The sequence below is a fragment of the Heptranchias perlo genome, chromosome 4 (assembly GCF_035084215.1).
Source record: "Heptranchias perlo isolate sHepPer1 chromosome 4, sHepPer1.hap1, whole genome shotgun sequence".
Classification (NCBI taxonomy): Eukaryota; Metazoa; Chordata; class Chondrichthyes; order Hexanchiformes; family Hexanchidae; genus Heptranchias; species Heptranchias perlo.
This window is the reverse complement of record NC_090328.1, coordinates 40,780,427-41,068,784: the sequence shown is the minus strand read 5'-3', so window position 1 is coordinate 41,068,784 and position 288,358 is coordinate 40,780,427. Positions and strand designations below refer to the sequence as shown.

The following is a 288,358-nucleotide window of genomic DNA, read 5'->3' as shown; positions in this document are numbered from 1 at the left end:
TTACCTGAAGACTTACCTGAACACTTCCTCTCTCTGGCTGGTCTCCCGTCTGACTGAAACCAGCCTGTCAATCAGCCGGACGGCAAAACGACAAAATAAAATGAAAGATGTCCTTACGTCAAAATCATAAGTACGTCCGGGAAACCCATACTTCCAGGTTTCCCGTCCGCAATTTGACCACCCCCCCTCCCAGCTCGGAGTCAAAACCATGCCCCATTACTGCACATCTCTACTAGATATTTAAATTTGTGACACTTTGAAATTTCTTGAGAGATGTTTTCTTCTCCTGCCCTCTAAGTATTTCTGTGAAGCTAGCAAATGAAAACTGGGAAACAGAGAAACACAGAAGTAAAAGGAATGTGTGCCATAATTAGAAGTGATAATGAAACTTTCACTGGTGAAAGCAGACTTTAGTAATGGTCTGTATGGTGATAATAGAAGTCTGCTAATCGCCAAGGGAAAAATAAAAGTTCATTAAAACACTATGACTGTTTTGTTTTTTTCACATTCTTTGCATGCTGCTTAGAACTTATCAATATAACATACAGGGAAGAATATACCAACACTTACATTTAACAGCCTGATCTAACCATAATCAAATGATTTACAACATGATCTTATGCTGTAACACAGAATTCATTATTTTCTACATCTACAGGTCTACGCTCTCAGTGTCATGGGTGCTATGGAGCTGTTTTCCATGCTTATATCTAATTGTTGCTTTTTAAAAAAATGACAGTTTATTACAGTAAAAATAATTGATGTCTGAGTAAATTCTACAGCTAATAATAAATTATAAAATCAAGGTGGGATTCTTTTCTTTTCATCTTTAAATTTGTATCATTTATTTTTGGAAACCTTTTTCCTTCATCATGTTATGGGGAATACAATGATTCATTCAAGACTGGTTAAAATTTCCTTATCCTCTTTGTGAACACAATGGGATTTTACATCTTAAGCATTTTAAAATACTTTTCAAGTAATAAGAATGTTAAAAATATTTTAATATTTTACAATAAAAATTATTGGAGAATCTTAGCAGCACTCCTGTGGCATTGGTCATAAGTTGCATTTATCCAGTTTAGAACTATAGTAATGCATATGGATTACTCTACCATGAAGGTGAAGCTATATTTATAAGATGGCCCTTTAAGTCTAAAATTAAAACCATTGGAATTTAAGGCAAATTATTGACCTGGTTAGAAGATTGGTTAGGCAGTAGAAGAGAGAGAGTAGGGATAATGAGTATGTACTCGAATTGGAAGGAAGTGACTAGTGGTGTCTCACAAGGATCTGTGCTGGGGCCTGAATTATTCACTATATTTATTAATGACTTAGATAACACAATGGAGAGCCATATATCCAAGTTTGCCAATGACACAAAGATTGGTGGCATAGTAGGTAGTGTAGAAGGGAGCATAAACTTACAAAGAGATATTGAAATTGAAAGATTAAGTGAGTTGGCAAAACTGTGGCAGATGAATTTCAACGCAGATAAGTGTGAGGTCACCCATTTTGGACCAAGAAAGGACAGATCCAAGTGTTTTTTAAATGGTGAAAAGCTAGGCACAGTGGACGTCCAAAGTGATTTAGGGGTCCATGTGCACAGATCACTAAAATGTAGTAGTCACGTACTAAAAATAATAAAAAAGGCTAATGGAAAGTTAGCGTTTATATTTAGAGGGTTAGAATATAAAGGGGAGGAAGTTTTACTACAGCTACAAAGCTCTAGTTAGACCACATCTAGAGTAGTGTGTACAGCTCTGGGCATCGCACCTTAGAAAGGATATATTGGCCTTGGAAGGAGTGCAGCACAGATTCATCAGAATGTTACCAGGGCTCCAAGGGTTAGATTATGAGTGTAAGGAGTCGTACAACACCGGGTTATAGTCCAACAGCTTTATTTGAAATCACAAGCTTTCGGAGCTTTGCTCCTTCGTCAGGTGAGTGAAGAGTTCCATAAAGGCACAGCATATATAGTCAGAGATTTGTGCCTTTATGGAACCCTTCACTCACCTGACGAAGGAGCAAAGCTCCGAAAGCTTGTGATTTCAAATAAAGCTGTTGGACTATAACCTGGTGTTGTACGACTCCTTACATTTGTCCACCCCAGTCCATCACCGGCATCTCCACATCATTAGATTATGAGGAGAGATTACATAAACTAGATTTGTATTCCCTGAAAGATAGAATGTTTAGGGGTGATTTGATTGAGGTTTTTAGGATAGTGAAAGGAATTGATAGGGTAGATAGTGAGAAATTTTTTCCACTGATGGGAGAGTCTAGGACAAGGGAGCATGAACTTAAAATCAGAGCCAGGCCATTCAGGAGAGAAGTTAGGAAACATTTCTTCACACAAAGGGTGGTAGAAGTGTGAAACTCTCTCCCACAAAAATCAGTAGATGCTCGCTCAATTAATAATTTTAAATCTCATAGCAATAGACTTTTGCTAACCAAGGGATATAGAGCCAAAGCGGGTGGATGGAGTTAGGATACAGATCAGCAATGGTCTCATTGAATGGTGGAACAGGCTCGAGGGGCTGAATGGCCTATTCCTGTTACTATGTTCCTATGGTTCTATGTTCCTATAAACCCACAAAAGCTATTGCTGTAGATAAGCAAAATCCTGAGGTGAATAAGATTTTTATTGCAGTTGGTGAGGGAAGTTTGCAGATTGACAGGAGCTTGTAAATTTCCAGCTCCAGGTTAATCTGAAAACTTCCCTCACTAACAGTGAATAATTTGCAATTGACTTCAGCATGAAGTGACTACCTTTGACACTCTATAGTGTGACATCTGAAATCTGCCAAAACTCTCAAAACTTTTGTATCTAACTAATGGATCTCTGGTGACATTGTTTATGGTGAGTTGGAAGATATGTTGTTTTATGTTATTTGATACATCGTATATTATCAAGGACGCTGATTTACCATGATCAAATAAGTGAAATTGCATTTTTATTATAAAGTACTATGGGAATTTTAATAGTACATTACTCATCAATAAACTGCTCACCGCAGCTCAGTTTGGGTTCCGCCAGGACCACTCGGCTCCAGACCTCATTACAGCCTTGGTCCAAACATGGACAAAAGAGCTGAATTACAGAGGTGAGGTGAGAGTGACTGCCCTTGACATCAAGGCAGCATTTGACTGAGTGTGGCACCAAGGAGTCCTAGTAAAACTGAAGTTAATGGGAATCAGGGGGAAAACTCTCCAGTGGCTGGAGTCGTACCAGCACAAAGGAAGATGGTAGTGGTCATTGGAGGCCAATCATCTCGGACCCAGGACTGCAGGAGTTCCTCAGGGCAGTGTCCTAGGCCCAACCATTTTCAGCTGCTTCATCAATGACCTTCCCTCCATCATAAGGTCAGAAATGGGGATGTTCGCAGATGACTGCACAGTGTTCAGTTCCATTCGCAACCCCTCAGATGACGAAACAGTCCGTGCCTGCATGCAGCAAGACCTGGTCAACATCCAGGCTTGGGCTGATAATTGGGAGGCTAGATACACAAGGATTGCAGAGTGGTCTGTCAGAAGTCTGAGGACAATGGAAGATGGTGGGGTTTGGAAGCAGTGGAATGGGATCTAGGCTCTGGGAGCATTGGGAAAGAGGACTGCAAGATTTGGAAGTAGGGGTGGTTGCAAAAGTACAAGGGATGGTGTATGAAGGTCTTGAATGCTTGGGGAGAGGGGACTTGTAGTCGTGAAGAATTGATGAGTTGAAAATGGAACTATTGGGGGACGCACAATTTTGTAATGTTGGGGACTAGGAACATAGGAACATAGGAACAGGAGTAGGCCATTCAGCCCCTTGTGCCTGCTCCACCATTTGATAAGATCATGGCTGATCTGTGATCTAACTCCATATACCTGCCTTTGGCCCATATCCCTTAATACCTTTGGTTGTCAAAAAGCTATCTATCTCAGATTTAAATTTAGCAATTGAGCTAGTATTAATTGCCGTTTGCGGAAGAGAGTTCCAAACTTCTACGACCCTTTGTGTGTAGAAATGTTTTCTAATCTCGCTCCTGAAAGGTCTGGCTCTAATTTTTAGACTGTGCCCCCTACTAGATTCTGGTAATATTTTTGGCAGACAGGATTTAAGGAGAAAGAAGCCTTCATGAATTCTCCCTCCAGAAGTTTTAGTGGAATGATTTCTACCAAACTCAGAAGCCTGTTTAAGTTATTTAAAGTCCCTAGTTCTTATAAAGAGTGATTCCATGATCCTGCAATCCCAGCGGGAAAGCAATGCGCTGAGCAAACCCCCTAGCCCACAATCGGGCAGGTAGTTGGTCGGATTTCTACTGGCATGGAACAGGCAGGTGTCAAAGAGGTATCTAAGTGGTTCTTCAGCCTGCCTGCCCCATGTAAATGAGTTGGCCTTCCAATGACCCCATAAACTCCAACAAATTGGTGCACAACCTTGTCAGGAGAAAATCTGCCTACTGGAAATAATCCAATTAATGGGGACTGCCTGGACAACTTTTGCTCAGGTTTGCCTGCATATTTCAGGAGGGTGGGGAGGTGTGGGGGGGTGCGTTGCTTCGGGGAGATGCTGAGCCGCACTTCAAAGTGTTAGGGTGAGGTACTCTTGGTCACCAGCACATTTCCAGCCCCTACCGCAGTTAGTCATACCATGTAGTAGCATGGGTTTGCCATTGGGATTCCCCTGTTTGCAACCTTGGTGGAAGAAGATGAGGCCAACCCATTATTACCCACCACAATGAGACTATAGGTACCAAGATCTTATGAGGGTATGAGTGAGTGGATGGGCCTTCATCGATTTGATTTATTAAGGAGGCTCTGGGTGAGCCATGTCACCTACTGCACAATAACAATCAGCCCAAATCAAGAAACTGCACAACTCTGACTGTGACTGTCAAGGTTGGCACACCTCTAAACTTTTACACCATTGGCTCCTTCCAAGCTGCAATGGGAAACCTCTGCAACATTTGCATGCAATGGGTCACTGATACCATCTTTAGGAATGCTGGGGAATTCATCCATTTTGGGATGACTCCCAGGCAGCAACATGACAGTGCCATTCAACTCTAACATTTGCTCATTTTTCTAAGTTTCATGGCGCAATAGTTTGCACCCACATTACACTGTGGGCTACTACTGTGAACCCAATTAATTTCCTGAATAGAAAGGGATTCCACTCCCTCAGTGTTCAACTAGTCTGTGACCAGCTACAATGAATCCTGCAATTTAATGCCAAATTTGCAGGGAGTTGTCACAACACTTTTGCCATGAGAAACTTTGGTCTTCCAGCTCTATTTAGGGGTGATTGTGAAGTGTTGCAATGGCTTCTGGGACTCAAGGCATAAGCATTGGTTCCATGGCTCATGACCCTACTTCAACAGCCAAATTCATCAACAGGAAATCACTTTAATGAGGCCCATTCATCAACTAGAGTGGTTATTGACAAGACTATTGTCCCGAAAATGTGCGGGCAGGCATATCCTGGCATATGAGTTGGGATGCGCCGGTCTGAAACTGCTGTCACTGACCTTGCCAAGATTTGCGGGGACAGGGGATGGGGCTATAAAAAGTAGGCCTTGCATCAGCGATACCCACACCAGAAGAGGCTGCAACGTGTGCTGTAATAGGCTGACCGGAGGGGTGGGGATCGGTGTTATTGAGCCTTCCCCCGAAACAAAATGAGGTAGCGCCCCACGGCACCTCCCTCCACATGGCTCTGGCAATTGCATTCAGTGGTCTACTTCCCTGCAAGCTAAACAGGCCCACAAAGTTTTTATTTAAAAATTTTGCTGAAAGTCTACTCAAATTCATCATGAAGTTTGTATTCAACTCATTTTCAAAAACACACAAACTGAAATACTGTTATACAAAGTGATATTATAATATTTTTCTCAGTGGATAAGTCAAATTGGAGTTCAAATATAAACAAAAGCTGTCACAGGTGTACGCGCAGCAAAGTTTGTCATGTCTGAAGTGAGTCGCTTCTCTTTCTCGCAAACACACTCGCGCACACACATTCACATACACACACACTCACACACACATTCACATACACACACACACTCGAACACACACATTCACATACACACACACACTCACACACACACATTCACATACACACACACACTCACACACACACATTCACATACACACACACACTCACACACACACATTCACATACACACACACTCACACACACACATTCACATACACACACACACTCGAACACACACATTCACATACACACACACACTCACACACACACATTCACATACACACACACACTCACACACACACATTCACATACACACACACTCACACACACACATTCACATACACACACACTCACACACACATTCACATACACACACACACTCGAACACACACATTCACATACACACACACACTCACACACACACATTCACATACACACACACACTCACACACACACATTCACATACACACACACACTCACACACACACATTCACATACACACACACACTCACACACACACATTCACATACACACACACACTCACACACACACATTCACATACACACACACACTCACACACACACATTCACATACACACACACTCACACACACACATTCACATACACACACACTCACACACACATTCACATACACACACACACTCGAACACACACATTCACATACACACACACACTCACACACACACATTCACATACACACACACACTCACACACACACATTCACATACACACACACACTCACACACACACATTCACATACACACACACTCACACACACACATTCACATACACACACACACTCGAACACACACATTCACATACACACACACTCGAACACACACATTCACATACACACACACACTCACACACACACATTCACATACACACACACTCACACACACACATTCACATACACACACACACTCGAACACACACATTCACATACACACACACTCGAACACACACATTCACATACACACACACTCGAACACACACATTCACATACACACACACACTCACACACACACACACTCGAACACACACATTCACATACACACACACACTCACACACACACATTCACATACACACACACACTCGCACACACACATTCACATATACACACACACTCGAACACACACATTCACATACACACACACACTCGCACACACATACATTCACATACACACACACACTCGAACACACACATTCACATACACACACACACTCACACACACACATTCACATACACACACACACTCGCACACAAACATTCACATATACACACACACTCGAACACACACATTCACATACACACAACCTCTAGCAAAAAAAATTGCTCAAATCTTTTGGTATATCCGGGGTGCTATTTCAGTATACCTGCAGTTTGTGAGGTGCTTTCTGGGGAAAGACCCTTTTGATAAAAAGGGAGAAAATAGAATGTGAAAGTAAACTAGCAAGGAATAAAAAACGGATTGTAAGAGATCCTACAAGTATGTAAAAAGGAAGAGAGTAGCAAAAGTAAATGTTGGTCCCTTAGAGGCTGAGATAGGAGAAATTAAAAAGGGGAATCAGGAAATGGCAGATGTGTTAAACAAATATTTTGTATCTGTCTTCACAGTAGAAGACACAAAAGGCATACCAAAAATATTGGGGAACCAAGGGGTAAATGAGAATGAGAAACTTAAAACAATCAATATCTCTAGAGAAAAAGTTCTGGACAGACTAATGGGACTAAAAGCCGACAAATCCCCTGGACCTGATGGCCTAGATCCTAGAGTTCTAAAAGAGGTAGCTGCAGCGATAGAGGATGCATTGGTTGTGATCTTCTAAAATTCCCTAGATTCTGGAACGGACCCAGTGGACTGGAAGGTAGCAAATGTAACCCCGCTATTCAAGAAGGGAGGGAGAGAGAAAACAGGGAACTACAGGCCAGTTAGCCTGACATCGGTCGTCGGGAAAATGCTGGAATTCATTATTAAGGAAGTGGTAACAGGGCACTTAGAAAATCATAATATGATTAAGCAGAGTCAACATGGTTTTGTGAAAGGGAAATCGTGTTTGACAAATTTATTAGAGTTTCTTGAGGATGTAACTAGCAGGGTAGATAAAGGGGAATCAGTGGATGTAGTATATTTGGATTTTCAAAAGGCATTTGATAAGGTGCCACATAAAAGGTTGCTACACAAGATAAGGGTTCATAGGGTTGGGGGTAATATATTAGCATGGATAGCGGATTGGGTAATGGACAGAAAAATGTGTAGGAATAAACGGGTCATTTTCAGGTTGGCAGACTGTAACTAGTGGGCCTCAGCTATTTACAATCTATATTAATGACTTAGATGAAGGGACCGAGTGCAACCAATGTTCACTAGATTGATTCCTGGCTTGAGAGGTTGACCTATGAGGAGAGATTGAGTAGAATGAGCCTATACTCTGGAGTTTAGAAGAATGAGAGGTGATCTCATTGAACATATAAGATTATGAGGGGGCTTAACAGGGTAGATGCTGAGAGATTGTTTCCCCTAGCATGGATAGAGGATTGGTTAAAGGATAGAAAAGAGAGAAGGGATAAACAGGTCATTCTCAGGTTGGCAGTATGTAACTAGTGGAGTGCCGCAAGGATCAGTGCTTGGGCCTCAGCTATTTACAATCTATATTAATTACTTAGATGGGGGATCGAGTGTAATGTATCCAAGTTTGCTGACGATACAAGGCTAAGCTGTGAGGAGGACACAAAGAGTCTGCAAAGGAGTTTAGACAGATTAAGAGAGTGGGCAAGAATGTGGCAGATGGAGTATAATGTGGGGAAATGTGAGGTTATTCACTTTGATAGGAAGAATAGAAAAACAGAAAATGTTTTAAATGGTGAGGAGCTATTAAATGTTAGTGTCCAGAGAGACTTGGGTGTCCTTGTGCAAGAAATACAAAAAGTTAGTATGCAGGTACAGCATGCAATTAGGAAAGCAAATGGCCTGCTGGCCCTTATTGCAAGGGGGTTGGAGTACAAGAGTAAGGAAGCCTTACTACAGTTGTACAGGGCTTTAGTGAGACCTCACCTGGAGTACTGCGTACAGTTTTGGTCTCCTTATCTAAGGAAGGATATACTTGCCTTGGAGACGGTGCAAGGAAGGTTCACTAGATTAATTCCTGGGATTAGAGGGTTGTCCTATGAGGCGAGGTTGAGTAGAATGGGCCTAAACTCTCTGGAGTTTAGAAGAATGAGAGGTGATTTCATTGAAACATATAAGATTATGAGGGGGCTTAACAGGGTAGATGCTGAGAGATTGTTTCCCCTGGCTAGAGGGACTAGAACTAGGGGGCATAGTCGCAGGATAAGGAGCCGGCCATTCAAGACTGAGATGAGGAGGAACTTCTTCACACAGAGGGTTGAGATTCTTTGGAATTCTCTACCCCAGAGGGTTGTGGATGCTGAGTCATTGAATATATTCAAGACTGAGATGGATAGATTTTTGGACGCTAGGGGAATCAAGGGATATGGAGATCGGGCGGGAAAGTGGAGTTGAGGTCAGAGATCAGTCATGATCTGATTGAATGGTGGAGCAAGCTCGAGGAGCTGTATGGCTTACTCCTGCTCCTATTTCTTATGTTCTTATGTTCCATTGTGTTTCTGGCCCTTAATGGCAGCAATTCAATTTGCGATCTTCACTGAGACCTCCCGGCGATCCACCTGCAGATTTTCCATGGAGGTCATTTCAATATATTCAAATGAGGGCCTATGGTGGTGGCACACTGGGTCTCCAAGGATATTTTTGTTCTCACCCACACAGTAAGAACTTCATAATGCCTGGTATGGGATTTCCAATGGGCATTCCTTTGATTTCAATTATAATAATGGAAGAGGAGCAGTACAAGATGGAGGAAATAAGGGCATATGAGGAGGATGTTCACTACAAGATATTACACCCCACCAACCCCACAGAAATTACAGGCCAAGCAGATCTTATGAAGATCTCAGTGAGGAAGTCTACATGAGAAGAGTGTGTTCAATCAAGGACTTATATTGGAGTTATGCCACTTACTTATAGTTCAAGGTCCTCTACCTGGACAGCTCTACCACAGTAAATTTTTATGCTGCCAGCTCATTTCAAGTACCAACGGGGAATCTGTGTAATATCATCCAGGATGCTGTACTTAAAGTGGATAAGTCACCCGGTCCGGATGGGATGCATCCTAGGTTGCTGACGGAAGTAAGGGTGGAAATTGCGGAGGTACTGGCCATAATCTTCCAATCATCCTTAGATACAGGGGTGGTGCCAGAGGACTGGAGAATTGCAAATGTTAAACCCTTGTTCAAAAAAGGGTATCAGTATAAACCCAGCAACTACAGGCCAGTGAGTTTAACCTCGGTGGTGGGGAAACGTTCAGAAATAATAATCCAGGACAGAATTAACAGTCACTTGGACGAGTGTGGATTGATTAGGGAAGGCCAGCACGGATTTGTTAAAGGCAAATCATGTTTAACCAACTTGATAGAGTTTTTGATGAGGTAATGTGGTGTATGGACTTTCAAAAGGCGTTTGATAAAGTGCCGCACAATAGGTTTGTCATCAAGATTGAAGCCCATGGAATAAAGGGTACAGTAGCAGCATGGATACAAAATTGGCTAAGTAACAGGAAGCAAAGAGCAGTGGTGAACGGTTGTTATCGGACTGGAGGGAGGTGAACCGTAGTATTCCCCAGGGGTCGGTACTAGGACTTTTCTTGATATATATTAATAACTTGGACTTGGGTGTACGGGGCACTTTTTCAAAATTTGCAGATGACACAATACTTGGCAGTGTAGTGAACAGTAAGGAGAATAGTGATAGACTTCAGGAGGATGTAGACAGGCTGGTAGAATGGGCGGACACGTGGCAGATGAAATTTAAGCAGAAAAATGAGAAATGATACATTTCGGTAGGAAGAACGAGGAGAGGCAATATAAACTAGAGGGCACAATTATAAAAGGGGTTCAGGAACAGAGAGATCTGGGGTATATGTGCACAAATCGTTGAAGGTGGCAGGGCAGGTTGAGAAAACAATTAAGAAAGAATACGTGATCCTGGACTTTACAAATAGAGGCATAGAGTACAAAAGTAAGGAAGTTATGACGAACCTTTATAAAACACTGATTCGACCACAACTGGAGTATTGTGTCCAGTTCTGGGCACTGCACTTTAGGAAAGATGTGAAGGCCTTAGAGAGGGTGCAGAAAAGATTTACTAGGATGATTATAGGGATGAGGGACTTTAGTTACATGGATAGACTGGAGAAGCTGGAGTTGTTCTCCTTGGAACAGAGAAGTTTGAGAGGAGATTTGCTAGAGATATTTAAAATTATGAAGGGTCTAGACAGAATAGATAGAGAGAAACTGTTTCCATTGGCGGGAGGGTAAAGCCCCAGAGCACATAGATTTAAGGAGATTGGCAAAAGAACCAAAGGTGACATGAGGAAAAACTTTTTTACACAGCGAGTGATTAGGATCTGAAATGCACTGCCCAAGGGGGTGGTTGGGCAGTGCATTTCAGATTCAATCGTGGCTTTTAAAAGGGCATTGAATATGTACTTCAAAGGAAAAAAATTGCAGGGCTACGGGGATAGGGCGGGGGAGTGGGACTAGCTGGATTGCTCTTGCATGGAGCCAGCACAGACTCGATGGAACGACTTCTGTGCTATAACCTTTCTATGATTCTATGTCATGATGGAACGCATTCATCGGGTAACACACAAACCTTCAGGAGAGCTGGGTAATTCATCCTGTTTGGCATGATAGTAAGTTAGTAATGTGATAGAGCCATGTAGTTTGATGATGAAGCTTAATGCTGAGAAGTGTGAAGTGATGTATTTTGGGGGGAAGAATGAGGAGAAGCAATATAAACTAAATGGTACAATTTTAAAGGGGAGATGGGGTGAATTTTTTTACACAGCAAGTTGTTATGATCTGGAATGCACTGCCTAAAAGGGTGGTGGAAGCAGATTCAATAATAAATTTCAAAAGGGAATTGGATAAATACTTGAAAGGGAAAAATTTGCAGGGCTATGGGGAAAGGACAGGGATTGAGACTAATTGGATAGCCAGCACTGGCACGATAGGCAGAATGGCCTCCTTCTGTGCTCTATGATTCTATGATTCTATGATTCTAATCATAAAATCTTCCTCTGTTCTCACAGCAGATGGGGTCCTGAATTTAAATTGTGAATGTCCGTATTTGAAGCAGCAGTAGTTCCGATATTTCAAAAGCATTGTTGTTGACCATTCTGTATCTCTTGTTACACCTAACTGATAAAATCATTTGTCTAGAAATATGTTGATCAGGAGCAGCTGCACAGACTGAAGTGTGTTCTCTATTACCTAATGCATTATGTCAAGATCCAGATTTTGCATAACTATACATATTCTAATATGTGCATTGGTTATATCATCAAATGTATTTATAAATTTTAATCTCATGAAGAGATGGGTTTGACTGAAGACCTTCTTCAAAAGGATTGAAAAATAAAAACAGAAACTTGCTGGACTCTAAAGTTCAGTTAATTTCCAAGAATTATCAAAAAGAAAGACTGTAATGTTGGGCTGGCATTGCATACACCACAATTTTATTCCGAACAAGCGAAAGTGTGCACTGGGGAGAGATAAAGGAGATTGCTACTGCAGTGAACTATTATGGGCTTTGTTGTTTAAAACCAAAAATCTTTTACCATACTTTTGGAGAAGTCGTGAAAAAAGGTAAATTAATGAACTTACTCATTATTGTTTTTGTATTATTTACTCATTATTAGTGTCTGATGAATTCTGTCATGATTCATTTTACTAAATAATTTTAAATAAATAGTTATTTAGTTCATAAAAGCCCTGTCTTGTGTTTTGTACTCCATCAATTCAAAGAGAATAGTATTGTAGCAAAAGATTATAGTTCAGCAAATTATTGCAACAAGGATAATTGTTAACCTTATTAGTCATGCCCATCTGCAAGATCAGGTCACAGGAAAGGTAAGCCTTTAGATCTTCTAGGGACAAGGTCTGCTTACAGGTACTGCTGTGAAACAATTGAGACAAAAGTGGTTTTATAAAAACAAAAAATTGTAATAACTGGGATCATGGCTTGAATTCAGAGATTTGCTTTTCTGAGAAATGCATTGAAAATCTAAATAACTTTCAGAATTAATTCCTCCATGTCTTGAGATACAGGCATAAATGGAAAAATTGTATTTTATTATAAAGGACTTTCAGTATCAGGTTTACATCTACATTTTTGGACTATCCACTGAAAGACTGGACTGTCCAGTTCAAAAATGGACATGTGTACATTGTACATTACGTACAAGGTCACCACCAGATCCACCATATAGAATTTGGCAAGATGTAAGGAAAATTTCCATGATGTAGAAATTAGGCAGAAACTGACCTCCAATTTCCGGTCACACAAGATCACAAATGAAGTCCGCAAGGTATGCACGGTAAGCATAGCTATCCCCCTGCTAAGGAAAAAGAAGAAAGTGATTTGAATCACCATATTTGCCTTTGCCTGATCTATTTCTGACTAGGCATTGGGCAACATTAAGTTCAGGTAATGAAAATGGTTGCTGATGTAACAAAAAGGAGAAAAATTAGCTTTACTATGGCAGATAATTTACTGTATCCAACTGTTATGTACAACTCTGAATAATGGGTACAAGGTTGGTATTATGTGTTTGATGTCAGCCAAAGACATGTATGATATTTCTAGCCCTGCAATTGGAGATTTACCAAATGAATTGGATGACAATTGGGTTGTCACTAACCTCCCATGACAATATCACTTCATCTTCTGTTGGTGCAAGCAGTTGAGATCCTTCGTCCTCATATCTATGACATGGGAGCAGTTCTCATTTAGTTCCTAATGAAACCCTTTCTCGATGGAAAAAACTTTGGCTCATCTATACTATAAACCCTCCAGACCCCATAGTCCTCTGCCCACATCGTTAATTCACCTGACGAAGGGGATAATCTCCGAAAGCTTGTGATTTTAAAATAAAATTGTTGGACTATAACCTGGTGTTGTAAGATTCCTTACATTTGTCCACCCCAGTCCATCACCGGCATTTCCACACCACATCGTTAAGGCACTGGAATGGCTGCATGAGTACACCAAATGCTTGCTTAATGATGACATGCATCATCTTGTATGCTTGTCTATATTCTGTTGTCAACTATAGATTGTGTATTTGAGTCTCCGTAATTCATGTTTTCAGCTGATAGCCAAAGTTCCCAGCAAATAATCTTGCACTCAGTTATGCCACAGCAGGCACGATGAGCTGAAGATGAAGGAGCCATGTTAATTCTAGGTGCTGTGCAGTCACACTCTGATCTATTTTTGGACATGACAGTCCACCTGCATATCAATTGAGTGGAAGTCTTTTTAGTTGGTATAGACCATGGTATTGATTATTGGTGCTGTTGTGCTCCAGTAACAACCAAGCCATTGGGGGAGGCAGTAATTGGTGTCCTCCATTTCTTGTTCTGTTGAAATGGATGAGGCTATGACTCCCCCTCCCTTCCCCTCTGGTACAGCGGTCAGTCATGTCTTGAATTTAGGTGGACATAGTAGGTGGACATAGTACTTTGGGTAATGCCCATTAAATCACCACCAGGTGACTGAAATGAGCAAGTGAAAACAATACAATACAGCAGTGGCCTTTACAGCCACGTGCACAGAAATTTGAACCACAGAGGAGACTCTCAAGTCATTTGCAACCATTTTAAATGTTAGTAAATTGCTTCCCTGCAGAGCCTCAATGTTCTTAAACACTGCTACTCTGTTAGTCCTCCATATGACATTCTAGCCCTGTAGATCCTAACCTGCAATATAGTCTGGCCATGATTGTCCTGTACCCCTGTGCCTAAAATTGTAATTTGTGCTGCGCTTCATCTAAATGAATGATTGTTGTCACATATATATGCCAAAGCAAAATTCGTATTGCTACCCCCCGCCCCTTGCTGTGTTTGGTGAACTGTTTGTTCTGCTAGCGACAACTCTGAGTTAGACTTATGCCAACACGTCACAGACTATTTAAGTGATTAGAAACAGGCCAATTTATTTGGATCTGCCCCAATTTAATGAGCTTGATTGGTGTTTTGCTGCAGGTTTGGAAACACATTTCTGACATTATAAACCAATCAGAAACTGGTAACCTCCATCCACAATGGCCACCTTATTCGACATGTCGAGCGCTGCTGTTTTCGCATGTTGTTAAACCATCAGAAACATTACCAGCAACTAGAAAAATATCCCCATAATTACTGTGACACAAGCCACTCCACTCAGATCATATTCTATTGCTAAGAAAGTAGATGTGCTTAATTGGAACCAACAGTTTCAAGGGAAATACTGCATTCATTTTTCTTTACATACTGACAAAGAAGGTACTGATAACTTATATTTATTTACCTGCCAATTTTGGCAGGAGTTTGCAGCAGAGTTTTGCAGAAATCTTCATTGTCCTCAACTGCTGATATATTAAAAGTATTTTTTGTAATAATGTCATTTGACAGTATGATAAAGGTTGCAGATACTCTCTCATGGCTGTTGAAAATGCAGACAGTAAGAGAAGAAATTAAAGATTTTTCTCTAACCACAAGCTGACATCACCTATCTATGGGAGAGGGCTACATTTTTCCATTTGATACCATTTTGTTCACCAATACAAATGAGCTAAACTTGTGGGACTACATCAATTATGTTAAATGTACTTTCACAATCCCCTGACATTACATTAATGACACTGCAACTGGATTCGTATGATGTTACAAAGCAATTGAGCTGAAAATCGTGCAGGGGGTGGCAGAAAGTAGAAGACAAATAGATGTAGCATATAAAATCCAGCCTCTAATGTTTCTTTTCAATCCAGTGACAATGAATGCTCTAACCTACTTAATACTAGAATATTTGGCAGAGTCGAGTAAAGCATGAGGCACAGACTCCTGCTTTAATCAGCTTTCTCTCCTCTATTCAGCATAAAGCATGCTGGAATGTTTATTATGATCATTAGTAGAGAGGTTCTAACATTGAGCTGTAGCAGTTGGACTTGTTCTCGAAATGCATGCATTTACCATACATTAACACTCCCTCCCTCAACCAACCAGGATTCAATTTATTATTTATTGCTAATTAATAATCAAAATCAGGCCAAGCAGTCTTATAGTGCTGTAGCTAGAAGTTCAAAAATGGCATACGGTAATCTTTTACAATGACAAGCAGTGTTAGACTCAGCGGTCATTGTGTCAATTTATGTTTGACATAATCACCCTGAAATTATACCCTGTGATATTAGTGAATGAACACAATGTGTTTTGGGGGATACATTAACTTATTTATTTTACACTTCTTTGGTAAAATATGGAGAGAGGAATTTTAGAGCAACTCGTTAAGCATTCATCTGCTAGTAGTTCGTGGTATAAATTCAGGGCAAATATAGTTTCTTTGTACAAGGTTCTGAAAATAATAATACCGGAATTTTCATGAAAAATATGTTTAATGTAACATTTCTAAATCATGGATCCTTAATGATGGTGTTATTCTTTTGTACAGGATCTAAATGATTCATAGCATTTATATTTCCTGAAAATACTCTCTGTAGCATTAGTGGCAATTCCTGAAGGCTTGCTTATGCAACTAGGTATGATACTGTGGGAGATAAAATGCTTAAGATCATATATGAAAGGTTGGTGGAGCCTTAAGTATAAGACCAAGCCTATTTGTCTTGTAGCTTATTGCAATTTTTATGTTTTATAATAGATTTTAGCATTAATAAATGACAGAGAAAACATTGTTTTAATATATTGCATTTGATATCATTCATTAATTGGATATTGGCAAAGAATGTTCCACTACAAAATAAAATGTGTTATAATTACACCTGATATTAATTGGAGACAATACATTTTTGAAATTATTAATTTAAAAATAAATTAGATTAGCCCAAAAAACACAAAGAACATATGCTGTTTAAATATTTTGTTTAAAGATAGTGGCGCCATAATCCTACTTGCGGTAATGGTGCTACTGAGGGCCATGGAAGATGGAGGGTTAACGTTTTAATCACATAGGGCACAATTTTCAGCACATAAACATAAGGTGTGGCACCATTAACTGGCAGAATTGTGCTGTAATGTCAGTTATTTCCTGAAGGAAGGGAACATGTGAGAATTTAGATTATTTTGTCTAGCAGCTGCTGCCTGTATTGCAAAACTAGCACAGCAGCCGATGACAAGGGCATATGGAACTTGACACCTCTGTTGGCTTTGATCCAAAAGTACAGGATTTTTTCAAGGAAACGGCAACAACCAAAGGTATGTATTTTATATATATATATATATTTTATATTCCTAATAAAATATTATTATAATCCAAGTGGACTAAAGTTATTTAATAATGATATAAAATAAAACAACCTAAATGTGATGAAAGACAATATTTTTTTTAAAAAGGGAATTTTAAAAAATGTAGATGGATAATAAACCACTAAATATAACATAGTAAAATCTGGAGATTAAGACCACAAAACCCACAAGTGATGTGAGCTATGCAGGTCAACCATTTGAGCTGCTGTGATGTAATGGTGTTATTTAGCACCTAATTTCATGTAAACAAAGATGTTTGGTAATTAGTTGAGCTGAACAAAGTTATATTTTCTACTTATAGGGACTATTTTCCAGTTATATTTCATTTTTGCCATGTAGGCATCAAAGGCATATGCCAAATATCATCTGTTGATACAAGATTGATGCATCAACATACACAGCCTTATAAATGTTAAATGTAGCTTTGTACTGTTTAGACCTGTGGCTTGGGTACAACTGTAAGAAAGTATTGGAATTGGTTAATTATAATGACACTGCTGTTGTCAAGCATATATTAGCAATAATTTAAATAGAGAAATGGATTTTGTTTTTTTATATGCCACTGAAAATATATTTTCCTTGGGGAGCTGAACAGGAATTGGAATCAGATTCAGAGATAACAGGTCAAGGTCATTTCGCAAAGATAGTTGTCTGTTAAAGAACATATATTCAATGAGTTTCAGTGTAATTTACAATGGGCACAGGTCCATGATCCTAGCCCAGTGCGAGCTTGGCAGTCTCAGCACCAAAATACATTTTTTCTCTGGTTTTCTCTTATGATTTCCTTCTCTTACATCTCCTTTTTTGGAGCTAGTAAATTATGCAGAAGTACAGTTTCATTAGCATTGTGTTGGCCACCAGGCTATTCTGGACATTGGTATTGCATGGGATCATCACACCTAAGTCCAGGCTTGTGCACATCTGATATCCACACATGTGAACTTCCAGCAACAGTGATATAAAGCAACCTCCAAGCCAATTTTCTCCTCCTTAACCCAGGGATATGGAGGCTGATTTTAGTAATCTTGCCACAACCTCAGCTGAGATCTACTAACTGAGCACAGAAGAATCCAGCAGAGCCACTTTGTGCAGTGCATTTAGCTACCAAACCACTGAAATCTGTATTGAAAGGTACAGGTTGAGTTTTTTGGAGAATGACATATCTCCATAGTGCAGTGGAGAAGGTCTGTGAAATGTAGAAGATACCATGGAGAATGGGAAAACACGAGGCGAACACTGTTAATGAGTTGTACAGTGAAGTTGCCTCTGACTGACAAACATGACATAAAAATGAAAAAAAATCAGGTTTTTGTTAGACTCCGCATTGTGAGGAAACGACAATTGGAATATAACAGTAAGAAATAATTGGATTATTAGGCTAAACTGAAACCTTGTGTGTGGAGTGACTACCTCCTACTAAGAGGTAGGATAACAGTGCTGTAAGACAAAATCAGCGCTATAAGACATTCTGCTATAAGACAAAGCTAGGTGGGATTTCTCTTGGGAAAAAAAAATGAAAGCGACTGAGAAAAGCATGAAAGCTATTTCAATATCCTTTGTTGTTACATTGATTTGCACCAAAGATAGAATGTAATTCATGAAAAGTCTCAAACAGATTTCAAACGTGCGATTAAGGCACAGTTTACCTTATCAGCTAATACCATCTTCAAGATACATTACTTAACATTTTTTAACAGAGTTTATTCACATTTTTACCCAAATATAGTTACCACAATTTGTGCTGCTTAGCACCATACAAAACAAATTCCTGGAAATCTGAAGCATCACTAATTTTCAGTATCAAAGTCGCATATGTGTTGTTATTGAAGTCAAAGAAAAGTTTTATTTAGTTTTAGACATCTGTTTTGGGAGCTGCTGCATTGTACTCTTAATTTAGAAAAAAAGCTTACATTTATATAGTGCTTTGTCACAACTTCAGGATCCCCCGAAGTGCTCTGTAACCAATGGATTACTGTTGATGTGCATCCACTGTTGTTATGTAGACAAATGCAACAGCCAATTTTGTGCACAGCAATCAATAAATGAATGAATAACCAGATCATCAATTTTTTGGTGGTTTTGGTTGAAGGTGGAATGTTGGCCAGGAAAACTCCCTGTTCTTCCTCAAAGATTGGCATGGGATCTTTTACATCCACCTGAACAGGCAGATGGGGTCTCAATTTAATATGTCATCCACAAAAATAGCACACCTAAAAATCCAGCAGTATTGCAACATATTTTAAATATTGGTCAAATGAAATTAAAATGAAAGTGAAAAGATAAATCTTTTAATTTTTTCTCAGATATGCTCTGTTTCAATAAATTGGAAAACAAGAACAAAATTCTCAATGTTTATGTCCTTAGCAGAGAAAAGGACAGGACAATTTGGAGTGAAAAGGGAGTAGAATGGTTTAAAGAACAGCTGTCATTTTTGGTCCCTTCTCCCTCAATTTCTTTTTTCTCATGTCTTCTTTTCTCCTTGCCTTGGACTGAGAGGGAGGATAGGTCATTGTTCCAAATGGTCATCCAAGCCTTTGTTGCCTCTAGACTAGACTCCTGGCTCCTGGCTGGCCTCCCATTTTCCAGCCTCCATAAACTTGAGCTCATCCAAAATTCTGCTGCCCGTATCCTAACTCGCACCAAGTCCTGTTCTCCCATCACCCTGTGCTTGCTGACTTACATTGGCTCCAGGTCCGGCAATGCCTTGATTTTAAAATTCTCATCCTTGTTTTCATATCCTTCCATGTCCTCACCCCTCCATATCTCTGTAACTTCCTCCAGCCCAACAACCCTCCGAGATCTCTGCGCTCCTCTAATCCTGGCCTTTTGTGTGACCCTGATTTTAATTGCTCCACCATTGGAGGAAGTGCATGCAGCTCCTTAGGCCCTGAGCTCTGGAATTCCTTCCCTAAACCTCTCTGCCTCACTATTTCACTCTCCTCCTTTAAGATGCTCCTTAAAACCTACCTCTTTGACCAAGCTTTTGGTCACCTGTCCTAAAATTTCCTTATGTGGCTCGGTGTCAAATTTTGTTTGATAACGCTTCTGTAAAGTGCTTTGGGACGTTTTACTACGTTAAAGGTGCTATATAAATGCAGGTTGTTGTTGTTGTTGGCTGATATTAGTCTTGGACTGGGTGCTGGGGGACGTACCTTATCTTTGCTAGCTGCCTCTATTAGTGAAATTGAGAACTCATTGAATGAGGATATCAAACACGCCTCCTACCACTCCATGGCAAAGCACACTGAAGCACAGCATGTGAACCGGTAATCTCCCTTATAAAGACCGCAATGATTTGCTGGCATAGAAATGGCAATGCAACATTGCATTACCATTGCTCTGACACTTTTTTTAAAAATTGCTATACTAATGTAGCTGATACCACCTGTAGTACCAGGGGACTTTGTACTTGTTCTTCTAGTCCCTCTATTCCTAACTTGCCCCCACTCAGATTTGTGAACATTTGCTTCAGGAGGCATTAAACTCACCCAGTTTAAATAACGCATACACTTGAGTCACAAATAAGCCTACAAACAGCAGGAAATTGCCAGAAATTTGCATATACCAAGAAAGAGTACTGGAATTAATTCACCTGAATAATCATTCCGTGTGGGCTGGGATTTGAGATCATTGAGCGATACTTACTAAGTATAAGTGTTGATCTCAGGTTATAGACTAAGTTGAGAATGGACAGTTTTTCAAGCAAAACACATATGGGGGCCTGGGTTTTCTGCTTTTGTGCAATCCTAACGCTTCTTTGGTGAGATCTCAGCCCATTGCAAGGATAAGCCTCTGATCCTGGCCAATTTTCCGGCCTCATGAGTAGTTGCATTTTTCAGACAGGATCGTGGCCTCCTCTGGGGAGTCCATCTTGGGGGAAGGTGGGGTATGGGGGTGGGACAGAGATTGGCCTTTTCTTGCCACAGTGTAGCATGGCCAGAAGACTCTGTATTGTCTTGTAAAGTTTGAGAACATTGAAAATTTGAAGAAAATGGCACCTAAGCCATTCCGCATTCCTTGCGTCCAGTGTTGCTATGCTACAAATGAAGGATAATACATCAGAAATCTTAAAAGTGACAGGAGTGAGTCAGGAGCTGATGGAGCAGCTTCCAATGAAGATTCTACCTCCAGCGACCTCAGTTAGATCGGAGGCTGGCATAACTCAAGTTGGAAATCTAGGTTAGGATCTTTATCTCCTAGTTCTTTTTTAAGTATATATGGGGTAATTCCACAATCCTATTCTTCCAGTGAGCACAGATCATAGAATCATGGAATCATAGAAAGGTTACAGTGTGAAAAGAGGCCATTCGGCACATCGAGTCCGCGCCAGCTCTACGCAAGAGCAATCCAGCTAGTCCCACTCCCCCGCCCTTTCCCCGTCGCAAATCTTGTCCTTTCAATACTTATCCAGTTCCCTTTTGAGGGCCATGATTGAATTTGCTTCCACCACCCCCTCAGTTAGTACATTCCAGATCCTAACCACTCGCTGTGCAAAAAAGTTTTTCCTCATGTCACCTTTAGTTCTTCTGCCAATCACCTTAAAACCATGTCCTCTGATTCTTGACCCTTCCGCCAGTGGGAACAGTTTCTCTCCATCTACTTTGTCTAGACACTTCATGATTTTGAATACCTCTATCAAATCTCCTTGCAACCATCTCTGTTCCAAAGAGAACAACCCCAGCTTCTCCAGTCTATCCACGTAACTGAAGTCCCTCATCCCTGGAATCATTCTAGTAAGTCTCTTCTGTACCCTTTCTAAGGCCTTCACATCTTTCCTGAAGTGCGGTGCCCAGAACTGGACACATTACTCCAGTTGTGGCCGAGCCAGTGTTTTATAAAGGTCCATCATGACTTCCATACAATCCCAATTCTCCAACCCACACTCCCTGCAAACATAGCTCCCCACTCAGAGTGCAGCATCATAGAATTACTCCTGGCAGGACACCAGATTTATGCTTGCAATTCCACCATTTCTTCTTCTCCTCTCTTGCTTTCCCTTTAGTATGCTGGGTCAAAATCCTGGACCTTCCCTACCTAACAGCACCGTGGGAGAACCTTCACCACACGGACTGCAGCGGTTCAAGAAGGAGGCTCACCACCACCTTCTCAAGGGCAATTAGGGATGGGCAATAAATGCTGGCCTCGCCAGCGACTCCCACATCCCATGAATGAATATTAAAAAAAAGTACCGTCACCACATGGACTGCAGCGATTCAAGAAGAAGGCTCATCACTACCTTCTCAGGGGCAACTAGGGATGGGCAATAAATACTGGCCTTGCTAGTGATGCCCATATCCTCAGAATGAATTTTTTAAAAATGTACTGTCCACGGGATTAAGTGGCACACTGGTTTGGCATACTATCGTTGCAACTTGGGATTTGATGTTGAATCCAATTCATACTACTGAGATAAAAGTCTGCTCTCTCTGCCAGCTGTAACAGTCCTGAATGAGATGAGCTAGTCAGTTTCACCTCACTGCCTAGTCCTAAAGGCATTAAACTGCACATGAGATGACAATCTCTCACATAAAAGTGACAAGGATCACTGGTGTGGGAAATGGAAATAAACTGGTGGAGGTTAAAGCACATTGTTGGGTTAGTGCAGAAGGAATTTTACGCTGTGCTCTCCCTAACTCAGGTAAGGTTGATATTTGGACATTAGAGGGGAGATTTTTGTTTACAAATTCATGCTCCTACCATGGAGCTTCATACACGAAGAGCATATCAGGAGTTCAGATTGAAAACCCTGGGGGTCTGCTGACCTCTGCCCCTAAATTCCTGATATGTGCTCCCAGCATATGAAACTCCACGCCAGGAGTGAAAATTCGTAAAATCTACTCTTTAGGTGCCAAATCATTCCCAACACTGGCATGCAACTTGATGATCACATCAGTTCACCAAAAATATAAATTTGATTTTTAAAAAAATTAGCCTTACTGCTCAAGTTGCACTTACAAACTGATTGTCATTGTTTTCTAGGCACAGATCTGATATTGTGAGTTGTGCAGTGAGACTGCACCAGGAAGTGAAGTTAGACCAGGGAGATATAAGCTTGAGTGGGAAAAAAATGGAAAACGATCAGCCAATGTCTTGAAACAGAGCTTGGATGTTGGAGCTGCATGGGCTGAGGTCCCTTTTCTAGTTCTTACATTCTTATGTTCTTGTCTGATGATGAATCATGCACTTCTTATCATCCATTTATTCCAGAATTAGAACTTTAATCACTTCTACTGGAGCAGATATTTGAATTCAACTGTACTACACAATGGAAGACTGAAGCTTTTTTACAGCAAGTTTGTATCATAGTCAGCGAGCTTAGTATCTTTGAAATTGTTTTGACCTGAAGGACTGCGATAAAAAATTGACTAATTGAAAAAAAACAACTGAGCAAATGGCCATCGGTGTTAGAAATAAAAGCACTGTGATTCTGAAGTCTTTCTTGTTTACACAGCAGCTTGACTCTCGGCAGCAGGTCATATCCAGGGAAACTGGAGCTGTTTGAAATATCATGCAGAGCCCGCAAATGTAGGAATGTGCTTTGTGCTGCCAGGAGTGCCCCACATGTTCTGGATCAGCCAGCGTTCGTGAGGCCTTGATGAATTTCATACATTTCTGAGCGTGGTGTTTGGCCTGAGACTGGCGCTGTGTAAAGGGAACAGAACAAGCACAGTCTGCATATTTCGCTCCTAGCTCCTACAACCACTGTGCGGAATCTATCTGAAACATGCTGCATTTTTAAGCACTTGCAAAAAATTAAATCTAATCTTTGACATAAAATCCAGTCTGAATACTTAAAGAAGAATGTTTTTAACATTTCTGCTAGAGATATGCTTTTCATTATTTAAAGATGCTTTCACCGCAAGTAGATCATTAAAAAATAAATAAACATCATAGTGGATATGAAACTCCTGCCAAAACTTTTCTCACATTCTGACTTTTGCTACATAAATCTTCAATGTGCGTTTTATAAGCTGTTTAAAAACAATAAAACTGATCAATAATTGAACATTTATAAACCAGGTACAACATACAGTTTCCACTGATGTGAAGTGATTTTTGCTTCATATCAATGCAACCAGTGTGCATTATAATTCAGCTATAAAGTCACCGAATTGCATTTAAATTAGCTAGTGGTGTGAGACCACTTACAGTCTTACAACTGGCTCAGCTTAATTGCAGCCAGTGTGAAATGAAGTTTAAAAAGTTGGGAAAAAAATTTAAACTTAATTGTTTAATCTTTTTAATGATAGCAGGAAGCCAATGGGGCAGTGGACTTGTTGTTAACATTAAAATGTAACTGGCATTTGAATGCCAGTATGCAGAGCTCCATTGCTATGTATATTGTTCACCCTGGCTAGAGAGAGATGCAGAGTCAACAGTATAACTCGAGTGTGCTGGTCCTTCACTAATCAGGCATTGGTAGCTAAACCATAATGGCACCTTTAATATTTCTTAGATAAAAAAAAGCAGTGGACTATGTTAAAGAGGTGTGATTAGCCCATTTTCACATTAAATGATTTTACAATATAACTGTTTGACATGGAATTGAGAAATTAGTTTCTTTATAGCTTTTCAACTATCTGAATCTCAAAGCAGCATTTTCTTCCCTTTAATGGAAAATATGTTAGTGTAATAAATTTTCAGTTAGCATTGTTGTCTAGTTTGTTTGTGGAAGTGTTACAAACAAAGGTGAAGACATAGGCTTTGTTCTTTAAAAGAATATATATTATATAGTACTTCATTTTGTCATTGACTATTTTCAGAAGTGTCTTTTATGATCAATGTCACAGTTAATAAATTTGTTTTTTTCATATGATACCCCCTTCTATCTTACTTATACCTTAACTAATTTATTTTTTCATTTTATTTTGTTCTCTACAGAAGTGATCTATCTACTTTGATAAACATTATGGGCAGCTTCTTGTCAGCTACAAATATATTTCAGCCATCAAATGGTTAATGCATAATATGGCAATGGGTAGTTGAAAAAACAGATGACAGCCTTCAGTGAACTGTGAGGAAATAAAGTACACAACATGTGATAGAGTCATGACCCTGTGTTATTGCACATTTCTGGGCTGAACAGATATGGCTTGTCAGGTAATCTGTCATGCAGCGCAATAGTGAACAGCAGTACAAGTCAGCTCAGACAGATTTGAAAATTACACAAATAGTAGGGTGGAAAGGTATAATTGAAAATGGCAAAAGACTAAACGGAAGACAGCTGAAATTGCTGCAGTGCCTTATTAAATGCACTGGACTTGGAGACATGGCCTCAGTGTGTTAAATGGTTACAGTCAGTGACTTTACACCAGAAGAAACCAATTAGAATGTCTTTGGGAACTGCATGCAAGATATTAAATCATATGTACAGCTGCAAACAAGTTTTGACATCAGTCAAGAGGAAAATTTCAAATCAGTTATCAACACATGATTTCACAATGGCACGAGCAGTATATCTTCTCATACTGGCAATTTCAAGGTGAAATAGAATTATTGTTTTTCTGATTTTCCAGTTTTTACTTTTGATTCCAAAAAATGTGATTGTTATTTTTGGTAGCATTTGAAGTATACATAAGTTAGAATTGTTTCATGCTCTTAAAATAAACATGTAAATCTATTTTGCTTTCTGCTGGTACATGGTGATCACGTGATTTTTGTTGTAATCTGCAATGTCACTTGTAAAAAATCAATGCACAGTTATCACTTTAAAAGTGAGAGGTGTTCTGTGGCTTTCGTATCATTAAAAATGTAATCGAGCCACAAAGAAGATGTCCCATAAGGGTTTCATTACCGGACATTCCCACGGCAAGTGCACGTAAAAGCCTCCAGACTCACTTCCAGCAAGTGTTAGCTGAGGCAGAACCCATTCTTTGAAGCCTAAGTGATATCAAGGAGGTTCTATGAATGACCTTGAATTTGCTGAGGCAAAGCCAATTGTTGCTAATAGACCAAAAGATATTCCCGCTGATGTTCAACTATTGATTATCTATCATCGAGACGTGTAGGTCCAAGCTTTCCATAATCCACACAGACTGCTATCAGTGATGCGATGAAAAAAGGATAACTACTAGGGGACAATATGCTGGAAGTCACTGCGTCATGGTGAAAATCATTAAAGCTTGAAGTTGTTGAGTTAAGTAGGGTTAAGGATCAAGAAAATTCCCTCAAGGAAACCTCAGTTGATGATCTTGAAAGGGCTGACTTAAGGCGAGGTTGAATGTAACAATAAATCTGGGACAATTACACAATTTGTCATTGTTCAATAGGTCTGTGGGGACTTCAGGACTTTTCTTCCACCATGACTAAGTCAGCTGCTTGAAGATCATCACATTCAATAAAAGAAAGAACTTGCATTTATTTGGCTGCACCCTGTTGTTTATTTTTAGGGACCCCTTTACAACAAACAGTTGCTTCTTTCGGCACCCTAAAAAATACCACTTGGAAGAACAATCATCTTAGTACACTGAAATGTAATTTTGTCCCGGGAGAGCTTTCTGCAGTGTCAGTACCATTTCTCCAGCCACGCATTAACCTGCTTTATCATGTTGTTCCTATACTCACTAGCATGTGGCACTGGGTGTAATCCAGAGATTACCACCTTCAAGGTCCTGCTCTTTAGTCTCCTTCCTAGCTCCTGATACTTTCTGTAGGACCTCGACTCTTTTCTTTCATATGCCATTGGCTGCAACCTTAGGAACTTGTCAAGTTGGCTTTTAAAGGACTGTAGTGACATCTTTCACACCACATACAGAGCCGTATGGAAATCTACTCATTCAAATCCACTCCTATTAATGACGACCCACTGCCTACAAAATCTCAGACAGTTACCTGTCCAGGATAATATCTGTCTTATACTCCCATATGATCTAATGTTTCCAATAGCTGCCTGTACAGTACTTTATTGAATGCTCTTTGGAAATCAAGGTGTACCACATCAACAAAACAAATATCATGGACATTTCCTCAAAGAACTCAAATAATCTCACCAGCCTCCCCTTCCCATCCCCTTGGACTTGACCAGCAGATCAACAATCACTCCCCCACGCCTTTCCCTCCAGAGTTTCCATTCACTCACAAATAAGGCCCCTTTGCCATCCATGACCTTATTGTAGATGATTCTACTGATATCATGGCTTTGATGGAAAGTTGGCTCACGAGCAGCTACACCTTACTTCTTACTGAAGCCTCCCCATATGGCTATACTTTCCACCGTCTGCCCCACCCTTATCACCTAATCGCACTTTGGTCTCATCCCTATTGCAGTGGTACTTTCTCCTCCTTCAAGCACCTCACTTTGTTCTGCTCCTTTTGCCTCTTTTTAAAATCCTCAGTCTACCACCCCTCCAAGCCAGCCCTGACTTTTTCACTGAGATATCTTCCCTCTTTTCCTCCCTCAGCCACTGCACTGAGCAACTTCTCATCAACAGTGATTTCAATCTCTGTCTCAACTCACCTTGCCCTCTCTCTTCTGATTGCATTGCCCTCCTAACCTCCCGCATCCTCTCCCACCACATAAACTCTCCTACCTTATTCATGGCCACCCCCTCAGCCTTGCCATCTCAGGCTCTAGATCATATACAAAGTATCTCCAGTCATTTCCTTGTACCCTGGCAAAATTAAAGCCCATGGGATTAAAGGGACAGTGACAGCATGGGTACAAAATTGGCTAAGGGAGAGAAAGAAGAGAGTAGTGGTGAATGGTTGTTTATCAGACTGGAGGGGAATGTGCAGTGGTGTCTCCCAGGGATCGGTGTTGGGACCACTGCTCTTTTTGATATATATTAATGACCTGGACTTGGCTATAGAGGGTATAATTTCAAAGTTTGCAGATGACACGAAACTCAGAAATGTAGTAAACAGTGAGGAGGATAGTAACAGACTTCAGGAGGACATTGACAGACTAGTGAAATGAGCAGACACATGACAGATGAAATTTAACGCAGAGAAGTGTGAAGTGATACATTTTGGTTGGAAGAATGAGGAGAGGCAATATAAACTAAATGGTCCAATTTTAAATGGGGTGCAGGAACAGAGAGACCTGGGGTGTAAGTACACAAATCTTTGAAGGTGGCAGGACAAGTTGAGAAGGCTGTTAAAAAAGCATATGGGATCCATGGCTTTATAAATAGAGGCATAGAGTACAAAAGCAAGGAAGTTATGCTAAATCTTTATAAAACACTGGTTAGGCCTCAGCTGGAGTATTGTGTTCAATTCTGGGCACCACACTTTAGGAAGGGTGCAGAAGAGATTTACTAGAATGGTACTAGGGCTGAGGGACTTACAATTATGTGGAGAGACTGGAGAAGCTGGGGTTGTGCACCTTAGAGCAGATAAGGTTAAGAGGAGGTTTGATAGAGGTGTTCAAAATCATGAACGGTTTTGATAGAGTAAATAAGGAAAACTGTTTCTAGTGGCAGAAGAGTCGGAAAGCAGAGGACACAGATTGAAAACGATTGGCAAAAGAACCAGAGGGGGCATGAGGAAATATTTTTTTACGCAGCGAGTTGTTATGATCTGGAATGCACTGCCTGAAAGAGTGGTGGAAACAGATTCAATAGTAACTTTCAAGAGGGAATCGGATAAATACTTGAAGGGAAAAAATTTATAGGGCGATGGGGAAAGAGCAAGGCAGTAGGACTAATTGGATAGCTCTTCCAAAGAGAGAAAGAAAGAAAGAAAGACTTGCATTTACATAATGCTTTTCACAACCTCAGGACATCCCAAAGAACCGGCACAGATACAATGGGCCATATGGCCTCCTTCTGTGCTATACCATACTATGATACTGTGATACTAACCACCTATATCTCCCTACCTCCTTCCAATCCCATTTCCTTCTGTGTCTTCTCTTCATTTACAGCTTCACTTTCAAACTGTCAACTGTCTAGCCTTTGGACCTCCATTTGCCACTTCTGCAGTTGTCGATCTGTTCAACCACTCCCTCACTTCCACCTTTAATCCCCTTGTCCCCAGTAAAACCCTTACTTTTTCCCACCTTGGTCACCCCCTCCCCCTTGCCCTGGTATAGCCCCTGTCTTCGCTCTCTCAAGTCCAAGGGCTACAGACTTGAACGTATCTGGCACAAAACTGGTTTAACCAACCATCATCAGATCTTGCTGGACTATACCAAACATAAGCAGGCCTTGATCTCCTCTGCCAAAACAGCTCACTGTTCCAGGATCATCCTGGAAAGCGAAGATAACCCCTGGCTTCCTTTCTCCACTATTAACCATCTCCTTAATCCCTTCTCTCCTGCTCCCTCCACCCTCACCTCCAGCAGCAAGCGTGAAGACTGTTTGACCATCTGTTCAGCTGCCTCTTCTGCATACCAATTTCTCCTTGCCCACCAAGCCAAACCTCCTCCAAGGTTCTGCTCTGCTCTAGCCCTGAACCCGTGTCTTTCTCCCGTTTCTCTCCTATCTCCCCTGATGCTCTCTCCAAGATCATCTTGAGACCCACTTCCCACTCCCTTGAGCCCTTTCCTACTAAACTGCTGACCACCAACTTCCCTTTCTGATCCCATGCTAGCTAATATTGTAAATGGTTTTCTCTCCTCAGGTACTGTCAACCACTCTTTTAAAACCGCCGTCATCACCCCTTTCTCAAAAAACACACTTCTGACCCCTCAGTCCTTGTAAACTATCGGCCCATCCCCAACCTCCCTTTCTTCTCCAAATTCCTTCAAAGTGTTGTCGCCTCCAAAATCCGTGCCCTTCTTTCTCACAACTCCATGTGTCAGTCTCTCGAATCAGGTTTATGCCTACCACAGCACTGAAACAGCCCCAATCAAAGTCACAAATTACATCATTTGTGACAGTGACCGTTCTGCCCGATCCCTCCTCGTCCTTCTCAACTTCCCTGCAGCCTTTGGCATTTTCAACCACACCATCTTCCTCCAATGCCTCTCTTTTATTGTCCAGCTCAGTCAAACTGCCCTCATTTGGTTACACTCTTATCCAATCGTAGCCAGAGCATCTCCTGCAAGGGTTTCTCCTCCTGCCCCCATGCTGTTACTTCTGAAGTCCACCGAGGCTCTTCCTTCGCTCCCTCTTCTTCGTCATCTACATGTTTCCCCTTGCCAACATCATCTGAAGAAGTTTATTTTTGTCTGATTATGCGTTTGTGAGATGTTTTTAATACATTAAAGATGTTATATAAATGCAAGTTGTTGTTGTAGTGAGGCAAGACCTACACTTCCAAAAGCTTTGCTGGGAATCTGTAATAACCACTAAACTCACCAAGTAATCATAAATTACATCCTGTATAATGTTTTCCAACAGCTTCTCTACAGTGTTAAACACATGAACCTATAGTTACCAGGATTCAATTTCTTCCACTTCTTAAATAGTGGGACCACATGAGCCTTCATCCAATCCATGGGAAACAATCTAGACCTCAGTGGGCAGCACGCCTATCTTGTAATACCAGGACAATGGCATTATCTTTAGAAGTGAAACCTGATGCAAAGTGTTTAGTTCATTATCCATATCATTATCTTCATGCCTACCCTACCCTGATAGATCACCCAAAGGAGCAGTGTGGTCTTTAATTGTTTCCTGACTTCTAATGTAACTGAAAAAGCTTTACCATCACTACTAGGATTGTCCACTATGCTTCTTTTAATGCCTTTTTGGAATTCCTAACACCAGCTTTAATTATTCTCAGTTTTTTTTTAATATACTTGTCCCTACTCTCTTGATAATTGTACCATTTATACATTTTTAAGTTAATTGTTCCATAGACCTCCCTGTTTAGCCACTTAATCTTTACTTTATTTAAGCGCTCCTTTTAATCAGGGATATACACAACAAAATGGGGGCAGCCCCTTTAGCAAGGGCCTACTCTGGAAACATTTGTGACAAGAGTGGCCAGAGAATTATATTAAGTACTCAGTGAAATTCACCCTAAAGAAAAGACTACTACAATACTTAAAGTCCCAATTAAATTGGGAAGACGCTGATGTACTTTAGGTTCATTAATGCTGTGCGAGACACCAAAAGTTTCACATTAATTAAAAAATACATTATTTTGAGTGGATACACTCACTCTCGAAAATATTCTCCTTTGAGTCAATCATAGTTCATCAAACTGATCATAGTGTTCAATTATTAAGCAATAAAGAACTGCACAGTCATTATTCGTAACTTATTTTTACTATAATTATGTCCTCATTCAGTCAACTCAAGATTAACTGTAATCGTGAAATCAGTTACGAATTATTGATATGCACAATTCAACTGTTAAAACAGTTTAGTGTCGTCTTTGTAATGAGAATTAGATAAACAGGAGGGAATAATTTGCTCATTTGACATGTAAAAATGCCTAAATTAATCTTGAAATACATTGTTTGTCAACAATAATAAATTAGTTAAACAATCATAAATTTCTCAGAAAAGTAATTTTATATTTTTAAAGAATTTTTAAAAATTTGTTCTCAGGATGTGGGTGATGATGACTAGGCTACATTTATTGCCTATCCTAGTTGTCCTGACAAGGTGGTGAAGGGCCTTTTCCTTGAAATACTGCAGTCCTTGTGATCAAAGTATCATAGTAGGCACAGCACAGGAGGAGGCTATTCAGCCCATCGTGCCTGTGCTGGCACTTTGAAAGAGCTGTCCAATTAGTCCCACTTCTCTGCTCTTTCCCCATAGCCCTGTAAATATTTTCCTTTCAAGTATTTATCCAATTCCCTTTTGAAAGTTACTATTGAATCTGCTTCCACCACCCTTTCAGGCAGTGCATTCCAGATCATTACAACTCGCTGCATTAAAAAAAAAGTTTCTCATATCGCCTCTGGCTCTTTTGCCAATCACCTTAAGTCTCTGTCCTCTGGTTACTGACCCTTCTGCCACTTGAAACAATTTCTCCTTATTTACTCTGTCAAAACCGTTCATGATTTTGAACACCTCTATCAAATCTCTCCTTAACCTTGAAAGCAAAATACTGTGGATGCTGGAAATCTGAAATAAAAACAGAAAATGCTGGAAAAGTTCAGCCAGTCAGGCAGCATCCTTGGAGAAAGAAACAGAGTTAACATTTCAGGTCGAAGACCTTTCATCAGAACTGGAATATGTTAAAAGAATTAAAGTTTTTGATCAATTACAGAGCCAGGGATAGGGGGGAAGGGAGGGGAGGAAAGAACAAAAGGGAAGGTCTGTGATAGGGTAGAGGATACAATTGATTAAATGACAAAAGGGATGATGGTGCAAGGCAAGGAAGGTGGTAATGGGACATGTTAAGAAACAAAAGATTGATCAGGAGTAGCTGTAAATGGCAGCAGCAGAACCATTACCAGCACTAGCTGACCAAAAAAATAGGAGCAGTGGTTATGATCTGAAGTTATTGAAATCAATGTTGAGTCCGGAAGGTTGTAAAGTGCCTAAACGAAAGATGAGGTGCTGTTCCTCGCGCTTACGTTGAGCTTCATTGGAACAGTATTTTGTATCCACGCTGCCACTGTCCCTTTAATCCCATGGGCTTTAATTTTGCTAACAAGTCCATTATGTGGTACATTATCGAATGTCTTTTGAAAATCCATATGCATAACATCAACCACACTACCCTCATCAACGCTCTCCGTTACTTCATCAAAGAACTCAATCAAGTTAGTCAAACACGATTTTCCTTTAACAAATCTATGCTGACTTTCATTTATTAGCCCATACTTTTCCAAGTGCCAATTAATTTTGTCCCAGATTATTGGACCGGAACTTGCTCCGACCGGTGTGGCAAGGCTGTCTGCACATCCTGCGGACAAAGACAATGAAAATACTTACCTCATGGTCTCCGACGTCCACTTGCTCTATTTCAAGTTTTTTCTCATTTCAGCGTTGTGATCTCAGCGCACCTTCCTTCGTACTGATTGACTGTGGGAATGGAAACCACGCCCACAGAATCTGTCAAGAAGAGAAGTCATGCCCACAAGCAGGCAAGTAAAACTCATTCATTTAAAGTGAACTTCTCTATGTTAGTGTAAATAAAAATTAACATACCTTATTGTAAAAAGCCAAGCAAATGATTTAATTGAATGAAAATTACAGAAGTTAAAAGTTTTTTAAAAATTTAATTTTGAAAAAATATTTTTAACAATCAAAAAATATTAATAAGAGTAATTTGACATCCCACATTTTTAAAATTTATGTTTTTGTTGTTTCGCAGTCATTAAAAGTCACCGCGCTTTTAAAAAGCAGGGTAGGGCTGGTATTTTCCAACTTTTGGCGGCATAAGTATCTTCATTCTAGCTGAGCAGATGGGTAAGTTTACGAATGTTTAATGATTTTATTGATTGTAGCGTAGTTGGCCCTTTAATTCGTAACTGTCAAACTGCCATCGAACCAATGGGAGCAAGTTCGCGATTTCTGGGTTTTACTGCTCACATGCACATTGGCGAACTTGCACAATTGACTCGCCGGCGGTTGGAGAGGACGCCATTATGGAGCGGCATCCTCAGGTGAGTAATTTCTGGCCCAATGTCTCTAGAAGTTTCCCCGCCACCGACGTTAGGCTGACTGGCCTGTAACTGCCGGGTTTACTCCTCTCCCCCTTTTTGAACAGGGGAATCCTCCAGACCTCTGGCACCACTCCCATATCTAAGGAGGATTGGAAGATTGTGGTGGGAGCCTCTGCAATTTCCACCCTTACTTCCCTCAGTAACCTAGGATGCATCCCATCTGGACCGGGTGACTTTTCTACTTTGAGTACTGCCAATCTTTTAAGTACCTCCTCCATGTCTGTTTTTATCCTATCCAATATCACTACTACCTCCTCCTTTACTGCTACAATGGCAGCATCCTCTTCTCGAGTGAAGATGGATGCAAAGTATTCATTTAGTACCTCAGCCATGCCCTCCGCCTCCAGAAGAAGATCTCCTTCTTTGCCCCTAATTGGTCCCACCCTTCCTTTGACTACCCTTTTACTATTTATATGTTTATAAAAGACTTTTGGGTTCCCTTTTATGTTAGTCACTAATCTATTCTCATACTCTCTCTTTGCCACTCTTATTCCCTTTTTTAGATCTCCTCTGTACTTTCTGTATTTAGCCTGGTTCTCTACTGTATTATGAACCTTACATTCGTCATAAACCTCCTTTTTCTGTATCATTTTAATCTCTATATCCTTAGTCATCCAGGGAGCTCCAGCTTTGGATGCCCTTCCTTTCCCCCTCGTAGGGATGTGTCTACTCTGTACCAGAACCAACTCGGCCTTGAAGGCCTCCCATTGTTTAATTACTGCTTTGCCTACCAATTTTTGATTCTAATCCACCTGGGCAAGATCCCTTTTTAACTGATAGAAATTTGCCCTCCTCTAGTTAAGCATTTACACATTTGATTGTTCCTTGTCTTTTCCATAACTATTCTAAACCAATGATATTATGATCACTATTCTCCAGATGCTCCCCCACTGAAACATGCTCCACCTGCCCTACTTCATTCCCCAGAACTAGATCCAGCACTGCTTCCTTCCTGGTTGGGCTGGAAACACACTGTTGCAGAAAGTTCTCTTGTACATTTTTTTTTTATTCGTTCACGGGATGTGGGCGTCGCTGGTGAGGCCAGCATTTATTGCCCATTCCTAATTGCCGTTGAGAAGGTGGTTGTGAGCCGCCTTCTTGAACCGCTGCAGTCCGTGTGGTGAAGGTTCTCCCACAGTGCTGTTAGGAAGGGAGTTCCAGGATTTTGACCCAGCGACAATGAAGGAACGGCGATATATTTCCAAGTCGGGATGGTGTGTGGCTTGGAGGGGAACGTGCAGGTGGTGTTGTTCCCATGTGCCTGCTGCTCTTGTCCTTCTAGGTGGTAGAGGTCGCGGGTTTGGGAGGTGCTGTCGAAGAAGCCTTGGCAAGTTGCTGCAGTGCATCCTGTGGATGGTACACACTGCAGCCACTGTGTGCCGGTGGTGAAGGGAGTGAATGTTTAGGGTGGTGGATGGGGTGCCAATCAAGCGGGCTGCTTTATCTTGGATGGTGTCGAGCTTCTTGAGTGTTGTTGGAGCTGCACTCATCCAAGCAAGTGGAGAGTATTCCATCACACGCCTGACTTGTGCCTTGTAGATGGTGGAAAGGCTTTGGGGAGTCAGGAGGTGAGTAACTCGCCGCAGAATACCCAGCCTCTGACCTGCTCTCGTAGCCACACTATTTATATGGCTGTTCCAGTTAAGTTTCTGGTCAATGGTGACCCCCAGGATGTTGATGGTGGGGGATTCGGCGATGGTAATGCCGTTGAATGTCAAGGGGAGGTGGTTAGACTCTCTCTTGTTGGAGATGGTCATTGCCTGGCACTTATCTGGCGCGAATGTTATTTGCCACTTATGAGCCCAAGCCTGGATGTTGTCTAGGTCTTGCTGCATGCGGGCTCAGACTGCTTCATTATTTGAGGGGTTGTGAATGGAACTGAACACTGTGCAGTCATCAGCGAACATCCCCATTTCTGACCTTATGATGGAGGGAAGGTCATTGATGAAGCAGCTGAAGATGGTTGGGCCGAAGACACTGCCCTGAGGAACTCCAGCAGCAATGTCCTGGGGCTGAGATGATTGGCCTCCAACAACCACTACCATCTTCCTTTGTGCTAGGTATGACTCCAGCCACTGGAGAGTTTTCCCCCTGATTCCCATTGACTTCAATTTTACTAGGGCTCCTTGGTGCCACACTCGGTCAAATGCTGCCTTGATGTCAAGGGCAGTCACTCTCACCTCACCTCTGGAATTCAGCTCTTTTGTCCATGTTTGGACCAACGCTGTAATGAGGTCTGGAGCCGAGTGGTCCTGGCGGAACCCAAACTGAGCATCGGTGAGCAGGTTATTGGTGAGTAAGTGCTGCTTGATTGCACTGTCGACGACACCTTCCATCACTTTGCTGATGATTGAGAGTAGACTGATGGGACGGTAATTGGCCGGATTGGATTTGTCCTGCTTTTTGTGGACAGGACATACCTGGGCAATTTTCCACATTGTCGGGTAGATGCCAGCGTTGTAGCTGTACTGGAACAGCTTGGCTAGAGGCGCAGCTAGTTCTGGAGCACAAGTCTTCAGCACTACAGCTGGGATGTTGTCGGGGCCCATAGCCTTTGCTGTATCCAGTGCACTCAGCCGTTTCTTGATATCACGTGGTGTGAATCGAATTGGCCGAAGACTGGCTTCCGTGATGGTGGGGATATCGGGAGGAGGCCGAGATGGATCATCCACTTGGCACTTCTGGCTGAAGATGGTTGCAAACGCTTCAGCCTTGTCTTTTGCACTCACGTGCTGGGCTCCGCCATCATTGAGGATGGGGATGTTTGCAGAGCCTCCTCCTCCTGTTAGTTGTTTAATTGTCCACCACCATTCACGACTGGATGTGGCAGGACTGCAGAGCTTTGATCTGATCCGTTGGTTGTGGAATCGCTTAGCTCTGTCTATAGCATGTTGCTTCCACTGTTTAGCATGCATGTAGTCCTGAGTTGTAGCTTCACCAGGTTGGCACCTCATTTTTAGGTACGCCTGGTGCTGCTCCTGGCATGTTCTTCTACACTCCTCATTGAACCAGGGTTGATCCCCTGGCTTGTTGGTAATGGTAGAGTGAGGAATATGCCGGGCCATGAGGTTATAGATTGTGCTGGAATACAATTCTGCTGCTGTTGATGGCCCACAGTGCCTCATGGATGCCCAGTTTTGAGCTGCTAGATCTGTTCTGAATCTATCCCATTTAGCACGGTGGTAGTGCCACACAACACGTTGGATGGTGTCCTCTGTGCGAAGACGGGACTTCATCTCCACGAGGACTGTGCGGTGGTCACTCCTACCAATACTGTCATGGACAGATGCATCTGCGACAGGTAGATTGGTGAGGACGAGGTCAAGTAAGTTTTTCCCCTCGTGTTGGTTCGCTCACCACCTGCCGCAGGCCCAGTCTAGCAGCTATGTCCTTCAGGACTCGGCCAGCTCGGTCAGTAGTGGTGCTACCGAGCCACTCTTGGTGATGGACATTGAAGTCCCCCACCCAGAGTACATTTTGTGCCCTTGCTACCATCAGTGCTTCCTCCAAGTGGTGCTCAACTTGGAGGAGGACTGATTCATCAGCTGAGGGAGGACGGTAGGTGGTAATCAGCAGGACGTTTCCTTGCCCATGTTTGACCTGATGCCATGAGATTTCATGGAGTCCAGAGTCAATGTTGAGGACAATGTTTCAGGAAATCCTCCCCCTCTTTGCCCTTTAAACTGTTACTGTCCCAGTCTGTATTGGGATAACTGAAATCCCCCACTATCACTGCTCTATCATTCTTGCATCTTTCTGTAAATTGCCTTCAAATTTGCTCCTCTATCTCCTTCCCACTATTTGGTGGCCTATAGAATACACCCAGTAGCGTAATAGCTCCTTTATTATTCCTTAATTCTAACCATATAGATGCTGTCTCTGACCCCTCAACTACATCATCCCTTTCCAGTGCCATAATAGTTTCTTTGATCAATACTGCCACCACCCCCACCCCACCTCCTTCCTTTCCTTCCCTATCTTTCCTGAATATCTTGTGGCCAGGAATATTAAGTACCCAATCCTCTCCTTCTTTGTGCCAGGTCTCTGTTATTGCCACTGTGTCATACTCCCATGTGGCAACTTGAGCCTGCAGCTCACCAACCTTATTTGCCACGTTACGTGCATTTACACACATGCACTCCAATCTCATCTTAGACTGCCTCTCATTTGCCCCCTGTCTGATCCCTCCTATTTCTGAACTCTTCTTTACTCTAGTGTTACTTGTCCCTCCAAGTCCTCTGTGCACATTGTTTCTCCTCTCTAATGTTTCAACCTGGTGCCCACCCACCTGCCAAGTTAGTTTAAACCTTCCATCACAACACTAGTTAACCTCCCTGTGAGGACACTGGTCCCAGCTCTGTTGAGGTGCAACCCGTCCAACTTGAACATCTCCCTCCTGCCCCAAAAATCTGAAGCCCTCCCTCCTGCACCATTGCTCCAGCCGCTCATTAACCTGTCTTATCCTACTATTCCTGTACTCAGTAGCATGTGGCACTGGGAGTAATCCAGAGATTACTACCTTTGAGGTCCTGTTTTTTAACTTCCTCCCTAGCTCCTGAAACTCTAACTGCAGGCCCTCGACCCTTTTCCTTCCTGTGTCATTGGTTCCCACATAGACCATGACTTCTGGCTGTTCCCCTTCCCCCCTCAAAATGTTCTGCACCCTCTCAGTGATGTCCTTTACCCTGGCACCAGGGAGGCAACACACCATGCAGGACTCACGTTGGCAGTTGCAGAAATGCCTTTCTATCCCCCTGACTATTGAATCCCCTATAACATGATGATGGCACTTGCACAATGGTTGTTAGGAAGGGAACTCCGAGAAATTGATCCAGCACGATAAAGGATGGTCATATATGTCCAAATCAGGATGGTGTAAGACTTGGAGCAGAACTTGGAGGTGATACTGTTTTCACAACATTGCTGTTCTTGTCCTTCACGGTGGTAGAAGTCACAGGGGAAGAGGTGCTGTCAAAGTAACCTTGGTGAGTTGCTGCAATGCATCCTGTAGATCGTACATACTTTTTTTAAAATTTATTCGTTCATGGGATGTGGGCGTCATTGGCGAGGCCGGCATTTATTGCCCATCCCTAATTGCCCTTGAGAAGGTGGTGGTGAGCCGCCTTCTTGAACCGCTGCAGTCCGTGTGGTGAAGGTTCTCCCACAGTGCTGTTAGGAAGGGAGTTTCAGGATTTTGACCCAGCGACGATGAAGGAACGGCGATAGATTTCCAAGTCGGGATGGTGTGTGACTTGGAGGGGAATGTGCAGGTGGTGTTATTCCCATGTGCCTGCTGCTCTTGTCCTTCTAGGCGGTAGAGGTCGCAGGTTTGGGAGATGCTGTCGAAGAAGCCTTGGCGAGTTGCTGCAGAGCATCCTGTGGATGGTACACACTGCAGCCACTGTGCGCCGGTGGTGAAGGGAGTGAATGTTTAGGGTGGTGGATGGGGTGCCAATCAAGCGGGCTGCTTTATCTTGGATGGTGTCGAGCTTCTTGAGAGTTGTTGGAGCTGCACTCATCCAAGCAAGTGGAGAGTATTCCATCACACTCCTGACTTGTGCCTTGTAGATGGTGGAAAGGCTTTGGGGAGTCAGGAGGTAAGTAACTTGCCGCAGAGTACCCAGCCTCTGACCTGCTCTTGTAGCCACGGTATTTATATGGCTGGTCCAGTTAAGTTTCTGGTCAATGGTGACCCCCAGGATGTTGATGGTGGGGGATTCGGCGATGGAAATGCCACTGAATGTCAAGGGGAGGTGGTTAGACTCTCTCTTGTTGGAGATGGTCATTGCCTGGCACTTATCTGGCGCGAATGTTACTTGCCACTTATGAGCCCAAGCCTGGATGTTGTCAAGGTCTTGCTGCATGCGGGCTCGGACTGCTTCATTATTTGAGGGGTTGCGAATGGAACTGAACACTGTGCAATCATCAGCGAACATCCCCATTTCTGACCTTATGATGGAGGGAAGGTCATTGATGAAGCAGCTAAAGATGGTTGGGCCTAGGACACTGCCCTGAGGAACTCCAGCAGCAATGTCCTGGGGCTGAGATGATTGGCCTCCAACAACCACTACCATCTTCCTTTGTGCTAGGTATGATTCCAGCCACTGGAGAGTTTTCCCCCTGATTCCCATTGACTTTAATTTTACTAGGGCTCCTTGGTGCCACACTCGGTCAAATGCTGCCTTGATGTCAAGGGCAGTCACTCTCACCTCACCTCTGGAATTCAGCTCTTTTGTCCATGTTTGGACCAACGCTGTAATGAGGTCTGGAGCCGAGTGGTCCTGGCGGAACCCAAACTGAGCATCGGTGAGCAGGTTATTGGTGAGTAAGTGCCGCTTGATAGCACTGTCAACGAGACCTTCCATCACTTTGCTGATGATTGAGAGTAGACTGATGGGGCGGTCATTGGCTGGATTGGATTTGTCCTGCTTTTTGTGCACAGGACATACCTGGGCAATTTTCCACATTGTCGGGTAGATGCCAGTGTTGTAGCTGTACTGGAACAGCTTGGCTAGAGGTGCAGCTAGTTCTGGAGCACAAGTCTTCAGCACTACAGCTGGGATGTTGTCGGGGCCCATAGCCTTTGCTGTATCCAGTGCACTCAGCCGTTTCTTGATATCACGTGGAGTGAATCAAATTGGCTGAAGACTGGCTTCTGTGATGGTGGGGATATCGGGAGGAGGCCGAGATGGATCATCCACTCGGCACTCCTGGCTGAAGATGGTTGCAAACGCTTCAGCCTTGTCTTTTGCACTAACGTGCTGGACTCCACCATCATTGAGGACGGGGATGTTTGCAGAGCCTCCTCCTCCCGTTAGTTGTTTAATTGTCCACCACCATTCACGACTGGATGTGGCAGGACTGCAGAGCTTTGATCTGATCCGTTGGTTGTGGAATCGCTTAGCTCTGTCTATAGCATGTTGCTTCCACTGTGCTCCGGTGATGGAGGGGGTTGATATTGAGCTGGTGACAGGGGTGTCAGTCAAGCAAACTGCCCTGTCTGTAAGGGTGTGATACATAATCTATAACTGTCGGATATCTTGTCATACACTGATCATATATTCTGTTGTTTATATCTGAATATACTTCTGTCTACAGAACACTTCCTACAGACTATGGAGAGTTAACTGTACAAGTCTCTAGTTAGTGGTAAAAATAAATAAATTCCATAAAATGAGCCCTGCTCTTTAATCATTAAAACTCAGAATGAACTTTAAAATGGTCATCTTGAAAAGACCTTTAGTTATTGGAAAAGTTCACTAATCCATTCACGAAGACCACAAGCAGGTTGGTTTTTTTTAAACTGCTGAAGGAGATTAATACCAAGATCAGTCCAATCTAGTCATTGTATATGATAAAAACATGAGAGCTTCACTGTGACGCACATAATAATCAAGGGCCTGCTTTGCTCTTAGCTTACTGAAAAATACACCCAATTTCTTCTGTAGAATTATTGAATAAAAGCTGTCACTTACTCAGTATGCAGCTTCAGAGTTCTGAAAAACGTTCTAACAGAACATCATAATGAGAGAGGTGCTTACTTTGTTGCCATAGTGACTTGGTGATGCATATTTGGTCTATGTTTTATCTGAAAGTGGTGCTCCTGTGGAGATGGATGTCTTAGTGAGTGGCTGTTTACATACAAGGAGAAGAATGGAAAGGTTGTTTACTTTTGAAAGAGTAAGACTATACAAAAAAACTTCTGATTCTCCAAGCATTGAAAACAAGGAAAGTCAAGCAGTTAAACCAACAAGTTCAATAAACCCCCATGTTGCAGTTATAATATCTTTCATACATGCAAGTGAAACATTCGGATTTACAGTTATTTATAATTAATGCAACCTGGTACATATTTGGACTTGGTTACATTGTGCAAAGCTTTGAATGTAAACACCAATTTACAAAGGAGTGTGCTGCATTTTATTATTGAGAGCCTCACCCCTACTGCTGTTGCAATGTCTTTGTTAACACCAGAGCAATGATCTCCTTGCCAATTTCGAGTTCCAACTTTCACAAATTGTAACTCACCTACAACTCCATTGCCTGCATCCTATTGCATGCTAAGTCATACTCACTTTGACCATGCCAACCTTCATTGTGTTGGAAGATTGGAAAACATTGATTTAAAAGCCTCATCACCTCTACAAGTCCCTCTCTAGCAACACCCCTCCTTACCTGTGCAATGTCTTTCTCCCTGTGTTCTAGATTGCACCCTCCACTCTCTTACTCTGGTCCTCTTTGCAACCCCTTCTCCTTTTGCTCCACCTTCAGTGACATAGCCTTCACACTCAGGAACACTCGCCCTAAAGCTCTCCACTTGCTATCTCTTTCTCTCTTCAAAAGCTTTCTTAAAACTTTCCCACTTTGTTCTTGCCTTTAGTCAACACCTCACCCTTCCTTCTACATGGCTCAGTGTCCTATTAGTTAGTTAGTTATTATCACCTCTATGAAGCGCTTTGGCTATTATGTTAGTTTAAAGGTGCTATAAAAGTGAAAATTGTTGTTAAGATTAGGTTGGTTGGAAAATTGAAGGACTAGATAGAATCATAGAATGATACAGCACAGAAGGAGGCTATTCGGCCCATCATGCCTGTGCTGGCTCTTTGAAAGAGCTATCCAATTAGTCCCACTCTCCTGCTCTTTCCCCGCTTCAATAATTTATCCAATTCTATTTTGAAAGTTATTATTGAATCTGTTTCCACCACCCTTTCAGGCAGTGCATTCCAGATCATAACAACTCGCTGCTTAATTTTTTTTTCCTCATGCCGCCTCTGGGTCTGTTGCCAATTGCCTTAAATCTGTGTCCTCTGGTTACCGGCCCTTCTGCCGCTGGAAACAGTTTCTCTTTACTTACTCTCTCAAAACCCTTCATGATTTTGAACACCTCTATCAAATCTCCCCTTAACCTTCTCTGCTCTAAGGAGAACCACCCCAGATTCTCCAGTCTCTCTACATAACTGAAATCTTTCATTCCTGGTACCATTCTAGTAAATCTCCTCTGCACCCTCTCTAAGGCCTTGACATCCTTCATAAAGTGTGGTGCCCAGAATTGGATACAATCTCCAGCTGGGGCCTAACCAGTGTTTTATAAACTTTAGCATAACTTCCTTGCTTTTGTACTCTATGCCTCTATTTATAAAGCCATGGATCCTGTATGCCTTTTTAATAGCCTTCTCAACTTGTCTGGCCACCTTCAAAGATTTGTGTACGTACACCCCCAGGTCAATCTGTTCTTGCACCCCTTTTAAAAGTGTACCACTTAGTTTATATTGCCTCTCCTCATTCTTCCTACCAAAATGAATCACTTCACACTTCTCGGCATTAAATTTTATCTGCCATGTGTCTGCCCATTTCACCAGTCTGTCTATGTCCTCCTGAAGTCTGTTGCTATCCTCCTCACTGTTTACTACATTTCTGAGTTTCGTGTCATCTGCAAACTTTGAAATTATGCCCTGTATACCCAAGTTCAGGTCATAATATATATCATAAAGAACAGTGGCCCCAACACCGATCCCTGGGGGACACCACTGCACACTTCCATCCAGTCTGAAAAACAACCGTTCACCACTACTATCTTCTTTCTCTCCCTCAGTCAATTTTGTATCCACACAGCTACCATCCCTTTAATCCCATGGGCTTCAATTTTGCTAACAAGTCTATTATGTAGCACTTTATCAAACGCCTTTTGAAAGCCCATATACACAACATCAACTGCACTACCCTCATCAACCCTTTCCGTTACTTTATCAAAGAACTCAAATCAAGTTAGTCAAACAAGATTTGCCTTTAACAAATCAGTGCTGGCTTTTAGTAATTAACCCATATTATTTCAAACATAGCTATCATCCAGCCTAACCTCACTTTGAAACAGAGTACCTATATGTAATCTGATATTGCTGTTCATTCACATCTGAAAGACTTTTCCCAGATCCATGATTGATAGTTCTAGTTTCATCTACATTAGAAAATATGGAAGAAAATGCCATTCAGCCCATTTAACCCACTCAAATAACCCCTCAGACTCAAATAATTGCACTATGAGGATTTAGTCACCTGAGGAAAGTAAATAGCCACAGATAAAACTTTCAAGAAGATAAGACTATATGAATTTTTCAGACTCCTGAAAGCAATAGTGAAAATTACAGAATATGAATCTGATATTGGAGCCTGTATTTTTCACCAGATAACATTTTCATATTTTCGGCAGCACAGGAACCAGGCTATCAGCTGTGTCTCTACTTATCCTTATAGCTTTCAATTCCATGATCAGTCAGACATGCATCCAATTGTTTTTCTGGAGGCATTAACTTCTTTTGGTGGGAATATTACTTTCCACTCTGTGCAAAAAAGGTTCAAATCTCTAGTCTCGCTTGAGGCTTACCAATTTTACATCTGTGTCTTTAGTTCCATGACCACAATTTAAATGAAATAACATCTTTACCTCACCATTATCTATTTTTTCAAAGAAAGACTTGCATTTATATAACACCTTTCTTGACCTCAGGACATCCCAAAGCGCTTTATAGTCAATGAAGTACCTTTGAAGTGTAGTCACTGTTGTAATGTAGGAAATTTTCAGTATTTTAAAGACCTGGGTCATGCGCCCTCTCAATCTTCTCTCTGCCAGTAAAAACAATTTCAATTTAGTGAGTCTGCCTCGACAACTTAGTTTTAATTCCTTGAATATTTTATGTTGCTTTTCTCTGAACACCTCTCCCCCACCCCCCTTTTGAAGGTAAGGTGGCATGAAATGTAAAACATGCCAAATGTGGGTTCACCAGTTATGCAGGGATTGAAATAATCTTACCATCAAATAATTTCCAGATGCATCCCCGTATTTGATTCACCTTGTTGATAACAGTTTCACTTTAACTGGTTGTTTTTCTTGTTTGCCATTCTGTTCTGCCATTGCCTATGATTGATTCCAATATGACATTATACTGGTTTCCTGTCCAAATGCATGGAATTCCTGTGGAAATCAAGCCAAGCATAGGACATAGGGTGCAAGGACATATTGTTCAACCAATCATTTTAAATAGTTTGTGGTATGAGAAAGTAGGCAGCCTACAATGGACATAACAATGTCATCGTTGTATCTGTATTGATGCAAAACTATCTGGAGTCAGAAACCAAGGGGAGAGGTTACTTCCTCCATTCAGAGTAGAATTCACATTTAGGCCCCAATTTTCTTCCCTTCCCTCTTTCCCAGATGCTACACTGCTGCAGTGCCCTTCAGGTCTTGGTCTCAGTATGCCCATACTCAAGGGGTTGGGTCACTTGCATGGCCCAGCTACATACCTGGTGCAGGCTCACTGCTCCCCACCCCACCCCCCTCCCCCCACCCCCACACACCCCTGTTCCAGCATGGCCTTGTGCCTGGAAATGGGTGTAGGAACACACGCAAACAACAGGCCTGTTGTAAAACATCAGCCAGAAAATCTCCAGGCCCAAATATCATTTGGGAGACCGTAAAGGAATTAATATTACTTTTCCAAAACTCTCTTACCTTACCGCTTGTCCCCCTCAGCCCATCGATCTGAGAGGGTCCAGGCCCTGACAACAGCTTCTTTGGCGCCCTTGCACCTGGGTATCTTTCTGATGAAGATAGAAATGACTGAAGTAGGAGGGCCGTGAACACCCCCTTCTGATTCATCTCCATTCGTGCATTAGGTCTGCCTCTTTGGGGAAGCCCCAGAAATTCTTTGGCAATGTAAAGTGGACAGAGACCTGATGTAATGGATCGCCACACCTTTTTTTTTATCTCCATTGCACTTGGGAACTGAGTATTCCTCAGTTGCAATTGAGAATTACTAAGGCCTTACTTTTAAAGTTTCTCTAACAATACAACTTGCATTTATATGGCACCTTTAACAAACATCCAAATGCACTTTGCAGATGAGAAAGAGAATCTGAGCAGTAATAGAAGAGTTAGGAGAGATAACAAAAAGTATTTCAAAAGATAAAGGGCCCAAAATTCCTGGTGTAGGGAGGGTGCAACTCTGAAGGTTCACCAGCGGGGGGAGGGAACAGTCCCCTTCGGGATTTTTTTTTCTCCTCCAGCCCAATAAGGGCCTCTGGTTATCCACTTTCCTCTCTCCCATCAGAGCAACAGGTGCCACTCAAATTTTCCCCTGGACCCCTCTGTGAGGGCAGGATTTTTACCCCAAACTTTTGAGAAGACTTTTAATTGTTGGAGTATAGAAGCTTAAGGCAGACAGGAACTTCAGAGATTAGGGCTACAATGGCTGATGGTTCTGCCCCCAGTGGTGGAGTAAAAGAGGGGGGAATTCACAGTAGGCCAGAGTAAGAGGACCGAAGGGCAAGGGATAATCACGGGGTTAGAGCAGCTTATAGAGATGGGATAGGTGAAGTTGTGGAGGATAAGGATTTTGAATTCAATGCATAGGGGGGTGGGGAACCAATGGAAATTGGTATGGATTGGGCCATGGGCGAGTGGATTAAGTGCAGGACAGGATGTGGCAGTGGAGTGTTGGATGCATTGGAATTTGTGTCGGGTGGATCTTTGGAGACCAGTGAGAAGTTGATAAAATGTGGATAACCATTTCATCTGCAGGGGGTGAGGTAAACTCAAGTGGCAGACGATGTTTCAGAGGTGGAAGTAAGCAATATTGCTATTGTGTATAATATGGAGTTTGAAGCTCAATCTGGGTCAAACAGGACATTAAATAAAACCTTGTCAGCAAAATTTGGCTTAAAATGTCAGTGACTTGAATTATTTTTTCACAAGTTTCTCTAATAATGTCACACTGGAACAGAAAATGATAACATCTCTTATTAAGTGATACATTTTTATTTGAGTGTCCTGAGGCATATTTCCTCTATCAGGCAGATTTGGAATATTATCCATTTGAAGTACTTAGTGAGGGAAACTTTATACTCATACATAGCGTGTTCCTTGGAGCCTCCAAATGTTATTACTTGGTTTACTTATCAAACTGATGCTAGAACGTGGCGTCTGACAACAGCTTCCATTTCAGCTCCTGTAGCATAACTTAGTGGAAACATTTTCAGTGTAGTGTCTGCATAAAAATCTTAGTTCAGTTATTTCCCTTTTCATATATGATCTGAGCATGCAATTATTCAGAAATTAATATTAATTTCAATCAATATTTTACTACAATTTATTTTAACATAAAGTGTTACTATTACCAGCATCTGTGACCAAATAATATTTTACCAAAGGCAATTGACCATGACAAATAATTCTCATATTAGGTTGCATAAAACTGTTAAGACCCAGGTGTCTGCAAATTTTGGTTACCCAGAATTCAATAAAGCAAGGAGCAGGGCAAGTTCAAAAACAGCGTTGTTTTTACATTTAAAAGTACAAAGGAGACATTGTTAAAGTGGCAGTCTTCAAAATAATTCCACTGTTAGTGCTGAAAACTTCCGAATGGTAAAGGCAGTGATGAGATCATTGTGTTTGCACTGGCTGGCTATGAGCACCTCAAGGCTGGTAATGGCCACAGTGCTTGCCAGAATGATGTTATTGCTATATTGATGTGAAGTTTGCTATAGTATAATTGTTACTTCTGAACCAAAGTATCATCATTGCATTTCCACAGATTATGGGGTTTGATTTTAATGTCACATAGAAATGGGTTTGTCCGGTAACAGATTGGTTCCTAGTGAACATGGCTACGAAACACAAAACTGTTCTTGACTCACAGTTTAATAATAGTGCTCTCAGTTGTATGAAGCAATTCTGAAATCACATTGGTGCTACAGTGCCTTCAAATGTAGACAGATTCACAAACAGAGACATATGAGTAATCTGGTTCGAAGTTCACTTTTGTGAGCTCCAGTTTGAGAGCTGAAAGCGCTAATGATAATTCATAATATCAGACATTCATTAGGTGTGCATATTATTTACTGTTACATTGCAACTTCCAAGTAACCTTATTGCTGCTATTTATAAATAATGCATGTTTTATTGCTAATGATGTAATATTATTGTGGTATTATGGTAATGATTATAATGCTGCCTTTGAGGCATTTTCCTGCCTGATTTGGAAATACGAAACAGCATACCATCCATCAATGTATTTAGGAGAACTTAAATAAAAGGGAAAATCTGATAATGCAACACATCTTTTTCGCTTTCTTCCTTGATGCTATAAGTCTCCATCATAAGTCAAACGTTCTGTCTTCAGTATTTAAAACAGTGGAGTAGTCATGGCTTATTTATTGGTATCATAAATACGATAACTCAGATTTTATCCAAATTTCATGTTTCTAATACATTTGTATTGCTGTTCAATGGCTAGCCCTTCATCTACTTCTTTACAAAGTACAAATACCATAACTGGACAGTTCAAACTTTAAAATGTTATCCAAGTATACTTACAGTAGATTTAGTATATTACTTTCTGCTTGGTTCATGTTAATGTTTTATCTCTTTCCTTGATGCTGGTGATGGAGAATTGCAGTATGAGTTTCAATTAGTTTGTTGGAACAGACCAACAGTTAATACTCTGAAGACAAAACTTTCCATAGTTAAAAAAAATTGGAAAAATAATGACGGAGATTTTTTTTTTCTTGTGCAACTAATCCAACAAGCAATGTTACGTTCAGTCAAGCTATAGGTTGTAATGTATTAGCTACTAAATATAGTTTGCTGCTGTAAGACAGAATAATTTTCAGTTAAAAGTAAAACATTACTTTCTGGCATATGTAAGTAATTTCATTGGCAAAAAAATAATTTTTGGATAAGACTCCTGATTTCATTTTTCCATCTGAACCCTGTTCATGCTTACTTGGGCAGTAATCCTATTTCTCTTGCCAGAACTGACAAAGGTCTGACTGTTAGTGATACCTTCCAGGGCTAAATTTACCCCAGAGTGACAGAGGCAGGTGGACACAGGGCAACCAGCCACTTGTGCAAAGCATCATGCAACTATAGGTCAACATCGAGAGGGGAAAAAGACTCTGTCTTCAGTGTGGAAACAGATCGAAGCAGGCTCATCCCGAAGAGGGGGGGTTTCTCTTCAAAGCCAGCTGGTCTGGCTTTTTCTTCAGGATTTTTTTTTTACCTGCAGCGTTTGATCATCCGAGCCTGCAGCAGGTGCTGCAGAGCATAGAAAGAAGGAAAGACGACATTGGTGAGTTTTTGGACCAAAAAGTATCAAAACATCCAAACTTGCATGTTTAGACTCCACTGCAATGCTTGTGTGTGTAAACTTTGCCCAAGAGTAAAGAAAACTGTCATTCCTATAATTAGCCTACTTATTAACTGAAATGTTACTTAGTTTTTAAAAAAAGTAATGCAGTATAAGAGTATTATTGTATTATATCAAAATACACATACTTAAATGCTGAGGGTGTTGACTATTGCCGTACATGGTGAACAAAGGAGAGTTAAAATTACAGTCAAAAATACTTTTAAGTAAAACAAGCGAATACTATGTTTAAGATAAAACAGGGGGTATATATGTTGCTTTAATTTAATGATGATACATTCAATTTCCATTTCCAACTAAAAAACCTTCTTGGCATATTTGTACTTGGGAAGTCAACTATACCGAACTAGTTATTATTGATAAACAGTGTAAATACTTTGAAGCGTTTGGGTAAATATTTGTTTTTATATTATCAGCAAACTCAGTAAAGCTATAGGTGGAATTATTTTACGTACACTTTGATACAGTACTTGATAAAAAGTGTTTAAGTGTTTTACAAAATCACAAAGTATTGTACTCTGCCGTAACAGACCTTTATTACTTTGCTAACCTGTTACTAAAATAAGGCAAGTGTTTAACAACATAAATACCTACCCTTGATATCACATTTTATACCATATATACTATCAAATATAATTTCTGTAAATGCAAACTTTCAGTTTAACAGTTAAATAAATTCTGACAGATGCAAAGAGTCGGCATGGCAAGATATTCATATTAATCTGTGATCTGAGTAAATCCACCAGCTGGTTATAGTGTGCAGATGACATAGGCAGTACATTCAAAACTTACATTTTTTACCAAATGACCTTTTACTTTTATTGGTACTGAAGATTAATGTTATTAAATGGAAACAGTTAAGATATCGCCAGTGACGGATTTAAACCAATCAGATATAGTCCGAATTCCAAAAACTGGTTGACATAATCTTGACTTTGACATACATAATTTACAGCTGTCCTCTAGGTCATGCTTCTAATGTAGGCTGCAGCAACACCCGGCTCTGTAGACTCACTGCAAATAAGAAATGGATACTTCATTTAGTTATTTTGCAACCTTGGTTGATGAGTACTTTATAATTGAAATTTAGGAGAAATGTGGAAGGAAAATTACAATTCAGTCAGTGCATTCTAACCTCGATGATGGTTAAATTCCGAAAACTTTCATCTTACATGGACTTTATCGATACTTGCAAGGTCAATAACTGCGGTGGGGTATATAGTGAATGGTGAACATGAGCTTGAGACCCAACACTTAAAAAAAATTGAACAGATTTACAGCGGGCTGGATTCCGTCCCCGCGCCCCCCCCCCTCCCCCTTCCCCCTTTAGGCAATCAACTTGATTGCAAAGTCGCATGAAAATAGTATTTCAACCTGCCTCATTGATCTCTATATGGCTGGGTTTGAATCTATGAACATGAAGGGCTTCAAATCAAAAACTGATGTTGCAACGCTGACAACAAATATAAAAGCAAAAATAAATCTTTTACAGGAACCTTAAAGTGATAATAAATGTGATGGGATTTTATTATTTCGATAGATATGTTATCATTTTTACAGATATTTTCTGCTCTCTCTTTGGGTGGGCAACTTTTGAAACAATATAATCAGATAGTCTGAATTTATCACGTGATTTTGAGTTTGGTTACAAAGTAGCCAAATCATTACATGACTCTACGGGGTATTAAAAGAAATAATAGCACTAATAAGTAGGAATAAACAATATCAATAAACAAGTTTGCAAATTTATTTGACCTCTCACACACATATACGTTATTACTTGGTTATACAATACCAAACTGTCAAATTATAAAGGTGGGACATTTTTTTTTATTTGAGTTTGGTTGCATGTCAGAATCAGATGTCAGAATACAAGACTGTTCCAGAGGGTCGACTGGTTTATGGTTTTCTTGGAAAAATGGTTAGAGTTGCAAAATATGATTCCCAAAATATGGTGAAAATCCCAAAATCCATGTAATAAACATTGAATTTGACTCCATCACCGTGAGTCGGTGGCTTTGTATATTAAAGGCCAAGCCACTGGGTTCCATGTTAATGGAAAAAGGATGTTTCGGTGGAATACACTTCTGAAAACTCAAAGTTCTCAGAATCTTGTGCAATTTAAATAGATTTGACTTATTCAGTCACTACATAGCAGTGGCGCTTGGAATGATGAAACAGCTTCAAAAATGTTATGAAAGTCGACTTAGTTTTGTTGGGTCAAATTAGAGAACAGCATTTGCCAAAGTTTCTGTGAAGTTTCTTTTGTTCCTACAAAATGTTGATCCCCACGCATTTGGTTATGCTTGAAGAGGGTATGCTATCATGCTGCACGACTTAAAAAAATTCTCAATATAATTTCTCCCAAATCTTTTTGTCAAATTCGTATGTCATTTGCCCTTCTTATATTTGTTTCCAGCTCCCCTAGTTTGGCTATCTGATATACAAAGAACTATAGAGAGGAGGATCCTGTTTGTCAGGGTGTATGCTAGACTGTTTTTCAGAAAGTTATACAACTGGTAAACGTTTATACCAGGATAGCAACTTCAAATTTCTTATAGTTTCTTTAGATACTTTGTTTAATGCTATAGTGCTGTTTACAGACCTGCAAGTTAATTTTAGGCCCGAAATTTAAAAGGTACCTCAGATGTACTCATCTGACAAAAAAACCCGAATAGAGATAAGAAATATTTACCAACTCTGAAAGGCACGTGAGCAAATGTGTTTCCTCACTCTATATACAAAAATAAAATTGAATACTGCATAACCACCCCCTTTTAGAAACGTTCCGAGTTATCTGATCATGGCCACTATTGTATTAAATTAGATTGTTGCGCTTTAAGGGACGAAAATTATCTGCTTTCTTGATATATATCGTACTATTTTATTTACCCCTATTTGTAAGCCTTGTGTGTTCACTAACATATATCGTTGCATCTTGCATATTGTGGGAATGCATTTCACATATAACAAAACAAACGAGTAAATCAGTTGCGTGAAGAGGCCGAAACAGCTAGAATGTTTTACAGTACAGTATTTAATGTGGATTATCAGATAACGTGATTGATGGCTCTGTGTGGGGATCTGTTACCGCGTGTCCATAATCTTCCAGTAAATTGAAAGAAAATAAATTCACCAATTACTGTAATCAGTGTTTTTATAATGAACATTAGTGGGCATTACCACTAATATTTACCAAAAATACTATACCTTAGCAAAGACATGAACGTCAAAGCCTGATTAATCAGTAATATAGTAAGGTCATACAAACAGTCGTGTTAGCGAGGAAGCCAGTTTTCCAAGATCCTATCGTTAGTGTTAAATCAAATGACTTTCGAGATTTCATTTTTCATTCATCCGATGATAACTAATGGGGACATAATCTATGAGTAATCTAAGGTTGTTAAAGATTAAAATAATAAAATAGGCTTTTTGACATCAACTTCTACTCATCCCGTGTGCAATCGATACAGGACCTCATTTGGCAGGCTGGTTCGATGAACTGGACAGCCTGCTGTATAAGTTTTTTTATCCCCCTCCTCCTCAGATATTAAAAGTAACAGTTTGTTGTGACTGATCACCTATGACGTGTGAAGTGAAATCGCTGCTAATCTCACTAACACTGCGGCGGCTGCAGCCCCGCGCTGCTCGGGTTGGTGCACAACTTCGGGGGTGATTGACAGCTTCGGCCGTGACGTCAATTCAACGGAGGGTCATTGAATCCGGGCACTGGATTGAGTGAGCGCGCGGGGGGGGGGGGGGGGGGGGAGCAATATTATTTATTTATACATCAAAAGACAACCTAAACCACCCACTTACTAAAAGTTTATCCGGCCCCGGTGGGTTGGATTTTTTTTTTTGTTGGGAGAGGGGCGAGTACCAACATTTTAAATGTCTTCATTCCATCCAGAAACCAACTAAACATCCTGTTATAAGCAAGTCTCGAGCCGCTCAAAGAGCGTAAGTCGGTTTATATTCAAACCTTTACAATGAAAACCAACTGAATGGAGCCTGTAATTTTTTAAAATATATATATAATTAGTAATAGTAACAATTCCATAACAGGGCAGACTCTACCTGACCAGTCCCTCCCTCCCTCCCACACACACACACACACACACAAAAACAAACAGCCAACATGAGACCAGTACCGAACTCTTTGGTTAGCAGGCGCGGAGGGTTACACAGTCTGTGAGGTGAGTGCTGAGGCGGAAACGCTGCGCAGCGCGTGGTCCCGGGGGTCTGTATCCGTGCGCAAGAGCGCGCCCGCACCACCACCATCCCCCGCCCCCCCCTTTCCCTTCCTCACTCCACCTCCCGCGCGCGCGCGCCCGTGTGTTTGTGACGTTCCGTTCCCAACGCGAGCGAGCGCAGCGCCGGTCCCTCCTCCTCTTGCTGGAGCTGCTGCTCCGCTAAATATAGAAGCAGATACACACAGACAGGGAGACTGACTAACAGAGCAGGGCTTTCTCTCTCTCTCTCTCTCTCACACACACTGCGAAATGGCTCTACCTATAGCTCTCTATATGTCAGTTTTTTGAAGTTATTATCTTTGTTTTAAAAAAAATTAATGTATACAAATCTCAGTCCTCACAGTCGATTTACCTTCATCTCACTGGTCAGTAAAAATAGAAACTTATTTTCTCCAAAAAAACACAGCAGTTCAGTTTTAATGACTCGACCACATCAGCAATTGTTTAATGCTTCAAGCTATATGGCAAGCAAATTACGGCCTGTGGATGTTGCTGTGCTTTAAATTGCCTTGCTTTTTTTTCCCTCTTAAAACTTGCGTTGTACAAACCCGAGGAGGGAATTAAATGTTAATACTCTCTATCATTGTTTCAGCCGTGGTTTTGTTTAATCTTTAATGTTCACATGGCCCGTAAACGTGTTGTTGTGGTGAATGATGACGAGCTATGCGCCGGCTGATTTGTTTGTAACATGGTCGATTCTCTGCTCTCCCCTTAATCCAAGGTGTCAAAGAAGTTGGAGCTTTTAAAGTAACTTTAATTCGCCTTCAAGAGGGAAAAAAATTGAGGTCGAGGACGCAGTATCGTCGAGGTTTGTGCGGTAAGTGATTTTTCGATTCTACTATGCGTCTACTTTTCTCTGTTTCTGGGGTCTGTTTTGACATGTGTGGTCTGTGTGAAAGTACAGAAATCACACAACGACTAAAATGGAGTTTGTGTGTAATATACCTACAGATGCCAAGGCTATAATTCACGCGAAAATGGACAATGGCTCTTTTTCATTTTCAATTTACCGCTTTTATACTTAGTGTTTTCAGTAATAAATATTGTTGCACGGTACGAGTAATATTTTTGGGTGGGATTTCTATATATCATGATGAGAGTGCTAGTAAATACAATTTATTAAAAATTGTTTAATTTCATTTGAAATAGTATTTTAGAAAAGCTCTGATACAGTGCATTTGATCATTTAATACTTCAGGCATTGTTACTTGCTGTTACGCATTACTGAGTAATGAGATTGCAGTGACAGTAATTTAAATCATATCTGACTTTTCTTATGTTCTTATAGTTCTAAATTTAATAGTTTATAGTGATGAGTCAGTAACAATTCACTTTGAAAGTGAACAATACACGATGCTGTGTATACTTTCCGTGCACTCAAAGAGTGACTTTTATTCTGTATTTCATCTTATACAGAGTCATGTCACTTGAATTATGCTGGATCTGTGGCTGAGGTTGTTTATTTGCGATTTCCTCAACTTTACCATTACGACCAATCTTTATCTGTAGTGATTTGCACTTCCTGTGTTGATGCTGTCCAGAGAATTTGAACTCCACGCCGTCTGGGAGAAGCTGCTTGTTTTAATTTCCAAGTAGCTGTTCGGTATAACAGGATTGTTGTAAAATGGGCCGTGAGTCCTGGCGCAGTAGGAAACATTCAGACAGTGGAATGTGTAGAGCTGCTGTCCAAGTCATACTGCTGCGCTATATACTGAACCACGCAAAGTCTCAGTGTGTCTTGGTGCACCTACATCTTACCAACTCATTATCATGGGCAACCCTGCTTTCATTTTGTAACTCTTTCTTCAAGTTACTGGTAGTCTTATTCCTACTTGAGCCCTACAGTTATCCCTTTCAGGTTTAATTCTGATCTAAGTTTTTAAAAAAACTTTGCTATCCTTCCATTCATTTGGTTTGTCGATGCATTCTTTCACATTATAAGTCTATTTTGCTTTATGGACGCCTGATCATCCCTTATTCTTTATTTTCTAGTCTTTATAATTCTAAGCGCTCACAAAATTTCAGACAATTAATTACGAGGGCACAGGAACATTTTTGCGTTGGTTTGGACTCCAAGTAGACTATAACAAGTGACTTGGCTCTGGTTCATGGTAGGATTAGAACAGCAACAAAAATGCGTTTTACTCGGATAAAACTCGAGGTTGTAATGAATTTGGTAACATTCCCCTTGGTTTAGTATGAAAATAAAAGACGAATTTTACAAGTTTAACAAGGTTAGGGAAATCCATATATTGTAGAAGGGGTCAGTTATTCTCTCTTCTGTCCCTTTAGATTTTTAATGTATCAGACTAATGGCTGTAATACATTACATTGTACACTAAGTTACAGAAATAGTGCCAACATGCTGTCAGACAAGGTCGTGCTCAACATTAAATTATCAAAACAAAAATGACAAATCTCTCATAATATAGACATGGAGGCGATGAATACATATATAGAATAAATGAAAATTACGGTGTGTTATATCAGGGTGAAAAGAAGTGTAGTCAGGTTGTTTATCCTGTGATGAGAATCAGTACTGGTTAACCATGCGTTATGAAGGTGTTAATATGTTTTCTGTCTTGTCTGGTGGTACAGTATTTGTTTTAGGAAAATGCTGAAGATTTGATCCCTCCCCTTTTCAAGAGTGAAACTGATAATCCATATGGCTGGTTTAGGATTGTGGGAGAATACTGGTCGTTTTACCTCTTCCTCTCTGTGGCTGAGTTGTTTAAAATAATATCTAGTGATTTTTATCAACAGTGAGTATTTGAGAGGTCAGATTTTCACCAGCGGAATCCACCGATTGTGGTCGATCAAAGAAGTTCAAATCTCCTCTCTGAGCGCAGCACGTTCATCAGGTCCAGATCAGGGAGACAGTACTTGTAGCCAAGGATCAATTATATGCACACCTTCCGTTTGTAGAAGGCTTTTTTCAGGAAAGATTCGAAAGTGAGTGAAATTTCGTCATCAATGAGGATAAATTTCGTGTCAAAATATTTAATGTTACATTTGAGTTTCTGCAATACTCTATGGTTGCCACTTGCGAGTTGGTTGTAAACTTCACTTCGCCCCACTGGCTTGACAGAGGCATTGCAAACTACTGCGACCAGCTGTCAATATTCAGTTTGTTCCGTGTTTAGGCGTTGTGAGGGTCGCGTTGTTTGTAAGATGAAACCTGTTACTTTGTGATGTTTGATATGTGGTGTTGTTGATTACACCCAAATGTTTTGACCTTCTAGTGTGTGCTCCGTGTTCCTATTTGACGTTAACATAAATGAACAAGATTTTGGCTCTTTGTAGCAAAAATACATGGCATTTCTTCTTCTGGAAAGTGCGACATATTAGCATATTGCCTGTAGTAATATATACTTTTATTAGTCAGCTTTTTCAAAACCTTTTAACTCTTTGTTAAGAGAATTGACCGCGTAGTCTGCGTGTGTTTCCACGTACCTTTGAAACGCACACTGCAAATTATAGCAATCTTTGAGTGAAACACATTTATCAAATTAGAGAAATCTTCTAAGTAAAGTAAGCAAAATCGAAATGCATAAATGCAAAGACTTGCCCGAGGTCAGAGTTTTGGCGCGAGGCCAACATTTTGCGTCTACATATAATTTGACTAGGTGGAGTGAGCATTTTGTCGTTACAAACTTGACAGATTCCTTGGCGCTGATTTTGGTTTTGAGGTTACTTCTATTTCCTGGTGTCTCTGTATGAGTACATAGGTAGGCAGGAGCCCTGGCGTGCCAGCCTGGGAAATGACTACTACAGTTTGTTTTTGCTGGCAGCGTTTGTTGGGTATGGAAGTGTTGCATAGAGAAGATGTTCATGTGGAGTATAGTAAACGCAATCTCTGTTGGTTTGGCGAATGTATCTTCAAGAATATCTGCCTATACATTCATGAAACCCAATTTGTTTAAAAAAAATATTTTTTGGCAGTACTTATTTCGTGTTACCACTTTTTACTATTTGCTTTCAGATGTTTCTTGCTTTTTAAAAAGAACTTTTTTTCATTTTCACTTTTATAATGTTTCCTCTCTTCACCTATTTAGTTTGCACCAAATAGGTATATTTTGACCCCCCCACCCCAGCTCCTACCTGCGTCTATACAATAAAGACATTTCTGGGTTGGTAATATAGTGGAATTCACAACGTTATATAAAAGACACATAAGAGAGAACAACTTCTACACGTCTGTTTTGACTCATAAAAACTCATTTGTTTCATTTAAGGCTAAACAAAAAAAAATACATTTAGCACATATATCCAGTACACAAATGTGTTTTCTTGGAATTTAGTTTATCAAGAAAAGAGTTCACTAAACCATTTAAAATCAATATGCGTACGTACATGACCTTTTGCTATTAGCATGAGGTAGTTATGTGGACTTGAATATAATATTATATACAAAGATGTTTTCTTCTATGAGAATACAGTGGTGTCAGATTATTTTAAAATAGTTATATTAAAGTAGACATTTATTTTGACCAGAATCTATAATAAAATTAGTGCAAAAATGGGGCTGCATGCATATTTCCTTTTTTTTTAAAGTGGCAACTTGTAGAATTAAGGTAATATCCTTGGGTATAGTTTTGATGTTTGGTCAGTACAAAGTGTGTCACTGGGTACCCAAAAAAGATGTCAAGATAAGTGGATGCTACTGTTGGCATGATGTGACATTGTAACTTAGTATCAAGGCTTGTAAGGCAGTATTGCAAACTTGACATGTAATTATCATTTAGATGTTTATTATGTGGTTCAAGAGCATCCAGTGTGCAGAAAATAATTTCCAAATATTTAAATTATGATATTTCATAATCCAGACAAATTTTAAATTAACAATTCATTATGGACAAATATTAGTCATTTAAAGAAGATGCAGATTTGGTATGCAGCATAATCTCGGGGGCATTGAGCATGAACTACTAGGTTTTATGTTGCATGAATTATATCTAGACTATCCACTTTTTGCTGAATTGGGTCTGATATATTAATCTTAATAATTGTCTATTGCTTCTGTAGGATTAAATCCTAATCTGCTCTGGCCTAAGGCAAATTTGTAGCATGTGGACATGTGATTAGAGATATATTCATTAGTACTTTAATCTTGTAGTCACACAGGCATTTGCACAGTGGAGGGCAAACATTCACTGTGGCCTGTCATCTTCAAGAAATCAGACAGGCTTTCACAGGCAATTCATGAAAAACCAGCAGTGACAACAGAGTCTTATGTATCGTACAAAGGAAGGATTAGGCGGTTCACGTGTCATCCTGATTGGCTAGAGACCAGAGCCGATTGCTGGGGCATGGCAAGGCACACTCCAGTTTCAATTGATTATCATGTGAGGAGACAGTATCCCTGCTGGTTGGCCTACATAGGTTGTAATCTAAACCTGCTAAAATCAAATCTATACTGTACCTCCTTCAGCTTACTCCAGCTATTTCTCTGAATTTGGAGATTAGTTATCAAGCTAATCATTACAGAATTTTCTCATGCCATATTATTCTTCTGTTATGATTATTCTAAATTGTTGTGAAAAATAAAATTGATATGTGATGAGGATGTTGCATACACATAATAGAAGAGACACACTTGCAAGATTTTTATGCAACATACATTTAAATGTTTGAGTTTCATGCTATTTTGTGACTGGTGCTAAGTGCAGTTAAAACTAGATTATTTGTTTTGAAATCAAGTTAGAGCCGTATGTGAAGAAGAATGCTAGTATGATTGCCAGATGTAATTCTATTAAAGATTTATGACAGATACATATTGTACAACATTATGTTTGAGCTACACTATATATAATTTACAGGAAATCTTAGAAAGTAAATTTATATACTGTTTCATTCTGGACTACAGGTTATAAAAACTATTTTGCAGTAATAGAAACATACACACAGTTACAAGAAGCTGGTCTGTTACATTGTGCTTGAAGACTAAATTGGGATTTCAAAGTCAAAATTACATGTAGGACTCCAGGAAACACTAAGAAAAAACTAAAGAGGATTTAGAAGAATCAGAAATGTCTTTCTCAGAATATATACCGTACATTTAAGTTGTAATTTTTTTTACCATTTGTTTTTAAAGATTATTTATTTGCAACTGTACCGTGTAGCATAGAAATGATGGAACAGTTCCATAGGTATTGCATGAATTTTTAAAAGATTAATTTTATATGAAACATTTTTAAAAATATTTTAATTTTACATTTTTGCTATAGCAATAGTGCGTTTACTTTATGGTACAATATGTAAAGCTAAATTAGATTATTGCAATTTCTTTTTGCTGGAGATTATATTGTGAAGTGGTATTTGTACATAGTTATGTCAGTTTGTCAATTGAAATCGAATCTTTATGTTTGGAAAATGTTGCTTGTTGGTGAAGGACATTAAAAATCATTAACATTTCATGTAAATTCCTCTTCAGCGTTAAGATAAATAGTCAACTCTTACACAGAACTTTATTGCGAAAGCTGTAACCAAACAGGATGACTTTTTTAATCATTTGCTGTCTTTCCAGCGATTGTTTTTATTGTTCGCAATTGACCTGCAGAATTTAACTTTGAGATGAAACACATGATTAATATAGAATCTGAGTCTCATTTCTGTTGGCTTATCATGAGTGTTTATCACGATTATAAATATCAGAAAAGATGTTACGATTAACGTAGTTTTACTATTGTGTGATGTGCGGTAATCATTTATACCATAACATTTCAACTCACTGATCGCACTTATAAAACTTCACAGCTACATTTTAGAAGCAGACTATAATGGTTCAATGGTTCAATGGTTTTATATTCTATTCTTGAACATTGCATTACTCTTTAAAAAAAACAGAATCTAACAATAAAGATGCAATCTTAGCCTCCGTTTTTGTTATTGTTGATGTTTAGGTAAATAATTATTCAGCATTTTAAGCTATTAAAAACCTAAATTATAAATTAACTTCACTGTACGTTGAATCAAGTATTTTAAAAATTATTCTTCCAATGACGAATAAATAGGCGCTCTGTTTGCCGAGGGCAGCAAATTCTATGACTTTCATCTCAACAGCTAGCCTGATGAGGTGAATTACTGGTGTTTTTTTGTAAATTTTACATTTTTTTTCTCCCTCCATTTAGGCCTCCTTGTGCTATGCATGCCTTAGTTGGATGATAGTTAGCTGGAATCTATCACCCAAAATCCATCAGGCCAGTAACTGGTTCCAAAGAGCTGCACAAGAACAGCCTGTTGTGATTTGCCCTTTTTTTTCTTTTCTCCCAACCCCCAACTCTGTGCAAGTTTTACTGAAGATTCACTTATTTAAAAAAATGACTGGCATGAGGAATTTATCTGGTGGGGAATCATGGGCATGATTCTGTACTTTTAAAATACCAAAATATATTGTACAACATTCTGGATTTGTGTCAGCTTGGCTCAGTGGTGGCACTTACATTTCTGAGTCAGAAGGTTATGAGTTTAAGCCCCATTCCAGGATTTGAGCACATAATCTAGGCTGACACCTCAATGCAGTACTGAGGCACTGTTGGAGGTGCCATCTGTCAGAAGAGATGTTAAACCAAAATTCTGTCCGCCTGTTCAGGATGTGCCGATCCATGGCTCTTTACTAGAGAACAACAGGGAATTCTTCCAGTGTCCTGACCCTACATTCCTCACTTAACCAACACCACCAAAACAGATTAACTGGTAAATCATCTCATTGTTGTTTATGGGATCTATTTATCTATGTGGAACTTGGTTGCCACGTTTGCTTACATAACAAAAGTGACTACACTTCAGAAGTAATTCATTCGGTGTAAAGTGCTTTGGGATATCCCGAGGATGTGAAAGGACCGATATTAATGCAGGTTCTTTGTAAACATTTTAGTCTAGTTTTGTGAAAACAAATAATAGAATTATTGATGCAGCTCTGGTCTGCACACTAAACAGCTACTGGATAACAACAGTCACTGGATTTTAAAAGGTAATTCATTAGTTGTGAAAGTGCTTTGGGATGTCTCGGGGATGTGATAAAGCACTACACAAATGCAGGTTCTTTTTTTCCAATAGTTTTAGAAGAACCGTTTACGAACACACGAACAATGACGGACCGAAAAAGACTCTCTGGTTCATCCAGCCTGACCCACATTTAAATGGAATAATAATCGCTGCCCCTGATGGCTCAGCCAGTTTATCCAGTAAGTAGCTAAACTGTATAGATCATGACAGTCCCAGGTTTGATCAGTGGTCTGTGCTGAGTTAGTTGATCTCACCTAGGGCAGCAGTAGAGGCACTAAAATTGGTCTTGTCCTCTTGGATTAGAGAGAGCAAAATCAGTCATGGTTCCTGCTCCTGATCTCTACCCAATAGCAAATGTTGGAAATGTGCATGTGTGGCTGTTTGGCAAAGCACATATATTGTGGCCACCTGGATTAGTTAGAGGAGAATAGCAAGGGGAAGTAGAATAACTGCTTTTTGTAAATTAGTTTTTCATTTCAATGTTTTGACAATTGGTGAATATAACAAAGAGAAGGATTGATGTATTGAAATTGTGCGCAGCATTGTAGCATTATCTGGAGCCATTGTTAGCGAGTGTTGTAGAAGCAAACTAAATATTTGAAGCATTGCTGCATTGTGTGTATGATATGCTGTGATTTTTGTACAGCTAAGCACAGTGATTGGTTTAGTAGCTATTAGCAAAGTTCAAAATCAACATTTTGCATGCCAAAGTTTACTAGTATTAATAAAAAATCAAAAATTAATTTCGATGTGAATTATGTGTAACTGAGACAAAATTGTTTAAACAAATGGCTGCTTTTGTACAAAGTTTTTATTTATAAATTTAAATGCTATCCTTTATCGTGATGAAAATAATAATACTCCTTTAATGTATAGTTGAAATCTAGATGTGAAGGCAAAGGGTTAAGAAGAACTATCATAAAATCTGTATTATAAACCACACCCTTATCTTACCATTATCATTTGAATGAAAACTCTAAGTCGTACCCTGCATTGTTAGGACAAATAAATATAAATATAAACATAAAATTATACACCCAGTGTTTGCAGTAAATTCAAGGAATATGCAGATATTTTTACCTTACAATGTAATCCCATATCTTTTTGGCCGTTATTTTTCATATATCAGGTTTTTAGGCATGATCTGATGATTGATTTTATACAATAAATGTCAGTGTTGTAGTGCAGTGTTGTATACTAAAGGTACAACTTCCAGGTAAGTTCTCATTTCCAGATATAAATAATTTAATATTGCTAGACAGTAAGTAGAGAATACATTGTACACTGCATTCTCAAAACAGTATATTAAATCTTGAAGCAAACTGCTGTTTTATGGAAACTCACACATCCCACCAATCAAAAGTTAAAAACCTCAACCCTATTAACTTACTTGCACTATACAGTCTGCTAGGAGTAAGCAAACAGACTTCAGTTCTGATGTTCAATTTGGCAGATTCTGAATCGACCCAAGGCTATTGAACACCAAGCCGCTCCTGAATTACCGAAACAAGTATCAAAATTAATAGTATAAGTAAAAACTTGGCTCAGTTTCAAGTCAAGTTTTTTTTGTTGCTTACTTTGGGTTTGGATTACTTCTATAATGGCCAATTCCACCATTTTAAGAGCCACTAAGTTTGAGATTACCTAAACTCGTCTTTGGCCCTGTTAATCATACCAAATGCAGATTAGCTCAGTTTTCTGATTTGTGCTTCTTCTTGACATTATTACACATAAATATATACTAGTTAACTGTGTAGTTTTTCAGAGCTAAATTGCCTTCCCTGTCCCCATTTTATTAAGTTTATAACAATAAAGGTAATTTTGATTTCATTGTATACTATTGCTGTCCATACACACAATGTAAACTTCAGCAGTAGGATAATGCTGCTTCTCTTCCCTAGTCCCTTTCACCATCAAGAATACTAATATGATAATTATTTAAATAGATTACTTTGCCATTTCAGTATTCACCAGCTACTCAGTACTAGGGCATTGTTTATATAAATGCCTTTATATGGCTTTTCTCTCCCTTATTTTTGGTCATTTATTTTTTTTCCTTCTTCTAAGGTCTTCTCCATTTATGACCAAGAGAGTGTGCATGCGACCTGGCCATAAGCCTCTGCCAATTCTGCTCTTAAACTGGTTGCTAAGAAGTATATGAGAATGGAGTTCGGCAGCTCACCTTCTGATTATCCCTCCCTCTCTCCATGTGGAAAAGTCCAGCCTGAGAGAGATTGGGATTTTATCATGTGTAAACTGATGCTTCATTATGACGTATCATCATGCTGCCTTCCATCAATGGCATATGTAATTACAACAGGATACGGTAGCATAGTGATTGCGGTACTGGACTAGCAACTCAGAAGTGGTGAGTTAAAATCCCACCATGGCAAGTTGTGAAATTGATTTCAATAAACCTGGGACAGCACCAGAAAAATGACCATTGAAAACTACTAGTTTGTCGTAAAAATCCAACTGATTCACTAATGAGAAGGGAATTTGCCACCCCTACCTGGTCTGGCCTACAGGTGACTCTAGTGGTTGACTCTGAAGTGGCCCACAAGTAATGCTACTCAAAGGCCCACCACCATCTTCTCAGGGCAACTGGGGGATGTTGACAACAGAGAATAAGTATGTTGTCACATTAGAAACTCCTACCTGAAATAGTGAAATTATTGTTGTTCAAATTCCATATAAGTAGGCAAAAAGAAGAAGCTACCTAAAATTAATAGCTGAAAAAAATAGACTGAGTCAAACTACAGAATATATGTAATTACATTTGAGCAACCAGCTGATATTTCACTCATGACTTTTAAGAAAAAAGTGATATTTTAATATACTGCTTTCAATGAAACCATTATTATTGAAAGTCCACTTTAGAAAACTGGTTAGATCTGCATGTTTTAAAAAAAAATCCGACATTGTAGATGCAACATAGAAGTACAATATTATCTTATTTTTTGACAATATATACTTTATAGACTCTTTGTACACTTATATGAGGAAAGCGTTTAATGTAGAATAACAAATCACTTGCACGGAGTTACAATACAATGCTTTACACATTCGAGAAGTTTCAGGTGATAGCATCAACTGCGATTTGAAACATGAACCATTTGTAATCATTTGAAGTTAAAAATTATGTTAGTTTATGTAATCTATACAAATTCAACTCATTTTTTAAGAACTTTGTGGTGTTGACTGAAATGATTTGACTGTCTCATTGGTGAGATAACCCTGATACGATGTAAACAAATACACACACAAGATTCGTGACCTAGACAAACAGCATGATAAAATATCATGTGATTGATAACTGCTGAACAAATAATTTGTTTTTATTGTGTTAGCTGGCTAATTACAATGTATTTGTGTGTTTTATATATTTTAATAATCATTATGTATAACTAGCTAGATAGAAGAATGCATATTATTCAATAGGGAATCAATTTTAAAAAATCAATTAATTTGTGTTAATTGGCCACTTGATCTACTAACCTAAATTCTTGTGCAGTATCTATCCCTTCTCTGTAGTATTAACTAGGCAGTAGATGTTTTGCTTTTGTTTGGCACAGAAGAATGGCTTAGTGCTAATTGTGTTTCATGTTACAAAGTCAACGTTTTAGTCCTTAGAAAAAGTGGTAATATGAGTGACTTATTGACATTTACTTCAGAACTGCCAAACAATATGGGGCTGCAGGCAAAAAGTTTGTAGGTGTTAGACTAAAACGCACAGGATTATAATACAAAGAAGTCAGGATAGCCATTAATTACATTGATCAGTAATGTATTGGATTCTGAACAGTATGATACATCGTTTAATGAGTTAAAGGACGTTTATAGGATAAAAAAACCTTTTTGTCCAAGTATTTTATTTACTGAATATATATACAACATTTATATAAGAAGGAAGTTCCCCATCAATCATTTTTCACTAGAATAGAATGTAAATTGCTTCTTTTTTCACTCTATCTAGAGGTGGGCAAATGACCTTCTATAGAACCTGAACCATATCTGAATTGCAAAATTGCTATTTCCTCTACCAACTCAATGACAAAGTGAAGTCTTAGCTTTTTCTTGTGAAAAAAAAGTTTGACATGAGAAAAGCTTAGCTGCATTAAATCACTCAGATTCAGATAAACTCAGATTTAACGCCTGACTCATCCCTAGTGCTAATATTTGATTGTTATCAACACTTACAGATATGGTAGTATTACATGTGCAGTCTACAATGTGTCACATTTACAGATTCAAGTAATCACATTTTATACATAGATTACGTTGTAAACCCATTGTTGACATTTAACCAGTCCATCAGGCAGATGCATTTCTCCAATGCATTTGTGCAGTTGACGCTTTTTATTGCCACAAGGATCTTTGGTTTCTTAGGATCATTGGTTTAAGCCATAATAATCCATATTATAGCATTTATAATAGTTTGAGTTTAAATCAGCTTTAAAGCTGTTATGATTGAGGTGATCTTGCAAAGCTGTGGTTCTTTGCAAAGCGTTTAGCAAGATTGACTTTCAACACTAATGAGTACATTTGCTGTCATATGTAATGATGGAGCTGTATCAGAAGATTAACCCTTTGGGAAATTGAATGCAGTTGCACTGTACCATCTCTAATTAACAGAATAGTGTAACAGATGAGTTCCTGGGGATAAAATTTTAGTAACCATTTTGTTCTTGGAAATGTCATTGGTTCATCATATGTTTCTTTTTTCATCATATAGGTTCACAAAAGCATTTATTCATCCCATATTCTAAATGAATATATTTGTAAAGAGAATACACTGATTTGATGATTTATCATGTGTTGCAAACATTAAAATGTTCTGCAAATAAATGTTACACGCACTTTGAAAGAGTTACTATAAAAAGCTGTTTACTAAAATCTGGAACAATCTTATCTTTAAAATTTTTGTCAATAATCTTATAACTTTTCAAAATGAGTGAAAAATATGCTTTTGGGCTATTTTAATGACTATGGTGATGTTTTGTAGCATCTGTTATGTTACAGAAAGGCGTTTTATCTTGTGAATTTGCTTATTTAGAACTTGGTATGAATAAATTCTTTATGAATATATTTAAAGAAAGACACAAACTGAACTGCCAGCCAACAAAATCCTTCATTGTTCGTAGTCACACTAAAACATAATCAGCTGTGAGACAAGTTTATTTAACACTCTTGGTAAAGGCTTTAACTCTGTCTTTATTTAGCAGTAAAAGTCACTGATGTTTGAATGCAAGATCCAATGTATTACAAATGAGGAAAGGAAACACATTGGCTCCTGTTGATTAGTTTCCATAAGAACTGTGGAAAATTGGATGGTATTTCAGAGCAGGCGTGGGTACACACACCTCATCAGCTGTTGTGGAGAGTGGCATTAGTGCACTAAACATCTGGATGTGAAGCAAAACCTGACTTTCTGATTGGATTATTGGGCGTAGTAAACCAAGCACAAGAACCGTTCTTATTAAAGAATTAGTGAAGAATAATGCAAATTAGAAAGAGGCCTTCGACAGCTTCAGATCATATTGTTGAAGGAGCTTATTTTAAAACAAATTAGCTTGATTGTCACAGTTTTCTCTTTCTTTGTCTTTGATTTGAAAAGTCCTTTCTTCATTACTTAATGGAAAGGGAGTGGCAGGTGCTGGTACTCATATTTAGAAATTTGCCTAACAGAGTTTGTTTTACATGAAGTAACTGATAAGAAACTTTAAAAATGTGCTTTACAGACATTATCAGTGGAGACTTTTGAGGCTTGGTTCATTGTGATGTAATCATGTTATAATTGGATAGCCATGTGGTGAAGGATAGAATACAAGAGCCTGGTCTTTAGTTGTTTCCAAGCCTTTATTCATAGAGATTCTGCTTACACACACACCACACCCTAGATAAGCTCTCCTGTAAAAAGGATATCAGAGCGTCTCCAATTGATATAAATCATACAATTAACAATCAGTCAGACAAGATGTGCTGTATACTATCTTGAATAGGGGATGTCCTGTGGAGTAGCCACAATAAGCATGGAACAAGTTGGTTCTCCCAACTGCTTCTGGTCATTATCATCCTTTGGAGAGGGTGGTGGAATAAAGCCACTAATATAACAAGTGATTTTTATTTTGGCTATCACTTGTCAGTGATTTTAAAATGTTATCAAAATCTAATTACCTTTTGCTAGAAAAAGAGATTTACAGTTAAATACTATAAATTAAATTAGATTGAGTTCTGAGCTGTTTTTCATCAGTTATCCTCCATTGCTTTCAATTTTATTTCTATGCAAACCACAGGGGTAATATATTCATAATGTCATAATAAATCTAGAGGTGTCAACAGCATCTATCTGTGTTCAATAAATGCTAATGCCTAATGTAGTTTGCATCATACAGGAACTTTATGCAGTGATCTCTGTTTTACTGGTATAATCATTATTATCACGAACCCCTTCAATGAAAGGGTTACGCAGATCTGTCTCATTGTTTAGAAGATATAGTAGACATTGTAATCCTTGTTTTCAAGTTATATTAGACATTGTAATCCATGTTATGATCAGTTAATGCATTACATACAACTCTCCATATGACACAATAAGTGTGAATGAACTCCATGTTTAACGGTAAAAAAATGATGGCTCTATTTTCCAGTTTCTAATTCATACACCTAACTTACTGCAGACATAGGAATGAAATCAAGTTTCACTTTCACAGCGTATTGAAAATTATAGTTCCAATCCCTTAAGCAGTGTGTTAACAGAACAAGATATATAGTTTCATCAGTAAACATGTCAAAACTACTTATTGGGCTCTGGCCTTTTGGTCTTCCTTTATATATGTATATATATATTAAGATACACAGGTGGGGAAAATCCCTGTTTCCCGAGAAAATGATATTTGAGTCAAAGCAAGGTAATCCGGAGATCATTGACAGATATCATTAATGCTCTAAATTTTTCTCAAAACCATAATAATTTTAACTACTTCTGATCTTCTTAGAACAATTCATTTGTGTAGATGATTTGTCCGACTAGATTTGTTAAATCATTCTGTTATGCAACACTATGGCAATAACACAACTGATGTAGAAATAAGGAGATGGGTTTAGCTGTGCTATTGTGGTTTCTGTGTGAATTCAGATAGTTAGATTTTTATAGCTTTGCTAGATACTTGTAAATCAAAGCAATTGTATTTGCGATATATCAAATTGATTACAGCAAATCCAGTTTCAGAAGTTTGAACAGCACTTTTAATCAATTAAAAACAATCAAATAGAGGCAGAATTGTATTTCCTAATGCATTTTTTGCTAAAAGTTTCATTTAATACATAATTTCAATTTATGGGCTGTCTACAAGATCTCACCATATTCCATGCACACAAAATTTAAAAATATTTAAAATATGAATGCAATGTCACCTCATAATCGAGAAACACTGAGAGTAAAATATTAAATATTAGTAAATTATTTGCATATCTGCTCAGAATTTTGTGGTGTGTAGCATTAACTAAGGTTTTTTTATAATCACAATAAAGCAATAGATTGAAAAATAAATTTAACAGGAATGCTCTGCATATTTCTGTATATATATATATGTTCAGTCAGGGAAAGCAAGAAAATATTTCCACTGTCATCTGGCTATTTCCCAGCAGATGTGTGCAATCTGCTCTGCTGTCACTAACAGGGCTTATTTTATGAAAAGAACATGTCAGAACATGCCGTTGTGTTTGCTCTTAGAAGCTTTTAAAATGATGACCAGGGTTGAGTATATGTGATGGCCTACTTCCAGTATCTTCATATTGTAGAGTAACTGATGACACTTAAAGATAGTTTTAACTTTTTTTTACCCTCATATCCTTTCCATATTTTGGCAGGCAGCACATATCCTTTTTCTGCTAGGAAGATCTCAAGGCTGTCATGTTCTCTGTGCCCATCCAACCATTTGTTGCCCATCCCCCATTCAACGCTAGACAATTGAACTACCCGTTTTGGCCCCCAATCTTGTTGACATTATTAATGACTTCCTATGCTTAGGCACTGATCCTCTTCCATTCAAAATCCCTCTCCTCATAAAGCCCACCCTTGATCTATCCAACCTCTTCAACTATTGCTCCATCTTCCTTTCTTCTATACAGTCCTCAAACGTGTTGTCTCCTCCTAACTCTGTGTCCACTTCTCCCAAACCATCTGTCCTGCTGAACGCATTAAGACTGCCCTAGTCAAATTCACTAATTGACATTGTCTGTGACTGTGGTATATTTTCCTTCCTTGTCCTCCTCTATCTCTCTGCAGCATTTGATACAGTTGACTGTGCCATCCTACTCCACTGTCTCTCTTCCATTGTCCAGCTTTGTAGCCCTGCCCTCACGTGGTTCCACCCCTACCTGCCTGAATGCAGCCAGCTGATCCATAACATTGGCTTCTCTTCCCGCCCCCACAGAGTAACTTGCAGAGACCTGCAAACATCCATCCTTGATCTCTTCTTCTTCTTCAACTATATGCTGCCTTTCAGTGACATTTTCTGCAGGCATGAGGTCAGCTTCCATATTTATGCTGATGATACCCAGCTGTAACTCTCCACCACTTCCCTTGACCCCAATGATTACCTCTGTGCTCAGACTGTCTGTCTGACACCAAGTTGTAGATGAGGCAGAATTTCCTTCAACTGAACTATGGAAAAACCAAAGCTTTTGCTTTTGGACCCTGCCACAAACTCCATTCCCTTATCACTTACTCCAGCCCCCTCTCCAGCTGCTCGCTTATCCACCACTATCTCTATCTCAATCCACTGTTGCTGACATCCTTATCCGCACTTTTGTCACCTCCTGACTTGTTTCTACAATGTCTTCCTTGCCAGTCTCCCATCCTTCACCTTCCATGATCTTCAACTTGTACAAAATTCAGCTGCCAAATATCCTGTCTCACTATAAGTCTTGATCAGCCGTCACTCCTGCCCTTGCCGACTTATGTCGGCTCCTTGTTCCTCATTGCATTGAATTTAAAGTCCTTATCCTTGTCTTCAAATCCCTCTACAGTCTTTCCCTGCCTTATCTCTGCAATCTTCTTCAGCCTTATATACCCTCCCGCACCCTTCCTTTGACTGGCCTTTTGTACATTCTCCCTCTACTTTACTCTAATTTTGATGTCAGCACCTTCAGCCACCTTGGCATTACCCTCTGGAATTCCCTCCCTAAATTACTCTGCCTCTTCATTTCTCTCTATTTTTGAAATCTTTTCAAAACCCATCTTTTTGACAAAATTTTCAGTCACCTCTCTTAGCTCTCCCATCATAGCTCTGTTTTTGTTCTTTATCCCTTTTATCTATTTTATCTTATTTATTTTTTTCTCCACCTTCTGTAAGGCACCCGGGGGCATTTTCTATGCTAAAGAAAATGGAGACAGAAATTAAAGGGGCAAGACAAACAATGGTATTACTTTAAGGGAACAATTGCTCTTTGTAAATTGGTAAGTAGGACTGACTCAATAAAGAGAACATTTTATTTGGCACAGGAAAGTTGCTGTTAGAAGCTCTTTCACCTTTCATGATGGAGAGCTGCCTACTGAACAGTTTTTCAATTAACAGCTTGGTAGAAATTAAATTTAGCTAACTGATGGAAGCAAGCTCAGCTGACTGGCAACATAAGTCTTAAACCTGTGACCTCTTGGTTTGGTAATTGAGTGCTTGACCTACAATGCTAATCTTCCCTTAAGGAACCAAATTGCTTCTTTAAGTAGCCTTTATTTCAGAGGGTTGAAATTAAATCTGCTCACACTATTTGTTTACAAAAACTTAACTTCTCAAAAAAGCGTATATATAATTCCTGTTAAATGTCCAATCAGTGTTTCAAAGCACTAAGCATACAATGGTTAATCTTTGTCAAATACTGCTATGCTGTGAAAAATTTACTAGAATATAATGCATTGTTAGAATCTTTGTGAAAGTGGGTATGATACACCAGGGTGTTGCACTGTTCAGCAGAGAGGTGCCTTTTATAGAGCATTGAGGTTGTTAAAGCAAAGCGCCTGTGGGTCCGGAGGATGTACTTGGAACTATCTTGCAGAATGCTCTTCTGTCTCTTGGCCCCTTGATTACTATATCCTAATACAGGCAATTATTTTGTCATGGCAACTTTGGTACTAGATGCTGTAGCAAGAGTAGTAATACAGTACACACCAGTTAATCTGCACTCTGTTAATAGGGTGTTACTTGTTCTTTGTAGATTGTTCAGTAGCAATAACTGGATAAAGGTAGCATTTCATTCAGCACAGGGAAGTTACCATCAAGCAATGATCAATTCTGCTAATTTGGCTGAAGCATTCTGATTGTTTAGAATTGGTGTCAGTTCCATTAAATAATATGTAACATTTATAGAGCATCCTGATGACTTAAAGGCCCCGATATTTAAGTGGGGAGGGAGCAGGGACACATGTTTGCGGAGGTCCTGTCGAATTTAATGGCAAGATCTCATTATCATTTTTGTTACTCCTTTCCTGCCCCGTAGCTGGCCAGATTGACAGACTGGCCGGCTGCCAGGCGGATGAGCCTGCAATAGAAGGCCGCAGCTGGGGACCATTGGGGACGGTCTCCGGGAAACATCGCTGGTTGGAGGGGGTATCGGACTGGCCGTCGGGGTGGAAGGGGAAACGGGAGACATCGCGGGTTGGTGGGGGTGGGGGGGTTTCGGACCAGCAATCGGGAGGGAGAGGGACCAAGAGAGATCGTGGGTTTGGAAGTGGGGGGGGTTGGCCGTTCCCGGCAGAAGATTTGCTTGAGGGGCCGGGGGGAAGCACTTTTTTTTCCCCCTACTTCAATCAGTATTAGAAAGCTGACGTGCCAGCTCTTCAGAGTTTGTGCTAACTTACGTTGGGATGCACTAGAAATTCTTGTGGTTGGCTATCCAACTTTTGCCTTATTTGGAACAAAAGAAGCTTGGTCATATCACAATAAATCCACAAAAAATTAAGTAAACAATGAAGTGGATTTTTTTTCATAAAGGAATTCTGACGAGGCAAGAGCCTTACTAAAGATTAAACTTAAAAATAATTAATCAAAAAATTGCAAGAGGGCTAGGTTATTAGCTTAATGTTTGGAGCTGCACCTATATCTCCCAGCTATGATGACAAAATGCTCTTTCATAAAAAAATTCTGATTCTCCCAAGTATATCATTGAAATATTAATTTCATGAAGTATGGAAAATGCTGACTTAGCATTCATGAAGAATCAAACTGATAGTTTTACGCAAATTGTACTGATAGCAATCAAGGGGAAAATAAGGACCAATGTTTCTCTTTGTCACAAAAAAGTTCACTGAACCAGCAAACTGAAATTCAGAGCAAAGTCTAGAACACTTAACAACTATGGGCTTTAGGAAATCTGTTTTAATACTAAAAGCCTCCTTATCAGTAACGTTTGGTCAGGTGTTATGGCATATCTTGTAATGGTGGAGACATGTTAGTTATTAATTATGTGTTGATGATATTGAAAAAGTCTTATCGCTAGCTCTAAACCTCAATAGATCTACTTCAAGCAGTCTTTGGCAGCAGTTTTGCAACAGCTGGCCTTGAAAAAGTTTTGTCCTTGAAATGGTTGTCAAAAGAACAATACCATGAAAAAGCCAGGAGAAATTTAGAAGAATACATACTGTACTGTAGGATATAACAGTAATTTTATGAAACAACCATTAATGCTCTTTGGTTTCGGAAATTTAAAAACTATTTATAATTATAAAAAAACTATTTCATTTTGCAATGTAGTGTTAAATCTTTTTAAAACAGTAAAAGTTAAAAAATGAAAAGTTAAATTCAGTTTAAAACTACAATGCACATTTTTCATTCATGAATTAGTAATACTAGCAGATGGTGAATATACCTGTACAAGCTTGCTTAAAAATGAATTCAAAGATATCTTGAATTGTACCCCAAGACTGGGGTAAATGGAGGATGCCACTACGTAAGTTAATTTTCCAATAATCTTTTTAGAGTGTGTTTACATTGCAGCTATTGATCTGATATCAATAGTTACAGAATCAGTTAGAGCCTTGTATATACTGCCCGGCTCCAATTTAAATTTTCAAGAGCGAGCACTGTGCATGCATGCATGCTTATATGGATGCACAGAGCTTTGCTCCCAGCTATTAAATGTTTGATGTATTGAGAGCATAGTGGGAGTGTCTGTTTTGAGAACATTTGGAGCAACTCAATGTAAGTTTATAAAATTCCCAGGAGGTCCCCAAGCACTTTTTAAACTAGGATTGACGCAGCACTGGAGTTATACTCCATATGTTGTCAAACCTTGTGGTGTGAGACTGCCTTAGGTTGGGGTCTGACTCTGGCATTACTTTGTCATTTTTGTGTCACTGCAAAGTGAAAATTGCAGAAGCAGCAGTATAATTGCACCCTTAATGTAGGCCGTGAAAAGAGAACATTGGTTCATGACCAATGCCGTGAGGCTGTAGCTAAAGTAAACATGGTTCTAGGTTGTATTCACAGGACAATCCACTACAAAACAAAGCATACCATTTTGTCCTTGTACAAGACCTTGGTTAGGCCTCAGTTAGAATACTGTGTCCATTTTTTTTCTCCTCACATGGTGGAGGATATTGAGGCTTTGGAAAGGATGCAGAGGGGAAGTCAAAAGCACCTTAGTTATCCAGATCGGCTTAAAGAGCTGGGTCTATATACTTTGGAAAAGCGTAGACTTGGGCGAATTGATCAAGGTTTATAAATTAATGAAGAGACTAGATTGTGTTCATGTGGACCAATTATTATAACTGGATTGGTTAGGGAGAACCAGGGGTCATGCTTAAAAGTTAAGTAAGGGCAGAGCGAGTTTGGATGTTAGGCAAGAGAATCTTTTCCCAGAGAATAGTGAACCTATGGAACAGGTTGCTGGCTCGTGCAGTGAATGCTGATTCACTGTATTCCTTCAAGAGAGAGCTAAACCTGTTTCTGGCTGGTGTGGAGATCACCTCGTAAAAGAGATAGCTACCCTGTAATACAAACCAGGGACAATGTGATCACCTGGACTAGTTTTGATCACCTAAAAGCATCGGAGAGGAATTTTCCCCTAATTGTCCTGGGCATTTATCTGTTTTTCAGCCTCTACCAGGAGATTACACGGCTGCAGGTGGGTAAGCAGTGTCTGTATTGTGATGCATAGAGCATGACAACTATATGAGACAGGCTAGATGGACCAGTGGGTCTTTTGTATGTTTTAACATATTTTTAAAAATAGTTAAAGTTGTCGCTGGATTAATACTCCGGGTATATTACACATATACTATCCATAAACTTGTGTTGTGTAGTTTAAACAGGATAGCCTAGAGATAGGATTGCACAATGCCTATTTTTTGGCTGCAAAACAGGTTCTGAAGGGTCCAATATGGCATGCGACGTGCATGCTGCGGTCAGTTTTCTCAGGTCTAAAGCAGCCAAACCAGCGGTCCTTAAATGCACCACTGGAGGTTGCCACCAAAAAGGTTATCAAAAAATATATATTTTGTTGAACATGAAGCCAGGAGGAGCAGGAGTGCCTTTCCTGGCTCCACATTGAAACTGTGAGCCATTGTCGGCAACCAGACTACCAGCATAATGCTGAATGATTGTCCTCTGATGGTGGGGTGGGAAGGAAGCAGTAACCCGATGTTAGAGGAGTACAGGATGTGGACAGGCATGTATGTCCAGGAAAGATTGCTCAGAAAATATGAAACAAGGCTCTGGAGTATTTTAAAGACTAGGATGAGGACCCTGAAGCCAGTTTATTGAGATTCAGGATGCCATTTGAGTTTAGCAAGAACAGGGATGGTCAGTGTGTAGAGCTGTGTAAAGGAATTCTTCATCATTTGCAGGTTGTGAGGGGTATAGATGGCAAAGAGAGCATTGGAGTAGGCAATCCATTAGGTGATGAAGACGTGGATTAGGACCTTCAGTGAAGGAGCAATAGGTGCATAAGCGGATAATGTTCCGGAGCTGGAATGATGCTGTCATGAAGACAGACCAGATGTAGAATGAGAAGCTCAGTTCTGGATCAAACAGGACATTTAGACTGCACCACCAGATTTACTTTTGAAAGCTGGTTGAAACATTGAAACCCACACAGAGGGTTGTGAGGCTGTGGAATGAATAAACTATTGGCATTGGTTATTGAAGTAGAGACCATGGGGGAATGCATAATGTTATGCATGTTTTAGGGCGCATAAACAATGGCAGAGAGCGCACGCCCAAATGGGAGGCCTGAGGCTCATCCGAAATTGGGCCTCAAGGCTCATTGTAATAATGTGGGCAAGCTGCGGGAACTTGTCGCACCTCCAGAGGTAGCTCGCTCATTGTAGGGGTTTGAATTTCAGACTGCCTGACGCACCAGCAGGGAGACTGATCATGGGTCGGCAATGGTCCTCAGGAGCGCTGCAGAGCCGGGGGGAGAACTCCTGCTCCTTCTGGCTCCATAGGAATTTTTTTTTAAACTAACATTTTTGGTGATGACTGCTGAAGAATCCTGAGTGAAGCAGGCTCGGAGCCTGCTCCGTTCATCGACCAATTTAGTGCAGTTGGTCCTGAAACAGGCATTAGGCCCCTCATTTACATATGTAAGGGCCTAACGCCTGTTTCAGGCTGGCATCATGGGTGCCGGGCAGCCGCCTACGCCAATATGGTTGTGCCTGGAAAATGTGGTGCTGTGAAATGGGTGCAACCAGATCCAATTTCTACTCCCATTTAAGAATAGGTTAGATAGGTGGCTGAAGGAAAGGAAAATAAAGGGATATGGGAACAGGGTGGCCACATGGCATTTGGAGTGCTCATGTGGAGGATCAATACCAATATTGACTGGTTGGCCTGTTTCCATGTGGTAATTTCTATGTAATTCTATGAGAGGGCAGCTAGGGAAATTGATGGAGTTGGCATCAGAGGCCTGTGAGTACTGCTGGGAGCTGGAAAGGATGGCTTCATTTTTGTTGATGTTAAGCTCAAGGAAATTTTGACTCATCCATTTTTTATATTTTTTGCTCACGTTTCCACAGTTTGATCATGATAGCCATGCTACAATTTTTAAAAAAGTTTTAAAGTGTGTAGTACCACCTCAGCCCCCTCTTTAGGTACTGAAAGAGCCCTCTTCTCCATTCCCAGTTCCCAGATAATGTTTCTTCTCTCATACAAAAGATCTGACTAGAATTGCAATAAACTGTCTTCTGGGGGAAGCCCAAACACTATTGTCAATTGTGACTGGAGTTCAAGGTTGTATTGTTATCTTTTAATGCGGAAGAAAACTACTTTCAAAATGCACACTTAAAATCAGTTAAATAACCTTGCATACTTATAGAGACTATTTAATGTGTTGCACAAAGCAAGAATGGATGCAAACAACTGACAGTAAAATGAGGAACACTCCTTCATTTAAATAAATGCACATTTTTGAATAATTCTATCCATTTGCTGGTTTCCAACCCAATGAGAATATTTTTTTAAATTAAAAAATACAAACGGAAATGGGCAAATTATATTTTCCCTCAGAAGAGAAAATCAGGAACTAATGTTTAAGATGCTCTTTTTGTATTAGCTTAATGATGCTAACAATGGCAATCAGCTGAAGTTTTAATTTAATATTTGGGCATAAGTTGTAAATTGTTACAGGAAAATTGTCAAGTATGGGAAATAACCTCCATGGGCTGCAGTATAAATGTGTATTTAACCAGTTATTTATTTTGCCATGGTATAAGGTGTCATTTGTAAACAATTAAACAGTTGAATATTTACAATCTTAATCTAAAGTTTAAAAAAAGTATCTTCTCTTCTGAATTGTTTTCAGCTGTCCTGCAAGTACTATACATACCCAGATGACACTCTCAGTGGCTATGCAACATTATGTGTAACTGTGCAGGATGAAAAAATAAGGTCAGAGTTCACTCAGGCATGATCTCTGTACTGCGTTTCCTTAATATAGAGGGAGAAGTGATGTGAATTGACTGACAAGAAGGCAATTTGAATGATTATCCCACAGAATGAGTAACAGTTGTTGTATCTGTGATTAGGAATTTTTGAATGGAAAAATTTGTAGTGCTTGAGGCCGCATGTCTTTTCCTTAGTGGGGGGACAGTTGAGGTTATGTGAACATTCCAGATGCAACAGGACTCTGTGGATTTGAAAACTGGAATTGCGATCTTAATCAGGAATTGTATTGACGGTAAAAGAGCCTGTGAATGTGACCTTAAATAACTGATAAATGGTGATTTTAAAAAAATATATGTTACCCTGAGACCTGAATTTGTGACTCTGCCTTATTCTGTTGTGTGCATTTGGTTCAGATTTATTTATTTTTTGCTCAGTGTTTCGCTAAATATCTTTGTCCTGTGTATTTTCTTGCCTTTATATCTTGGGAAAGCCTGTATTATTTATTTCTTTGTATTTTGTTTTTTAAATGGGTGACATTGGGAACTCGGCAGAGTGGGAGATTGTTACGCACTTCAGGTGTGCTATAGATATTCTCACAGTTCAGTGGCTTAAGTTACTTCCATAAATGGACCTCATGCCTACTACATTCCAGAGTTAACTCACAATGCCAATGTCAACCTATATGATAGGGTAACCCGGGGGATGTAAAAATATGTTATCGTTATCATATAAACTTGATACCATGGGTCCAATTTTCATATATAGTGCACATCGAAAAGGCGTTGGCTGGAGTGACCGCACGCCCACCCAAAAACACTAGCAAGGTCACCACTCACCGAGTGGTGAGCTGACTGACAGCTTTTAAGAATTTTTTCATCTGTCTACCGCCCCGTTTTTCAGTGTGAACGTGGTGGTGGGCAAATGAAAACCACCCTCCCCTCCCTCAGCCCCCCTATGCCTTTTGCATATGCCCCCATGTGCACTTACCCAATCTTTTGATAGGCGGAACTGATGAACACTTTGGTAAGATGAGGTTGATGACAAATCAAGAAGGTAGTTTATTTTGCAGAATATGTGTGATTGAACAAATGTAGCAATTCCAGACATTTTAAATTTCTCCTACATTGCTTCCCGCAACAACTCAAAAGAACAAAAAAACTACACTGTTGTGAATAGCAGATGGGATATTCACTTTTTGTTTTGTTTCCTTTCAGGTTAGTTCCTAGCTGGCAAAAATGATCTGCTGTATCTTGATTCCCAGCACAGGCTTAGACTTGATTTCTCAAAGCCTCTGTTAGACCTGGATGACCCTGAACATGAATTTTTCTCTCACTTTTGTTTATTCTGACTCTAGGAAGTAGATTCTCATTAGACTACCTTGAGAGCTACTCCTGCTGTGCTCAAATGAATAAGGTCATGTCAACCAAAATAGGTGTGAACAATCACTGAAATGTCCAAACTAACTTTAATTGTCTGAAGCACTTTAGTTCAGACACCCCATCTGAATTCTAATCTACATGTTCCAGCTCTGCTGTCCTGTGAATTTAACTCCTTATGAGCTAAGTTTAGCTCGATAGTAGAATTTTTAGCATAGATGACACCATTTTCCCCCTGTGCCGGTATAGTCAGAAATCCCAAAACATGATGGGTATCAAACCACAAAAAGAATCACACTGCCCTGAGCCATTTCTATCTTGTCAGTATTAGTTGTTGTGAAATTGTCATTAATAAAAATGTATTTTTGTATTATTTACAATTAATTGATTGTAACATGTTTTTCTAATTTAGATAGTTGTACTTTGTGGTATTTTATCATGACCATTGAAATGATGTTTGTTTGGATAAGGAGAACAGTAATCTTTTATTTATGGAACACGTGAATCTACAGCTAAGAGAAAAATCTGATAGTTTTCAATGCATTTTTTAATTTTTCCAATACTAATTTGAACAAAATAATGAGAATGTTTTGGATTTTGTTAGGAAGCCTTTATAGTTTGATTGAATTATGGATCTGTTTTACTCTTAAAGTATTGAGCAGGTATTAAACATCCCGATAGGAAAATTCATGGACAATATCAGTTTGCAATGGCCACAACCAGGCTTTTACAAAGCATCTTTTGTGCAGTGGTGACAAATTATATTATGACCTAGTATAAAGTTGTTGACAGCAGTATACTGTTATAAATCAGGCATCACTATGTGTGAAATTCTGTTGGAAAGTCTAAGGAAAGATTTTTTCTTTGTGATCCTTCCACCTTTAAAGAGTAAACTAAATCAGATAAATGATCACATAAACCAATCTGAGGTTTCTTTTAAACTGCAGAGATTTTGATTTTTAACAGCTGCATTAGGTTTTTAATCATATATTATCTTTTAGAGCCGTTTCCGAGCATATGTTAATTGGCTCCTTTCTGTGACAAATTATGAACACTTACTTTGATGAGGTTCAACTGTGATCATGTTGGAGTCAAGTAAGAAGACTTTCCAGCCCCTGCTGGTTCCCCAAACCACTACAAACAGCTGCACGTCACTGTATTGCTGAGTAATGACAGGATTTGGGCTGATCTGATTTATGTACAGATTTTCCACAGGATATCTCTAGCCTTTTAGTATTAGAATTGTAGATCTTTTTTGTCTTTTTTGCAAAATGTGGTTGAATGCTGGTATAGGTCTTAAAGTCCATGTGTAAAACAAGACAAACGTTCCATACTTCCTCTACCAGACTGTCACTTGTTCGGGTTATAGTCAGAATAGTTGATGTATACAAATGATTTTTGGCATTGTTGATTATTTTCTTTCATAGCCATTTATGAACTCTCCTTAACTTTGTTTTTACGATGTTTTAGGAAATTTTGACTTTTTTTCTTTTTGTGATGTCCATGTGAATTACTAGTAAATTTCCTGTGGCATTGCTTGTAGATAGTGCTGGGTTTGGGCAATAACTGATGGTCTCGAGAACAGGAAGACTAGCTCATGCTTGCTGTGGTGCTGCTGGGAGCCTAGTGCTCCAAAGTCACATACTGCTGCTACTACTCTTTTCCAAAATCAAAGCAGATTGATCCAATACTGCTGCTGTTGATCCAGGTTTCAAAGGCGTTGTCTCACATAGTGTTAACTGCTATTGCTGCTTTCTGTTTTGATTTGAAATCTGGTTGCTGATAGACCAAACAGAAAGCAAATAGGAAATTACATTCAGACATTCTTACAGATACATAACTTTATTATATAGATTTTTCAGGTTCTGGATAAATGACATGTTTCCAGAATTCATGTAATAAATTTCTTTTGTCAATAATTTTTGTAGTCATGCTAATCTTTTAGCTTAACTTATTGACAGGAGGAATTTCACACCCTCAAAGTTTTCTGTTAGCGAATCCAGTGTGTACCCCCTTTTCTGATGTACATCTGGCTGCACTTGTTTAGTAATATCTCAGTAATTATATTTTATGTTCATCTTCAACTTATCCCATCTACCTTATGTCAACTTGGCTCTATTGGTAAAAATTTTGTCTGTGTTGTGGGTTCAACATCCACTTCAGAACTTGAGCACATAATCTAGGCTGATATTTCAGTGCATTTCTCTGGGAGTACTGCATTGTTGGAGGTGTTGCCCTTTGAATGACTTGTTAAACCGAGGCCATGTTTGCCTGCTTCAGTGGTTCAGGTGAAAGTAAAAATCTCTTAGCACTATTTGAAGAACAACAGAGATTTCTTCTGCCCAACATTCCTCCCTCAACCATTACCATCAAAAAAAGCCCAGGTCAGCTGGTCATTCGTCTCATTGCTGTTTGTGGGATCTTGCTGTGTGCAGAATGGTAACTGCACTTGAAAAGTAATGGCACATCCTGAGATATAAGGCACTAAAGAAATGCAAGTTTGTTCTTTGTTTGTACTGGAAATGGAAGAGTGTATGTTTCTAAAGCATTTGTAAAAACTAAATCCAGTACAATATACAGCCATCATCAGAAAAATAGTTTCTTCATATTTCAATAAAATATGATATATGCAGGAATATATGTCGCAATCAAACAAATTTTGTTGTTTTTTTAGTAAAAACCCTCTCTTCCTGTCAACCTTGGCTCAGCAGTAGTACTGTCGCTTCTTTGGGTTCAAGTCTCACTCTAGGACTTAACATGATCTGCGCTGACATTTCAGTGCAGTACAGAGGGACTACTGCACTGTTGGAGGTGCTGTCTTTAAGATGAGATATTAAAGCAATTCCCTATCTGCCTGTTCCCATGGCACTATTCAAAGAAGTGAAGGGCTGGAGAAGCTGGGGTTGTTCTCCTTGGAACAGAGGCGGTTGAGAGGAGATTTGATAGAGGTACTCAAAATCATGAAGGGTCTAGACAGAGTAGATAGAGAGAAACTGTTCCCATTGGTGGAAGGGTCAAGAACCAGAGGACATAGATTTAAGGTGATTGGTTCTTTTGCCAAAGGTAACATGAGGAAAAACTTTTTTATGCAGTGAGTGGTTAGGACCTGGAATGCACTGCCCGGGGAATGGTGGAGGCAGATTCAATCATGGCCTTCAAAAGGAAACTGGATAAGTACTTGAAAGGAAAAAATTTGCAGGGCTACGGGGAAAGGGTGGGGGTGTGGGATTAGCTGGATTGCTTTTCCATAGAGCCGGCGCAGACGTGATGGACCGAATGGCCTCTTTCCGTGCTGTAACCTTTCTATGATTCTATGAGTTCTTCTGGTGTCTTAGCTAACATTTATCCCTCAACCAACACCACTAAAACAGATTATCTGCTCACTTATCTCATTGCTATTTGTGAGACCTTACTGATTGCAAATTGGCTGCCGCATTTGCCAACATTACAACAGTGACTACATTTCAAAAGTACAGGTGAACATCACTATAACAAACCCACTTGGGATCATCAGAAAAATATTGTAATATCAGGGTGTTCACTATAATAGGGTTTGCCAATTTGCTGCATCATAAATATAAACAACCAATTTGAATTGAACACGATTTTAATATGTTAAAAAACAATGCATATATGTAGTTTCATATTATTTTTGCTTTTATCAATGCACACTGTTTCTATCTTGTTAACCAGTCTTAAAGATCCTCAGTTACAGTTAATGACTGTGTGAAGTTTCGCACAGTTGCAATTGCTTTTCTGAACTCATCCAATAAAGGGATAACCAATTCTGTGCGTTCCATGCCCTCGTCACCAGAAGTTCTCTTTCTCGACTCAGTGCAACTAATTCAATGATGTCCTCATCGCTCATGGTTGCTCGTCTAAGGGCTTGGTTTTCTTCAAATTCAATTTTCTGTCATCTTGTTTCTGAAATTCCCAGTGTATCGCCTTTCTCTCTAACAGATGGCATCTCCTTTTTTGATCACCATTTTCTACAGACCATCCGACATGTTTAAAGCAGTTCACAAAACACGTTGCTGACTCCTTTGATTTGCATGTGAAGTGCATGGCTTGCAGAATGTCAACCTGGATTTTTTTACTGCTGGTCACGCTCTATCATCTTCCCCGGTAGGAACTTTCTGTGCAATGATTTGAAGCACTGAATAACACCCTGGTCCACGGGCTGTAGAAAGTTGATGCATTAGGAATGAGAAAGTGCATGGTGACTACATTCAGGTCTTTGACTTTCAGATACACGGGGCATCGTCGATGAACAGCAGCACTTTATGGTGTTGAGATTGCATTTTTATGTCCAACGATCTGATGCATTTAGTCCAGATGTCTCTGGTCTTCCAGGCTTTCTTGTTGTTCCTGTACATTACTAGCAACGTCTTTACATTTTTAAAACACCCAGAGATCTTTCCTAGGTCCTCTTTTATTTTTTATCTATGTCATCCGTTGTCAAAATCCTCCACAAAAACAGGATCAACTTTCACATGTCCAACACCATCTATCTCTTCCCTTCCACTACAACAATCGGCTGTTGCTATGCCACACTATGTGTCCAATATCAAGTCTTGGATAAGCTGAAATTTCCTTTTGCTCAATGATAGCAAATCCAAAGCCATTCTATTTGGTCCATACCAGTATTTGTGTCTCTTTGGCTGCCCACTAAAGCTGATCCAGCTGGTCTCCAGTGCAAAATGTTCTGCTTTACTTTGAGCTGATTGTCTTATGCTGCGTACGGTCAGTCAGTCAGTCAGTCATCAAGATTACATTTTTTTACCTTAAGAACATTGCCCACTTGTGCCCCGATATCACTCCCTCTGTTGCTGAAATTCCAATTCACATTTCCATCACCTCAAAGATTGATTTCTCAAATGCTTTCATTGGCTCCGCTCCTGTATCCTTCACAAATTTCAGTTAATCCAGAGCTCTGCAGCCCAAGTCCTCTCTTGACTAAAATACCCCACGTGACCACTCTCCTTGCCAAATTCAACTGGCTTCTTGTCCCCCAGCTTATCAACTGCAAGGTCTATGTAAATATTTTCAAATTCCTCCGAAGTCTTGCTATACCTTATCTGAGGGATCTTGTCTAGCCATTTGTCCCAGTTCACATACTCTGCTCCTGTGATTATGGATTAAGGCTCATTCCCTGCTCCCTCTGCTCCACCATCAGGACCCAATTTTTCAGTCACTACAAACTTTTGTTTAGAACATTCTCCCAACAGCACTTCGGCTTGCTACATCTGTCCTTTCTTTGAAAAGCCTCTTAAAAATCAGACTTTCCAACTGTGCATTTGGATCCATTTAATCTGTCCAATCTTCTGCTTGGTGTCTCCTTTCCCCTAGTGTAGCACTTGGAGAGATTCTATTAAATGACGGCACTATGTAAGTGCAAAGTTATTGTACTTTGTTAAAGAAAAGGGTACAGAATCAACCCTTCATGAATAACATTCTGTACTTTAGTAATGATATGGTTCATGCGGGTACGGTAGCATAGTGGTTCTGTTACTGGGCTAGTAATCCAGAGGCCTGGACTAAAATCCAGAGTCATGAGTTCAAATCCCGCCACGGCAGCTGGCGAATTTAAATTCAATTAATTAAATAAAAATCTGGAATTAAAATACTAGTATCAGTAATGATGGCTATGAAACTACCGGATTGTCGTAAAAACCCATCTGGTTCACTAATGTCCTTTAGGGAAGGAAGCCTGCCGCCTATATGTGACTCCAGACCCACAGCAATGTGGTTGATTCTTAATTGCCCTCTGAAATGGCCTAGCAAGCCCTTCTCGAGGGCAATTGGGGATGGGCAATAAATGCAGGCCTTGCCAGCGACACCCACATCCCGTGAACGAATAAAAAAAAATACGATTTAAGAGGCATTGAGGGAATTTAAGGAATGTTCAGAACAGTTATTCTTGAGGTAATGCTGTATTTTCTAATCAGATTGATTCCAGGTACTTGAAGTTGCCACACTACTTCATACCATGGAAGTGTCTTGTCATTATAATAGCACCAACAAGTTATATCTCGTAAGTTAACAAACAGACTTAACAATGGTGTCCATCTGATGGACTTGCGAAAGTTGTCAGATGGCAGTTATTCACACAAAATAACTACTGATACGATGTTGAGTGGTGACATTTCTCAGCTATTTCATAGCCTAAATAATATAGCGGATGGGTGCCAGTGTTTTACCATGTTTTCACAGCTGATGATTTGATTGGTCTGACATACTCTCAACTTTGTTGCTTTTCATAGAATCATAGAAAGGTTACAGCACGGAAGGAGGCCATCTGGCCCATCGAGTCCACACCGGCTCTTTGCAAGAGCAATCCAGCTAGTCCCACTCACCCGCCCTATCCTTGTAGCCCTGCAAATTTTTTACTTTCAAGTACTTATCCAGTTCCCTTTTGAAGGCCATGTGTGAATCTGCCTCCACCAGGCAGTGCATTCCAGATCCTAACCACTCGCTATATAAAAAAGTTTTTCCACATGTCACCTTTGGTGCTTTTGCCAATCACCTTAAATCCATGCTCTCTGGTTCTTGACCCTTCCACCAATGGGAACATTTCTCTCTATCTACTCTGTCTAGAACCTTCATAATTTTGAATACGTCTGTCAAATCTCCTCGCGACTGTCTCTGTTCCAAGGAGAACAACCAGCTTCTCCAGTCTATCCACGTAATTGAAGTCCCTCATCCCTGGAATCATTCTAGTAAATCTCTTCTGTACCCTCTCTAAGGCCTTCACATCTTTCCTAAAGTGCGGTGCCCAGAATTGGACACAATACTCCAATTGTAGCCGAACCAGTGTTTTATAAATGTTCATCACGACTTCCTTACTTTTGTACTCTATGTCTCTATTTATAAAACCCAGGATCCCGTATGCTTTTTTAACTGCTTTCTCGACCTGCCCTGCCACCTTCAACGATTTGTGTACGTGTACCCCCAGATCTCTCTGTACCTATACCCCTTTTAGAATTGTGCCCTCTAGTTTATATTGCCTCTCCTCGTTCTTCCTACCGAAATGGATCACTTCGCATTTTTCTGCGTTAAATTTCATCTGCCATGTGTCCGCCCATGCCATGAGCCTGTCTATATCCTCTTGATGTCTATCACTATCCTCCTCACTGTTCACTACCCTTCCAAATTTCGTGTCATCTGCATATTTTGAAACTGTGCCCTGTACACCCAAGTCCAAGTCATTAAGAAGTCATATCATATCCAAGTCATATCAAGAAAAGCAGTTACCCCAGCACCGACCCCTGGGGAACACCACTGTACGCCTTCTTCCAGTCTGAAAAACAACCGTTCACCACTACTTTCTGTTTCCTATCACTTAGCCAATTCTGTATCCATGTTACTACTGCCCCCTTCATTCCATGAGCTGCAATCTTGATGACAAGCCTACCATGCGGTACTTTATCAAATGCCTTTTGAAAATTCATATACACCACATCAACTGCATTGCCTTTATCAAAAAACTCTATCAGGTTAGTTAAGCACGATTTACCTTTAACAAATCCGTGCTGGCTTTCCCTAATCAATCCACACTCGTCCAAGTGACTGTTAATTCTGTCCCGGATTATCGTTTCTAAAAGTTTCCCCACCACCGAGGTTAAATTGACTGGCCTGTAGTTGCTGGGTTTATCCTTACACCCTTTTTTGAACAAGAGTGTAACATTTGCAATTCTCCAGTCCCCTGGCACCACCCCATGTATCTAAGGATGTTTGGAAGATTATGGCCAGTACCTCCGCAATTTCCATCCTTACTTCCGTCAGCAACCTAGGATGCATTCCATCTGGACCGGGTGACTTATCTACTTTAAGTGCAGCTAGCCTTTCAAGTACCTCTTCTTTATCAATTTTTAGCCCATCCAGTATCTCAACAGTATCTTCCTTTACTGAGACTCTAGTAAACAATTTTACAACACCAAGTTATAGTCCAGCAATTTTATTTTAAATTCACAAGCTTTCGGAGATTTTCTCCTTCCTCAGGCAAATGTTTCAAGATCTCCTTGAAGCCTACGCATTTATACATATTGAACAATAAAACATGGTGTTTACAGACTGCCCCTGCAACTGCCCGTTGCCAAGGCAATCACCGTGTTCAGACAGAGAGGTGTTACCTGCAGAACCTCCGAATACACATTCAACAAAAAAACAAACAGGGAAAAAAAACAGAGAAAAAAAAACACAGAGAGAGGCAGAAACATCCGGAAGGCAGAGAGAGCCAGCAAATGACCCATTATATTAAAAACAGATAACATTTGTTCGCTGGTGGGGTAACGTGTAGCGTGACATGAACCCAAGATCCCGGTTGAGGCCGTCCTCATGGGTGCGGAACTTGGCTATCAATTTCTGCTCGACAATTTTGCGTTGTCGTGTGTCTCGAAGGCCGCCTTGGAGTACGCTTACCCGAAGGTCGGTGGATGAATGTCCATGACTGCTGAAGTGTTCCCCGACTGGGAGGGAACCCTCCTGTTTGGCGATTGTTGCGCGGTGTCCGTTCATCCGTTGTCGCAGCGTCTGCATGGTCTCGCCAATGTACCATGCTCTGGGGCATCCTTTCCTGCAACGTATGAGGTAGACAACGTTGGCTGAGTCACAGGAGTATGAACCATGCACCTGGTGGGTGGTGTCATCTCGTGTGATGGTGGTATCTGTGTCGATGATCTGGCATGTCTTGCAGAGGTTACCGTGGCAGGGTTGTGTGGCGTCGTGGACGCTGTTCTCTTGAAAGCTAGGTAGTTTGCTGCGAACGATGGTCTGTTTGAGGTTGGGTGGCTGTTTAAAGGCGAGTAGTGGAGGTGTGGGGATGGCCATAGCGAGGTGTTTGTCCTCATTGATGACATGTTGAAGGCTGCGGAGAACATGGCGTAGTTTCTCCGCTCCGGGGAAGTACTGGACGACAAAGGGTACTCTGTTGGTTGCGTCCCGTGTTAGTCTCCTGAGGAGGTCTATGCGATTTTTTGCTGTGGCCCGTCGGAACTGTCGATCGATGAGTCGAGCGTCATATCCCGTTCTTACTAGGGCGTCTTTCAGCGTCTGTAGGTGTCCATCGCGTTCCTCCTCGTCTGAGCAGACCCTGTGTATTCGCAGGGCCTGTCCATAGGGGATGGCCTCTTTGACGTGGTTAGGGTGGAAGCTGGAAAAGTGGAGCATCGTGAGGTTGTCCGTGGGCTTGCGGTAGAGTGAGGTGCTGAGGTGCCCGTCTTTGATGGAGATTCGTGTGTCCAAGAAAGAAACTGATCGCCTTTAAACAGCCACCCAACCTCAAACAGACCATCGTTCGCAGCAAACTACCTAGCTTTCAAGAGAACAGCGTCCACGACGCCACACAACCCTGCCACGGTAACCTCTGCAAGACATGCCAGATCATCGACACAGATACCACCATCACACGAGATGACACCACCCACCAGGTGCATGGTTCATACTCCTGTGACTCAGCCAACGTTGTCTACCTCATACGTTGCAGGAAAGGATGCCCCAGAGCATGGTACATTGGCGAGACCATGCAGACGCTGCGACAACGGATGAACGGACACCGCGCAACAATCGCCAAACAGGAGGGTTCCCTCCCAGTCGGGGAACACTTCAGCAGTCATGGACATTCATCCACCGACCTTCGGGTAAGCGTACTCCAAGGCGGCCTTCGAGACACACGACAACGCAAAATTGTCGAGCAGAAATTGATAGCCAAGTTCCGCACCCATGAGGACGGCCTCAACCGGGATCTTGGGTTCATGTCACGCTACACGTTACCCCACCAGCGAACAAATGTTATCTGTTTTTAATATAATGGGTCATTTGCTGGCTCTCTCTGCCTTCCGGATGTTTCTGCCTCTCTCTGTGTTTTTTTTTCTCTGTTTTTTTTCCCTGTTTGTTTTTTTGTTGAATGTGTATTCGGAGGTTCTGCAGGTAACACCTCTCTGTCTGAACACGGTGATTGCCTTGGCAACGGGCAGTTGCAGGGGCAGTCTGTAAACACCATGTTTTATTGTTCAATATGTATAAATGCGTAGGCTTCAAGGAGATCTTGAAACATTTGCCTGAGGAAGGAGAAAATCTCCGAAAGCTTGTGAATTTAAAATAAAATTGCTGGACTATAACTTGGTGTTGTAAAATTGTTTACAATTGTCAACCCCAGTCCATCACCGGCATCTCCACATCATGAGACTCTAGTAGCATCTTCTTCCTTGGTGAAGACAGATGCAAGGTACTTTTTTCTGTTATAATAATCAGATTGTGAAAATATAGTACATTAGTTCACATCTCGCCGGCAGTAACCAAAGGAGGACCGACCATCAAAATGGCTCAGGCCTAACGGCAAAGACTTCTGGCAGGTGACGTGTGCACTCCTCCCACTGCCTGCCCAAAATGACAATCATCCTCCAACTCTAAAATTTCTCTCTACCCACTAAGTGATCGACTGAGAACTACAAGATTTATTTAACATTACAGTCTAATTATCCAGCTCAAACCGGTTACATCACACAGACAACGTTCCCAAGGTCCCACAAATTTCTACTAAAGTATTCCAAGAGAAATTGATCATCTATGTCAATACTTATCTTTTTAATCATCAGAGTCATTCTTAACCAGATAATTGGCCAGCTTCTTATTGAATGAGTTAATCAACAGAGCACTAATTGCTTTAGATGGGTGTCTATTTCACAGGGCTGATAATGTGGTCCCAATGCAGTGACACTGAGACTGCTGCTCCTTAGGCTCTTCTTGCACTTGCGCAGAAATGAGCTGACCTCATACAGTAATGAGAGGTCAGCTCATTTTAATGTTTTAGTGGAACATCCGATGCACAATGCATGACGTGCTGTGAGCACTACGGTGGAATGGAATGTCAGGTTACAGCAGCTAGTGAAAGACGTTTGTGGAGAGTCAGAATTTTTTTTTATTGGTGGGGCACAAAGCCTCTCTTTCCATTCTCTCTTTGCTGACAGACAATGTTCCATGGTGTTTACAAGCTTCTGTAGCAATCTGCATTGTCTTATATAAAAACAGAAAATGCTGGTGAAGCTCAGCAAGTCAGGCAGCATCTGTGGAAAAAGAAACAGAGTTAACGTTTCAGGTCGAAGACCTTTCGCCAGAACTGGAATCTTCATACGTTTCATACGCCTTCCCTGAATCGCTCATTCCAAATGGGCTCCTAGTGGGTGGAGCATGAACTGGTACTCAGTCATATTATGGGGAATCCCCCAATTTAAATATTTTCTGGTGCCTTAATAAGCCTTGTGCACAACAGGCCTTGTGCCAGATAATACAGGGCATGCCTGCATGTAGACCGCAACCCAAACTTGAATTGTCACAAGCTCTCAAATTGAAAAAAATATTAACAGCATATAGGCCACACATTCAACTTAAACTTTTTTTTTTGCTTTTAAGAAGCGTCACTTATAATAATATTATATTATCATATTATATGATTATATTATCATATAATATGACAATGTAATATTGTAACATAATTATAATATAATATATTATATATGATAATACATCATATTATGTATGATAATATATAATTATCATATATTAATATGATAATACTCCATGAGGTAATTTTCTTCTAATCTGTAATTTCACTCCTGACGTCCTTTAGCTCTGCAATCATACTGTAACTTAAATGGCACAATCACATCTATATTATCCATACCTGCCAGTAATTTAAAGATTTTGATCTTGTGTACGCTCCATCCTCTGTCCAAAATTATCCTTGTGAGCCTTCTATGTACTTTCTCCAAGTCTTCAATGGCCTTGAATGTGGAATACTCAAAATTGCGCACAGGATTCTTAAATGGGACTACCAATTACTTACTTTATGACTTTTGACATAAATACATGCCCTCAAGAATGATTCGCGTTCCTATTACCAAAACTCTGCTGTTCATATCCTATTCCACACCAAGTCCCGGTCACCCATCACCCATATCTTTGGTGACCTGTATTGGTTCCAGGTCCCCCAACGCCTCAAATTTAAAATTCTCATCCTCATATTTAAGTTCCTTCATGGCCTTACCTCTCCCTATCTCTGTAACCTCTTCCAGACCAACAACACCCCTCTCCTGAACTCTCTATTCCTCTGACTTTAGCACCTTGTACATCCCCACTCCCTCCACCCCATCATAGGTGGCCTTGCCTTCAGCCACCTTGGGCCCAAACTCTTGAATTCCCTCCCTAAACCCCCTCACCTCTCGATCTCCTTCCCTCTTTTAAAACTCTCCTTAAAACCCACTTCTTTGACCAAGCATTTGGTCACTCCTCCTAATATTTCCTCCTTTGTTGCAGAATCCATTTTCTTGAGTACACCTCTGTGAAGTGTCTTGGGATTTTTGTTGCACTTATACATCGCCTTAAATGTAAGTACTTGCTGTTGTTAATAACAGAATTAAATTGACTGAATACTGCACCTGCCATTCCTTGGCCTAATCATTTAATTTTCACAAATCTTTTTTAATGTTATCAAATCTCTCTTATACTAATTGCCTAGATCATAGCTTACTGCCATCAGCAAAGTTTGTACTACCCAGAGCAAACCCGTGTAGGATTCCACTTGATCTCCTTCCTCTTTAAAGAGAGATACTGATTTGAAGCTTTAATATATCGAAAGTGGTCATTAAAATTGAAGAGGGTGCTGTATGATACAATGCAAGCAAGAAGTTTGACTCAGTTTCCATTCCATACGTAGTTTAAACAAGTCTGAAACCTGTTTCAGACTTCATAACATGCAGTATTCTGTTTAAGTAATTTTTTTAATTCTTACATTATTTAAAAATTGACTGTTGAACATTATTTTAGTCTTGGTTGCTACACAACTTGAGTGTAGGTTAAGTATTCTGAAGTTGGGTTTATATAGTGCCTCACAGCTGTTGGTGGCAGTGTCCTTATTTCATGGTTTGACCTTGCACTTTTAAAGTCTTGATAGCAGGAGGCCAAACCCCAGGGAATTGAAGTTGCAATAGCCTAATGAAGAAATTACTGACATTTTGTGGTAACTTGCTAGAGTGTGTATTTGAGAATGAGCTGGCAAAACCTTTAAAGAAATATAGTGAGTGAAATGGGAGTGTTTTTGAAGATTTCTTTTTTGATTCTGAATTCCCCAGTAACAGTTTCGCAGTGACAGCGGACAACAACCTGGATTCGTTAAAGCCGGCAGTCCGGAAGATCCAATAAAACGGTGGCCCACTTAACCGAATATAAAAGTAGCTTCTTTGTTGAACAGGGAGAATGATAAGGAGATAGATAACTAGAAGAGTCAGTAAATGTAAAGAAGAGCCAGTAAGCCATAGTTGAAGTCATTATTATGGCTACATGCATTGTATATACAGAGATACATCCTCGCTGGTGGTGACTCACACGAGATGCTAACTCGATAGTGCACAGGCCACCAAGTTATTCAAATTCACACTAGCAGCACATCTGAAGATATCGCATCTCACTATTGGTCAGAATCTTTTCTATTTACACCAAACATTTTAGTTGTAAATATCATTTTTAAACTCACATTTCTATGACATGATGAGTGTGAAGATATACCCTATGCATTTTAAAAATAAATATTTATCTTGCCACATCTATTTTATCTACTTTGAAGTATCAATTGTGTGTAAGCCATATACTGTAGTAACATTAATGTGGTGCAAAATATACACACTATTGTGAAGATGAATCATATGATAGAACTTCAAGTTGTACTCTAAAATTACCATGAACTGCTGCAGCATGTAAATACTGATACATTTTGGCTGACAATTTAATGCTGTCAATCCAAGATTACATTAGTGTGATTCAGGGCATCAACATTGCATTTGATGAACCAATAACTGCTGGAGGCATTTTGAGTCAAGTTCATTCTGATTACTATGACTTGAACTGGAGTAACCTGATTTGTGTAAAAACAACATGTTTTACAGTGGTGCTGGCCAGCATGCGCTTTGGATTTACTGTTTATATTCATTGTACAAGCTTGACTTTAAAAAATATTGATGCTAAAGAGCCAAAGCTAAATCTGTTCTTTGTGTTCTTCACAGCTATAGAGGGCAATTTGACTTTACAGGCAGGTGTTGGGAGTTCAGAGTAAAGAGAGCCAGATGCGAACAGGAGTTGCTCCATTCTCATGAGGCTATTTTTAATTCATCTATGCCCCTGGGTTAGCACAAACTCACTGTGCTCTAAATCCTGGGGCTGCTCGTCTGACTTGCAATTCTACCTCATTTGATGGTATGGGAAAATTCTTCTGTAACTTACCACTCAACATATGTGAGAAAATTAGAGCAGAAATTAAGGGTATAAAGGTTAACTCCATACTTTGCTTCCTGCACACTGATTTTCCCCCCCACCCCCACCACCACTTTTCTTTTCCTTAGCTGATAAAGGCGTCATTTTCAGGAAACACGCTCTTCAAGATTCTTAACGTGACTCTTTCAATTTTTCATTGTCGGTTTGTACTTCACAACTATTTTTGGTGCACAAGATGTTGCTTAGTAACACATGCCAGTGAATAAAAAAGCAATGATAGTTGTGCAAAGTGAATCAAAGCACACAGATCTAAAATTATTCGGGTACATTGGTAGCAAATAAATGTTTATTTTTCCAAGAGATAGTGTTTTGTTTGACCAGTCTAGATATGATGCATTTAATAGTTAACTAAATCTTTCCAAAATTTATTTCAAAAATACTCAAGAATTATGAATTACATGGCCCATTCAGTTACACATGAGTGTCCCATAATATTTCAGTTGTGAGGCATCATAAACATTTAGGGCTGCATTCTCTAGAGAGCAGTAATTCTATTTCCCTATTTTGCAGTGGTTTAAACCGATGGTAATAGTGACCGTCAGGTAAAAACATTTTCCTGATAATGTCCGTGTGGTTGGCATGGAGTTGGATAGCAACAGAATTACCACCTTGTTCCTGACTTTCCATCTTGTAAGGGCATGTAGAAGCAGCCTTTATTACCACAGCAATCTTTTTTGAATGTTCCTTTCCTTTTGCGTGAGGCTGAAATTATGTCTTCAGTGGGGCAGGATCCCTGCTACATATTTAATAATGCCATATTAAAAATTAAGTGTTCAGAATAATGACTACAGAACTGAACTACCATCAGCACAAAGATGTAGATTAATTACCTATGGGTTATATGTTCATCGGAGCAAATGGTATACAACCCCCAACTAAGGCTAGAGAAATTCCAAACAGTCTGGGCCCCCTTTCTGGAAGTCCATACAACACGATTCACCTATTTCTATAAATACCTAGCAGACCCTTAGAAAGGAAAGGGCAGACTGACATAGGAAGAAAGGTGGGAGTACAATACCCACCGCAGTCACTACAAAGAACACAATCCAACCAGACATCATCCAAAACAAGATAGGGTAGACCTTGACAACCCCTGCCAAAAAGTTAATTGTCTTAATATTTGTTCCCAGAAGTACAGTGTGAAAAAATATGCAGCCACTCAACCAATATCTAAACTTATTCTTAAAAATAATCAAAGACACTTTTGTATCCATGGCCAAAAAAATCAGGAGCACTGCAAATCAAACGTGCTGACATCTGCAGGGACTGGAGTTGTGATTTCAGAGCTTAAAGGCCTATGAAATAGCTGAACGTAAAGGCTGGGTAAATAAGCAATAGTTTGGCAGTGTAGTTTGAGGTCTTTGGGATGATTGTATTGCCCAGCATTTGCAATTCTGACTGCATGCATAAAGCAGCTATTGTGTTATTCTGGAATAAGGGAATATACAAAAATTAGCTGACAGTTTTGAATTATAGTTGAAGTTTAGGTTCAAGCCTTACTCCAGAATTGGAGCACATAATCTTTGCTGATACTCCACCGCAATATTGAGGAAGTGCTGTATTGTCAGAGATGCCATTTTTCAGGTGATGATGTTAAAATGGGGCCATGTCTGTCTGTTCCATTGGTTCAGGTGAATGTTAAAGATTTCGAGGCACTATTCAAAGAAGAACGGGGACATCCCCTGGAAATCTGGCCAACGTTCCTTTCTTAACCAACTTCACCAAAAACAGTTTAACTAGTTAATCATTTCATTTTCTGTTTGTGGGACTTTGCTGTGTACAGATTGGCTAATGCATTTGCATACATAACAATAGCAATTGCACTTCAAAAGTTATTCATTGGCGGAGAAGTACTCTAAGACATCCTGAGGACATGTTAAGGTGCTATATAAATGCAAGTTCATTCTCTCTTTTATAAAAGAAGTTAATGTCTGATTTAAGCAGCCAGTTAGGTAGTAAATACAAACAAGATAGTTTAGTGGATAATACAAGCAAGTCGACTAAGCATTTTTACTTGACAGGTTAGGTGACATTGTGCCTTCATGTAAATTATGCCACAGAGACTATAAAAGTACTGTAGGTGACCAGTAAAATAAAAGAGGTGATACTTCAGTGGATTTTGCACCCTGTAAGCCTTGTGGCTTAATTGGGGCCAGTTGGGAACATTTAATAATTGCTGTCAGAAGATCAAATTTAATTCGCATTTTCACAGAACTGCTGCAGGGTAGAGTTAAACAAATTGTCATCTGAGGTTTAAAAATGAACAAAGGTTTAATTAGGCTGATTAGGATGCTGGAAAAGTGAGATGAGGTAATCAGAGATTTAACTTTCCATGCAGAGGTTTATGACATTCTATAAGATAATGCCCTCCTCATAAATGTCAATTTTTTATGGAATGTTGAAAAAAATAGTTGATGCCTTACATAAATTACTAACTTTAAAAATAAAACACTCTACTGTATATACTTGCATATAAGGCAACCCATGTATAAGTGGCCCACTGTCTTTCATCAGAAACTAAATATATCCATGCTTTTCACGACTAGACTTAACATCATGAAACTTCTGCGACCAAAATAATCAACTTTTATGTCTGTTGGCCAGCAAACATATCTTCTCTTTGTTCATTCTCGGTTCAACCAGAACATTTCTGTCAGCTGTGATTTGCTTTGTTCCTCCAGTGCTGTGAATTTTTAAAAGGCACTTTTTCCACCCAACTCCTGACTACAGTCTGAGCTCCCGCTGCTGATTTGACATCAGTATCAGGCCTAGAGGATAGATACATAGGAATGTAGTAATATACAGGACCAGAAAGGACTATTACGGTTAATCTGGCTAATCTCAGTGCTACAGAGAGATTTAAAATTAGCAGCGGGAACCGAGACTAAAGTCCGGAGGGAGAATTGCTACATAAATATCAGAGCTGGCGAGGTGGGTGGAACAGCAGGCAACAGGTTACATACAGTAGCAGCTGATAAGAGTATGCTGGTATGTTTCTGTTGCCAGGTATATTGTCTGTGGAAAAATTGCACCACCAGAACCAGAACTAGCCAGAAGGGAAACTTGAGGGAGGATATGACCTGTGTATAAGGCTACAGCCACACACTCCAACTTGTAGCCTCAAACATGGGCTTGAATTTGGAGTCCTAGGTTTGAGTATATGCATTAAACCATGCTTAGGTAAAGTGACATTTTAATGTTGCACAGTTTCTGATTTACTTGTATTTTTATCACTGTTATGGTTTTCATGTTACCTCCTGAGGCAAGATTCCTTCACTTCTTTACCCAGGATAATGGGATAGTGCAGGCCACATATGCTTTCTGCCAAAGTTCCACAACTGCCATTAGGACATCATCACCATCATCATCAACAACAACAACAACAACAAACAACAACAAACAACATAGAAAAACATCCCAAGGCATTTCACAGAGACCTAATAGAAGAAATGGATGCCGAGTGAAAGAAGAAGATTTTAGGAGGGGTGACCAAAAGCTTGGTCAAAGAGGTGGATGTCAAAGAGGAGAGGGATGCAGAGAGGTGGAGAGGTATGGGAATATGACCATAGGGACTAGGCGGCTGAAAGCACAGTTGCAATGGTGGGGCAAAGGTGGGGTACATAAGAGGCCAGAATCAGAGGAATGAAGAGTTTGTGATGGAGGTTGTAGGGGTAAGGGGGTTACATAGATAGGAAAGGATGAACCTATGAAGGGATTTAAATACGAGGACCAGAATTTTAAATTTGTGATATGGGGGAACCAAGTGCCAATATAGATCAGCAAGAAGAGTTTATGGGCGAGCAAGACCTGGGGCTCAATTTTAAAAGAAAAGTCCGGGTGGGCTGGGGGCAGGGGGTGGTGGGGGGAAAAGAAAATTGTGTTTTTTTGGAGTGGGCCGAAATCTCTGCTCTAACACGGTGAAGAACACGCATGACCCAGAGTCATCTGGATGTACGCGCCGTTCCCAAACCCGGAAGTCCCACCGGCTTCAATTAAAGCCGGCAGGACGGTATTTAAAGCACTAAATCACCTAGTTGAAGTAGTTTAAAAATGACTAAATGCAATTTACAATGAAGGCAAGCGATTTTAACTCTGCCTCAACGTGTTTCCCATGCTGTGTGAAACACGCCATGGTGAAGGAGTCGTGTTTCTGCTGGCAGCCATTTGGACATTTAAATGCCTGTTTGACAGATGGGGATAAAAGGTGAGTTATTGCAGTAGGGCACTCAGTTCTCTCAGACAAACTTTTGGCTGGGAGATCTTTGTGTTTAGACTGAAAATTCTTGGTTTCCACTCAGAATTGTTCTGTTTACACAAATTTACCAACTTTCCGGACCCCCTCAAACTGACGCTATCAGGATGGTGGGGCGCGATGGCTGCATTCACTACTACATCCTAGGATGAGTAACATCACCATCCTCACCAAGGCACGACGTGGACTTCCGCCACTTGGAGCTCCACAACACAGTGTTCTGCCACAGGCACCTGCACAAGAGCACAGAGAAGAACAACAGAGGAAGCAACATCGCAGGAGGCACTACCCTCGCCAAAGGGTCTACAGACCGAGGCTTAGCTTCTTGGACCTCTATGAGGAGCAGTCCATATGGAGTGAGAGTGAGTCGCCAGGTGGTTGCAGACATCTGCAGCCTCCTTCATGCTGAGCTGCTCCCGCTGGGCATGGCGATATCTCATTACCCGTCGCTGTTGAAGTGTCCACTGCCCTCAACTTCTTCACCTCCGGATCATTCCAGGGTGCCACTGGTGACATCGCCGGGGTCTCTGCACACAAGTGCATAAGGCAGGTGACCGAAGGCTTGTTTCACAGGACGTCCTGCTACGTCATCTTCCCCATTGACGACCTCAGCCAGACAGAGAGGGCAGTGGGATTCCACTCTGTGTGGCTGTCTTCCCACGGGTGCAGGCTGTAATCGATCGCACCCATGTAGCAATCGGAGCACCTCCACACGAGCCAGGACTGTTCATCAACAGAAAGGGGTATCACTCCATCAACACTCAGCTCGTTTGTGACCACCGCAAAAGATTTCTTCACATGTGCGCCAGAATCCCTGGCAGCTACCACGATTCGTTCATTCTGAAGGAATCCAATATCCTGGACCTCTTCCACGTACCAAACACCCTTAACGGCTGGCTCCTCGGGGACAAGGGATACCCCCTGCACACGTGGCTCATGACACCTCTGAGGAACCCCATCAGCGAGCAACAGCGTCGATGCAATGACAGCCACATCGCCACTGGGTCTATAATTGAACATGTGAAGATGTGATTTTGGTGCCTCGATCGTTGGGGGGGAGCACTTCATACGCACCAGCGAGAGTGGGTCGCATTATAGTAGTGTGTTGTGTCCTGCACAACATGGCGTTACAGAGAAGGGTACCGGTTGAGGAGGCCCAATCCCTTCATCCACCATCCACATCTGCCATTCACATTGAGAAGGAGAAGGAGCAGGAGGAGGAGGAGGAGGACAAACCTATGGGCAGAGCAGCGGCTCACCTGGCTGCTCGTGAGGCCAGGGAGTCACAATGTTAGCGGTTGTCATAAGATCAGAAAGTGAGATGAGTCCAATCCTCACACCACCTAGAAAGAACAGCACCAACACCAGCCATTCCCCCCCCCCCCCCCCCCCCCGGCACAAAACAGTCCTGCAACTACACTTATACCCACCGTAAAGTGACCTACGGGGTGGCATCAAGTGTCGCCGTTCATGATGAAGCACATGAAAGGGCGCCATCACAAAAGCCAGTCAAGAATGGGTAAGACGTGGCAGTAATGGTGAGGACGATAACAAAAAACAAATATAAATGAAAAACATGACCATCTGTCTGACACCCTTGTGCATACCCTTTGTGATCACAAATCCTTAGTCTTTCTCTTCCTACCGTTTCTACGTGGTGCATCCCCTGTGGGTGCAGCAGAGGTAGTGGCAGGTTGCTCATGTCCACGACGGGACTGCTTAGATGCTTTCGGTCTAAGCCCTCTGGATGTTGGAGCCTGGGAGGGCCCCTCCAAAGACTGCTGCATCTGCATCTATGCAGGGGCAGACTTGGCCACCTGGAGAGGAGGCAGCATTGCTGGTACTGGTTGAGAGGGGGGCAATGGGTGAGACGTGGGAGTGCTTTGAGTGGTGTCCCCACTTCCATGTCCCCTTTCGCCATCATCCCTCTCGTGGACCAGGCCCACATCGCTCCTACCACCCTGCTAGAGAACAGTTTGGAGGACACGTATGATGCCTTGGAAGCAGTTGTAAAGTTTCTGTCTGCCTGTTTAAGGCGGCAGAGTGTTGTTCACCATGAGTCCGAACGGCCGTTGTCAGGGTCTGAACGGACTCATTTGTGAGCCATGCTTGAAGCTCAATGGAGGCTAGCCTTCTCTCCATCGCAGACTTTCCCGCACTTACCTGCAACACTATCCCAGACATTTCCGCAGTTACCTGTGACACGATCTCGGACAGTTGCTCACGTCCCTGTGACACTATCCAGAGATTCCTTACCGTACCTCTGAAACCATTCCACCAATGCAGGAGTTGGACTCCTCCATCCTCTGCGCTATTGTGGAGATTGTGCGTGGCACCTGTTCCAGTACCTCGCAAATTTGCTGCTGTCCCTCGATCATTCTCCTTTTAAAGGATGGCCCCCATGGTTCAGCATCTGCATCCAGCTGAGCAGAGCCTGGAGAGGAATGTGCCCACTGACGCAGACTCTCCACAGCTGCCCCTGCTATCAGTGTCTGCTTGTGCTCATGTGTGTGGTGACTCACCAGGTGCCAATCCAACTAACTGACTACTAGGACCCACCGAGGTGTGAGTATCTGCGCTGGTGGATGGCTCGCTAAGATGTGATGGTGCACCCTCAGAGGCCGGAAGCTCCTCTGAGGAATCGCCCTCTGCCGTCACTGCGGTCATTGAAGGGCCAGTAAGAAAACTGAAGGCAACATTGAGCATCATCACAGCTGTGTCACATTGCGATGAGCATACTGAGGTGTTCAACATGCCAATCATTGTTAACATCAATTCATGTTGTGTGTGATGAATGTTAAAGTTGTGTCACCAGACGTTGGTGGGGTGCCAGTCTTGGTGTCCCCAACAGACAGGCATTTGAGGGTGTGGCTGATCTGCAGGGCCTCTTCCCCGTCTGTGAGGACCACTATTTGTTGTGGCCTCCCTCCAATCCTTGCTCTCTCTCGTGCATTTTGCTCTCTCTCCTGGAAGGGGAGAAAGTATAGACGTGCGAGTGAGTGATGGTGAAGTGGCCAACTAATGAATGCATTGCTTTGGGTGAGGCTGACCGTGAAAGAGATGCATTATAGGGTAAGTATGAGACAGAGGCCTCACATTGGATCAGAATTGGGGTGAGTGGTAGTGGTGGGGTCACAAATGGGGAGGTGAGGAAGTGCAGGTAAGTTGAGAATGAGCCTTAAGTGGGTGTGAGGAGTGATGTGATGGAATAGTCTTGGCAGTGCAGCATGAGTTGGGGCGGGGGTGGGCTGGGGGGGGGGGGCGGTGATGTGCACCATGGAATGCAGGAGAATCAGTAAGTATACTCACTTTTGCTGATCTAGTTAGGTCATTGACCCGCTTACTGCACTGGACCCAGATGCAGGATATGTTGTTGTTGCTGCTGCTGGTGATCTCCTCTGCCACCTCGAGCCAGGCCTTGGTGGCAGAGGCAGGGCACTTCTTCCTGTCGGCGGAGTAAAATAGTTCCCTCCTCCTTCTCACCCCGGCCAGTAGGAGCTGAAGTGAGGCATCGCTGAATCTTGGAGCAGTCTTGCCCTTCTGCTGCTCGCAAACAAGATTAAAGGCCACCAATTAAGTCGCGATCGCGTGGGGAAAAGTAAGTTTTTATTCGTCGGGTTTGCCGCATGCCCATTGACCCGCCTCCCCCCCCCCCCCCCCCCCCGCTCAATGCTGCCATCCCGCCACCCTTTTAAAATCGAGTCCTTGGTGCAGGATAAGATATGGGCAGATAGAATTTTGCATGAGATGAAATTTACAAAGGGAGCCTGGCCAGTAAAGAATTGTAATAGTCAAGGTTGGAGTAGACAAGGCATGGTTGAGGGTTTCAGCTGTTGATCGGCTGAGGTACAGGCGGAGGCGGGCGATGTTACGGAGATGGAAGTAGGCAGTGTTTTTGATAGAGAGGATATTGGGTCTGAAGCTCAGGTTGGGATCGAGCGGGTTGCCGAGGTTGCAAATAATCTGCTTCAGCCTGAGACAGTGGCCGGGAAGGGGAATGGAATTAATGGCAAGGCTATAGATTTTGTGGAAGCGTTGAATATGATGGCTTTGGTCTTTCCATTGTTTAACTGGAGGAAATTGCAACTCATCCAAAACTAGATGTTGAACAAGTAATCTGACAACACAAAGTCAGTGCAGGGGTCGAGAGAACTGGTGGATAGGTAGAGCTGGGTATCATCAGCATATATGTAAGCTGACCCTAAGTCTGCAGATGATGTTGCCAAGGGGCAACATGTAAACGAGGAAGAGGAGAGGGGGCCAGTTATAGATCCTTGGGGAACTCCAGAGGTAACGGTGTATGTGTGTGAAGATAAGCCATTGCTGCAGACGGTGTGGCTACAGTGCTATAGGTAATGATAGGTTATAGTAGGTAGACGGGAAAGTAGGGTTGAGGTCACAATCAGATCAGCCATGATCTTATCAAATGGCAGAGCAGGCTCGAGGGGTCGAATGGCCTATTCCTGCTCTTAATTCGTATGTTTGTATGTAAGTGTAGAACCAAGCGAGGTAAGTCCCACCAAGGTGGACAAGGGAGGAAATATGTTGGAGGAAGATGGTGTGTTTGACTGTGTCAAAGGCTGCAGAGAGGATGAGTAGGATGTGAATGGATAATGCACAGTCACGCAGAATGTCATTTTTGATATTGATTAGGGATGTTTTGGTGCTGTGGGAAGGGATGGAAATTTGATTGAAGAGATTTAAATAAGAATTGTGAGAGAAATGGACATGGATTTGGGAGGTGACAACATGTTTAAGGACTTAGGAGAGGAAAGGAATATTGGAGATGGGGTAGTAGTTTGCAAGAACATAAGAGTTGGGGGTGGGTTTTTTGAGGAGGGAGATGACCTAGTTTTGAAAGGGAAGGGGAAAGTGCCTAAAGAGATGGAACCATTTACAATGTTATCTAGCATGTAGGCCAGGAAGGGAAGTTAGATGATCAGCAGTTTAGTAGGAATGGGGTCAAGGGAGCAGGAGGTGCATCTCATGGACTAGATGAGCTTGAGGAGAAGAGTTTGGGGCAGAGATGGGAGAGAAACAAGAGAAAGATGTAGGTTAAGGATTAGGCAGGGTGGTGGGGTTGGGGGGAGGGGATGCTGATAAGAGGTTTGGCATAATGGACAGTCTTCATCTTGGTGACATCCATAAGCTCCTTGTACATTGTTGGATGTGAGGTGGAGTCGGCAGGAGAAAAAGGGGGTAAGGAGATGGTTGGCAAAGGAGAAAAGAAACCATTTCGTCATTCCAAATTTTGCTTCATCTATCAGCCTGGCAAGTTAGTGCAACTCACCAGTTGACTACAATTGAATTTGAGTGATAATTGAGAGTGGAATCAGAGTTTGACCTCTCCAAATGGAAATCTAGTGCTCTGCTGCCAAAGTTAACAGCTGCCCTAGCAGGACAATCACTTAAAAAGGGAGATGGTTAGACATAGTTTGTACTTTTGATTTCTACATGAGCACAATACACAACTGTGAATTTTACGACATTGATAATAATTGGCATCGATTATTTGAAGTTTAAAGCTACACTGCTATGAATAGCTCTTGAATCAAATCGCAACCATCAATGGATATTAGAACAGAACTGTTTTTCCTATGGTGTTGCTGATGACAGAGAATTCCTGTGAGATTCTAACAGCAAAAGGAAAATATTGGAAGTGTCAGTGAAGCATTTTTGTTTCACATTGATATTTGTTAGGGTATGATTTGAGATTGGCTTATTACGACTTGAGTGCTAGGCAAGAGTCAGTGGAGCATCCCCCATGTACACAGAAACCATCTGTAACTGTGGGTTACAGCTGGGCCTCAGTAGTCAGGATGTCATGTTTGTGGTTTGCTGTGTCCTAGCAGACAGTAGTTAGATTTACCTCTGTAGTAACCACCCCCTTGTAGTTAAAACACATCTATACAGTCTTCAAGGTGAAAGCGTCATCAAGCACGAGTTGTGTGACAGCAACAAAGTACGTAGTGGAGACTGAACACAGCAGAGCATAATAAAGTAGTCACCAATAAGCAGAAGGCCAACATAAAGTACTGCTTTAAGCTATTTTTCATCACTTGCTTCCAGTTCTAGGTGCAGTGGTTCGGTTGGATAACAGGAAATCTAAAAGCTGCAGTGCACACCTTGTGTTTGTGATTGGTCAGAAGATGTTTGAGATGTATCTCATGGTTTACCAATCATTAAGGTACTGAGATGTTAGCATGATAACATGTTGTGCATGTTATTTTGAAAGTGCATAAGCTGAATTGACATTTTTGGGAACAATATAAAGGGTGTAATATTTTGCAGGTATACTTAGTATATAGTATGATCCGTAGCTGTGTTTTTGTTTAGCTACTGTGTACTATGAAAAGCAAAAATAAGATCTATTGAATGGAAATAAAGGCAGACCTGTTCTAATTTTATATTTCATTATTTTGTTGTTTCCAAAATATTTACAAAATGCTGGCAGACAAGAAAGGTTGTTCTTCAGCACTTGAACAAGTAAAACAATATTGACAGTACTTTTTGCATGAAATGGAAACCTCTTTTGCATGATATACAACAAACATAACAATATGTGACCCCCTCAGGTTATCTCCTGTTGGAACATTTTATTTGCAAGGCACACAGCTACATAGACAAAACTGAACAGCTACATAAACAAAGCAGACAGCTGTTACCATCAATTGGTATCATTTCACGTGAAGGATTCTCTAAATGAAGCACCTTTTGCACAATCTTTTATATTTAAAATATTTGATAGTGATTCAAACACTTACCCTACTGAACAAATCTCATATGAAAATTAAAATAAGGTGAGCTACTTCAAAGATTAAAATTTGAAGCTGACAATTTACTTAAAAAGAAAACAGAAGTTACTTAGCAAAGCAGCATGCGAATCTGTTAGCTCCGTCTTAAGAGAACTCTCACTGAAGAGTCCATCTTAAATCAAACTTTTCAAAGGTTTACTGTTTACAATAGTAATTCCAGTGCATGCCTCATAAATGATTTAACATTAATAATTTGACATCCAACTAAACTTTGGAAGAATGTGTCGAAAAATAGCACTGCAAAAATGTCCAGAGATCTTACTGTTTTAGTTGAACACAGTTTCCCCAATTAATAAATCAATAATTTAAAATGTTCCTAGTCACAATAAAGTACCAAAGTACTGAGGATGTTACTTGGTCTTTTTTGTCCTTGAGAAAAGTTTGATGTGCGAGTGGAAACATTAAAGTAGAATTTTCAGCTGTCACTGTCACCAATAAGATTGATATGCATCCCTTCTGCCCTGCATTTTGAAGCCTGCAGCTGTCACCACACAGGGGAGTAACAGTAGGAGAACCATCTACAGTAGCTTATGAAAATGAAATGAGTTCTTTCCAATGATGTAATCAGAAAATAATGGGGGTGACATTGAATAGCACCAGCCTGCGACACAAACTGTTGTCAGGAAACAATCCCTGCCTCAGAACAGGTAGGCCCAAATCACACTCGATATTGGGCCTCATTTAAATTAGATTGGTGAGCTGCCCATTTCAAGGGCAGGCCTTGGGCACCTATACTTCAGCATTTACCAATATGACGGGCAGTGCACTTCTGGCATGGAATGTGCGTGCGCACAGCCCTCCATATTGGACACGTAGGCCCTTGTTCTACGCTTGTAAAACGGGCACGGCGTCAACGAATTTCTAGGCTAATCTTTTTCTACATCTGACCTGCTGTCATTTTATAATTTTTCTATTTTTGTATTACAACAGTTGTTTAGAAAACAAGTAGAGAACCATATTGTCATCTATCTTAAGTCAATTAAAAAAAATTCTTGTTCTCCTCTGGAGTGATACAAATTCTTATGCTGTAAACCAAAATAAAAACTTGGCAACCTTTTTATCATTACCATAGAACAAAATAGTGTTTCATTCATGTTAGCACTATAATCTAGGGTTGAGTATTGAGTTTGGGAGAGAAGGGGGTTGTTTGAAAAACATTTTTGATTCAGTGTTACTTCTAGTTTAGATAGGACAAATGAAATACGTCATATGACATTAATTTGAGATATCATGTGACACAGGAACATACTAATGTTACTGATTAAAATTTAATAAATTCCTTTATTAGCCGAGGCATAGAATATAAGAACAGGGAGGCTATGCTAGAACTGTATAAAACACTAGTTAGGCCACAGCTAGAGTACTGTGTACAGTTCTGGCCACCACATTACAGGAAAGATGTGATTGCACCAGAGAGGATACAGAGGAGATTTACGAGGATGTTGCCAGGACTGGAGAATTTTAGCTGTGAGGATAGATTGGATAGGCTGGGGTTGTTTTCTTTGGAACAAAGGAGACTGAGGGGAGATTTAATTGAGGAATTAGAATCATAGAATCATAAAAGGTTATAGCACCTTTGGTTCTTTTGCCAATCACCTTAAATCCATGCCCTCTGGTTCTTAGCCCTTCCGCCAATGGGAACAGTTTCTCTCTCTATCTACTCCGTCTAGACCCTTCATGATTTTGAATACCTCTATCAAATCTCCTCGCAACCTTCTCTGTTCCAAGGAGAACAACCCCAGCTTCTCCAGTCTATCCACGTAACTAAGGTCCCTCATCCCAGGAATCATTCTAGTAAATCTCTTCTGCACGGTCTCTAAGGCCTTCACATCTTTCCTAAAGTGCTGTGCCCAGAACTGGACACAATATTCCAGTTGTGGCCGAACCAGTATTTTATGAAGGTTCATCATGACTTCCTTACTTTTGTACTTTATGCCTTTATTTATAAAGCCCAGTATCCCGTATGCTTTTTTAACCACCTTCTCAACCTGCCCTGCCACCTTCAATGACTTGTGTACATATACCCCAGATCTCTTTGTTCCTTTACCCCTTTTAGAATTGTGCCCTTTAGTTTATATTGCCTCTCCTCATTTTTCCTACCAAAATGCATCACCTCACATTTTTATGCATTAAATTTCATCTGGCACGTGTCTGCCCATGCCACCAGCCTGTCTATATCCTCTTGAAGTCTATCACTGTCATCCTCATTGTTCACTACCTTCCAAGTTGTGCCCTATACACCCAAGTCCAAGTCATTAATATATATCAAGAAAAGCAGTGGTCCCAGGACTGACCCCTGGGGAACACCACTGTGCACCTCCCTCCAGTCCGAAAAACAACCGTTCACCACTACTCTTTGTTTCCTGTCACTTAGCCAATTCTGTATCCATGTTGCTACTGCCCCCTTTATTCCATGGGCTGCAATCTTGATGACAAGCCTACCATGCAGCACTTTCTCAAACACCTTTTGAAAGTCCATATACACCACATCAACTACATTGCCCTCATCTACCCTCTCTGTTACCTCATTACGAGGGACTTAGATAGAATGGATAGGAAGGGCCTATTTCCCTTGGCAGAGAGGTCAATATCCAAAAGGCATAGAATTAAAGTAATTGGTAGAAGGATTAAAGGGGAATTGAGGAGAATTTTTTTCACCCAGAGGATGGTGGGGGTCTGGAACTCACTGCCTGAAAGGGTGGTAAAGATAGAAACCCTCATAGCATTTAAAAAGTACTTGGATATGCACTTGCAGTCCAGTAACTTACAAGGATACGGGCCAAGAGCTGGAAAGTAGGCTTAGGCTGCATAGCTCTTTTTCAGCTGGCACAGACACGATGGGCTGAATGGCCTCCTTCTGTGCTGTAAATTTCCATGATTCTATGATTCTATAAGTACTATATGCTATGTATGGTTTTATTCAGCATTATTATTTGCTTTCCCATTCCAGGTTGCAAAATAATTTACCGTGTTTTAATGCAAACTTTAATGGAAATCATAAATTTGTTCTAATTTTGCCTTGCACTTCCAAATGCTAAATTTGCACTTTTATTTTAACATATTTACAAAACTGAAGTCTCTTGGTGCTAATATATAAAAAATGCATTGCTCAGTTTTAGAGAGTGTTAAGAAAGGAGATTTGTTGATATTTTTTAATAGCAGGTTAGGGTTCTAATAAAATGTTCATGTAGTGTTAAGCTAGAGGGTGGCCATAGAAAAACTTTGAAGAATAGTATTGTGCTTTAAAGAGGATTGGGGGGAAAAAATGGCTGTAATAATGACTTTGTAAATTACTGTAATGATCAAGGTGGCAAAAACCATATTCTAAACCTCCAATTAATCTTTCTTATGGTTTTGTCCTTAGCCTTTACCTTCTGGGTAAAACTTGGTTCTCGCAAACATTTGAAACCAATGGGAAACAGCTCAGCTAAACGTGTACTTCTTGCTCCAAATGTAATTTAAGCTTGCTTGGTTGCATCACTGAGGATCGAGCATCTTAATGAATCACATTCATAAGAGTTCAGTCATGTGGTTTGAGGCAAAGAGACCCAGGATTGGATAAGCCCATTAGTAAGGCATACAGTTTCAGCTCTTGGTAAGTGCATGACCTTTTTGTCTTTGACAGAAAGTAGCGTAAATGGATATTGCTCCATCGAAGTCTCCCATTTCTGGCTTCTCGTTTACCAAGAGACTGTTACTCTATGCAATTTATAAAGAGGTAATTAGCACTAGGAAGGTCTTTGGAAGGTCACATTTTAACATCATAGTTTATATCCCATAATAATTCTATATCATACATGTGTTTACTAGTTATTTGTGATTTGTATTAAATATTATTTTTCATAAGCATTCATACTGACTTAGATTTGCTTCAACAACTTGAATCCAAGAAATAACTTTATCTAGTATTAATATAGTAATAATAGTTTGGTATAATCACTTCTATAAAGGTTTTCAAAATAGTGGCTTGTATAAACCTGTGCAGTAATGAATGCATTAATAAGGTGCTACATATAGTTCTAAAAACATGCATTCAGATATATAAAATATTTTCAAAATGGTAATTCACCTTTTTTTTATTTCAAGAGTGCTCATTAAAATAGTGGGGAACTCATTTCGAAAAACTATATTAAACTAATGAGCTGCTAAAAATGTTATGGTTTTCATTATACAAGTTTTTAAATGATAGTGTGATTGTGTTTTATTCAAGGGTCAATTTATTTTGCTCATTTTATATAGGTACATGAATTCTCCAACTGTTGAAAGAAAGAACTTACATTTATATAGCAGCTTTCAGGACGTCAGAACTTGCAAAGCACTTCACAGCCAATGAAGGTCATTCTGGTGTGTAGTCATTGTTGTAATGTAAGGAAACATGGCAGCCAATTTGCACACAGCAAGGCCCCACAAACCCAAATGAGATAAATGACCAAATGATCTGTTTTAGTGATGTTTGAGGGATAAATGTTGGTCAGGAGAACTCATCTGCTCTTCTTTGAGAAGTGCCATGGGATCTTTTACGTCCACCCAAGACGGCAGACGGGGCTTCGGTTTAACGTCTCGTCCGAAAGACAGCGCCACCAACAGTGCAGCACTCCCTCAGTACTGCACTGAAGTATCAGCCTAGATTGTGTACTCGAATCTCTGGAGTGGGGCTTGACCTCACACCCTTCTGACTCACATGTGAGAGTGCTACCACTGAGCCACGGCTGATACCCAATACAAACAGCCTCATGAAAGCCAAAGTGATCCCCCTATACTTCATTGCCTCAAGTGATACTTGCATCTTGTGCAAATGAAAATAAAAATAGTTATATGCCAATATCAGAATCCTCTTTTCCTTCTTCCCTCCTCTGGAAAATCACTGAAAGTGACAGTTGGTAATGGGATTACCATTTAAAAATCTGATACTTTCCATCTCAACTATTTCCCCCTTGGTAGTGCAGCTTGCTTGCTAAACTACATCCAGTGGACATCTAATTGTTGTTGGCCTGGTTTGTATTAGCAACTGGAACCTAAAGAGGAAAATCAGGTGTTGTGTAAGTAAGATTTTACTTCTATTTTCTTATCTGACCCCTGACCTTAGCTGTCTGCCATTTGGAGAAAATATTTGGCCGTCTAGCTATGACCAAACTGACTGTCAACTACACCACCAGCAATAATGCCACTCCTGGTTATCGTCAACAGGATTTTTTTTACCATGTGCTGAGTTGGGAAATTGTACTTTAACACAAACTGTTGTTTTTCTTTCCACATTTCTGATAAATATAGAACTGATTTATCTTGCACATAAGAAAGACACAATCAATCAACCCCTGAAAACACAATTGGCTCTAATTGATTTAAAATCTTCAGAACTGTGCTGATTTTCTTTCTTTGTAAGAACTCATTTATTTTAATGAATGTTACATAAGAACATAAGAAATAGGAGCAGGAGTAGGCCAATCGGCCCCTCGAGCCTGCTCCGCCATTCAATAAGATCATGGCTGATCTGATCCTAACCTCAAATCTAAATTCATGTCCAATTTCCTGCCCACTCCCCGTAACCCCTAATTCCCTTTACTTCTAGGAAACTGTCTATTTCTGTTTTAAATTTATTTAATGATGTAGCTTCCACAGCTTCCTGGGGCAGCAAATTCCACAGACCTACTACCCTCTGAGTGAAGAAGTTTCTCCTCATCTCAGTTTTGAAAGAGCAGCCCCTTATTCTAAGATTATGCCCCCTAGTTCTAGTTTCACCCATCCTTGGGAACATCCTTACCGCATCCACCCGATCAAGCCCCTTCACAATCTTATATGTTTCAATAAGATCACCTCTCATTCTTCTGAACTCCAATGAGTAGAGTCCCAATCTACTCAACCTCTCCTCATACGTCTGCCCCCTCATCCCCGGGATTAACCGAGTGAACCTTCTTTATACTGCCTCGAGAGCAAGTATGTCTTTTCTTAAGTATGGAGACCAAAACTGTATGCAGTATTCCAGGTGCGGTCTCACCAATACCTTATATAACTGCAGCAATACCTCCCTGTTTTTATATTCTATCCCCTTAGCAATAAAAGCCAACATTCCGTTCCTGAAATTAAAAATAATGCAGTTGTAATGCAATATTTAGCAATTGTAGTGCAAATCCATTTTTCAAATAGGGTGCATTTGTGCTTGCAAGTTAACATTTTAAAGAGGCCATCTGCATTTTAATATGAAGAAAGGCATGCTACTGATTCCATGGCCACTATTAGATCCAGCACTCTGGAATTCTTTGAGGCATTTCAGAGACTGAACCTGCAAAGGTGTGGCAGGTTTCTTCTGACACTAAACAGCTGACATTCTGTCTGTTGTTCAGTTTCTCGCAAGAAGATGATGCTGATTTTGGAGGAGATGCCCTTCCTGACCCTTTTATGTGGAAAGCCAGCATTGAGATAAAGATGTGGTTAAAATATAGTTGTTAAAAAAATTCTAAAAGTCTAATGCACACTAGACATAAAAGAATTATGGGCAGATATTTGAAAGGTGAAGATTCGGCTCTAATTGTTTTGGATTTTCTGCCTACACAAGGTTGAGGTATGGTAGCACAGATACTATATTTACAGTAGATATAGTAAAGTTTGACCTACTATATGTGATGATGGCATGTAATATTCTATTGTTCTATTGCCCTTTGTTGTCACTCATTTTGGAATGAAAATGAGTCAGCAGGCTGATAAAAGATATGGTACAGTACTCTGCCAGACTAGTATTGTCGAGAACACAAATAATAAGGTATTGCTTTAAAGGTCAGAAAGATAACTAATAGCAAACAGTTGCATATCATAAGCCTTTCCTTTAATATCTTTTGAGAAAAGTAGAATTAAAAAAAACCCAACACTAAAGTTACTCAAATGTACAGTTATATCAAAATAAGTTAAGCAATCCAATGAGCATCTCTGACGGCCTATGCACATCAGAATTGCGGTTTGTTCATATTAGGATGATTCGAGCTGCAAGTTGGCAGCAAAATATGAATTTTATAGTCATGCATCAAACATGGCCTGAAAGAGTAGTTATATTTTGTGTCCATAATGGAGTGACAGTAGTGGCATTTTATATTTCTTCCGTGGGTGTTGGTGGCAATTTCACAGCTTAGGAGCACGTTAATTAACTACAGTAAAAGTAAAATGAATGCAAATGTTAATTATCGCTTATCTTTTAGCACTGCATGACAAATTTCAGAACAGAAAACCAAACTTGTATAATAAATAGAACTTTGCAAAATGGAGTGTGTGGTACAAAAGCTTTTAAGTTATGTAAAAAGAGCCTGTCAAAATTCACTTGAAACTTTTGGCTGTTTTATACGCTTGTAAAATTACTCCTGCGACAAAGTAATACAGGTAAAATATCCAATACGCAGGTTGGTGTTTTCCAGGCATTCAGAATAATTTAGTATGCTGCACATTAATTTGTTTTTTCTTACCACAGTTGCAGTTGTTCAAATATACTTGCCCTTGAGAGATTGCCTTCCATTTCTGAAGTTCAGGTTCTCCTGTTGTGTTCAAGCCTACCTGAGGGGTGTTTTTGAAACAGTCAGTGTTTCTGATGCGGGATTTTATCTTTTCTAATTTTTTTGAATGCTGACGCATACTGGGGTACAGTTCCGTAAGTACCGTCTTTCTTCCAGTATCCTTATTCAATTGACCATTCTTCATATATGGGCCCAGGCAGTGATTATCGACAAGCTATGCAACTCTGCAGCGCATCCTTGTTGAACTCAATTTTTGCCTGACATTGGTCTTCGCTTAACATCCAAACTTGACCATTTTCCAGCAAGTGTCATTGGGATCATGGCTGATTTGTTTTTTCCCTTCTTAGTTTGGAGACACTGAGGCTAATTGTAGCACCTGGTTGCTAACTAGCTCAGATTAGGGATCAAACCAGGTTCTTTGATTTATATGACTCAGTACTACACCATACATTGCATTTATTCATTGAGCTATCAGGGAGCTGAAGTGAGATTTAAACTTGATGTTAGCAATGTAGAGAAAGGCCTGATGCAAGGTAGTTATTTAACAATTTGTATTACCGAACATTTAATTTATGCTTCATTTTCAGTACTTGGTTAGAATAAACTGTAGAACTTGGAATAAAATTTCTAAGAAAATAAGCTATTTTTGTGAGGTTTAAGCTATTATGAAGGCTTGGTCATGTTTCCGTTTAATTCAATACTTGTTTTGTAATTACTTTGAAATGCATCACAACTTAAAAACTGTCAACATATATACAGTTCAGAAGACTGACAAACTCTAAAATGTTACCAGGCCCTTGGTAACATTCTTGTCTTCTGGAATTAAACTGACATATTTAAAAGCTTCAGAATTATCGGTTTTAAAAAACTGGTAATTCTGATAAATTACCAATTCTCTTTTTTGTATCAAAATGTCTATGAAAATGGTTCAAAATGATTGTTAATCAGAAGTGATATTTGTTATAATATGCAGGTAAACTTACTGCTTTACAGAAGTTTTCTAATAGCTGGCTATGACATATTTGAAAATAAAGGATAACTTACTCAGTCGGTAAACTGATAGTTTTTTCCCTTGTTGTGCTTTTTAAGTATAAATTCTAATGGAAAGAAGATGACAAACTATAAAAACAGGAAATATTTGGATGATCGTCCCTTTGCTTAGCTTAGCATTATACAGTAGTTGTAGTATTTCTTGTGAATTAAAATTGTTTTCTGTAAATTAGTGACTCCTTTGAATCTTTACTCATTTACTGTCCCCTCAGTGACTTTATCAGAAGGACTGTTTGTGTGGGGTACTGCAGTAAAACAAATTCAGACGGTTTCTGCTATGAGAAGGAAGTGGAGAGTTTTGGTTCCCATTTTGCACTTCTGGAACAGTTTAAGGAAGGAAGCACCTTTACACCTTTTATTGTTAGTGGTTGCTGACATCATATCCTTCCGCGACCACTCTGTGCGTGTTTCCTGCCATTCTGTCAGGTCTTTGCAATGCTATGGGGGCGAGAAAGAGATGGAGAGAGAGGGAGAGAGAGATCTACAGCAGCTGTCCACAGGGCCTTTTTCCTAATTCACAGTCAAATCACTCTTCCTCCAGCATGCTGTCTGTGCCAAATCATACAGTCATGCTAAGCCCGCCAAAACTAAGTTCCTTTTTTCTTTCAGCTACAGTACCAGATTTTTAATTCCTGGCTTGTGCAAGTAAGCTGTGCCTGTGCTGAGCTCTATTTTTTCCACATTACAAACAGTTAACCCCTTCTCAAAAAACCCTTCTCCAATGAAAAACGAAGCTGAGAAAGGCAAAGATTAAAGTCTTACAATCAAAAATATTTACATTTTCAGATTTCTGTTTATTTATATATTTAATTAAAGTAAATGTCCTCTTGTTCTATATAGGAGAACTTTTTTTTGTTTTTGTTTGTACTGTAATCTTAAAAGGAATTGTATTTGCAAATGATTCACTAATCAGTTAGGTCGATAGGTGCATGTACTTTGGTCAAGGAATCTACAGTTTGATTATTGTGGAATAGCTTTGTAATGCTACTGTAGTTTTATATGCTTTTCCTTGCTCTCCATTACTGGTATAGAGAGCGCAATGTCAATAATTCTTAAGCAGAAGATACTCAGCATGTCTTTACTGTGACTCACTTATTTTAACGACATGTATAAGATCTGGAATTTAATGTTTGAATACTTGTCAAATTTCATATTAAGCCCATGCCAAAATATATCACTGCCCTAAATAGATATCTTTTCCTGTGGAAAATAAAAGGAGCACAGTAATGGAATAGGCTTATTATGTTCTAAATGTGGTATGGTGCAGTATTACAGAGTTTATGGCCTTACCCTCATGCATGCCCTTGTCTTAAAACCACGGACCCGAAGCATAACTGCATAACATATTGACTATCCTAAGCTTAAAGAATTGTGTTATTGTTACAAGATACTATTAAACATGGTATATTATTGTACCATCTGTTGGCTGGTGCTGTGGTTTCAACAAAAAACTGTTCCAGTAAAAGCAGAAGAGAGTGTCTTTATGGCTTTATGCTGATTTGACTTCTTGCAGTATGGCAGAATCCTACAAAGTAAACAAGCCTTTTGCTTGCGTCACAGTAGTTGTTATTGTATCTGTGAATTTAGGAATGAAGAGAAGCTGTTTTGAGACCACAGCTCTTCAATTGGTTGCTTTCAGTGCTAGTGGCAGCACTTACTGTTCCCCACATTGTGAGTGCGGCTGGCAGCATAGGTACAGGAATTGTTGGACTGTTGGTGATCAGAACTAATGGAGCTTTATATATATTTTTTCCGCTTTGATATTAAGAAACTATGTAAAGATTTTCCCTAGACTGCATATGATGAAATCCTAAGTGACTGAGTACAATTATAGCAGTTTGTAGCTTAGCAATATATTTTCTAAGGCACACAGGACCTGAAATCCCTGGAGACCCACTCCATTGCCTGAAGTGTGGCAGGGCAGGACTTCCGGACACCCGTCTGCCCCAGCCGTGACCTCATCATAAATGCTGTTGGAGGGTCAGTAGCATAAATGGGGCAGACGCTCGTGCCATTTACAATGTCCCTTGGGTGTCTGCCTCATTGGGGTGGGCATCTTGGTGCTCCACGAAAGCATAGGCTGTTCTCGCTGAAAATCATCGGTTTTAAATAAAAAGTATTCACTGTGCAGCAGCCGCTTTTCTAACTACAATCAGTCACTCTGCGATCGATTGCCGTTGGAAGCTGGCATTTTGGGCCCCACTTCTACCAGTGAAATGCATATGCAGAATTGCAGGCATATTTTGGTTTTGGATTAAAGAAGATAGAACTAACGGGATATCTGGTAATGCCATCTCCTCCGTCCTGCCTCCTCTTTTGATGTCAGCGCAGAGAGGGGGAGTGGATGAAAGAAACACCTGACCCATTTTATTCCATCGTGTGTTTGTGGTCTGCATAGGATAACCTACTGGGAGCAATGAAATACTGGGAAATAATTAAACTTGTGTTGTCCTTCTGGCCTATGGGTTACATCCTACTGATGTTACCCAAGTGTCTATGATTCCTTGAGGAACCTTGACAGTGAGTGTTGATAGGTTATTTCAATTGTTGAAACCAGTTGTAGTACCCATGCTGCCCCCCCCCCCCCCCAAGCTGAGATCAGCTAAGTCTGATGATTGATCCTGGGATTTTCCTGGGTATATAGCTCACCTACTCATTGGATAAACTTGCTGAGTCATCAAGGGAGGGCAAAGATGCAATTTAATTGAGGTATTGTGTTGATGTTAGAAACCACTAGAGCAAAGCATGCACAGTTTATAACCATTATCTCAGATGCAGGATAAGATTAAAGCTTTGCAATGTCTTCCTGTAATTTCTCTGTTTGAATCTTTTTTGTGCTGTGGATGACGTTCATTTCCATGTCACATAATAGTATTCACAAAAAGGAACCAATGAGTTTTATTCAACAGTAGTTTATCAATATTCAGTATATATTTTCAGATCACAAAACTGACTTTATTCCCAATTCTTGACATTTTTGATAGTATAATAATGCAGGTAGATGGTGGGGTATTGATGCAGATGTAAACTGACTTCCTGTATTTGTGAACTTTACAGTTAGTAACCTTTTTATGTTGAAGTGCTAAAGTAAGATAACATGTAAGAAAATTAATAATTGCCAGTGCTAAATTTCTACTGTGTCTAACTAATTTTCAAGTAAATTGCAGCGGACAGCAAAAACATAAGATTGTAGCAAAATTCAGAGTTTTGTTGGCTCGTGCATTGGCTTTCTATCTAGCAGCAAACTGAGCATGATCCAATGAAAACAAAGCACACATTATTATTGTCTTTGTACGTCTCACTTTGTAGCTTTAAAGTGCATTATTTCTAAGCTTATTATTAAGTATTGTTGATTAAGAATTACTGTTCCATACTCAAATGATTATTTTATAAAGAAAGGCTAGAAACTACACATTGAAAGGAAAAATGGACACATGAATGGTGTTGAAATAGCAAAAGCTGAAAAAGACCTAAGGGTCTTCATAGAATCAATGCTCAAAAGGTCCAAACAATGCAGAGCAGCAATAAACAAAGACAATAGAACATTGAACTATATAGTCCAAACACTAGAATACAAGTCAGAGGAAGTCATGCTAAAACTGCAGAATGCTCTGGTCAGACGATACCTTGAGTGTTATCTTCAGTTCTGGTCATTGAAACAAGGGAAACATTGAAGCACTAGAAGTTCTTCATGCAAAGAGTGATCAACACATGGAATGGGCTCCCAGAGTAATGGATGTGTAAAGCCTGGAATCATTCAAGAACCAATTGTATGCTTCAGCTGGGGGACATCAGGGACTTCTGGTTGGATCAGCTGAGTTGGGTCAAATGGTCTCCCTCATTGTAATTATCTTGTGAGCTTGTGTAAGTTCAGATTGGTCTGTCATGTTAGAGTCAACCATGACATTCATTTCCTTCAGTAGCTAGGTACTTCAGTGACTATGAATGGCAGCCAAATCACAGATTAAGGGGTTGATTTTGCAATGGTGGAGGGTTGGCAGCTGTGGGGGGGGGGGGGGGGGGAGAGGGGGGTTGAAGGTGCGCGTGGCAAACCCGCATGAACAAAACTTACTATTTCCGACGCGATCGGGTGTTGATTTGCTAATGATTAATGTCCTCTCCGGGTTTCACGCCTGGCAGCCAGCCTGATTGACAGGCTGGCTGCCGTCAGGAGCTGCAACACGGGGGGTGGGGGGGGCGCGAGAAAGAGATAGAGTGAGATGTCATCCGCACTGGACTGGGAGACCGGGGGTGGGGGGGGGATGGGGTGGGGAGAGGGGAAGATCAAAGTTGAAGAGGGGAATATCTGGGGGGAGAGGGGAAGATCGGGGGTGAAGGGGGAAGATGGGAGGGGAAGAGTGGCGGATCGGGGGGAAGATCGGGGTGAAGAGGGGCAGATCGGGGGAAGAGTGGAAGATTGGGGGTGAAGAGGGGCAGATTGGGGGGAGAGTGGAAGACTTGGGTGGGGGGGGGAGAGTGGAGACTGGAGGGGGAGAGAGTGGGAGACTGGGGGGGGAGAGAGTGGAAGACTGGGTGGGGGGAAGAGAGTGGAAGACTGGCGGGGGGAGGAAGACTGGGGGGGGAAGACTGGGGGGGGGAGGGGGGAGAGTGGAAGACTGGGGGGGAAAGTGGAAGATCGGGAGGACATCGGTGGGGGTGAAGAGTGAGACATCGGATATCAGAGCAGGGTGCAGAGGCAGATTCATTTTGTGTTTTAACTTCCTTTTATGGTGTTTTATATAATTTATTTAGTTTCGTTTTCCCTGATCCAGCCCTTCAGGCGTGAATCAGAAGCGGTGGGCAAGCTGCCCAGGTAAGTTTAAAAAAAAAATCATTACATTTACTTCATCTGTCACAGGTAAAGTGCTTTAATTACCTCAATGAGGTACATTTGGCTCTTTAACTGTCATCCCGCCGGCTTTAGTTGCCGACAGGACTTCCGTTTTCGGGTCGCCCGCGCGCACACAGGTGGGTCCCTGGGAAACTCGGAAGTCAGCGGGTTGGAGCCGGTTTCCGAACCCGAACGGGATTTCCGCAATTTTCAGAGCCCCTGCCCCCAACACACCTGCAATTGCCCCCCCTAAAATTGAACCCGAAAGGCTCAGGACATTGGATTATCATTACATATGCTTGTATGTACCATATGTTTGTATAGAGCATGAATTATTAAGTTGAAATTAGAAGGAGACTCTCAGTATTCACCTATAGCTCAGGTTACAAATATATTTGAAAAATACACAGTAGGTTAAACAAATTGGTATTGAATTGCTGTTGCATTAAGTTATTGTAGTATGAAGATTTTTTTATCATATGTCACAATCCTTAATTCTTCCAAGTGCCGTTGCAGAATGCTGAGAAGGTCGTTAATAGAGTGAACCCGAACTTGAGGTCATAGTAGTCTATGCTGCATGTATTATTTTCTAAAGAAGTGTGGTACTATTCTGAAGCTGATATATTGAATTATCATAGAACGTTCTATGATAATACCTAATGTTCTTTCTCAACATAGTGACTTAATTTTGTACCTGTGTTGTATTCCTTTGAAATACAGACATAGGCCCCAATATTTACGGGGAGGCGAAGAGGGAGCTGGGGGGAGGTGCAGCAGCTGCGAAACATGGAAGTACGGGTTTCCCGGAGGTCCTGCTGAATTTAACGGCAGGACCTGATTTAAAATTTTGGACTCTGTTTCCTGGCCACAGACAGCCAGCTTGATAGGCTGTCGTGCGGGAAGGCCTGCGGCACCAGACCACAGCCGGAGAGTGAAGCGAAGTGGAGAGGAGAGAGTGAGGGAGGGAGAGATCGTGGGTCAGAGGGGACATTGGGATGGTGGGGCCATGGATTGATCAGGGCGGCCAGAAACATCGGGGGGTTTGGAGACATTGGGGGAGCCGGAAACATCGTTTGGGGGGGGGGGGTGGTGGGGAGACGTCAGGGGGGGCCGGAGACGTTGGGGAGGGTGGTCAGGGAGATCGGTCTGGGGGGACATCGGGGTGGGAGGAAGGGGCACGGAGAGGTAGGTCAGGGGTCATATAGATTGGTCGGTGGGAGGACATCGGATGACTGGCGAAGACATTGGGGGCGGCCAGAGAGGTAGATCAGGACCGGAGAGGTGGGGCGGAGTTCTGAACAATCGCGGGGTGGGGGTGGGGATGATCACGGGGAGGTTAACAGGTTAGTCCGTCCGTCCTGGGGGGTTAAAATTACCCCCATTGTGTGGCAGTATTTTTGTGTCATTCAAAATAAGTATTTTAACTTCCTTAATCAAAGTTGGCAAAAGTCTTACCTTAAAAGTATAGCTCAATAACCAATGTGTCTTTAGTCATAACTCAGTAAGTACTAAGCATTTTAACAACAACAATAACAACTTGCATTTACATTGCAGCTTTAACGTAGAAAAATGTCTCAAAGTGCTTCCCGTTCAAAAAATTGTCGAGCCAGAGAAGGAGATATTAGCAGGCGTGGCAGATGGGCCAAATAGCCCATCTTATCTGTAATTATCTTGTGATCTTGTGAAAGTTTAGGTTGGTCCACCATATTAGAGCCAACCATCATGTTCATCTCATTCCATAGCTATTTACTTCAATGACTTTGCATTTTAGTGCTATGATAGTTTACCTTAGCAGAGTAACCATAAACTGAAGAATTGTGACCAGTTACAGAGGGACATAAATCGGTCCCTGGTCACAGTCTAAAAACAGTGTAGTCCAGAGATTTTTTTAAATTAAGAAATCTAGATGAATGGCACAAACCCACAGTGCAGGATGCATACCAATGCTGAAAAGAGAAGTGAAAATATTATAATTCAGTGATTTCACTCATTAGAGTTTTTAGGCAAAACTTTCACAAAATATAACATGGGGGTATTAAAAAATTACCAAATAAATAATACTCTTGTGAAAACAGGAGTACTCAGATATCATGTAACTTTTGTTTCCTCAGAGTATTCATATTCAAATGTTATTTTGCTTTCATTCAAAAATATTTTTTATAAAAGTTCAAAGCTGCTAAAAATTCTCAAATTCCAGCACAATGTCAGTGACAATCATGTTATCTGCATAAGGAGGAACATGCCATTTTCTGTAATATCATGACAAAAAACATTGTTTTACTTCCTACTTAAGGCACATTGTTACTTTGCATATGCCGCAATAGCTGGTTATCCTACCGAAACAGTGTATGCATCTGGAATATAATAGACCTTCCTTTGTAAGGCTCTTTGATGTACAAATAGCTTTAGTATGAGACTCATTTTTATAGTTTCCTTCATTAATAAAGAACCATTATAAAATACCTTCCTTGGAACACATATTTTCTTTTTGGGTCCCAAAGCCAGTCTAAGAAAGCATTCTTCTGTGCTACATTGTGTAAACTGAACCTACTTTTACTTTGATACAACCAGCATAAACAAGTAAAATCATCTTAATTTTGCTAAGCATGTCCCTCCTCAAAAACCAATTTCTGTTCTGTTTTGTAATTTTATATATTAGAAAGTAGCATTGGCGTAAGACAAATATTTGCTTTTCACGTTATGTTTGTTTTGTTTTTTATTGTTAATTTGTCCAAAGGCAGTAAAGGGCCAATTTTAACCCCACCCTCCCGGCAGGAATGATGCGAGTAGTCGGGGGGGTGGGGGGGGAAAGCGGGTCTCGCCACATTCCCAACCCCACCATTTTAACTAGCCTGATTTCAGGCATGGGATGGCTGTCAGCCATAAAGGAGTGTGGGATAATTTAAATGGCAAAGTCGTGTCCTGATGACACCATTGGGATTGGCAAGCCATTTTAACCGTGGGCTGACTAAACGCTGCACATACTTGGGCCCGCCAGCAAAAGCTGGCAGCAGCAAAGATCCTGGCCACAGGAGGCTGGGATAAGTCAGTTTTTAAAAACTTTTTAAAGGTTCCTTCTGCTCCTCCTAGCCCCAGAAGGATACCTTGGGCCTCCTCCGGGCTGGGCTTCCTCCCTTCCCAATCGCACAGTTCCCCAATGCCCCTCCCAATCCTTCTTAGCTTGCCAGTAAGTGAAGGCATATCTTAATACCCAGCCCTCACCCACTGAGGTATCGGACGGTTTACTATCTGCTTTGTCCTCCCCGCACGCATGATACCCCCCGAATTAAAATCGAGCCACAAGTGTTTCTCAGTGTATGATATTGAAAAATTATGTCAGAAAAATATGAGTTTTAATTCTTGTTGTACCAGTAAAAAGTTTACATTTTAAGACTGATCTAAGTAGATGCTTTACTGAAAGTATGCTGTGAAATTCCTTCGGATGCAGTAATGGCGGTTACACCAGGATCGCACCTGTCAGTGCCCTCCAGTGCTAACCCTGCCAGAATTTGCTAGGGTAATGGGAGGCCATCTAATTAGTGTAGGGCAGGTGGCCTTAAATGCCACTATGATAAATCCAGATTCTCCACCTGCCTCAAGCGGCTGGAAATTCCAGTGTCCACCACCATGAAGAGGATGCATAAGCCACTCCCAACTCTAATTGTGTCCTTTTCGGCCTTGAGTAAATTGGTCGATCTGCTTCTTTAAAATGAAATTGTGGAAATTTCTTTAAGGTCTAGGCTACTTCCATGTTGTGGCCCTCACTACGTCCCACCTTATTGGATGTATCTGCCTCCAGAGATATGTCTGGTTATGACTGAGCCACTGAAGTGGGAACTCCTAATCTAGGAACTCCCTGCTCCTAAATCCCCGCCCCATTTATTGGAGGTTTCGGCCCTTACAAGGCAAAGTGGAATCTCATGGAAACAGTGGAAGACCTGCAGAAACTCTGTGGAATCTTGATGCTTATACATTTTACCTTGCTTGCTAGTTTAAGGGGTCCTGTTTAACAAATATTGATTTTTTTTTTCTATTAGCAGGGACAGATGCAAGAATCTGTGAACTGAACTGAGTGAGGAGTGTGAAGAAAGACTGGTATTGAGGAAACGGGAGTGAGTTAACGTCAAAAGTACAGGACTTAAAGGAGACGAGAGAAGAGAAGCAGCGAGTATGGGGAGAAAAAAGATACAGATCACGCGGATTATGGATGAACGAAACAGACAGGTGAGGGGCAACTACAAATAACAGTTCCTTTTACAATAGTCATTAAATGGAGTCTATTGTAGTATTAGCTTCCATTTGGTAGTAGTGAAAAACAATTTGTGTTCTTTGTGTTGATTTTGCTTTGAAGAATTGCTTACTTTTTATTCATCATTAATCATAATCTATGACTGATGCAATCAGCTTCCTATGTCCTAATTAGATTCAAAATCAAAATTAAAGCTATCCCCTGAATATATTGATTTTTATAGTTGCTGGTACATGTTACATAATAAGTGTGCCACTGAACCGGTTACTGGAATTGTTACTGATGGGAATTGTGACTTCCTCTCAGTTTCTGAAGTGTGGATCCCAAATTTACGTCTTAACTATTTTTGCGTGCACCAAAGAAAATAAAGCTTTATTACATTATGAATTTTCTTAAGCAATAAAATCAGTCCTAAATAAAGAAAAGGGCAGTAATGATTTATTCCAATACAATTGAAAGTTCTCTGAACAAATTAAAAGTAGCAATTCTGTTAAGTTTGTGGACAACCTTCCTTGCATTCCATTGACAAAGTTAGATTATATTGGGTTTTAACATGCTGTAATTGCTTTGTGGATATCACAGTGCATCAGAAGGAAGAGACAACCAAGCTGTTCTCCACTCCATCTTTTATGTTTTAATTAAAGTCCTTTTCCTTCATTTACTCTTTGATTTGCTTAACCTATGTGATGCTATATTTTTTTTTACCTCTGTATGCCTCATAACATTGTTTTGAAAGAAACCAATCTAAGCACAAATTTCATTTCCATGCACTCAACGATTCACTCTGTTGGATTAATGAAACAACACTTTGTGTTGGGATTGAACAGCTCTGAGGGAAAAATTATGTTTTAAGAACAAACCAACCTAGGATTTGTGATGGATACATTCTATGTTTTTCCCTGTAGGCTGGTTATTGCTTCAATCCAAGTCAGAAAGCAGTAATGCTATCATTATCCAGCTACCTCATTGCTTGCTTTAAATAGTTTACAGTTGGAAGCTGAAATTAAGATCTTTAATGTTAGTTTATAAATCATTATTTCACTCCCAACCAATTGAGTGCGTCAACTGGGTGCTCAAAGATATATTTTATAAGAATTTATAGCGAAGAGAATCAATGTTTATTCATTTAGACATTTCCCACATGTCCCTGTCACTGTAATGACCATTAGATAACCACTTACAATTTGCGCATAGAAGTGTTAAGTTGGAACAGAGGAGCAGCAGTTAATTCAAATGTCGTAATGGTTTGGGAGCTGATGAAATCCACTTCTGCCAGTACCAAATTCTGTATAATAAGACAAATACGAAGAATAATTTTGTATTTTAAGATAATTAATCAAACATGCTTGGAAGTTCTTATCTCTGTATTGATGGTGTCATCTAAACTTTCTCTCATTTACATAATATTGAACTTTTTCATTATAATTTTAGGTTTATATGGTGTGGGAAGTGTTCCTACCCCAACACAAATATCCCTCTCCTAAATGACTAAAAAGTTTAAAAACAAAATAAGTTTAGGGAACAGGTAGCTTATAGAGTTAGCACAGTGTCTACAACTTGGGTTCAAATCCAAACCCGTCTGCTCAAATGAAAGTCTCTTCTGTCTACTGGTTATAAGGATCGTCTGTAAAATTAGTTTGGTCAACCTCAGATCAACCTATTGTACCAGTATGAATATTTCCATTTCTCTGTGAACTATCCATATGGCCACATAGAACGCAGAACAGCCCTTAATTTGGCATTAATTGGCAATCTGTCTCAAAAAGTCATATGGATAGTTCATGCAGTAATTCATATTAGTGCTGTAGAGGGTAATCTTCTAAGGGTGAGACGAATGGATATTGTTGGGGCACGGTAAAGAGCTTTACTCCACAGCAGGCTCTGCTGTACCTCTCTGGGAGTGGCTGGTGCTGGAAAGTGGTCCATTCCTGATCAAGGACATTCCTTCTCTTGATAATCAAAAAATTCACTAAAAATTTAGGTTTAAAGGACTTGACAACTTCCAAGATTTATTTAAACAACACCATAGAGCAACCTGAACAAACCTGGGTATAAATTTTTGATGTGGCATTCTCATTCACGTCCATTAAACTGGAATCTTTTGATTTGAGTCGTGGGACATTCTTAAAAATGCCACTATCAACGTAGAGATTAGAAGAGCAATTTTGCTCCAAGTTGCAGTGAAGAGAAAGAAGGGCATTGATCTGTTACATCAGGCCTCTGCCCCCACTATGCTTCCTCAGAATTTACTGGGAACCTTGAATAGGTGTAAGCATTTGCATCTCCAAAAAGGCTGATGGTTGGACCCTGCAGGTCTGAAGAGGGCCAGGGAACAACCTAAAAATGGAAATTAGCTGCAGCTAGCTTTCTCTTTTTTTTGCTCCCCGTGATCTTCATGCCTCGGTGCCTTCTAGCTGCTTTTCTCCAGGTTTGCAACTGCACTCGTGCTGCCACCCCTTTGCCCTCATTCCCAGCACAAGGCCCCACCAGGGAATGGGCCTGCATTGACAGGGTTAGAAAATTTGAGTACACCTTGAGTAAGATGTGCTTGCCAGTTACCTGGTGGAGGGATGGAGAGGAAAATCAGTCCTTAGGAGTCTCTGGTCATGTTTATCAACTTAACTTTTGTATGCACCATTAATAGAATGTCCTTCAATTTGAAGTGTGAAACTGAAAGTTATTCAGATGATGCACAAACCATTTCATTTGAAATAAAAACAGAAAATGCTAGAAATGCACAGCAAGTCAATCGTTCTGTGAGAGAAAGATAGATTAATGTGTTTGGTAAAGAAAGAACTTGCATTTATATAGTGACTTTTGTGACATCCCAAAAGTGCCTCACAGCCAATTAAATACTTTTGAAATGAAGTGACTGTTACAATGTAGGCAAACACAGAAACTAATTTGTGCACAGCAATGTCCCACAAACATCAATGAGATAAATGACAAGATAATCTGTTTTAATGATCTTGGTTGATGGATAAATATTGGCCAGGGTAATGAGAGAACTCCCCTGCTCTTCTTCAAATAGTGCCATTAGATCTTTTGCATCTACCAAACAGGGCCTCGGTTTAACATTCCATCTGACTATGTAGCAATCTCCTGGTACTGCACTGAAGTGTCAACCTAGGTTATGTGCTCATGTCTCTGGAGTGGGTCTTGAACCCATTACCTTCTGGGTTAGAGGTGAGAGTGCTACCACTGAGCCAGCAATGACACCTTATCTTATAAAATAGTATAATTATTCCATCACAACTGTTGTGCATTTCCAGCTTTTTCTGTTTTACTTGAGACACCCAGTCACAATTTTCCTTTTCATTTCACTCATTCACTCGTGTGTCAGTTTGGTTTAGTTGATAGGACTCTTGCCTCTGAATCAGAAGGGTGTGGACTCGAACACCATTTCCGGACTTCACTACATAATCTAGGCTGACACGATAGTGCAATACTGAGGGAGTGCTCATTGTCAGTGGTGCTGTTTTTCAGATGAGGTGTTAAACAGAGGCTGTGGTGTGTTCTTGTAGTTCAGGTAGATGCTATTTGAAGAAGAATAGAGGATTCTCTTGGTCAACATTCCTCCCTCAAGCAACACCACCAAAAACATCTCATTTGCCATTTGTGGAACATTGCTATGGGCACAAAATTGGCTGCCATGTATGCCCACGTGACTATGTGACTATACTTCAAAAGCAATTAATTTGATGTTAAATGTTTTGGGATATCCTGAGGATGTAATAAGGTGCTATAATTATGAATGCTTAGACCTCAACACCATATTTTAGATATTTAGATGTACAGTGGAACTTCAATTATTCCTGCCCCATGATTACAAATTTTTTTTGCAAATAATGGGAGACCAGTGGGAGTCGCAGTTGTCAGCAATTTGTCTTTCTTCACTCACTTCTATTCTGCTCCTGCCAGCGAGATCAGCTAATGGTGGAACAGCTGATCTGGTGGCAGTACCTTGAGCCTGTGTCTTGTTTACTGGAACATAACTGTTTAAAGAGGCAGGCACTATTGGTTTTAAAATGAGCAGATCTGCTGAGGTCAGCACTGCAGCATCTGCTGACGTGGCCACTGGAGGTGTGTGCATACTGGCCCCAAATTTCCTCGGGTGTAAATTGAAATGGTTGGGCAAGTCTAGTACAAGAGACCTGACAGAGACCGAAAATGGGGTGGGACCCTGAAACACCAGGTCACCATCCAGCAGAGGAGCCAGGACGAATTTCTGTTGGGGCCTTAGCAGGCAGAACTTCCGTCTGCTCCATACAAGGCCTGGAACTTTACAGGAGGTGGGGCTGGAAGGAGGGCTTCCTCCTTAGAATTCATGTAGCTCCTACCTGCTATCCACCCAGCAATCTAGACAACATGAAGGACTTGGGATCCAGATCATTTGAGGGACAGAAGTGGGGCCCACCTGGGTATCTAGGACTTACAATTGCCAATCAGCCCCTTTTATAACAGAAAACTTTCCAACCAGTGGAATGGGTTGACCTTCATAGCAACCTGCCTGTATTGTACTGTATGTAATGTACCATCTAGAGAGCCACATATCCAAGTTTGCTGATGACACAATGATAGGCAGCACTATAAGCAGTGTAGATAGAAGCATAAAATTCTTCCAGGGATATTAATAGATAAAGTGAATGGGCAAAACTGTGATAAATGGATTTCAATGTAGGCAAATGTGAAGTCATCTACTTTGGACCTAAAAAGGATCGATCAGAGTACTTTCTAAATGGTGAAAAGCTGAAAACAGTGGCGGTCCAAAGAGACTTAGGGATTCATGTACATAGATCATTAAAATGTCATGAACAGGTACAGAAAATAAATCAAAAAGGCTAATGGAATGCTGGCCTTTACATCTAGAGGACTAGAATACAAGGGGGTAGAAGTTATGCTGCAGCCATACAAAGCCCTGGTTAAACCACACCTGGTGTACAGTGATCAGTTCTGGGCGCCGCACCTTAGGAAGGATATATTGGCCTTGGAGGGAGTGCAGTGGAGATTTACTGGAATGATACCTGGACTCCAAGGGTTAAATTACAAGGAGAAATTACTAGAGTTGTATTCCCTGGAATTTAGAAGATTAAGGGGGTGATTTGATTGAAGTTTTCAAGATATTAAGGGGAACTGATAGGGTAGATAGAGATAAACTACATCCGCCGGTTGGGGAGTCTAGGACTAGGAGATATAGCCTAAAAATTAGAGCCAAGACTTTTAGGAGTGAAGTTAGGAAACACTTCTACAAGCAAAGGGCGGTAGAAGTTTGACACTCTCTGCCACAAACGGCAATTGTGCTAGCTAAGTTGTTAATTTTAAATCTGAGATTGATAGATTTTTATTAACCAAAGGTATTAAGGGATATGGGGCTAAGGCGGGTATATTGAGTTAGGTGACAGATCAGCCATGATCTCATTGAATAGTGGAACAGGCTTGAGGGGCTAAATGGCCTACTCCTGTACCTATCTTCCCATCTACCTATCTTCCAATGTTCCTATGCTGTAGACAGGACTGATGTACACAAAAAAGATGTTCAGATTGAGTCAACATGAGTAGAGATGAAAGATAAAAAAAGTTACATTCTACTTGGTGTTGTACTGGGGTTGGATTACAGACTCCCTAATTGTGGGAGGGAAATGGAAGAGGAGATCTGTAGACAGAACAGTTGAATAGGAATAACAAAATTATTGTTCTAGATTTTAATTACCAACTCATTGATTGGGACAGGGAGGGAGTAAATGGAGAAAGTGGAGTGAAATTCCTAAAATGTGCATGGGACTCCTTCCTCAAGCACTATGGCAGTATATCTATGGAGGAGAGGCATTGCCAGGTCTAATTATGAGTAATGAAATAAATCAGTTAGATGAGTCATATGTGAATGATCACCTTGGGAGTAGTGACCATAATATGATAAGGTTTGAGGTCCAAATAGATAGAGAAAAAGTTAATTTAAAACTAAGGGCACCAGATTGGTATGAAGCATTTTAGAAAGATGAGTCAGCTAGCTGAGTCGAGGTAAGGAGATATTGACACACAGGACAGAAGATCAAAAATGTGATATTTTTAAAAAGGAGATTGCAAAGTTGCAGAATAAAAATATATTTTAAAAAAAGAGACCACTTCAAGTTTCAGAATGATGTGGATAAATAATGAGGTTAGATACAAACAAATTGAAGAAGGCATATGGGAGCTATGAGTATGATAAAAATGATGAAAATAAGAGAGAATGAGAAAATAAGGAAGGAGCCAGCAGCAGGGGTCAGCAGTGGAGGGCACCTGCAAGTGTGCTTCTGGCATTACTGCCGGGACTGCGGCCCACACGTTTTCAGGGCCAAGTACTTTATAACTGTCATCTTAGCCATGAGATTACACCCTTGAGGTCACTTCTTAGTGTCTTTTATTATTTATAATAAATGTTTCCATTTTTTTGTCCGGATGTTATGCTGTTTTTGTCTGTGTCGCTGCAAGCTATCAGTGTGGGCCATGAGCTTGATGCCTGATGATGTTCACACAGAGTTGAAAATCCACAGTCCTTCCGGCACAAACCTGCCATAACCCTGGCAGGAAAGGTCAGAAATTAGGCTGAGACCCAGATATGCCGTACCTTTGCCCTTCCCATACTGGGCCTCTCATCAGCTGGGCAAAGCATCACTGGCAACTGGTGAAACCAGGTATACCAGGCTGCTAAATGGCACATGTAGGGCCTCACCTCTGGGTTTAGACCTAGGGTTTTTGCCTGCCCCCTCCCAAAGAGTTATGGGTAGCAATTTTTTTAAATTTTTGAAGCAACACTCTTTCAAAGAGAGCTGAGGGGGTACCACGTCATCATTTCTGGCATGGTAGGCCGCAGTTTGCGACCTCCGCAGCGGGCTGGCATCCTAGATACGCCCCTGGAGGCATGAACACCCACCTTTGGCATTCAATGTAGGAAACTTCCCCTGGGCCCTGGAAAGTGGCAGAGGACCTCAGTGGACACATCCTGCACTTACACCAGGTTGCTCCCTACCTCCCTAACTTTTAGCCATACAATATTTAGTGATTGTGAGATCATTGCTATAGGTTAATTGTATAATAGTTTGCAGTTGAATACTGGGAAATAACATCCACATTCTGGAAATCATAGAGTCACAGAAAGTTACGGCACGGGGGAGGCCATTCGGCCCATTGTGTCTGTGCCGGCCGAAAAAGAGTTATCCAGCTTAATCCCACTTTCTAGCACTTGGTCCGTAGCCCTGTAGGTTATGGCACTTCAAATGCACATCCAAGTACTTTTTAGATGAGTTGAGGATTTCTGCCTCTACCACCCCTTCAGGCAGTGAGTTCTAGTCCCCAAACACCCTCTGGGTGAAAAAATTTCTCCTCAGTTCCCCTCTAATCCTTCTACCAATTACTTTAAATCTATGCCCCTGTCACTGACCCCTCTGCTAAGGGAAATAGGTCCTCCCTATCCACTCTACCTAGTCCTGTCATAATTTTATATCCCTCAATTAAATCCCCCCTCAGACTCCTTTGTTCCAAAGAAAACAACCCCAGCCTATCCAATCTTTTCTCACAGCTAAAATTCTCCAGCCCTTGCATCATCCTTGTAAATCTCCTCCATACCCTGTCCAGCACAGTCACATCTTTCCTGTAAGGTGGTGACCAGAACTATATGCAGTACTCAAGCTGTGGTACCAATGTTTTATACAGTTCTAGCATAACCTCCCTGCTCTTATATTCTGTGCCTCAGCTAATAAAGGAAAGTACCCCATATGCCTTTTTAACCACCTTATCTACCTGTCTTGCTACCTTCAGGGTTCTGTGGACATGCACTTCAAGGTCCCTTTGTTTCTCTAAGCCTCTCAGAGTCCTTCCATTTATTGTGTACTCCCTTGCCTTTTTTGCCCTCCCCAAAAGCATTACCTCACACTTACCTCTGGCAAGTAACATTCGCGCCAGACAAGTGCCAGGCAATGACTAGCTCCAACAAGAGAGTTTCTAACCACCTCCCCTTGACATTCAACGGCATTACCATCGCCAAATCCCCCACCATCCTGGGGGTCACCATTGACCAGAAACTTAACTGGACCAGCCATATAAATACTGTGGCTACAAGAGCAGGTTAGAGGCTGGGTATTCTGTGGCGAGTGACTCACCTCCTGACTCCCCAAAGCCTTTCCACCATCTACAAGGCACAAGTCAGGAGTTTGATGCAATACTCTCCACTTGCCTGGATGAGTGCAGCTCCAACAACATTCAAGAAGCTCGACACCATCCAGGACAAAGCAGCCCGCTTGATTGGCACCCCATCCACCACCCGAAACATTCACTCCCTTCACCACCGGTGCACTGTGGCTGCAGTGTGTACCATCCACAGCAACTTGCCAAGGCTTCTTCGACAGCACCTCCCAAACCTGCGACCTCTACCACCTAGAAGGACAAGGGCAGCAGGCACATGGGAACAACACCACCTGCATGTTCCCCTCCAAGTCACACACCATCCTGACTTGGAAACATATCGCCGTTCCTTCATCGTCGCTGGGTCAAAATCCTGGAACTCCCTTCCTAACAGCACTGTGGGAGAACTTTCACCACACAGACTGCAGCGGTTGAAGAAGGCGGCTCACCACCACCTTCTCAAGGGCAATTAGGGATGGGCAATAAATGACTAACTCCCAACCTTCAGTTGATTTCCTCCTGATGCACCAACCATTCTTTCAACCCCTGTCAGAGAGGCAAAAAAAGACTAGGGGTGTTAAAATCGACCCCAAAGTGTTGGACTAGATTCTGGGCTCATATCTGTGGGATACGCCTTGAATCCATGACCATCTGACTCATTGGTGAGAGTGCTCCCATTGCGCCAGCATTGCATCGGTGTTAATTATCTTAGGTTTTACTAAAGCATTTCAAAATGTATTTCAGTCATTTCTTGACTGTTTTTATGTTACTAATTTTTTTTCAGCTTGCATTTAAGTTCTCATGATCTCTTGTACCAATTGTTCTGCATTTTTTTTTGCCCCAGCATAATGACTAGAACCAATGTGTTTCCCAATGGGACTCTTCCCACCTAACTTGTTTGGAAGAAAAAGAGTAGGACCGGTGAAGAAATGTGAGGCTGCTTGAGAGGTCCTCTGTGCCCACCCATCAGTACCTACACATTTATATCAGGTCCACTGTTATCTTTTTAATGTTAAGTACTTTGACATGTCACCCTGCTTATGACGATCACTATAGAAATAAAATTTAACAGAAAATGCTGGAAAATACTCCAGGCCAGGCAGCATCTGTGGAGAGAGAAACAGAGTTAACGTTTTGAAAGTTGTTACTTGTGGAGCATTTTTGATGGCAATCATTTGGAGGCCAAGAGAGATTTCATTACTATTGTGTCCATTTTGGAGGAACTGGTATGTACAGCAGTGTCAAAGGTTTTTTAGAGGCCCACTGGAAAATTGCAGTGTAACCCTTTGCTTTTCCCTCTAACTCTACTCTTGTCTGTGTAACTCTTCGCTTTTCCCTCTAACTCTACTCTTGTCTGTGTAACTCTTTGCTTTTCCTCTAACTCTACACTTGTCTGTGTAACTCTTTGCTTTTCCTCTAACTCTACACTTGTCTGTGTAACTCTTTGCTTTTCCCTCTAACTCTACCTTTATTCTTTCTCTCTGACCTCTTTCTGTTCTGCATCTACTATTCTCCATTTTTCTTTTGGTGGAATAGGCAAAAAAGTGGCAGATGGAATTCAATGTCAGAAACAGTGTTGTGGAAAAAAATATATACTTTGTTATATTTGGGTTCAGGTTCACAAGACACTAAAAGCAGCATCTCAAGTGAATAAGGCCATAAAAAAGAAATAGAATACTGGGTTCTATGAATGGGAGGACCCTAGGCAAGACAGAGGGTCAGAGGGATCTTGGTGTGCAAGTTCACAGATCCCTGAAGGCGGCGGAACAGGTAGATAAGGTGGTAAAGAAAGCAGATGGGATACTTGCCTTTATTAGCCGAGGCATAGAATATAAGAGCAAGGAGGTTATGATGGAGCTGTATAAAACACTGGTTAGGCCACAGCTGGAGTACTGTGTGCAGTTCTGGTCGCCACACTACAGGAAGGATGTGATCGCTTTGGAGAGGGTGCAGAGGAGATTCACCAGGATGTTACCAGGGCTGGAGCGCTTCAGCTATGAAGAGAGACTGGGAAGATTGGGTTTGTTTTCCTTGGAGCAGAGGAGGCTGAGGGGGGACATGATTGAGGTGTACAAAATTATGAGGGGCACAGATAGGATGGATACTAAGGAGCTTTTTCCCTTCGTTGAGGGTTCTATAACAAGGGGACATAGATTCAAGGTAAAAGGCGGGAGGTTTAGAGGGGATATGAGAAAGAACTTTTTCACCCAGAGGGTGGTTGGAGTCTGGAACTCACTGCCTGAAAGGGTTGTGGAGGCAGGAACCCTCACAACATTCAAGAAGCATTTGGATGAGCACTTGAAATGCCATAGCATACAAGGCTACGGACCAAATGCTGGAATATGGGATTAGAGTAGACAGGGCTGATGGCCGGCGCGGACACGATGGGCCGAAGGGCCTCTATCCGTGCTGTATAACTCTATGACTCTATGACTCTATGAGGTATAGAATATAAAAGTTGAGATGTAATGGTGCATCTCTATAAACCTTTAGTAAAGTGACAGAGTACTGTATGCAGTTTTGGGCTCCACAGATTCACGAGCATGTTGCCTTGTATGGAAAAATAAAAATACGAACAAAGACTTGAAAAACTGGGGCTATTTTCATTAGAACATTGAAGATTACGGGGTGATTTGCTAGATGTATTTAAAATTATGATGGAGTGGGACAGCTTTGATAGAAATAAACTGTTTCCAGTGATAGAGAATAGGAGAAGGGTTGTAAAGCTGTGGAATGCACCACAGAGTTAGTGATTGAAGCAGAGACCATGTCAACATTTAAGAATATATTAGGTGGTTGAAGGAAAGGAGAATAATGCAATATGGGAACAGGGCAGGCCATGGGATTAGCATTACTGCTCATGTGGAGTATAAACACCAACACTTGAGACTGGTTGGGCTGAATAGCCTATTGTAATTTCCGTGTAATTCTATGTAATTCCTATGTGTTGTAATTTCTATGTAATTCTGATTCTCTCTGTTAATCTGATGTTGTATCTCAGTTACTGTCTTTTTAAAATTTTCTATCTGATACTTTCTTATGGCTGTCACTCTTTTTCTGTCTTTTTAATTGCTTCCTGGGTCTGTAATGCTGTCTCTTCTCTCTTTCTGTTTATGGCTGGAAATTTCCTTGGAGCTGCCCCCGCTTTGCCGCTGTCACTTTGACGAAGTGCACGGTAACTCCGTTTACACACATAGTTATATGGTGATGTTACAGAGGCAGAGCGGGAGCTGCTTCGAGAAAATTCCCGGCCTATCTCTTGGTTATTCTTTCACGACTCCAAATGCTTTTTCTGTTACTCCAATGATCTATGCCAACTGCATCTTTTTCCTTCGGTGATTTGTAATAGCTGTCATTTCCTCCAATGATGTCCCACAATGGAACCAGAGTGGGAAGTGCTTGGAGCTCGTATAGAGTGGACAGCGGCAGGAGGAACCAAGCAGGAGAGTGCAAAGCAGCTGGATTGTAGCACTCAGAGAGTGAAGAGGCACAAAGTCATTCTTCATATGGGGTTTTAGGATGTCAACTGTCAGTTGGGTCAGGCACAGGAATACAGGGATGAGTCTGGGTGTGGTGCTGTCTGCTAATGGGGATTGATTGAGAATGATTCGAAAGTGGCATGCAAAACTTTATGGGTAAGTTTGTGATATTTATGAATTGTTGGATTTATTTTGTGTATTAGTATATACAATAAGGTGGGTGAAGAATTGTCCTGATGTCTATAGCTTGGATAATTTCATTTACTGCAATGTCATTCTGCATATTTTTTTGCTGTAGTGCTATTAGGCAGAAAATGTTCGAGTGAGTAAGAAGGACGTATAATATGATTGGTGAATAACAAAAGTTGAAAATAACCAATTAGAAAGGAGAAAAACTCAGAGGTCCCAGATTTCCTTGGGGCCTGAATTGCAAGGCGAGGGTAAAGGGGACAGAACCAGCCTGCTGGTGGTGGAAAATCAAGTGAGACAAAGAAACGCCAGGTCACTGCACTGAAGAATTACCAATGTGAATTCCCATTTGTGGCTGGTAGAAGTTCCATCTGTCATAAAGAAGATCTATGACATAGCAAGGAGGTGGGCCTGAGGGAGGATTCCCCTGCTGGAATTCCCGCACCCCCCTGCCTCCTGAGTGCCCAGTGACCTGGACATTGGAAGATGCTGACATTCAGGTCCCTGGAGAAGCAGAGCCCACCAGGTGTTCAGGCTGGGATCATGGCCTGGAAAATCCCAGAATTGAGTGTTCAAACCATTTTACGTTGGCGCTCTTACAAAGGGGAGCGATTAATTGCACGGCAGTAACTTTTGATGAGGGCTAACAAGTGCACTCCTGTGCCACAATCCAGCGCCGCATCTTCCTCCCTCCCACCATGCGGGTACCCAAAGTGACACTGGCAGTATTTAAATTGGCTGACCTCACCCTGATGCCAGGTACTCCAACGAGATCTAGAGCAGAGGTCAGTGGTGCAATAGGATTCCCACTTCACCGCCTTTATGGCAGCGGAGTGGATACAAAGATTTTTGTCTCCAGGGACTTAACCAATGAGAAACAAAAACATTGATGGATGTTCCTGGCAAACATTACAATCATGACGTTCATTATTGAAACTTAGGAATTTAGAGAAACAGAAATGAGCATTGTGGTCTACCTGGCCTGTCCCAAAGTTCAAAAAATATCATGCTCTACATTGTTTCTCATATCCCTTCCTTTCTTGCTAAAATAAACCTGTACATTTCCCTGGGTAGTCTGTTTCCTCCATTCACAGTCTATGTAAAATAGTTAATTCTCAACTGTTATGTAAATTTATTATGGTTCAGTTCATCTGTACCCCTTGCAATGTTGATAACTTTAATAAGGTCTCTCCTGAGTCTTCTCAAATCACTTTTTGAGAGAGATAGATAGATAGATAGATAGATAGATAGAAAGAAATATTCTATACATGTAAGACTGGAAATTACTGATCACGATCAGATGGTATTTCTCTGCTCACTGTTTTAACAGAGGCATTAGCCCATTAAAAGTGAACAGATTAATACTGCCGTTAAAATAGCAGACAGAGGAATGTTATGGAACACATTAAGCATTTACATGCTAATATCAGAAACAGCAATTTCTGGGCTTTAGTGTTCATTTATGTTTTAAGTGCAGGGATTCACCGTCTCCATCTACTGGTGCACACTTGCTCTGCATGAAATAACTACTGAAATCGGCGACAATTTATTTACACAATAAGATAGAAAAATTAGGTTTTATAGAACAAATAGAAATATTACTCTTATTTTACTAAGATGCATATTATTGTGTATCTATTATAACATATACAATGTGAATTTTCCTCTACAACCTTAAAATAATATCCTTGTAATTTATAAGTTCCAAATGTACAATATGCATATAATTTTTGGACCTCATATACTCATTGTGCTATTATGTCTGTGACATCATGTACACATTTTCTTCAGCACGTTACCTCCAGCATCCTAGCCTATATAATAAACTCCCTGCTACGGCACTTGCCCCTTCTCACAAAGGCAAACAAGGAAATCAAATTATCTTCTATACTTTATGCAAAATAATACATGGCGATGGAATAGATTACATATGTGTACATGATCCCTTATTGGGTTGGACTTGTATGTAAATGAATAGTACCAGAATTCAATTCAGGATTCCATAAAATTCTGTAATTCCCCCTCTTCAACTGTTCATTATTCTATATTTGCATAGAGTACAACCAGTGAATGTAGTACCATTTTATAGTTGACGAAGAAGAACACATGTTTGACACCTCTTTTATTCCTTTGGCTGGGTTTATGATAATTATAAAATAATTACTTTTTATCTTCGCATCCTGTGTTTTGTTTCTTCTTTTATCATGTTGCGTCTCTCCAGTACATCTCATGAAACACTGTGAAATCTGAAGATCATTTGACGTGATAAAGGATACTATTTATTCATTTGCGGATGTACTTGTCAGTGGGGAAAAAACACTGCAAAAGGAAATCACAAGCACACAAACAAGAAAAAGAAAAGAAATGAGAGCTAACTTGCGGCCAGTGTGGCTACGCTAATGTCAGTCTTCCAGAGGTTTTATCTTCAGAGCTGATTGCCTTCATACATGCCAACAAAGGTGCTGGCTGGCTGTTTTCTACAGAACTGTCATTACCTTTTGCATTTACCTAAAACGCTAAAACACAAGATTATAATATGTGTTTAGGTTAGATCTAAATTTAAGTCTCTAGACCAGTCCTGGTTGCTATATGACTGTGCTTGCCAGGGCTGTTAGAGGGATTGCTATTTGCACAATAAAAATCTACTTAAGATTTGCTCTGTACAAGGACAACATTCCCCCCACCAGCATTGGTTCAGGACAACAACAACAATTTGTATTTAAAAATCAAAATACTGCGGATGCTGGAAATCTGAAATAAAAACAAAAAATGCTGGAAATACTCAGCAAGTCAAGCAGCATCTGTGGAGAAAGAAACAGAGTTAACGTTTCAGGTCAATGACCTTTCGTTGAACTCCGTCAGAATAGAGAGCTGGGTTGTAGGGCTTCTATAGAGGAGTTCTGATGAAAGGGCATCAACCTGAAAAGTTAACTTTTTTTCTGCACAGATGCTGCCTGACTTCCTGAGTATTTCCAGCATTTTCTGTTTTTATAGCAACTTATATTTATCTAGTGCCTTTAGCACAGAACAAAACTTCCCGAGATGCTTCACAGAGGGGTAAAGAAAAAATGCATACCGAGCCAATGGTGGGACAAAGGGAAGGAGTTATGCACAAGAGGCCGAAGTCAGAAGAATGGAGAGGTGGGTTGTAGGGCGAGAGGAAGTTACAGAGATACAGAGGGACTAAGCTATGAAAGGATTTAAACATAAGGATAAGAAATTAAAATGGAGGCGTTGGAAGGGATCAGGAGCCAATGTAGATTAATAAGGGCATGGTTGATGAGTCAGCAGACTTGGTGTGGTACAGGGTATGGGCAGCAGAGTGTTAGATGAGCTGAAGTTTACAGACAATAGAACATGGGAGGCTGACCAGGAGAGCATTGGATAGGTGGAATTTGGAGGTGACAAAAGCTTGGATGAGGGTTTCAGCAGCAGATAATGGCCACCAAATAGTGGGAAGGATATAGAGGAGCAAATTTGCAGGGAAATTACAGAGAGATGCAAAAGTTATAGAGTAGTGATAACTAGGGACTATCCTAATATAGACTGGGATAACAATAATAATAATATAAGGGGCAAATAGGGGGAGGAATTTTTGAAATGTGTTCAGGATAACTTTCTTGACCAGTACATTTCTGGCCCAATGAGGAAGGAGGCATTGTTGGACTTGGTTCTGGGGAATGAGGCGGGCCAAATAGAGCAAGTGCCAATGGAGGAGCATTTAGGGAGTGTCGCTCAAAGTATCATAAGGTTTAGAATAGCTATGGAAAAGGATAGGGACCACTCTAAAGTAAAAATACTCATTTGGAGGAGGGCCAATTTCAATGGGATGAGAACAGATCTGGCCCGGGTAAATTGGAATCAAAGATTGGCAGGCAAAACTGTAATTGAACAGTGGACAGCCTTTAAGGAGGAGATGGTTTGGGTATAGTCTAGGCACATTCCCACGAGACATAGGTAGGACAACTAAATCCAGAGCTCCCTGGATGACAAAAGAGATAGTGAGTATGATGAATCGTAAAAAAGGGGCGTATGACAGATGTCAGGTTGATAACACAAGTGAGAACCAGGCAGGATATAGAAAGTTCAGAGGGGAAGAGAGAAAGGAAGTAAGAGGGGCAAAGAGAGAGTATGAGGAATAGACTGGTGGCCAACAAAAAAGGGAATCCAAAAGTCGTCTTCAAGCATGTAAACAGTAAATGGGTAGTAAGAGGAGGGATGAGGCCAATTAGGCTACATAAAGGAGATCTACTAATGGAGGCAGAGGGGCTGGCCGAGGTATTACATGAGTACTTTGCATCTGTCTTTACCAAGGAAAAAGATGCTGCCAGAGTCTCAGTAAAGGAAGATATAGTTGAGATGCTGGATGGGCTAAAAATTGATAAAGAAGAGGTACTTGAAAGGCTAGCTGTACTTAAAGTAGATAAGTCACCCAGTTCGGATGGAATGCATCTTAGGTTGCTGAAGGAAGTAAGGGTGGAAATTGCGGAGGTACTGGCTATAATCTTCCAAACATCCGTAGGTATGGGGGTGGTGCCAGAGGACTGGAGAAATGCAAATATTACACTCTTGTTCAAAAAAGGGTTTAAGGATAAGCCCAGCAACTATAGTTCAGTCAGTTTAACCTCAATGGTGGGGAAACTTTTAGAAACGATAATCCGGGACAGAATCAACAGTCACTTGGACGAGGGAGGATTGATTCGGGAAATCCAGCATGGATTTGATAAATGCAAATTGTGTTGAACTAACCTGATAGAGTTTTTTGATGAGGTAATAGAGTTGATGAAGGCAATGCAGTTGATGTGGTGTATATGGACTTTCATAAGGCGTTTGATAAAGTGCCACACGGTAGGCTATTGATCAAGATTGCAGCCTATGGAATAAAGGGGGCAGTAGCAACATGGATACAGAATTGGCTAAGGGGTAGGAAACAGAGAGTAGTGGTGAACGGTTGTTTTTTGGACTGGAGAGAGGTGTACAGTGTTCCCCGGGGTCAGTGCTGGGACCACTTCTTTTCTTGAGATATATTAATGACTTGGATTTGGGTGTACAGGGCACAATTTCAAAGTTTGCAGATGATACAAAACTTGGAAGGGTAGTAAACAGTGAGGAGGATAGTGACAGACTTCAAGAGGATATCGACAGGCTGGTGGCATGGGCGGACACATGGCAGATGAAATTTAACGCAGAAAAATGCGAAGTGATACATTTCGGTAGGAAGAACGAGGAGAGGCAATATAAACTAGAGGGCACAACTCTAAAAGGGGTACAGGAACAGAGAGATCTTGGGGTATATGTGTACAAACCGTTGAAGGTGGCAGGGCAGGTTGAGAAAGAGGTTAAAAAAGCATACGGGATCCTGGGCTTTATAAATAGAGGCATAGAGTACAAAAGCATGGAAGTTATGATGAACCTTTGTAAAACACTCGTTCGGCCACAATTGGAGTATTGTGTCCAGTTCTGGGCACTGCACTTCAGGAAAGATGTGAAGATCTTAGAGTGGGTGCAGAAGGGATTTACTAGAATGATTCCAGGGATGAGGAACTTGGCAAACGAACCAAAGGTGACATGAGGAAAAAGTCTTTTACACAGCACGTGGTTAGGATCTGGAATGCACAGCCCGAGGGGGTGATGGAGGCAGATGCAATCATGGCCTTCAAAAAGGAACTGGATAAGTACTTGAAAGTAAAAAATTTGCAGGGCTATGGGGAAAGGGCGGAGGAGTGGGACTAGCTGGATTGCTTTTGCTTATGGCCGGCACAGACTTGATGGGCCAAATGGCCTCCTTCCGTGCTGTAACCTTTCTATGATTCTATGATTCAAGATGGGCTGAGGCAAGTGCAGAGGTGGGCAATGTTATGGAGGTGAAAATAGGCAGTCTTTACGATAAAGAGGATATGGGGTCAGAAACTCACCTCAAGGTCGAATAGAATGCCAAGATTGTGCATAATGTGGTTCAACCTAAGACAGTGATCAGGGAGTGGATGAAATTGGTGACAGGATATGGAGTTTCTGGTGGGGGCTGAAGATGATGGCTTCAGTCTTACTAATAATTAGCTGGAGGAAATTGCGTCTCATCCAAGACTGGATATCCAACAAGCAATCTGACAACACAGTGGCAGTGGAGTGCCGAGAGAGGTAGTGGAGCAGTAGGTCTGGGTGTCATCAGCGTACGTGTGGAAGCTGACCCCATATCTGCGGATGATATCGCTATGGGACAGCATATAGATGAGGGAGAGGACGGGGCCAAGAACAGATCCTTGTTGGACTTCAGTTAATGGTACATCTGCAAGAAGAGAAGCCATTGCCAGAGATGCTCTGGCTACAACTGGTTAGGTAAGAGTGGAACCAAGTCAGAGCATTCCCACTGAGTTGGATATTCGAGAAGAGGTGTTGGAGGAGGATGGTGTGGTTGACCTTGGCAAAGGCTGCAGAGAAGTCAAGAAGAATGAGGAGGGACAGTGCATCATGGTCACAGTCACAGAGGATGTCATTTTTGACTTTAGTTATGGCTGTTTTGGTGCTGTGGCAGGGATGGAAACCTGAATGAAAAGACTCAAACGTGGAGTTGCAGGAAACATGGGGACAGATTTGAGAGGTAACAGCGTGTTCAAGGAGTTTGGAGAGCAAAGGGAGATTGGAGCTGTTTGATAGGACAGAGAGATCGAGGGTGGATTTTTTGACGACAGTTGGCAATAGCTGGTTTGCAAGGAAGTTCCTGAGGAGAGGGAACTGTTTACAATGTCAGCTATCATGGGGCCAAGAAGGGTAGATATGTGGTCAGCAATTTAGTGGGAATAGGGCAAGACAGCAGGAGGTGGGTCTCATGGACAAGATGAGCTCAGAGAGGGAGTGAGGGAAGATGGGAGAGAAATTGGAGAAAAGCACGGTTTCAGGACTAGGACAGGGGGGGATCCTTTGGGGAGATTTGGCTTGGTAGGCAAGGAGAAGTGGAGAATCAGCAGGCGGCTGAATGGATGATGTTGGCACCTTAGTGCCAAAGACATCCATGAGCTCCTCACACTTGTTGGAGATGAGGGGGCAGGGGAGAGCAGTTTAATGAGACAGTTGGTAGTGGAAACAAGCAGCCGGAGGTTACTTTTGCTCTCCAGGATACCTCTGAAGTAGTGGGTGTTTTTGGCAAAGGAGACTTGGGCCCAATAGCATTTAATGTGGTCCAGCCAGATGTGGTGATGGATTGCTAAATCTGTTGTGTGCCAGATACATTTAAGTCTGCACTCCTTAGACTTGAGGGAGCAAAAGGGTGGGACATACTGAGGGAATGGCCAGGATAGGAAAGAATAAGGTTTTGTTGAGGACAGGGGCTTGAAAGGTTGAGGTAAGGGACTGGTTGAGCAAATTGACAGCTATAGAAGTATCATGATGAATGGAAAGCCAAAAGTGAAGTTGTGTTTTTGGGAGTGAGTTTCTTCTAGGGCCCAATGCAGAGGATGTGATATTGGAAGGGGTAAGGGGATATGTGTGGTGAAGGATACAAGGAAATGGTTGGAGATGGCCTTGTCAGTGATGGAGACCCTGGAAGTAGAGAGGTCCTGGGAAAGGCCGAATATGAGGGGTGGCCGTGAATATGGGGAGGAGAATTTATGTGAAAGGAGAGGTTTTGGGAGAAAAGGAGGGCAGTGAATTGAGAGAGCTGATGGAAATGAACACTGCAGCTTGAGAGCGCTGGTCTGTACGTGATCTGAATGCGTGGCACTTTTATCCCAGTATAAATTAACTTTAAATAGCAACTAGCTGTGGAACAGACATTTATTATTTAGCAAAATAACACAGTTGTAATGTTTCTACATTTTATTAAGCTACATTTAGTTTTTGACAGCGTGCTGGAAAAGTGCACAGGAAGACTTTTAAAGCTACATAGGAACATTTTGATAAAAGTTGCAGCTGGGAGCCCAGTACCAAAAAAAAAACTCGGCGTTGACAAGTTTGCATAAAATTTCTTTCTGCACTATCTTAATGCAGTCATTAACCCACGTGAAACAGGAGCTTGGTAAAAATGGAGAAAATGGGTTTGTTGGACTCAGTGCAGGAGAGGACACAGGCTGGATTTGCTGAAGTTTGTGAAGGGTAGAACCCAAGGCCATCAAGGAGAGCAATTGAGTTACTCTCAAGTTCACATTGCAGGGCTCCTCCAAATTCTAGCACTTGAACTTGTCTGATACAACTGAGTATTGTTTGCCTGCAGTTGTAGCAGTGCTTGGAAGCTAGGTAATCTAAATAGCAAAATCCCATTGTGTGATTTCCCCTGTTTAATTGCACCTCCTGCAAGTCAATCAGAGAGCAACATTGGCTGTTTTTGTGATTCTAAATATTACTTTGGCAGATAGCCTAGAGGTGCCTGAGATTCCCCACACAGGTTCAAACTACTAAAAGGCAAATTTAGGACTGATGTTAGAAATTTCTTCTTCACACAAAGAGTGATCGAGACATGGAATGGATTTCCAGGTAGAGTAGTGGAGGCAAAAATCCTGGAGTCATTAAAGAAACATTTGGATGCCACAATGTGGGTCCTATTGGTCTTTTTCGATGGGTGAACTCGATGAGCCAAATGGCCTTCCTCACCCTTATTTTTCTTGTGATTTTGGGGGTGAGGGGGAATGGGGTGTAGGAACGGTCATAGGGCTGTGATGTGTCGTTGAACTTTTCTCATATTCTGTGCCAAAGACACAGTATGAACCTGAGTGTGCCATTACATTCTCAGTGAATAATTGTAACTCAGAAGTAGAACAGAACCCCATGTTACTATTTTTAGTTTCACATGCCCACAAATAATCCCCTTGATTTAGGAAGATAGTAGAATCAACATTCTATCAGACAGTCACTTAGGCTGTAAACTACCTTATGGTTTATTGGCAATAAATAGGGAAGCAAAGAGTAGTAAGGAAAAACAGCAGATTTACAGTATACAGAACCAACCTATCTCTCCTTAGAAAATAGCATATCATGTGCTAAAACTCAAATGAAATTGGATCCAAATCAAGGTCTCTTGATTCTAACTTTACTCGAGGGTTCACTGCTAACCTTCATGGAGCCTTCTGAATCTCCCTCCCTGAAGACTTTAGAGTTGCTGTCAAATTGGGACATGTTTGCTCAAGATATAGGGCTGAAATTTCCTTTGCTAACCTGCTTGAAATCGGGTGGTAAGAATAGAAGCAGAAAAGGGTGGAAATCGGGTGGTGAGGCTATCGACCCAACCTGAATTTCCTTTCCTCCTGTCCCCTCCAGGACCATTACTGCCTGCCCCTTCCCCAGCCACCACATGAAAATGGTGGGGCCTGGGTCCCTGGTAGATTTTCCTGCCATCTGCCCAGGTTATCGCTGGTTCCATGATGCCATGTGGAAGGTGGTTGTAAGCCCTGGGAGGTGGTGACCTCCTCTCCCTTCAGTTGGCCCCACTAACCTAACTTTGTCAGCCCCGGTCTCCGCCGATGCCCATAGGCTGACAATTACCTAATCTTCAGGGCACTTTTGCCCTTTTAAATGTCTGGCTATCTTTTTTGGTACCAAAGCAGTGATCCTGTGCAGCACTGGCGTGATTTTGTGGCCAGGCACTGGTGAGCTCCCTGGTGATGATGGACTGGGTAAGGGATGCAACAGTGTGTGAGGGGTGGGCATAAGTCCTGCCCCGCTGAGAGGGGAATCCAGCCCATCCTTTCTGATTCCTTTGGACTGCCACTAGGAACAAAAAAAATAAAATGTGTATCTTCCCTGATTGCATCAGGCAGTTAACATTCACAGGTTATCACAGAAAAAAGGGCTCAGCTGCTCAGAAACATCTCCAAGAAGATAACTCAGGAAGCTGCCCAAACATAATATTCTGCTTGCAAACAGCTAACTAGAAACGTATATATGCAAACACATCTAATCAAAAAGTCCGGACAGATCACCACTCGCCTAGCCGTCAAGTCACTTACTTGACCCTTTGAATTCAGTGTACTAAACAAGCAGGTAAACAAGGATGCAATTTAAGACATTTATATATTAATGGCGTCCTGATACCTGTAACAGCCATATTGCCTGTTTCCTGAATTGTTATGTATCAAACAGACTGGGCCACCTTCTTTAAGTTGACCTGGTTTTATCCAAAGATACAATAATGAAAAGTCACACCCAAAAAAAAAACTTTGTGGATAAATTACTGCATTTGCTACAAAGTATTGCAACATGCACTCAAGATAGGGCTAGAAATTAGGAGGATCATGGAGGTTGAGGAGTCTGGAAGAATCGAGGCGGGAGCTACAAAACACAAGCGAGATGCTGCTCTAGGAGGCCTGGAATGTGGAAGCACCAATGGGGCAATATGATTTCTGAGGACACTGGCTGGAGATCGGAACTAGAAACACTAGTGATTTGCGAGCAATAAGCAGAGAGGAAGGGACTGGGAACACTGATGGGGGTTGGCAGTATTCAAGGGGTTATGAAGACTAGCAGTACTAGAATTACCAATTCTGGTTGGATGTAATCTTGGAGGTTTCATCCTGCCTCCAACTGCCCCACCCAGACAAACAACCTTTGTTCCCATCTCCAATATTTTTGAAACTAATAACTAACTATAAGTGAAAGTGTGCAAAGAAAATTTTTTGAAATACATTTATTTTGAATGCCTCAATGATTTTTCTCGTGGGTTGCTCGCAGCTGTGTCCAGGAGATTAATCTTTAATTCCTGGAGACTCGAGGACAATCCTGGAGGGTTGACAACCCTGAGCAGCACTAAAGGCTAGAACCACTAATTGGGGAGCACAAGCAGGGAGACAGGGCTGTGAGTACTGAGAGTTTGCTAGGAGGCAGTAGGGTGTGGGGCTAGTTCAGGCCAGGACGCAAGCCGAGGTCCTGAATGCAAATTGAAGTCTAGGGTAGCCAGATCCAGAATAGAGTAGGGCATTGGGCAGTAGGACAATAGAAGTGACCCTTCTTAGCATGGCAGAGGTGGCTGCATCGGAGAATAGGTGAGTAATGGCAGTGGCTGGAAGTGAGGGAGGAGCAGTGAGGAGTGAGCAAAAATCGTCTGGGTGCAGTGAAAAGTGGCAGGACTAAAGCATAATCCTCTGTTGTGAAGGGAAGAGAGGACTGAGCTAGTGAATGAGCTAGGTGAGCTAAAGCTGGCCCAAAAATATTAAGAAGCATGCTCCAGCTGTACAAAAGAAGCTCCAGGAAAGGAGCAAAACTAAAGTTCCAGGCTCTTGAGCCAGAATTTATTGGATGGATTTTCAACAGGACTTGGGCAATTTGATGGATGTTAAAAATACTTTGCAAATTATTTATGTTTTTATATCATTATTATGTTATAAATTGTATTTGTATGAGTATATAGTTGTTTATTTGATGAAACAACATGGCAGCCCAAAGAAATCAAACAAAATTATTTGAGCACTTTGATTTGATTGTGTTTTGTGGCAGTACCTGATACCTGATTGGTGGTTTTGAGACATTTCATTGGTTTCTTTTGTGCCAGTTGTATCTTGATTAGTAGCTTTTCCTACCTGTCTGCATTTGAACAAATTTAGCACAGTTAACTTAATAGATAGTGGTCTTTGAACCAATTGGGTAAATGTTAAGGACACTTTGCATGTGTGACGTACACTTTATATTTGTGATGGACAACTCTCCCACACACAGCTGATGTGCATAGACACAAGACTTTAGGATTGCCAACTCTGGTTGGACACATACCTGGAGGTTTCAATACATGACCTCCAGTCAAACAACCTTTTTTCCCCACCTCCAATACTTTTACAACTAATAGATGAAAGTGTTCTAATAAAATTTTAAAAAGCACACAACTTTGTATAATGCCCTAATGATTTTGCTCCTGGGTTGCTCGCAGCAGTGTCCAAGAGATTAATCTTTATTTCCTGGACATTCCAGAACAATTCTGGTGGGCTGGCAACCCTACAATCTTTTAATTATATAGATGGATGTTTAATATTTTTAACCATGAGCACCACCACGGGAGAGCCACTTGAATGTTTTTTAAAAAATCATAGTTTGATGGGTCGATTAGAAGAAAGCACCATACAGATCAATAAAGTCTTAGTGGGGTCTAATTAACTTTGTTGCACCCATTTTATGGGCTTAAAACGGGTGCTACGATAACCAGTTTAGCAGAGCAGAGCTGAGGCCGGTGCCTGATCCGCACGGAAGTTCAGGCCACGGGAGTTCAGGCCACATTAGTCGGAGCTTTTTTTTTAGGCAGCCATGGTGGCTGCCTAAAATGAGCACAGGCCTCATTTCAATATTTAGACCAGGACTACTAAATTTGTTTGCCGTAGTCGGAGCTTGCAGTGTGAAATTCTGACTGGCATTTCCGCATCTTGAGCAGCCTACCCAGCGGTCCTTAAAGGAACTGCTGGAGGCTGCTCAAAAAAGTCCTAAAAACTTGGAAGATTTTTAGTATTTTGTGGATTTAGAAGGAACAGGAGTGCTCCTCCTCGCTCCTCAAAACAACGACAGGTCGCTTCCCTGCTCCCCTTTCCCCCGCCATCACCCCCCTTCCCGATCGCTTTCTCTCCCAAACTTACTTCTGGGCCTCAGTGCAGGGGAAATTGGTAAGGCCCCAACAGGTGAGCTGTGTAAGGGTGCCTGATAAGCAGCTGCAGCTCGCCTGATAAGCAGCTGCAGCTCGCCTGATTTATTCTGATGAGGCCCGAGGACGAATTTACTTTGATCCTTGAGCTTCTCCATTCCGGTGCGCCAGCGCTGTGTGCCGCTGGAATCGTGCCCAATTTTGGGCGCTAAGGAATTTAGGCCCCACTGTCTCTTGATGAAATAGTCAGAACAGAAAACTATAATTCTTTACTTAATATTGGAAGCTATTATTAATTGATACATTTGAATCACAATGCAGCACCTTTAAAATTCTATTATCAGTAATAGGTTGCCCATTTTGTATCCTAGTAAACCAAAAAATTAAGCTGGTCAAATAAGCTTCTAATGCTGAAATCTGTTTTGATAACCCAACTTGGCAGTAACAAAGCATTTCAATGTGTTATACACGACAATGCCTACATCGATCAATGAAATTTCATAAAATAGAGGTTCCAAAGACTACAGATTACTGTTGGCGATAATACCAGATGACACTCAACACCATTTTAAATGAGTTAGCACCTCTGTCATGTGAACATTTTAAACACTCATCCTCTATTATTGCCAACAGTGAATTCTAATCTTATATTGTCTTATCATGTGAATCCAAAAGTTTTGACCACTTTTTCAAACTTAAGGATAAAAGACACTGTTCACATGTTAGTAATAGTGTTAGTAGACCTACAGGAAATTGTAAAATTGCTAAATTTGAACCAAAAATAAATGGTGTTTTTATTTTCTATATTTTTGTATAAAATATGATTGACATTTGCATGTACTGCCATGTGATCATTTATCATTACAAAAAGACACCAGTCAATTTGTTACAACTGAAACTGAAGTGATAAGCTAGTGGAGGTTGAGGGGGAAGTACCCCGATCGGAAATGATCAGCTACAGGAAGACCTAGAGGGGTTCTGCTGATCCCCGATACCTTCTGCTGCTGGTTTCAGAACTAAATTCAGCTCTATCTGCATCTATTTATATCTGAACACAATTTCTACTCAAAAGGAATCAACGGCTGTCTCAATGATAGCTGTTTAATCAGCAGCCTCATGTTCTTTGTGCACTTTGATAGATCTGTTTAAAATTAGCTCTACAACTAATGAGGCCCTTTGAGTAGTTTATCTCCTTGTCTTTTCACCCACTCCCAACTGTTTCTTTTCCTTTCCTGCAGTCAGAATTTGTATTAACAATTTAGAACATTGTGGGACAATAACAACTTGCCAATGACTTTACTGGCCTTTCATTTTATGTCTTGTGTTCCGACGTAATCATTGCACTGACAGAAGCAAACCAGCCCAGCTAGAGCGTGGTGACTTTTGGTTCCGTTCTATGTAGAAATACATAGAAGTTATAACACAGAAACAGGCCACTTGGCCCAACAAGTCCATTTTGGCATTTACCTTCCACACAAGCAATAGTTCTAATCACTATTACGCACCCTGTTCCCATATCCCTTCATTCCCTTTTCCTTCATCCACCCATCCTTTCTAATCTTACATATTGACACAGTTTGTGCCTCAACCACTAATCCTGGAAGTGAATTTCACAGCGTCACAAATGTGTGTAAAGATGTTTCTCTTGCTCTGTATTCTGAATCTCTTACATTGAATCTTGTATCTATGGCCCAATCTTCTTGTACTGCACCTTCTGGTTTTACACCACTACTACAGTTGTGCAAGCAGTCAGCAGCAAGTTATACTACTTGTCTGCACCACACTCTGCTCAGGCAAATCATGTATGTAGTTAAACGGATGTGCAGAGATCTGCACAGTTACATTTCTAATGTATGAAAATAGCCATCAAAACGGTAAGCTTTCTTCTAATGTAAGAACATAAGAAATAGGAGCAGCAGTGGGCTGTACAGTTCCTCGAGCCTGCTCCGCCATTCAATAAGATCATGGCTGAATCTTCTACCTGAACTCCACTTTCCCGCCCTATCCCCATATCCCTTAATTCCCTTATTGTCCAAAAGTCTATCAATGTCTGTTTTGAATATACTCAGCGACTAAGCGTCCACAGCCCTCTGGGGTAGAGAATTCCAAAGATTTACAACCCTCTGAGTAAACAAATTTTTCTTCATCTCGGTCCTAAATGCCGACCCCTTATCTTGAGACTATGGCCCCTAGTTCTAGATTCTCCAGCCAGGAGAAACAGCCTCTCAGCATCTACCCTGTCAAACCCTCAAAGAATTTTATGTTTCAGTGAGATCACTTCTCATTCTTTTAAACTCCAGTGAATATCGGCCCATTCTACTCAATCTCTCCTCATAGGACAACCCTCTCATCCCAGGGATCAATCTAGTGAATCTTCATTGCACCCCCCTTTAAGACAAGTATATCCTCCCTTAGGTAAGGAGACCAAAACTATACATAGCACTCCAGGTGTGGTCTCACCAGAGCCCTATGTAATTGCAGCAAGATCTCCTTACTCTTATACTCCAACCCCCTTGCAGTAAAGGCTAGCACACCATTTGCCTTCCTAATTGCTTGCTGTACCTGCATGTTAACTTTATGTGATTCGTGTACAAGGACACGCAAATCCCTCTGACTACCAACATTTCTTAGTCTTTCAACTTATTAAAAAATATTCTGTTTTTCTATTCTTCCTACTAAAGTGGATAATATCACATTTCCCCACATTATACTTCATTTGCCACTCCCTCGCCCACTCACTTAACCTGTCTATATCCCTTTGCAGCTTCTTTGCATCCTCCTCACAGCTTACTTTCCCACTTGGCTTTGTACCGTCAGCAAACTTAGTGACATTACACTCGGTCCCCTCACCTAAGTCATTGATATATATTGTATATATATATTGAGGCCCAAACACTGATCCTTATGGCATCGCACTAGTTACAAACTGCCAACCCGAAAATGACCCGTTCATTCCTACTGTCTATTTTCTGTGGGTTAACCCATCCTCAATCCATGCTAATATATTACCCCCAATCCCATCAGCCCTAATCTTGTGCAACAATCTCTTTTGTAGCATCTTATCGAATGCCTTTTGAAAATCCAAATATACTACATCCACTGGCTCCCTATTATCTATCCTGCTAGTTACATCCTCAAAAAAACTCCAATAGATTTATCAAACATGATTTCCCTTTCATAAAACCATGTTGACTCTGCCTAATCATAATGGGATTTTTGTCCTTAACAATAGATTCTGGCATTTTCCCAACTACTGATGTCAGGCTAACTGGACTATAGTTCCCTGCTTTCTCGCTCCCTCCTTTCTTGAATAGCAGGGTTACATTTGCTACTTTCCAATCCATGGGGACTGTTCTAGAATCTAGGGAATTTTGGAAGATCAATACCAATGCATCCACTATCTCTGCAGCCACCTCTTTTAAAACCCGAGAATGTAGGCCATCACGTCCAGGGGATTTGTTGGCTTTTAGTCCCATTAATTTCTCCAGTACTTTTTCTTTAATGATCTTAATTACTTTAAGTTCTTCACTCTCATTAGACCCTTAGATCACCACTATTTCCAATATGTTTTTTGTGTCTTCTGCCGTGAAGACAGATACAAAATATTTCTTCAGCTTTTTTAAAAATTCATTAATGGGATGTGGGCTTCGCTGGCAAGGCCAGCATTTAGTGCCCGTCCCTAATTGCCCTTGAGTAGGTGTTGGTGAGCCGCCTTCTTGAACCACTGTAGTCTGTGTGGTGAAGGTTCTCCCACAGTGCTGTTAGGTAGGGAGTTCCAGGATTTTGACCCAGCGACGTTGAAGGAATGGCGATATATTTCCAAGTCAGGATGGTGTGTGACTTGGAGGGGAACGTGTAGGTGGTGTTGTTCCCATGTGCCTGCCGCTCTTGTCCTTCTGGGTGGTAGAATTCACGGATTTGGGAGGTGCTGTCGAAGAAGCCTTGGCGAGTTGCTGCAGTGCATCCTGTTGATGGTACACACTGCAGCCACAGTGCGCCGGTGGTGGAGTGAGTGAAGGTTTAAGGTGGTGGATGGGCTGCTAATTAAGTGGGCTGCTTTGTCCTGGATGGTGTCGAGCTTCTTGAGCATTGTTGGAGCTGCACTCATCCAGGCAAGTGGAGAGTATTCCATCACACTCCTGACTTGTGCTTTGTAGATGGTGGAAAGGCTTTGGGGAGCCAGGAGGTGAGTCACTTGCTGCAGAATACCCAGCCTCTGACCTGCTTTTGTAGCCACAGTATTTATGTGGCTGGTCTAGTTAAGCTTCTGGTCAATGATGACCCCCATGATGTTGATGGTGGGAGATTCAGCGATGGTAATGCTGTTGAATGTCAAGGGGAGGTGGTTAGACTCTCTCTTGTTGCCTGGCAGTTGTCTGACGCGAATGTTACTTGCCACTTATCAGCCCAAACCTGGATGTTGTCCAGGTCTTGCTTCATGCAGGCAAGGACTGCTTCATTATCTGAGGCGTTGCGAATGGAACTGAACACTATGCAATCATCAGCAAACATCCTTACTTCTGACCTTGTGATGGAGAGAAGGTCATTGATGAAGCATCTGAAGGAAGTTGGGCCTAGGTACTGCCCTGAGGAACTCCTTCAGCGATGTCATGGGGCTGAAATGATTGGCCTTCAACAACCACTACCATCTTCCTTAGTGCTCGGTATTACTCCAGCCACTGGACTGTTTTCCCCCCGTTCCCATTGACTTCAATTTTACTAGAGCTCCTTGGTGCCACACTCGGTCAAATGCTGCCTTGATGTCAAAGGCAGTCTCTGTCACCTGACCTCTGGAATTCAGCTCTTTTCATGGAATCATACGGCACTGACAGAGGCCATCTGGCCCATTGTGTCCGTGCCGGCCGAATGGAAGAGCTATCCAGCTTAATCCCAGTTTCCAGCAATTGGTCCGTAGCCCTGTAGGTTACGGCACTTCAAGTGCACATCCAAGTACTCTTTAAATTAGTTGAGGATTTCTACCTCTACCACCCTTTCAGGCAGTGAGTTCCAGACCCCCACCACCCTCAGGGTGAAAAAAATTCTCCTCAGCTCCCGTCTAATCCTTCTACAAATTACTTTAAATCTATGCCCTCTGGTCACTGATCCCTCTGCTAAAGGAAATAGGTCCTCCCTATCCACTCCATCTAGTCCCGTTATAATTTTGTATACCTCAATTAAATCTCCCCTCAGCCTCCTTTTGTTCCAAAGAAAATAACCCCAGCCTATCCAATCTTTCTTCATAGCTAATATTCTCCAGCCCTGGCAACATCCTCGTAAATCTGCTCTGTACCCTCTCTTTCCTGTAATGTGGTGACCAGAACTGTACGCAGTACTCAAGCTGTAGCCTAACCAATGTTTTATACAGTTCTAGCATAACCTCCCTGCTCTTATATTCTATGCCTCGGCTAATAATGGAAAGTATCCCGTATGCCTTTTTAAACACCTTATCTATCTGTCCTGCTACCATCAGGGATCTGTGGACATGCACTCCAAGGTCTCTTTGTTCCTCAACACCTCTCAGTATCCTCCCATTTATTGTGTACTCCCTTGCCTTGTTTGCCCTCCCCAAATACATTACCTCACATTTCTCTGGATTGAATTCCATTTGCCACTTTTCTGCCCACCTGACCAGTCCATTGATATCTTCCTGCAGTCTGCAGCTTTCCTCCTCACTATCAACACAAGGCCAATTTTTGTATCATCTGCAAACTTCTTGATCAAACCCCCCACATTCAAGTCTAAATCATTAATATAAACCACAAAAAGCAAGGGACCTGGTAATGACGGCGGAGTCCAGCACGTGAGTGCAAAAGACAAGGCTGAAGCGTTTGCCACCATCTTCAGCCAGAAGTGCTGAGTGGATGATCCATCTCGGGCCCCCTCCCGATATCCCTACCATCACAGAAGCCAGTCTTCAGCCAATTCGATTTACTCCACGTGATATCAAGAAACGGCTGAGTGCACTGGATTCAGCAAAGGCTATGGGCCCCGACAACATCCCAGCTGTAGTGCTGAAGACTTGTGCTCCAGAACTAGCTGCGCCTCTAGCCAAGCTGTTCCAGTACAGCTACAACACTGGCATCTACCCGACAATGTGGAAAATTGCCCAGGTATGTCCTGTCCACAAAAAGCAGGACAAATCCAATCCAGCCAATTACCGCCCCATCAGTCTACTCTCAATCATCAGCAAAGTGATGGAAGGTGTCGTCGACAGTGCTATCAAGCAGCACTTACTCACCAATAACCTGCTCACCGATGCTCAGTTTGGGTTCCACCAGGACCACTCGGCTCCAGAACTCATTACAGCCTTGGTCCAAACACGGACAAAAGAGCTGAATTCCAGAGGTGAGGTGAGAGTGACTGCCCTTGACATCAAGACAGCATTTGACTGAGTGTGGCACCAAGGAGCCCTAGTGAAATTGAAGTCAATGGGAATCGGGGAAAACTCTCCAGTGGCTGGAGTCATACCTAGCACAAAGGAAGATGGTAGTGGTTGTTGGAGGCCAATCATCTCAGCCCCAGGACATTGCTGCAGGAGTTCCTCAGGGCAGTGTCCTAGGCCCAACCATCTTCAGCTGCTTCATCAATGAACTTCCCTCCATCATAAGGTCAGAAATGGGGATGTTCGCTGATGATTGCACAGTGTTCAGTTCCATTCGCAACCCCTCAAATAATGAAGCAGTCCGAGCCCGCATGCAGTAAGACCTGGACAACATCCAGACTTGGGCTTATCAGTGGCAAGTAACATTCGTGCCAGATAAGTGCCAGGCAATGACCATCTCCAACAAGAGAGAGTCTAACCACCTCCCCTTGACATTCAGTTGCATTACCATCGCTGAATCCCCCACCATCAACATCCTGGGGGTCACCATTGACCAGAAACTTAACTGGACCAGCCATATAAATACTGTGGCTACAAGAGCAGGTCAGAGGCTGGGTATTCTGTGGCGAGTGACTCACCTCCTGACTCCCCAAAGCCTTTCCACCATCTACAAAGCACAAGGCCAGGAGTATGATGGAATACTTTCCACTTACCTGGATGTGTGCAGCTCCAACAACACTCAAGAAGCTTGACACCATCCAGGACAAAACAGCCCGCTTGATTGGCACCCCATCCACAACCCTAAACATTCACTCCCTTCACCACTGGTGCACTGTGGCTGCCGTGTGTACCATCCACAGGATGCACTGCAGCAACTCGCCAAGGCTTCTTCGTCAGCATCTCACAAACCCGCAACCTCTACCACCTAGAAGGACAAGAGCAGCAGGCACATGGGAACGACACCACCTGCACGTTCCCCTCCAAGTCTCACACCATCCCGAATTGGAAATATATCGCCGTTCCTTCATCGTCGCTGGGTCAAAATCCTGGAACTCCCTTCCTAACAGCACTGTGGGAGAACCGTCACCACACGGACTGCAGCGGTTCAAGAAGACGGCTCACCACCACCTTCTCAAGGGCAATTAGGGATTGGCAATAAATGGCGGCCTCACCAGCGATGCCCACATCCCATGAACAAATTTTTTTTAAAAAGAGCCTTGCAGAACCCCACTGGAAACAGCCTTCCAGTTGCAAAAACACCCGTCAACCATTACACTTTGCTTCCTGCCACTGAGCCAATTTTGGATTCAACTAGCCACTTTCCCTTGGATCCCATGGGCTTTTACTTTTTTGACCAGCCTGCCATGTCGGACCTTGTCAAAAGCCTTGCTAAAATCCATCAAATGCGTTACTCTTATCAATCCTTCTTGTTACCTGTTCAAAAAATTCAATCAAATTAGTCAGACACGACCGTCCCTTAACAAATCCATGCTGACTGTTCTCGATTAACCCGTGCCTTTCGGTTTATGCTGTCCCTCAGAATTGATTCCAATAATTTGCCCACCACCGAGGTTAGACTGATTGGCCTAATATTACTCGGTCTATCTCTTTCTCCCTTTTTAAACTACGGTACAATGTTAGCATTCCTCCAATCCTCCAGCACCATGCTTGTAGCCAGGGAGGATCGGAAAATGATGGTCAGAGCCTCTGCTATTTCCTCCCTGGCTTCTCTTAACAGCCTGGGATACATTTCATCCGGGCCTGGTGATTTATGTACTTTCTAAAATGCTCAACCCTTTAATACTTCCTCTCTCACTATGTTTATCCTATCCAATATTTCACACTCCTCCTCCTTACCTACAATCTCTGCATCATCCCCCTCTTTTGTGAAGACAGACACAAAATACTCATTAAGAACCGTACCCAGCTCTTTCACCTCCACACATAGGTTACCTTTGTGGTCTCTAATAGGCCCTTCTCTTTCCTTAGTTATCCTCTTGCTCTTTATGTATTTATAAAACATTTTGGGTTTTCCTTAATTTTACTTACCAGTATTTTTTCATGCCCTCTCTTTGCTTTCCCAATTTCCCTTTTAATTTCACCCCTGCACTTTCTATACTCCTTAGGCTGATTTCTAAAACCCTCCCAATCCTCAGGCATACTACTCTTTTTTTAATCTAATACTATCCTTAACTTCTCTAATTAGCCACAGTTGGATCACTTTTCCTGTGGAGTTTTTATTCCTCAGGGGAATGTATATTTGTTGAGAATTATGAATTATTTCTTTAAATGTTCGCCATTGCTTATCTACCGTCATATGTTTTAATCTGATTCCCTAATCTACCTTAGCCAATTCGTCCCTCATACCTATGTAATTGGCTTTGTTTAAATTTAAGACCCTAGTTTCGGACTTAGCTGCATCACTCTTAAACTCAATATGAAATTCTATCATATTGTGATCACTCTGCCCCATAGGATCCTTAACTATAAGATTACTAGTTAACCCTGTCTCATTACCCAATATTAGATCTAAAATAGCTTGTTCCCTTGTTGATTCCTCGACATATTGTTCTAGAAAACTGTCTCGAATGCATTCCATGGACTCGTCCTCCAAACTACTTTTGTCAATTTGGTTTGCCCAGTCTATGTGAAGATTAAAGTCCCCACGATTATTGCATTACCCTTGTTACATGCCCCTCTAATTTCTCAATTTATACTCTGTCCATCACTATTAACTACTGTTAGGGGGCCTATAAACTACTCTGGTTTTAGAAATCAGTAAAGGATGATCAAGAAATTGATAAAGTGGGAGTAAATAGAACATGAGAGTAAACTAGCAAGAAATATAAAAACAGATTATAAGAGCTTCTACAGGTATGCAAAAAGGAAGAGATTAGCAAAAGTAAACATGGGTCCCTTAGAAGCTGAGACAGGAGAAATTATCTCTACTCCCACCAGTGTTTTCTGCCCCTTGTTATTTCTTAGCTCCACCCATACTGATTTTCTGAGCTAAGATCCTTTCTCACTGCTGTCTTTATCTCATCCTTTATTATCAGGACACGCCATCCTTTTCCATTTTGCCTATCTTTTCTAAAAGTCAAGTATCCTGGACTATATAGTTCCCAACCTTGGTCACCCTGCAACTACATCTCAGTAATGGCTACTAGATCAAACCCATTTATCTCTATTTGTGCCATTAATTCATCTAACTTGTTACGAATGCTTTGTGCATTCAGATATAGCGCCTTTAATTTTAACTTTTTATTATTTTTCCCGGATGTGACCTTAGTCACTAATGCTCTATTACCTTTGTTAAACTCTCTGTCCCTTCCTGACACACTGCTTGTTTTTGCCCAAATCGCTACTCTGCTCTATGGCCTTGACTTTTCACTTCAGACTGATAAATTTACTCTTACCTGAACCCCCTCCCCCACTCTTATTAGCTAAAGGCCTTATCTACCGCCCTAGTTATTTGATTTGCCAGGACACTGGTCCCAGCCAGTTTAAATGGAAACAGCTCGCTTTTTCCCCAGTGCTCCATGAATTGAAATCCCTGCCTCCCACACCACTCTTTCAGCCATGCATTTAACCATCTAATCTGTTTGTCCCTATGCTAATTTGCCTGTGGCTCAGGTAGTAATCCTGAGATTATTACCTTTGAGGTTCTGCTTTTTAATTTGGACCCTAGCTCCTCAAACTCCCTCAGCTGAACTTCATTCCTAAATTTATCTATGTCATTCTATCTATGTCCAACGTGGACCACAACTGGATCCTCCCCCTCCTGCTTCAAGTTCTTCTCTAAGGAGATGTCCTTAACCCTGGTATTGGGCAGGCAACACAACCTTTGGGGCTCCCAGTCATAGCTGCAAAGAACAGTATCTATCCCTCTGACTATACTATCCCCTAACACTAACACATTCCTTTTCACTCTCCCCATTTGAATGGCCTTCTGTACCATGGTGCCATGGTCAATTTGCCCATTTTCCCTGCAACCTTTGTTCTCATCCACACAGGTAGCAAGTACCTCATATCTGTTGGACAAGGGCAAAGGCTGAGGCTCCTCCACCACTGCATCTGGAGTCCCTTACCTGCCTGACTCGTAGTCACATCCTCCTGTCCCTGACCACTGACCAATAACCCAAATCTAAACCACTACCTAACCTAAGGGATGTGACTGCCTCCTGGATGAAAGTGTCCAGGTAACTCTTCCCCCTCCCTGAGGCATCGCAATGTCTGCACCTCGGACTCCAGCTCAACAACTCTGAGCCGAAGTTCCTCGAGTTGCGGTCAATGACTGCAGATGTGGTTGCCTGGGATCACACTGCTCTCCACAAATTCCCACATGCTGCAGTTACAGCACACCACCTGCACTGCCATCCCTATCTATCCTTGTTTTATTTTTTCTTAATTAAAGTTTTTATGTAATTAATTCACTTGGTTTATTTTTAGTTATTTTTTAAACTAATTAATTTATCTAGTTTAAGTTATTAATTTAATAAAGTATTAGCAAGTTATAGGTTCCTAGTTCAAACCACTCCCCTAGTTTAGAGAACAAAAAAATGTATTACTCACCGACCAGTCACCAACCTGCTGTCCCCTGATATCACTCTTTCAAATTTCTGCCTGTCTTTGAGATGTTCTCAACTCTATAAGCTCTCGATCGTTGGTCCTACTCCTTTTACCCCCCCCCCCTGTTCTCGATCGTTGGTCCTACTCCTTTTACCCCCCCCCCCTGTTCTCGATCGTTGGTCCTACTCCTTTTACCCCCCCCCCCTGCTCTCGATCGTTGGTCCTACTCCTTTTACCCCCCCCCCCCCCCCCTGTTCTCGATCGTTGGTCCTACTCCTTTTACCCCCCCCCCCTGCTCTCGATCGTTGGTCCTACTCCTTTTACCCCCCCCCCCCGCCCCCCCCGCTCTCGATCGTTGGTCCTACTCCTTTTACCGCCCCCCCCCCGCTCTCGGTCGTTGGTCCTACTCCTTTTACCGCCCCCCCCCGCTCTCGGTCGTTGGTCCAGCTCCTTTTACCCCCCTCTGCTCTCGATCGTTGGTCCAGCTCCTTTTATCCCCCGCTCTGCTCTCGATCGTTGGTCCAGCTCCTTTTACCCCCGCTCTGCTCTCGATCGTTGGTCCAGCTCCTTTTATCCCCCCCTCTGCTCTCGATCGTTGGTCCAGCTCCTTTTACCCCCCCCCCCTGCTCTCTATCGTTGGTCCAGCTCCTTTTATCCCCCCCTCTGCTCTTGATCGTTGGTCCAGCTCCTTTTATCCCCCCTCTGCTTTCGATCGTTGGTCCAGCTCCTTTTAACCCCCTCTGCTCTCGGTCGTTGGTCCTACTCCTTTTATCCCCCCCTCTGCTCTCGATCGTTGGTCCAGCTCCTTTTATCCCCCCTCTGCTCTCGATCGTAGGTCCAGCTCCTTTTATCCCCCCTCTGCTCTCTATCGTTGGTCCAGCTCCTTTTATCCCCCCCTCTGCTCTTGATCGTTGGTCCAGCTCCTTTTATCCCCGCTCTGCTCTCGATCGTTGGTCCAGCTCCTTTTATCCCCCCTCTGCTCTCGATCGTTGGTCCAGCTCCTTTTATCCCCCCCTCTGCTCTTGATCGTTGGTCCAGCTCCTTTTATCCCCGCTCTGCTCTCGATCGTTGGTCCAGCTCCTTTTATCCCCCCTCTGCTCTCGATCGTTGGTCCAGCTCCTTTTAACCCCCTCTGCTCTCGGTCGTTGGTCCTACTCCTTTTATCCCCCCCTCTGCTCTCGATCGTTGGTCCAGCTCCTTTTATCCCCCCTCTGCTCTCGATCATTGGTCCAGCTCCTTTTAACCCCCTCTGCTCTCGATCGTTGGTCCAGCTCCTTTTACCCCCGCTCTGCTCTCGATCGTTGGTCCAGCTCCTTTTATCCCCCCCTCTGCTCTCGATCGTTGGTCCAGCTCCTTTTATCCCCCCTATGCTCTCGATCGTTGGTCCAGCTCCTTTTATCCCCCCTCTGCTCTCTATCGTTGGTCCAGCTCCTTTTATCCCCCCCTCTGCTCTCGATCGTTGGTCCAGCTCCTTTTATCCCCCCTCTGCTCTCGATCGTTGGTCCTACTCCTTTTAACCCCCTCTGCTCTCGGTCGTTGGTCCTACTCCTTTTATCCCCCCTCTGCTCTCGATCGTTGGTCCTACTCCTTTTATCCCCCCTCTGCTCTCGATCGTTGGTCCTACTCCTTTTATCCCCCCTCTGCTCTCGATCGTTGGTCCTACTCCTTTTATCCCCCCTCTGCTCTCGATCGTTGGTCCTACTCCTTTTATCCCCCCTCTGCTCTCGATCGTTGGTACTACTCCTTTTATCCCCCCTCTGCTCTCGATCGTTGGTCCAGCTCCTTTTATCCCCCCTCTGCTCTCGATCGTTGGTCCAGCTCCTTTTATCCCCCCTCTGCTCTCGATCGTTGGTCCTACTCCTTTTATCCCCGCTCTGCTCTCGATCGTTGGTCCAGTTCCTTTTATCCCCGCTCTGCTCTCGATCGTTGGTCCAGCTCCTTTTATCCCCCCTCTGCTCTCGATCGTTGGTCGTACTCCTTTTATCCCCGCTCTGCTCTTGGTCATTGGTCGTACTCCTTCTGTTCTTGGGCTTCCGCTCCCGCTCCCTTTATCCTCAATAACCACAAATAACCACTAGAAACACTAACCAATGAACTAAATACTTACTGACTTATCCTCGGAGCTCCTCCTTTTGACTTTCTTGATTTTTGATTCCTCATGGTTCCCTTTATGCTCCACTCAGTCTTAGTCTGTAGTTCTTTTGTTTAAATCACTTAGCATCTAATTCCCACACTCACCAAATTCCCAGTTCAATGTCCTCACTCTGTTGACAATTCACTCCATTAGAGATTCACTCTCTGTCTTTCCCAACCTCTGTGCTCAAGTTAATGTTGGAAGCTTAAAGGGAATTCAGCTTGTTTTCTTTGGCCCTTTTTAACATTTTGGGCCTAGATTTTACTCCTGTTCACCACCTGTTTTGTTGCAAATGTTGGGTGGACAGTGGGAAGGGGAAATAGGGTGGAGAGATCTAGCACTGATTTGCCAATAGTCAAAAACGACATTATGGCTGTCTAATGTCCACAATTTGGGCGGCTCATCGCACCCACCACCTGCAAATATTGTTTTAATGTGCCTTTATTGAAGGCTATTCAATTTGCCTCCCATTGCCTGCCCACCAGTTGCAAGTCTTGGATGGGGTAGAGGCTGAAGGCTTAGGATTCTCTCCCCAGTGGCAGATCTTTGTCACTGGTGGTGTACCCTTTTCTCTTTTAAGAACATTGGATGAGTAGTATATATACAGATTTCTACCTGTATGAGATTGATTAACCGATAAGAATGGCCAGGCAGGAAGAGGAGGCATTTCACTTGCTCATTTTCCTTTCCTGTTGGGGATGCACCTCACCTCTGTTTATCATCTCCTCAAGAGTCTGTCTGTCTCTAGCTCTCTGGTTATTTCTATTCCTTAACGTTGCAAAATGATGGCCTCTGTCACCTCCCTATGATTATTGGGGTGATTTTAAACCCCAAGAACGGGTGGGTTGGGGGCAGGTCGGAGTTGAAAATAGTTGTTTTTTGGGTTGCGACCGCAACCTGGCTTTATTTGCGGGTTTAAAGTCAGCGCATAATAGTACAGGCTTCCCACTGGGAATGCAAAGTCTGAAAATTTAGTGGTTGCGACCCAAAGAAACAACTATTTTCAACTCCCACCTGCCCCCAACCCCCACCCACCCCCCCCCCCCGTTCTTGGGGTTTAAAATCACCCCCTATATCTCTCTGTGATCTTTTCTCCCTATCTAATTTTCCATTTTTCTTGGCTGGAAAGTGCCTATCCTCTGTTTGTCATTTCCCTACATCTGCATGCTGTACATCAATAATTCCCTGTATGGGGAATCGTCTTATCTCTCTGTATTGTTCCTAATTGCTAAACATTTTCTATATTGTGTTTCCTTCATATAAAGGGGGTGATTTTAAACCCCAAGAAAGGGTGGGTTGGGGGCGGGTGGGAGTTGAAAATAGTTGTTTTTTGGGTCGCGACCGCAACCCCGCTTTATTTCCAGGTTTAATGTTGGCGCGTACAAGTACAGGCTTCTCACTGGGAATGCAACATCTGAAAACCAAAAAACCAACTATTTTCAACTCCCACCCGCCCCCAAACCCCCTGTTCTTGGGGGTTAAAATCACTCCCAAAGACTCTAAATGCTATTCCCTATTAAAAATGGCCAAAATTTAAACAAAAAACTTATCACTCACTGGCTGGTCTCAAATGCTGTCTTCTAATTTTCAAGGCTTCGGCACTGAAACGTATGCTTTTGCACTCAGCCTTGGCTCCCAGGACACCTGCTATCCATTGTTTTTAATGGATCACGTGGGTGGAGGATTCTGAGGCCAGACTGAGTGCCAAAAGATCACGTATTTCAACATCTTGGAGGTACCAAGAAGATAGCAAGATTTAAAAGTTAAAAATACAGACAGGGTATAGTTTTCATGAGAGCATGAGGATAAGGATATTGTAAAACTTTATCCTAGTGTATTCATGTGAGATGTAGTGCCCAGGTAACATTTTTAATACACTTTTTTTCCTGTAAGTTTCTGCTCAAAATGAGATTCAGCATCTGCTCTTTCTGTTCCATTTAGAGAATGGAACTAATGCACCAGAAATGACTTTAACAAGGCTTGAGGGTACATCATTGTCAATTTTTTGGTACTTGGTGCACGTTACACTATCAACACTTTCAACCATGTTGACCACACAAAAATGCCAACCATATAGTAATAGTATCATTTACAGTACGGAAAACAGATCACTATTTTGTCCAGTGCTGTAAATTAGTACAATTTATACCCATAAATGTAGAGAGATACAATTGTGTTACATTTTTAGGATTGCAATTATGTGAGTAATAACATTTTAATCGTATGTATAACATTGTGACTTTTATTTTGATCAGTCAGAAATCTGACACAAGTTGAAACCCATCACCACGTTTAAGAGTCTCCAAATCAAACTACTGAGAAATCTATACCCATTTGTAAGATTTCTGTTTTACTGATATGAAGTGCATACTTTTTCACTATAGTAGCATGTCCTACATACCCAAGTCCAAAGAGCTTAGGTGAAGGTTAGCACAGCCAAGATTTACGAACTCCATGGGGTACTACTGTGGTATAACCAACTAAAGTAGTAGAGAGCACTGGTAAGCTTACCACTGCTTATCCAGCTAGGATCACCCTATCTACCCATTGAGGCACTAACTTGCTGGGTTATCAGGAGCCGAGTGAGAAGAATACCAACCCCCAGTAATGGCTCCAATCCTCTAGGTTCTATAAGCCAGGCTGGCTGGTCAATCATTAACAGTTCCCTGGAGCACTGCAGGCCTACCTACTTCAGGTATCGGAACACCGAGCCTACCGCAGAAGTTAGACTACTCTTTAACAGAGATTAGTTGCTTCTGTTGCACGGTACCCAAAACAAAAAATCAAAATGATTTTTAAAAAATCTTTAGACATTCAAGAAACGATTACAACTTAGAAATTAGTGTTTACAATTGAATACTTAATTTGTTCATATGCCACACCTTTGCTATTTTAATGGAGGTGTTGACCCATTTTTTCTAAACAGTAATTTCTAGGGTTATGTGCTGAAAAGTTTAATACGATTTTTATTCTGCTTATAAGGCAGACCAGTGTTCTTCACTCAATACTTTATCACTCAGGAATTATGTGATCAGCTCATGTTTGGAATAAAATCATATCAAACACTTTCGCATGTATTTTTCATTATCTATGTAACAAAAACCTTGATTGTGTTATAAGAACACAGAGGAAGATGTTTTATTTGTGAGCAAGAAGGAAAAAACTGCAGGTGCTAAGAATGTGAAACAAAAACAGAAACACTCAGCAGATCAGTCAGCATCTGTGGAGAGAACAGGTGGAAACCAGGCCAAGGGAAGTTAAAATGGAGTTCAGGACTTACCTATTCCTTTCCCACCCCGATCTGGCCGACTGCAATTTAAAATTGCAAGCTGAAAGGACACCTGTCCAAAGCCGGCGAAGTCCTCTTTAAATCTGAAAATCTGAAGGTTTCGATGCAGTTGCCAGGACCTGATCTGCCATTTTAACCTGAGGTCTGAGCAGGGGAGTAGCAGTGGCCTCCCCGCCAGGCAAAAGCTACTGGGAACAGCAGCCAGCGCCAGAGGAGGCCCAGCAAGGTAAGTTTTTTTAAAATGTTTTTAGTTTCCTTGTGGGCCAAGAGTAACAGGAATACTCCTCCATGCCCCACAAGGAATCTTTGAGCCTCCCCTGCTCCGAGCTTCCTCCCCCCACTCCCTCAAATGGGATTCCCCTCCCGAAGCACTTACCTTGTGCCCCTCGATCCCCTCCCAGAGCACTTACCTTGTGCCCCTCGATCCCCTCCCAGAGTACTTACCTTGTGCCGGGAACAGTACCCTGCTGCTCGATTTAAATAGCTGGGTGGCTGCTTGCCACCGACTTCCCGGCCATTTTGGTTTGGAAGTCGGCAAGTAACATGCTCGCTTTGCCGTGTTCCTGTCCGGGAATTAAAATCGAGCCCGAAGGGTCTACACCTGAAACGTTAACTAATCTTACTTGTGATGTTTGTGTTACTGGTAATGCCAATGTTAAGTGCAATCTATAGCACAGTGCTGCTAAAAAGCTATTTCATTTGGCAGCAATAAGCCTTGCCAAATAATTATTCACAGTTAATTTAAATATAAATTTCAATATTTTAATATATATTCCCCCTATAGACTATTATGTGAAATTCTAATGCTGCCCTTAATTTGGGAGGGAGATTCAATAATGCGACAATATATGCTAATATTATAGCATTGAATTTAGGTGTAAAACATCTGAAATTAGATCTTGCCAAATCCAAAAAACAGTAAATTAGGATTGTGTAAATCACTGTGCTATTATCCAAAAGCATGAGATCAGCTTTCATAACACATCCCAGCATTACCTCTCTTTACTAGACTCGCTGCTTGTCTGACATCGATTTGTAGATAAGCCAGAACTTTCTGCAACTTCACATTAGCAAGACCAAAGCCATACTGTTTGCTTCCTATTAGAAACATTGCACCTTAACCTCCAATTCCAGCTTCCTTCTTGACTGCTCGCTCAGGTTGACTCCAATGCTACATGCTTGGCCATAAACTGAGCTTCAAATCCCAATCCAGTTCGTTACCAACGCTGCATGCATCCACTTTGAAAATATCATTGTCTTTGTCTACAACACCCCTTCCCACCCCCTTCCACTGAAATCCTCATCACGCTTTCGCCACCTCCAGGCTCATCTTTTCTAGTGCTCTCTTCATTGGCCTCCCACATCCTAGCCCACACTAAGCCCTGCTCATCTATCACCCCCTCACATATATAAATATACTAGTGCAAAATGTGAAAAAAATAATAAGATTCTTTGCATTTTTTTTATTAAAGCTATTTTTAATTTTTAATCATTTTAGATTATAGATGTTAAAATATGCTGCTTTCTAAAAAGTTGCATAAAATATTAAGTATCAGCAGATGCGCAGCAACACTTAAATGTATAGCTCCTATCAGATGGTAACAGAATGCATTTACTCCTAATGCTGTAGCTTCTTTCGGGAGGCCCTAAGGGAGTGTAAGAGGCGGGAAGCAGAACTGAAGCCATTGTAGAGGGGAAGAAGTTACACTCTTCCTGTTATGACAGGAAATGCAGACAAATGTGCTTCCTGACCATTTGCTCAGGAGGGAATGAGGTCTTCTTTGACCTTTAGCTAAAGTACAACTTGTCTTTTGTTGCCTCAGTAAACATGTTTTTCCCTAATGATTCCTAATGTATACCTGTCAATATTATATTTTAAAGAAAGAAATGGGGAGGTTCTATGGTAAATTCATGCTAGGTGGTCTGGAACACTTCTTGGGTAAACACAGTAAATGGTATTTGTGGTATGTCTTGGCTCCCAGTTTCAGTATAGTTCTGCCATATAGGAAAACTAAAGTGAAAACAGTAAAATCTAATTGGAGTAAGAAAACATTACAATTACTAAAAAAAATCTGATGAAATTACCTCTTGACAATGAACTAATCTCTTGTTTATTTTCTGGTAATTGAAGTTGTTGCAGGATAGGATGTCATAATATTCACATAATGAAGTTAAGAAGTCAAAATATTGCTTGATGAACATTTGATTACTTGTCCTGAAACAAAAAAATGTAAACAAATAGGTAGAGTGTCTGAAGTTGTGCGGAGCTTGTAATATCTGCCTTCTGTACAGCTTTGACCTTCAATGCATCGACAGTGCACTGTGTTATTAAGCAAAGGTCAAAGCATTGCAGAAGTACATAAATGGATGGAAATGCACATTCACATGCTCCCAAATACTTGATTTTGAAAAGCCAGAGTTCATTATACTTTCAATAAAATTAAACAAAAAAAGTTGACTATTACTGAAGTACAGTTCCGTCGGAGACAAATTATGTGTATCATAAAGGTAGTAATGAACAGGCTGAAAGGCATTCTTCAGCGAATCAATGATAGAATGGCTGCTCAGGACTGTATTTATTGATTTATAATAATGATGATTGTCACTGAACTTATTTAGCATATTTAACAGGAAATATGCAACAGGAAAAATCAATATTCCTTAATGCTGTGCAATATGCTTGTGTGATACACTTAATTTATCACCTCAAACTGCTCCATCCATTCATGGCAGACTTGTAACCACTGGTTCTTCACCTCATTGTTACGTAGCTCAAAATGTTCAGATCTCCTTTTTTAAATTTGTTTGGAAGGACAAAGTTTATAATTGTGTTGCTGGGTGTTTTTGACATTTAAAGTGGTTATGATATGAAGATTTCACACACTCATCAACATGCTTTACTGAAGTTGCTTAGGCTTCATATGCTGTAATTCTTCCTTTAAACGCCCTCTGCATCTTGACCTTCCTCTCCTTTTATAGCCTCCATGAAATCCACCTTTTTCACCAAGCTTTTGGTCAATCCTCCTAATCTTTCTCTTTTGACTCAGTGTCTGTTTTTCCTTACCCTTTCTGCGTTAAAACAGCTAAATAAATGCAAAAGCAAAATACTGCGGATGTTGGAAATCTGAAATAAAAACAGAAAATGCTGGGAATACTCAGCAAGTCAGGCAGCATCTGTGGAGAGAGAAACAGAGTTACCGGGGGATTTTACAATGGTGGCGGATTGGCAGCGGGGGATGAAGGTGCGCGTGGCAAACCCGCATGAACAAAACTTACCGTTTCCGACGCGATCACATGTTGATTGCTGATGATTAACGTCCTGTCCGGGTTTCGTGCCTGGTAGCTGTCAGGAGCTGCAACGTGAGGAGGGGGGGAGAAAGAGAGAGAGCGCAAGACGTCATCCGGTGCTGGAATGGAAGACTGGGGGGGATTAGAGAGTGGAAGATCAGGTGGGAGGGTGGAAGATCCGGGGGGGGGGGAGAGGGGAAGATCGGGAGGACATCAGGGGGTGAAGAGCGGGACATCGTGGGGGGTGAATAGGGGGACATCAGGGGGGGGGGGGGTGACGAGGGGGAGATTGGAGAGGGAGACATTGGACATCGAAGCAAGGTGCAAAGATAGCTTCATTTTGTGTTTCAACTTCCTTCTGTGATGTTTTATTTAATTTATTTAGTTTCTTGTTCCCTGATCCGGCGCTTCATGTCTGGTTTCACCAGGCGTGAATCAGAAGCGGTGAGCAAGCCACCCAGGTAAATTAAAAATCGTTCTAATCACTTACTCTATCACAGGTAAAGTGCCTTAAGTAGCTCAATGAGGTACATGTGGCTCTTTAACTGTCATCCTGCTGGCTTTAATTGCCGGCGGAACTTCCATTTTCAGGTCGCCCGCACACAGGTGGGTTCCTAGGAAACTTGGAAGTTGGCAGGTTGGAGCCAGCTTCCAAACCCAAACAGGATTTCCGCGATTTTCCAAGCCCCCAATCCCCCGCAATTGCCCCCTAAAATTGACCCCAACATTTCAGGACGAGGACCTTTCATCAGAACTGGATGAAGTTGAAGATGTAACAGTTTTTAAGCAAGTACAGAGCCAGGCAAAGGAGCGGGAGTGAGGATTTTGGGGGGGTGGGGGAGGAAGGGGAGGAGAGGGGAGGAAAGAACAAAAGGGAAGGTCTCTGATAGGATGGAGGGCAAGAGTGATTAAATGACAAAAGGGATAAAGGAATAATGGTCCAAGGCAAGGAGGGTGGTAATGGGACAGGAAACAAAAGATGGGTCTAGAGGAGCTATAAACAGAACCATTATCAGCACCTGCATTCTGAAAAAATGTGAGCAGTGGTTATGATCTGATATTATTGAAATCAATGTTGAGTCCAGAAGGTTGCAAAGTGCCTAAATGAAAGATGAGGTGCTATTCCTCGAGCTTCCATTGAGTTTCATTGGAACAGTGTAGGAGGCCCTGGGGCTTCACCACAAGACAAAACTAGGCCAGTGCCTGTAGTAGGTATGGGCCCTGGGTAACTTATATAATGAGGTATGAGAAGGTGTCCCCAGCCTTCCATCTTATTATGCTATGGATCTGCACAATGGGTGCCGCATTGCAGGTGTACCCATGAATACCTAGTGCTAAGGCCTATCCCCTGACCCCTGCTGACAGGAGTGCTCACAAGGGTGCTGGAGGGCAGGCAGAAGACAATACAGGTAAGTAAGAAAGTAGTTTCAATGAAATCCCCTGGAGGATTTGAGCCACTCAGGGCCTTCGGACTCCTGATCTTCATCAACAGCCAGAGCATCCTGATCTTGGAGGCCCAATATGCAGCTGAGAGGTTTGCAGCTGCCCTTAGATTTGCTCCTGTTTTTTTTTGGCACAATGCCCAGCCAGGGGGTGACCCTGTGCCTGGAGTTTGCATGGCCTAGGGGAGGAAAAATGCATCTACTGTTTTTGTCACAGATGCCCTGTGCCTGTCAGGTGCTCACTTGGATGCCCAGACAGGAAAACTTGTCTTTATAATTTTCTCTTTTACGTTCTTCCCCATCTTCCATGCCACACAGCATTCCTCAGCTAAAAGGGTAGGCAGGCAGCCTACTTCCAGGCCATTGCCAATGTCAGTCTGGAGCAAGCCTCTGATTTTTTTTCCCCCCTTTTTCTCTCTGGGTAAGTGCTTCTCTTCCATTTGACGGGTTTTCTCCCAATGCCCTAGCTGAAATCAGGATCTTAATGTGATCAATCAAAAAGGACAGGATTGCTAAAGCCTAAAGGCCTTTTCTTGTTGGTAAAAAAAATGTGATCTTAGGATGAGAATTGTGGTCATATATCCATGGCCATTATAGAATTATTTTAATTCTAGTCAGAAAAGTTAATTTTTCACAGAAATGTGTGGCTTCTTTCTTCAAATTTAAGTTGAATGGATTGTTGATTTATGTTTTATTTAAGTGTTTAAGGTGCAATAATTCATCAGAGTAGTGCTATTTCGGTATTTATGGTTTGCTAGACACACATCACACTTGATTTAGCACTGGTTTGTGGTTTAAAAACCCTAAACCTGCTCAGTCACAGCTGGTTTTTTACACAGTAACAAAGGGTACTGTACAGTCGGCAGCAATATTATTTTACTTTATTTGATTTTGGTTGTTAATATAGTGCACAATAATGTAATGTAAGCAAAAATGTGAACTGAAAATAGAGTGCATGTCAGATAATCAAATTTGAATTAAGATGTACGTTTTTTAAGTTATTGTAATAAATGGCCTAATTTATTGCCTCAAAGAGTGAGGAGCTAATTGTACCTCTTTTCAATACAATTTTTAAAAATATCAGTTCTGCTCTTTCCTAAATTAGGCCTCAATGCTGTCTCTCACAGTCGTCTTGCCTTCTCAGCCTGGAAGCAACAACTTTTAGAGACACCAGTAATACTGTCTGTTGATTGGAAACAGCAAACCGTGCTTCTCTAGGCCATTACTAGTTCTGATCGGTTTTTTTTGGCCCCCTACCCCCAATAAAGGTCCCCATAGCTTTGAATTACTCTGTATAGCAGCCTATTGGAAACCAGCTGAACACTGTTTGAATACCATTTGAAGCTTAAGCCATGAGGATGGGATTTAGTGTTCTGTTAGCAATCCACCAAGATCTGAATGCAATGATGAGTTTAATAAGTATTTGTAGTCAATCAATGTTTTTTCTCCAATTTCTCCTCTAACTCACATACCATCCTGACTTGGTTGTCCCTTCATTATCTAGGTCATTGTCCTGGAATCCCCTACTGAATGCCATTGCCACAAGGGCTGCAGCAGTTGATAGAGAAGGGTCACAACCACCTTCTCAGGGCAGTTAGGGATTGGCAATAATTGCAGTCTTCCCAGTGTCATCCAAATCCCAGGATAAATATATTTTGAAAATTTGTGGATTCAGTCTGAGCAAGTAGCCAAGGAGCGAGATGCAATTACATTGGCATTTTTGAAGTGTTACAAAAGTTAAGCTATTTATTGATAAGACAAATATGATAAAGAGCAGTAGGGATGTAGCAAGTAATGTATCCTGGGGTGCTAAAAGTAGTAACAATCTAAAAGCATCCACTCAAAGCTTACACAGGTTGACTGCTGAGATTAGAAATATTTGTATATGATGTTTTTGTGATGTGAGCACCTGGGAATCAGTGATAAGAAGTGAGACCATGTAAGACTTAGCTTATATTAGCAAAAGTAACAAGATAAATAGTACATCTGGATCAGATTTGATCACACATAGAGATCTAATTTATAAATATTAGGTCACATATGTTGTCACATTCATCTATAGGAGAGAAAAGTGATGGCCACAGTGCAATCAGAAGTGCACAGTAAGTGATAAAACAAGTTACAGAACTTGGGCTGGATTCTTTTTTTTGGCATGAATGCCCCTCCTGGCCACACACAAATCGGCGATTTGGATGCCGGTTCCTTTACAGCCCTCTCCCATTGCCTACTCCCAAGGTGCCCCCGCTGGCTTGGCTTTGTTGGAGCTGACAAATTTCCTGCCCCCCCACCCCCCTCCCAATCAGAGCTGCCTACCGGAGCTTGTTTAGCACTGGCTGCTCATTGATTTTATTATAATGAGGCCCAATTACCAAAATCAATCAGGCCTCCCGCCAGCGACATCGGGCAGGTGGTGAGATCGCTCCACCCACTACCTGCCTGATGTTCGCACAAATCTAAAATAAGCCCCATTGTATCTATGGCTAGTGAAAATTTCTCTTTTTACATACATACACTTTTGTTTATAACACCTTCATGGACCCTTGAGAGAAAAGCATCAGACTCACTGAGGTTGTTCTTCGATCCACATCCTCTAGACACCATAGGATTACAGCCTAACTTGATAGATTCTGGGAAAACCATATTCTGAGTTTACAAATAAAAATGTCATTCTGATTGCAAATAGGCAGTGGCACACTTGGTCTCATACTCCCACGTTGTATAAAACCCTGGAACCTGCTCCACGATGCAGCTTAATGGTATTGGCTCCTCATCTCCGGTTTCTTATCACCAAAAGTTAATGACAAAGGGATTGAATTTACAGGGTCATTCGCTTGAACGTCCGCTGCAACTTAAGCGGAAGAATCGTGAAAATCTCAAAGAAATGGTGTTAACACCGTTTACGCCGTTTCTCTGGGATTCCTGCAGATTTTTTGCTGAGGTTATGGCGAATGGTCAGGAGAACCCACAGGGAAATTCAACTCAAGTATCCAACCCGTGTGCTGGAGTCGGTTAGATTACTCAGACAGAAGAGTTTCTTCTTCATTCTTCAAATGATATGCATCCTCCACATCGTGTAATCACACCCATCCACAACCCCTAGAGTGGTATAGTTTGGGGTGGGGAAGAGGTTAATGTTTAGTGGTTAGTTAGTTTTAGATTAGCTTCAGGTCAAAAAGACTGTGTGCAGCCTATCTGTAACATTGTGAGGATATATTTATATGCATGCTCAGCACGATTTATCAAATTGACATACACTCATAATGTGTGTGGAAGGTATATGTCATTCGAAGAATAAAAAAGACACTTCAAGGTAAGTAACCTATAATTTCTGGAGGGTGAAGTATGCAACCATTCCCAGTGTTCCACTGACTAAGTGGGGAATATATCTGTATCACTGGTGATTATATATCAGGGGGCCTGAAAATCCACAGTGGAAGCATCTTGGCAAAATTGCTGAGATACACCCACTCAGCACCTCGAGCACTGACCTCCTGCCAAAGTTTGTGACGTCAAGGTCCCTTTGTTTATATGCAATGGTGCGCACCCACACCACTAGAGATGCATCTCAGGCACTCGCCTACTTCTGGAGGCCGAAAACTGTGGCACCAGTTGCCAGGTCTGGAAGGCTGCTTGGTCCCCCATTGCCCCGCAAAGAAGAGCGATGTGCTCCCTTGGCAAAAAAAATTGCTGAATTTGTAGGGGATCCAGGCCACAATCCAGACCTGTAAGCCCTGGTGATGCCCACTTCTACCGTTCAACAGGCTGATATGCCTAGTCTCACCCAGCATATCCGCCATCAATGATTTTCTAGACATTTTTTAAGCCACAGGGGCCTAGAAATTGGTCGGCACAAACTGGGCGCAGGGAGCGATCCCTGTTACAGAATGGGTAAGCCTGATATTGGGCCTCTGGCCTCATTTATATGAGACCAGCGAGTTGCACGTCGTGGGTGGGTAAAGAGCTGTGATTGACTGTCCTAGCGGGAGGGAATTAAAGGTCAGGCGATGAGGAAGCATTAGGCCTCACTGCTCAAAGTTTACATCATTCTCTACTGCTATCCTGCCTGTTTTCAAGCAGGATCATGGGGCAGAATCTAGGCCATTGATTCCTATGTCGCCAAGGTGAGGGTAGAGGTGTTGTTTGGTAAGTAGAAAATCAGGGTTGAATAGTGGCGACGTGAGGACAGTTGAATGTTCTGGGGTCTTGCTTGACTACCTTTGGGGATCAGGAAGTATTTACACCGAACTTTTTCTCAGGAGATAAATTGGATGGGTTGGAGTCCACAAAGGGCTGGATTACATGTTAACTTGATGGGCTAAGTGGCCTTTTCTCATTCTATGCTTTCTTATGTTCTTACAACCACAATCAATCATGGAAACTGCTTTGAGTGGTGTTAAAATGAGTTAATTCTGTGTACTGTGTAATTGCTCTTCCTCCCTTCCTTAAAAGCAGTCCAGAATATTATTAATAATCATGGTCATTTACCCCAATTCATTGTTTACTTCATTAGTGCAGTGAGACTTTGTGATCCAAGAGTGCATTTTCACTGCTGAAACTCATTATCGCACCCTATGCCTCAAATGCATAGACAGTTATCACAGGCATTTCAGTTTGCACGCATCTATCCATCACCTAACATCATTGTGCACCTAATTAAAGTGTGATTTGATAGCTTGTTCTGCTGATTAGCTAGCTCCTGTGCAAAAGAAAATGCCTGTAACAGTAAAAAAAAGCAGGCTTAAGTTAATTTCTGTCAATTAGTAGGAGGTTTAAAAATGTAAGCAACTTCTTTTCTGCTGAGTTGGAACTTTATAAGGATGTCAACCTTAAAGTTCTGAGGTGTTCATCTTTTTATTTCAATTGTCAAGGATTTTTCTGTAAGCAAAGAATGGAATTAGTCAAATGAGAAAGTGTAAGCTTTTTTAACGGAAACCTCCAGCGAAAATGTTCTTTAAGGACTGATTCCTTTTTTAAAAACAAAATTTAAGGTACAATAATAACTGGAGAGTTTACTGATGCAAACACTGCAAGGGACTGTACTTGTACAACCTGTGTGCGTGACTTCTGTCCACCATGCATAAGAGCACAGGATACACTAGTCGGACAGTTGTTTAGTTCATTTTTTTTCTTTTTATTCCCCTTTCCCACCATTTTACTCAAACTTAAAGCACTGATGTCAGTCCAGAACTGACTTTCCTTTTCCAAAAGACCTGTTTTTTATTTCATGAAGCTTAACTTTTTGGACATGTTGTTCAAACTACTGACTAATATATGCCGGAGGACAGTCAAATGCTCTCACTAAGAATAAATGACAAAGCAAATTAAACCACGTGCAGGCAGGAACTTATAGATGTTGTTTGAAGTTGACGAATGCCGCCATAAAAATAGTCTGATCCTAAAATATACACCTTTAAGTAAACAAATTTAATAGGACTAGATTTAGTAATTAATATGCACTCTCTCACTCAATATGTTTTTCTCCCAACAGAATTTCAGGATATAACAAGCACCTGTAAAGAATAGCACCAATGACTGAAGTTCTTGGGCTCTTTTTCATGGGTATTGTCTACAACAGCCCTGAGTTTAAATGCAAAATTATATTCAAGACTGAGCTGGTTTATTCAAAACAAGTGCATTCAAGCATCACATTCATTGTTGTATGAGGTTTTCAATCTTCTGCTCATTATTGGATTAGCTCTTTATAGAATGTGATCGTGGTAGTAAATAATAGTGACAGCTTTCTGGAAAAGCCTAGTTAAGTAAACACAACAGTTTGAGAACCCTATGATAATGGTGATAACTTAGACTTTAATATGCTTTTATGTCTTCTGCAGGTGACATTTACCAAGAGGAAGTTTGGGTTAATGAAGAAGGCTTATGAGCTAAGTGTTCTGTGCGACTGTGAGATTGCTCTGATCATCTTCAACAGCACAAATAAACTGTTCCAGTATGCCAGCACCGATATGGACAAAGTACTTCTGAAATACACAGAGTACAACGAACCACATGAGAGTCGAACAAATTCAGATATTGTTGAGGTAGGATTTACCCTGGTATATATAGTAATAAGTTGTATTCAAGATCATAGAAGTGGCAAAATATAACAAAGGACTGTTTCTGAAGCTGACTAAGGCAAATTAATTAGATATATAGACATTTATTCCATACACCTATAGGGCAGAACTGCTAAATATGCGGTTCATTCAGTGTTATGCAATAACCCTATAATAATAAACACTGTAAATGGAACTACTTGCTCAGATGTTGCAAGTCTATTATATCCAGTCGCACATTAAACTCAGATAGAATTTGTTCCCATGTTGGCTTTAGGTTTGGAGGGCCAATTCATACCACCATTTCCAAAACCCAATCTAAGTTTGTTGGCATTCATTTCCGTAGTGATGTCATCACATCACCACACATTGCACAAAACAATTACATTAATTTGGAGGCATTCAATATCTATTTAATATTATCCCCAAGAAAGACCAAAAATTGAGGAATCATGTTAGGTATGAGTAAAATATTTTCTTCGCTAGTCCTGCTCAATTTTGCTCATTAGGACCTGAACCAACAAAGACCTCGTTCATACTGCAATCTGCATTGCAGACCTTAAGCCATCAGTTCTGGGAATTTAATTTTTGGGTTCTACAGACTGGCTTGATCTCACATCAACCCCTGTTATGCACCATCTTTATTGTCTTGGCAAAGTAGAAATTGTTATGCTGCCTCGCTAAAAATGGAATGTAAATGTACTCGTATATGAATTCCAGCGTTATAATAACTTCATTTTTTTTTAACTCTGGACATGCTTTTGAGAGCTCCTGAAAGCAGAGAATAGACATGGTGTAATTTTACTTTATGTTGCACACTGTTTCAGATTGTAGCGAATGTTGTGATGCTTTACTGTTCCTTATTCAACACCTCACATTACTTCATCTCAAGGAAAACACTGGCTATTTTGCTGTATTTATGGTCCCTTATAGTATATAATGTATTTGATAATAAATATAACATTGTTTTTGTGAAATAAAAATAGAAAATGCACAAAAAAGTCAGCCAATATCTGAAAGAAAGGTTAGAATTTGTGGTTATACCCTTCATCAGAACTGATCTGATGAACTCCCCAACCAGAAATGATAACCTTCTCTCTCTCTTAGCTGTCAATTGACTTGCTGCAGAATCATAGGATTTTCTGTTTTTATTTTAGATTCCAGGATTCGCTTTGCTTCTTTTTACCTACACTCTAATGTTCACTGTGATATTAGTGTTGGCAATTGATAAAGCCGAGCAGAGTGCTTTCTAAAATTATTCACATAAGTAACAAAGGAGGCTTCAGTAATTAAAAGCAAAACTCAACCATACAATTCTAACAACATGTAATAGAACGATGCCTCCTGGAAAGTTTAAACTAATGGGCCATAATTTGTTGTCAAATTAACGGCGAGACTAATGGCACTCGCCGTTATTTATGTGCAAATGGTACAGCAACTTCAGGTGAGGGGCAGATGCACGGTTAAACTCAAATATCCAAAAGTTGCTGTCCGAGTTGTTTTGCGAAAATGGCATCTCGCTGTCTGCCTCGCCATTGAAATGCAATGAATGGCGTGAAGTTGCTGTATTTGTGAGGTAGATACGAGCTAATGTAAAATTTTTAACTTTAATTTTTTTGTACTTTTCCTTTCTGTCTCTTTCTCTTCTCTCTTAATCCAATCTTTCTTTCGCTCCCTTTATTTCTCTTTCTGTAGCTGATTTGACATCGAATTCACCCACTCTAATTTACACTTCCTTCTCAGTCCCTGTGTTGTTCATTTCATAATCCTTCAATCTGATTGGTTAATAAGATACACGGTTGCTTGCCCTGTTCACTCAGGTCCCAGATGCCATTTCCCTCACTGCAATGTTATCAGCTCGCACTTTCAGCAACTTGCTACAGGAAAAATTTAAAACTAAAATGTGCAAGGACAAGTCCAACTAATGGCAGACACCATTAGATGCTCTGCCACAGTAAATTATGGCCCAATTTCTTTTGTTTTATTTTTTACTGTAAGAAATAGATGTTTACTGTTCATCTGATTTGAGTTCTTATAAAACAGGCTGCTTCAGGTTCACAGCCAAAGACAGCATAGTTTCATGCCCGGAGGAAATAGCTCTGCAGTGTGCGTGGGTGTTAAAAGCGGGTCTTTACATTAGCTGATGCTCTGTGTAATTAGCATGTCTTTGCTTGATAATTAGTGGTGTGGCTACAATGGTGCATAGCCCCATAAAAGCTCTTCAGACATGTTTAGACAGATTGAAAAAGTTTGTACTCTGGGGAACCTAACAGTCACAAAAATGCCACATAGCACCAAATCTAAAACAATTTCTACACTAACGTTTATAAATGTTAAAAAAAACTCTTTAGGGGCATAGATTTTCACAGGGAACACAAATTAAAATCACTACAACAATCAATTGCATTTGGAAAGAAAGAAGAAAAGAAAGAAAACAAACTTGCACTTATATAGTACCTTTCACAACCTAAGGCATACCAAAGCACTTTACAAGCAATGAAGTACTTTTGAAGTGTAGTCACCATTGTAATGTAGGAAGTGCAGCAACCAATCTGCACACAGCAAGTTCCCACAAACAGCAATGAAATAAATGACCAGATCATCTGTTTTAGGTGTTGGTTGAGGGATAAATGTTGGCCAGGACACCAAGAGAACACCCTGCTCTTCTTCAAATAGTGGCGTGAAATCTTTCACGCACACCTGAGGGGATTATTAAATTCTTAAAGGTAATTTAATTAGAGATTCTTCAAAATTTGTGCCATGTGTTCCCTGCTTTATTTTTAAACTTTAGCAGTTTAATGCTATATTAATTGTTTTTGAAGACATCAAGGGCAATCTATGTTTTGTTTCATCAATAGCTTAAGGCTTGTTTGCACTGAAACACAAAAAGGTATATTTTATATCTGTACATATTATTGTGCAGAAGGTTTTGAATATTTATGTAACTTTTTAATGTGACTTCAAATTGTTAAAAATACTGTTTTAGTTGTAACAGCTGGGCAATAATTGGAACACAATAACTGGAGGACTGCAAATGTTACACCCCTGTTCAAAAAAAGGGAGAGGGATAAACCCAGCAGTTACAGGCCAGTCAGCCTAACGTCGGTGATGGGGAAACTTTTAGAGAGAATAATCCGGGACAAAATAAATGGGCACTTGGAAAATTATGGGTTAATAAATGAAAGTCAGCACAGATTTGTTAAAAGAAAATCATGTTTGACCAACTTGATTGATGAAGTAATGGAGAGGGTTGATGAGGGTAATGCGGTTGATGTTGTGCATATGGACTTTCAAAAGGCATTTGTTAAAGCATCACATAATAGACTTGTTAGCAAAATTAAAGCCCATGGAATTAAAGGGACAGTGGCAGCGTGAATACAAAATTGGTTAGGGGACAGAAAGCAGAGAGTAGTGGTGAATGGTTGTTTTTCAGACTGGAGGGAAGTATATAGTGGTGTTCCCCAGGGGTCAGTATTAGGACCTCTGTGCTTTTTGATATATATTAATGACTTCGACTTGGTTATAGAGGGTATAATTTCAAGGTTTGCAGGTGGCATGAAACTCGGAAATGTTGTAAACAATGCGAAAGATAGTAACAGACTTCAGGAGGACATAGACAGACTAGTAAAATGGACAGACACATGGCGGATAAAATTTAATGCAGAGAAGTGTGAAATGATGCAATTTGGTAGGAAGAATGAGGAGAGGCAATGTAAACTAAATGGTACAATTTTAATGGGGGTGCAGGAACAGAGAGATATGGGCGTGCACATACACAAATCTTTGAAGATGGCAGGACAAGTTGAGAAGGCTGTTAAAAAAGCACATGGGATCCTGGGCTTTATGAATAGAGGCAAAGAGTACAAAAGCAAGGAAGTTATACTAAACCTTTATAAAACACTGGTTAGGCCTCAGCTGGAGTATTGTGTTCAATTCTGGGCACCACACTTTAGGAAGGATGTCAAGGCCTTAGAGAGGCTGCAGAAAAGATTTATTTGAATGGTATCAGGGATGAGATACTTCAGTTATATGGAGAGACTAGAGAAGCTGAGGTTGTTCTCCTTAAAGCAGATAAGTTAATGGGAGATTTGATAAATGTGTTCAAAATCATGAACTGTTTTGACAGACTAAACAAGGAGAAACTATTTCCAATGGCAAATGGATGGTAACCAGAGGACACAGATTTAAGGTGATCAGCAAAAGAGCCAGACATGAGGAAACATTTTTTTTATGCAGTGAATTGTAGTGGTCTGGAATGCACTGCCTGAAAGGGTAATAGTAACTTTAAAAGAGAATTGGATAAATACTTGAAGGGAAAAAAATTATAGGGCTATGGGGAAAGAGCAGGGGAATGGGACTAATTGGATAGCTCTGACAATGAGCCGGCACATGGACGATGGAACAAATGGCCTCCTCCTGTGCTGTACCTACTATGATACTATGATAATGAAAAGAACATTGGGGGTCATTCCACTCCTATTGCAATTGCTATTGACTCCTTTAACAGAAATTCAATTCGGGAACACCGTCATTTTGTTAGAAAAATATATATTTACAATCCTAACTTGGTGGCATAGGGCCATTACTATTCCAATAATAAAGTAGGATCATAGGAACATAGAAACAGAAGAAGGCCATTCAGCCCTTTGAGCCTGTTCAACCATTCAGTTAGATCGTGGCTGATCTGTATCTTAACTCCATCTACCTACCTTGGTTCCATAACCCTTAATACCCTTGCCTAACAAATATCTATCAATCTCAGTTTTGAAATTTTCAATTGACCTAGCCTCAACAGTTGTTTGGGAGAGAGTTCCCAATTTCCATTCCGCTTTGTGTGAAGAAGTGCTTTCTAACATCACCCTTGAACAGCCTAGCTCTAATTTTAAGGCTATGCTCCCTTGTTCTGGACTCCCCCACCAGAGGAAATTGTTTCTCTCTATCTACCCTATCAACTCCTTTGATCATCTTAAACACCTCAATTAAATCAATCCTTAATCTTCTATTTTCAAGGCAATACAACCTAGTCTATACAATCTGTCCTCATAATTTGATCCTTTTAGCCCTGGTATCATTCTGGAGAATCTGCACTGCACCCCCTCCAAGGCCAATATATCCTTTCTGAGGTGCATTGTCCAAAACTGAGCACAGTACTCTAAATGGGGTCTAACCAGAGTTTGTAAAGCTGTAACATAACTCCCACCCTTTGTATTCCAGCCTTCTTGAGCTAAAGGCTAACATTCCATTAACCTTTTTAATTATTTTTTGTACCTATCCATTAGCTTTTTGTGATTTCTGTACTTGAACCCCTAAATCTCTCTGCTCATCCACAGGTCCTAGCTTCTCGCCATTTAGAAAATACACTGATCTATCTTTCTTAGGTCCAAAGTGGATGACCTCACACTTTCCCACATTGAACTCCATCTGCCACAGTTTCTGCCATCATGATGGTCATGCAAACTATAAAATGTTTATGGCATTAACAGAACCAAAAAGTCCCATATTCTCCAATATGCTAAGCAGACACCTTAGTGCTAATGCTGAAAATAATTTATTTGTAATATTACTGAAAGGAATCTATGGCACAATATGTGGTGCAATTGCAGAATTGTATCAATGAATGGACAAAAATAAAACAGTCCCGCTATGTACAATGCTGATATTCTTGCACGTTTACATGTTTAAATTGTACTCGCAGTCAGGATGTAGTGGTATATTACATTGTATGATATCGACCACAACAATTCACACAAGCTAGCACTTCATACATAGAGCAGATAAAGCAATCACAGTATCTGCTGCCTCTTCCCAACATGGACACACACACAAACAGTTCACCTCATCTCACCTCACTTTGCTGCATTATTCACCCAGTGCTATGGGTGTTGAACATTACTTTGAAACTTACTTCATATAAGTTAACATGTGGCTAACATCCTATATAAGATTTTGCCTTGATAAAATTCTTAGTTACTTTATGTTACCAAAATAAATGATCAGCTGGAACGATGGATCTGAAAGTCATGGATTATCTAAAAAATGAGATCAGTAGGTGGGACCACAGAACTCTCCATGCCCATATTCAAAATGTTGGTCCTGACAGAGTAACAGGAGAGCTGCTCCAATTATAATTTTCATTTTAAAATATGAAAAATAAAAAAATGTTTATCTATTTTTATTTGATAGATGGTTGGTGGTAGGTTGGAAATATATTAATGATCCTACTGGATACATTGCCAATTAACGTACATACCATTACTTAAACTTTTCCAAGAAATTAATGGTATAACTGAGTACTTACAAACAAAAGTGGTAATGTGGTTACATGCACAAGAATTTACATCTTACAGTAAGGGCAACAAGATACTCTTATGGTAGATTTAGTCTTTGCTATTTTATTTTGCCATTTAACACCATCTGAAAAGCTGCACTTGGAGTTCTTCGATGTGTAATATATAATTGTGTGCACAAATGCTTGCTAAGTCTCTTTAGAAACTTTGAATATTGGACAGAATAGCATTACTCCCATGTGTATTTTGATTACAAAAAAAAGCACTAACATCAATGAAGCTCTTGTTTAGGGTTGGTGGTTTAGGGTGTTATTTAGAATCAGAATGTACAGTACTTTCTGTTATGACTGAATGTAAAAACCACCATTTATGAGGAACACGATCTTTTTTCAAAACTTAGGTGGGGGGGGAACTATTTAGTGTTGGAACATTGCACTGTATGCAGTCCATTGGTTTGTGTGGAATTTTCCTTGCATGTTTAATTATATTCATACCCCTGGAAACCATGAATTGAAGATGATCAGTAAAGCAATTTTACAGGAGGAATCTAGCTAGGCTAATGATGGTCCTGGAAAGAAGTTCCTTTATGGAAAAGGTCAGAAAGTACAGCCTGTGTGCCCATGAGCATTAGGATGATTTTCTTTTAAGTATCTAGGTCAGGCATTTATACAGCACTGTGGTGACACAGGTTGCTTACACATGACATGCCATATGAACAGTGTTTTAGAGCTGAGAGAAATCCAACAATCCCATCATCCTGATTGATTTAGCCTGCATAATCCCCGTCAAAGCTAGCAGCCCAGCAGTTTGCCTTGCATCATGCTCCAGCTCAGTCACCTGGTAAGAACTTCTGAATGAGATGAAAGAAATCTCTATTAATTATTTGTAAAGGTCAAAATGCTAATGACTTGCTGCTGGGGTAATATGCCTCTTAATGCCTTTTTAGAAATCTGAAGTTTTTTTTCCAGCAACTTTCCATTTTGTTAAATAAAATACACAATTCTAGGGATGTTTGAATTTACTCTATTGTCTTTCAAAAATCAAAATAATCTTAAAACCCCATTATAGTAGCAATTCTGATCCTGGAATAGCTAGATTTTTAGAAGGTATTAGAAAGTGAAGACAGCTATACAGTAAAGAAGAAAGTTGACTATAGCACATGGAATGTTAGACAGTTGGGAATGGTGCAAAATTAATGTAAGAAATCAATAGGAAATTGAGCCAATGTGACTTTTTAAGTAAGTTTTCATTAACCTTCAGTGTACTGCAGAAGTAATAAAAATTATAGAAACAAATTCTCAATATTCTTAGCTATAAAAATGGCAAATTGGATTCTGGGTTTTTTAAAGGGACATTGAATATATGTGCAAGAAGATGATGATGAATATGAACAAGACATTGGTTAGGCCATTGGTTGGACTATTATGTGCAATTTTGGACAGCCTATTATAAAATGAACATTGAAGCTAAGGAAAAGGTACACTGTAGAACTATTAGGATGTTACCAGGGATAAAAGGATATACATATGATGAGAGACTTGCAAACCGGAACTGTATTCACTAGAGCAGAATAGGTTAAGGGAGTTCTAATAAAAATGCTCAAAGTATTGAAAGGCTTTGAGAGGATAATAGCGAAAATTATTCCCACTGTCAATGATTCAACATCAAATAAATAAATAAATGTAGTATTAATACTAAAAACAAAAGGCAGTGGTTGGAGGAAATCTTTTCATACAAAGATTTATTAGAATATAGAATGTAGTGCAGCAAATGGATGTTGAACCAAGTCAATCACTGTATGTGAGTCAGATAAAACACATTTATAGAGGAAAAATATTAAAGGGCATGAGGACAAATCAGAGATTTGAGATTAGATTGAAGAGCTCCAATGTGGAGCTAACACTGGCACAGGCATAATGGACCAAATGGCCTCCTTTGGTGCTGAGATTTCTATGAATCTGTAATTTGTTACAAGGTTACTAGGACATGGAATGCTTCACCACAGGTTTTTTGAACCAGAGACAACAAGATCCATTTCAAAGGATACTGGATAAGTTTTTAAAAGGGAAGAATTTGAAAATATATGGGGAAAGGGCAGAGAAGTCAGATTAGGCAGATCCACTTAGAGATTTAGCTATGGCATAGGCACAATGGGCTGAACAGATTCCTTCTGTGCTGTAATTTCTGATATGTGTAAATATTATATATCTTAATATGAAAATAGAAAATGGTAAAAGGACACCTAAAGAGCAGAAATACATAAACTGTGAAGTCCAATTAGTGCTATCTATATAGTGTGACTTCAATAATAGACAAATGAGCTGCAGCAGAGGGCGGTGGGGATGGACTTGGAGATGTGTAAAAACAGACTAATTTTTAATTAAAAAATTGAACTTTTTGAATGGCATTGATATGATGCTATTAGATATCACTGTTCTTTATAAAGTGTACTGGAGCCACCTAGTGCACGGCCGCCAAGTGTCCCTGATTAAAAGTAAAAATCATTCATATGGGTTCAAACACATGATAGATTTTAACGTAAGTTCCTCTTAAAAATAAACACCATTTCATAAATTCCACAGTGTTTGTAATCTTTGTCACTCTTGTAGGCCATAAATGATAGCTCTACTTTGGATAGGTGAAGTGTGGGTTGTAGCTTCAGCTGTATGGATACTTTTGTATATCTTTTGTGCTCCACACATTCATCCTGTTCAAAGGTGATGTTCTTTCCTGCATTTTGAGTGGAAACGAATTAAGCAGGATTATGTACTGAATCAGCTTTTGCGGGACTAAGGAGGTTTATCCCAAGTCATTAGTTACGTACATCTCAGTTATTACACTAAGAGCTTTAAGAGATAGATTTTTTTTTAGCAGTAAACTCTCATCTTGGTTTTATTTTCCATAACTAAGAGTTAAAGTTAAAAACATCAAGCAATTGAGCTTCACAGTTCAAAGTAACTACTGTATGTAATCAAATGGTGCCATCAGATTTTTTTCAGTAGCTGTGTATTGTAAACATAAACTGCATTTAGACTACTTTATCTCATAACAAGTGAGACACTACATATCTTTCAAGTATATAGTACATGAAATTTAACAGGAGTGAAAGTTATAGTGAGCAAAAAAAATCTTCCCACATCAGAAACCAAGCGTGTAAGAACATTTTAAACAACTTATAATTATATCTTGCATCCTAGCTTTTTCTGCATTTCCCAAGTAGAGTCAGCTCTTTGTTTTCTAGTTGCTATTTCACACAGTAAAAGCTTGTCGTTTTCAGTATTTTTGGCCAGCCTGCCAGAGGGCAAGTTTATTTTTAAATCTCTGAACTCTGAATAGTCTTTATTTTTCTAAGATTGGAAGCAGATGAAGTGCCTGGAGTTAACAGATCGTAGGCTTGTTTCAAATTATGAGAATGGGAGTTCTCCCTCTTTTGTATTTTTATTCTTTTGCTAAGAAATGCCTCATAACCGGTAGTATCCTAAAAATAGGATCTGGTGCAGCTAAAAATAGTGAGCTCTGTGCCTTGCCAAGGAGAATGGAAAGGAATGGGCGTGGAGTAGTAGTTTCTCTGATCCTGCTCTATTCATTCAGCGATTCCTCTGAGAACATAGGCAATGATAAAGTGCCCTTGAAAAAAGCCACAGTCTCCAACTCCACTCTTCAGACTTCTGGGTGCCAATAAGTCTTTTAGCCCAAGGATACACTTTTTTTCTCTCTTTTTCATTTAACAGTTCAGCAGTAAAGGACAGATTTTAGATTCAGAAAGGGCAATAAATAGATAAAAAAATATAGTTCAGTTTCTGTGCATAAGATATACTTTCAGCTTAACACAGTGCAGATAAAAGTAGAAAATTGCCGTGCTGTTTTGTATGTGTGTTCAAATAGCTATTTTCCATTATTGCACACAGTACATATTCCTCGTAAAAAAAACACCATTTCCTGCAAAACAAATACGCTATAAAATATGTTTTAATCAAGCTTATCATTAATAATTGGGTCTTTGAGTACATCAATTAAACTTTTCAACAAAAAAGGTTGATTTAAAAAAGGATATCATTGCTTCATCTATTCATAATTCACACTCACCACTACTGAAACAATAACAACACTCTTAGTATTTTAGCAAATTCAACACATATTTAATTTGTTCTTTCCATGTGCCTTTTTGTTTTCACTATTGGTATAACTTGTCTCTTCTGGTTCTTGTTTATTTACTAATTTTTAAAAAGCAAGGTGTTTTGAAGAAACCTACTGATCTAACAAAAGTAAGGCACTCCTGGACATGCATATATTGAGGTTTTTACCACACCAGCTATCACTTTAGCACTCGCCATCACCTTGTGTTAGAACAATCCCAAGCACGATAAAACCCCTGATGTATGCACATCTTTTTGCTATTATTGCTTAATATTCTTTTTTATATATATATATATATATATATATATATAGAAGATTGCTGAATAGATGTTTGTGTTATGTGTTTTTCATGTCAGGGAGACTGTTTAACTCATGAGTGAATTATGCTTAGGCTTACTCTTGGTAATATACTACAAATATCCATCCATTATTGGGCTGTTTTTATTTCTTAAATTTTCTTATGTTTTTCCAGGCTGCTGATGTCACTTTTATTGTGCTTTTACCATTTTAAAATGAATCTGCTGACTCTTGTGTTAAAATAGCATACAAAGGAAATTGATAGGAATGGGTTAATTACATGTGTGATAGTATTGCAAACCCTAATTTCCAGACTGATTTCTAGTTCCACAGTTCTGAATAAGAGATGTTCTGAATAAATTTACAATTTTCTCTTCCAGTTTGTAATTTCTACTGTTTTTAAAAACAATACAAGACAGGCACAAAAGGGATGGTGAGAAAATGTGAGTCTATTAGCCAAATTGAATTGTGATTTCTGATAGATAGTCATAGAGTGGCACTAGTTATGGATAATCTCTGTCTATGTCATGATGTCCTCACTGCTGGAAGAGGATGCAAGTTCAGAATAGGAGAAGCCTGGAGAAAATGGACAGACAAAACAGACAAGACTAGGCAAAGACATAAGTGGTGCAGAACATTCCCACTAAACACATCAAGATTGTGTAAACATACATTTGGAGAAAACAAGCTGGGATAATAATTCAAAACTGTTACTAAATAATCAAGTAAAACTCTGTGGAAAAGCATTGTTTGAAGAAAATACTAAATTTTATAAATTTGTGGGAGATAGATTTTAGCCACTAAATTGCTAAAACATCGAAACAATTTTGGTTAAAAACGGAATGGAATAAGAAATACAAGTGGAGTTAAACATTTATTTATATATCAAGGTGTGAATAATCAAACACCCTTGCATTATGAGCTGTTGGGTGTGTAAATGTCACTGTAGTTCAGAGGGTCAAATGGATCAGTATTCTTGCCTTTAGTTGCAGATCCTTCCTGTAGGGCATTTGTGATAAGGCTTTAGTGACAAAAGCCAATAATTGATGTGGAGTGCCATAGAAAGAACTGTGGTCCTTATGTCTCTGTGCCTGGGCCCCACTAGTCTCTTTCCAAAGCCATCTAAAGTATTTGTTCCTCTTGCTTTGGCTCCCTGCTGCTCTTTGTAATGAAATAGACCTCAAGCAATTTCTTTATCCCGTACACTGGATTTTATTGTGTCAGCGTGGTGTATTCGTAGCTATTGAGGAATGAATTCCAATACTGTTTTCTTGTCATGAGGCCTGCAAGTGATATATTTCAGATCTTCAAAAAAGAGCAAATGGTTTCCATTAGGAGCATTTTGATATTATTTTATTGTAAAATTGTTTGCATTGTGATCTTTTTATTTTGTAACTGACAGTCTTTAGAATAAGGGGGAATTCCACTTGTATTCATCTTTTGTTATCTCTTTCTGTTTGTTGTTACATTTTTTTAATGCTAAGTTTTGAAACATATATTCATCATTTTCTCTTTGTACCCGTGCTGTGCAAATGTTCATAGCTCTCTTCAAATAGGCAGTGTAATCAAAATATCTCCATGGGTAAATGTATTCAATGGCTAGGATGGGGGAAAAATTCAGCTGGTTTCTGCTGCTGATCATTGCCCAGTGGTGTCTTTTGGAAAGTGGACATTTGAGGGCGGGATGGGCTCAATTGTGATGTTCGCCACATTCAAATAATTGTCAGTACCTATTGGGGGTTATATTGGATAATCCCCGAAACCGTGTGCGGGGGACGTGGCGTGCGATTAACCAGCACCCAGTTGTTGCGATGCAGACAGCACATAACATTCGTGCTGCCTGGTGATTTACGTGATTACTGCATCCAGCCAGCGCTACCTGCACTGTTGAGTGGCTGCTCACCAGCAGGAAGCCCAGATATCGTGAGTGGCTAGCACCACTTAAAGGCAGCATGCATCTCTTAAAGGGAAGGTGCATTATTGCTGGAGGAAGTGGTGAAAGTCAATTGGGAAGTGTACCCGTGCTGCAATGGTGATGATGGGATCTCTGGAATTTTTGATGAGCAACAACTGGGCTGCTCAATGTTTGCGGGACTCTGATATTTGCAAAATATAAGATAGGGGTCCGCACGGAGTCTGAAACGAGATCAGACATTGCACACGTAAAACACAGATGCAGGTCCCGTCCTTATGTTTACAAACGGTTGAGTTATTTTAAAACATTGAGTAAAGGTTGCGTACTACTAAATCCCACATCCTCCAATCTGCACTCCAGACCCCACCAATCTGCCGATCTGAGTTTGTACCGAGCCTGTGAGAGAGTGTACACCAAAGTTCTCTGATGATGCACTAGAGGTCTTGGTGCAAGAAGTGAACAAAAAGAGGAGCATCCTATATCCACAGCGGGTGGGGTGGGGGGGGGGGGGCAAAAGGTCCTCCAGACATATGTTCCCAAGGCAGTGGGAGGCAGTAGGAGATGAAGTCAATGCCAGGCGCGTAGCACATGAACATAGATGCAGTGAAGGAAGAAGTTGAGTGCTTTGACATGAGTGGTCAAGGTGAGTGAAGTCAGCTGTCAGGTGGCATCTCCTACCAACTGCACCACGCACTACACCCCCCATCACCCACCTACCAACAAAATCTCTCAATCAGTACTCAACTCTTCCAATCAGATGCTTCCCCTCAGCCTAACACATTACCACTGTTGCAAGCTGCACACCCACAACTCACAGGTCACACACACTGACAGCTATTCAACCACGACAGCCACATCACCCAAATATTTTGCAGGACACTCACCAACACTCTTCCCGCATTCTTGCAGGAAAAGGTGGCGCATAACAGGAGGCAGCAAGTGGCAGCAGCTCAATGAAGCATGAACCTGCTGTCCTCTCTCAGGATGACAGCATTCCTTTCCCACCCCTGCCACTCCGCCAGTGCTCTTGCTGTTTCCTGTCAGCCAGCCAGCCCACTCCCTGTAGAGTGTTGAAACTTTATTATAAGAAGATAGGAACAGGAGTAAGCCATTTAGCCCCTCGAGCCTGTTCCGCAATTCAGTGAGATCATGGTTGATCTGTGGCCTAACTCTATGTACCCGCCTTAGCCCCATATCCCACAATACCTTTGGTTAACAAAAATCTATCAATCTCACATTTAAAATTAACAACTGAGCTAGCACCAGCTGCCATTTACAGAAGAGCATTCCAAACTTCTACCACCGTTTGCGTGTAGAAGCGTTTCCTAACTTCACTCCTGCAAGATCTGGCTCTAATTTTTAGGCTATGTCCCCTATTCCTAGTACTCAAGCATAGGAGACCTCCAAAAACAGGTATAAATGCATCAGCAGCCAGAAGCAATAATCCAGCACCTAAGCTATAACTCTTGCATGATCCCTTTAAATAGCGCTGAAGGGGGCTTATCCATGCTGTTTAAGACCTGTTCAGTAGTGCGAGATTAAGACAGTACGTTGGCTGGAGCGTTGAGTTCCAAAATCGAGTCTGTCCCTTTAAATCAGCGTTCCACACTGATTTACCGCATATTCTCCCTACTTTACATGTGCTGGGGTTTTTTTTAATTTATTCGTTCATCGGATGTAGGCGTCGTTGGCAAGGCCAGCATTTATTGCCCATCCCTAATTGCCCTTGAGAAGGTGGTGGTGAGCCGCCTCCTTGAACCGCTACAGTCCGTGTGGTGAAGGTTCTCCCACAGTGCTGTTAGGTAGGGAGTTCCAGGATTTTGACCCAGCGACAATGAAGGAACGGCAATATATTTCCAAATCGGGATGGTGTGTGACTTGGAAGGGGAAGTGCAGGTGGTGTTGTTCCCACGTGCTTGCTGCCCTTGTCCTTCTAGGTGTTAGAGTTCACGGGTTTGGGAGGTGCTGTCGAAGAAGCCTTGGCGAGTTGCTGCAGTGCATCCTGTGGATGGTACACACTGCAGCCACAGTGCGCCGGTGGTGGAGGGAGTGAATGTTTAGGGTGGTGGATGGGGTACCAATCAAGCAGGCTGCTTTGTCCTGGATGATGTTGAGCTTCTTGAGTGTTGTTGGAGCTGCACTCATCCAGGCAAGTGAAGAGTATTCCATCACACTCCTGACTTGTGCTTTGTAGATGGTGGAAAGGCTTTGGGGAGTCAGGAGGTGAGTCACTCGCTGCAGAATACCCAGCCTCTGACCTGCTCTTGTAGCCACAGTATTTATGTGGCTGGTCCAGTTAAGTTTCTGGTCAATGGTGACCCCCAGGATGTTGATGGTGGGGGATTCAGCAATGGTAATGCCGTTGAATGTCAAGGGGAGGTGGTTAGATTCTCTCTTGTTGGAGATGGTCATTGCCTGGCACTTGTCTGGCGCGAATGTTACTTGCCACTTATCAGCCCAAGCCTGGATGTTGTCCAGGTCTTGCTGCATGCGGGCTCGGACTGCTTCATTATTTGAGGGGTTGCGAATGGAACTGAACACTGTGCAATCATTAGCAAACATCCCCATTTCTGACCTTATGATGGAGGGAAGATCATTGATGAAGCAGCTGAAGATGGTTGGGCCTAGGACACTGCCCTGAGGAACTCCTGCAGCAATGTCCTGGGGCTGAGATGATTGGCCTCCAACAAACACTACCATCTTCTTTTGTGCTAGGTATGACTCCAACCACAGGAGAGTTTTCCTCCTGATTCCCATTGACTTCAATTTTATGAGGGCTCCTTGGTGTCACACTCGGTCAAATGCTGTCTTGATGTCAAGGGCAGTCACTCTCACCTCACCTCTGGAATTCAGCTCTTTTGTCCATGTTTGGACCAAGGCTGGAATGAGGTCTGGAGCTGAGTGGGCCTGGCGGAACCCAAACTGAGCATTGGTGAGCAGGTTATTATTGGTGAGTAAGTGCCGCTTGATAGCACTGTCGACGACACCTTCCATCACTTTGCTGATGATTGAGAGTAGACTGATGGGGCGGTCATTGGCTGGATTGGATTTGTCCTGCTTTTTGTGGACAGGACATACCTGGGCCATTTTCCACATTGTCGGGTAGATGCCAGTGTTGTAGCTGCACTGGAACAGTTTGGCTAGAGGCGCTGCTAGTTCTGGAGCACAAGCCTTCTGCATATGCGCATACGCCTTTACCAATTTGGCGTCCGTCGCACATCATGCTAGAAGTGTGTGCAGGCATTCCGGACGCCATTTTGGGTCCTTAGGAGTCTGCATAACGCTTCACAATGGGTGCTATGAGGCCCAATTTCGAGCCCATATAAAAAATGATTACTGGTACATAATGCTACATAGTCACTGCCACTTATGGAACTGTACTTCAACATGACAGGAAGATTGGAGAAACAAAAAATTGGGCTACGAGAATCCCCTTGGCATTCCTATAAAGGTGGGTAATCTAGTGGAGCAGATCGCCCATCCTTTCTAGAACCCGTCCAATTTTCATTCCATTGAAACGAATGGAATGAAAATCAGACGGGTTCTATAAAGGGCTGTTGATCCACTCCACCAGACTACCACCCAGGCAGTGAAGATAAAAATCCACCTCGTTAAGGTATATGTTAAGAGGTTTCAGTGGGTAGCTATACTAGCCATTGTATGTGCTGAGACATACATATCATTAAGTTCAAATGTTGGTCTGCGCCAAATTAGCTGGTCACATTTTAGGGAGGCAGTAGGTCCTCGATTTTTTTTAACGATCCTGTGTCACATATAATAATAATGGATGGAGGTAAGTCTGCTGAGGCAAGTCATGATGTGCATGGCACCTACTCACACATGACAATATACAGACCAACGTTCTTCTACCTACAGCTGACCCAGGAATAGTACCTGTGGAAGCTGTGCTTCACCAAGGAAGTCATTTTTGACTTACGCCACATGCGTTAACCCAATGGAGTGAAAATTGGGTGGGTTCTATAAAGAGCAGATGATAAACTCTTCCAAATTATCACCCAGGCAGTAAAGGTGAAAATCTACCCCATTATATAACTAGTAACTGCTGGAATACATTTCAAATTAAAAGTTTTAAAGTTCAGTGTTGTATTCTTAAAGATTGTCCAACCCATTTATTAGCACTTTTTTCTTAATATATATAAGCAATTCTAATTCAATTCTAAAACCCCGCTATTCCAGAAAGGAGGGAGAGAGAAAACAGGGAACTACAGACCAGTTAGCCTGACATCAGTCATCGGGAAAATGCTGGAATCCATTGTTAAGGAAGTGGTAACAGGACACTTAGAAAATTATAATATGATTAGGCAGAGTCAACATGGCTTTATGAAAGGGAAATCGTGTTTGACAAAACTATTAGAGTTTTTTGAGGAAGTAACTAGCAGGGTAGATAAAGAGGAACCAGTGGATGTCATTTGTTTGGATTTTCAAAAAGCATTCGATAAGGTGCCACATAAAAGGTTGTTACACAAGATAAAAGCTTATGGGGTTGGGGATAACATATTAGCACTGATTGAGGATTGGTTAACGGAGAGAAAACAGAGAGTAGGGATAAACGGGTCATTTTCAGGCTGGCAGGCTGTAACTAGTGGGGTGCCACAAGGATCAGTGCTTAGGCCTCAGCTATTTACAATCTACATTAATGACTTAGAAGAAGGGACCTAGCGTAATGTATCCAAGTTTGCGTATGATACAAAGCTAGGTTGCAAAGTAAACTGTGAGGAGGACATAAAGAGTCTGCAAAGGGATATACACAGGTTAAGTGAGTGGGCAAGAAAGTGGCAGATGGAGTATAATATGGGGAAATGTGAGGTTATTCACTTTGGTAGGAAGAATAGAAAAACAGAATATTTTTTAAATGGTGAGAAACTATTAAATGTTGGTGTTCAGAGAGACTTGGGTGTCCTCGTACAAGAAACACAAAAACTTAGCATGCAGGTACAGCAAGCAATTAGGAAAGCTACATCATTAAATAAATAAATTTAAAACAGAAATAGACAGTTTCCTAGAAGTAAAGGGAATTAGGGGTTACGGGGAGCGGGCAGGAAATTGGACATGAATTTAGATTTGAGGTTAGGATCAGATCAGCCATGATCTTATTGAATGGCGGAGCAGGCTCGAGGGGCCGATTGGCCTACTCCTGCTCCTATTTCTTATGTTCTTATGTTCAAATAGAATGTTGGCCTTTATTGCAAGGGATTTGGAGTACAAAAGTAAGGAAGCCTTACTACAATTGTACAGGGCTTTGGTGAGACCTCACCTGGAGTACTGTGTACAGTTTTGGTCTCCTTATCTGCGGAAGGATATACTTGTCTTAGAGGTGGTGCAGCGAAGGTTCACTAGATTAATTCCTGGGATGAGAGCATTGTCCTATGAGGCGAGGTTGAGTAGAATGGGCCTATACTCTATGGAGTTTAGAAGAATGAGAGGTGATCTCATTGAAATAAATAAGATTATGAGGGGGCTTGACAGGGTAGATGTTGAGAGGTTGTTTCCCATGGCTGGTGAGTCTAGAACTAGGGGGCATAGTCACAGGATAAGGGGTCGGCCATTGAAGACTGAGATGAGGAGGAATTTCTTCACTCACAGGGTTGCGAATCTTTGGAATTCTGTACCCGAGAGGGCTGTGGATGCTGAGTCGTTGAATATATTCAAGGATGAGATAGATAGATTTCTGGACTCTAGGGGAATCAAGGAATATGGGGATTGAGCAGAAAAGTGGAGTTTATGTCAAAGATCAACCATGAATTGATTGAATGGCGGAGCAGGTTCGAGGGGCCATATGGCCTACTCCTGCTCCTATTTCTTATGTTCTTATGTTAATTATATTTAAGTGTGCATTATTACACCATGTGCATATACTTTAGTTTGAGGAGAGTACATATGGCATTTTGAACATTGTACCAAGCTGTTTTAGTTAAAAGAAGTGATTTACAGATGAAAAGGGAATCCAAATGTCTTCTATAGGCATGTAAACAGTAAACGGGTAGTGAGAGGAGGGGTGGAGCCGGTTAGGGACCATAAAGGAGATCTACTCATGCAGGCAGAGGGGATGGCCGAGGTACTAAATGAGTACTTTGCATCTGTCTTTACCAAGGAAGAAGATGCTGCTGGAGTCTCATTAAAGGAAGATATAGTTGAGATACTGGATGGGCTAAAAATTGATAAAGAAGAGGTACATGAAAGGCTAGCTGCACTTAAAGAGGATAAGTCACCCGGTCCGCGGAGATGGGATGCATCCTAGGTTGCTAAGGGAAGTAAGGGTGGAAATTGCGGAGGTACTGGCCATAGTCTTCCAAACATCCGTAGATGTGGGGGTGGTGCCAGAGGACTGGAGAATTGCAAATGTTACACCCTTGTTCAAAAAACGGTGTAAGGATAAACCCAGCAACCAAAGGCCAGTCAGTTTAACCTCATTAGTGGAGAAACTTTTAGAAACGATAATCCGGGACAGAATTACCAGTCACTTGGATAAGGGGGGATTTATTAGGGAAAGCCAGCACGGATTTGTTAAAGGCAAATAATGTTTAATCAACCTGATAGAGTTTTTTGATGAGGTAACAGAGAGGGTAGATGAGGGCAATGCAGTTGATGTGGTATATATGGACTTTCAAAAGGCGTTTGATAAAGTGGCGCACGGTAGGCTTATCATTAAGATTGCGACCCATGGAATAAAGCGGGCAGTAGCAATATGGATACAGAATTGGTTAAGGGACAGGAAACAGAGAGTAGTGGTGAACGGTTGTCTTTCGGACTGAAGAGAGGTGTACAGTGGTGTTCCCCAGGGGTCAGTGTTGGGACCACTGCTTTTCTTGATATACATTAATGACTTGGACTTCGATGTACAGGGCACGATTTCAAAATTTGCAGATGACACAAAACTTGAAAGGGTAGTAAACAGTAAGGAGGATGGTGATAGATTTCAAGAGGATATAGACAGGCTGGTGGCATGGACGGACACGTGGCAGTTGAAATTTAACGCAGAAAAATGCGAAGTGATACATTTGCTTTATAAATAGAGGCATAGAGTATAAAAGTATGGAAGTCATGATGAACCTTTATAAAACATTGGTTCGGCCACAACTAGAGTATTGGTTTACCAGACTGATTCCTGGGATGGCAAGACTGATGTATGAGGAGAGATTGGGTCGACTAGGCCTATATTCAGTCGAGTTTAGAATAATGAGAGGTGATCTCATCGAAACATATAAAATTCTATCAGGATTAGACAGACTAGATGCAGGGAGGATGTTCCCAATGGCTGGGGAGTCCAGAACCAGGGGTCACAGTCTCAGAATACAGGGTATGCCATTTAGAACCGAGATGAGGAGAAATTTCTTCACTCAGAGGGTGGTGAACCTGTGGAATTCTCTCCCACAGAAGGCAGTGGAGGCCAAGTCATTAGATGTATTCAAGAAGGAGATAGATATATTTCTTAATGCTAAAGGGATCAAGGGATATGGGGAACAGGGTACTGAGTTAGACGATCAGCCATGATCATTTTGAATGGCGGAGCAGGCCCGAAGGGCCGAATGGCCTACTCTTGCTCCTATTTTCTATGTTTCTTTGTTTCTAATTCCATTTCTGGGCACCGCACTTCAGGAAAGATGTGAAGGCCTTAGAGAGAGTGCAGAAGAGATTTACTAGAATGATTCCAGGGATGAGGGACTTTAGTTTCATCGACAGACTGGAGAAGCTGGGGTTGTTCTCCTTGGAACAGAGATGGTTGCGAAGAGATTTGATGGAGGTATTCAAAATCATGAAGGGTCTGGACAGGGTAGATAGAGAGAAACTGTTCCCATTGGCGGAAGGGTCAAGAACCAGAGGACATAGATTTAAGGTGATTGGCAAAAGAACCGAAGGTAACATGAGGAAAAACCTTTTTACACAGCGAGCGGTTACGATCTGGAATGCACTGCCTGAGGGGGTGGTGGAGGCCGATTCAATTATGGCCTTCAAAAGGGAACTGGATAAGTACTTGAAAGTAAAAAATTTGCAGGCCTATGTGGAAAGGGCGAGGGAGTGGGAATCGCTGGATTGCTCTTACATACAGCAGGCATGGACTCGATGGGCCAAATGGCCTCCTTCCGTGCTGTAACCTTTCTATGATTCTAAGCCAATATGCTTCTTCGAAGTAACATACTCGGATAACATTGCTGGAATTCGAATCAAAGTATAACAAAATGCTGCCATGTATACATTTCTTAATGTCATGTACTGTGCACATTGCCAGTACTGTAACAATACAAGAATGCAACACATATTGATGTTCTTGATAGAAGCCAATTCTTGACTGTTATTGCATTGCACATAAATTTGAGTTATTATACAGCTTTGGCGTGTTCAAACTAGCTTCAGTAAATGATACTTTCTTACTTTTGTTCTCATCTGGTTCTAATATTTCTTTCTTTTCTTTTGCTTTTGATACAACAGGTTTTTGGATAAGAGACTAAAGTAAAACAAGTGTTGGACAACTGCATATTCAGAATAATAAATAGCCTAAAGCTTTCACACTAAGAATACCTGTAATATAAAGGGCTGTCTATGGATAGCAGGATAGAGAGATGTGATAGTACCACAAAGGGTTAGCAAGTTGTAGAATCAAAATCTGGTTGTCCCGTTACAGAACACTGACTTGAAACATTTGCCATGAAAGGCCAGGCTTGGCTTCAAATGGCATCAGATGAGCCAACTGCACACTTAGGGCCAAGCTTGCAACCAATACTTACAACTACACATCTTGAGCTGAAAGTTATGGATGATGTGGATATGTAGGGCACCATGTCTGCATTCAGCTTGGCACAGGGCACTGCCCTGACGAGCAGAGCCAAGTGGGAAAATGTTGAAGCAGTTGTTTTATTAAAACCAGAGATCAGAGGGAAAGAATGAGAAAAAGCAAAATTCCTCTTGTTTAGGACAATGTACAAAGCAAGTTTGTTTTCTTCAATTGCTCTGTTTTCTCATTTTTCTTCTTTTGTATTTTTACATAAATTCTGTATAAAACTCTGGAAAGTTACTCTCGATTCAGTGTAATTCTACATTCCTTTCCCCAGTTTTTAAGCAAATACTATTAAATGAGCATTACTATGTTTTGGGAAAGTGAAAGAAGTAAGATGGTATGGTAGTGCTGAGGATAATGTAGATTGTTAGCATTATCTAACATGATGGCAGAAATTACTAACAAAAATACTTTAATTTGTAAAAGTATCCATATTTTCTTTTTGTAAATGTATACACATGTACATACAGATACACACAATTGCTGTGCTCTTTTCAGCCATTCATTTTGTTGGGGGGGTGGGGGGGGCGGAAATTCAAGGTACAGATTACTCCATGAGGCTGAAATTCTCTGTGGTTTTAACATGCTCCACTCAGTCCTGACAAAATTCAAACCCAACATTTCGGGGAAAATTTCCCCATGCATTACACTTATCCCCTGACCAATGTGCCCACTGTGGCTTTGTCCATGGGATAAATCTAACCCACAGAGGAATGTTTCCTAGTCCATAAAGTAAGCACGCTTACTCTAACTGTACCAGAGTGCTTGGTGGCTTCAGTTTAATTGTTTTATATCAGCATATTTTTCTATAGGAGTGAGCCGTGGCTCATTGGAAGCATTCCTGCTTCTGAGTCATAAGGTTACGGGTTCAAGCCCAACTCCAGACAGTCCCAGCAAGCGGAGAGGAGAGCTCTGGTCTCTGAATACCAGGTTGACATCCAGCGAGATACACGTGTCTGATGGGAGTGGAGTAGTGACCTCCCATCATATCTAGTTGGTTCTTCTGGTAGGGAGTTCTGAGTCAGGCTAATGACCTCTCCACGTAAAAAGAGTCTCAATTTTGGTAACAGCCCAGAGCATGATCTGCTGGATGTAAAGCAGTGGAAGGAAAGGGTTGCCTCATGTGCTGTTAGGCACAGAAGAGAAGAAAAGGAAGATATATGTCCATAAAAACGGAGAGAAACTCAAGTCATTCATTGTTGGAGACAGCAGCCTTGAGATTATTTTTTTTAAATAGGTAGCCTTACTAACAGATAGATACCTAAACTTGACTCATTAACTATAAAATAATCACAATATAGGACACTTAGTGATTAGTCACTTGGAGGTTTCTATATCCACATAGTATTATTTGCTTGATAAAAAAGGAATTACTTATTTTAAGCTAAATTGTGCATTTTTAGACTGCAATACTTTAATTTAATGGATGAAAGAACAATGAAGGAAAGCCAACATATAATACAGTGAGAACATTAAATTATTGTTTGTATTCTGATAGGCCACAGAAACTAGTTTGAAGTGTAATGCCTAGTTTCTTTCTAATCCTTTGGACAATGATTTATCTCTGTTACCTGTTTTGCTTGGGGATTTCAGCATGTTTTCTGTCAGATATAAAATTATCTATATTATCTAAAATTATAAGATGTGACAAAAGATGGGGAAAAAATTCTTTGTTTGATATTAACTGCTTCAGACTGTACGTAGGTGATTAAACACAATTGAGATACAGATCGTTGGTTTCCAATATTCTCCAAAAGCGTAATATTACAGTTCCCAATCACATGATGTTTAGTAATCTCTAAACCTTGTTAAAAGTAGAGATCTTTATGATCTTTAGTCGAGCTACCCTTTTCATAGATGGCTAGTTTAGATTTCCATTATACAAGTATCTACCTGAAGGGACAGAGACTTGGTGAAAAGATGTTTAGCAAACAATTTTTGTTTGAAGAGCAGAAAAAGTCTGAAGAGCTCTATGTGTTTTTGTTGTGATGACGTCATGTGAAAGTGAAATAAAGACCTCTCACCGATTCATACATTTAGAAGTGAATGAGAAACAATTTACTAAATGCTTTTTAATAAAGATCATGCCCTATTAACAGATATATGGATGAAGTTCTTGAAATTTTGGTTTACTGATGAAATTATTTACTTGTGGGAGGTTTTTTTTCAGTAGTGTGAAACCCTGTATACTCATTCCCTACTGTGATTATTTTTCTAGCCTTCCTAAAATATTTCTACCGTATATCTATATGTTCTGCAGTTGTATTACAATTATTGCTAATTAATAATGTATATTTCTGAGAGGTAACATTTGAATAAACACAGTTTGAAACTTAATTTTCCAAAACAAAAATTCACAAGTAGCATAACCCTTCTTTTTCAAGCAGATCATATGATTTTTTTAAAAATTGTAAAATTAATTGACAGAGAAAAGCCCCTTACCTTTCTCGAGGTTGACTTTGGGTATTTTATTTGTTATATAGTGTTGTTTTTTATGGTGGTGCTGCACGTAGGTGTACCATTGCACCATGCTGTGGAGTGGTATGATGCAGCTTCACACCTGCAGTTTCCCCACATGTCAAAGATTTGTCTTGGCTGTGTCATTAGACAGAAGCACCAAGCACAGACAAAGTACTTCCTCACAGGGTAGAAGGAGAAATCATTGTGACTTGATTAAGAGGAGCATTGGCAAAGGCCTGGGAGTTGGTTACTTGCCCACTCTCTTGGTCTGGGACTGGTGTGTGGAAAAAATAAAAATCAACGTTTTTTTTCTTTTCCTAAGTACCATTTTACAAATTTGTGCTGATAGGTCAAGTAAGATTTGTGCTCTGCACCAGCACAATTAAACATCCAATTTTGGTGTTAGTACAGTCTCAACATACTAGTCATCATAACCATTTGGCATTTGCGTAAAAATATTTAAAGGTGCTATATGCCTGTTTATTTCATTTTTTTCTCCCTCTTTCTTCCTTCATTCCCTGAAAGTAATGCTGAAGCATTGTTTTGCTCAAGCAGCCATTCTTTATGTATGAACCTAGTCACCGAATGACTTAATAGCAAGAGGCCAGCAGATTTTCAGGGCAAGTGTTTCTGAGTGTAACTTTTACAGCAGTTATTTTTATTTGTATATTTCTTGGACACTTGCTGTGTATATTCGGTGTATGTGTGAATGAATATGTATGTGTGGTTGGAAAGTAGACTATTGTGACTTAAAGATCTAGTCACATTTACTGTGCCAATTATACAGAATTCCATTTATTAAGTTGCATAGGACTTGCATGGTTTGTAGATGTCTCGAATAAGTAAGTTGTTGATAAAACCACAGAAGAAGGAAATATTGTGGTATGGGTGCTACAATTAGACTGGGTGCCACTGGGTAAGGGAATAGAAAATCAGTCAGGACTCCTGGACCAGATTGCTAACTAATGACTCCTGATTGAAAGTGTTCATGTGTAGACAGGATGAGGCTTTGCTACGATCTTTCCCAACGTCCAATTTCAAATAGCTGAAACTAGTTAACTCAAAGGTTGAACTTCAGAACTTCTTGTACTGAGCCATACAGGCCTATGCCACTGAGCCACTAGGGATTAACTGCCATTTTACTTAGGGCTGGGGGCTATTAACTGATCAGACTGCAGTTCTGCATTCTCGTCCTACTAGGTGTAAGATTACCCGATGTCACATTTTGCACGCTGTAGAGAGACCGACGGGATATGCTCACTATCATTTCTGTCACTCAGCTGACCTGGAGGCAGGGTAGAAGGCAGTGAGACCAATTATATTAAAATATCAATTCCTTAATTATTACAATGTAAAAAAAATTGCAGAAGGAATAAGGATAATATTACTTTTTTAAGTGAAGCATAGCCCTCCTTTATGTTTGACTAAACAGTGTGGTGACCTACATTTTCTTAATTCACTAGAATCTGTATCCCAGCAGGGCTCCATAGTTTTAATATGACTTGCTTTTACATGTTATCCGGTGAACATAGAAATGATACAAAGTTAGAGGAGGTCAGGATATCAGTGTAAATATTTGCATCTTTGAGAAAATTGATTTCTCTTCCCTGACTGTGTGCACTTCTTGATTTTCTTTTATTTTAAAAGCATTTGGTTTCCAAAGTCACGCAAAGAAAAGTACCAAACAACAACAGGAAGAAGTAAGGTGTTTAATGTTTGTTATAAACCACTGTGGTGATACTTATGTAGGTTCTGACTACCTGTTCTGGTACTTCAGGTGGATATTAAAGGTTCCATGACATTATTCAAAGAGCAAAGTTCTTCCAGTGTTCTGGCCGTTATTTCTTTCTCAAACGTGACCACCAAAAATAGAATAACTGGTTATTCATTTCATTGCTGTTGTGGAATCTTTCTATGTGCAAAATGGCTGCCATATTGCCTATATAAGTAACTACACTTCAAAGTAATTCATTGTACATGAATTGCTTTGATATATTTCTAAATAACATGATATGGTTCTATCCAAATACAAGTCTCTTTTTTAAATGACAAGGACTTAATGCAGTTCCCTTTCAGAAGGCAAACCCAATTGGTGACATCGGCCATTTGAGGGTGTGCTATTTCTGTCCAAAATTTAAATAATTGAATCTGATATCTGTTATAAATTGGAAACACTGTATGATTCTATGCATTCCTCTCTCATTCCATACTATAATCTTATTTAGAAAAAAAAATACAGAAACCTTTTTAGGAATGTTATATGGTTAAAAATGTTTTGTATTTTGAAAACTGCAATGTCAAACAGTATTTAAGCATTGATCAATAGGGAAAAAATGAGACAAAAATTTGTTTGTTACCATAACTGAAGCAACAGGTTACGACTTATTTGGTAGGCTGGGTTAAAAGACTGTTTTTGACAATGTTCAAATGACAAAGCTGCAGACCAGGTCCTTTGGAGATTAACAGAGATAGTTATTGGAGACATCACAGACATAGAGCCATCTATGGCCATGTAGCTGAACCACCAGTTCTGATTGGCTGTTGTCAAGTGATCTTCCCCAGACAACAGGTGCAGATTTGCTGACAGGTGTGGATATCTTGGATGAGTAAAATTGCTGATGGCTAATGATATAGCCACGTGTTAGATTGTAAAATGCTGAGCTCTGACAGAACACAAAGCCAACTTGCATGCTTTCAGATCACTTGATGCCGGAGTCGGCCCTCCCCCATGGCCCCATATGAATTCCCGGGTGACAAGGTCCAAGCTCTTACTAAACCCTGTGAAAATGGTATCTGTGTGTTTTAGGAGCGCCTGGGAAATGTAATCCTGTCAGTTGGGAGATGGCATAAGAATTCCGAGCTGTTTATCTAGCAGGCATTTACTGGAAACTCACAGGAACTTTGCTTCAGTCGAGTTGTCTCAAACTTGTTGACGGCTGCATTTTGTGTTCATTGAGAGATATATGAGGATTGGTTTTCACATATATGTGGTCTGAAATTGTAGTTCATTGAAAAAGGTCATGCATCTGCCTTCAAACAAAAAAAGTGTTTGCTTCAATACATGAAAATTTAAGCAAAATTATAGAGTATGAAATAATAACCCTGCACCTGCTATTTATAGATCAAATAGTTTGTTCTTTACAGTCCTGACATAGTTATTGCATGAAATTCTATCACAAAAGAGACACAAAAGCAGCATTTCATAGTACATAGTATATGTTTAGCAGAAGGGCTATAGTTAGTTAAAGTTATGATTTACATACAATTATAAAAGTGCTATATTGATGAAGTTTTTCTAAACTCACAAGCTTCTCTTTCTTAAGAAAAACTACCAATCGCTAGCAGTTTTTGGTTAACATATTTATTCTTTGAGGAAATCACTGCTGTGACACTTGCACCTGTCAACCATGGAATATTGCTGGACAGCTGGCAGTGTCAGTACAGGGACACTAGCTGAGCAGCTGAAAGAACACTGGCAGATAAGAACAGAAGGAAGCTGGCAATTCAGTGTGTGGCCATCAGGTGGTAGTGACTAGAAATTGCTATTCTTTACTTATTGTCCTGTAATTACATCATCAAAGATATCGATATTGAGTCACTCATTTTTGATTTATTATCAATGCACTTTAGATAGTTAAAAGCGAACTCAAGATGTATTTTTCTCAATTTGGCAATAAATGTAGTAGCCTCTAAATTCCTTGGGTTATGATCTTGGTGGTTATGCTTTGTTTGTGCCTGATAGTACCCTTCGGCACTGACCCTGCTGGAATTTGCGGGGTCAGTGGAAGAGCACCTCATTTGCATGAGCCACTTGGGTCCAAATGCCACTTTGGGCACATCCCGGCACCTGCCTGCCCATGATTGTCACAAACTCTGGACCTACCCACACATGGTGGGGAGTTGCCCATGCCCGCTTCCCCCAACTCTGCCAATGTTCCTATTGGAGCCCTGAGCAAGGTGGCTAATCTGGCTACTGATACAGCAACATTTTTTTTAAAATTGTGCTTTCAAAGTCCAGGCAACTTGCCTGCAGGAGTTACGACGAGAGACCAATGGAATTTCAGGGCCAGTGTTTTGAGGTATAGCTGTTACAGCAATAATTTAATTTTTTAACATTTGTATATTTCTAGGATATATGCTGTGTGTATTCTGTGTATCTGTAAATGAATGTGTATGTGTAGACGGAAAGTACATGCATTTACTGTGCAAACTGTATGGAATTTCATTTATTAAGCTGCATAGGAGTTGCATGGTTTGCAAATGTTTCTATAAGTAAGATGTTGATAAAACCACCGAAGCAGGAAGTAATATGCGTCTCAGTTGTAGAGGTGAGACATTTGCCACACCCCACTGGTCACACATTTTTTCGCATCGTGGAAACCAAATACTGTATAACCTGTAGCTATATATGTACTTGTCGCTTTCAGACAGCTGCTTGATTGGGAAATCTTCTCACATTAGCTGCTGCCTTGGGTCTGTAGGTAGCCAAGTTTGGAATTTCTTTCACATGCACCCTCCTTGCATATTCCAGTTGAATCTGCTGTGTAATCTAGGGGTAGTAATGGTTAGATATCTAAAACCTCCAGTGACAACGTGCACCATTTTAAAAAAAGCAATCAAACTGAAAAACCTTGCCTATGTAACAAGATAGCTGTAAAACTCTCAATAAATTCCAAGTATCCATATCAAAATGAAAAACATTCTGTTGTCATTCATATAGAGAACAATGTTGCATGACATGGTACTCTTCTGTTTCACTTATTTGTTCATTTTTTTTTACCTGGCTCAGAAATATTTAGTGGAATAAAAATTGCCAGAATGACAGTGAACTAAGATAGTAACTGATGAGAACAGAATACTTCTATTTCAGATACATGTATTTGGAGCAAAAATTCATTGAAATAGAAGAACAAAGATACATTACGTCTTAGATGAAGGGACTGAGTGTAATGTATCCAACTTTGCTGACGATACAAAGCTAAGTGGGAAAGTAAGCTGTGAGGAGGACGCAAAGCATCTGCAAAGGGATATAGACAGGTTAAGTGATTGGGCGAGAAGGTAGCAGATGGAGTACAATGTGGGGAAATGTGAGGTTATTCACTTTGGTAGGAAGAATAGAAATGTAGAATATTTTTTAAATGGTGAGAAACTATTAAATGTTGGCATTCAGAGGGATTTGGGTGTCCTTGTACACGAAACACAGGAAGTTAACATGCAGATACAGCAAGCAATTGGGAAGGCAAATGGTATGTTGGCCTTTATTGCAAGGGGTTTGGAGTACAAAAGTAAGGAAGTCTTGCTGCAGTTAAACAGGGCTTTGGTGAGACCACACCTGGAGTACTATGTACAGTTTTGGTCTCCTTACCTAAGGAAGGATATATTTACCTTAGAGGTGGTACAACAAAGGTTCACTAGATTGATTCCTGGAATGAGAGGGTTGCCCTACGAGGAGCGATTGAGTAGAATGGGCCTATACTCTGAAGTTTAGAAGAATGAGAGGTGATCTTATTGAAACATATAAGATTCTGAGAGGACCTGACAGGGTAGATGCTGAGAGGCTGTTTCTCCTGGCTGACGAGTCTGGAACTAGGGGGCATAGTCTCAGGATAAGGGGTCGGCCTTTTAGGACTGAGATGAGAAGAAATTTCTTCACTCAGAATCTTTGGAATTCTCTACCCCACAGGGCTGTGGATGCTCCGTCGTTGAATATATTCAAGACTGAGAATGATATATTTTTGGACTCTAAGGGAATTAAGGGATATGGGGATCGGGCGGGAAAGTGGAGTGGAGGTCAAAGATCAGCCATGGTCTCATTGAATGGCAGAGCAGACTCGAGGGGCAGTATGGCGTACTCCTGCTCCTATTTCTTATGTTCTTATCTTATGTCCTTATTAAAGATGTAAAAGCTTATCTCTTAATTGCATATAAATAATGAGCTGATTTTTAAAAAATCTTTTGTGGCCAGCAGCATTTCTGAACCAAAATCAAAAATATAACAAAACTATAGTTTCACTCAATATATTTAAAAACATTTTTTAGGAACATTAAAATATTTTCTTTGCTTTCTGTGCATTTGTTTATAACATTAAGCATTAAAATTTCCAGAAAGTAATTTTTGGAGCTATTGATATGGAAGGAAAAAATACTCAGTTTTAAAGCTGAAAGACTATTTCAACCCTCAAGGGGTCAACAAAATAGCTCTTCCATAAGTTTGAAGTAGAAAAAGGCTGTTTTAATTGGTTGGATTGTTGGGTTCAGAAAAATGGCGCTATATTATTGCAAATAGTAATTAATGTATTCACAACCAAAAGTTGTAAAAGATGATTGGTATTTACATGAAATTTATATGGATCCTTTAGTAGATAGTAGTGTTAGTTTGGTTCCTTTCATTTTATATTTATTGACCATCTTTGATCTTAAATGGACTACAGTTTTGATCAAAGTCCCTCAGAGTTTAGACGTCCTTTATTCCGGTGTGTCCTTTGTGATCTGTGTAGAAGTTTGAACTTTGCAAATTGTGTATTTCAGACGTTGAGAAAGAAGGGACTAAATGGCTGTGACAGCCCAGACCCAGACGCAGACGATTCAGTGGGTCACAGCCCTGAGTCTGACGAGAAGTGCAGAAAAATAAATGAAGATATTGATCTAATGATCAGCAGGCAAAGATTGTGTGTAAGTACAAGGGCCTTCCTTTATTTTTACTTTTGATATTTCTCTGAACCTGGCAGGCATTGAACAAGAAAGAAAACAAAGGCTGTGACAGCCCTGATCCTGACTCCTCTTACGCTCTCACCCCACGCACTGAAGAAAAATACAAAAAAATTAATGAAGAGTTTGATAATATGATAAGGAATCATAAAATACCTGTAAGTACCATGAGTTAGATGGCTGCTCTGCTAATGACTGCTGCAGTAATCTACCTTTACCCTTTCAGTGCAGGTTTCTTACATATTAAATTACATTTCAGACAGTTCTACATGTATTTTACAAACAAAACACTTTCAAATAGGACAAAAAGTAACGCATTGTATCCTTATTTAGTTCACCAATATATAATTCAAATGGCATCCATTTTACTTTCTAGCAAATAACAGCAATTTTTAGAGAATAGCTGAGGGAAACTAATTCGCAATAGCGTTTTTAAAGTTTGTGTGAAATTAACATTCAGATTGTTGCTAGATTGTAAATTATTATGTAACTCCTTATGACTGCTAGGAGTGGGCCTTTAAAGCAGTTTTTAAGTGCTTTTCGACTTGCTCATCACATGTGATTGAGTGATGTTTAGTATATTAGGGCTGTGAGAGTCTAAAAATAACAATAAAATAACTTTAGCAAAATCTACAACACAAAGTCTATCTATAAAACTTTTGAACTTCAATATACAACTATGAATGAAACAATCAAGAATAAATAAGATTTTTAATAAAATCACAGAGGACGTGACAGGTGTGGAATCGTATGTTCTGTATATAAGTCAGAGAATACTGATCTATAAATAAGCCATGCCTTCCTAAGCAGAGCATTCACTACCAACATGTGTTAGTAACAGTGTCTTACATTCCATCAGATAGAATGTTTGAAAAGATTTAAGACAGAAATTGATACCTTTTTCATTCACTTTTTAAAAAATTATTAAAACACATCCATCTTACACATACTGTCCCCTTTATATACTAATAAACCTGATCTGTTCTCTCATAATTTAAAGAAAACAGCAAGACATTTTTTGGAATCTGCATCAAATTTAAGATCCTGTGAAGTTGTTAGGAATCATTTTTGGTCTGTTTATAAACCTGTAAAGCAATTTAATCATACTGTTGTGAAAATATTATTTGTGTCACTAAAATGTCACTGAATCACATGCACTTACATTGTAACTGTAGAAATGACACTTGACTATTGCAGAATAAAGTGATTAACGTTCCCTCCCCCCAAAAATTAATGATTCCTGCCTTAATTATTTAGCTCAAATTCTTTTTCTCAACTACCTTGTATCTATTTAATTTAGTATACTTGTACCAAATAAAAACAGCTGGTAAATGGAACTCCTTTCAGCACATCCCACCTTTTCACTCAATGACTACATCAAGAATCACTGCTCAATTGTGGCACAGATAGGAGGTGGTGGTGAGCTCCCTCGACAGTACTCTGGCAATTTCCAACTTTGCAATGCACCTGCACCAATGTGGTTGTTTCGCTCTTCTACACTGCGGGGGTTAAATTGGATTAGGCCAATAATTGGGCGTTGGTACCACGATCCGCGACTAACCCGCACCTTGTGCTTCCTGCGCAGGCAGGACGAGACATTCGTCCGGCCTCAGTACTTACCTGACAGCAGCATTGCAAATTGGCGTTGACATGAGGATTTAAGGACATTCACACTTTTCACCAGCAATCTCTTAAAGGGATGTTGTCTCTCTGACAGGCAGGCTGCTTCTCTTAAAGGTAGCTGGTATCTGTTATTTGCTAAAAATAAAGTCTGCTGTCTGCGCGGAGTCTGAACAGAGCTCAGACTTCGCACACGTAAAACACAGATGCAGGTCCCATCTCTATGTTTACAAACTGGTGAGTTACGTTAAAACGTTGAATAAAGGTTGCGCACCACTAAATCCCACATCCTCCAATCTGCATGCCGCAGCTCACCAATCTGTAGATCTGAGTTTGTACCAGGCCTGCAAGAATGCATGCACCAAGGTTCTCTGCTGATACACTAGTGACCTTGGTGCAAGAGGTGAACAGAAGGAGAGGCATCCTATAGCCACAGGGTGGGGTGGGGGACAAGAGGCAGGAAGAAGTTCAATGCTTTGACACTAGTGGTCAAGATGAAGGAGCTCAACTGTCAAGTGGCATCTCCACTAACTGCGCCACTAGCCACATCCACTGCTTCATGCACTACACCCCCCCATCACCCACATACCAACAAACTCTTTCAATCAGCACTCAACTCTTCCAATTAGATGCTTCCTCTCACCCTCACACATTACCACTGCTGCAAGCCGCACACCCACAACTCACAGGTCACATACACTGGCAGCTATTCAACCAAGACAGGCACATCCCGCTTTCTTACAGGAGAAGGGGGCACATAACAGGAGGCAGCAAGTGGCAGTGGCATTTAGCCACTCGAGCCTGTTCTGCCATTCAGTGAGATCATGGTTGATCTGTGACCTAACCCCATATATCCGCCTTAGCCCCATATTCCTTAATATCCTTGGTTCACAGAAATCTACCAACCTCAGATTTAGAATTCACAATTGAGCTAGCATCAACTGCCATTTGCAGAAGAGCGTTCCAAACTTCTACCACCCTTTGCAAGTAGAACCATTTCCTAATTTCACTCCTGCACCTCCTGGCTCAAGTTTTAGGCTATGTCTCCTAGTGCTGATATTCAAGTATAGGAAACCTCCAAAAACAGGTACAAATGCATCAGCAGCCAAAAGCAATAATCTAGCAACTAGCCTGTATCTCCTGCATGGTCCCTTTAAATAGCACTGGTCGGGGGGTCGTCCAGGCACTCTAAGACATGTTCAGATGGTCACGGTTAAGACTGTGCATTGAGTAGAGCATTAAGTTCCAAAATTGTGTCTATTGCTTTAAATCAGCGTTACACACTGTACCCATTTTCTCCTTATTTTACATGCTGCTGGTGTTCGGTATTTGCGCACGCGCTAATTCCTATACCAAGATGGCGTTCAGTGCACATCACGCTAAAAAACGTGTGTGCACAGCTACTTCAAGAGGCCGTGTAGCGCCGAAACAATGGGCGCTACACGGCCCAATTTCTAGCCCTGTGTTTTTATGGCCTGTATTGATGACATAGCCAAAGTAGGGCTGAGTGTGCCAGATTTCAGTGCAGTGTTATACTGTATTCATTTAAGTTATTCGTACTTCATTTAAGAGCAATTTGGCACCATATAATTCACTTAGGATCCTTAACATCCTTTGGAGAAAGACTTTTTTTTCCATTTTTCTGAGCTAGATTCAAACCCAGGTCCCCTTGATGAAGGGACAGTTTTGCACTTCCTTATCTTTGTTCACCACCCACCTGGTCATTATTATTGTACATGTGAGGAAGTTGTTGGGGTTACAAATACCAACCAGAAGAGTATATTTTCCATTTATTCTTAACCTATTAACCACATAGATTAATTTACCAAGCATTTGTTTAGTTAGTAGGGAAAATAGATATTTCACACAGCAACCTCGTAACATGCACATACGCATAAATGCATTTTTATGTGTTGATATTATTATAGTGAAAAGTATATCTTTCTGTAAAATACACGCACGACATGCATGCAATACCACATCAATGACTGTCAGTTAATGTATGGTAGCTATCTTTTAAAAAATCATTTGGGTTAACTGCACAAAAAGTGTCCTTTAGAAAAAGCTATCACATTTCTTTATTATTAAACAAGCTGTTTCTATATATTTTCTTAATACTAAAAATAATGCAAATATTATATCAAAATACAACCTTTATGTTAAAGATTAAACCTGATACCTGTACTCAAAGGGTTAAAGCTAACTGCTTGCTGTAGAGAGTCAGTCTGCATGAAATCCTGTTGATGAAATTCAAACACATTGTGTGCTGGGGTGATTTAACAGGATTACAAAAATTGCTTTGCGTCCCGTCAAGAACATTTTATTTTCCTGCCTTAACACTAAGCTATTTTGTTGACAACTAAACCAAAACCTCAACACTCACAGCCATTCATATGCCGAGCCAGAAAACTGAGAGAAATAACATAACTTCTGCATGTGCTTACTGTTGCATGAATAACGAGCTCACCATAGTGATCACCTTATAATACTGTGTGGTCTGCTAAGTTGGGTTTTATTTTTTCCTTTATTTTTAAACTATGCTTGTGATTATGAAAATAAGTACAATAGTTTTTTCTTCCTAACACAGCTGTATCACTACAACTGTTATTCTAAAGATTTAAATTTGTTGTTTTTGACCTTTAATTCAATATGGGGCATGATATATAAGTAAATGCTTCAGTTTTAATTTAGAAAAAGTTAATTGGAATGGTATCACAAAATAAATAAAATGTATATTACTGTCTCCAGCTTCAGCTTGTCAGTTCAAACTGTGGTCAGCGTGGTTAAAAAGAGCAGGGCGTCCAGATCCCAGTACTGGATGCCGTCATCTCACACAGGAAGGATGGCACCATCAAAATGACAGCCTACTGAAAGCCCACACACGCATGGCGTAGTATCACCATTTCAAATTGCCTCACCCAGTAGACCACAAAATAAGGGTGGGAAGGACATAACTGAGCAAAGTTGAAATGGTGGATCCTAGAGAAGACGTGGTCAGTAAAAAAAAAACAAAGAGTTATTGAAGACCTGACTTAATGTGGGTATTCTGAATGGGCTATAGGCACAGCCTCTAATCCAAAGCCTCCTATCAAAAAAAAACATCAACACAGCCAAAAGAAATTCAGTTAGATTGCAACTTCTTATAAAATATGTGTTGCAAAATTTCCACAGCACATTCATGTGGAAAGCCATTGAGATGGTGTTGAATCATTGGTAACTTTTAAATACTTTTTCGTGCACATTAATGAACAATAAAAGGCTTGCATTATTACATTAAAAAAAATAAAATATATAAATTAAGTTATCCAGTTGGTCAGAGTAAAGAGAAGCTAATCATTTAAATTAACTTAAAGGTAAACAATAAACTGTAACTGGTAACTTCTCAAAAACTGCACGATGACAGATAAGCTGGGATGACAGAATAAAGAATGATTTTACTCAGTAAGTGAGAGGGAATAATTTAAACTGTAACACAAGGATTTTTAAAAAATATCTTGTAGTTTCCCACCCCCCCAATTTTTTTTCCCATTGATCTCCCTGGGCTATGTACAGCTGACAGCCAAGAGTGCAGGGGGGGCAGCATGGTCCAAGCCTTTGCTTATGCTGCTCTGAACTAACCTACAATATGCATTTGGGCATATCCTGTGATGACACACTGTCCACTTTTCATTCCCTGTGGAGTGGAACCTGGGCTCTGCTCAGTACCACCCTACAAAGATACAGTAGGAATCAAGAAACTCACCTTAGTGAAAAAGATCTGTGATTTTGAATGTTTGTACTCCAACTCACTGAGCCAACACACCATCTTTAGCTAAGGAATCCCTACAATGTGTTACTATCTGTTTCACCCTCCTTGCCTTTTGATTATGAACAGTAACCTTACTCCTCATTTCTCTTTGTGTCTTGGATGAATGTGAATTTACTGAATTGGAATCTCCCATGGGACTTTGCAGCATTGATAATCTGTTGCTGATCTTCTTGCACTCATGAAATATCATCACAGTTTATCCAACCCGTTACTCTTACTCATAGGTCTTCTGCGCTCAAGAAATACCTCTCACAGCACATGTGTGCTGTGTTATGTTTGATAATGTCACACACTAATGTCCTTGTTTCTTCTAAGGTTATGTTCATTCTAAAGTTAAGTCTGCGAGACTTGTTCATAATGTTTGAGTTTACTAAACACCTGAATTTCCGAGATGGCAATTATGACTTCTGCAAAGTTACAATCAGTTCTTTCATCCCAAATAATGTTGTTAATGACATGGGTAATCCATATTTGTAGTATTCGTGCTCTTTTGCATCCATCAACTTTCATTCTGTCTCTAGAAATGTGAGCATTAAAGAATCCTCACAACATAAAATCATAAAACCTTATAACTTTCCTGCACTGTAACAGGAATTTGTGGAAAAGTTGTAGATGGAACAAAATGCATGGGGGGCTCAATTTTGTCCTGTATCCACCAGAGCAAAACATTGAATTAAAGTAATTTCGATTTGTAATGCAATGTACATTATGAGGTATAGACAAAAATTTTAAATTAATGACATAGTAAATTTTGGTGCAGTTTGATGATTGTCTCTATTTTCCAAATGCTCTACTTTGCAAAATTAGACAAATATACCTGTTAAGAATCACCATATGCTGATAATATAAGTTCCCAAGCAGCGGGGTCCAATAGTGTGTTTCATTAGCATCTGTGCACTCTAATGAAGGAGGTGTCATTATTCTATTTCAAGGTATTTTTAGTCTTTTTTATATAACAAATTTGTATTATACAGAACTCAATCTGTTTCTGATTGTCAGTGGTGTGGAAACGACTTCATCTATACTATGGATTGGATTTTATAGCACCGTGACAACACAAATGTGCCTACACATGCATATTGACAGTTGTTTGAAACTTGCAATTGTGTTAAATAACTTAATGCCTCGGGAATACTATACAAGCCAACAATGTGAAAGCTGCTTGACCTGCCTATATTCGGGGAAAAAATGTCTGCTCGTGCTGCTGACAACCGCCATTTACTTTGCAACAATGACTTTTCTGCCTCAGGGCTGAGCCGGGAACAGCCAATTTTGAGGGGATTCTCTGCTCTGCCAGAGGCAGTAGTGATGCCTCATTTACCTTACAGCACTGCTGCTGATGAAGGTAAAGTTGCCAGTGGTGGCAGCACTGTAAGGTAAATGGCAGCAATAAATTATAGAACATACTGCCATCAGACCTGACTAAGCAGATTAATCCTTGCTGTTCTCAAACACTGCAAAGCTCCTACACTGCAATACAGAGGAAATAGCAGTGCAGGAGAGAGACCCTGCTGCTCAAATGTGCGATATATGTAACAAGATAATCACATTCTATATACATGCATTTACAATTTCAGTGCAAAGAGCAAATAGAGCAGATTTTCCTCGAGATGGTTCCTTTGGTTTTAAAAAAGAAATGGTACTTGCAAAATTGAGACTTCTTAAACATACAGAGCTTGAAATTCCTGGAGGCCCATTCTGCTGCCAGAGGTGTAGCAGACTTCTGGCTGCTGGGTCTGCCCCAATGTTGATCCCATCCCAAATTCTAGGGATGGGTTCATTTCCTAAAGGAGGTGGGTGCCCATGCTATTTTCCATGCTCCCTGAGCGTCTACCCTGATGGTTGCCAGGAAATTCAGAATGGCTCCTTGCTGCTCCATCAGCGGTGGGGATGGGGGAAAGTGGGCTGAGGGCTGTTCCAGCAGAAGATTTGTTGAATCGTTAGAAATTATTCATGACTTTAAAGTTGCTTTTAGGAAAGCACCATTGTGGGCCCCATTTCTGACAAGATGTCATCCTGGCAGGCAAATACACCTGCATCATTCAGATGCACTTTGCGTAGGGTACGTGAGGTGGAGCCAGCGTGTGACATCATTCCGCCAGTCCCACCTCTTTTTATGATGGCAGTACAGGAATGGCAAATGCATGAAGCATCTACCCCACGTCCATCGGAATTATTTATCAGCTAGAAAAAGGAGTAGAGACCCAGGAAAACAAGGTCCAGGTCCCAAATTTCACCACCCACCCAACATATGTCTTCAGAAGTGCCCTCCCATATCCATGAATCACAGCAATAGCATGAATCCACCAACTTAATATGAATATACAAAAAAGAACAGGAAAAGTCCAACTGGTCTATCCAGCCTGTCCTATCCAGACATAGTGCAACCTAAATGTACCATTAACACTGCCATGCATCCCCCTCCCTCCCCAACAAGTTGGGCAATCTCCTGGGAGAGGCAAAAAACACAGAGAAAACAAATCTAAAGCAAATTAGGAAGAAAACTCTGAATAAATCCTTACGACCTCCAAAGACAAGCAGACAAGTTTATGGAGACTGCAGTAACTGATATCAGTAATAACTACCCCTCACCTACCTTCTATAACTTAAATCCAGCTCCTTTTCAAAATCTGTGATTATTTCTGATTTTCTTTCCTTTATAACTTAAACTCAGAATGTTTAAAAATGCAGAGCTAACTTTTCTTTGTGAAGTTCATTCCAATTGTCTAAATTGCTCCGACTATTTAGTTTATCTTCTTTAAAATTTTCTAACATTTTTGAAAGCATCTTATGAGCAGTTTATGTAATATATTTTCATTAATGTTTTCCTTTTAATGAGATAAAATCACTTTCCGATCTGTATAAAATGGATTAAAAATTATTAAAATAAAACTGCAATGAAAAATTTAGATATTGGGGTTTTTTGCAAAGTCAAATCATTACAAACTGCACTACATTGAATTCAGAACTGAATTCAAGCTTATTTTTGACATTGACTATTCCTCCCCTATTTTGGTCTTTTTCTGCTCTTTTCTGTTGTATAGGCTGTTCCACCACCTAACTTTGAGATGCCAGTTTCTATCCCAGTGTCCAACCAAAACAGCCTGGTATACAGTAGCCCAGGCAGCTCACTGGTCAACCACAACCTAATGCCACTGGCTCATCCTTCTCTGCAGAGGAACAGCATGTCTCCTGGAGTGACACAACGGCCACCAAGCGCAGGAAACGCAGGTAAGATTCACTGACTTTCATGCTGAGTAATTGCCTAGTAAAAGGAAGGTCAGTGTTGTGCTTGCGACAAGCTCCAAGTATGTTGCTTGTATTTGGCACATCATGCATGTACTTCACATTTCTTCTTAAATACAAAAAAGAGTTGTACTCCCTATCTTTTGTAAAAAGGTGAATATAAAGAGAAGCAGAGACAATTTACTGGAACGAGCATAGTTATATTTATGGTCCTTTACTAGCAAGCATTGGGGGGTGTATTTTACTGAGAAACCTAGGTAAAAGGCCAAGGCTGATGGCACAGAACACCACCAAGGTTGAAAAGAGTGTAGAAGAGATAAATGATGAAACAAAAACAAAAATGCTGTAAACAGTCAGCAGGTCATGCAACATCAAGTTAACATTTCAGGCTTGTACCCTTTGTGAGAACTGGAAGATATTACAGATGAATAGAATTTAAAAAGGAACAGAGCAAGAGGAAGGGAAAGGGTAAGGGGGTCAACAAAAACACACATAGGAAAAGAAATAGAATGACTTGTAAGGTGCTTAAGTGGAAAACAGGAGATGGTTAAATTGCAGTGATATAAGCATGAGACAATTGGAGACATAATGAGAGAAATCAAAGAAATAAAAGACATATACAAGACATAAGAGAATGTGTGAATAGCTAAAGGGTTGGGGGATCGACAGGTGAAAGGGAAGCATAAAAAACTGACAAAGTGTAACAGGCTCCAGTGACCCAGGAGCTGGTTGGAACAATAAAGCACCAATGGTGCAGACCCTCACCCCCTGCCAGCACAGTGTTCCAACAGGGGGAGAATCCCCACCTGGGGAGGGTCCTTCCCACTATCATTGGAAATGATGGCACACCCATGAATGATGAAGTCATGATTAGGTTACACTCAGCTTTGGTTTTAAATGTCTGTGGATTGTGGAACCAAAGAAAGACTGAGGTGGATGGATAAAACAAAGTATTAGCACTTATACAGTGGCTTATCATGTCTGTTGCAAATGACCAAAGCACTTCACAAGCAATGAATTGTTGTGTGTTGCAGTCTTTGTTTTTCTGTAGGTGAACACAGCTTCCATTTTGCACACATCAATGTCTCACAAATAGCAATGAGCTGAATAACTGGTTTTATTGAGGTGTTGCTTGTAGAAAGAATGTTGGCCAGGACAGTGGGAGAACCTCCCAGCTATTCAAATGGTGCCATGGGATCTTTAACATCCACCTGAACTACTGGAACAAACAGACAGTCATAGTTTAACATTTCATCTGAGAGCCCTTAATGGTAAAAAAAAAATGCATTTTTTGCTAACTTTACTGACTCATTATGATCCATTCAGTCACATAACACATACCACTCATTTTTAATGGAGGAGGTCATTTTAATCTTCAATAGAAAGTAAAATTGGGAGAGGTATAAAACGGGCAGCCGATCCGATCTGATCCGTGAGTTTCCCACTGGGCGGCTTAGGTTAAAATTACCCCATGAGTTTGATTTTTTTTTATATGAAATGATTGTACTCCAGTCGTTAAAAGAAATCTGGTTTATTTGTCATGTGAAGCAGTGGCACTGGATGAACTACTAGTACTTGAAAACAATGGAAAATGTGAGCAACTGAAAAATTCACTCTGCTCAGAGAAGGCATATCAATCTGCAGTTTATCTGCCTTCACATGCTTCTGTTGTTTACCAGTGCGCACAGATGTGTCACATAAACTGCTTTGCTGCCCTCTAGTGCTCCCATTGTTTTCAATAGGAAAATTCATTCTTGTCTTGAATAATGGATATGATGTAGAGATGCCGGTGATGGACTGGGGTGGACAAATGTAAGGAATCTTACAACACCAGGTTATAGTCCAACTGTTTTATTTGAAAATCACAAGCTTTCGGAGGCTTTCTCCTTCGTCAGGTCACTCACCTGACGAAGGAGAAAGCCTCCGAAAGCTTGTGATTTTCAAATAAAACTGTTGGACTATAACCTGGTGTTGTAAGATTCCTTACATTTGAATAATGGATAGATAGGGAGTTACAAGGCAGTAACATCCCCTGAGGGATTAACTTGATATCATAACCTCTGACAGTAGAGTCTTAAATTCTGCACTGTTCTGTTTTTGTTAATATGGAAATTGTTAAATTTACTATTTTTATTTAGGAAAGTTGTAAATTTCAAATGAGTGACTGGTGCTCATAGCTCTCTGAAATCTTTATAGAAGGATGTCAGTGATTGCATATTACAGAATGTTGTGAGGTTAACAAATACAAGATATTGGCCATATGACTGCAAGGATATTACAGATTTATATTTGACTGGACCATTGTCTACCTTGAACATCATAAAATATCGAACTATCTAATATCAGAGGAAGATTTCTTCAGTGTGCTGTGTTACAAACTCATAAGCCCCTTTTAATAGGAACAGACTTATGACTGTTACACATAATACACAAAGGAAATCTTCCCTATGTTGACTGTGGTTTTATATTATAAGTGTTTTTCTACTCATGATATTTAGCCTAGGTCTGCTGTGAAATATGTTTTCCTGTCATTGTTCCTAATCAGAACCTATGCTTTCAATTTTAGGTGGCCTCTTGGGTGGGGACCTCACAACAACTGGTGCAGGCACCAGTGCAGGTACGTCAACTGTTAAATTGTCTAACACTTAATTCATCTGAAATTGTGTCATTTTTATTTGTAGCAAGGTTTTTTTTTAAATGAAATGTGTGAAGTTAGAGTTTGACTTATTCTATGCTTCAGAATACTGAGACATTTGCAGCACAGAAGCACAGCATATCAGAACACAAATGCACAGCACCAGAGTAGTGGGCTGAGTGTTTGTACTCCACTCTGCTAAGTTACTAATCTCAGTCATATCAGAAACTATTCAATGAAGGACTGTCCTGGAGCTGTCAATTGTTACTCATTTCTAATGAGACTCAGTCATTTTGATTGAAAAATATGGCTGATTTTGATGTATCTCACTCTGAAAAATGAGCACTACTGCATATGCTTAAGCAAGTTTGTACTCTGTCTCATTCTTTTTGATCATAAATCTCACTTTCAGTATTTCCAAGATATTGACGAGTCTGGGCATCTCTCCAAAGGGTGGGAGGGTGGGAAAGTTGGCAAGACAGCTGTCCCTGGGCTATTTTCACATGTCTCCTCATAAGTTGTCCAGAACAGCATTGGTAGAGACCAAAGAGCAAGTTGCATATTTGTCTTCTTGGCCACATCTGATATGTGTACTGGGATGACCAGAAGGGAGAAAAAACTGAGGAAAAAAAGTACGGAATAAATACCTTAGAGAGGGTGCAGAAAAGATTTACTAGAATGGTTCCAGGGATGAGGGACTTCAATTGTGTGGAGAGACTGGAGAAGCTGAGGTTGTTCTCCTTAGAGCAGAGAAGGTTAAGAGGAGATTTGATAGAAGTGTTCAAAATCATGAAGGGTTTAGATAAAGTAAATAAAGAGAAACTGTTCCCTTTGGTGGTAGGGTTGAGAACCAAAGGGCACAGATTTAAGGTGATTGAAAAAGAACCAAAGGCGATATGAGGAAAAACCTTTTTATGCAGCAAGTAGTTGTGAACTGAAATGCCTGGAAGGGTGATGAAAGCAGATTCAATCGTGGCTTTCAAAAAGCAATTGAATAAATACTTGAAGGGAAAAAATTTGCAGGGCTATGGGGAAAGAATGGAGTAATGGGACTAACTGGATTGCTCTTACAAACAGCCAGCACGGGCTTGATGGGCCGAATGGCCTCCTTCTGTGCTGTAACCATTCCATGATTCTATGATTCTACCCGTAGTACAATTTAAAGTTTAAAATATAAGACAAATAGTGGAACTATAGGATTTGGATCATTTTCCACACAGAAAAACTATTGAAAGTTCACATTGTTGATCTGTATTTGTGCCTAGTCTGTAAACTGTGGGTGGTGCTTTCTTGCCTTTGCTACAAAAGTTCACATGTATTGTCTACAGCTCTGCACCATGGATTATAAAAAGCGCCATAGAAATGAATTATGAACACCAGCCAATGAAAACAATAGGTTTACAAGAGTGTGTTTTGTTAACAAATATTGGCTTAACAAATATGTTACATTTTTAGTTCACATTACATTTTTTTGGTTAAAAATGATAAAGGCTATGTCAGCCTTTGACATTTGGCAATGCTTTTACATTGAAGAGATTTACAATGCCACAAGGTGCAGATAATCTCTTGTTTTGCGCAAGCACAAAGCACCATCTGCAACTATAAAATTGTTTTATGTATTTGGCATCAGCCCACAGTAAGCCATAATAGAAAGTTACCTAGAAACTAGTGCAATCCCTGAAAACACAATCAAAGTTGATCTTTAGTGTATTGTTTCTCATTACATGTTATTGTTTATTTTAATTGGAAAATAGTAACTTTTTATAAAATCTAGTGTTCATGTACAATCGTCATATGAGTGCTTAATGTTTTAAAGCTACGTTTATTGCCTGAAGTGTCAAAGGACACACAAAATGGGGGGTGGGAGGGAAGGGTCATCAGGGGATTTCACTGTCTGCTGTGATGTCATGTTCAGAGAATGTAAGCATTTCAACTACTCTTGTGTCCACTGGTTTTCAGTAGGAAACATGAAAAGTCGTCTTTGTTCTTCATTTGTTTTTAAAAACAGAAGACTCTCTGTAGTTGTTATTACTTAGCTTTAAAATTCCATAACAAGTAAAGTCACATGAAACAATCTTTTGAGCAACATATTTTGTCTCTGTTAAAGGCACTTTAGAGAATTTGCTTTTTCTGGTTAATGGAAAATCCAGAATCCATTTTGAGTTTTATTTAAATTAGTATTTTATTGCTAATGCCTACTGTATGTTGGCAGACTGCATTGATGGAACCATTTCCTTTGGCAGAACACTGTAGTTTTAACTACAGCCTTGGAAAGTATGCTCTTTTCAATTACTGGCATGTTATGTGCTAGCTCTGGTCTTGGTGCATTGATTTTAAAAAAGGAAAACCTTATTCACAGCTCCTGTCAACTTTCTATTTATAAAACCAGAGAGCCTTTTATTTGCCCTAATAGAGTAGGTCCCATGCAAAAAATAGTAGCATAATTTAAGGAAATTGTTATGTTATACAAGTTAAAACTGTATTTAAGATTAGGTGGACTGGGAAGAAGAAAATGTTAAAAAGGTAGAATTTTTCATGTTCTTTGTCATTTTGACAGAAGACATAATCCAATTTAAATGTGACAGTGGTAAATGACAAATAAAATGCAGAGGTACATATGGCTCATCAGGTACTGTGCTTTATAAATTGCTTCCATTATACTGAATCAACAACTATATCTCTTACCTCAATATCTCAGAAATAACTGTTCAAAAATATTATGGACTCATTATATGTGTGGCAAACAATTTGCAAGTGAACCTCACTATTAGGCTTCAGTTGTTGAATTTTACACTGACAAGTTTAAAACGAGGTTAGGTCCGAGCCTTGGTGGGTTTTCATCTTCTGATTGGTCACACAGTACCACATGACCTATGCAGCTTGCCAAAGAATTGGTCGATAGTTCCTGTTTACAAAGTACTTTCTAAAGGGTTATAATGTTACCAATAAAAAGACATTCTCAGCATCAGACCTTTCAGCTAAGCTGAGAAGTTCTTTACGTTGATAGAAAACAAGAAGTATCCGGACTCCAGAAATGAATCCTTTAACTACTTTTGCAGCTCATACGCTGTACATTGCTGTTGCTAGTAAAACAAGCAATTAGATCACTCTTTTAATGTCTTTTTATCCTTTCAAGATTCATACAGTCTTAGGGGTCGATTTTAGGATAGCCGAACGGGTGCGTTCGTGGCGGGGCGGCGGCTCCAAAAATTTGGGTTTCTCGGGGCAGGTCTGGAGCCCAGTTCCAACCCGCCCACTTCCGGGTTCCCCAATGACCGCTTAGATGCGCGCGCAGCACCCGCATGCGGGACTCCACCGGCAATTAAAGCGGTGGGATCCCACTTAAGGCAATTATTTTGGTAGTTCAGGTCGTTTGCAGACCTGATTGGGAGGATATTTTAGGAGGGGTGGGATTTTCATGTCAACTGAGCGTGTTTCCCGTACTGGGGGAAACACTTCCAGTTGAAACAGACGTGTTGCAGCCACCAGCCAGTGGGAGCTGCAAAGGTCCATTTGACAAGTGGGAGGGAGACCCTCACTCATTGCAGGAGGCCACTCTGTCACTTTGGACAAAGTTTGGCCTCCACCACCCTCCTCCTAACACTAAAATTCACCAACTTGCAACCTCAACCCCGGTGTGCCGACACATTTACCTACCTTGCGGACCCCCTTAAATGTACATCTTCTGGATGGGGGCCGCCATAGCTGTAGTCATGACCTCCTCAGAGGACGAACAGCATCACCAGCCTCGCCGGCTACGCCTTCCACCTCTGACACGTGGAGCTCCACAACACAGTACTGTGACATATCCACCTGCACAGCAGGAGGGAGGGCAACCACAGAGAGAGATGCGTCGCAGAAGGCACTACCCTCGCCACAGGGTTCACAGACTGAGGCTCAGCTTCCTGGACCTCTCTGAGGAGCAGTGCACATGGAGGCTCAGAGTCACTCGACATGTAGTCGTGGACATCTGCAGCCTCCTTGATGCCGAGCTGCTCCCAGCTGGCCCGAGCACCATCTTCTTACCTGTCGCCGTCAAAGTCACCACTGCCCTCAACAACTTCTCCTCCAGATCCTTCCAGGGTGCCACCGGGGACATTGCCAGGGACATCGCCGGCATCTCTCAATCATCTGCACAAAAGAGCCCTGCAAATACACCTACACCCACTCTGCAGTGACACAATGGGTGGCATCAGGTGTCAGTCTTCATGGTGATCCTCAGGAAAGGGAATTATTGCACAAAGCAGACAAGATTTTCAAAGACGTGGCAGTAGTGGTGATAACAAATTTTCATGTGCTTTGCAAAACAAATGAAACTAAATCAAAAACATGACATTCTGTCATACACCCTTGTGCATCCCCTTTGTACTCACAAAAGCTTAGCCTTGTGTTTATGGGAACCCCTACATGGTGCTATCCCTGTGGCTTCAGTGGAGATGGTGGCAGGTTGCTCTTGTCCATGCCCTGACTGATGAGATGCATTGTGCGGATGCCCACTGGGTTTCGGTGCCCTTGAGGACCCCTCCAAAGACTGCTCCACCTACACCTGTGCAGGGGCAGTCTAGGCCAGTTGGAGAGGAGGCAGCATTGCCGGTACTGGTTGAGAGGGGGGTAACAGGTGAGACGTAGAAGCGCTTTGAGTGGCGTCCCCACTTCCATGTCCCCTTTCACCATCATCCCTCTCCTGGCCCAGGCCCACATCACTCCTTCCACCCTGCTGGATGACAGTTTGGAGGACTTCTGTGAAGCCTTGTAAGGCCAGTTGTAATGTATCATTCAGCCTGTTTAAGGCGGCAGAATGTTGCTCACCCTGAATCCGAACGGCTGTTGTCAGGGCCTGAATGGACTCATTGTTGAGCCGTGCTTGAAGCTCGATGGAGGCTAGCCTTTCCTCCATCGCAGACATTCCCGCACCTACCCGCGACACTATCTCAGAGATGCCTTCACGTCCCTGTGACAGTATCTCGGAGATACCCTCCTGTACTCCTCCATCCTCTGCGCGATTGTGGAGAGTGCACGTGGCACCTGTTCCAGCACCTCGCAAATGTGCTGCTGGCCCTCGATGACTCTCCTTTTCATGGCTGGCCCCCAGGGTTCAGCATCTGGGTCCAGCTGAGCAGAGCCTGGAGAAGAGTGCTCCCACCAACGCGGACTCTCCACGGTTGCCCCTGCCACCAGGGTCTGCTTGTGCTCACATGTGCGTGGTGACTCACCATGTGCAAGCCCAACAAAGTGAGGATGGGGACCCACCGAGGTGTGTGTATCTGCGCTGGTGGATGGCTGGCTCAGATGTGACGATGCACCCTCAGAGGCCGGCAGGTCCTCTGAGGAATCACCCTCCGCAGTCATGGCGGTCGCAGATGGCCCTGCAAGAGAACATAAAGCAATATTAAGCACGTGGACAGATGTTAAGGTGCTGCAGATGCCAAGTGATGCTAAGATCATTCACTATCATGAGTGCTGATTGTTAGATTTCTGTAACCAGCAGTTTGTGCGCTCCTAGTCTCGGCATCCGCCACGGACAGGCACTCCAGCGTCCGGCTTAGTTCCAATGCCTGCTGCTCCGTGTCTGTTAGGACAACCTGGTGTGGCGGGCCCCCTCCGGTCCTTGCCCTTTCCCGGGCATTCTGACATCTCTTCTCCTATCAAGGCAAAATACAGAGAGGCGTGATTGAGTTGATGGTTGCATAGAGACCCACTGCATGCACTGGTGTGGGTGGGGGTGACCGTGAGGGAGATGCATAGGCGGGTGCGTGTGAGACATAGCCATGAGATTGTATGAGGATTGGGTTGTAAGGTAGTGTTTGAATGGGAACTGGGGCGGTGAGTAAGGGCAGGCAAGGTGAGGATGATGGTTGAATGGATGTGAGGAGTGATGCGAGAGCGTTGTGGTGGCAGTGCAGAAGGAGTTGTGTGGTGGTGGAGGTGATGTGGAAGACGGCGTGTGGGAGAATGCGAAAGTATACTCACTTTGGCTGACCTGGTTAGGTCATTAAAGCGCTTCCTGCACTGGACCCAGGTTCGGCACACATTGCTGCTGCTGCTGCTGCTGCTGCTGCTGACCTCCTCAGCCACCTCCAGCCTGGCCTTCTTGGTGGCAGAGGGAGGCCACTCCTCCCATAAGATGGGAAAAAAATTTCCCTCCTACTCCTCACCCCATCGAGCAGCACCTGGAGTGAGGAGTCAGAGAACCTTGGAGCAGCCTTGCCTCTGGCCTGCTCCATGCTCCCAAAATGGTTCTTTGCTGCAGGAAGAGCATTGGAGGACTGCCCCTTTAAATAGGGCTCCTCCTGTTGCCTGTGATGCGGGTGCGCAGTGCGTCCGCTGCGCAGGTCTGGAACGGGAAACCTGGAACCCCACGCGCCCAGTCAACCCCCCGCTGTCAATTCGCCTCCCTCCTAATATCGGGCCCTTAATGTTTTGTTCCCCTGTGAATCTTTGCTTTCTTCAAAGTGAGAGACATTAGTGCTGGGGAATGGAACATTTTTCTGTTTGGTCATCATAGGGCGATTTTAACTCCCTCCACCTGGCAGAAACGGGGCAGTAGCATAGTTAATATCGAGGTAGTCGACTTATTGGCCCGTTCTTGCTCTGCCGCAATTTTAACTCGAGCCTACTGCTGGGCGGTTCCACAAAAATAATTTGTCCCACTGTTAGCCAGGGCTCCTCCATTCTGCGACCACCCTCTTAGATCTGCCTTTTTACTGGCTGGGTCAGTCTCTGGGCCGCCCAATATTGCGCTGGCCCGGAGTTGGTGAGCTGCAGCGAGACTCCTGTTCAGGGCGAGACTTATGTCTCATGGTAAGAAGGCCTGGCCCTCAAATTGGACCAAGGCTCTAGCCGGAGGGATCAGGCAGCTGGCTTGCATGATGTGTCCCCTCATTTGTCACCAACAAGCGCTTTCAGGTCAGGTGTAGCTCAACCAACTTCAGACTAAGGCTACACTGCCCAACAATGCAGCATCACTCCAACCTCTAAAGTGCAACTCCTACTACACCGTGTAAAATTGTCCATTTCCCACATCAGCTATCCTGTGGCCTCTTTGAATGTGATTAGTAATTTGTTCTGAATTCTGACCAAGTTTGTGATGTGAACGCTGGATTAAGATTGCCCAAATTAATTTCATGTAGGACCTTTACAGCCAACAGAGAAGATTCCATCGGTTTGAGCCGGACTCAAACCCAGAATCGGACATGAAAGAATAGTGTGCTAACCCCTTTCAACACCCATTACCTGATTTATTTTCTTACTTGCGTTTTTTGCTCAGAAAAAGTTGGTGACAATTTTATTAATAAGCACACTGTTTCTGGCACAAATAAATCTTTTATTTGTCATAATTCCTATAATAAGGATGATAGTTTTGTGGGGTCTTGAACCTGCATGCCTTTAATCACTTAAGTTGCAGTAACTCACAGTAAATGGTGATGGACCATGTGTTATTGTAACCTCAGGGCATAAACATTAGAGTGCACAGGACTCTTGACAGTTTATAAACACCATCTCATTTTGGTTTTCTCAATATGTTGTTCAGTGCGTAAGTCATATTTTTGGACAAAAATAACACAAAACTCGATCCATATAAATTGCAATGTATGAAAGTATATTGTGTATGTGGCAGGGAGGATACTGTTTTTATGAGAGCTTTGCTTTAGTACATTTCTAATTTAACTGTCTCTATTTTGAAATTGATCTGAATAATTGCATTTTATATGGAAGGGTAGATACCTGGGAGAGAGACCCAATACTGCAATTCATTCAAGATGATGTCATATTTTGTGACAGCAAAGCTTGAGCACTTTAACATATTTCATTTGCAACCAGAGACTAAACTTTCACTTAATCTTTTGGATTTAGCTTTATTTACTCTCTAGGATTTGATTTGTGTTATAATAATTTTTAAAAAGAAAAAAAAAAATTTGGTATGCATTTCAGTTCAAGTGTTCTTACTGATTTTTTTGTGGGGTGGTGAGCATGGTGGTGAGATTTGGGCTGTAGAATTTGGATGAAATGGTCATAATTCGGCCTGAAGGTTTACAGCATCTTGTAAACAAGTCTTTTCAGTAGCAGATTGCCAATTAAAGATGCATGGAATTCCTCAGTAATTGATTGCAGGCTATTCCTCAATAAAGCTGCAATAATGAGATCACATTAGTTATTTTCAATGAGAGCACTGGGGATGCTACAGTTAGTGTCCTCAGGTTAGGGGGTGGATGAAATTTGACCAAAAGTTTCAGCTTCTGATCCCTGTTGCAAATATGTACTGTATGCACTGGATAAAAACAGGATTGAGCTTAGGTATGTTCCAGTGGTCAAGTACCTGCTCATGCTGTCCAGTCTAAAACTAGCTATCCTTGTTCATTTGAAAAAGGTACTGGATAGCTACTACCACAGCCTTCGAGGGGAGATGGTGAGGTGAAGAATCTGAAGGCATATTGAGGGGGAAAAAGAAAAAGAAATCCTGTGTTAATGTTAGTGCACCTTGAGGACAGGGAAGAGTCGATACTGATAGATATTGCTGCCTTAGTAAATTGACTAAAAACTGAATAAAACACTATGGGCTCGATGTTAGCAGGGCTGCGGGTTCGTGGCGGGAGGGCTATTGGGCGCGTGGGTAACGCGCCCGGTGAAATTAGTCAGCCACCCGCGCGATCGCAGCCCAAGTGGATCCACTTACCTTGTCTTCCGGGTTCCCCACTGCTGATCTGCGCGTCGGGTGGGCTGCGCATGCGTAGTAAGATCTGTCAGCTGGAGGAGCTCTATTTAAAGGGGCAGTCCTCCACTGACAGATGCTGCAAAAAATAGAAAAAATTACAGCATGGAGCAGCCCTGGGGGAAGGCTGCTCGCAGTTTAATGATGCCTCACTCCAGGTATCAATAGATGGGGTGAGGAGGAGGGGGAGGACAGAGATCTTCCCCCCGGCGGGCGGGAGGAAGCGGCCTGCCTCTGCCACCAAGAAGGCCTGGCTCGAGGTGGCAGAGGAGGTCACCTGCACCACCAACATATCGCCCACCTGCATACAGTGCAGGAGGCGCTGCAATGACCTAAGTTGGTCAGCCGAAGTGAGTACACTTACTCATTCCCCTCCCCTCCGTCTGCCACATCACCGCCCCCACCCCACATCTCCTTCTGCACTGCCAACACTACTCTGTCACATCACCCCTCACACCCACTCAAACCTCATCCTCATCTTACCTGCACTTACTCACCTTGCCAGCACTCATCCCGCCACTACCATTCAACCCAATCCTCATACAATCTCATGGCTCCATCTCATACTCACCCTCTCGTGCATCTCTTTCACGGTCAGCCTCACTCAACCTGCCACTACCTGTGCTGCAGCCACAGGGCATGCATCACATATGTGCAGTAGGCAGCATAAGGCAAACGTGTCGTGAGCATGCAGGGGATGCACAAGGGTGTTTGAGGGTTTGTCACGGTTGTTACTTATATTGAATTTCTGACCAACTCACATCACATATTATATTGGCACCACTACTGCCACGCCTTTGCGAATCTTGTCTGGTTTGTGCAATAATGCCCTTTCTTGAGGATCACTATGAAGACCCACAACTGATGCCACCCATTGTGTCACTGCAGAGTGGGTGTAGGTGTATTTGCAGGGCTCTTTTGTGCAGACGGCTGAGAGACGTCGGCGATGTCCCCGGTGGCACCCTGGAAGAATGCGGAGGAGAAGTTGTTGAGGGCAATGGTGACTTTGACAGCGACAGGTAAGAAGATGGTGCTCGGGCCAGCCGGGAGCAGCTCGGCATGAAGGAGGCTGCAGATGTCCACGAATACATGTCGAGTGACTCTGAGCCTCCGTGTGCACTGCTCCTCAGAGAGGTCCAGGAAGCTGAGCCTCGGTCTGTGGACCCTGTAGCGAGGGTAGTGCCCTCTGCGACGCATCTCTCTCTGCAGTAGCCCTCCCTCCTGCTGTACAGGTGGATGTGTCACAGCACTCTGTTGTGGAGCTCCACGTGTCAGAGGTGGACGGCGTGGATGGTGAGGCTGGTGATGCTGTTCGCCCTCCGAGGAGGTCATGACTGCAGCTACGGCGGCCCCCATCCGGAAGATGTACATCTGAGGGGGTCCGCAAGGTAGGGACATGCCTCTGGACCCCGGGGTAAGTGTGCAAGTTGGTGAATTTTCTTGTCAGGAGGAGGGTGGTGGAGGCCAAACTTTGTCCCAAGTGACAGAGTGGCCTTCTGCAATGAGTGAGGGTCTCCCCCCCCCCCCTGTCAAATGGACCTTTGCAGCTGCCACAGGCTGACAGCTGCAACACGTCCATTTGAACTGGGAGTGTTTCCCCCAGTATGGGAAACAGTCCCAGTTTTCTATAAAATCCCACCCCTCCTCACATAATCCCTTAATCAGGTCAGTTAATGACCTGAACAAGCAAAATAAATAGCTTCAAGTGGCATCCTGCTGGCTTTAATTGCCTGCGGGATTCCCACCAGCGGGGGCTGCGCGCGCACGCTGGCGCGTCAGTGGGGAACCCGGAAGTGGGCGGGTTGGAGCCGGGCTCCGGTCCCGCTCCGGGATTCCCTGATTTGCGGAGCCCCCCCGCCAGGAACGCACCCGATAGCGGGTGCTAAAATGATGCCCTATATATAATTGAAGCAGTATCATGTTGAAAAGCTTTTATTTGGGGTTTTATTCTCTTGCTTTATGATATAATCTGAATGCAGCAATTGAATGACAGCTTCGTATATCTACTATTTATTTATTTTCTCTCTCTCCCTCTCTCTCTCTCTCGTCTCCCCCCACCCCCTCCTCCCTGGTACATGCACCAACATTGATAAAATAAATATTCTACAAAGGAAGGAGAAATTAATTTTCAGTAATGTTAGTAGATTAGGGAAATAAATGATTCTTCATTATATTTCCTTAATTGCAACATCTGTAGCACAACTTTTACAGATAGACGATTAATAAATTACTAATGACATCAACCTATGTGACTTGGTGACTACATTAAGCCTCTCAGGTATGCAGCAGCATTGGGCTTTCCTGCTTGTTTCCAGGTGCTAGGTGGTAGGCCTGTCCCGGGAGCATATCAGGTCCGTGCAAATAACCTAAACCTGCAAATCCAGATAGGTTAAGGTCTGGTCAAGTGCACTGTACCTGACTAGTGTCCGGCATGGGCCACAGAAAAATTGGCCCAAATATATTTTCACTGGAGATAGGAAAATTGATAAAGAACATGATCCAGTTCTTCAATAATGACTTTGTACATGTAAACAGGTTATGCAACTTGGAGTGTGAACTGTAGGACATGTATAAATGCATTATGTGGTACTGACGTATACAGACCAGGAAGAGCCTAGGATCCATCTGTGGTCTGTGATGAGGCCACGGATCCATATTGTTTATCCAGTCCTCTACCTGCTTTTTAGCTCTAGTTAGGCTTTCATTTTTTTCTTTCTCCAAAATTAATGGATAGATTTTTCAAATAAGCATATCTGGTGCAGAGCTTTCCATGTCAGAAGCAAAATCAGACATTCAGGTATGGAGATTAGCACATTCCATACAACATTCCATTTAAGACAGAAAATCATATAGGTGTGCTGACCTTTTTGGCAGATTTCCAGATATGCAAAGCTCTGCCGGGAATGCTTTCGTAAACTGTACCTCGTTTCAATATCCTTAACATCTCCATTATCCTTCACATATAGAATTACCCCTACTCCCAATTATCATCTCTAACTGTCCCAAACAGCCTTTACTCCTGCATATTAAATTCACTCCCAGATTCTGGGTGAATCATGTTTCTACAATACCTACAACACCAGATTTCCCTTCTGCTATGCTTCCTATTCCAGCATTTTATTCTTAATACTTCTGCCATTCGGGTAAATTGCTGTATCATATCTTATCTTCCTCATGACTTCAAGGTAAATAAAAATCGGGAGGGATGTATAATGGGCGGTTGATCCGATATTGCCCATTTTACACTATTGCTGAAAGTCAAAATTACCCCTAAGGTGCCTAGTTTACATCTATAATGTGTTAAAAATGGTGAGTGGTCTCAGAATTCCAAGGTATTGCACCAGTATCTAGTGCTGTCAACATAACGTAACATCACAGATTGGCAACAAGGGGACATCATCTGAAGTAATTCAACAACCCAAAGTTGAGCAAGCTTTCCCTCCTGTGCTCTGGCTCCCACAATCAGCATAATTTCAGCTTCAATTGACTCCCCACCTACCCTGATGATCAAGTTTGTGGCTACCACCAATGAACGTTTTTATTTTGAAGAAGTAGTGGATTTACCAGAATTTGATTGAAATGAGCATTAAAGAAAACCCTCCAGCTGATACCAAAACCTCCCCTTCTGGCCTAGACTACCCCCCCTCCTCCAACCCCCCCCCCCCCCCCCACCCAAGGCTGAGCAGAAATTGTGGCTGCCTCCCCCATAAGAAGTGTCATGGTCTGCAATCATCCACTCCCATGGCTCAAATTCCAATTCATTCATTAACAGCTGCATCTCTGCCACTAACCTCCTTCACACTGTCTGCCCGGAGGGAAAATCCACCCCCCAAAGTCAGGGCCTGACCTGACCTCCATGCCTTGACTCCGAATTTATAGTACAGGAAAAATTTTGCACTGTGCCACACCACCTACAAGGTAAATTCTGCACGGTCCCACACTACCAGTGGGTTCTCACATGCAGCCAATACATATTGGAAAAAATCAGACAGTGAGCCCATGATTTTCCAGTGTGCCCTGGCTTGTGTGTGAAGTTCTGGTTATGGCACAGGGCCTTGCAAAATTTATCTTTACAACATTAATGTGAAGCAAACAGCTTCACACTGACACTACAGTTATTGTATAAGTGCAGCCTAAAAGTTTGAATAAAGTAGCTTTCTTATACTGGCAGTCCAACAATACTATTAACAACAGATATTGCAAGAAAGAAACTAGCATTTGTTTCACTGTTATCTAAAAACTGTTTGACTCTCTTTGAACTTTACTCTGAGTTAGAATGTTATTTTCAGCAGCATTGGACTCTAGCATTTGTGGCAGGTATTTTTTATTTTGTATGCATAGTAGATGGTTGATTACAGTGTGCAACCAGAAATAATTGTCCCAAGGATAGATGTCTTATGAAATCAGCCTTGGTGTTGCTAAATGCTCAAGAGATTTTAGGACAAATCGAAAGACTCCAATAACGTTAATGCAATTTCCAACAATTCTGTGTTCCTGCATCCATCACCTGATAAAAATTGGATGGTACAACCGGATAATCTAGCCCTGGATATCTAAAATGGCAAATAGACGCAGAACACTGTTTTATATTGATGTTACAGCCACATCATCTATCAGTGAATGTTGGCTTTTGAAACAGAGGACAGAGTTTCATAAGTAAAATTGCCACTGCACATTTGTTCAATAAACTATAGCAGAATGTGCATGGACTGCATCTCTATTACTGTTTAATTTAAGAGAGTTAGTCATTTTTTTATTATCAATGTAAAGTGCTTCCCTTGATATATACAAGATAATGATAGGGGTAAATTTTAGCCTCCGCACCTGCAGCAATCTTGCAAAGCGGATTGCACGCCTGTAATAGAACCTGTACGATTTTCATTCCGTAGAAATGCATGGAGTAAAAATTGGGTGGGTTCTATAATGGGCGGGTGATCTGCTCCATCAGATTACTGCCCATATTGTGAAGACAAAAATTTACCCCATTGTGTACTTGTAAAATTTGGAAGTTTTTAATTTTTGTTAATGTTTGCAGAGCGATGTATTGGAATCTGTAAAATAAGCTGCGAGATGCTGCGGTGATTCCAAGTTTTTAAATTAGTAAAACATTTTATTTCATTGATTCAATGTGAGACTTACATGAGGATTAGTGTACATATTGAGAGATACTTTTGGGAGGATTGGAGACTGCAGTATATGCTATCGTAATATCACCTTTCCCTATTACAGGCATACGGTTCTGGTAAAAAATACACCAATTGGAAAAAAATATACTTGCTTATAGACTGCTTTATTATTAGTAAAATCAAGTAATTTTAACTGGATATATGTTAAGTATCAAAGACCCTTAAGCACTTAGTCTACTGCAATTGCTGATGGTTTAGATGTATCTGGTATTCTTTGTGTTAGATAACTTTCCAGCCAGAGCATACAAAGATCCTGGGCGCTAAATTGGGCCGTGTAGCGCGCGTTGTTTCAGCGCTACATGGCCTCTCCGAAATCTAAGATGGCGTCTTGGATGCGCACGCATGTTTCCTGCGTTATGTGCACCAGACGCCATCTTGGTATAGGAGTTTGTGCAGGCGTAGATAATGAACGCTGGAATCATGTAAAGTAGGGAGAAAATGGCTTCAATCAGTGTGCAATGCTGATTTAAAGTGAGACACCATTTTGGGACTTAACGCTCAACTCAACGCACAGTCTTAATCCTGACCATCTGAACATGTCTTAGAGTGCCTGGACGACCCCCCACCAGCGTTATTTAAAAGGACCATGCAGGATTTACAGGTTAGTGGCTGGATTATTGCCTCTGGCTGCCAAGACAATTGTAACTGTTTTTGGAGGTCTCCCACACTTGAATACTAGGACGTGGGGGCATAGCCTAATATTTAGAGCCAGGTCGTGCAGGAGTGAAGTTAGGAAATGCTTCTACATGCAAAGGGTGGGAGACGTTTGGAATGCTCTTCCACAGACGGCAGATGAAGCTGGCTCACTTGTGAATGTTAAATCTGAGATTGATAGATTTCTGTGAACCAAGGGTATTAAGCAATATGGGGCTAAGACGGGTATATGGAGTTAGGTCACAGGTCCACCATGATCTCATTGAATGGTGGAACAGGCTCAAGGGGCTAAATGCCACTGCCACTTGCTGCCTCTTGTTATGCGCCACCTTCTCCTGCAAGAAAGCGGGACGTGTGCCTGGGTGATGTTCCTGTCATGGTTGAATAGCAATGTGTGTGGCCTGTGAGTTGTGGGTGGGCGGCTTGAAACAGTGGTAATGTGTAAGGGTGAGAGGAAGCATCTGAATGGAAGAGTTGAGTACTGATGGAAAGAGTTTGTTGACGTGGGGGATGGGGGGTGTAGTGCGTGCAGCAATTGGTAGGAGACCCGTTTGACAGTTGACCTCACTCACCTTGCCCACTCATGTCAAAGCATTGAACTTCTTCCAGAACTGCATCTATGTTCATGATGCTGTGCGCCTGGCATTGACTTTGTCCCCCGCTGCCTCCCACTGCCTTTTGAGTATATGTCTGGAGGGCCTCCCCCTCCCCTGCGAATATAGGATGTCCCTCCTTCTGTCCTCCTCTTGCACCCAAGGTCTCTAGTGCATCAGCAGAGAACCTTGGTGTATGCACCCTCGCAGGCCTGGTACCAACTCAGATCGGCAGATTGGAGAGGTCTGGTGCGCAGATTGGAGGATGTGGGATTTAGTAGTGCGCAACCTTTATTCAATGTTTTAACATAACTCATCAGTGTGTAAACATAGGGATGGGATCTGCATCTGTGTTTTACATGTGCGATGTCTGATCTCTGTTCAGACTCCATGTAGACAGTTGATTGTTATTTTCAGCAAATAACAGGTACCAGCTACCTTTAAGAGATTTCTAAGAAATGTCCTCCCTTTAAGAGATTGCGCTCCCTTTGGTGGTAGATAGTGCAAATTGCATTGATTCCATGTGCAAGGCCTGGTAAGGAATGCTGATTGCAGGTAAGTGCTCCCTTGGGTCCAAACTTGCATCCTGCCTGCGCAGGGTCTGTCAGGCGCGGGGTGGTACAGCATTGCGCTAATACCGCCCAAAACGGACCCTTATCGAATTTCCCCCCCCCCCCCCACTATTTCTTGCGATGGGTTCTGTACATAAATATATTTCATTATTGTAATGACTACTTTCTCATTATGTGATCGTAAATTTGGAGATTTAGCTTGACAGGAATAGTCACCAGGAACACGTAAAACTACTTTGTGAATTTTGAACTTAAAAATTAGGTACAAAAGTGCAATTTTGGATGGGTTGTTGCAGTCTTGGAAACTGTTTCTATGAAAGAAATTTTTTGATCTGGGCATGAGGTTATCTGAAAATTTGTCTTAAACACACATACCTTTTCAATCACTAGTCAATATAGTTATTTTCTATCTGCTTCAAAATTGTCCATCTCCCTCTCTTGAGCTGAGATGCCATATCCTCACGCCTGCATTTTGTGGGAGAGAGAGAGAGAAGGCATTCCAACATGACCACAAAATTAGTTGTGTGCTTTTCTTCAAATGCTTACCTCCCTGTGCCTCTGCAAAATCTGCCTTGATATCCACACATCCATTAAGCAGAAACAAAAGACTAGCAGACTGTTGCAGTTCACACAAATTAATTACTGGAGTTCATTTCATATAAAATTTTGATTTTTAAGACAATTCTTCAACATTATGAACTTAGTCTGAGCTAATTTCCCAGGTGCTACAGCGAGGAGAAGAGGGCGGAGACTCATTGTATCCTGTTGGTTTTCCATTGGGCGGGTTAGGTTAAAATTACCCCTATTGTTTCTTGTGAACTGTTACAAGATCGAGGTCAAGCTTTGTTAGAATCATAGAATCATACAGCACAGATGGAGGCCATTCGACCCATTGTACCTGTGTCGGCTCTTTGAAAAAGCTATCCATTTAGTCCCACTCCCCTGGTCTATCTCCACAGCCCTGCAAATATTTCCTTTTCAAGTATATATCAAATTCCCTTTTGAAAGTTACTATTGAATCTGCTTCCACTATCCTTTCAGGCAGTGCATTCCAGATCATAACAATGCGCTACGTAAAAAATGTCTCCTTCTCTCCCCTTGGGTTATTTTGCCAATTACCTTAATCTGTGTCCTCTGGTTACTGACCCTCCCATCAGAGGAAACATTTTCTCCTTATTTACTCTATCAAAACCCTTCATAATTTTGAATACCTCTATTAAATATCCTCTTAACCTTATCTGCTCTAAGGAGAACAATCCCAACTTTTCTAGTCTCTCCACATAACTGAAGTATCTCATCCCTAGTACCATTCTAGTAAATCTCCTCTGCACCCACTCTAAGGCCTTGACATCCTTCCTAAAGTGTGGTGCCCAGAATTGTACACAGTACACAGCTGAGGCCTAATCAGTGATTTGTAATGGTTTAGCATAACTTCCTTGCCTCTGTTTATAAATTGTAAACAATTTTACAACACCAAGTTATAGTCTATAGTCTGTTTATAAAGCCCACGATCCCGTATGCTTTTTTAACAGCCTGATCAACTTATCCTTCCACCTCACAGATTTGGGTATGTGGACCCCCAGGTCTCCCTGTTCCCGCACCCCCTTCAAAATTGTGCCAATTGTACATTTGTCCTTCTAAAAAAAATTCAGTGTTTTTGATTTCTCCCTTATTACGTAATTTTTATGGATGCAAGGGTAGTAAGACAACACACTCCTGGGCCACTGCTACTGCCACTCTGGATATCTGGGATACATACAAGATTAGCATAGCATGAGTCGTCTCCCTCTTACTTTTTCCTTCCACTCCATAGGGATGTGCCTGGACTCTTCTTGTCACCTCCCTACTGCGGAACAGGGAAGATCAGAAACTCACTGTGTGAGGAATTATGACTTCAAACCCACATCCTACCGCTCTGGCACAGCAAGATTTAGCCATCTTAAAAGCATGTGGGCTCTGCTACAATTAGTTCCCTGTGACTGAACACAACTTATTTAGTGGTTTGTTTTTCAGACTATTACACATTCCCTAAGTGTTTATTAAAACAAACCGTTCATTGTTTTATTGATGCCATTTCCCCACCCCGTATCGCTACACTCTTACAAAGTTAATACAATGCTACGTAAGCAGAGGAGCCTTTGCCAGCATATCAAAGCTATTAGATTTTTATATATTATCTTATTAAATCCATTATTTGTAAATCACACTTATGGATGTTGTAGTTTTGGGTGCTACATTTGTAATAATACTTGCAATTTATATAATGCCTTGCCACATCTGAAAGCACTTCACATAATTAATTACTAATCAGACTTTACTATAAAGACTTAATACTGAGTAATGCTGTCCCTCTTCAAGAAGCATGGCTTATACAAGGTTAGCAGACATTCATTCTGAAAAAGTATTACAATTTTACTGTTGTTTTTGTGGCCAGCAATAATGGTAAAAAAAATATTAACAGGGAAAACCTTTTAACACTGATTATTTTGTGACTGTCTATATAGGACTGTTACTTTTACTGAATTGAGTTGTTCAAATAATGTAGTTTCTAACTGAGTTCATGAGAACTGCATAATTTCCTTCCTATAAGCCACAAATTTGTATAGACCACACCCTATATTCCTTGATTAACATTTTAGGTATAAAGTCCCTTTAATAACCATAAACTTCAAGTGCACTAATTTACATTTAAGTGCAACTCATGCTTATAATTTAGGGCATTTATAAACATAAATACTGTACTTGGTTTCAATTAAAATCACTGCTCTATACTTTTCTGAAACTGCATTTTAATTAGTAGCCAACTATACTATATACAATGACTAACATCTGTGATCTGTGTGGAACTAAGAGTCCCAGATTATGAGTCAGTAGTTGAATCTCGATGTATTAGATTTAACTTCAGGTTTTCTTTTCAGATAGAGACCTTGTACAACCACTGACTTTTGCAACAGCTTATAAAATTTATTAAAGCATTGCATCATGCTTTATGCAGAGCTCCGCTAAGGTCTTGCTACATTTGCATTATACTCATAATGAAACCTATCTTGTGTCCTTGATTCATTTGTTTTTATTCAGTTTTTCTCTACCAGTTTTCTTCTCTCTTTTCCTGAAGGCATTAATTCCTTGCTGGGCTATGGTTCCACAAATGCCAGTTGCCCTCCCTATTTCAGCCAACTGGCCATCATCATTCATACGTGAGCCTTGACAGTGAGTCTTAGCAGGTTATTCAATCAGGCATCACAGCCGAGCCTCATCCTGTCACCTGATGGCCACGCTCACTCACTCACTCACTCACTCACTCACTCACTCACTCACTCACTCACTCTCTCACACACACACACACACACAAACTTTCAGTGTGAGTTGTTAGATAGCAACCAGGATTTTTTTTTTCCCTTTCCTAACCTTGGGATGCTAAAGCCAATTGGAGCACCACACCATTGAGATCAGCTAGCTAGCACAGTGCAGGGTTCAAAACTGATGACCTTCCTGGTCTGTTTAGCTCCACTTTCTATTGGATAAACTCTCTGAGCTATTGGGGAGCCCACATGCCCTTAATTCATAATGTACAGCTTGTGCGCTCTGCCTCTGGCAGCTGTAGAAACTGTTGGTGACCGAAGGCTTCAGGCTTCAACCTATCAAAGGCATTGTTTAGACCAAGTTGAGTCAACAGATTGGTATTGCCATTGAATGAACTTCACACTGAGGTTTATCCTTAATAGTTTCCTGATTTCACATCAGGACTTTTGCATTTGCAACTTGTGCACAAACCACATTTTTGGAGCTAAATTAATTGTTATGAACTGTTATTCAGTCCAACCAATCATCAATTCTAACAAATGAATAAAGTCTTGTACTATGTAATATTAAATTAAGTACAATTATTAAATAAAGAATTTGAGATTAAAATAATAGTTTACAAATAAACTTTCTTTTAAAAAGTGCATTCATTAACATCATGCAGAAAATGCAACTACGCAGCAGCAAGAGCTAAATTTACATAAAAAAACATGTGCTTCTCATCTTCTTGTAATATATTGTCCGGAAGTATGTCTAGTTTAGATATATAATTTTTGTCCTTTTTAGTGGGTAACGAATTCTAGTACTATGCTTACGAATGCGTCACAGATTGTAATTTTCATGATCCTCCATAATTTTAAACTAGCTGAGGAGGAAAGTTTTAATCTGTACATTAAAAGCTTTGGAAAGCTCTCTGTTCCTAGATCTAACTAAGATATTCTGTTTCATGGATTATCTAGAGGAGGGGCACTAGGCCTCAAAGCAGGCCGCAGTATTCTGAGTAAGAAGGATGCGGTTTGCATAGTTGGTTGTATGCAAAAAAATTCTTTGTAATCAACCACATGCACGCATTTTTCATTTATTTTCTTTTAATTTTATGAAGGGTTTCTACATAATTGGTTCACAATCCACAACTATGTGTGCTGAGTGTCCTTTATGAATATTGTTATGCCAAGAAGGCTGGATAGTCTTGAATTAAGTTGCTGAATTCAGAAATGCTCATTTAGTAGTCTCTGAAGTTCTAATGGAAAGCTATCCTGAAAGTGCAGGATGAAACTTTGTACACAAATATCAAATTATTTGGTGCCTTTAATGGTCCAGTTATACCTCATTTTTAGGACAACATGCAACAAAAATGGTAGTATAGCTACCACGAGGCAGTCATCTCAGACCACGTTGGCTTCACACCGGCAGCACCATGAAAGTTGGCGCTTCACTAATTTAAAGATGTAACTGGTATCCTGATTGGAGCTCTGAACATGCATTTAAGCAGAGATGAGCAGAGCTCTACATTGCTTGAGAACAGAGTAGTGTAGTAGGGCTGGTAGACTTTCAATTGCATGATTATAATATGCGAATGGCTGATCAACTATTGTACTGGATGGTTCTTCAGAAGCACCCCAATTCCAACATGTCATAGTTTACCATAGAATCATAGAGGTTATAGCACAGAAGGAGGACATTTAGCCCATTGCTAAAGCATTCCCACTGCCCTACTCTCTCCCCATTGGCCTGCATCTTCCTTTGCTTCAAATATTTATACACTTTTCTCTTAAAAGATGTGTCTGCGCAACTACTCCCTGCAACAAAGTGTTCTATACTCCAACAATGCTCTGCATAAAGAAGTTTTCCCTAACCTGTGTCCTCACTCTTAGTGACAATTTTAAGTTTTCTCCCTAACCAGAGGAAATAATCTTTCTCTTTCAAAATCCTTCATAATTTAAAAAAAAACAATTAAATCCCTTCTTAGCCTTCTCTTCTTCAATGGAAATAATCTCAGTTTCTCAAGTCTCTCCTCATACCTATAGTTTCCCATCACTGGCATCATCCTGGTGAATCTGCACTGTGTGCTTTCTATGCCTTCAAAATACTTTATATAATTGACATAGAATTGCACACAGCACTCTAACTGTGGCTTAGTCATTGCCTAGTACAAATTTATCATTACATCCTTGCTGTTGTACTCTATGTCACTCTATATTAAACCCAAATTGTTGTTGGCATTTTCATGGCTTTACCTGCACTTGCACTTTCAGGGAATTATAAGAACATAAGAACATATATTCATAGTCTTGAATTAAGTTACTGAATTCAGAAATGCTCATTTAGTGGTCTCTGAAGTTCTAATGGAAAGCTATCCTGAAAGTGCAGGATGAAACTTTGTACACAAATATCAAATTATTTGGTGCCTTTAATGGTCCAGTTACTTAAGTTCAGAGCCAGTCCCTATTAAACACATCATTGATGCATAATTTGAAATGGTCATTCTTTCTGAACTCGTATTGGCCTTCAACAAATAACTACAGTTTCAAAACCCATTTCTTTTAAACTTTTGGATGGATTTAGAATAAAATCATGGAATTTTACAGCACAGAAGCAGGCCATTCGGCCCATCATGCCTGTGCCGGCTCTTTGAAAGAGCTGACCAATTTAGTCCGACACCCCAGCTTTTTCCCCATAACCCTGCAAATTAGTCTGCTTCAAGTACAAGTCCAATTGCCTTTTGAAGGTTCCCATGGAATTTGCCTCCTCCACCTTTTAGGTAGTGCATTCCAGATCTTAACAGCCCTCTGTGTGAAAACATTTCTCCTCATTTCCTCTCTAGTTCTTTTGCCAATTATTCTAATTCTATCACCTCTGGTTACGGACCGACTTGCCAGAGGAAACAGGTTTACAGTTTCTCCCTATTTTCTCTATCAAAACCCTTCATTATTTTGAATATCCCTATCAGCTCTCCCCTTAACCTTCTCTGCTCCAAGGAGAACAATCCCAGCTTCTCCAATCTCTCCACATAACTGAAGTTCCTCATCCCTGGTATCATCCTAGTAAACCTCCTCAGTACCCTCTCCAAGGCCTTGACATCCTTCATAAAGTGTGGTACCCAGAATTGTACACAATACTCCAGCTGAGGCCTAACCAGTGATCTGTAAAGGTTTAGCATGACTTCCTTGTTTTTGTATTCAGTGCCCCTATTTATAAAGCCAAGTATCCCACATGCTTTCTTAACCGCCTTATCAACTTGCCCTACCACCTTCAAAGATTTGTGAATATGCACCCCAGGTCTCTCTGCTCTTGCACCTCCCTCAAAATAGTACCGTTTAGATTATACTACCTCTCCATGCTGTTCTTCCCAAAGTGCATCACTTCACACTTATCCACATTAAATTGCATCTGCCATATATCTGCCATTTCACCAGTCTGTCTATGTCTTCCTGAAGCCTGCTACTATCCTGCTCACTACATACTACGTTGCCACGTTGTGTATCATCCGCAACTTTGAAATTGTACTCCCTCTACCCACTGGATACGGCAAAGGCTATGGGCCCCGACAACATCCTGGCTGTAGTGCTGAAGACTTGTGCTCTGGAACTAGCCGAGCCTCTAGCCAAGCTGTTCCAGTACAGCTACAACACTGGCATCTACCCGACAATGTGGAAAATTGCCCAGGTATGTCCTGTCCACAAAAAGCAGGACAAATCCAATCCGGCCAATTACCGCCCCATCAGTCTACTCTCAATCATCAGCAAAGTGTTGGAAGGTGTCATCGACAGTACTATCAAGCGGCACTTACTCACCAATAACCTGCTCACCGATGCTCAGTTTGGGTTCCGCCAGGACCACACGGCACCAGATCTCATTATAGCCTTGGTCCAAACATGGACAAAAGAGCTGAATTCCAGAGGTGAGGTGAGAGTGACTGCCCTTGACATCAAGGCAGCATTTGACCGAGTGTGGCACCAAGCAGCCCTAGTAAAATTGAAGTCAATGGGAATCAGGGGGAAAACTCTCCAGTGGCTGGAGTCATACATAGCACAAAGGAATATGGTAGCGGTTGTTGGAGGCCAATCATCTCAGCCCCAGGATATTGTTGCAGGAGTTCCTCAGGGCAGTGTCCTAGGCCCAACCATCTTCAGCTGCTTCATCAATGACCTTCCCTCCATCATAAGGTCAGAAACGGGGATGTTCGCTGATGATTGCACAGTGTTCAGTTGCATTCAAACCCCTCAGATAATGAAGCTGTCCGTGCCCGCATGCAGTAAGACCTGGACAACATCCAGGCTTGGGCTGATAAGTGGCAAGTAACATTCGCGCCAGACAAGTGCCAGGCAATGACCATCTCCAACAAGAGAGAGTCTAACCACCTCCCCTTGACATTCAACGGCATTACCATCACCGAATCCCCTACCATCAACATCCTGGGGGTCACCATGGACCAGAAACTTAACTGGACCAGCCATATAAATACTGTGGCTACAAGAGCAGGTCAGAGGCTGGGTATTCTGTGGCGAGTGACTCACCTCCTGACTCCCCAAAGCCTTTCCACCATCTACAAAGCACAAGGCCAGGAGTATGATGGAATACTTTCCACTTACCTGAATGTGTGCAGCTCCAACAACACTCAAGAAGCTTGACACCATCCAGGACAAAACAGCCCGCTTGATTGGCACCCCATCCACCACCCTAAACATTCACTCCCTTCACCACTGGTGCACTGTGGCTGCCGTGTGTACCATCCACAGGATGCACTGCAGCAACTCGCCAAGGCTTCTTCGTCAGCATCTCACAAACCCGCAACCTCTACCACCTAGAAGGACAAGAGCAGCAGGCACATGGGAACGACACCACCTGCACGTTTCCCTCCAAGTCTCACACCATCCCGACTTGGAAATATATCGCCGTTCCTTCATCGTCGCTGGGTCAAAATCCTGGAACTCCCTTCCTAACAGCACTGTGGGAGAACCTTCACCACACGGACTGCAGCGGTTCAAGAAGGCGGCTCACCACCACCTTCTCAAGGACAATTAGGGATGGGCAATAAAAGCTGGCCTCGCCAGCGACGCCCACATCCCATGAACGAATAAAAAAAAGTCCAAGTCATTTATATATATATATATCAAGAAAAGCAATGATCCTAATACTGACCCAACAGGGGGACCTCATTGTTTACTTCTCTCTTATCAGAAAAACATCCATTCACCACCACTCTCTGCCTCTTATCCCTTAGCCAATTACGTACCCAAGTTACCACCGTCCCTTTAATCCCATGTGCTTCTATTTTCTGAATAAGTCTGTTATATGGAACTTTATCAAATGCCTTTTGAAAATCCATATTTACAACATCTACTGCACTGCCTTCATCAACCCTCTCTGATACTTCATCAAAGGACTCAATCAGGTTAGTCAGACACGATTTGCCTTTAACAAATCCATGCAGGCTGTCCCTTATTAACCCATGCTTTTCCAAGTGAGAATTAATTTTGTCCTTGACAGTGGTCTCTAGTAGTTTCCCCACCGTTGACGTTAGCCAGATTAGCCTGTAGTTACCAGGTTTAACCCTCTCCCCTTTTTTGAATAGGGGTTTAACATTTGCATTCCTCCAGTCCTCTTGCACCACTCCCATATCCAAGGAGGATTGAAAGATTGTGGTCAGAGCTTCTGCTATCTCCACCCCAACTTCCCTCAGCAATTGAGAAAGCATCCCATCTGGACACGGTGACTTGTTAACTTTGAATGATGTCAACCTATTTAGCACCTCCTTTCTAATTATTTTTATCCTATCCAATATCTCTACTCCCTCCCCCTCTAATGTGACATTAACTTCTTGCTCATCTTTTGTGAAGACAGATGCAAAATACTCATTCGGTACCTCAGTCATGCCTGCTGCCGCCACAAGAAGATTTCCTTCTTTGTCTCTAGGCTCCACCCTTCCTTTAACTATCATTTTACTTTTTTTCTCTTTGCGCTTCTTATACCCTTTTTCAATTTCCCCCTGCACTCTCTGTATTCTGCCTAACTTTCTATTATATTCTATACCTGATATTTGTCATAAACCTCTTTTTCCTGTTTTATTTTAACCTCTATTTCCTTTGTCATCAATGAGGGAGCTCCAGCCTTGGATGCCCCATCTTTCCTCCTTTTGGGAATATGCTTGGTTTGTACCTGAACTATCTCCGCCTTGAAGGCCTGCCATTTTTCTTTACTGTTTTCTTGCCCAGTCTTTTTTTCCAGTTCACCTGTGCTAGATCCCTTCTCAAATCACTGAAATTGGCATTCTTCCAGTTGGGTATTTTCACCTTTGATTTTTCTTTGTCCCTTTCCATAACTACTTGAAATCTAATTATATTATGATCACTGTTACCCAGATGTTCTCCCACTGAAACACACTCCACTTGCCCTACTTCATTCCCTAGAACTAGATCCAGCACTGCTTCCTTCCTTGTTGGGCTAGAAACATACTGATTAAGAAAGTTCTCCTGTACACATTTTAGGAATTCTTCACCCTCCTCGCCCTTTACATTGTTTTTTTCCCAGTCCATATTAGGGTAATTGAAGTCCCCTACTTTTACTGCTGTATCATTCTTACATTTCTCTGAAATTTGTCAACAGATTTGCTCCTCCTATTTGGGGGGTCTATAATAAACACCCGGCAATGTAATAGCTCCTTTTCTGGTTCTTAACTCTAACTAAATAGATTAAGTCTTTGAACCTTCTAGAATATCGTCCCTCTGTCGAACTGTAATATTATCCTTAATCAATACTGCAACCCCCATCCTGTCTTTTTTCCTTCCTTATCCTTCCTGAATGCAGTGTAGCCAGGAATGTTTAGTTCTCATTCCTGCCCATGTTTAAGCCAGGTCACTGTTATAGCCACTGTATCATAACCCCATGTGGCAACTTGTGCCTGCATTTCTCGGAAAGTTTTAATTTTCTTTGTGCCAGTCAGTGCAGAGTGATGCAGTTACTGTTTTCACACCTTTAGAATCGTTTATCATATCAAGCCAGCTAATCTAGCGGAGATGATATCACTTCCTTTCTGGAACTGACTTTGTATTAGTAAAGAATTAACATTAATGTCCTTTTATTCATTTTTGTTTGTTTCTGGACTATTTTTGTTTAAACATTGAGTTCTGATGTCCTCGTCAGATGTTACTGGTCCTGAGGGGTTAGTAAGCCTGGAAGGTGTAAAGGTGCTGAATTACCCTGGGAAATATAATCATTAATGTGTCAATGTTTCCATTTTAACTATGCACATTAATTCTGCTCCCTCGTGTATCTGGCAGTAGATCATCCAAATTACCTGCTGCTGATGTCATCAGTTCAAACAAAAATATTCCCAAAAGTTGTTGATAAATTTTAGTAACTCATTTTTTTTTAAAGGGGAATTGATGGGACAGTCATTCATTAACCTACTTCTTAGAACTATGAATAAAATTGATTCCTTTAAAATAACTGTCCTGATGGTTTTGATTCAAAGATTTTTAAGTGTGAAGTGTTCAGATGCTGATAATGCAGAGAGACAAATAGCATTTCATTGGTGCGCTCCATTGAAACAGTTTCCTAACACATCCAAAGGGTTTAAAAAGACTTGTGGAAATTAAAAGAGATGACAAAAAAGGTGTGACATATTTGTGGCTGTCATTATTTTTGAATATATTTCTTGTATTTTTCCCCATTAAAGTTTAGGTGCTGATCTCTAATTCCTCATTTGAAATGATTTTTGAGTTGTATATTAAATATGTATTTGCTTATGTTAAATCTTCTATGCAACAGGAAATGGGTATGGAAATCCCCGCAATTCGCCAGGTCTGCTGGTCTCGCCTGGCACCATGAACAAGAACATGCCAACCAAGTCACCCCCTCCCATGAATTTGGGAATGAACAACCGGAAACCTGACCTCCGGGTTCTCATCCCACCAGGCTCAAAGAATATGCCATCAGTGGTAAGTGGGAACTTTTTCCTGGAATCTTCTACTTTGTAGCCTTAAAACAAAAATACGGGAAGGTAAAAATGTAAAACCCAACCCCAATCTGCCTCCAACCTGCCCGATTCCGGTTTTAACGGAGATGGGTTGGAGGGTCGGCGACCAGCCCGCTCTCAGGAGGCGGGTCGGTCAGTAAAATCTTTTAAGGAGGCTGCGGGCTTCCATTTTAATAGGTTTTTTATTTTTAACTACTGGGGCTGGGATTCTCGGGCCTTCTGATTGACACTACGTAAGAGGAGGCGAGAAGGCCCAGCTCAGCAGGTAAGTGTCTTTATTGCATTGCTTGTGGGCTAGGAGGAACAGGAGTGTTTCCTCCAAGCCCAGCAAGCCTACCTGCCATGATCCCACCTTGCGATCTCCAATCCCCCCCCCCCACGATCTGCCGACCCTCCCCCCACGATCTGCCGACCCCCCCACCCCCACGATCTCCGGCCCCCCCACCCCCACGATCTCCGGCCCCCCCACCCCCACGATCTCCGGCCCCCCCACCCCCACGATCTCCGGCCCCCCCACCCCCACGATCTCCGACAACCCACCCCCACGATCTCCGACAACCCACCCCCACGATCTCCGACAACCCACCCCCACGATCTCCGACCCTCCCCAACGATCTCCGAAACCACCCCGCCCCCCCAACGTACTTCTAGGTTTCCTGTCCGGAAATCCTCCCCACCGCTCTCTTCACAGCCCCGAGTAAATATCGGGGCCCTGATGGCAACTTACAGAACCTACAAACACGTATGACTGATGCTGCATTGGGAGTTTGATCATCCCCTCTTTATATGAGAGAGTGCATTGACGGTGGGAAAACATGCATCTGCCATCGACGGAACTCCTTCAATACAAAACCACCTTTTATGTCTCAGCTAACAGTTATTCATTGCTCCTTTTCTATGCTGTCAGTCTGAGGATGTTGATTTATTACTGGTAAGTGAGAGTTCTGCTGATCCCTTCAAACTTTTTCCACACTAGTAGATATTAGTAACTTTTTTATTTTTTGATTTGTTTTTCATACTGCTCAGAGATAGCCTTGGTCTGCATATCCTGTTTTAAGTTGTACAATGACCATTATCCTTGCAGATTAGCATTATCTATCCCACCTTGTTCAAAAGCAGTAATTTTTAGTACCAACCTGCTTAAAAATAAGATGCTTTATGTTGATTTACTTTCTTAAACATGGTTCTCTAATTATATATAGTTCTTAAGCATCAGAGTTCCACATCTGTGGTTTTCATGAAACTTAAAAGCCAGGTTTAGGTGGATTGATATTGTGGACAAATAATAGCTACCAGAATATACCTCTGGAACTGTGCTGTGCCAAAAGTTATTCATTTGATAGTCAATCAATTGCTTTGATCGTTCTGATATTAAATTAGAAATGATATGCACAACCTAAAATGTGCTACCTTCGTAAGAGCATTGCAGCCGGAGATCTGTTAAACAGAAGTAACACAGCACCACCTACTGGTAATGTAAAACATTGACACTTACAACCTCTGCTCACAATTAGGACAAAGCTAGCCAATTCTTTGTGAACAACAATTGAAATCCACTGCTATAGCATTAATGTTTTTTTTGATAAAACACAATAACAGGATATCATGCATATTTCATCAGCTTTCCACATGGTCTTTTTCCTGCCACATTAACACAATCTTTTCTGGTGACTGGGCTGGTTACTATGGAGACACTGATGTAATTGGTTACCTTGGGAACATCTAGTCTCCTGAAGGGTTCTAAATGATAGGTTTAGAAGAGTTCTTCAAGGCTAATTGTGTTAAATGATTTATTTTATTAAAAATATCCAATGTACATTTCAGTTTTATCTGCAAATAATATTAAAAAGACATGCAGAGCCTTAAAAATTACACTTAAAATCACAATTTTGTTTCTTTATAGAATCAGAGAATAAACAACTCACAAGCTGCACAGTCATTGGCTACGCCGGTTGTTTCCGTGGCAACCCCTACTTTGCCTGGGCATGGGATGGGAGGATACCCTTCAGCCATTTCTACCACATATGGTACTGGTAGGTAACTCCTATCACTTTACAGTCAGTAACAAGGTTATATTAGGTCACACAAAATAGATTTACTAAGACTATCCATATTATTTCATGTTTCTGAAATACTGATGTACTGCTGCAACATTATTTCTAAAAGGTTTATGCTCCCTTCTGCTTCTACATGCCTATTGTCACAGGCCATGGATTGCAGCTGGTACATGTGGAATGCACATATTGCTTTACAAACATACAAATAACTGTGCTTCCTGCAACTTCTATTTGTCTAACCTCCATGCTTCCCTCCACAAAGTAAGATTTTTATTTGTTGATAGTTGGTTCTTATCAAAATTTTCAGGCACCTAAAAGAAAACTGGGGCCAAAATTCCTCAGAGCACGATCCCAGTGGTTACACCAGGATCACACCCACCAGTGCCTTCCAGTGCTAACCCCACTGGGATTTGTGGGAACAGTGGGAGGGCACCAAATTAGCATGGGGTGAAGCAGGCGCAAGTGCGAATATGGGCACATCTCTGACTACAGCCTGCCCCATGCAATCGGAAATTCATATTTATAGATGTGTGTCCACTTTTGTATGATTACACTTCTGTGAAACGCCTTGGGCCATTTTACTATGTTAAAGGTGCAGATTGTGGTTGAGGGTGTATTAATTGCAGCAATCCGTCCTGCACCAATTTCTAATAAAAAAACAACTAATTTTGGATCCCATGTGTTGTGAGAATGCTTTCTGTTTTATTTATTGAATACAATTCTAGGAAGTTTAGTGTAAAATATGGACAAACCATTGCCTGGTGAAAAGTATTGTAACCCCATTACGCAACAGTGGATGTCCTGTGTCAAACTTTCCAAATTGTACGTTTCGTTAATATCCTTCAGTTTTGATTGTCATATCTATCAGGCATCTAGTAATACAATAAGAACCCAATTGAAAGCAATTTTCTGAGTATAATACTTTCAAAGCAATTTACCTTAAGTGTTTTGATGCACCTTGAATAAATGAAGCTGTTCCAGCTTACAAACACAATACATTTTAATAGCATCATTTTGAAAACAATTTTTTACCACTCATTAAGTTTTGAATTGAATTTTGTTAAATTGTCATTAATTACCTAATGAAGAATGCTGCTTAAAATAATAAAATAGAAACATGTTAAATTAATAATATTCTTCAAACAGACTGGAAATTATTATTCTTTATGTTGTTTGTGAGAGGCCTGAAAGGACTCAGTGGTCCTGACCATTTATCTTTGTCTTAATATGTTTAATAGGTTCAGACAACTTGTAACTGGAATGATGAACAAGAACACAATTTTGAACAACATTAGGAAGCACATATGACTTTCAGCCACTTTAGTTGTTAACAAACTCCCATAATAAGATTTTTTTTTAAACTACTTATATTGTTAAGTCAAGAGCCAATAGGAATGAATTAGCAATGATAAGATGAAGGGAGTGATGCCACATTAGTATATGATTAGAAGGAGATAACTCCAAAAGAGAGAGATTGAGTCTTGCTGTACTGTACAAGTGAAGTCTCAGTATGGTTCAGGTGTGGTCCAGTTTGTTGTAATAAACATGTTGTATAGAAAAACTCACTACTGGCTCAGTAGCATGCTTTTCACCCAAGATGAGAAATTCTGGATTAGGTTCAAAGGCAATCTGAAGTCAGATCCTCCATTAAAATAAATGAACTACTTCAGGACCAGGTGAATCCTTCCCATTGAGGGAAGTCAACAGAGTGCACTGAAGGAAGAAACCCCTGAATGGAAGGTTTTTGTATGAATTGGAAATTTAAAATTATCTTTTAAAATAATCAAGCATTTTTCTTTTTGCATAAACATTTGGGGGATGTTTTTAATCTGAACCATTGCTGGATTTAGTCTGGGAAATGAAGTGGAGCAAATAACTAATGTGAGAGTAAGAAAACAGTTGGAAAATAGTTTCAAATTGAAAATAGAAAAGGACAATGAAGAATCAAATAAGGATACTCGCCTGGAAAAAAGGGTACAGTTCAGTAATATAAAAAGGGATCTAGCCCAAAATAAGTGGGCAGAAATGTCAGCAGACAGTATGACAGATCAGCAGTGGGAAATCTTCAAATCTGAGATGGATAGAGTGCAAAATAAGTGTATTCCTATAAGGCAAAAAGAGAGGTGCATCAAAGCATAGAGTTCGATGGATAATAAAATCATAGAATGGTTACAGCACAAGAGGAGTCCATTCAGTCTTTCAAGCCCATGCTGGCTAGTTGTAAGAGCAATCCAGTTAGTCCCATTCCCCCGTTCTTTCCCCGTAGCCCTGCAGATTTTTTCCCTTCAAGTATTTATCCAATTCCTTTTTGAAAGCCATGTTTGAATCTGCTTCGACCACCCTTCCAGGCAGCACATTCCAGATCATGACTACTTGTTGCGTAAAAAAGTTTTTCCTCATGTCGCCTTTGTTTCTTTTGCCAATCACCTTAAATCTGTGTCCTCTGGTTCTAGACCCTTCCGCCATTGGGAACAGTTTCTCTTTATTTACTTTATCTAAACCCTTCAAAATGTTGAACTCTTCTATCAAATCTCCTCTCAACTTTGCCTGTTTTAAGGAGAACAACCCCAGCTTCTCCAGTCTATCCACGTAACTGAAGTCCTTCGCTCCTGGAACCATTCTAGTAAATCTTTTCTGCACCATCTCTAAGGCCTTCACATCCTTCCTAAAGTGCGGTGCCCAGAATTGGACACAATACTCCAGTTGTGGCCAAACCAGTGTTTTATAAAGGTTTAACATAACTTCCTTGCTCTTGTGCTCTATGCCTCTATTTATAAAGCCCATGATCCCATATGCTTTTTTAACCGCTTTCTCAACCTGTCATGCCATCTTCAAAGATTTGTGCACACATACCCCCAAGTCTCACTGTTCCTGCTCCTCTTTAGAATTGTACCATTTAGTTTGTATTGCCTCTCCTCATTCTTCCTGCCAAAATGGATCACTTCGGACTTCTCTGCGTTAAATTTCATCTGCCATGTGTCCGCCCATTCCACCAGCCTGTCTACGTCCTCTTGAAGTCTATTACTATCCTCCTCACTGTTTACTACACTTCCAAGTTTTGTGTCATCTGCATATTTTGAAATTGTGCCCTGTACACCCAAGTCCAAGTCATTAATATATATCAAAAAAAGCAGTGGCCCTGGTTCCGACCCCTGGGGATCACCACTGTATACCTTCCTCCAGTCTGAGAAACAACTATTCATCACTACTCTCTGTTTCATGTCACTTACCCAATTTCGTATCCATGCTGCCACTGCCCTTTTTATTCCATGGGCTTCAATTTTGCTGACAAGCCTATTGTGTGGCACTTTCAAATGCCTTTTGAAAATCCATATACACAACATCAACCGCATTGCCTTCATCAACACTCTCTGTTACCTCATCAAAAAGCTCAATCAAGTTAGTTAAGCACGATTTGCCTTTAATAAATCCGTGCTGGCTTTCCTTTATTAATCCACACTTGTCCAAGTGACTATTAATCATTTCTAAAAGAGAGATTAAAACTAACTGAAACTTATTGGGAGGTATATCATAAAACGAGAGTTGATAACACTAAAGAAAATTATCAGGAATATAGAAAATGGGGTGTGATGAAGGAAAATAAAGAATTGAAAATAGTAAGGGCTTTTATAAACATATTAAAAGTAAAAGAGTAACTAAAGAGAGAGTAAGACCACTCAGGAATGAAGGGAGAAATCTAGTTGTAGAAGATGAAAGTATGGGAGAAATATTAAATCAATATTTTGCATCAGCTTTTACAAATGATGGTGGAAGTGAGAACATAGGTGTATTAGAGGAGGATGTGGAACAAGTTTTAGAGATAACTGTAGAAAATGAGCTGGATCTGAAAATGTAGCAGAACTCAAGGTGGATAAGTGACTGCGCCTTGACGGCTCCCCAGGAAATAGCTTAGACTCTGACCAGAATATTTCAGTCCAATTCTGGCCTGTTGCGCATCCTCGATTTTCATCGCTCCACCATTGGCGGCCATGCCTTCAGCTGCCTAGGCCCTAAGCTCTGGATTTCCATCCCTAAACCCCTCCACCTCTCAACCTCTCTCTCCTCCTTTAAGACGTTCCTTAAAACCTACCTATTTGACCAAGCTTTTGGTCACCTGTCCTAATATCCCCTTATGTGGCTCGGTGTCAAATTTTGTTTGATAACGCTCCTGTGAAGCGCCTTGGGATGTTTTACTACATTAAAGGTGCTATGTATATGCAGCTTGTTCAAGAAGGGAGTGAAGGATAAATCAGGTACAGTATCAGGAACAGAGGGACCTTGGAGTGCATGTCCACAGATCTCTGAAGGTAGCAGGACAGGTAGATAAGGTGGTTAAGAAGGCAAACGGGATATTTTCCTTTATTACCCGAGGCATGTAATATAAGAGCAGAGAGATTATGCTAGAACTATATATAAAACACTAGTGAGGCCACAGCTGGAGCACTGCATACAGTTCTGGTCACCACATTACAGGAAGGATGTGATTGCACTAGAGAGGATACAGAGGAGATTTACGAGGATGTTGCCAGGACTGGAGAATTTTATCTATGAGGAAAGATTGAATAGGCTGGGTTTGTTTTCTTTGGAACAGAGAAGGCTGAGGGGAGATTTAACTGAGGAGTAAAAAATTATGAGGGGCCTAGATAGAGTGGATAGGAAGGACCTATTTCCCTTAGCAGAGCGGTCAATAACCGGGGGGCATAGATTTAAAGTAATTGGTAGAAGAATTAGAGGGGAGTTGAGGAGATTTTTTTTTCACCCTGAGGGTGGTGGGGGTCTGGAACTCACTGCCTGAAAGGTTGGTAGAGGCAGAAACCCTCAACTCATTTAAAAAGTACTTGGATTTGCATTTGAAGTGCCGTAACCTACAAGGCTACGGACCAAAAGCTGGAAAGTGGGATTAGGCTGGATAGCTCTTTTTTAGCCGGCACAGACACAACGGGCAGTAAATTTCTGTGATTCTATGATTCTAATATAGTCTTATCATTTAATTCAAATTATCAGTTAAATCAAATTCATTTCAAGTAAAAATCGATTCCTGTTTCATCTAAATTGCTTAATTTCAATTACTGGAAAATTCAAATTTTTTGTTGAAACAAATGGCTTTGAATTAACAGGAATAGACTTTAGACCAAGAACTCTAACGTGTTGTGGCCAAACTCTTAGAATCCATAATTTGAGATCAAATCAATGAGCATTTATGTATGCATTGGATAATTAAGGACAGCCAATATGGTTTTTTTAAAGTCAAGTCATATTTGACATTTATTAAAGTTTGTTTGTCGAAGTGACTGGGTAGATAAAGGGAATGTAGTTGATATGGAGTAGATGGATTTCAGAAGGCGTTCTGTAATAGACATAGGAGATTTATTACAAAAATTCAAGAGAATATGTAGCAGTATGGATAGAAAGTTAGTTGATGGACAGGAAGCAAAGGGTTAAGTTTAATGGTTGTTGCTCTGATTGGAAAAGGGTTGAACATGGTGTGCCCAGGGATCAGTGCTGAGTCACTTTTGTTCTCTGTACAGATTTTGACTTAGGCATAGCGAGTAAATGTGCTGATGACACAAAAGTAAGGGGTTTTCAAACAACAAGAAGGAATGTAAAAGATTTCAGAAAGACATAGATAGAGTAAGGGAATGGGCAGATAGATGGCAGATGCAATTTAATGTGGAAAAGTGTGAGGTAATACATTTTAGGAGGATAAACAAGGAATGGGAGTATACACTCAATGGAAAGATGCTGAAGGGTGAAGATAAACAGGGAGACTTTAGGGTTCAAGTACATAATTTCTTGAAAGTGCAAGTTTTTGGGTTTTATCAACAGAGGCAAATAGTACAAGAGCGAAGACAAATTTGTACAAGATACTGGTTAGGCCATAGTTAGAGTATTGTGTGCAGTTTTAGCTGCCTGTTATGAATTTGGGTTTATCATAGATACCTTCCCAGGTTCAGTGACATCAGTTGCTTCCATAAGCAGCCTGAACACCTCAATCCTACGGGAGGTTGACTTACACTGTCCTATATCTATTTGCACATTGGCAGAACCCAGGAATGTAAAAATGAAATTCCCTTGAGATCTGGACTGGATCTCTTTGTCTTTCACATGTGCACTTCTTCAAACTCTCCGAAGGCAGACTAAGTTAAACTAGGTGAGATAAAATTTGGTTTGAATCATTAAGCTGCTTTATTCTGCAGTAAGATGAAATGTACAGAGCAATTGGTTTGATTAGAATCACTTAGTTCAATTCGTACAATTTATGTTTCCATAACAATACAAAATAAGGAACGCACTATGCTTCCCCACTCCGGTGGGTCATTTTACTTAACTTAAACATCATAAGTCTCTCTGCATCCTGCTCCGCAGCTTGCAGTTCCATGTTTTTTGCATCCTTTTCCTACCTGACTGCTTGTGCAGACCTATTTCCAAAAGCCAGGCTGACTTTTTGGTATCTTTGCTCTCATTTATAAAAACCTCTCTCACATCCAACAGAGATCAAAGTGTTTTCCAACACCATGATGCAAGGTATTTTCCAGATACCTAACTAGCTAACAAATTACCTTTTGTTCAGTCTCTGGGAGAAGAAACTTCCAGTTTGGCATATTAACCACTTTTTATCTGGGCACCTCTTTTTTTAAACTCGTGAGAATATACACGTTGCTTTTGAAATCCCCAACATTAAAAGTAATTCTTTTTCCAAATCCTTTCTATGGAAAAATGGTCAAAAATCCAGAAATGTGACAATGCTCTATTATAGAAAGAACAGTAAAGCAACCAAAATCATGTAGCATAGATTCAGCAGGATGATGTCAGGGATGAGAAGCTGTAGTTATAAGGAGAGACTTGAGAAACTGCATCTATTTCCCCTGGAGCAGAAAATACTAAGAGGAGTGTTATTTTTTTAAATTATGAAGAGATTTAATAGGGTGAATAGAGAAAGACTATTTCCTCTGGTTGGGAAGTGAGTGACAAGGGGTCATCAATTTAAAATCATCACTAAAAGAGTGAAGAGAGAGATTAGAAAAATCTTCTTTACACATACAGTTGGAGTATGGAATGTTTTGCACAGGGAGTAGTTGAGGTAGGGACCATTGCATTTTTTAAGGGAAAATTAGATAACTATTTGAAGCAGAGGAAGATACAATGCTGTAGTCAGAGAGCAAGGCAGCGGCATTAGTTTTGGATTGCTCTAGAGTTGGTACAGACACGATGAAGTGAATGGCTTCCTTCTGTTCTATAAATGTTTCTGGTTCTATAATTCTACGTTTTCTTTCAACATGGTGTGCTAGCTTCCCAAAAAGTCAAATCTTAATACTTTTTCAAACGGTTGATGTTTAGAACATCAAAAGTTCATTGTTTCATCAATGATCTGAAGGATACATTGTGAAGTCCATCATGTTTAATTGTCTTCAATTTTTCTTCTTTCTTTTATTCTGGTCCCTGCTGACATCACAATAAAGAATATTCCCTTAGTAGTGCTGACTTGTCGTCTCTCACTGGGTTTAATACTGCCAGTGCCCTCCACCTGGGCTCGATGACTGGCTGGCAGCAACAACAGCTTCAGAATATGCAACATTCAGCCCTAAGCCAGCTGGGGTAAGTACATTTAACATAACAGTGAATTAATCTTCTTGTATGATTTATTCATTTGATCTCTTCATTCTCACAGTGTACCAGTTATGTAAGGCAGACACAGCAATGGGCTTTTGAACATATATATGTGTGCAATGACTTACGGTACTGTACAATCCATGAGTAAAAATCATTAAACAAGTTTTATTCCAACTCAGTTATGAGCCTATAATCGCAATAGTATACTGCAAAAGTGCTGCTAAATATGAACCTGTTTGCCAATTTAGATGAACTTTTATACTTATTGAGGTCTTGGTTGTTGTTGCTGGGGAAAGGTAAGCTGTGTCAGCAGCAAGCACTCACCAGCTCAGGTTGTAGAGTACAGTAAAGTAATGTAAAGTGATGTGCCTTAACCCTAACCTTAGAAGAGCACCCACTGCTGCGGTATTTCTGTGTTACTCGGTAGCAATTTCCTTAAATTCATTCAGAGAGGACCCTTGCAACTGAAAGAGATAGGTAATCGTCACCCCATCAGATTAGGGTGGTTTCATGCCAAGCTCCAGAGCCGAAGCATTTTAATATACATATATTGTAATTAGTTTTGTGCAAGCTTTACTTTCATATTTTTTGAGTCCAGCCATGCCTGTAGAACATTGTTGGGCCCCAGATATTGTTCCATACATCCAGTTCTTCTTTCACAGCATAACTATGTGGGTAATCATATGTTTTCTACATTACTTCACAATTAAACTAGAATCAATTAGAAGATTGGATGAGGGGAGAATCATTTTAGGGCTTGCAGGTACTACTACATTTTTAAATGGTCATAGAGGAGCTCTAACCATTACTTCACTATCCGATGTGTGCCTGCACTCCATTGGGTGTTTCATGTAAAATAAATCATAAAAGCAGTCTTGCTTTTAGCGGAGCAAAACCTCCACTCTGGATATTTTCCACCATTAAAGGCAATATTTATATATTTTTTTAACCAAAGCAGCCTTGCAGCCTAGACTTTTCGGTTGAGTTGGGTACCTTTGTGAAATCAAAGAATCAATAGTAAATATTATTTCAAGTAAAATATGCCTGAATACTGCCAGCGGTGAATTTAAATAGTTAAATAAAGACCTTATTGCCCAGGTCAGAAAATAATTAGAACTGAAACCTTGAATTATTTCTGTGCGCCCATCCACCTGAATGTAGGCTGCTAAATGAGTACACTGGGAGAATGATGATTATGTTTGTTTTCTGAGTGAGTAGCATTATTAATTTTTGACTTTTTAAATAAAATATATGGGCCAAAACTTTCTGAGACCTAACCCACTGGCAGCACCCTGCATGCAGTGGATGGCTTTGTGGAAAATCACCAGTGCAATGCCCACGATTTTCTGTCCACTGAAATCATTGAATGGAAAATTGCTGTGTGCAAGCCTCACCAGTGGCTCAGGGTCTTGGAAAATTTTTCTCATAAGCTACAAAATATACTATAATCAGGCTAGGGAATATTTAACAGCTAAGATTATTTGTGCAGATAGAAATTCCTTGTTGAAATTTAAAATAATGTTTAGAAGTGGGACTAAATCCAAAAGTAGATTAAAAGGCCTAATATATGTGTGATTCAGGTCTGGTATATACTTTTGGTAGACATCAAAATTATGCACTGGAGTGAACTTAACTCGCGATTTTTAAAACTGAGTAGGAACAGAATCCATTCAGCAGTCTCAATACAAACGAGTCCAATGAGTACGAGACCTTTAACCTCATGTAGAAATAGCTTGGCAGTGATTAGCCACTTGGGGGCAGCATAGTACCTTCATCACATACAGTGCTGTGTGAACATCAAAATGCCGAAATTTAGTTGTATGACAATACAAAACCTCAAAGAAATTGATTTATGATAATTTTACACTTGAAGCAGCAAAATATTAATTATTAGAAATTGTCAAATGTATTTTAGGTTAGGATGTTTTGGTGTAGATGTTTCATATGTCTATATATATATATATATATATATATCAAAGAATATGTTCTGATGTGCTGTGACATCATCTGCGCAGGTATGCAGTTGTGATATTTCGTATTGGGTGGCAGTGGGCCGTTAGATCTAGAAAGAAAGGAGTATCATTGTCAATGAAACTCCAGTGACAGTAAAACCCTTCAAATGTCCATATAACTCAAGTATTTTAGGAATAAAAGAATACTTAGCTCATCAATAACATTACAAATAAACGCCAAAAAAAGCTACAAAGTCTAATGGCTCTGAAAAAGCCAAAACATTCAGAGGAGGCATCCAGAGTTGGTTAAGATGAAAGTCCATTAAGGAACCTCAATCCCATCCCCCTGATCAGCTCCCTCTCCCGGCTGCTCCCCGATCGACCTTCCCTCCGGTTTACCCCCAATCAGCCCTCTATCTTAGTCGCCCCATCCTCCCGATCACCTTCCCCTTTAAGGCCTTACCTGAGGACCGCTATTGGAAATCACTTCACCAGTGAGCTGCCTGGGGATGCCCAGTATGTGTCTGCAGCTCTTCAGTGTCATTCAAATGAGGCCCAAAACCTAATATCGGATTCACCTCGACTCTACCCGTTCAGGCCTAGGGATCGTTCCCTGCTCCCAATTCGCACTGGCAGGTTGGCGTGAACGAATTTCTACCCCTGAGATTTGAAAGCGATGAGGATATAGGGAAAGTTAGGCGATTAGTTATTCCGATTATACACAGGTAAATATGCCACAAGTCGACCCAATCGTAGTGCACAGCTTTTAGCACATGACTGTGTAACAGAGCTTCTAACAATTCCAAAATGTACCAGCAAAAGTGCTGCAATGAGTCCCTTTAAGGATGGTGCTAAACAAAAAAGGTCCATATTTTATTACTGTCAAAGGTAAAGCTTCAGAAACAACCCCATGACAAAAGGTACTATCATTGCTGTGATATCATGCTTCACATCATGTTTGTAAACAATTTTACAACACCAAGTTATAGTCCAGCAATTTTATTTTCAATTCACAAGCTTTCGGAGGCTTCCTCCTTCGTCAGGTGAACGATGTGAAGGAGGAAGCCTCCGAAAGCCTGACGAAGGAGGAAGCCTCCGAAAGCTTGTGAATTGAAAATAAAATTGCTGGACTATAACTTGGTGTTGTAAAATTGTTTACAATTGTCAACCCCAGTCCATCACCGGCATCTCCACATCATGACTCACATCATGTTAGCTACTAACCTAACCCATACACTCATGGTCCAGGTTAAGAGCATCAACATAACATCTTCATTTGTTTTGTCCTGCGTTAGTTATTCCAACATAATGCTCCAAGTCATTCTTCCAAGTATGTTTGCTAATATCCATTTAAATCAATGGATAATGGCTTAACAGTTCTCTGTCACAGAGCAAATTATGAACATAACCACTGCAGCAGGCTGTTACTTAATTTTATAATCAAAGGGACAAAACAGAGTTTTCAATCAGAAATCATCAATTCTGATCTTTTGACGGGTATTTCATCACACTCTCCAGCAAGACTGCTCAGTATGCTATCTCACTGTGCCTTGCAAATTCAGTTGCTAAAAGTACTCAAATTTTTACTTCAAAATATTTTATTTGAATATAGTGTTTTTCTATCAAAGGCACTTAAATTGTATCACTATGGATATAGTGAATGCTCAAACTTAACCTCAAACTGCATCTCTTTAGGACAGGCATGTAAAGTATTTTTGACAGTGGCAAGTAGCTTCAGTGTTTGAAGTGATGTCAGGTTGCCATTCTTCATTAGTTGTGGTGAAACTCATGCACTTATCTTAACAGTAATACCACTGTTAGCAGCACTGACTTCAGCGGCAGCGCTGTGACATTAGTGAGATAGTGATGCTGTCTCCTGAAGTGCCCAAACGACCTGGACAGATGGTTTTCCCCAGCATCTTCAGAACTTCAGTAGCAATGATGGAGGGGCAATATAAACATTACCTCTAGTTGCACAATTGCCAGTTTTTTCTGTCCAATGGTTTCCCTATATGGAACCTCCACAGTCATTTGGGAAGGTCCAACAGCCAGAAATGAAGTTACAAACCTGCAACTTTAAAGCAACTATGGTTGTTTGTTAGTGCAATGCAATTGACCAAACAATATAAACAGACCGAATCCTGAACCAACTCTATTACTGCATTTGTTTGAAAAGCTTCTTTATCGTTAATCTCCAACCCACTGCCATTAGCATTTCATGGGTTTAGGAGTTAAAATCTTTAACTCCTAAACCTTTTAATCCTCCATACTAAAGATCATTAATATTTTAATTTTTATTAATGTAAATATCGGAAGTATTCATCATGTCCTTCAATTGCTCAAGATAAAAAATTATTACTTCACAACATCAGTGTATAACTCCCAAAAAGCCATTTTTATGCCTCTCAACAATGAGCAGTCTCTGTCTGAGCAAACAGAAACTTGTTTAAGTAGTAACATGAAAACAAGAACTATGGATCTCTTTAAATTGTTTACCATTAACCAGGGCTTCATATCTGTACAGTTTGAAACTTAGTACTTATTAGGTGCCTATTTGTAAATCTAGAGGGGAATTTTCTGTGCTGTAAAGTAGATGAATGTGAGATTGCAAGCAGTATTGAGATTGGCAGTGTCAGTTTTCAGTTATTTTTGATATTGTCACCTTTCTAAGACAGCTAGAAGCAGCAACACATCTGTGTAAGTCTAAAAGTCTAATACTACTAGCACAGTTGCTTCTGTTAAAAAATCTCAAACCCTTGACATACATGTGCATCTGCGTGAGTGTCCATGCATGTTTGTATGTATGCAGGTGGGGGCAATCGCCCTCCTCATTCTGTAACTGGTTTCCTTTCCTTCTACAGAGTTTGCACTAGCACTCACTTATCTCAGAATTCAAATCTCTCCCTGCCTTCTACTCAAAGCCTCAACATCAAGTCAGAACCTGTTTCTCCTCCTAGAGACCGCACCCACACGCCATTGGGATACCCGCAGCACTCAAGGCTCGAGGCAGGGCGATCTCCAGTGGATAGTCTGAGCAGCTGTAGCAGTTCCTATGATGGAAGTGACCGAGAGGATCACAGGAATGACTTCCACTCCCCCATCGGACTTACAAGGCCTTTGCCAGACGAAAGGGAAAGTTCGTCTGTCAAACGGATGAGGCTGTCTGAAGGATGGGCAACATGATAAGATTCTTCAGTAATCTTTTTTTCTTGCGGTGTGTGTGTGCGCTACATTACAGGGCAGGGGAGGGAGGGGGGTTCTACATTATATGTGCTGTGTGTGGAAAATAAGTCAGGTACTCTGTTTTGTAAAAGTACTTTTAACTTGCCTCAGTGATATAAAGTAACGTAAATTGCTGAGATAACAGCTTTAGCACTTGAGTTGTACAAAGAAAACCCTTGTACAATGTAGATTTAACTGCTAACTCTTTTTCATTGCTGTGCTCCCTTGCAAAATGTATGTTACAATAGATAGTGTCATGTTGCAGGTTCAACGTATTTACATGTAAATAGCAGATTAAAAGGAAACATTTGCCAGAATTGGCGATCTTTGCTGAGAGAGAAAGAGCAGCTGTTATGCAACAAAAACAAAAAAAAATTATATATGTATAGGTGGTTGACAGGCCCAGAAATATGGGTGACCATTCTCAACAAAACTAATCGGTCAACTGACATCTCTACACATACTAACAAAAAAGGCATATCAGTAGAGTATGGCACTCAATAAAATGGATCAAAGTCATTTAAAAGAGGACCATACTTTGACAAAAAAAATGGAATATCGTTACTATGTGGAAAAGTCCAAATTCTGGGTCTGTTTAACATTTTAAGTGGATTTAAAAAAAAGATGTACATTACATTTTGCTTATATTTTCATATGAAAGCAAGAAAAACGTTTGCAAAGCATTTGTGGCTTTTTGTAGTTACCTAAGCCAAAATGTTTTTTTTTCCTGATAGCTTTGCCGGTATTTTAAACAATCCTAAAAATAATGGAATTGGGCTCTTCGTATGGAAGCACTACCCTAAGCCATGAAAAAAACTCCACGCTTTGCTAACCAAGATAACTGTTTTCTCTTTGTAGAGGTTTTGTTTTTGAATTGTGTATTTCTAATTATATAAAAAATAATATTAAGAAAATCTTTTAAAATCTGTGAAATTAACATGCTTGTGTATAGCTTTCTAATATATATTAATTATGGTCATAGCAAACATTGTTTTGGTTATCTTATTAGTGGGGGGGAATGTATTTGTGCATATGCACGTTTAAGTAACTAAATTCTTTAGGTCTCTTCTGCACACCTTTTGCAGAATCAGAGTTGGCTGTGTTCAGTATAAAGAGGTTAACCAGTTGGGAAGACGGGTTTAGTATGTATTCTAAATTTTGTTACTGTTTAGGAATTAAAACATAGAAAGGAATGGGGCTGCCTTTCATTTTGGGCACTGGGGTAATTTCAGAAGGACCTTGATGTCAAGGCTAGTTTTGCTACAGTGCATCCAGTTGTTAATTTGTAATTCTGAGCATTATGGTGAAATGCTGATCTATTCATAACCTAATCTGAATACTTGGCAAAATTAGTCAGTTCAATTTATTTGGATTTGTATGTTTTCTAAACAGGAATTTTTGAATCTGAAGAATTACCAGCGGATATTTTGTCACTGATATGTTTTAAACTAAAAAAAATTAAGTGTGTTTTTAAAGATTGTGAAAGAAGATGTAACTTTCCTCAATCATAACCCTTAACCACAACCTAATTGAGATGCATTTGTGTACATGTTCTCATTCAGTTCTGTAACAGCTCCATTTAATGCTAAATGGTTTTTGAAAGCTAACTCACATTTAAAGCTTCAAACCCAGTTAACTTTCATGCCTTCACATCTTCATTGTAGTGTGTTTATATGTTATTAAAAAGCAATTCTCACTAACGACTCAGTATATAAATGAATGTCAGGCAGCCGCAGGTTCCTAACACTATTTTAATTCAGCAACTTTTAAAAAAATTAAATGATCGATTTCATCGTAGATCGAGCTAATAGCAAAATATCATGTTAACAGCAAATCAGTATCAACAATTTTTTTTAAAATGAATTGAGAAGCACAACTTCATTCATAATGGGTCACTCCTTTCTGTACCTACAACCCTCTACCTACTGTTATCCAAGTGTTATAATTTTGCTGTATGTTTGACCACCGAGCTAATTCTGAGTTAGCATATAATTATACAGTACTGTGGTTTTAAGAATTATTGGGGCAGAGCCCCTTGTATATTCTCATTTACTCACACAACCCATTGGCTAACTGATTTAGGCAATGTTCTTTACTGCGAGACAAAAAAAGTCAGTGGCACTTTCTTGGGGGCACTTAAGTTATTTTATGTTTTATAAAACTCATGAACATCCAAAAGGCTTGTTACTATTCTGCGCAGAAGTGAGAGTAAAGTCATTTACTGATATCTTGATGTTTGCAATGCATTACTGCTGCCAGTAACTTGAGTTGACGTATCAGAGCCAGCAGATGTCATACAGTAACAGCTGAGATAGTGAAAATATCAGCAAACCAGATCAGCTTTGACAGAATATTCTGTAAAATCCACTATTCTACCTCTAAAAGACAGAGTTTTATGATAAGTGGGGTACCATCTGTAATTTTATGTTGCCCCAGTGAAATATTTTTAAAAGCCCTAGAAAATGGTCACACCAACAAAATATACAGCATTCAAGAAAGGTATTCTTCAAAAGAAAATCAACTAGATAACTACAATTCAGTATATTATACTTTTTTTGAAAGTTTATTTTTAAAAATCTGACAATATATTTATTTATAGTTGGCCATTAAAATAGTCTTTTTTAACATGACAACATCAAGCAAGAAATAAACTTTATACACACACCGCCACTTACCAACCTCCGTAAAGTATACCTTGAAGGTCTGGCTTTACTAGAAACACCCTTAACAATTAAAAACAAAAGTGTTCCTGAAAACCACTTTATTGCTCGAAAAAGACTATTGCCTAAAAAAATTAAATTAAAGAAAGATTAAAATATGAGTGCTTCAACTGTTATTGTTTGTGCCATCCGCTGTGTACAATGTGGCATTTTTCACCTGACGCTGGTTTCCTGCCACTACAGAGTTCTGGAAAAACTGATCAAATAATGTTTATTTAGAGTGCTTCAAGTGTAGAGTAATGATAAAGGCTTTTGTTAATATTTTAACCAAAGACATGGAGCAATCCAGGCGGTTAGCCACAGTTTTGAAAATATGCTTCTCTAATTGTTTTCTGTTTTATTTTTTAGTTCAGGTATTATATATATTATACTTTCCCTGTTCATACCTCAAATTCGTCCATACCTCAAAACAGTTTAAAGAGGTCAGTTAATTAAGCAATGAAATACGGTACCGGTGCTCTATATGAAGGAACTGTTATAAACTGTAGCCCTGGATTGCTTTAGAAGGACTATTATTATTGACCTGAAACATACTTGGATTGCTCCAGCTGGTTTGCTGTTATTTTTTCTGAGGATTTGTTTCCATTATACAATAGTAATACAAAACGATTGCTTGTAAATGGGGGAAATGTGGACGTTTGCAGCAAAAATAAAGAGGCTCACAGCGGCATAAGCTGGACTTTGTCGCCACTTGATGACAAAAAGATGTTAATAACTAAGTTAAACTACATCTATGTATCTCAAGGGACTTAATTCAGCTGTCTGTAGTGAAAATTTTTATGGGAAAATTCAAGTTTCTCTCGCTGGAAATAAGGTATAATTTGTATTTTGCAGACAAATCAGTAAAGTTACTGGCTTTCATAGTGATTTGATGTCATTGTGTGATTTCTTTTTCTTTCACATGCAAATAAGGTTGCACTTCTGTTAAATTATGAACAACTTTTTCATCGGTATAGGCTTTAGTGATCAAGAACTTCACTGGGCCTATTGATGTGAGCTGCAGCTTGGTATTCAGCTATCAACTGTTTGTTTGGTATCTGGGTATTTGTACATACATGTAATACAGAACACAGTATACTTTCACGACATGCAATATTCCATTTTCCACAATGGATAAAGACTTATCTCTCACAAAAAAGTTATAAAAAAGAGATTTGCACAATATTGTTTTGCACAATATTAACAAAAAGTAAGAAAACTACAACATTTAAAAAGCACAAACGGTGATTTGGGTTAACATAAACCTGTGCAACACCAGAATCCCTGATCAGGATTCACTGTCATGGTTAGAATGAACTGAGATTACAGAGTGAATTTGTGATAGAAATCTACTATTGGCAATAATGAATACTGTAGTGTGTTTTTAATGCTAGCATAAGGGACCGAGAACTGATTAAACCACAAGAATGTTCATTATCTATTACTAGATAGAATGGCAGTTTAGAAATTTGTGGTATGGCATTTGACCTGCTGTCCTTGTTATAAGAATGCGAGCGCTTATCATGCATTAATGCCCGTTGTCTTAGCCAATCAGGTGGCTTGATTATAATAATCTATGTACTAATGTGCTATAATGCCATTAGAGTTTCAAAGAACACAAAGTTTTCTACCTCCGAGTGCATTTAAAATAATACAGCATCATTCATGTCAAATCAACTAGCGTCTGCTGAATGGCAATTTGAGAACTACGTAAAATTTACCACAGTTATCCATCAAACTGAGTCAAGCATGTATGGAACATTTCACAAATCCATAGTTAATAGTTTTTGATTTGAACTTTCCCTCTGTCAAAGGGAAAAATTATTGTGTTATTCTGAGTCATTAAGGTGTTTGCATAGAAAGAAGGGAGTCCCAGGCTTGAATTAGGTCCATTTGGCAATTCTGTTTTATAGAAAGGATCTCCCACTGGATTTTCTGACAAGCATTTCATGCTGACTCATTCACATGTGAGTGGGGAAGGGAAGTGTTCATACATGGAGTGATAATGTAGAATTTGGGGAACAGGACAGTGAAGAGCAGTTTCAGAGGGTATACTAAACCAATACAATTGTATTTCAGCATAAACCAGATTTATTAAAGCATTTCATTAAAATTATGGAAGAGAGATGTACCCGCATCCAATGATTCATTTCCTCACATATTTCAACTTGAAAACCGTGTCTCTGTGGAGACTGCTTTATAGAATCCAGATCGGAATCCAGTCAGAGAAGGAGAGAGTTTGGATCTGTTGCCTGGTTTTGATCTATTCACAATCAGAAGGCATACCTAGCTGGTGAGGTCAGTACAACATTAGTTCTTAGGAGCAGAGGGAGAGCACATCAAACAAACTTGGATCTAGCATCATCTCCTACTCTAACTCATTCCTTCCCAGAATGTCAAAACTGGAATCCCTTATTTCCCTTAACCTTACTTTCCTCTTACAGCCTTCAGGCCTTTAAAAGACAAAATTGACATCATCTGATCACAATTTCCTGATTTACCTTATTTTCTCATTTCTTCCAACACATCTGTGCGCACTGATGTACCTTTCCTATTAGAACAGCAATGAGTGATTCAAAGAAATATTTAAAAGTAGTAGAAGTTACAGAGGTAAAATTTAAATAATTAGGCAAGAATGAAGTTTTGTGCAGGGAGATGAAAAATTGAAATAACTGGATGTTTCATAAGAAAGCGTAGAAACCCCTTCAGTGCAACCACCAACGTGAGTCCCGCATGGTGAGTTGCCTCCCTGGTGCCAGGGTAAAGGACATCACTGAGAGGGTGCAGAACATTTTGAGGGGGGAAGGGGAAAAGCCAAAACTTGTGGTCCATGTGGGAACCAACGGTCTGATTGCAGGACCTTAACCAAGGGTTAAGGTCCTGCAATCAGACATTCATGAGCTAGAGAAGAAAGTTTAAAAAGCAGGATCTCAAAGGTAGTAATCTCTGGGTCACTCCCAGTGCCACGCAGTAGTGAATATAGGAATAGTAGGATAAGATAGGTTAATGCGTGGCTGGAGAAATAGTGCAGGAGACATTACGACCGGTTCTGGGGCAGGAGGAACCTATGCAAGATGGAAGGGTTGCACCTCAACAGAGCTGGGACCAATGTCCTCGTGGGGAGGTTCACTAGTGCTGTGGGGGAGGGTTTAAACTAATCTGGCAGGGGGACGGGCACCAGGATGAAATATTGAGGAGAAACAAGGCGCACAGAGGACTGGGAGAGACAAGAGCACTAGAGTCAAGAATAGTTCAGAAATGGGAGGAATCAGACAGAGGGCAAATGTAAGGCAGTCTAAGATGAGTTTGGAGTGCATGTGTATAAATGCACGAAGCATGGTAAATAGGGTTGGTGAGCTGCAGGCACAAATAGCCACACGGGACTATGATAAAGTGGCAACAGCAGAGACCTAGCTCAAAGAAGGGGAGGATTGGGTATTCCTGGCTACAAGGTATTCAGAAAAGATAGGGAAGTAAAGAAAGGAGGAAGAGTGGGGGAGCTGGTGGCAGTATTGATCAAAGAAGCTATTATGGCACTAGAAAGGGGTGATGTAGTTGAGGGGTCAAAGACAAAATCTGGTTAGAATTCAGGAACAATAGAGGACCTATTACGCTACTGGGTGTATACTATAGGCCATCAAATAGTGGGAAGGAGATAAAGGAGGAAATTTGCAGGCAAATTACAGAAAGATGCAAGAACTATAGAGTAGTGATAATGCGAGACTTCAATTATCCCAATATAGACTGGGATAGTAACAGTTTAAAGGGCAAAGAGGAGGAGGAATTCCTGAATTTGTACACGAGAACTTTCTCGATCAGTGTGTTTCCAGCCCAACAACGAAGGAAGCAGTGCTGGATCCAGTTCTGGGGAATGAAGTGGAACATGTTTCAGTGGGGGAGCGTTTGGGGAACAGTGATCATAATATCATCAGGTTTAGAATAGTTATGGAAAAAGAGAGGGAACAATCAAGCGTAAAAATACTTAACTGGAGGAGGGCTAATTTCAGCGAGTTAAAGAGGGATCTTGCCCAGGTGAATCAGAAATTGTTGGCAAAACAGTAATTGAACACTGGGAGGCCTTCAAGGAGGAGATGGTTCAGGTACAGAGTAGATGCATTCCCACAAAGGGCAAAGGAAGGGCATCAAAAGCTAGAGCACCCTGGATGACTAAAGATGTAGTGATTAAAATGAAACAGAAAAGGAGGCTTTTGATAAACATAAGATTCATAATACAGTAAAGAACCATAGAATTATAGAAAGTTACGGCACAGAAGGAGACCATTCGGCCCATCGTGTCTGTGCTAGCCAAAAAAGAGCTATCCAGCTTAATCACACTGTTCAGCACTTGGTCCGTAGCCCTGTAGGTTACGGCACTTCAGGTGCACATCCAAGTACTTTTCAAAATGAGTTGAGGGTTTCTGCCTCTACCAGCCTTTCAGGCAGTGAGTTCCCGACCCCAACCACCCTCTGGGTGAGAATAAGTCTCCTCAGCTCCCCTCTAACCCTTCTACCAATTACTTTAAATCTATGCCCCCTGGTCACTGACCCCTCTGCTAAGGGAAATAGGTCCTCCCTATCCACTCTATCCAGGCCCCTCATAATTTTATACACCTCAATTAAATCAACCCCCAGCCTCCTCTGTTCCAAAGAAAACAACCCCAGCCTATCCAAACTTTCCTCATAGCTAAAATTCCCCAGTCCTGGCAACATCCTCGTAAATCTCCTCTGTACCCTCTCTAGAGCAATCACATTTTTCCTGTAATGCGGTGACCAGAACTGTACATAGTACTCTAGCTGTGGCCTAACTCATGTTTTATACAGTTCTAATATAACCTCCCTGCTATTATACTCTATGTCTCGGCTAATAAAGGAAAGTATTTTAACCACCTTATCTACCTGCCCTGCTACCTTCAGCGATCTGTGGATGTGCATTCTAAGGTCCCTCTGTTCCTCTACACCTCTCAGTATCCTCCCATTTATTGTGTATTCCCTTGCATTGTTTCCCCTCCCCAAATGTATTGCCTCACACTTCTCTGGATTGAATTCCATTTGCCACCTTTCTGCTCGCCTGACCAGTCCAGTGATATCTTCCTGCAGTCTACAGTTTTCCTCCTCACTATCAACCACACGGCCAATTTTTGTATCATCTGCAAACTTCTTAATCACGCCCCTTACATTTAAGTCCAAATCATTAATATATACCACAAAAAGCAAGGGAACTAGTACTGAACCCGGTGGAACCCCACTGGAAACAGCCTTCCAGTCACAAAAACACCTGTCGGCCATTACCCTTTGCTTCCTGCCACTGAGCCACTTTTTGATCCAACTTGCCACTTTCCCTTGGATCCCATGGACTTTTACTTTTCTGACCAGTCTGCCATGTGGGACCTTGTCAAAAGCCTTGTCAAAATCCATGTAGACTACATCAAACGCGCTACTCTCATTGACCCCCCTTCTTACCTCCTCAAAAAATTCAATCAAGTTAGTCAGACACGACCTTTCCTTAACAAATCCATGCTGACTGTCCTTGGTTAATCCAAGCCTTTCTAAATGACGATTTATACTGTCCCTCAGAATTGTTTCCAATAATTTGCCTACCATGAAGGTAAGGCTGACTGGCCTGTAATTACTCGGTCTATCCTTTTCTCCCTTTTTATCAACGGTACAACAGTAGTCCTCCAGTCCTCCGGCACCACACCTGTAGCCAGAGAAGATTTGAAAATGATGGTCAGAGCCTCTGCCAATTCCTCCCTTGCTTTTTTTAACAGCCTGGGATACATTTCATCCGGGCCGGGTGATTTATCTACTTTCAAAGATGCTAATCCTTTTAATATTTCCTCTCTCACTATGTTTATCCCATCCAATATTTCACACTCCTCCTCCTTAACTTCAATCCCTGCATCACCCCCCTCTTTTGTGAAGATGTGGAGATGCCGGTGATGGACTGGGGTTAACAATTGTAAACAATTTTACAACACCAAGTTATAGTCCAACGATTTTATTTTTAATCCCACAAGCTTTCGGGGGCTTCCCCCTTCCTCAGGCAGTGTGGAAAAGACAATTTCGAATCCTTTGCATTTTAAGATCACAGAACAAAGCCTGGTGATTACTGCCCGTTGCCAAGGCAATCACAGTGAGCAGACAGAAAGGTGTCATCTAAAAGGCCACTGAATATACAACCCCCCAAAAAAAAAGAGAGAGAGAGAGAGAGAGATAAGGAAGACAGTCAATGACCCGTTATATTAAAAACAGATAACATTTGTTCGCTGGTGGGGTTACGTGTAGTGTGACATGAACCCAAGATCCCGAAAGCTTGTGGGATTAAAAATAAAATCGTTGGACTATAACTTGGTGTTGTAAAATTGTTTACAACTCTTTTGTGAAGACAGAGTATTCATTAAGAACCATACCCACATCTTCCGCCTCCATATATAGGTTACCTTTTTGGTCTCTAATAGGCCCTACTCTTTCCTTAGTTATCCTCTTGCTCATTATGTATTTATAAAACATCTTTGGGTTTTCCTTGATTTTACTTGTCAGTATTTTTTCATGCCCTCCCTTTGCTTTCCTAATCTTTTTAATTTCACCCCTACACTTTTTATACTCCTCTAGGCTTTCTGCAGTATTGAGCTCTCAGTTTCTGACATAAGCTTCCCTTTTTTGCTTTATCTTACCCTGTATGCCCCTTGACATCCAGGGGGCTCTAGATTTGGCATTCCCACCCTTTTTCTTTGTGGGAACATATTTGCTCTGAACCCTCACTATCTCCCCCTTGAATGCCTACCACTGTTCTGACAATGATTTACCTTCAAGTAGCTGTTTCTGGTCCACTTTTGCTAAATCACTTCTCAGCTTAGTAAAGTTTGCCTTTCTCCAGTTGAGAACTTTTACTCCTGTTCTATCTTTGTCCTTTTCCATAACTATGCTAAATCTGACTGAATTATGATCACTATCACCAAAATGCTCTCCCAATGATACTCCTTCCGCCTGCACAGCTTCATTCCCTAAAACTAAATCCAGAACTGCCCCCCCACCACCGTCTCTTGTTGGGCTTGCTACGTACTGGCTAAAAAAAATTTCCTGAATACATTTTAAGAATTCTGCGCCCCCTATACCTTTACACACTGATTCTATCCCAGTCAATATTAGGGTAATTGAAATCCCCCACTATTACTGCCCTATTGTTTTTGCACTTCTCAGAAATTTGCCTACATATTTGCTCTTCTATCTCCCTCTGACTATTTGGGGGTCTATAGTACACTCCCAGTAGTATGACTGCCCCTTTTTTATTCTCTAGCTCAACCCATATGGCCTCATTTGATCATCTTTCTAACATATCATCCCTCCTTACAGCTGTAATTGTTTCCTTTATCAATATTGCCACCAACCCCCTGCTTTTTTTATCCCCCTCTCTATTTCATCTGAAAACCCTGTAACCGGGAACGTTGAGCTGCCATTCCTGTCCCTCTTTAAGCTATGATTCAATAATAGTTATGATATCATACTTCCACCTGTCTATCTGTGCCCTCAGCTCATCTGCCTTATTCACTATACTCCTTGCATTGAAATATATACTATTAAGCACTGCCAAACTCCTTTGTTGCCTATTTTCCAACCTTTGTTTCCTCTGCCTTCCAAACTCGCTTGCTAATTTTCTGCCTTCCATTTCCAGCCCTACTTCTCTCCTTTCTGAACCTAATCTCAGGTTCCCATCCCCCTACCAAGCCAGTTTAAACCCTCCCCAACAGACTAGCAAATCTCCCTGCGAGGGTTTGATCCCAGCCCTGTTGAGATGGAACCCTTCCGGGTTGTACAGGTCCCACCTCCCCCAGAACCAGTCCCAATGCCAGGAATCTAAAGCCCTCCCTCCTGCACCATCTCTCCAGCCACGCATTCATCTGTTCTATTCTCCTATTTCTATACTCACTAGAGCATGGCACTGGGAGTAATCCGGAGATCACTACCTTTGAGGTCCTGCTTATTAATCTCTTTCCTAGCTCCCTAAAATCCGCCTGCAGGACCTCATCCCTTTTTCAACCTATGTCATTGGTACCGATATAGACCTCAACCTCTGGCTGTTCACCTTCCCCCCTCAGAACGATCTGTGTCCGCTCAGTGACATCCTTGACCCTGGCAGCAGGGAGGCAACATACCATCCTGGAATCATGTCTGCAGCCGCAGTAACGCCTGTCTGTTCCCCTAACTATTGAATCCCCTATCACTATTGCTCTCCTGACCTTTCTCCTCCCCCCTTGTACAGCTGAGCCACCCATGGTGCTGTGGACTTGGCTCTAGCTGCACTCCCCAGAGGAACCTTCTCCCTCATCAGAATACCGATTAGAAGTGAGATGCACTCAGGGGGCTCCTGCACTACCTGCCTGGTCCTCTTTGTCCTTCTGGCAGTCACCCTCTCCGCCTGCACTCCTAAGCTGCGGGGTGACCAATCTGAATACAGAAAGTACAGAAAAGATCTAAAAAAGGAAATCAGAGGGGCAAAGAGAGAGTATGAGAATAGTTTCGCGGCTAACATAAAAGGGGACCCAAACATCTTTTATAAACATATAAATAATAAAAGGGTAGTCAAAGGAAGGGTGGGAATGATTAGACAAAAAAGGAGATCTTCGTGTGGAGGCAGAGGGTATGGCTGAGGTACGAAATGAATATTTTGCATCAGGCTTCACTAGAGAAGAGGATGCTGCCAATGTAGCAGTAAAGGAGGAGGTAGTAGCGATAGTAGAGAGGATAAAAATAAATAAAGACAAGGTACTCGAAAGATTGGCAGTACTCAAAGTAGAAAAGTCACCCAGTCCAGATGAGATGCATCCTAGGTTAGTGAAGGAAGTAAGGAAGGAAATTGCAGAGCTCTGGCCACAATCTTCCAATCCTCTTTAGATGTGGGAATGGTGCCAGAAGACTGGAGGATTGCAAATGTCACACCCCTATTCAACAAACGGGAGAGGGATAAACCCGGTAATTACAGGTCAGTCAGTCAATGTCGGTGGTGGGGAAACTTTTAGAGACAGTAATGTGAGACAAAATTAATTGGTAATTGGAAAAGTATGGGCTAATAAATGAAAGTCAGCACGAATTTGCTAAAGGAAAATTGTGTTCGACTAACATGATTGAGTTCTTTGATGATGTAACGGAGAGGGTTAGAACATAAGAACATAAGAAATAGGAGCAGGAGTAGGCCATACAGCCCCTCAAGCCTGCTCCACCATTCAGTAAGATCATGGCTGATCTTTTACCTCAACTCCACTTTCCCTCCTATCCCCATAATCCCTTGATTCCCTAAGTGTCCAAAAATCTATCGATCTCAATCTTGAATATACTCAACGACTGAGCATCCACAGCCCTCTGGGGTACAGAATTCCAAAGATTCACAACCCTCTGAGTGAAGAAATTATTCGTCATCTCGATCCTAAATGAACGACCTCTTATCTTGAGACTGTGACTCCTAGTTCTAGACTCTCCAACCGGGCGAAACAACCTCTCAGCATATACCCTGTCAAGCCCTCTAAGAATTTTATATGTTTCAATGAGATCACCTCTCATTCTTTGAAACTCCAGAGAATATAGGCCCATTTTGCTCAATCTCTCCTCACAGGACAACCCTCTCATCCCAGGAATCAATCCAATGAACCTTTGTTGCACCTCCTCTAAGGCAAGTATATCCTGCCTTAGGTAAGGAGACCAAAACTATACACAGCACTCCATGTGTAGTCTCTTCATAGCCTTATATAATTGCAGTAAGACATCCTTACTCTTGTACTCCAACCCCCTTGCAATAAAGGCTAACACACCATTTGCCTTCCTAATTGCTTGCTGTACCTGCATGTTGACTTTCTGTGATTTGTGTAGAAGGACACCCAAATCCCTCTGAATACCAACATTTCTTTGTCTCTCACCTTTTAAAAAATATTCTGTTTTTCTATTCTTCCTATCAAAGTGGATAATTTCACATTTCCCCACATTATACTCCATCTGCCATCTTCTCGCCCACTCACTTAACCTATCTATATCCCTTTGCAGCCTTTTGGCATCCTCCTCACAGCTTACTTTCCCACCTAGCTCTATCGTTAACAAATGTGGATACATTACACTCGGTCCCCTCATCTAAGCCATTGATATATATTGTAAATAGCTGAGGTCCAAGCACTGATCCTTGCGGCACTCCACTAGTTACAACTTCGATGATGGTAGTGCAGTTGATGTTGTGTATATGGACTTTCGAAAGACATTTGATAAAGTGCCACATAATAGACTTGTTAGCAAAATTAAAGCCCATGGGATTATAGGGACAGTGGCAGCGTGGATACAAAATTGGCTAAGGGACAGTAGTGGTAAATAGTTGTTTTTCAGACTGGAGGGAAGTATACAGTGGTGTTCCCCAGGGGTCGACATTAGGACCACTACTCTTTTTGATACATATTAATGACCTGGACTTGGGTATACAGGATATAATTTCAAAGTTTGCAGATGACATGAAACTCGGAAATGTAGTAAACAATGTGGAGGATAGTAACAGACTTCAGGAGGATATAGGCAGACCGGTGAAATGAGCAGACAGATGGCAGATGAAATTTAACGCAGAGGTGTGTGAAGTGATACATTTTGGTAGGAAGAATGAGGAGAGGCAATATAAACTGAATGGTACAATTTTAAAGGGGGTGCAAGAACAGAGAAACCTGGGGGTGTATGTACACAAATCTTTGAAGGTGCAGGACAAGTTGAGAAGACTTAAAAAAGCACATGGGATCCTTGGCTTTATTGATAGAGGTAGAGAGTACAAAAGCAAGGAAGTTTTGCTAAACCTTTATAAAACACTGGTTAGGCCTCAGCTGGAGTAATGTGTTCAATTCTGGGCACCACAATTTAGGAAGGATGTCAAGGCCTTAGAGAGGCTACATTTAAGATGATTGGCAAAAGAACCAGCGGTGACATGAGGAAACATTTTTTTATGCAACGACTTGTTATGATCTGGAATGTACTGCCTGAAAAGGCGGTGGAAACAGATTCAATAATAACTTTCAAAGGGAATTGGATGGATTGGATGGTACTAGGGAGGAGGGACTTCAGTTACATGGATAGACTGGAGAAGCTGGGGTTGTTCTCCTTGGAGCAGAGAAGGTTAAGATGAGATTTGATAGAGATGTTCAAAATAATGAACGGTTTTGATAGAGTGAATAAGGAAAAACTGTTCCCAGTGCCAGAAGGGTCAGTAACCAGAAGACACAGATTTAATGTGATTGGCAAAAAAAAACAGAGGTGATGTGAGGAAACTTTTTTTTACGTAGTGAGTTGTTGTGATCTGGAATCCACTGCCTGAAAGGACGGTGGAAACAGATTCAGGAATAACTTTCTAAAGGGAATTAGATAAATACTTGAAGGGAGCAAATTTACAGGGCTATGGGGAAAGAGCAGGGGATTGGGATTAATTGGATAGCTCTTTCAAAGAACCGGCATAGGCACGATCGGCCAAGTGGCCTCCTCCTGTGCTGTACCACACTATGATACTTTGATACGTGTTTGCTGTCTCCTGCGTCAATATTCATTACCTTACCTACATTGAGACAAGAAGTCATTCAGAGAAGAGACAAAGTTCACTTTGCTTTCTTCAATGACGACAAAGGCTCTGTGCTGGTTAAGTTTGCAGCTTCCGTCCAAACAGTTCTCCTTCACGGATTTCAATGGAAAGGTTCCCTTCAGCCCATGTAACAGATTCGGGACCAAGCTGTGATGTGGATTTGTGGCAAAAAGGGGAAATAATTCCAGTTTGAATATCCACTGCAGCAGGAAAACTTCCCACAGGATCCTAAACTTCTTCCTGCAGATGTGCAGGTATTTGGTGTGCAAGAAATCCATACCACCCATGGAGACGAAGACGACAGGATGCTGGAAAAGGTAGCTCTCAATTCAACACATTTTCTGTTAAGTGTTCCTTGTTGACTTCATTTTGTTAGCCAGAAATATTGGGCATCTAGGAGACAGTGTCAGCCTACCTGCTCCATCATGTCCGCCAAAGGGGGTATAGTGTTATTTTTTGAAAATGTGTGCCCCGTGCAAAAGGGCAGAAGGAGAGCATTTTTTTAACCTGGCATTGATTAAAGTCATTGTGATCCTCGGGGGAGAAGGATATTTACTGCACAAGGTGCTCTGTAAACTGGCCTAATTGCTAGCCTATCTTCAGCTTATGGCAGGAATGTGCTGGAAGGGCCACAGACATTCAGCCCCTTGATGATTTTGTACTCTACAAAATCTACAAAATCATTACAATAGCTTTGTGGCTGTGGACCATGCGAGTCCGCGTTATCCACCCTGACCAGTCTTATATACAGCAATATCTATCTGCTCCATGATCTAATTCATCATTCCCGGAGAACTGAACTGTCAATCAACTTTTTACTAAAGTGGAAGTCACAAATATCTACTTCCTCATTTAGGATGCAGCTTGTCACCCGAATCTGTCTTCTGTACTCCTCCACAAGTTGTTTAATTAAGGTAAATACATTTTTGACACCTACTCCCCTGAAGGTTCAATAGAGTAATGTATCAGCAATGTACCATGTCCAGTGAGCTCTGTGTCATTTGTCTAGAGTCTTTTACGTTGTACAAGATGCTTTTAAATCAGGAGGGAGAAGGTGATATGTTCATTAGGGCAGTAGGGTTCACAAGTAGCAAAAGGGGTAATTTTCTGAATTCAAAAGGGTGTCAAAGGCAAACACAGACCTATTAGGCTTACTTCAATTCTGTGTAAAATAATGGACTCAATTACCAGGAGTAAATTTGAGGATTATCTTTAAAACAATAACTTAGTAAACAACAGTCAGTATGGCTTTAGACAGGAAAGATCCTGCCTGACCAACCTCCTTGACTTCTTTAAGGAAGGTACAACCCAAGTGTACTGTGGTAAACCCTATCACGTTATGTACTTAGACGTTCAAAGGCATTTGATTACATTCCAAATGAAAAGTTACTAGTTAAGCTCAAAGTTGTGGGGATTCAGGGTAAAATTTGAATATTGATAGAAATTGGCTAAAGAATAAAAAACAACAGGTGCTGGTTAAAGGAGTATTGTTGGGGTGGGGGAGATACTACTTGGGGTGGTCCAGAGCTCAGTATTGGGACCATTACTGTTTCTTTCAGTGGTCGGGTAAGGTGACATTTGGCAACTGCTCATTTCCATGCTGGTGCTACAGGAAAGAAAACATTTTTTTTGGAGCATCTCTGCCCCCTGTGCAAGGGGGCCAGGTTGTCCACTAACATATTATATTTTCTGCAGGGACCATGTCAGCATCCAAGCCTTGACCCTCACGTGGGTCCTACTTGTACCAGCCAGAGCAAAACAACCTCTCTGGCACTGAAAATTAACTTTTACAAGTGTGGAGTCTCATTCCTTCAGATTTTATTATTGTTGGACATTTTAAAAGAAAAACTATTTTTATTTTTTTACATTTTCTTTCCATCTCTTTTATCTCTGTCTCTTAATTCAATATTTCTTAACCCCACTTTACTTTGCTTTCTGTACCTGATTTTACATTGAATTCACTATTCTGACTTACACTTACTGATTCTGTGTCTGCGCTGCTTATTAACATGCTTCGCTCTGACTGGTTAAGGGGATACACAGTTGCTTGCCCCGTACACAAAGGTCCCAGATGCCCGGGAGAGGGCGCTGCGCTGGATTGAACGCCCCATGAGAGGAACTTGCATTGCAAAAGCCCATGAAAAGTACACGGGCAAGTCCAAATCCAACAAACGGGCGGACGCCATACGTTCGCCACTCACAGGAAAATCTGGCCCAATATGAATTAATAAATACATCTTAGAATTATCTTGACATCAAGGGAAGCAATAGAAATGAAATGTGTTCTGTAATTTATGGGCTTTGCTGCTAGATGGGGCCCTATTCTAAAATGCATAAATACATTTTAAAATAAAGATGGGAAAATAAATATCTGATGTGCTTAGCATTATGAATGTACAACTACACATTTAGAGCAGAAGGAACCTTTGTCTAGTTAGGAGCTTTTTTGCAGTAAATAGATTTATTCAATCTTGTTGACATGAATTCTTACAAGCTTTGGTGTTAATCATTCCAATTTCAATATTTGGTACTTCATTACAATGGTACTTTATGACATCAAGCATGATAACTTCAGAGCACTGCAGAGAAAATTAACTTCTCAAATTACTTTGATTATTATCTAGTGTTTGGAAATAAAAATTAAGGTATTCTGGACGGTTGTTACTTTGCTGTCACCATGCTAGGAAAGGAGGTTTAAAGGTAACCAGGAATATGTGATTTAATTTGGTAGACCTATTGATCCAGTGCTTGTACAATAACCAGAGAAACATTAAATGTAGTGGTCCCAAATTTCCTCTGTTCTTCTGGTATTAAAACACTGTAATCTGGGTGGGTAGGGCAGGAATTGGGATAAGACCCAGTTACACTGAGTCCCTGCCCCTTTTTCCAGCAGTTAGAATTTCCAGCCAATGGGGGCAGGCACTTAATATGCCGGCCCACAAATGAGGGAACATATTATGGCATCATGTAAATAAAGGAATCATGTCAATCATCGTAATTTCCACCATTTGCACCCTAGCAACGCTGGGCACAAGAGATACCTGTGTGACCGTTCATCCATTGTCCCTAAGGGCATTCAGGTGATATAAAATTTAAAGGGCCAGGTTTCCCTACATCAGTTGATTGCAGGGCAATTGATTGCAGTACGGAAACCAGCTTTCAAAAAATATGGGGAATCATCCCTGCAGCTGTCTACCCCTCTCTCCCCTTCCTTCCCTCGTCTGTTCCTGACCTTCCCCCAATCACCTCACCCACTCCAGCTTGGATTCCCTATCACTCTAAAGTTTCTCCCCATTTCCCCCATACCTTCTCTTCACTTATCTCCTCATTGAGACCCACTTCCTGCCCCCTTGATCCCCTCCCATTCAACTTCTGACCACTCAATTTCTCCTCCTGCTCCCCATGTTATCTGACATTGTAAATGGCTCCCTTTTCATCACCCCTCCTCAAAAAGCCCACCCTCAACACATTTTTCAAACTACCACCTCACCTCTAAAGATTGTTGAAAGCATTATCATCTCCTAGCTTCATGCCCACCTCTCCCAAGAAATCCCGTTAATTTTTTTCCAATTTTTCTTCTGCCTGCTCATAGCATTAATATGAACCTGGCCAAAGTCACAACTACATCCTCTGTGACTGTGACCATGGCACACTATCTGTCCTTGTCATTCTTGATCTCTCTACAGTGTAGGAGAAATGTCACCAAAATAGAGTTTCAGCTTAAGTGTGTCCTCAAAATGGAGTCACAGTCAGACTGAATGCTGGGAAATCTAGAGGGTTAAGGCTAACTAAAGCCATAAAGGCTTATATAAACAAAACATTTCTTTCCAGTGAAGAATGTAAGCCATCAAGGCCAGAGGCCCAAAGATAGCTTCTAAGAGCTATAAATATTTCATCCTTTATCTGGACCTGTGTGAAACCCATTGTTAGTGAGAACCTGAGAAGCTATGGAATGAAAGTGCATCCTAGCATAACTAGGCTTCATTAACTAGGAGGTCCTCAGGGGTACTAACGTGGCTTTATGAGGTGATTCACGCCAACAGGTGTGAACTTTTCTAACACAAATGTCACTCAGACTGGCCAATAAAATTGAGGAAGTTTCTTTAAAATCAAGGATATATAGGATAGCAGACTTCAGGAGGACAGACTGATGAAATGGGCAGACACATGGCAGATGAAATGTAATGCAGAGACATGTGAAGTGATGCATTTTGGAAGAAAAAATAAGGAGAGGCAATATAAATTAAATCGTACAATTTTTTAAAGAGGGTGCTGAAACAAAGAGACCTGGGAGTTCACATACACAAATCGTTGAAGGTGGCAGGACAAGTTAATAAGGCTGTTGAAAAAGCATCCCTTGGCTTTATTAATAGATCCTTGGGTTTATTAATAGAGGCATTGGGTACAAAAACAAGGACGTTATGCTAAACCTTTGTAAAACACTGGTTAGGCCTCAGCTGGAGTATTGTGTTCAATTCTGGGCATCACACTTTAGGAAGGATGTCAAGGCCGTAGACAGGGTACAGAAAAGATTTACTAGAATGGTACCAGGGATAAGGGACTTCAGTTATGTGGAGAGATTGGAGAAGCTGGGGTTGTTTTCCTTAGAACAGAGAAGGTTAAGATAGGGGCGTTCAAAATCATGAACAATTTTGATAGAGTAGTTAGGGAAAAACTGTTTCCACTGGCAGGAGGGTCAACAACTTTGAGATAATTAGCAAAAAATCTAGGGGGAAAAGGAGGAGAAATCTTTTTACTCAGCGAGTGGTTATGATCTGTAATGCGCTGCCTGAAAGGATGGTTGAAGCGGATTCAATAGTAACTTTCAAAAGGGAATTGGATAAATACTTGAAGGGAAAAAATATACAGGGCTATGGGGAAAGAGTAGGGGAATGGAAATAATTGGATAGCTCTTTCAAAGAGCCGGCACGAGCATGATGGGCAGAATGGCCTCCCTCCTGTGCTGCACCTACTATGATACTATGATGACTAAACTGCCTTTATAACCTCTTTTATTCATTTAGTCAGTTAGCCCTATCTGCTTATTATTTGCATATTCAATGTTTAAGTGCTGCTAATTCTGATTTTGAGATTAATAAACAATTATTAATTCATAACTTGTTGTCTGGCTTCTTTTTTGATGATTTGGCAAGAAAGGGTTAATTCATTCACTCAGCAGCTTATGTGTCTCCTAATTGGAGGCCAGTGGTGTAAAAGCTAATACAATCTGAACTGGTTGATGTCAGACAATTCGCTGAGCCAAATGTAGGCAACATTCACTCCTAGGCATAGGCCGGGCAGTAAACCCCAGATGGTTCCTTGATGAGGAGTTAAGGTGAAGGGTTAAGGATTCATCTGGTGCCCTTGATAAATATTCCTGCACTGACCCATATGTGCTTCTATGATTATCAAGGCAAATGCAACCAATGTATCCCCAACAATCGCTTTTTCTCCTGCCCTAACAGTCACTCCAATCTTCCTTAAGGTTCTATCTTGGGTCCTCTCCTATTCCTTATCTACGTGCTGCAACTCAGCAACATCATCCACAGGCATGAGGCCAATTTCCTTATGTATTTGATAAAACCCAGCTTTATCTCTCCATCACCTCTCTTGACCCCGTGACCACCTCTGTGCAGTCAGATTGACATCAAGACATGGATGTGTCTTCACTTCCTGCAACTCAACATCAGGAACACCGAAGCTATTGTTTTCAGCCCCCGCCTGAATGTCTACTTGCTTGACCTTGTTTTCATTCCCCTCCCCAACGATTTGGCCAGAATGAACCAGCCAGAACTGTGTGAAACCTTGGCAGTCTTTCAATTTAGAGTTGACCTTCAAATACCACATCCTATTCATCATCAAAACTAACTGTTTCAAACCTGTGCAACATGACCCATCTTTACCTACCTCAGCCCCTCCACCATTGAAACCTTTATTCCTACTTTTATCATCTCTACACTTTATTATTCCAATGCCCTCCTTTCTGGCCTCCCAACTTCTGCTCTCCACAAGCTCCAACTTATTTAAAACACAGCCACCTGTCATCCCCATGCTCACTGACCTATGCTGGCTCTCTGTCCCCCAATGTATTGAATTACATAGAATTACATAGAAATTACAGCACAGAAACAGGCCGTTCGGCCCAACAGATCTATGTCGGTGTTTATGCTCCACACAAGCCTCCTCCCTCCCTACTTCATCTAACCCTATCAGCATATCTTTCTATTCCTTTCTCCCTTATGTACTTATCTAGCTTCCCGTTAAATGCATCTAAGCTATTCGCCTCAACTACTCCATGCAGCAGTAGGTTCCACATTCTAACCACTCTCTGGGTAAAGAAGTTTCTCCTGAATTCCTTATTAGATTTATTAGTGACTAACTTATATTTATGACCCCAAGTTTTGGATTCCCCCAAAAGCGGAAACATTTTTTCTACCCTATCAAATCCTTTCATAATTTTAAACACCTCTCTTAGGTCACTCTTCAAACTTTTCTTTTCTGGAGGACAGAGCCCAAGCGCGTTCAGTCTTTCCTGACAGTCGGTGAGCGGCGGGAGAGAGCGAGACCAGAGCGGAGATATAAACAGCGCGGAGAGAGCGAGAGTCCAGTCGGTGAGCGGCGGGAGAGAGCGAGACCAGAGCGGAGATATAAACAGCGCGGAGAGAGCGAGAGTCCAGTCGGTGAGCGGCGGGAGAGAGCGAGACCAGAGCGGGGATATAAACAGCGCGGAGAGAGCGAGAGTTCAGTCGGTGAGCGGCGGGAGAGAGCGAGACCAGAGCTTACTCTGAGAGCGAGACTCTGAGACCAGCGGCAGAGTTCAGGGTGACGTCACCAGTCAGAAAGTGACGCGGCACAGGGGAGGCAGCTGATTGGTGAGTAGGTTCAGGTGAGTATTTCTACCATTTTACTGTAAGTAAAGTAATAAGAAAGGGAAGATCTGCAGGTTTTATAGCAGATAGTGTTTTTTTTTAGTGAACCTAGGTCCCTAGTATAGTTAACATTTTCTAATTTCAACGTAATTTAAAAGGGGTAACTAAGCTAAGGCAAGTCATGGCAGCAGACCTCGCACCCGTGATATGCTCCTCCTGCAAGATGTGGGAAGTCATGGACACTACCAGTGTCCCTGCCGACCATGTGTGCGGGAAGTGTGTCCACCTGCAGCTACTGACCCATCGTATCTCGGAGCTGGAGCTGCGGGTGGACTCACTGTGGAGCATTCGCGATGCAGAGAAACTCGTGGATAGCACGTTTAGCGAGTTGGTCACACCGCAGGTAAAGGGTATACAGGCAGGAAGTGAATGGGTGACCACCAGGAAGAGTAAGAGATGCAGGCAGGTAGTGCAGGGGTCCCCTGTGGCCATCCCCCTCTCAAACAGATATGCCACTTTGGATGCTGTTGGGGGGGATGACTTATCAGGGGAAGGCAGCAGCAGCCAACTTCCTGGCACCACGGGTAGCTCTGCTGCACAGGCTGGGAGGAAAAAGAGTGGCAGAGCTATAGTGATAGGGGACTCAATTGTAAGGGGAATAGACAGGCGTTTCTGCGGCCGCAACCGAGACTCCAGGATGGTGTGTTGCCTCCCTGGTGCAAGGATCAAGGATGTCTCGGAGCGGCTACAGAACATTTTGGAGGGGGAGGGTGAACAGCCAGCTGTCGTGGTGCACATAGGCACCAACGATATAGGTAAAAAAGGGGATGAGGTCCTAAAAGCAGAATATAGGGAGTTAGGAGGTAAATTAAAAAATAGGACCTCAAAGGTAGTAATCTCAGGATTGCTGCCAGTGCCACGTGCTAGTCAGAGTAGAAATAGGAGGATATTTCAAATGAATACGTGGCTAGAGGAATGGTGCAAGGGGGAGGGATTCAAATTCCTGGGACACTGGAAACGGTTCTGGGGGAGGTGGGACCAGTACAAACCGGATGGTCTGCAGGGCCGGGACTGCTGTCCTAGGAGGAGTGTTTGCTAGTGCTGTTGGGGAGGGTTTAAACTAAAGTGGCAGGGGGTTGGGAACCTGAGCAGGGAGAGAGAGGAAAGCGTAACAGGAAAGGACAGAAGGTATGGAGTAATAGGTAAAGTGTTAAAAAAGGAAAAAGCAGGAACTAAGCGTCACAAAACAGATTTGAAAGTTCTTTATCTGAATGCACGTAGCATTCGTAATAAAATGGACGAGTTAACGGCACAAATAACTACGTATGGGTATGATCCTGTGGCCATTACAGAAACATGGCTGCAGGGTGACAACGACTGGGAATTAAATATGCCAGGGTATTTAACAATCAGGAAGGACAGGCAGGAAGGAAGGGGAGGTGGGGTGGCTATGTTAATAAAGGAAGGAATCACTGTAATACAGAGAAATGATATTGGGACAAAGCATCAAGATAATGAAACAGTTTGGGTGGAGATAAGGAATAATAAGGGAAAAAAAACATTAGTGGGCGTAGTATATCGGCCTCCTAATAGTTGCAACTCTGCTGGAAGAAGTATTAATCAGGAGATAGTCGGGGCATGTAATAAGGGAACAGCCATAATTATGGGGGATTTTAATTATCATATTAACTGGACAAATCAAATTGGGCAGAGCAGCCTTGAGGACGAGTTCATTGAGTGCATCAGGGATGGATTTCTTGAGCAGTATGTAACTGATCCTACAAGGGGGCAGGCAACCTTGAACCTGGTCCTGTGTAATGAGTCAGGATTAATTAATAATGTCCTAGTTAAGGATCCCCTTGGAACGAGCGACCACAACATGGTTGAATTCCATATCCAATTAGAGGGTGAGAAGGTTGATTCTCAAACAAGCATACTGAGCTTGAATAAAGGAGACTATGATGGTATGAGAGCGGAATTGATTAAAGTGGACTGGGAAAATAGATTAAAGGGTAAGACGGTACATGAGCAGTGGTGTTCATTTAGGGAGTTATTTTACAACTTTCAAAATAAATATATTCCACTGAGGAAAAAAGGGTGTAAAAGAAATGACAGCCATCCGTGGCTAAGTAAAGAAATCAAGGATAGTATCCGACTAAAAACAAGGACATATAAGGTAGCCAAACTTAGTGGGAGGATAGAAGATTGGGAATTCTTCAAAAGACAGCAAAAAGTAACTAAAGGATTGATTAAGAAAGGGAAGTTAGATTATGAAAAGAAATTAGCAAAAAATATAAAAACAGATAGCAAGAGTTTCTATAGTTATATAAAAAGAAAAAGGGTGGCTAAGGCAAACATAGGTCCCTTAGAGGATGAGACCGGGAAATTAATGGTGGGAAACATGGAGATGGCAAAAATGCTGAACAAATATTTTGTTTCAGTCTTTACAGTAGAGGACACTAAGAATATCCCAACACTGGACAAACAGGGGACTCTCGGGGGGGAGGAGCTAAATACGATTAAAATCACTCAGGAGATGGTACTCAGTAAAATAATGGGACTCAAGGCGGATAAATCCCCTGGACCTGATGGCTTCCATCCTAGGGTCTTGAGGGAAGTGGCAGTAGGGATTGTGGATGCTTTGGTGATAGTTTTCCAAAATTCCCTGGACTCAGGAGAGGTCCCGGCAGATTGGAAAACTGCTAATGTAACACCGTTATTTAAAAAGGGTAGTAGGCAGAAGGCTGGAAATTATAGGCCAGTTAGCCTAACATCTGTGGTGGGTAAAATTTTGGAGTCTATTATTAAGGAGACAGTAACGGAACATTTAGATAAGCATAATTTAATAGGACAAAGTCAGCATGGCTTTATGAAGGGGAAGTCATGTCTGACAAATTTGCTTGAGTTCTTCGAGGATATAACGTATAGGGTGGATAAAGGGGAACCAGTGGACATAGTGTATTTAGACTTCCAGAAGGCATTCGACAAGGTGCCACATAAAAGATTATTACTTAAGATAAAAAATCACGGGATTGGGGGTAATATTCTGGCATGGGTGGAGGATTGGTTATCGAACAGGAAGCAGAGAGTTGGGATAAATGGTTCATTTTCGGACTGGCAACCAGTAACCAGTGGTGTTCCACAGGGGTCGGTGCTGGGTCCCCAACTCTTTACAATCTATATTAACGATTTGGAGGAGGGGACCGAGTGCAACATATCAAAATTTGCAGATGATACAAAGATGGGAGGGAAAGTAGAGAGTGAGGAGGACATAAAAAACCTGCAAGGGGATATAGACAGGCTGGGTGAGTGGGCGGAGATTTGGCAGATGCAATATAATATTGGAAAATGTGAGGTTATGCACTTTGGCAGGAAAAATCAGAGAGCAAGTTATTTTCTTAATGGCGAGAGACTGGAAAGTACTGCAGTACAAAGGGATCTGGGGGTCCTAGTGCAAGAAAATCAAAAAGTTGGTATGCAGGTGCAGCAGGTGATCAAGAAAGCCAACGGAATGTTGGCTTTTATTGCTAGGGGGATAGAATATAAAAACAAGGAGGTATTGCTGCAGTTATATGAGGTATTGGTGAGACCGCACCTGGAATACTGCATACAGTTTTGGTCTCCATACTTAAGAAAAGACATACTTGCTCTCGAGGCAGTACAAAGAAGGTTCACTCGGTTAATCCCGGGGATGAGGGGGCGGACATATGAGGAGAGGTTGAGTAGATTGGGACTCTACTCATTGGAGTTCAGAAGAATGAGAGGCGATCTTATTGAAACATATAAGATTGTGAAGGGTCTTGATCGGGTGGATGCAGTAAGGATGTTCCCAAAGATGGGTGAAACTAGAACTAGGGGGCATAATCTTAGAATAAGGGGCTGCTCTTTCAAAACTGAGATGAGGAGAAACTTCTTCACTCAGAGGGTGGTAGGTCTGTGGAATTTGCTGCCCCAGGAAGCTGTGGAAGCTACATCATTAGATAAATTTAAAACAGAAATAGACAGTTTCCTAGAAGTAAAGGGAATTAGGGGTTATGGGGAGCGGGCAGGAAATTGGACATGAAGCTGAGTTCGGATCGGTCAATGCCCTGTGGGTGGCGGAGAGGGCCCAGGGGCTATGTGGCCGGGTCCTGCTCCGACTTCTTGTGTTCTTTAGATTTGTGGTTGGGATCAGATCAGCCATGATCTTATTGAATGGCGGAGCAGGCTCGAGGGGCCGATTGGCCTACTCCTGCTCCAATTTCTTATGTTCTTATGTTCTTATAACCTCTCAGTTCTGGTAAATTCTGAGAATTTGAATTCCTCATGTTCGTCTTCAAATCCCCCCATAGCCTTGTCCTGTCCTATACCTGCCGAATCTTCCAGCCTTATATTGCCCTCTACCCAGACCCTTCGGTCATCTGACACTGACCTTTTGTGCATCTTCCCCTGGTTTCACCACGCCATTAGTGGTAGAGCCTTCAACAACCTTGACCCAGTCTCTGGAACTTTCTTCCTACACCCCTAGACTTCTCCACTTCTCTCTCCTCTTTTAAAAGTCTTCTCAAATCCCCTCTCTTTGACTCGGCTTTCGGTCATAGTTCCTAATATCTCCTTCCGTGATTCAGTGACAATTGTCCTAACTATCTCCATTGTGAAGTGCCTTGGGACACTTTCTACATTAAAGACATTATATGAATGGAAGTTATTGTTAGTCAGCTAAGCTTTTACGCGGGTTCTGATTTTATCCTTTAGTGTATCACAAGTTAAAGTGTTATGGAACATGATCAGGCTAATTACCATACCAAAAATTTGACAGCCAGGTGGTTACTAATTACCACCCACAGCTAAGGGAAAATTAGTAATAATGACACAGATTAAAGGTTAAATCAAAAAGAAGCGCTATGCAATACAAATACTTTAAATTACATTACTTGTTTTACTTGTTCTTGAATTCTGTCTGATAGGTGCAAGCATTTTGGAAAATTTGAATCTTAACTTTGAATGTTACTCTCAATTCCTTTTCAATTTTGTTCACACTTTAAATTTTGATTTCTGGAGGGTGTAATCATTTTTTTCAAAGTTTCAAGTTATCAATCACAACACCTCTTTAATTACCTGCAATAGATAGAAGTAGCATCTGAGGTCAGAAGAGATCTGAACTGAACATATTCAGAAAATTCTACATCTAGGCTTACTGCCTGCATGCCATCTCATTAAAATGTGGCCTTTTCTATTTCAGATGTGTTTATCTGAAAAATCTCTGCTGAACCACCCTCAGTTCAAAAGTCTGATTTATTTTCATTTTGCCCTATAACAAAAAGTCAGAACCAGGTACAGGCAGGAAATACCATGGCCATTGGGGCATTCGATAAAGTATCTCACAAGAGATTTTTTAGAAATATTAGGTATATGGTATAAGAGAAAATAGAGCAGCATAGATAGAAAGTGATGAGGAGGTTACAGAGATAGGGAGGGGCAAGGCCATGAAGGGATTTAAACACGAGGATAAGAATTTTAAATTTGAGGCATTGGGGGACTGGGAGCCAGTTCGAGGTCAACAAGAACGGAGATGATGAGTGAACAGAACTTGGTACAAAGCATGGGAGATGGGAGGCTGACCAGAAGACTATTGGAATAATTGAATCTTCAGGTGACAAAGGCATGGATGAGAGTTTCAGCAACAGATGGGCTAACACAGGGGCAGAGATTGGGCAGTGTTACGGAGGTGGAAGTAGGCAGTCGTTATGATGGAGAGATTGAGGTTCAGATTGTAAAGAGTTCAGTCTGAGACAGTGACCAGAGAAGGGGATGGAACCAATGGTGAGGGTACAGAGTTTGTGGCAGGAAACAAAGACAATGGCTTCAGTATTCCCAATGTTTAACTGGGACATATTGCAGTTCATTCAAAACTGGATACTGGATAAGCAGTCTGACAACACAGTGGCAATGGAAGGGTTGAGAGAGGTGGTGAAGAGGTAAAGTTGGGTGTCTTCGACACACACATGGAAACTGACCCCACGTCGCAGGTGATGTCGCCAAAGGGCAGCATGTAGATGAGGAAGATGAAGCGACCAAGGACAGATCATCAGGGGACTCCAAAGTTAATAGTGCAGAGGGCAGGAAGTGAAGCCATTGCTGGAGATGCTTTGGCTATGATTGGATAGGTAAGAATGGAACCAATGATAGCCCACTTAGCTGGGCAATGGAAGAAAGGCACTGGAAGAGTATCTTGTGGTCAACTGTGTCAAAGGCTGCAGAGATGTCAAGGAGGACAAAGTCGGAAAATGCACCACAGTCACAAAGGATTTCATTTGTGACTTTGATTTGTGCTATTTTAGTGCTGTGGCAGGGACAGAAACCTGATTTGGAGACATTCAAACATGGAGTTGCAGGAATAGACTTCAGAGGCGACAACATGTTCAATAACTTTGGAGAGGATAGGGATTTTGGAGATGGGTGGGGGAGTTCTTTGCAAAGACAGAGGGGTCAAGGGTGGGTTCGATTGAGAAGGGGTTGATGACCACGGTTTTGAAATCAAGGAGGACGCTACCTGAGAAGAGGGAACCATTTACGTCAGCTAATATGGGGGCCAGGGAGGGAATTGGGTAATCAGCAGTTTAGTGGGAATGAAGCCAAAGGAGCAGGAGGTGGTTCTTATGCACAAGATGAACTCGGAGAGGAAAAGGAGATTTTTTATATTCATTCATGGGATGTGGGCGTTGCTGCCGAGGCCGGCATTTATTGCCCATCCCTAATTGCCCTTGAGAAGGTGGTGGTGAGCCGCCTTCTTGAACAGCTGTAGTCCGTGTGGTGAATGTTCTCCCACAGTGCTGTTAGGTAGGGAGTTCCAGGATTTTGACCCAGCGATGATGAAGGAATGGCGATATATTTCCAAGTCGGGATGGTGTGTGACTTGGAGGGGAACGTGCAGCTGGTGTTGAGGTTGCGGGTTTGGGAGGTGCTGTCGAAGAAGCCTTGGCGAGTTGCTGCAGTGCATCCTGTGGATGGTACACACTGCAGCCATGGTGCACCAGTGGTGAAGGCAGTGAATGCTTAGGGTGGTGGATGGGGTGCCAATCAAGCAGGCTGCTTTGTCCTGGATGGTGTTGAGCTTCTTGAGTATTGTTGAAGCTGCACTCATCCAGGCAAGTGGAGAGTATTCCATCACACTCCTGACTTGTGCCTTGTAGATGGTGGAAAGGCTTTGGTGAGTCAGGAGGTGAGTCACTCACTGCAGAATACTCAGCCTCTGACCAGCTCTTGTAGCCACAGTATTTATGTGGTTGGTCCAGTTAAGTTTCTGGTTAATGGTAACCCCCAGGATGTTGATGGGGGATTCGGCGATGGTAATGCTGTTGAATGTCAAGGGGAGGTGGTTAGACTCTCTCTTGTTGGAGATGGTTATTGCCTGGCACTTGTCTGGAGCAAATGTTACTTGCCACTTATGAGCCCAAGCCTGGATGTTGTCCAGGTCTTGCTGCATGCGGGCTCGGACTGCTTCATTATCTGAGGGGTTGCGAATGGAACTGAACACTGTGCAATCATCAGCAAACTTCCCCACTTCTGACCTTATGATGGAGGGAAGGTCATTGATGAAGCTTCTGAAGGTGGTTCGGCCTAGGACACTACCCTGAGGAACTCCTGCAGCAATGACCTAGGGCTGAGATGATTGGCCTCCAACAACCACTACCATCTTCCTTTGTGCTAGGTATGACTCCAGCCACTGGCGAGTATCGCCCTGATTCCCATTGACTTCAAATTTACGAGGGCTCCTTGGTGCCACACTCGGTCAAATGCTGCCTTGATGTCAAGGGCAGTAACTCTCACTTCACCTCTGGAATTCAGCTCTTTTGTCCATTTTTGGACCAAGGCTGTAATGAGGTCTGGAGCTGAGTGGGCCTGGTGGAACCCAAACTGAGCATTGGTGAGCAGCTTATTGGTGAGTAAGTGCCGCTTGATAGCACTGTCGACGACACCTACCATCACTTTGCTGATGATTAAGAGTAGACTGACGGAGCGGTAATTGGCTGGATTAGATTTGTTCTGCTTTTTGTGGACAGGACATACCTGGGCAATTTTCCACATTGTCGGGTAGATGCCAGTGTTGTAGCTGTACTGGAACAGCTTGTCTAGAGGCGCAGATAGTTCTGGAGCACAAGTCTTCAGCACTACAGCCGGAATGTTGTTGGGGCCCATAGCCTTTGCTGTATCCAGTGCACTCAGCCGTTTCTTGGTATCAGATAGGAGATAAATTGGAGAAAGACACAGATGCAGAGCTAGGGCAAGGGGAACCTAGGGTGATTGCTGAGGAGAAACTTTGCCTTTAAATTCTCAAATAGAAGAATTGCATCATCCAGCACAACCCTGTAACTACCTCTGCTACAAACTTCTCAGTCTCTAGTGCTTTCTGCCACCAGCCATCACAATATGGTTAGTGTTTCCACCTTGTCAGGCGTAAACTCTCGAAGGTCGATAACGCCTTCCCCATCTGGACATCTCTTGCTCACTTGATGCAACACCTTTTCCTGCAACACAAATGCAGACAAGTTTAAATGTCTGTCTCTTTCTGCTCATAGAGGAATTCAGAGGGGAACTGAGTGATGACATGCAAACTGGAAGACTCATGTTTGTGACACATAGAAGGCCAATACTGAAAGTTTCAGTCAGTAGCATACAGGGTGTTGGTGACTAAACAGTCTCTTACAGGGGTGTTAATAGAGCATGGGTGCTTCCCAATGTCTAAACTGGCAGAACAAGCAATATGGAGATGTCATTTTTGCTAAAAGGACAACAGACAAGGCAGTGCTAATGAGATGGAGTGTGCACTTACTTTGCACATCCTGGTTAAGTCATTATATTTGTTTCTGGAGTTGTGAAGGTGTCACTCATAGCTTTGATCACCTCCCTCCACTGTGCCCTCATCATGGCACATGATGGTCTTCTCCTGAATGCCAAACAATTATACCCACCTTGCCATCATCTGCGGGGTTAAAAACCCTATGAACAAAAGATATTTGAAGGAAAGGATTCCTTTTTAAAACATTACATTTGGAAAACTGCAAACGCAGTAATGTAGACAGAATTGGTTTAAAAGCAAATCCTGTCGTTTGCAAATACAGGCTTTCTATCTCAGTAGGGGGGTAGTGTAATGAAAGGATTATTGGAATTTATAAGGCAACACGTTGACTATGAGCAGTATACATCAAGGGTTGTTCACAGCGGAGTTATGGTTTGGGAAAGCAATTACAAGAAATTTGAAACAAGTCTGCAAACATAGAAACATTGAAAAAGATTTCAGAAGATTCTAATAGCTTTTTGGCTTGTAAACATGACTGGTAAGAAAGAGGCAAGTAGAACATGAAACAAGACATTAAGGCCATAAAAAGGATTTGAAGAAGGCCCCACACAGCATTGGAGACAAGATGGTTATAAAACCTAGTCTGTGTATCGAGTAAAAGGGGCCATATACTTCGACGTTTGCATGGAAAGTCATAAACAAAAATAACAAAGAGACCTTTTAATGTTATGATCATTCCTACATCAAAGAGATGGGGTCCTAGTAATAAATGGAGCGAATGGACCAAAAAAATGACACTTTCTCCCAATCCTACATCTCATTGGTCCAAAACCATATAAAATGAAGATTTTGCAACAAAATCTCTCTCTCACTGCAGTCGAAGAGGACAGGAAGGTCCAACAACAGGAAGAAGAAAAGAACCTCACATGCTGAAGAGCTGATCACCTTCAGGCCTTGATGAAAAATCCTTGGTTTAAGTATGTAGTAATGATTTGCCTGATGTGTGTGTGAATTGTTAAATCATTAAATAATAACATTGCAAATTATTAAGTGTATAACGGGTAAAGGTGAGGTCATATGTATGGTTTGATTTTGCTTTATGAATGCTCATATGAATTATAACATAATTAAATAATGACTTTTGATTAATAAAACTACCGTGAGTGTGGAATTCCTTTGTTTGACTATTTGTCCAAGTTCAAGAATCGCAGGAAATAAGGATTTCTTAAACATCTCATCCAACAGTACCTCCTGTGAGATTTTACTCTCGGTTGCCGGTAGTTGACCTGACTCCAATTTGGTAAAAAAGTGTTTTATTGAAATTCACAAAAGGACCAACACACACATGTTGAGGCAGTGGTTTACAATGCAGAGCAAGAGATCATATCACCCGTTCCACAGAGGGTAGAGTTGTGTCTGTCTCAGGAGCCTTGAGGAAAGCACTTTCCACCCTGCCTGGGGTACTTTCGTCGATTGGTTTGTCTTTCATATCTTCTGCCCCGCCTGGGGTGACCTCTTGGACTCCTTGTCCTCAGTCCTATTTCTGTTTGATCCGGATCATTCGTCAAATAGCTGTTTAGT

At 41.1% G+C, this 288,358-nt stretch overlaps 1 protein-coding gene across 11 annotated transcripts; it reads left to right on the top strand.

Annotated features, from left to right (window-relative positions):
• Positions 1–48,841: 48,841 nt before the first annotated feature.
• On the top strand, positions 48,842–260,430 carry mef2cb (myocyte enhancer factor 2cb). Of its 11 annotated transcripts, none has more exons than XM_067982824.1 (12): positions 48,842–49,016; positions 54,069–54,164; positions 121,418–121,604; positions 172,880–173,083; positions 203,517–203,660; positions 203,717–203,854; positions 212,169–212,355; positions 214,937–214,987; positions 241,794–241,963; positions 243,905–244,034; positions 251,519–251,654; positions 256,483–260,430. In XM_067982824.1, the coding sequence occupies exons 3-12, from the start codon at positions 121,551–121,553 to the stop codon at positions 256,802–256,804; spliced, it is 1,536 nt and encodes a 511-aa protein (XP_067838925.1). In that variant the 5' UTR covers positions 48,842–49,016; positions 54,069–54,164; positions 121,418–121,550; the 3' UTR covers positions 256,805–260,430. The 11 variants fall into 11 exon arrangements, with proteins under 11 accessions (XP_067838925.1, XP_067838919.1, XP_067838916.1 ...); XM_067982818.1 differs by lacking the exon at positions 203,717–203,854 and adding an exon at positions 90,927–90,997; XM_067982815.1 differs by lacking the exon at positions 203,717–203,854 and adding an exon at positions 61,406–61,533.
• Positions 260,431–288,358: the final 27,928 nt, after the last annotated feature.

Coding starts and splice junctions, on each gene's coding strand:
- mef2cb (XM_067982824.1), top strand. CDS start 121,551: ATGGGGAGAAAAAAGATACAGATCACGCGGATTATGGATGAACGAAAC. Junction 121,605..172,879: donor TGGATGAACGAAACAGACAG/GTGAGGGGCAAC, acceptor TGTCTTCTGCAG/GTGACATTTACCAAGAGGAA. Junction 244,035..251,518: donor TTCTACCACATATGGTACTG/GTAGGTAACTCC, acceptor ATCACAATAAAG/AATATTCCCTTAGTAGTGCT.